Below are 286,096 nucleotides of genomic sequence, written 5' to 3'. Positions count from 1 at the left end.
GCTGGACAAGAACAAGGCAGGGACTGGTGGACTTTAATATCCTTGTGATTTTTGGAATGACCTCTCATGCTGACCCTGGGGAGTGTCAGAGGCAAGGTTAGTGCTTACTTCATTCCTGTTTCTGTCTTCTAGGCTCCAGAGCCAGCAGGGAGGACAGTGCTTCTTACTACAGCTTCTCAGAAGCACCACTGGAAGCTCAGGTAATAGTCGCTTTGGATACCTTGTTGCAGAAGAACATTTAAGATGCAGCAGTGACAAAACAACAAGAGTGTAATACAAATTTCTTTTCAGAGCCAAAGAATGGAGCCTGACTCAGAGAAATAGGTGACAAGCTCAAATGCACACTGAAGTGTTCAGATAGAAATACTTTTTGACAATAGACAAAAACATGTATAAAAGATGACAGTAAGAAGAAGGGGGAAAAGAACTTTCTTCTGCACCTTGCACACCTAAAATAGGAATAAACAAGCATGCTCAGAGGAATGGAACCAGAATTCTAGGAAGTGGTGCCTAGAGCAAATTTATGGTGGAAAAGATGCCATTTGGCAAAGGAAAACAAAGGGGGAAAAGGGGAGTGAATGAAGCAGGCACATTGAAAGAGTCAATGAGAAGAAGGCCTGCCAGATCAGGGAACAAGACGTCTGTATGAGATCAGAAGAGCTTTGTTTCTCCTTGTTGGGGAGGAGGAGAAACACGTTGTGGAGCATGTTAGTACAAACACTCTCCCTCCAGGGCCCAAGTTGGAATGGGGTGTGGGGCACACAGAGTGCCACGGGGAAGGAAGATACTGATTTTCGTGACATGGTTAGGGAGCACGGTCTCAAACAAGAGGTCACAGGAGACCTCAGGACTTACTGATACCTGGGTTCTTCAGGTAGTGGTGACAGGAGGCAAAGGAAGGTGAGAGTTTAAGTAGGCTTGGGATGGGGGTGGCGGGATGGGCACAGGTGAGGTCATAACCTCACCTAGGAAAGGAAGTGAGGATGAAGTCATACATTCAGGAACGAAGACAGCACAGGAGTCTTGGGTGGCAAAAGAAGACTCTTAGGACAAAGAGCCAGCAGCTCTTTGTTTAAATCCCCTTTAGGGGAGAAGGCAGAGAGTAAGCAAAGTCCCCATCAGAGGCACAGCTAGTCATGAAACTCTTGTGTTGGTCTCTCTGGGGTTATCTGTGCATCGTTGGTTCTGGGCTCACCCCCTCGTTCTTCCTGGCTCCCGTTTCTGTCCCAGGCTAGATGAGTCGGGGGTCATGTCCTTGTCTGTCCCTGTCCTATACCTCTTCTTAACCAGCAGTCCCCTCTGTTACATCTTCCTCCACGGGCACAGTTCCTGCTGTTCCCTTTGATTTGGTTCACCTCTAGGTTACTTTTCTTTGCCTCTGATTTGTTCCCTAGCAGATGTGGGCGCCCCAGCCAGCAGCAGAGCGGGGTGCAGGGGAGCCACAGCGAAGCCCCTTCTGATGCCCCAAGGAGCAAGCCGACCCCTTCCAGGCTCCAGGAACACCACAAAGCAATATGAAACCTGTTCATGAGAGGAGTCAGGAATGCCTTCCGCCAAAGAAACGAGACCTCCCCGTGACCAGCGAGGATATGGGGAGAACTACCAGCTGCTCAACTAACCACACACCCTCCAGTGATGCCTCTGAATGGTCTCGAGGTGTTGTGGTGGCTGGGCAGAGCCAGGCAGGAGCCAGAGTCAGCCTGGGGGGTGAAGGAGCCGAGGCCGTCACTGGTCTGACGGTGGACCAGTATGGCATGCTGTATAAGGTGGCTGTGCCACCTGCCACCTTCTCCCCAACTGGCCTCCCCTCCGTGGTGAACATGAGCCCCCTGCCCCCCACATTTAATGTAGCGTCTTCACTGATTCAACATCCAGGAATCCACTATCCCCCAATCCACTATGCTCAACTCCCGTCCACCTCTCTGCAGTTTATTGGGTCTCCTTACAGCCTTCCCTATGCTGTACCACCTAATTTCCTGCCGAGCCCCCTCCTTTCTCCTTCTGCCAACCTCGCCACCTCTCACCTTCCACACTTTGTGCCATATGCCTCACTCCTGGCAGAAGGAGCCACTCCTCCCCCCCAAGTGTCATCCCCCGCCCACTCATTCAGCAAAGCCCCCTCCACCTCCTCCCCGCCTGGGCCGCTGCCCCATCACCCAAGTACTCAGCCCCTGGACCTCGCTCCGGGCCGGATGCCCATTTACTATCAGATGTCCAGGCTCCCTGCTGGGTACACCTTGCATGAAACCCCTCCAGCAGGTGCCAGCCCAGTTCTTACCCCTCAGGAGGGCCAGTCTGCTCTGGAAGCAGCTGCTGCCAATGGACAGAGACAGCGAGAGCGGAATTTAGTGAGACGGGAAAGCGAAGCCCTCGACTCCCCCAACGGCAAGGGCGAAAGCCAGGGACTGGTGCCAGTGGTAGAATGTGTGGTGGATGGACAATTGTTTTCAGGTTCTCAGACTGCGCGGGTGGAAGTGGCGGTGCCGGCACACCGAGGGACCCCAGACACCGACCTCGAGGTCCAGCGGGTGGTTGGCACCTTAGCTTCTCAGGACTATCGTGTGGTGGCAGCTCAGAGAAAAGATGAGTCCAGCCCCCTCAACCTGTCCCATCATACCCCCGACCATCAGGGTGAGGGGCGAGGGTCAGCCAGGAACCCAGCAGAGATGGCCGAGAAAAATCAGGCCCGAGGTTTCTACCCTCAATCCCATCAGGAGCCGGTGAAACATAGACCTCTACCCAAAGCAGTGGTTGTAGCCAATGGCAACCCGGTGCCCACTGGAACTGACCCAGGCCTACTGCCCATGGGCTCGGAGATCCTGGTAGCATCGAGTTTGGACATGCAGGCCAGAGCCACCTTCCCAGACAAGGAGCCAACGCCACCCCCCATTACCTCCTCCCACTTACCCTCCCATTTCATGAAAGGCGCCATCATCCAGCTGGCCACGGGGGAGCTGAAGCGGGTGGAGGACCTCCAGACCCAGGATTTTGTGCGCAGTGCCGAAGTGAGCGGGGGGCTGAAGATTGACTCTAGCACGGTCGTGGACATTCAGGAGAGCCAGTGGCCTGGATTTGTCCTGCTACATTTCGTGGTTGGCGAGCAGCAGAGCAAAGTGAGCATCGAGGTGCCCCCCGAGCACCCCTTCTTTGTTTATGGCCAGGGTTGGTCCTCCTGTAGCCCTGGGCGGACTGCACAGCTCTTCTCTCTGCCCTGCCATCGGCTCCAGGTGGGAGATGTCTGCATCTCTATCAGTTTACAGAGCTTGAATAGTAACTCAGTTTCTCAGGCCAGCTGTGCACCCCCGGGCCAGCTGGGTCCCCCCCGAGAAAGACCTGAGAGGACAGTCTTGGGACCCAGAGAGCAATGTGACAGTGAAGGGAAGAGCCAGCCATCAGGTGAGGTCTCCCGCATGGTAGAGCCCTCCCAGCCGGAGCCTGGCGCTCAGGCCTGCTGGCCAGCCCCGAGCTTCCAAAGATACAGCGTGCAAGGGGAGGAGGCGCGGGCTGCACTGCTCCGTCCCTCGTTCATTCCGCAGGAGGTGAAGCTGTCCATCGAAGGGCGTTCCAATGCAGGAAAATGAACCTCTCTCCCAGACCAGGACTGGGGCTTTCCCCCAGAGCTGGCCTCACCGTGAGCAGGCAGAGGATTTGCACACGCCGAGCAGGGAATGGCTCTCTTGACAGTGAGATTTGGGGAGCGAGGGGCGGCATCAAGGCAGCCGCCTGAAGCAGGGTCTGTGCTAATTACCCCATGGCATCCTTTCAGGATAGCCCAGGAGGGTGCTGTGACGGGGAGCAGCAGGCCTGGGCGGAGGAAGGAAGGGGGTGCACGCAAGATAAGAAACATTCCAAATATCAGGGCCTCCCTGTTCTTTCCTCTCCGCCCCTGTCTCCTGCAGGGGGGGAGTCAGACTTTGGAAGCAGGTGGCAGTGGGAGGGAGCGACGAAAGAGCCAAAAATGATGATCCACAGCTTATAGTAGCAGTTCAACTGTCTGAGGTTTTTTCCTTTTTTCTGTGGTGGGAGGACAGAAGGCCCCTTGGGTGGAAATGAGAGGGTTCCCACCCAGAACTCTTCTTTTGAGAGCTGTGCACTTTAAAGGGTAATTTTGTTCCAGATATCTGTGGCTGGGTTTGTGGGGGAGGAGCCCTCTGCCACCGGACTCCTCTTGAGCCTCTGCTTCAGCCCTTTCCCATCTCTCCTCACCAATCCTCCCACAAGGCCTCTAGCAGCAGGAGAGAGAAGCCCTTCCGGCAGTCAGAGTGAAGTACTGCCTTGGCAGAGACCCAGTCACGGGATTCTGGGAGACACACGTGATGGCCAGGCCGCCCGGGCTCTAGGCAGGGCTTCAGGAAAGGTAGCTGACCTGACACAGCCCCTACTCGGCATGCCAGACCTGCTTCAGAATTACTGAATCTCTAGTTGGTAATGGTGACTTTGGAAAGAACCAGTGTACCGGTTCCCCCAGACCCCCGCCCCGCTCCTGTCTCTATGTTGTGCCTAAGTGCCTGCGCTGCCCCCCACCCTTCCGCTGCCCTAACTCTGCATGGTGTTTTGACCTGGGCCTAATTTGTAGCTGCGCTGCCTTTCCCCTTCTGCAAGACTGGTTTCGTCCACTCTGACCAAGACCTCTAGTTTTTGGTGTGTAGGGGTCTCTCTGGTTTCCTGCTCAGTTGTATTTCCTATTTTAAAACAAGAATCATGTCCCCTCCTCTTCTGCAGCTGACCAGCTTGGTGGAGAAGCCAGGAGGGAGCTATGCCCTGGGTCAGGGAGATACCTGGCCGGGCAGTGCCCGCGCCGGTGTTTTTACACAGCCCCCCTCCCCCCCCCCGCCTCTCCCCGCAATCAGGCTTCTCCGAGCCATCCCCTCCCCGTCAGCCCTCCAGTTCTGAAATAGTCTCGATAACCTTTCAGTACCTGAAGTCTCTTAGGTTTTGTTTCGTGGTGGAGTATTCCTCTGCAAAGTATTCAATCTTGGTTGCATTTACCCCCCTATGTCTTAAACCCATATTTTCTTCACAACTTTAGCATCAGCTTGGACTGTGGGATTCTACTGGGTATTGAGAATTCGGCTCTCCCACCAGCTTTCAGGTGGGTGGGCGGGTTTTTGTTTGTTTTTCGGGGGTCTTTAGACTCTTGAAGCAACTCAGGGTATTGTCCACCCAGCTCTCTGGTGAGACTTCTCTAGGGTATGAACCCGGCATTTCCTTTAAAGATGGACGGGCTGAGGCCTGGCCTCTCGTCAGGAGTCCCAGACCTCTGAGGTCTGATCTCTGCTCTGTCGAAGACTTGAGGCAAGTCTTGTGACCTCTCGCTTTTCACTTCCTCCCCAGCTGCCAAATGGGGATAAATAATCTTACCTACCTCCTGGGGGGAGGGGGAGTTCTGAGAATGGACTCATTCTTAGTGTTCAGGTGCTAAAGGTTGTTCTCCTGCGGGAACAGAGTGACTGAGACTGGCTTGTTTGCTACAAGCCCCACACTCCGCGGCTTCATTCCCTGAGAGCAGTTACCTGGTCGGCAGGCCTTTGGCTGACCCGACTGTGAGGATGTCAGTCTCCCGTTCACCTCAGAACCAAACACTCAACCTTGTACACATTTGGGATCGTGTCCTTTCCCCTCTCTGACCCCCTTCTCTCTGAATGCTGCTTTTGCTGGCTTGTTTCCTACAGTGGGGGCTGTGGGGACTGAGTCTGGAGGAATCCTTTCAGATGACTGTCCCGGGAGAAGGCCCCCCATCTCTGGCAGCCCCGCACGCAACTCTTCACTAGGCTTTGTTGGCATGGGTTTCTCAGAAGCACCCTTCTCACCGACTGAATATAGTGACATCCGCGCAGTAGACATTCAAGGCATGTTCACGGACACCAACGGAGTTAGGCATCTACCCGGATACAGGCCACGTAGTTTAAATCAGTCACACTCCACTTCCCAGCCTGGTACCATCCACTTAATCCTGGAAAGAGAAAACCTTTTGCACCGGGGCAAGTCGGGCCCTGATCTTTCTGCTGCTGTTCCTCTTCCGTCTCTTGCTGGTGAAACAATACCAGCATCTCCCTTAATACCATGCTGTGCATGTGTAATATATGAATACTTGATTTTGCTGATTTGCTGAGCTGCAGAGGTGTCTTTTGTAAAGTCCGGTCTCCCGAGAAAAGCAGCTCTGCTCTAAACCTTGGTCGGAGCCGTGGCATTCCCCTCACCTTTTCCCTCGGAGTCAGTCTTTTCTTCCAGGCATGAGACTAAGAATAACGTATGGTATGTCCATTCTTCCTCACAGGAGTTTCATAAGTTTGCAAGTGATCTAAGAGTGGTTTTCGGAGAGTGGGAAGCTGTCAGCTTTCTGGGAATGGGCAGGTGAAGGCCAGTCAGTCCCTTGGCAGGAGGAGGTCATTCCCAGAGCTTCGGGCTAGAAAGCAGGACTGCAGACGCTGCCCAGAATGCCCGAGCCGGTCGGGGAGCAGGGGGCCGGGGAGAGGATGGGCGAGGCAGCTAGGCAGCTAGGATCATCATTCCTGCCAAGATCTGTGTGGCTGGAGTTGGGAAGGGGCCTTGGTCCAAGGGCAAGTCTGGGTTGGAGCTGTTACTCGGCCGCCCGAGGGAGCGCCCCGGCAGACTGGGCTGACCCTTCTACACTCGTGGTCCCAGTAGCTCGTCACACCAAGAGCTTTGGTCTGTCCTGCTTTGCCACTGCTGCTGTCTACTCACTGTCCTGCCTGCTGCCCTGTATAGCTCCCTGTCCTTCCATGTCTTTGGCCACATAGATGAAATCCAGGCATCCTGTCCATTCTTACCTGTGCAGGTGTTACTTCATAGCAAAGTTCTTGGGTAGAGAGAGCATGAAATGCTGCTGGACTGGTGAATCCAAAGGGATGTGGCTTCAGTGACTGCGGGGAGCTCTTTGGCTCCAAACAGCTCTCTGTCTTGAGGGAATGTTAGTGGATGATTTGTGTGAATTAACTTCTTTCCCTTGCGGTAACTTATCTCCTGTTTTTTAAAAACAAATGACAGGAACCAGGTTAGGGCCTGTGTCAGCATCCCAGGGAGATTCACTAGCTCCAGTGACGTGGATTCTGGGATCGGGAGAGGGCCTGAAGTTCAGCTGAAATAGCCCCTCAAGTGGGGTGTAGTTTTACTTTTACCAATAGGCATCATAGGAGATGCACAGGGTGGTGGTGTGATTTTAAATCTGCAATAAACAGACCTATTGAAGCGCTGAGTGATCACACTGGAGAGGGAAGGTGGACATGAGTTGCCTGAGGAAGCGCCTGGGCCCATTGGAGTAAAGAGAACCGGAGTCATTGAATTGGCCATGGGAGATTAGGCCACAACCTTGTAAGCAGAGTAAACAGGGCAGAGGCCAAGTTTTAGTGAGGCTTCTTGGCCTCCTAGGGTGAAGTTTACTAGACCGCAGTGAAGCTACAATACTTTCCAGATGGGAAAAAGTGTACACTACAGTTGAAGAGCTAAACCGTGCTAGGTTGGATGTTGACCAGGAATCTATTAGCCCTTTGCTGGGAAGCCTTCACCCTCCAGCTTGCCTGGGCTAGGGCAGGCTTCCCACATTATGCAATAATAAAATAAGCATCTGGGTCTTTGCAGCTGTCAGTTGCTCTTTCAACTCTAGGATCCATCTTTGGGCCAGAAACCTGGTCTGGGCCTGGGATGACGCTGGCCCTTGAGATGCTAGAGCCGACTGCACTCTCTCCTTACTGCAGACTATGCACAGTGCCTGGGACGGAAGGAGAGCTGGTGCCGTTCGCCCCGCTGAGCCTCCCCAGCAGAACAGTAGTAATAAATGCACTTTTCACACTAAAGGTTTCTTAGTAGTTCTTCTGTTAAGCCTAGATCTCCCCCCAGTAGGTTGCAAATTCAAAGTCTGCGTGATCCCAAAGCCACTCTACTGCAAGTGCCCGGCAGTGAAGATGGCCTCGAGTTGGGTTCCTGTCAGCGGTGTGTGGCAGCAGCCCTTGTGCCTTTACCTATTGTCAAACTCGCATTTATTTCTGTCTTTGACTGTCACGGGGACTGAGGCTCTTCAGAGAGAGAGAGAAAGCTGATGACAGTGGTTTTACACCCACTCCCTGGACAGGGAGTTTGCACGAAGTTGTGAGCTGTGAGTGGTTAGTGCATCGCTGGTATAGCTGAAGGCAGGGTTCAGCCCTCATTCACTTGATACTCACATTTGAGAGAGTCGATTGTGTTCGCGAAGAAGAGACTGACAGTACACGTGGCAAACTTGAAGTATTACAATACGGCTGTCCCCTGCAACCTTCCTAGTCACACACAGGATCCCTGTAGCCAAAACAGTGTATGTTCCAGCTGCGGAGAGCAGACTGCTCTCAGCTTGCACAGCACCTTAGGGGAGGGAAGAATATATGGATAGGGAATGGGGTGGAGAAAGGAGGACGGGAATGTCGTCATCCAGGTGGCTTTAGGGTCCTGAAGCGTGAGAAGGATGGCACTGGGGGGGTCTGGATGGATCTGATTTGTGTAGGATTCCCTGTAGATAAATTACTGATCCCCCAATTACTATCCCCAGTATGTAATGGCTGAATTAATATGTAATCAACTGCATTGTATCTAAAGCCTTAGAACTAGTCAGGTGCTCCCCCCACCCAATACCATTTCTTACCCTCTAATCCTACCTGATCTTTAACAAAGCATTAATAATTCTAAGGATAATCTCTATTTTGTTGTGCTTTTTTGTAACTGTTTTAAATAAATCAATTTGTACTGTATATTTGTACTTTTGTGAGATCCTTTTTGCTGTTTTACCATTTTAAGTCTCTGTACTTGGCTACACACAGATTGTATTTTTATTGTTAATGCTCTTCTTATGGATACCTGCATTTAACTTGTGGACTATGTAAACACAATATATATCAATATCTATATATCTATATATCTATCTATATAAACTACTAGCTTTTCTTTTTTGGTGTTTGCGCCTTCTTCCTATCCGAGCCTTAGAGGGTCGCCATTGGGTGGGCAACAGGAGCCGTCTGTGGGACAGCTTGTAATGGAAAGCAAACGGTGCCCCCCTTGCTGTGGTGGGCTGGGGCGGACCGTGTGGGCTAGTCCTAAAGCAGGGTCTGCACGTTCTTTTGGTGTGTATTTCAGAGACCCCAGAAGCCTACCTGTAGACTGAGATACTAGCACCATCTATCACAAAGTCCTGTAGATGCCTTCACTGCTGGCCTTTTTTCCAGTTACTTCCTTTCCTCAGGAATACTGACAAATTACAGGAATAGGTCCGCTGCAATCACTGCTGCTTCTAGCTTAGAGAGCCTGAAACACATAAATGTACTGAGCACTTGTTATGTGCCACAAACTATCCTAAGTGCATTATATACGTTAACGATCATTTGTTGCTAGTATTGTTTTCCCTCTAGTGGGTGGGGAAACCAGGACAGGTTATGTAACTTGCCCAAGTTACACAGCTATGGAATGGCAGTGCAGAATTTTTAAATCCAGGCCTGCAATTCCTAAATTTTATATTAACTGTTTGTTGTGAAAATTAAATGGGATGGTCCATGAAGTAATTAGAATAATCTTTGACACAATGTGTTCAGCCATTCTGAAACATCCCGAGTAGGACTCTGGCATGGAACTCTGAGAAAGGCATTTCACTCAATTAAGTACTTTCTTTTATTTATTTATTTATTTATTTATTTATTTAGTGGGACCCTCGCCAGCAGCCGGGGATCGAACCGGCGCTGCAGAGGCTGCGGGCAGCCTCGCAACCCAGCGCTCAACTGCTGCGCCACCAGGGGAGGCCCATAAGTACTTTCTTTCATATGTCCAGTACTTTGTTAATAAGCCATTAATTTTCTTTGTATTTTTCAGAGCAGAAATATTTCACCATGTCTGGTAGGAATTAACCCGAGTCTAGTGGGGGCCAGTTAACAACACTAAATAGCCTTGAACCTATGGAGGTCAGAGAGGAGTCCGCGTTTCCTTGTTATGCTATTGGAAGAGGTCCACATTCCTGGCATAGTTATTTTTCTGGCTATCATTTAACTAGGGCATTTCCTTCTGGACCTCAAGATCTATAATTATCTAAACTATACACAACCTTTGGTGCAAGCTAAGGAAAGTTCCGTGCTTGTTCTGTACCATTACAGAAACTTTTTAGAAATGACCTCAGTTCCGTCTCTGCCACGGTCTGGCAGCCGTCCACACTGCCAGGAGGCAGCCGTCCACACTGCCAGGAGTCTTGCTGCTCCAGCCGTGGCCGCTACTGAGCTCTCCTGTCACCTGGACTCTAGATTTTGCTCAGTGAGTTCTGTTATCCTACCTTGGCTCTAGGGAATAAAGAAAAAGATGGATTTACCTCCTCTCTTCAACACGAGTTCCCTGGTACACGGGCCTTAATATTGCGGCTATTTTTACGAAGATATTCTTAGCTGCTGCCGACTGCTGTCTGGGATAGATTTTTTTAAAGTTTGACAAACTGAATTCTGCTGGGAAGAGCAGCCGGTGCTTACTCTAAATACAGCATCCTCTTTAGAAAAAATGTCAGTCATGAGGAAAGGCATCTACTTCTGAGTTTGGAAAAAGTAGCTAGACTTAAACAGGCCCTGGGGCCATAGTATCTTCACTATGGTTTTGGGCATGGGACCTCACACAGTCAGCATCAGTTCTCTCTTTAATGTCAGTTATTCATCATGAGCCTGTGGAGGCCCAAACAAGAGCTCTCTGCGGGGACAGTCTAAGTTGAGGAGCACCCTACATCACAAAGACAATCTGCCGGAAGCCACGGCTTGAGTACTTCCACCCAAGGCGTCTCTTACATCACTTCATTTGCTAACATGACACGGAGAGAAAATCAGGAAAGGGCCAGTAAAGATAAAATTAATTTATTTGCCCTTACAACTTCGTGGGCCGCACTGGGGCTCCACGGTCCTGTGAGCATGCCCTCAGCAGCGGGCTGGGGAGTCCAGGTCCCTGGAGCGCCGGCTCCCTTGTCCAGAGCCACTGCGAGCTGGGTCCCTCCTGACCCCATCATCCTGCTCCCACATGCAAGGAGTACACAGGTCCACCGGCACCGGACCCATGCCTGCCTCGGGCACTGAGGCCAGGGCCCGGTGGGTGGTTGTGGCTCTGTCTGATCCCTGTGGGCTTGGGTGGGTGGGTGAGTGGCAGGGCAGGCAGGAGGGTGTGGTTCAATGCAGAGAGCTGTTGTTCTGCTCTTCAAAGGCCATCTTGCCCAGGAGCTGGCTGTCTAATTCTACCCCACTCACAGGCAGCTGGAAGAAGTTCATTTCGGCTGCCAAGGCTGCCATGGCAGAAGGGTCCTGGCCAAACTGAGCTCTTAACATCATGTCCATTTTCTCCAGCCTCCTCTTGAGCCGCTTGGCCTCCCGCTCCCGGATGAGCCGGGCCTGCCGCTTCTCTGGGGTTTCATTAGCACGTTTCAGCCTCATGGCTTCCCGATCCCGCTGCAACCTGCGTGCTCGCTGCTCATCTGTCTCCTGCATGCGCTGCAGGCGCTTGGCCTCGCGGTCCCTCATGCGCCTCACCTCCCGCTCCTCGGGGGTCTCATTGTCCCGCCGGCTTTTCTTGGCCGTGCGCTCCCGTTCTAGTCGCTGCAGCCGTACTTCCAAAGGTTCATTCTGTCGACGTAGTGCCCACTTGCGTACACTGGGGGTCTGGGCTTCCAGCAACTTACGGTAGGCAGCACAGTTGTTGCACACGAGCAGAATCCCAGCAGGGTACACTGGAGGACTAAAGGCAATGTCCTTCCCCTCAGCACTGGAGGGACCCTCACTGTGAGCTGGGGGCAGAGATTCCAAATTAAGTACTTCAGGAAGTTTCTCGCTGGAAAGCAAAAGTTTTGAACGATTAGTGTCTCCTGGCAAGGCTCAGATATCCAGCCCTGACTTGCTAGTCCTACCAGGTCATTTGCTCCAAGCCCTTAGAGTGAGTGTGAGGGTGTGGGAGACCTCTTCTGCCTCTCCAGCCCTCATCTTCTTCGTGCAAGGGTGTCCACCTGGATCTAGACTTAAAGCGCATCTGGATCTAGATGCTGAGCTGGCTGCACAGCCAGTCACCACAACCCAGACAGAATCAGACAAGACGTTTTCAGAGGCGCCAGAGGGAAGGTGTCTGCAGGAGCTTGCGGGGAAGTCCTGCCAGGCAAGAAGGCAGTCCTCCTTGAGGTAGAGCCTCCTGTTCCTCTGGCTGACTCTGCCTGGCACATGAGGCAAATGGGACTAGGGCATTCACGACATTCACACAGTTCCAGTCTTCCCGGAGCACAATGGAGACTGTCTTCTGATCAGGGTCCTCTTAGCACCCTCTAACTTCTTTCTCCATGCTTTATTCTGAATGTCCTTGGACTTCCCCACATCTTTCCCAAGTGAAAATATTTCTCTGATAGGGAAAGGAATGCGAATGTATCTCCCTTTGGGGATATGTCCAGGGACAGGCACATTTCTTAGCGCATCATTACTTGTGGTTCCCCAAAGTCAAGAGCTGGTGACCTCTGCACTAACTCTTTCTAGCCTTTGCTTCTGCTTTGAAAGCAGAACCCACGCCCAGCCGTTTGTTTTTTGCACAAGAGGGTTAGGTGACCGACTAACCTGTTAAACGTGGCATGGCTGGTGAAACGGGCTCCGCACACAGCACAGTTAGAACGCTGGTCCTCTGAGTGGATTAGGAGGTGACGCCCCAATGACCCCGGGGAGCTAAGAGCCCGGCCGCAGACAGGACACATGTAGCTCTTGGCACTCACCACTGCTGCAGTGTGCTGTAAAACAGAGCCTTGATCTGTCCACTCATGCTACTCCAGAGCAATCTGTACCCACTTAGAAAGTACTTTCTAGAAAACATCCTCTTTTTCTTATTCTCAGAACAAGAGACTTGCAATTACTCCTCTGTTTGACAGCTAGAAAAGTAAGAGTCTCTTGACCAGGCCATTCCAACCCTTGCTCAGATTTCATCAGTTTGAGTTCTGACTACATTCTTGGGCACGTGGCTGACTTGAGCAACAGTGGGGAGCTGGAGCCAGAGCCTGAGAAGAATTCATGCTAGGAATCATTTCTGTCTGCCTGCCTCATGCTGTGTGGGTACTAATGCATGTTAAGGAAGCAACGTAGCTCAAGTCTAAAGCTGGCTGAGGAGACTGGAATCCAAATGGTATTTAAGTATCCTGCCTTTCCTTCCATCTTTTGCAAATGATCTTCCAAATAAATAGGTTTCATGAACCACCCATCTGTATGATAAAATTCAGGCTGCCAGGTATGCCGATACCTTTGCAACAAAGATCACAAAGCATAGGTGCTCTACAACTGGATCCATCAGGGGAAAAACCCTTTGAAAGTGTCTTATTCTGATCCCCCTGTTAATATTATCTTTCCCCAGCATTTAGCAAACATTTATATTAGCTTATTTTTTCTACTTTAAAACAAAGCCCTCAGGCCTCCCCGGTGGTGCAGCGGTTGAGCGCTGGGTTGTGAAGTTGCCCACAGCCTCTGCAGCACTGGTTTGATCCCCGGCCGCCGGGCGAGGGTCCCGCATGGCGCGCAGACCTCTTCTGCTGCCCACTGCTCCCCTCAGCAATGTACTTCAGTCCTTCTGCCTGCTCTGCTCCCCGCTCTGGCTCTGGTGAATTCTCTCACCCTCCTGCGCTTCTGACTGTACCCAGTGCTTGTATAAATAAATAAATCTTAAAAAAAAAATAAAACAAAGCCTTCGTTATTAATAGATGTTAGTTTCTATTTCACTATTTACATTATGCATTACATAATTTGGGGAAAAAAATGATGCTTCGTTTTCATTGTGTCTGGGGACCCAGAACATATTTACCCAACATATCCTACTTATTCTTTAAAATGTTCTGAGGCTTGGAGTGGAATCTTCATAGGAGCAACAGCCGACGCTTCCTTTGGAAGCAAGAGACAAAGGCCAGAGCCGGCACGTGTTCCGGAACACCCAGCTCCCAGCCCTACCTGGTACACGTGAGCGATCAGCTGCTCCCGACTCCCGCAGTCGAGCTGGCAGAGCGGACACTGGCAGAGTCCAAGCAAGGGGTCAGAATTCAAATTCTCTGTGACCTGCAATTCACCAGGGAGGCAGTTCATTAAGACTGTACAGCAGCCTCTTTCTACCGCTCACAAGGGCAGCCCGGTAAGAGGGTGCACCTGATGTTGCCTTGGTCCTAGGTTCCTGGAGACTGACGGAAAGCTAGAGGAGGGGTTCCCTTATGACCTCCCACCACAAGGCAGGGATCACCCCAAGGAGCACCTCTGCTTCTTTCCTTAGGTAAACTCTGTGGAGGGAGCATAAGCTGCCCTCCTGCCACGCTTCCTGCAGATGTACTCAGGAAACTACTCAGAAGGTAGCACCTCATGTCACACTGATTAGATGTGCAGGTGCGCTCAGAGGACAGCTCAGGAAGCCAGTGAGCGCTTTTGCAAAGGTGGATATTCTGTCTGGAAGGAGGTGGGAGCAGCAGGAAGGAAAGCTGTGCTTGCATGTGGTGATGTGTGGGAAGGAGAGCTGCATGTGAGAGCTGGCTAGCTGGGGCTGTGCAGCCAGAGAGGTGTCCCAGGAAGGCCCAGATGATGCATATGCAGAGGTGGGCATCACAGCAGAGTAGAGGTGAACAGGGTTCCCAGGCCCAGGAGCCATTTGTCACTTGCCTCATGCTCTACCACTTCGTTCCCACCAACAGGCTGCTCTGCATTTTCTAACTCTTTTTCCACTTTGATCACCCCTCCATCTTCCTCTGATGTGTGGGAAGAGACTTCATCTTGTGTGGTCTCCTCTTCATCAGCCTCACTGTCACCTGGAATACACAAATTGGTCACTTGTTCTGATTTTTGCATACATGCATCTTGAGATGCTTTCCACCCTAGAGTTTGCAGCTGTAATGGAAACATTTTCAGATCTTTCATAATATAGTTTGTATCAGTGCTTCGCTGGGCACAAATCATGTTAAGTTGAAGCCAGCTACAGCTTTGCTTATAATGCACATATACACTAAAGAGAAAACTGAGACAAAACTGCACTGGTTATTGACTCCTGTACATTATTGCAAAAATAATCCTTCATAAGCATTTTCCAAATATCTCACACTTGAAATGACACCTCCCACACACCTCATACCGTGCACATCCCCATGGCACACCGCCTCTGACTTACCGACACTTCTTACTGATTGCATTACCTTACTTGCTTTTCTCCATAACCCACTACCCAATTTCTCCATGGCATCACAAATACTACTCTGAGTCCTACTAATCTGTTCTTTCTCAACAAGCCCAAGACACACGTAGAGACTAACACCAAGATTTTCTTTCCTCTTTTTAACAAATAAGTTATTTAAAAATTATGTCACTTTATAGGGAAAGGGCTCAAGTTCCCTGGAAAAATCAGCTGCACAGCCACTGATCTCAGGCAGTTTGCAGTGATATTTGACTTGCTGTGCTTCTACTCTGCTAGTAACTCAACATTTTAGATTAATTTCACTGTTTCTGTTGGTTCTTCGCATCCTCTGATAACTGAGTATATATTATGTGAAGCAGTCCATTCTTGACTTTAGAACAAAATATAATTTCTTGTGACAAAGCTAAGGCCTGAGTTTGTGTCAGGATGGGTGCAGGATGTGGCTGCGGGGCGTTCCATGGACAGGGGATCTGCAAGGTCTGTGTAAACTCATTTTTTCCTCTACTACTTAATAGGAAAAAAATGATTTAAAAAAAAAAAAACACGATAACAAAGGTAGCTCTTTGTGAAAGAAAAAAAGATGCCAATACTTTGAAGATCACGAGAGGAGACTGTCAGACTCCAGCCCCAGCTGGGCCCCACTACCCAGACTGGGGACCTGAACGCAGGAAACATATGGGTAGTCTCATGTCACCCACCTCAGCAATGAGGGGCTGGAGCAGATAGGACCAGGCCAGGTCTCCTCATCGGCTTACTGGGGATCTTTGTAGACTTAGCCCAAGATAATACTGTATCAGATACATTTTTGTGATTTATCAAAACTCAAAATATATCTCACTATCACAAGTTTTTTTTTTTTAATGCTAACATTTAATTTAATTTTTTTTCTAAAGACTGTTATTTATTTATACATACAAGAGCTGAGGTACAGGCCAGAGGTGCGGGGGGCGGGGGTAAGAGGATTCACCAGAGACAGACAAGAGTAGGAAACAGAATAGGCGGATTGACCGAAATACACGGCTGAGGGGAACAGCAGGCAAGACAGGAGAGGTCTGCTGCGCCATGTTAGGTTAGCTCCCTGGCCGGCTGGGGTTCGAACTTGTGTTATACTTCAGTGGCTGCGGATAGCTTCATAGTGCTGCGACTTAACCCCTTGCGCCACCAGGGAGACCCCCATCACAAGTATTTTTTATAAATAAGTATGCCACCTGGAAGAATGATGAATCTTTTCTAGAATGGAGATCTATTAGACTTTTTATTTGCCGCCATTCCTACCTGTTACTCAAAGTGGTGGTGCCCACAGATTTCCTAGAAATGTTTGGGTGCATTTTTCTGTACCTGAGCAATTAGTTGCTAAATTTATTTTTTGTTGCTAAATTATTAGTTTGAGTGGAAACTTCAGTTCCTAGAAGGTTATGGAATTCTCTTTGTTTTTCCTCAACCTCAAATGTGGAGAAAAATCAGAAATGTCACTCTGAAGTGACAGTAATAATAACCAACCAGCAGGTGGATGAGATTAGTAAAGATGTGGGGCCTATATTAGGAAATAATCCATCTCAAAATGTATTTGTTCAGGCAGGCCATGGAACAGACAGTCATGATGCTTAGCCATTTACCAGACAATGTCTTATCAATCTCTTAACCACAGGGATCTACTTAGGACTTGGTGTGGGAAGACCTCAATCTTAGCATTTTATATGCTGTATAATCTCATTTGTAAGCAAATCCTCTCATGTAACAATAACATTGTGTCCTCAAGCAAGAATGTCAGTAATGTTACTCTTACATTATATTAATTAAGGATAAACAGAACGTAGGAGATAGGGATTTTTTTTTTCCTTTGACCTAACACAGGGGCTGCTTTATTCAATTTATTCCCTATCTGTGTAGGCCACTGCACCAAGTATTGCAGTCCAGGAGTTAGAAAAACATGCCAAACTTGTCCCCTTTCCAGAGAAAGCAGAGCTTAGGGAACACTGAGGATCCGCAAGTCTCCTTCTTCATGTCTTCCTCCCAACCCCATGCACAATCCCCAGAGCACACACACTCTGATAATGCTTCTCCCATTGCCCTGAGTCATTACCAGAAGGTGCAGAACTCACTGCTACTGGAGTCCTGATCTCTTAGTTGCTGGATAGCTTGTCGCTGACTGCCAAGGTCTCCAGGAAAATCAGTTTTCATCATCGCCTGGCGGGCTTGCTCTTCTAGCCCAGCAAATACTTGATCCCCTGGTGGTTACAAGGAAAAATAGTCAGGCCATCAGCTGGGCAGCATATCCCCCAGACAAGCTGGTTGGAAAATCACACCATTCAAAGGTAGGGGACAGGCAGATGCCCTGGGGTGGGGTCATTCATCTCCAAGTCACTTGCTGCCTCCAACAGCTACTGGTCTTGCTTCTCTTACTGGGCAGTAAGCCAGATGCTGCAGAAAGCATCACTTGCTTCTTTTAAATCTTTCTAATCTTTACTCCTTATCTTTTACTCCTTTCAAAAGGTAAACATTGCTACTTCACAAATTAAACCTTAGATTCTCAACTCCATTTATAACTTTCCATCAGGATTGGGGAGACAAAGGCAAAGTGATGGGAAGAAGATAGGGCAGGAAACAATCCAGGCACAATCTCTGAATCCTTTAATCTTTTCTTAAGATTTTATTTTGGGGGCCTCCCCGGTGGCGCAGCGGTTGAGCGCTGGGTTGCGAAGCTGCCCGCGGCCTCTGTGGAGCCGGTTCGATCCCCGGCTGCTCCCCGGCCACCGGAGGAGGGTCCCACATGGCGCGCAGACCTCTCCTGCCGCCCGCTGCTCCCCTCAGCAGTGTATTTCATCAGTCTGCCTGTTCTATTCCCCGCTCTGTCTCTGGTGAATTCTCTCACCCTCCCGCGCTTCTGACTGTACCCAGTGCTTGTATAAATAAACAAACAAATAAATAAATAATACATGCCTCTTAAAAAAACAAAACAAAACAAAAAAAAGATTTTATTTTGATATATTACAAACTCTGAATCTTAGTGTACTATCATTATGGGCCTGACTCAACATCTATCTCTGACCGTAAGCAAATACTTCAAATAAATGATGTCCTTCATCCGCTCTGTTTCTAAAACATGCCTGGAAGTTATTTCTTGACTCTAATACCTATTAGAATTTGCCATAAGTAAGTCAACAACTGGTTAAATAAGGGATTAAAAAGAGAACAGATAGTATATGAACTCATTTTTGCTGAGGAACAAAAATGCCAAACATGCCAACTATTTTGCAACAAATAGCATTTCACCTTAGTGAACTGGTCCAATGTGGGGTTTTGTTTTGTATTTTGTTTTTGATATGGAGTGTCCAAAAGCCCTGGCTATGTCCTGATTATGTATTCTGACAAATGCTCTCTGGGACCTGCATGGTTACTCGAGAGTTAACATTTAAATGGTCTTTTATTTCCAAGAGGCCAGGCATAAGGAGAAAAGAGAATTAGGTTTCTCGAGGTTTCCATTATCTCAGTCAGACTGGAAACTGCAGTCCCCATTCTCCAGCCACCAAGAGAGAATAATAAAAAGCCCTAGTGAAATGTTTCACAATAGACTAGGTGCTTTCTTACTCAAGAGAGAAAGAAAACTAAACAGGTTCAGGTTCCAAGACAGGATACAATGATGTAGGAAGAACAACTGCTCAGTTGACCCAAAGTACTAGTTCTTAGGGTAATGAAAGAGTTATGTGAAGCAGACTTAGTATCATTCACCGAGGCTTCATTTAGCTAACAGTCATTGAGCACCTACCATAGGCTAAGTGCTCCACACTAATAATAGTTACTATTTAGCACTTCTTACTTCCAGGCTCTATGTTAATGCTTTATAGCTGTAACCTCTCTGCAAAACTCTGGTAGGTATTACTACTCCTATCTCAGGAGAAAACTAAGGTCTAAGGTAGAACTAAGTATTCAAATCTAGGTCTGTCCTACTCTGATACCCATATATTTTTTAAAAGATTTATTTTTATTTATTTATGCATATAAGAACTGGGTTGTAGGCCAGAGGTGTGGGGTGGGTGTGGGGTGTGTGAGAGGCTTCACCAGAGACAGAGTGGGGAGCAGAACAGGCAGATCTACTGAAACACACTGTTAAGGGGCGCAGCGGGCAGGACAGGAGAGGTCTGCTGCACCATGTGGGTCAGCTCCCTGGCCGAGGATCAAACTCAGACTGAAATTACCTATATTTACTTGCCATTATTGCCATGGCCAATGAGAAGACAACCTTTCAAGACAACGCATGTTCGGGCCTCCCCAGTGGCACAGCAGTTGAGCGCTGGGTTGTGAAGCTGCCTGAAGCCTCTGTGGCGCCGGTTCGATCCCCGGCTGCTCCCCGGCCACCGGAGGAGGGTGCCGCATGGCGCGCAGACCTCTCCTGGCGCCCACTGCTCCCCTCAGCAGTGTACTTCAGTCCTTCTGCCTGCTCTGCTCCCCGCTCTGGCTCTGGTGAATTCTCTCACCCTCCCGCACTTCTGACTGTACCCAGTGCTTGTATAAATAAATAAATAAATCTTTAAGGAAAAAAAAAAAAGACAACGCAGAATCAGTAGTACAATAAGCTATATAGTGCCTAGCATACAGTATGTTTTTAATAAATTTTAGTTCTCTTATTTTAACTCCTTGACTAATCTATCCGTTCTAGTAGCAAATAAATAGAAGATCCTCAGAGACCAGCACCTCTCAGTGTCTTTTCTTCTCTGGTCAGGCTCAGCCCATCACCTGAGCAGCGTGCATGGCTCCCAGTTTGAACACATCACTGAAAACAGCCCGTCCCTGGGGCCTGCTTCTTGGCAAAGCTGAACATTTCTGTTCACCACCCAGAGCCTGCAAAGTCCCACCCACTCCATCACAGTACAAAGCCCACTAGCTTGACTCTGGGAACTACTTTTCTGCAGCTATGGATGTGTGGTTCCCTCTCCTGCATGGCTGGCTTATCCATCTGTTTTCTGGCTCCAACACCAACCCATCCTGGGTTTGACTCTGGTGGAGGAGATGCAGCTGATGGAGGCATGCCAGGCGGATGCAGGCACAGGGCATGCCGGCCTACACTGGCTCCCCTGGCCTTACCACAATCATGCCATCATCCCCACCAGCTACCTTCCTCAAGTCTAACCAGACTCTCTTGGCTTTTACAGGTAACTTTTACAGGTGAATGCCCATTTTCTATTACTTTTCCTTTTGGGGTCTGTGTCTTTTATCAATATTCATCTTCAACCAGTAGGAGAAGACAATCCGCCTAAGCCTCTGTTGGAGTACCTATGTCAGAGAGACTATTTTTCTTACTAATCCTTACATTCAAGCCCACTAAATTTTACTGTTTTAGCAGCAATTTCTAAATCTTTTCTAAGTCACTCACCTTCAGATTAAGCATTCTTCCATATCCACGTATTCCAGAATATACTCCTAGAAGCAGCTACCTTTTCAATAAATTTTAGTCTAATTTTTTAGTCTAAATTTTAGTCTAGATTTTTTCCTTAAAAAAAAAATCTTTAATGTTGTACTACTGAGTTCTCTTCAAATGTTGTACTTTATTCAGTCAGTTTCCACAACAGGCAACTATTTGTCTCTTTTATAAGCATTTTGAAGAGGATGCTTACTCCCCCAATTCATAGAAAATTATCTGGTTATCTCAAATCTGCACAGATATATTCATGTTATTTTATTTTATTTTTAAAGATTGTTTATGCATACAAGAACTGGGGTACAGGCCAGAGGTGCAGGGGTGAGAGGATTCACCAGCGACACAGTGGGGAACAGAACAGGCAGAATGACTGAAATACACTGCTGAGGGGACCAGTGGGCAAGTCAGGAGAGATCTGCTATGCCATGTGGGTTGCTTCCTGGCTGGCTGGGGGATTGCACTCGTGCTGCAGAGGCTGCGGACAATTTATAGGTTGTGTCTTAACCCCTTGTACCACCAGGGAGGCCCTAATGTTATTTTAATAAGGCACTTTTAAATATTATTTTATGAGTAGTGCTAAAAGTAGTGAGGGATAGACAGGAAACCTATACCCATGTAAGTTTACGGTCTGATTACTGAGGTAAAACATGTATATGAGACCACTGAGAAGCAATGTGAGGTGACAGCACACCCCTGGCCTCCTGCTTCCAGTCTGTCTCATGTGAGCCATCCCACATGATGCTCTGCAGTCTCCAAACACTGCAATCTAAATGTCACTCCACTTCCCCTTCTTAAAAACCTTCAGGAGCTCCTTACAGTCTACAGAATGAAGTTGGAACTTGGTTTGGCATTCAGACCTCTACAGTGTAGGGATGAAAACCTCCACCCTCATAGCCTGTGACTCTGGACAAATGAAACTTCTACTTCCTCACCTTCTGAATTTATCACTTGCATTCCTTCTTGTGATCTTTGCTTATATTATTTTCCCTGCCTGATTTTACCTCTCCCTTCTTCTTTTTTTTAAACAATGTTTAACAACCTGTTTTCCACGGCTCGATTCAAGTTCATGGCCTAGGGCCTCTTCCATCAAGTATTCCCTTACTACCTTAGTTCATGGAGCTCTGACCCCCCTCCTTTCAGCTTCTGTAGAACACAAAGTGTGCAGCATTCCTGTTTGGCACTTAGCATATGCTATCTTGTATTTGTATATATGGTGGTTATTAGATATGAATATGCAATTGGTAGTTACAAAAAATTATTATATCTCTGTGGTTATGTTGTAGTCATACACCCCCCCACACGCACATCCTTATACTGCTTTATAGCTCTGACATCTAGTACAAAGTTTGTACAGAGTGGGTATCCGGTAAATGTTTGTTAATGTAAATACTGAGGCTGAATCAATTCCTAGCATAAGTTTCTAACACCTGAAGCAGCCAGACACATTTTAAATCCATCATGTTCCACACCTTTAACCCTTGTTTTCTTTGCAACCACTGTGAACCTCTCACTTTGATTCAGATTATTCTTCCATTCCAACCCTCAGTGTTCCCAAGTTCTAGAAGACTGAGCACAGTACTCACAGTGAACTTTATTTGGATTTGTCTGTTTCCGACGGGACATGTTTCCCTGATCCTACAGTTCTGGCCTTTCCCAGTTTCACGACTGGATACGTTATTGCCTCCTTGCAAGGTGCTGACCTGTAATAAAAAGGATATCCTTAGCACATGTCATTTTACCCAGAAGTTACATAAAATTCAAAACTTAAAAAAACAGTTATTGAGCAAACAACATTTATAACAAATAATGAAAGAAAAAAAAATCTCTAGTACATCAAGGTCCCAAGAAATTTAAGAGGGGACTCCTTCAGAGGATTCGGAGAATTCCACTCTAAATCCATCTGTGGAATCCACAATACTATTAAGTGATCATGATTAAGGACACAGAATAGAAAAGGAAGCAAAGAATCCAGGCAGCCAGCATCAGTAGCACAGTGGGTTCAAAGGGATAACCCACAGGAATTGCAAAGAGGAAGCTAAAGAGGGTGGCAGTTAGCCATCCTGGAAGTTAGCCCCTGCCATCTGCACCAATGGAAGCCTCCAGACATTTTCTCAAGAATTTATTTCGCCTAGCAGTGACAAAGGCATCAGATGCCTGTGAGACAGGAAATGTCTCAAAACTCTTAGTCCTCTATAAATAAAGACATTATGGGAACTAGATAGAGTATCTAGTGATGCGGGCACAGCGCTGGGCACTGTGGATGACGGGTACTAGAGCACACCAGACTTCTAACGTTGAGGATGGGCTACACCAGAAGATCCAGATGCTATCAACACGGCCAAGTACTACTTCAATACCCCAATGGGAAACATCAAACTGGCCCTGTTCACCTGCTCTGGCGCAGCGGTCAAAGTTAGTAACTTTAGTGCCTCTTCTCAACCCAGCCTCTACATAGCAAAGAAATCAGTGGGAACAACAACAACAACAAAAAAGGTCCCTCAACAAGAAATGCTGCAGAGATATGTACCTGCTTCCATGAAGCAGGAGGGAACAGATACTTAAGCCTGGAGGTTCCTGGTTAGTTATAACTTTCCCAGCAGTAAGTGTTGTTATAGAGTCTGAAATGAAGTAGTAGCAAAAGCTGTGAAATTTTCTTTGAAAGAGAAAGTGAATGAATAGACACAGATTAAAACAAGATACCCTTTCCAATCAAAGATAAGAATATAGATGTGGTCACCCTTCAAATTTTCTTTCAGTTCCTGCCTTTCCCAGTTGTACTCACATTGAATAAGCAAACATAAAATTAAAGCTAACTGCCTTAAGAGGCACCACGAGAAGCTAGTACTAGCAGCTATATACTTTGCACTCCAGTTAGTGAAGACTCAACTCCTGTAATGCCAACCTCTATGTAGATAGAAAGGACCTCAGACCTGTAATCAGACCCTGCCTTCCCTTACCAAAAGAAAGAAACCGCAAATGGCAAAGACAGGCCTCCACAGGAAGTGGCAAAGGAAGCAGCTTTCAGGCAGTCTTCTATCATATCTGCATATCAAACAGTCCTTTTTCAGACCTTTAATTAAAAAAAAAACAAAACACAAAACTCCAAATGTATACAGTAAAAACCACTTTTAACTATTTAGAGGATGTAGCTGAGCACTAATACTTCTAAATTGTGTCTGTATAGATCAGTTGTGTCATTATTTCATTAACGGAAGTAGTGAATGATATTTACACCTTTTGGATATTTTCCTATAAGTGTGTGAATCATAATGTAGAAAGTTGAATAACACGCAGGCTATCATTTTTTTTCTAAAATTTACTGAGCTGCGCCACTTTCTAGCATAAGGAAAAATAAAATCTTTACTATTCTTTAAATTTTGTCATAAAGATTAGACATTGAAACCTTGAGATAAAGGTAGCAAAGCTCTTTCTAAAAGAAGGCCAAATAATTTGAGACAGGCTCTATTCAGATCATCTCGGTGAAATAACAGTTCCATACTAAAGCTACAAGTGGGAAAATAGATGAGCGTCTGTTTATTTGAATCAGCAGCGTCCCCTGCATCTCACGAGCCTCCTAGTGGCCACATGGGGGAACTGACCAGATGGTACCCAATGGCGCTTAACACCTGAGGGATGTTAAGGGAAAAATACATACTCTCCCCTCCCTCAACAAACGAAAACATGTGGGGGTCACGGCTTCTTGAACATAATAATAAAATAAATACATAAATAAACAAATAGCACTGGAACAACACTCTTGACCGCTCAGCAAGATCTTAGAGGTAAGACAATTTTACAGGCAGTAAAAGCCATTAAAATCCACCCATACATAGCCCTAAAGGTCACTCATTCACTTTCACTTTTAACACTGCCTCGGAAACCAACACAAAAATGTAAATGAATAAGCGGCCTGAATATCATCACCTGGAAGAAAAAACGGGCTGGGAAGAGGGAGAGGTAAACTGTGAGATTGAGGTCTACATGGGATTCTATTTAAAAAAAAAAAAACGAAAGAAAAATTTATTTTACTTATTTTATGCATACAAGAGTGGGGGTGAAGGCCAGAGATGTGTGTGTGTGTGTGTGTGTGTGTGTGTGTGTGTGTGTGAGAGAGAGAGCGAGGATTCACCAGAGACAGAGAGGGGAACACAACAGGCAGACTGATGAAATACGCTGCTGAGGGGAGCAGCGGGCGAGCCAGGAGAGGGCTGCGCGCCATCTGGGTTAGCTCCCAGGGTGGGGATCGAACTCCTGCTGCGGACAGATAGTTTCGCAGTGCTGAGACTTAACCCCTCGCGCCACCAGGGAGGCCCGGGATTCTATTTTTAAAGGACGGCAGCTTCGTCGTCTGAGTCCTCGGGTGAGGGGGCCGACGGCTCCCCTTAAACGCCCCTGCTCTCCCACAGGTGTGAGGCTGCAGCTTCCAGGGCGCACCACAGACTTTAGCAAGAAAGAAAAACCAAAAAACCGGAAAAAAAAAAAAAAAACACCACACAAAAACCTGGTGAAATCCAAGCTTTAAGAAAAGAGGGTGCACTCCACCTCCAGCTCCGGTGCCGTTCCCACGAAGCAAGTAAACTCGCCCGAACCCGGCTGTGTATCTGCCGACAGGAGAGGACACGGAGGCCGGTCACGCCGCGGCCTCGCCGCTCCGCCCGCGCCCCCCTCCGCCGGGTCCCGGCGCGCGCATCACCCGCCCCGGCGCCCCCCGCCCCTCGGCCGGGGCACAGGTGGGTCCCCAGGCGCCCTCAGACCGGGGCAAGGGTCCTCCGAGGCGCCTCAGACCGACCCTCAGGCGACGCCGACTTCCCAGTCCCCTAAATTTAGCCGCCGCTCCGCGCGCGCCTCCCACGCCCCCGCCCCGCCAGCTCCGCCCGAGCCTGTCAGACGCCGCCGGCCCGGCCCGGCCCACGCGGAGGCGCCGACCCCGCGCCCGGACCCCGAGGGCCGGGCGGGGAACGGGCGGAGAACGGGCGGGGAACGGGCGGGGAACGGCGGGGAACGGGCGGTGCGGGCCCGCGGGCCGGCCTCGTCCCGGGCCCGCGCGGGGAGGCGGGCAGGGGTGCCCCGCCGCCAGGCCGGCGCGCCCGGCCCCCTCCCCAGGCGCGCAGACAAAAGGACCGACACCCCGCGGCCGCGAGAGGGGCGCGCAGCCCCGGCACCCCGCGCCGGGCCCGCGGGGAGGGAGCCGGGGTGTCTTTACCCGGCGCCTCGGCGTTCCGCGGCGCTCCGGGTCCCTGGGCCCCGCCTCCGGACAGACGGACCGCCGGACAATGGCCCCGGGACGCAGCGCGGGCCGGCCGGGCCGGGGCTCTCCGGGACGGCGCCCCGGCGGGCGGACGGCAGGCCCGGGCCGAGCCGGCGACGGGGAGTCGCGGGGCGGCGCTGCGGACGGACAAAGCCAACGGCAGACAGACAGACGGAGGGGAAAAGATGGCGACGCGGGCGGCGGGAGCGCGCAGCTCGCGCACCCGCCGCTCGCGGGGCGCGTGCACGAGCCTCTTCTCCCCCCTCCCCCGTCCCCGGCCGGGGCCCCCTCCCCGCTCCCCCGGCGCGCGCCCGGCGGTGGGGGCGGGGCGGGCGGCGGGCGGGGGTCCTGGGGCAGGACTGGAGGGGGCGCCCAATCGCAGACGCCGGGGGTGGGGGTGGGGGCTGGCGCCCACCCAGCCTCGCCGCGTCCTCGGTCTTCCTCCGCCTCCGTCAGCCCCGCGGCTCCCCGCCCCTCCCCGGGACCTGTGAACTCCACCCGGGCTGTCAGCTCGGATCCGAGTTTCCTACCCACCTTCCAGTCTGGCCGCAGAACCCACATCCCCCAACCGCAGCTCCACCGCAGGCTCCCCTCTCCGTAGGCCGACCGTAGTCACCCCACCCCGCAGCCGAACCCCCATTCCTCGCTCCCTTCCCGACCCTGCACGGTTTCTGCACCCGCCGAGGCTTTGCCGTGACCAGACCCGGGGCCCCGCGGGGCCTGTGTGGGAGGGGCTGAGCTCAGCTGTCAGAATACCCGAGAGGAAAAATCTGCGGGTTTTTTTTTTTTTTTTAGGCTTTTATATCGCCACATGATTCTCAATTAATAGAATAACAGTGAGTGGCCTTACACCTCGGGTGACTTGTGGCGCTGGTGCCACTTATGGGGCGCTTGGGGCAACTGAGAGTGATTAGACTGTCTTTCCAATAAGACATCTCCTCCTGTCATCACCCCCTTCCTAATTCTCACTGCTTTCGTCTCCTGCCGTTTATTCTGTCTTCTTGCAGAATGCCTAAGCCTGCGTTTACACAGCTTGGAGAAGCAGGGAATGCGGTGGTCTGGAATGAAAAGATTCAGCTTTATGTCCCAGCCAAGCCTGTGGAGTTTGGGCAAGTTATTTCCTTATTGTGAACCTCTGCTTCCTAAGATGTGAAATGGAGAATAAAGTAATAATTCTTGGTCTCTACTCCCATAGGATTATTAAGTAAAATGAGTATCTGAATGCACTGTACAAATATTCCTATGGCCCCATGAAAGCTGAGGTAATGGGAGTACTGATCCTTGTGTGTAAAGTAAAAAGTCCTGGTATTTGCGTAAAGCACTCTTGCAAAATGGCCTTCCCATAAATCCCCAATGAGGTGATATTGTCTGCATCTTGTGTTTAATATGGTAGAATGGTTATATTAAAAGATCTTAGTCCTTTGCAATTCTGAGATAGCTTATGCATTCATTCATTCACTTATTTATTGTGGCTGGGATATTGAGACTGGCATTGTTATTCTCTAATGTCAGTCAAGGAAACACTGATTTCATTAAATTTTTTAATTCCCAGGTAGCCACATTTTTAGACAATTGTGTGTAAAATACAAGCTGGAATAAACATTGGTTTTTAAACCTAGTAATTTTTTTAATATTTCTTGATGAGTTTTGACTCCTCAAGAGAAATAACAATATGACTTCATTAATTTAAAGTTGGCACTTTCAGCATTAAAGGTGCTAGCAGAGAAAGCTCTAGGAGAGCGCCTCCAGTGAACTGTCTTGGTTTCATCACTAACTTAGTGTGCAAAGCTTATTCTATCTCCTTGATTTGCTAATAAAATGGGATCATAATAATGCTATTCCTTACCCAAAGGACACAGAAACATTAATTCCAAAGAGCACCTGCACGCCTATGTTTATAGCAGCACAATTTACAATAGCTAAGCTTTGGAATCAACCCAAATGCCCAAAAATAGATGACTGGATCAAGAAGATGTGGTACATATACATCATGGAATATTACTCAGCAATCAAAAAAGATAAACACATGCAATTTGCAGCAACATGGATGGAGCTGGAAGGGATCATGCTCAGCGAAATAAGCCAGAAAGAAAAAGAAAAATACCGGATGGTCTCACTCATAGCAGGAATCTAGAAAACTTAAATAAGGGACCAGGAAAAAGAATAACTATAAGAAAGAAACAAATCAAAATCAACAAACAACTATGAACCAGAGACACACTTTGCAGGGCGAGGGAGGGCAGGGAAAGGAGGGATTGGGGTCAAAATCAGGGGGTTGCAATTGTATGAGGAATATAAAAATAAAAAAAATAATGCTGTTCTTATAAACTTACTGTGCTCTGTTAATACCTCTGAGGTGTTGTGATTTAAGGTTAAACCAGATCACAGAATCATATTGTTAACTTTGCCACTTCAACTGTATTAACTTTCCCCTGAAATATCATCCTAATCTGTTTTTTTATTTATTGGGTTTTACAATGACCTCATTAGAACTTTACAGTAGCAATCGGAGGGTAATTTAAAGACCCTAATTTAAAAAAATTGTATTAAACTATAATTTACATAGCATGAAATTCACCCTTTTAAAGTATAATCCAGTGATTTTTTAATATAGTCACAAGGTTATGCAATGTAACCACTATCTAATTCCAAAACATTTTTATCACCCCAAAAAGAAATCCTGTACCCATTAGCTGTCACTTTCCTCTCTTCCTTCTCCCAGTCCCTGGCAACCACTAGTCTATTTTCTGACTCTCTCTCTCTCTCTCTCTCTATCTATCTATCTACACGCAAATATATATTTGCCTGTTTTGGACGGTTCACATTAATAGAATCGTACAATGTTGGGGCCTTTGTGCTCAGTTCCTTTCACTTCCCATAAGGTTGTCAAGGTAAATCCATGCTGTGGCATGCATCAGTACTTCATTACTTTTTATGGCCAAATAATATTCCATTGATATAATAAAGTAAAAATCAAAATCAATAAGCAACTATAAACCAGAGACACACTGAGGGGGGGAGGATAATAACAAGGGGGGTGGGAATTGTATGGGGACTATAATCTAGATGAAAATGCATACATTGTGCAAAAATGAAAAATGATATAAAAATATAGAAAATTTAAAAAATAATAATAAAGAAAAAACAAACAAAAATAATATTCCATTGAATGGATATACTGCATTTTACTTCCATTCATCAATTGTTGTATACTTGTGTTGTTCCCACTTTTTGGCAATTTGGAACAATGTTTTTATGAACATTTGTGTGCAATTTGAATTGCTGCATCCTATGGTAACGCTATACTTAACTTTTAGAGGAACTGCCAAATTGTTTCCCAAGATATCTGCATTATTTATATTCCTACCAGCAACGTGTTAGGTTTCCATTTTCTTTATATCCTGGCTACTCGTGCTATAGTCTTTTTCATTATAGACCTCACAGTGTGTATAAAGTGCTATCTTACAGTGGCTTTGATTTGCATTTCCCTGACAACTCAGGATGTTGAATATCTTCACATGTGATTATTGACCATTTGGGGAATGTCTATACAAATCCTTTGCTTATTTTAAATTGGGTTATTTTTTCTACTGTTGTTAAGAGTTCCTTTACTTTAATATAGTGGATATGTGACTTGCAAAATTTTTCTTTTGCTGTCTTTTCACTTTGATGATGCACTAAAGTTTTTGATGTACCAAAAGTTTCTGTTGTCTTTTAATGCATCAAAGTTTTATGTATATGAATTTTAATTTATGTATTTTTTCTTTGGTAGCTTGTGACTTAAGTGTTATCTAGGAAGCCATCTTCTAATCCACTGTGATGAAGATTTACAACTATGGCTTCTTTAATGAGTTTTACAGTTTTAGCTCTTATATTTAAGTGTTTGATGCATTTTGAGTTAATTTTTCTATATGGTGCAAGGCAGTAAATTTCAACTTCATTCTTTTGCATGTAGTTATCCAGTTTTCCCAGAACAATTTGTTAAAAAGTCTATTCTTTTTCCATTAAACTGTATTGGTATCTTTGTTGAGAATCAATTGATCATAAATACATGGGTTTATTTATGTACTTCTCAGTTTTTTGCTGATTTATATGTATATTCTTGATAAGATTTTCATATTTTTAAGGAGATAGTATAAATCTTTGAGTTTATATTTACAATCTATGGTTGTCTTTATTCCTTTGAATTCACTTATGGAAAATTTTTGTTTTCTAGGGTGTTTACAGTGATAATAAATGTCATGAAAGAAACTGATTTGAGACCTCTTAATTTCTGTATATCACCCCTATTCACAGTAAATTGTATTTTAATACATTTCTCTTTTCTGTATTGATTAAACTCAATATATACTAATTAAAGCTAAAACTAGGATTCAAATTATTATGGAAATATCTTCAAAGTCAATGATGTTGATTTTTAAGATCTGCTCCTGTTGACCCTGATTGGTCACTTTACTGCTCTAAAGTTCACTTTCCCCCTATTAGAACTAATAATCACTTCTTACCTATTCCTGCTTCGTAGGAATGTTGTGAGCCTCAATGGGGATGATGTGCTTTTAAGTACCCTGTAAGATGAAATGCATTACAGTTATTTGTCTATAGCTTTAATTAATGCTATTAATAAACTCCAGAGGTAAGGCCTCCCTGGTGATGCAAGGGGTTAAGCACAGCACAGTGAAGCTATCCACAGCCTCTGCATCCTGGGGCAGCCAGGGAGATACCCACATGGTGCAGCAGACCTCTCCTGCCTCGCCCGCTGCTCCCCTCAGCAGTGTGTTTCAGTCAGTCTGCCTGTTGTGTTCCCCACTCTGTCTCTGGTGAATCCTCTCACCCCCCCCACACCTCTGGCCTGTACCCCAGTTCTTGTATGCATACATAAATAAATCTTTTAGAAAAATAAACTCCAGAGGTACTCTAAAATATTATCTTGATTTTTTTCCCCCTAGGCTTTGGGAAGATGTCCAGAGCAGTCCCTATTTTATTTCTGAAGTCTACAAATTTCTTCTCGAAAGGACCAGATAGTAAATATTTTAGGCTTTGTGGGCAATGTAAGAGTTCTAGCACATGTTCTCCTTCTCTTCATTTTGTTTTGTTTTCACAACCTATTAACAAAGTAAAAACCATTCTTAGCTAGTGGAGCTATACAAAACCAGGCTGATTTTGACCTGCAGGCCTGTTAAGAACTCATACTTGTTGGGTTCCAACACCATGTCAGGTTTTAGTTACAGCCATTCATTATAAACACACACACACACACACACACACACACACACGTAAATGAGTTACTGGTTAGTTAGGCAAAGAAATGCTATGGGTTAATTTTTATCCTAACAGCAAAACAGGATTTTCAAGTAAATAGTGTGAGTCAAGTTTGTATTTTGGATTATGTTTAGCTTCTGAATGAAACTGGTCTGTTCAACCAGGGACAGAGACAATGTTTTAGATAACTGCCTGGTTGTGGAACAATTCACAGTAGATAAAATATAGGATTTAAATAATTATTCAGGATAGGACACAGGGGCTGATTGCTGAGTTCAAGCAACTGTTGAGTAGGAAGGAATTTTTCTAAATGTATCATGTCATTTCTAACAGAACATGGGCTTAATGACACTTTTCACTTGTCTTTACTCTGAACAAGGTTGCACTAATGTCAGATTCCAAAAGTTATCTAAACACACTGTGCCACTGAGAGCATGAGGAAATAGAAACTCCTACATTGCTGGTGATAGTATAAATTGATACTTCCTCTTTGAAGTGTGATTTGGCAATACTTATTAACATTAAAAATATACCTACTTTCTGTCCCAGTTCTTTTACTTCTGGGAACTTACCCACTGAGTACAAATCATGCAACTAAATATTTAGTCATTGCAGCATTGTTTCTAGAGCCACAGAGAGATAAAATAACTTGCTCAGAGACACAAGAATCTGGTAATAATGGTTATTGTACTTCTAGAGGGAGGTTCTGAAGGCCTGAAGGTCAGAGGAGGAAGACTTAATTTTCATTGTACATCTTTTTTATTGGTGTGTGTGTGTGTGGTTTGCCATGTTTATAAATTACTTTAAGTTTTGGCTTTAAAAGTTTATTTGTACCATTGGGAAAATGGGTAAAAGACTATCAAGAACATACTATTTTACAAGATAGTCCATCTCACTAAAGTTTAAAGATATGCAAACTAAAAATAGTTTCGATTAGCTTCAAAAAGATTAGAAAGATTGATAAGACCTGAAGTTGGGGTATGTGAGGAAATGGACACTCTTACATATTATTACTAGGAAGATAATGGTACTCTTTGGGAGAGAAGCCTAATAATGGGTTGTACTAGTTTGCTAGGACCGCCAGAACGAAGTACCACAAACTGGGGGGGGGGAGGGAGGGCTTAAAAAACAGAAATTTATGGGCCTCCCCGGTGGCACAGCGGTTGGGCGCTGGGTTGCGATGCTGCCTGCAGGCTCTGCAGCGCTGGTTCGATCCCCGGCTGCTCCCCGGGCACCGGAGGAGGGTCCCACATGGCGCGCAGACCTCTCCTGCCGCCCGCTGCTCCCCTCAGCAGTGTACTTGGGTCCTTCTGCCTGCTCTGCTCCCCGCTCTGGCTCTGGTGAATTCTCTCACCCTCCCGCGCTTCTGACTGTACCCAGTGCTTGTATAAATAAATAAATAAATCTTTAAAAAAAAAACAAACAGAAATTTATTATTTCACAGTTCTGGAAGCTAGAAGTCCTAATTCAAGATTCAATAGATTTAGTTTCATTTGAGGCCTGTGAGGAAATATCTGCTCCAAGCCATTCACCTGGATTCTGATGGCTTGCTGGCAATATTTAATTTTTTAAAGATTTATTTATTTATGCATACCAGAACTGGGGTACAGGCCAGAGGTATGGGGGGGGGTGGGAAGATTCACCAGAGACAGAGTGGGGAACAGAACAGGCAGACTGACTGAAATACACTGCTCAGGGGAGCAGCAGGTGAGGCAGGAGATGTCTGCTGCGCCATGTGGGTCACCTCCCTGGCGGGGGGATAGAACTCATGCTGCATATAGCCTCATAGGTTGCGTCCTAACCCCTTGCACCACTAGTGAGGCCCTTGCTGGCAATAGTTAGCTTTTCTTGGCTAGTAGATGCACCACCGTGATCTCTGCTTCATTTTCACATGGTTTTCTGGGTGTGTTTCCAAATTCTATCTTTTCATAGGGACACAGTCCCATACTATATTAGGACCCACCCTAATGATCTCATTTTAACTTGGTTAAAAACCCTGTCTCCAGGGCCTCCCTGGTGGCACAGGTGGTTGAGACAGGCACTGTGAAGCTGTCCGCAGCCTCTGAAGCGTGGGTTCAATTCCGGCCGGCCGGGAAGAATCCCACATGGCGCAGCAGACCTCTCTTGTCCAGCCCGCTGTTCCCCTCAGCAATGTATTTCGATTGTCTGCCTGTTCTGCTTCCTTCTCTGTCTCTGGTGAATCCTCTCACCCTCCCGCTCATCTGGCCTGTACCCTGGTTCTTGTATAAATAAATAAATCTTAAAAAAAAAAGGACCCTATCTCCATATAAAGTCACATTCTGAGATTCTGGGGTTCAAGAACTTCAAAATACGAATTTGGGGAGGATACAATTCGACCCACAATTCAACATGGGTATCAAAGTTTTAAATATGCATAACCTCTGACTTAGTAATGCCACCATTGGCATTAAAAAAGAATCTGAAAGTCTGCACACATATTCTTAGAAGGGTATTCACCATACCACATGACATTATTATTTTTTTGTGTGTGTGGGACCCTCGCCAGCGGCCGGGGAACGAACCTGTGCTGCAGAGGCTGCGGGCAGCCTCTCAGCCCAGCACTTAACCACTGCGCCACCAGGGGAGGCCCACCACATGACATTATTGGAATCAACTGAAATATGAATAAGGGATTGGCTAAATAATGCTGTGCCTATATAATAGAATACTCCATTTCCATTGTTAAAGATGATGTGGATCTATATATATTAACATATCCAGAATATATTAGGCGTAAAAAGCACATTTACTGAACAGAGTTCCTATTATTACCCTTGTTGTATTTGCTAAAAGATAAACAAAATTTTGGAATAATACATTCAAAAAATTAATGTTTTGGAGAATGCTACCCAGGCCTTTCATCTCATTAAACCTTACATATACTTACATTTCAGTTAGTAAAAACAATGAACTTTTCTATTCTTAAAAAGCAAAAAGAAGTATTCAGTCCCCAGTATTCTGCTTTTAAACTAAATATAGGACAAGGTATTTTTACTTTTATTCTTTATGACTAAAAGAAACCTCTGTTTACCATTTAATCAGTTTCATCTTGTTCCATATGAAATAGTTCAGTACACACACACACATTTTGTTTTCTGAACTATTTGAAAGTAAGCTGTAGATATAACCCTTTACTTCTACATAGTTTAATTATGTATCTCCTAGTAAGGGCAATCCCCTATTCAACCACCGTTGAACAGTACCACTGTTAAGCCTATAAATATTAATAATATTTTCATAATCTCTAAAGTGGACTTCATATAATTTTTTTTTCCTAATCAGGATCTTAAATTTCATGTATTGCATTTGGGTACTCTGTCTCTTTAGCATTTTTTTCAAAGATTTATTTATTTATTTATTTATACAAACATTGGGGCACAGGTCAGAGGTGTGGGAGGGTGAGAGAACCCACTAGAGAGAGTGGGGAGCAGAACAGGCAGACAGACCGAGAATACTGCTGAGGGGAGCAGCAGGCAAGGCAGGGGAGGTCTGTCGCCGTGTTGGTTTTTCCCTGGCGGGCTGGGAATCGAACTCGCTGCGCCATCGGGAAGGCCCCCTTTTTAGCATCTTTTAATCTAGAGTCAGTTTTCTTGCAGAAGATTTAATATTTTGCATTTAAATTAATAATACATTTACAATTTATGCAATACCCCATGACATGAAAACAGTTTACTGATTTTTTTGAAAACATGTATGAGTTACCATTTTAAGTGCGTAGTTCAGTGGCACTTGTTACATTTACATTGTTGGGTCCATCTCCAGGACTCTTTCATCTTTCCAAACTTAACTTGATATCCATTAAACAATTCTAATCTTTCTAGTGACCTTCATTCTACTTTTTGTCACTGTGAATTTGATTTCTCTCCTATGTGTCACAAGTGGATGCATAGAGTACCTTTTGTGCCTGGTTTATTTCACTTACCATGTTATCTTCAAGGTTCAGTTCATCCACGTTGTAGCAACTGTCAGAATTTCCTTACTTTTTAAGGCTCAATAAGCCATTATATGTATGTATCACACTGTGTTTGTCCAGCCTCCCGTCATGAACAGTTGGGTTACTTCCACCTTTTAAACGATTGACTATGAAAAATACTTAACGGTAGAGAAAACGGAGCAATAAACATCGTCATCCAATTTGACAATTTTCAGCATTTTTGCCATTTTTACCCCTTTATACAGTATGCATTTCTCAAAAATTTAAAAGTGAACTTTAAAAAACAAAATCTCAATGCAATTTCCATGTTTAACAAAATAACAATTCTTCGCTTGTTTGGTATCATAATACTGGACCATAACCTAATTTCCCCAATTGCCTCAAACATGTCTTTTATAGTTAAATTGTTTAAATAAGCTTCACACACACATTACACTTGGTTAATATGTGTCTACGCTTTTTAAATTCGAGCAAGACACCCTCACTAAAAACAAACAAACCAACCCATTATCTTAGTGCAGAACAGACTCAATTGCTACACTCACACACTGACCGAAACCAGACCCTCGAAAGGAACCCAACACTGTATATTCTGAGGTTCCGAAATCTAGTTTTATTTAGAAATACTGCAAGTGGTTAAAAAGACACAGTATTTCTAAATGCGTATAAACCACACACCGCTCCATCCTTGTAAAACCTCCCCCCATCACAAAGTAGCGAACCACGATCTGGTCACAGAAGACAAGTTGTCTACACGGGAGGGGAGGGCGGGGTGGGTAGGCGGCCCCTTCCAACGCTGTGCTGTGGAAAGGGTTTTCAAGGTGTGTTTTTTTTTTTTTTAAGGTTTATTTTTATGCATACAGGAGCTGGGTACAGGCCATAGGTGCAGGGGGTGAGAGAATTCACCAGAGGCAGAGTGGGGAACAGAACAGGCAGACTGACTGAAACACACTGCTGAGGGGAGCAGCGGGCGAGCAGGAGAGGTCTGCCAAGCCATGGGGGTAGCTCCCTGGGCGGGGGATCGAACTCGTGCTGCAGAGGCAGCAAACAGCTTCACAGGTTGCATCTTAACCCCCTGCGCCACCAGGGCGGCCTGAAAAGGGTTTTCAAGTTTTAGAAACAAAGGTGACCAAATGAAAAAGTTTCCTGAGCCCCGCGCCAAGGGTGAGTCCCCGAGCACGCGGTGCAGAGGGCAGCGGACACTGACCCCCACACCCGGCCGCACGGGCAGCTGGAGGAGCAGCGAGGCCGCGGCGCTCCCGGAGAGGCCGAAACCCGCCCGGCCGCCCCTCCCGGAGCGCGGAGAGGCTCGGGGATGCTCCGGGCGGGTGGAGCCGAGCGAGGGGCCGGGGCACAACTCAGGGGGTGCCTCCGGCCGTGCGGAGGGCAGTGCTGGGGGCGGCCTCCCCGGGGCTGGCGCCCTGCGGGGCAAGGGTACCCGGCGCGGAGCCGCACAGCCAGGCCAGCCCGGAGCCCACGGCGCCCCGAGCCGGGCCGGAGACGCCCGGGCCGCGCCCCTCCAGGCGATTCGGGGGCGGGGCGTGACGCGTCACACCTCGCGCCTCCGCTGCGGGAAGTAGTCCCCGGCCGCGCCGGCTCCGCAGGGAGCGGAAGCCCGGGGGCCCTCGGAGGTTAATCCCGGGAGCGGCGGCCGCGCAGCCAATCCCTGCGCAGCAGGGCGTGGCTGCCCTGGGCCCCGCGGATCCCTCCGCCCGCCCCGGCTGTGCTGAGGCCGACGGAGCCGCCATCTTGGGTGCGGAGCTGTGATTCCTCGGCCCGTCTCTGCCGGTGGTGCGCCTGCTCGCGCGGGTGAGTGCGGCGGCCTCGCCGTCCGGGGCCTTGGCTTTTCTCCCTGTTGCGCTTCCGACGGGGACGCTCTCCACTGGGGCTAGCGATCGGGGTTCAGGCCGCCCCCGGTGGCTCGTGAAAGAAAGGGGTGGGGGACGTGGGGCCAGGTCGGCGGGCCGCGGCGGGGCTGGAGTCCGGGGCGGGCGGGGCGCGGCGGCCGAGACCCCGGCGCTGTCGGCCCCGCTCCGGGGCGTCTCTCCCCGGGGGCGGAGGCGCCGCTGCTCGGGCCCCGGCGCCAGTCGGTGACTGAGCCCGGCCTCCTCCTGCGGCGGCGACACCCCTGCCCCGCGTCTCCGGCCCGGAGAGACTTCTGGAGGCCGGGGCCTCCGGGGCCCCCCGGATCTGCGCGCCGCCCCCCGGCTCCCGAGCCGGGTTCTGAGCCGCCTGGACGCGGGCCCAGGTCGGCTGGAGGCAGTTTCTGCCCATTCCTCTCGCCGAAGCAGGCGGCGGCCTCTGCCCTTTTCCAGACCCTTGCTGGGCTGCCGGGACGTCTCGAGGGGCGCCCGAGGCCCCGGCCCGAGCCCGGCCCTCTTCGGGGTGCTGGAGGCGAGGACTTGCCACTCGACCTGCAGAAAGTTTTCCGGGGCCCGGGATCCGGAGCGTTGGTTTAATGACAGGTGGAGGCGAGAGACGGCCGCTCTCTCCTGTAGCAGTAACTACTGACAGTTGGTCCCAAGGCTCTTGGGGAGTCGTCATTTTTTTTTCTGTTACGCTTATGTTTGTACCCACAAGCCAAAGTGCATGGAGAATCTTGATTCTGTGGTTTTCTAGAAACCCTCTAGGATGGGAGGACTTGGTGATACCTTTCTGTGAGAGTGTAAGGATGTCGTGCCATCTCAGCGGTAGTGTTACATTTTAAAGTCATCCACTTACCTCGTTTAGTTATTGTTCTATCCGAATTAGTTGCTTTCATTCTTTTTCTCTTTTTTTTTTTTTTTTTTTTTTGCCGCTGGTTTCTAAATGTTCAGAATCCCCAACTTCAGTCTACTTAATTTAAGTTCTCTTTCCTTTAAAATCACCAGAATTAAGTCCCAATTACATGTAGTCTCTTCTGACTTCAAAAGAAAAAGACAAAACAAAACCGGGTAATTTAATAAAATAACTGAGAATGCAGAAAAATTAGTATGCACATGACTACTAATGTCAGCATTGTTTATATGATACAGTTGTCAAAAGGTTTGGGAATTAATAAAAAGATTATTACTAGGAAATTTTAGATGGTTATAATTAAAAGATGGTTAAAAAGACTATACCAGCTATTAAGTGATAAAATGATTCAATAGCGCTCAACGTCCATTATTACAACTTTAAAGATATGCCTGAAGAAGCATTTTTAGTAAAAAGTAGAACTTGTGAATTTCAGTTATGTTTTATACATTAATTTTATTGAAAAACAAAGATACTTTAATAATGCCCACACATTTCAGTGTTTCTAATCTCTTCAAGAAAACCTCTGAATTCTAGAACCTGTACTTGTGCATTGTATTTGATGCTTTTGGTCTTTCATTAAGTTTTCTGTCTTGATTAGTTTCATCCATGAGTATCTGACTACAGTTTATTGTGTGAAAATACAGTAAACTTGGCAGTCTATAAGTGATTTTAAGAATTTGACTATATTGCTTTGTAAATGCCTTCTAGATTGTTTCTACTCATGTCATGTCTTCATAACTGCAATATGGTAGTCATACCTAAATCTGTTCATATCACTTATTTTGTAAGAAAAAAATATTCAAGGTCTGCAGAGGCAAGCCAGAATCTAATCTGGAGGGCCTCTAACTTTGAGATGGCTTTGCCAACCTCTGCGTCTGCTCTGCCAGCAGGCAGCAACATCCCAGAAGGGGAAGAAAGATGGATGTCTCCCACTGCAGATAAACCTCAAAGAGAACAGTCTGCCAGTGAGAGGGACCCAAATAAGAACGTGCAGGGCTTTTGCCTCATTCCAAGTCTTGCAAAACTTGATGCGCTGAGGTTGATCTCAGGAGCTTGATGGCATTAACCTGATGGCCAAGATTTCATGACTCGCTGGCATGTCAGGCTGACAACCCAGTCCTTCATCAAACATAAGACTATTCACGCTGGGAAGAAAGTAGTTGGTGCCCATGAGCTTGTTGAAAAGTGCTTTGGGCCAACTGGCAGATATGTGTTACAAGGGAGTGTACCTTATACTCTGAAGAGTGTTAGCTGAGTGGCTGTTGTACACCAAAACGTAGCTTCTCTCATTGACCAGGAGGGAGGACAAGGATAAAAAGTATAAAAGTATATCGCCTTCTATGCTAATATTTTGTTTAAATGGGTTTCTAGGTTTGTACCTGGTGCCAGGTACAGCAAGGCTGATCCAGGCCAATGCCACAAGCCAGTTAAACCTTTCAGCAAGTTGTTTGGCATGGCAGAAAACCTTTACCTTTATGCTCCCAAATGGGATAGTAGCTGAGAATACCTACTGTGTTTATAAATGCTTGGCAACATTGCTTACCTACATCACCAGATCATTGGTATAGACATGAATGAGGGGTCATCTGTCGTGTCATCAGGTTGGATGTGATACTGATTCAGGATTCATGCGCTTCAGAATGGAAGTAATGTTCACTAGAGCCTCCTGGGTCATTGCTACCACCTAGAAGAAGGAGGTTGATAGCACCTAACAGGCCAGGATACCATGCAGTGTTGTAACCAAACATCTGCCACCACAGCCTCCCTGGTATAACCCTTGAAATGAGGTGCCGCATGGTGTATTATAGTACAACCCATTGCTCAGGTTGTATTATAACGATTGTATAATTCTAACACCCAAGCTTAGGACTGTAGTTTCACAGTACATATACCTTCTTGGAAAAAAATAAAATTTCAAGATAAAATAAATTTCAGATACAAAAATTTCCCAGTATATGAGTATCATTCTAGCCACTATTGACTGTTTTCTTCTCTCTTCACTTGGTACTTCTGGAGGTACAAACTCTAAAGCTGATTTCTTAGGACCTTAGGGTTTTTTTATTTTGTTGTTGTTTAGCTACTTTAGGTAGACTTTTCAGGATCTCTACTTTTGGGCATCTTACACAGTTACGAGAAATGCATTGTTAAGCAATTTTGTTTTTGTGTGAATGTCCAACTGTGCTTATACAAACCTGGATATTAATAGCCTACTACACGTTCAGGCTATGTATAGAGACTATAGTCATGTATAAGGCCCATAGTTGGCTAAAATGTCATAGGCAGCACATGACTGTATTTTGGGCAGCAGTCCTGAGCAGTTCCCTCCTCCCTTAGTGTGAATAACGTCTGTATCTATGGTTTTTACATGTTCTCTTACCCAGAATGGAGAGATGATTCAGTTTTAGAAGACTCATCCATTTGAGTGATAAGCAAGGAACTAGATGTTTGTTGGTGCCAATATTAAGGGTTTCGGTAAAGTGAGGGATTGGAAAGATCCAAGAAGGGCACGTGAAGCTTCTGAACAATGTGTGACATAATGGTCTTACACTAGTAAAAATAGCTGTAGTTCAGTAAATGTCAACAAGATAGGACACTGAGAAGTAGAATTGCAATCACTAGTTCTTAATCCTTTTACAGGGTTTATGTTGTAATTGTTGCTCTTATAGTTATTTTTTATGTTACTTGTCCTCATTCTTTTTTTAAAATTTTTTTTAGATTTATTTATGCATATAAGAGCTGGGGCACAGGCCAGAGATGCAAGGGGGTGAGAGGATCCACCAGAGACAGTGGGGAGCAGAATAGGCACACTGACCGAAACAGACTGCTGAGGAGAGCAGCAGGCGAGACAGGAGAGGTCTGCTTTGCCATGTGGGTTTCTCTCTGGCCTGCTGGGGATTGAATTCATGCTGCAGAGGCTGTGTTTTGCGTCATAGTGCGGTGCTTAACCCCTTGCGTCACCGGGGAGGCCCTACTTGTCCTCATTCTGTGCAGCCACTCTGGAAAACAGTATGAAGGTTCCTCAATTAAAAACAACTTCCACTTTTAAAGTGAGTGATTAGCTAAAGAAAGCAAAAACATTAACTCTGAAAGATACATGTACCCCCATGATCACTGAAATATTATTTACAATAGCCAGGATGTAGAAAACAGGACCTAAGTGTCCATTGGTGAATGGGTGGGAAAAGAAAATGTGTATATATACAATGGAATATTTCTCAGCCATGAAAAAGAATTCAATCTTTCCATTTGCAACAGTATGGATGGACCTTGAGGGCATTATGCTGAGTGAAATACATACTTTTACAGAGAAAGACATACTTTTATGATTTCACTTACGTATGGAATCTTAAAAAAAAAAAAAGGCCAGGCTAATAAATAAAAAAAGTAGGACCTCCCTGGTGGTGCAAGGGGTTAAGTCTCAGCACTCTGAAGCTATCTGCAGCAGGTGTAGCATGAGTTTGATCCCCAGCCAGGGAGCTGACCCACATGGCGCAGCAGACCTCCTGTCTCGTCCACTGCTCCCCTCAGCAGTGTATTTCAGTCAGTCTGCCTGTTCTGCTCCCCACTCAGTCTCTGGTGAATCCTCTCACCCTCCTGCACCTCTTGCCTGTACCCCAGTTCTTGTATGCATAAATAAATGAATCTTTAAAAAAAAATAAATACAAAGAGCACATTGGTTGCTGCCAGGAGGAGGAGAGGGCTGACATAAGGGGTGGGTGATGGGGTGAAGAGAGTCAAAAAGTACAGACTTTCACCTATAAGTCATGGGGATGTAATGTAGAGACTAGTGACTATTGTTAACCTGTACTAATATTTGAAACCTGCTGAGAGAGTAAACCTAAAAATTCTCATCAGGAAAATTTTGTAATTATGCATGGTGATGGATTTTAGTGATTATTTTTATAATATATACAAATAACAGATTGTTTTGATGAAAAAAATCTTGGTATTTTCCTGTCATGACTTGTGACTCTATTAGACCACTCAATATTGTTATATTTTATCTTTGTGACAATATCCAAACCTGGCTGAAGAGGACAAATAATAAATCCCTAAGCACCATTTTTTTCTTTGTGGCACTTAACCGCAGTTGCTTTTTTTTTTTTTGTAGTTACTGTTGTGAGTAACTTTCTCTAACTAGACTATAAACTTGGTGAGGGCAGTAATTATGTCTTTTTTCCCTTACCATTATATTTCTAGGGCTTATCTCAATGTAGTAGGCAGTAAAATGTATCTGTTCAAGGGTGTTAAACTATATATATATATATATATATATATATATATATATATATAGTGTTAGGGTTTTTATTTTTAAAGATTTATTTATTTATACAAGAACCGGGGTACAGATCAGTGCGGGAGGGTGAGAGGATTCACCAGAGACAGAGTGGGGAACAGAACAGGCAGACTGACGAAATACACTGCTGAGGGGAGCAGTGGGCGAGAAAGGAGAGGTCTGCCGTGCCATGTGGGATTCTCGCTGGCTGGCTGGGATTGCACCTGCACTACAGAGGCTGTGGACAGCTTCACAGTGCAGAGCTCAACTGCCTGCGCCGCCAGGGAGGCCCTTGTTTTTTATTTTTTATTTATTTATTTATTTATTTTTTTGTGGGACCCTCGCCAGCGGCGGCTGGGGAATGAACCGGCGCTGCAGAGGCTGTAGGCAGCCTCGCAGCCCAGCACTCAACCGCTGCACCACCAGGGGAGGTCCTTGTTACGTTTTTTAAAGGCAAAATCATATAGTAGTATGTGATTAAGATGTCCTCTTGGGGGTAAAAATCACTTCTGTTTGAGAATCACTCTAGAATTTTAGTCTTTGCCAAAAAGTACTGTAGTTACCACTTTTTTTTCAATATAATATATCCTTTTGGAGGCAAGGATTGTGCCTTTTTAGGTCCAATATATACCCAGTGTCTGACATGGAGACACCCAGTAAATATTTACTGAATGGATAAACATAATTCAGTATAATGAATCCAGATATTTTGTGTCACACATACAAGCCCCATTGCAAACTGGGTTACATTAAATGTAGGATAAAGTCTTCTGAAGATAATTTCATTAAAGGAAAATAGTCTGCCTTTTCTGTTTATGCGTACGTGTACCAGTGTTCCTAGTATTGTTCTTCAACTTACATAAATTTTGTTTTCCTGTTCCATGGTACTTTGTTAGACCTAGCTTTTATTTGGACACTATATGATCTGAAGTTCAAATCCAGAATTGAGAGAAATAGAAATTGTCCAGAATTGAGAGAAAAAGAAATTGTGCGTCTTGAAATGGAATGCACAGTGGTCAGTACACAATGGTATACACTAAAGTGTTGTGGGTGAGGGGGTGGTTTTGTTGACTGTTCAGTGAAAACTTCGGTAAATAGTCTGTTGTTGGATTTTATAGTGTGCCGCCCCCCCCCCCCCCCCCCGCTTTGGCCTTTTCACCCTTTGTTTCTCTCTCATAATTTTAAACTCTTTTTTTTGTTAGTGTTGTTTTTTAAAATTGAGGTATAATGTTGGTTAATAAAATGATTCAAAGGTACAGGTTCATGCCTCGTCAAATGTGTTACCATACCACAGCTACCACCAGGGCACCATTGGTTGGCCACCTTAGTCCATTGGACTTCTCTCCCTTTAGAGTCCCCTGTATCTCTGCACATAAGATGTTAATGTTATTTCTGTGATCTTGGGCAACACCTTTTTCCCATAGGCTGAGACTTGATAGGAGGATTTGAGGAATTGTGAGAATATGCTTGAATTTGAATCTAATTTTGATCGCATCACTACTCCTGATGAGATTTTTGGGGTAGTTAGACCACTTTTATACCAATACATAGATACTCATTTTTCATTCATCACCAGGTTCTTTTAGCTGTGCCTTCAAAATAGATCTCAAGTTTAATCACTTCAGTTACCATTACTACTAATTACCCCAGTCTGAGTTATTTCCATCTCTTCTGTGGTCTATAGGAAGAGTTGTCTTGGTCCTGCTTCCATTATTATCTATTATCCCCCAATTAGTTATGCACACAACAGCCTAAATGATCCTTTAAAATGTGAATTAGGTCATGTCACTTGCCAGATCATGTCTTAATATCAGAATGGCATTAGGAAACCATTCTGGTTTATAGTGTCAAATAATCTATTTTTAAACTGTTTTTAGTTTCTGAACTAAGTGTAACTTGAAAATTGTCACTGTGCTTATCTTTTTTCCAGGAGGAACAGCACAGCATGCTGGGCTCTGGATTTAAAGCTGAGCGTTTACGAGTCAATTTGAGATTAGTCATAAATCGTCTCAAACTGCTGGAGAAAAAAAAAAGTAAGTACTGCGTGATTGTCTTATATTTTCTTTCCTAAAATATGCCATTGGAGTCTAGCACCCCAATATTTGCTCATTCAGTCTAGTACTGTAAAGTTTTAGGGATCCCATAGCTTTTTTTTTTTTTTTTTTAACATGTCTTTTTTTTTTTTTTTTTTTTTTTTATAGAGGCATGCTTTATTTATTTGTTTGCTGGTTTTGTTTGTTTGTTCTTGTTTATACATGCACTGGGTACAGTCAGAAGTGCGGGAGGGTGAGAGAATTCACCAGAGCCAGAGCGGGAAGCAGAGCAGGCAGAAGGACCGAAGTACACTGCTGAGGGGAGCAGCGGGCGGCAGGAGAGGTCTGCACGCCATGTGGGACCCTCCTCCGGTGGCCGGGGAGCAGCCGGGGATCGAACCGGCGCCGCAGAGGCCGCGCGCAGTTTCGCAACCCAGCGCTCAACCGCTGCGCCACCGGGGAGGCCCCGGGATCCCATAGCTTTTTAAGACTTAAATACATTTCTGCCCCACTCTGTGAGTAAGACCGAATCACTTTATTTCAGGGAAAGGGGCATATTCTGGTGCTGTGGAGTAAATAATATGGTGGAAGTTTTTGGCTACACAAATAATAGTGTTACCTAGACAAAGTAGCAAGGTAAAGACTAGATGGGATAGGATTAGATTTGCTCAGGGAGCCTGAGCAAGGATGTAGTAGGAATATCTCCTCCTCTCTGTGGGGGTGGCAGTCTATGTGTAGACCAGGGCGCAGTGTACTGCTGCTGCATGACTGTCGTTGGACTTGTGCCTTAGCGGAACTGGCCCAGAAAGCAAGAAAAGAGATTGCCGACTACCTGGCTGCTGGGAAAGATGAACGAGCCCGGATCCGAGTGGAGCACATTATCCGAGAAGACTACCTCGTGGAGGCCATGGAGATCCTGGAGTTGTATTGTGACCTGCTACTGGCTCGGTTTGGCCTCATTCAGTCTATGAAGTAAGATAAAGTGTATGAAGTAAGATAAAGCTCTATTGAGCTTTAAAAATTATACCTCCACTGAGGTATAATTGACAGAGAAAAAACTATACATATTTTAATATATCGTTTGATGAGTTTGGACATGTGCATACACCTGTCTACCATCCCCACAATCAAGGCAATAAACATTTATCATCTCCAACCGTTTCCTTTGCCAGTCCCCACCTTTCTTTTTTGGTAAGAGCACTTAACATGAGCTCTAGCCTGTCAGCAGCTTTTAAGTGCATAATATATTGTTGTTTACTTGAGGCATAATATAATACAGCAGATGTCTGTCATTTAGTCATCTTGTATAACTTTAATGAAGTGAGCTATTTTGAGTCAACAATCTAATTGGAGAAAAAGGGAAGGTAACACTAAGGGGCTTTACAGACCACCTTATTTCTTACTATTTGCTTGAAGGCCTGATCTTAACATAGACAACTGTTGAAAAAAAAATACAGAATCTGAAATCAGAGACTTAGGTTTGGGTATTGACTGGAAGACTAGAGTTATTGTGAGAATTCTGTGAGATTTGTGAGGTGGCTTTAGAGGCTATCAAGCATATAATACAGATGCTAGGGTTTTGTTGGTTTGTTTTAAAGAACGTTAAATTTTATTTTTACCCTTTAGGGAGCTAGATCCTGGTCTGGCTGAATCTGTGTCTACATTGATCTGGGCTGCTCCTCGACTCCAGTCAGAAGTGGCGGAGTTGAAAATAGTGAGTACATATGGTTTCAGTGATGGATATAGTTTTTCATTTTGTTAAAAAGCTTGGTTGTCATAAATCATTTCTAATTACTTGACCAGATGCGTTGTGCTCTTCTCAAGTTGCCTTTGAAATAGATTTTGAATATTTGCTTTTTCTTCCTTTTCGGGCCTTTTATTATAAAATAATGTTTTGCAAACTTGAATAATTTTTTTAAGGAGCAAACTTTCATGTGCCCCCCAAGTACATATTCCATAATTTCTTTATTGTCATCCATCGATGGGCATTTAGGTTGATTCCATGACTGGACTGTTGTGAATTCTGTTGCTGTGAACATGAGAGTACTTAAGTGGTCACACATTTACAGTTTTCATATTTTTATGTAAATCCTAAAAGTATATTGCTGGATCATATGGTATATTCATTTTTATTTTTTTGAGGAATCTCCATACCATTTTCTGTAGAGACTGCTCCAGTTTATATTTCCACCAACAGTGGATGAATGAATGTTCCTTTTTCTCTACATCATTTCTTGCTAGCACTTGTTTCTAGTCTTTTTGATCTAGGTCATTCTCACAGGGGTGAGATGATATAGTTCATGGCTTTGACATGCATTTTCTTTTTTTTTTTTTTTTTAAGATTTATGTATACAATAACTGGGGTACAAGCCAGAGGTATGGGGGGAGGGTGAGAGGACCCACCAGAGACAGAGAGGGGAACAGAACAGGCGGATTGACTGAAATATACTGCTGAGGGGAGCAGTGGGCGAGTCAGGAGAGGTCTGCTGTGCCATATGGGTCAGTTCCCTGGCCAGGAATCGAACTCATGCTACAGTGGCTATGGATAGTTTCATAGGTTGCAGCTTAACCCCTTGTGACACCAGGGAGTCCCTGATATGCATTTTCCTTATAATTGATGTTGAGCATTTCTTCCATGTCTGTGGGCCATCTGTATGTCTTTTTGGGGAGTGTCTATTTAGGTCTTTTGCCTGTTTTGAGTGGATCTTTTGGTATTGTTACTGAGTTCTTCATATAGTTTGGTAAATAGCCCTTCCTTGGATGTTTGATGTGCAAATATCTTCTTCCAGTTCATAGGGAAGGCATCTAATTCTTTTTTTCTTTTCTTTTGGCATCTAATTCTTATACAGACTTTTAAATTCATTCTCATTTTCAGTTTCTCTTATACTCCTTTATACAAAGTTAATTCCAGATGAAACCAAAATTTACATGTTATTTATTTTTAAGATTTATTTTTATCTATTTATGCATATAAGAACTGGGGTGTAGACCAGAGGTGCTGGGGGTGGGGTGGGGGGAGGAGGTGTTTGTGTGTGAAAGGATTCACCAGAGACAAGAGTGGGGAGCGGAACAGGTGGATCTACTGCTGAGGGGAGCAGCAGGCGAGACAGAGGTCTGCTGCGCCATATGTGGGTTAGCTGTCAGACCGCAGTGGTGATAGTAGAGACTGGGCCACCAGAAACCTCCCCTTACCCCCCTTATTTTAAAGCTCTTTAGTAGCTTTCTGTTGTTTCTGTGATAGAAAGGAAACTCCTAACATGGTAGGTATACCACCACCCTACCTTACTTTCCCTGCCACATTCCTCCCTCAGGCTCTGCATCAGAGTCTTTATTTTGGCTTGATGATTGGCCCTTTTTTTCAGCCAGAGGCCTTTTAATATGCTCTTGTCTTTTTCAAGGAGTGCTCATCATTCCCCTCCTTTATCCTTTCCATTTTGGTGAAGTATCACTGTTCCATAAACCTCAGCTGACTTTTCTGATCAGATCTGATTCTTCTGTTATAAACCATTAATAGCATGTTTTACTTTTCCTTGGTTGCACTTAACCACAGTGTCATTCTGTTTGTACCATTAGTTGTATGATTTAATAGTGACTTTTCCACAGAGACTGTAAAAGACTATATAATATTTTGAGTGCGTATTATAATGATCATAATAGCTTTGGTACATAGTTGTGGCTCCATAGGTTGAGAAATATCTGAATTGAAAGCTTGAGGCATTCTCTAGGCACAGCTTCCACGTTTATTTACTGTTCCTTTTTCTCTATAGGTTGCTGATCAGCTCTGTGCCAAGTACAGCAAGGAATATGGAAAGTTATGTAGGACCAACCAGATTGGAACTGTGAATGACCGGGTAACAAACATACTTGTTAAACATGAACAATGGGCAGGGTGAAGGCAGGTTATTTTTCTTGCCTGCAGTGATTCTAGGAGGTGCCACTACCGTGGCAGAGTTAGTCTAGGCTGCACATTTCATAGTGAGAGTGAGATGGTGGCTCTCTGGGGCAGTGCAGTCAACTTAACCCCTGTCCCGTACCTCTGATTGTGAGGTCCTCTGTGTCCCTTGTGATTTGTGGTGAAAAGAAATATTTAACTGGGAGGAGCCTCATGTTTTCCCACCATTTACCTAAAAATGAGAGGAGCGAAGTAAGACATATTAGGCTTAACCTGGTTGGTATAGCTTCATATTAACTGTGGGTCTTTTACTTACACAGCTAATGCACAAACTGAGTGTGGAAGCCCCACCCAAAATCCTGGTGGAAAGATACCTGATTGAAATTGCCAAGAACTACAATGTGCCCTATGAGCCTGACTCTGTGGTCATGGTAAGTCCAGTCTTTCAGACTGGAAAATGCCCATATTCTAACCCAAGTTTGTGTGGGAGTTTATGTCTTGCATATTTGTATTTTTGTTTGGGTGACTGAAAGAACTCTGAAAAAGTACAAACCTTGAGTCAAATACAAAGCAATTCATTATTGCTGTTCTTCCATGAAGTTCAAGGAATTGAGAATCTCCCTTATATTTCTAACAAGAAATACCCCAAGTCCAAATGAGATCCTGAAACTTATTGGGTCCTAGCCACGTGTCAGACATTGCACAAAAAGCTGCCAGTACAAAGACACATAATAACGAGGGCTTTTCTGCAGAGGCTCACAGTGTAAGGAGGCCCGATGAGCAAAAAAATAATCAAGCAGCAGTTAAGGTTGATGGGATGCTCTGGTTTGCTGCTCAGGCACCTTTCCCCCACTGTAAACACACGCATTCTTTAGGACAGCAGCATTATTTCCCGAACTTCTGGGAGTGTTGGTGACTAGTGGCTCATTCACAGCTGAGTGTCCAGCAGGGCGGGGGTCAAGGACAACTGCAGCAGGTACAACCTAGCTTCTCCCTCCACCCAGCCTTGCCTCATTCACTTCTCCACAGGTCTTTGTCCCATGACACCTTCCTGGGGAACCTGGCCTGAAGTGTGGTTTTACAGTGTGGGTTTCTTTCTCTTTCTCAGGCAGAAGCTCCTCCTGGGGTAGAGACAGATCTTATTGATGTTGGATTCACAGATTATGTGAAGAAAGGGGGCTCTGGAAGAGGAGGAGGAGGGGGCGGATTCACAGCACCAGTTGGTGGACCTGATGGAACAGTGACAATGCCAATGCCAATGCCAATGCCATCTCCAAATACTCCTTTCTCGTACCCACTTCCAAAGGGACCGGTAAGTACACATGTAAATCAGTACAGGTGTAAAGTATAGAAAATGTAACAGATAAGATGACGAGTTGGTTCTGTAAATATATTTAGGAATTGTAGGTTGTCAAGAGGATTTAACAGTAAGAACATTTGGTATTAGAACTTAGTACTGATTGGGATTGACAGGAAATCTTTTGGTTCAACTGTAGTTAATGAAGTGGGGAAAATCTGGAGAGATGGTGCTACGAAAAATCCATAGGTTCCCTGGACATTTTTGGGATCTGTTATGGGAACACTAATAGCTTTTTCTGAAAAGTGAGTAACAACCACTTATTACTAGATAGAAAAGCTTCCTTTGTAGAAAAGCTAATGATCATTGCTACTACAAATGTCTGAATAGAGTTATTCCCTTTTAGACAGAGGAGCAATTGATTTAATAATTAAAAAAATTTTTAAAAATCTAGATTCCTTCTGATCATATGTAAAGACCAAATATAATCTGAAGCATTCCAGATTTTTAAAAATGTCTTCCTATATATAATATATTCTATATATTATATATGTATTTCTCCTGTCCATACACAAACCTTAGAAATTACAAGTTGGGGGCAGTATTTCTGATATTGCCTTTCTCCTCTTGCAGTCAGATTTCAATGGATTGCCAATGGGGACTTTTCCCAATATTCATCCACCTCAGATACCAGCAACTCCCCCATCATATGAATCTGTAAGTGCCCCAGCCTCTTTTATAAGCAGCAGAAGAGTGAATCCCGTGAAGAGAGCAAAATGATGGCTACAGGGAAGGCAAAATTTTGATCAACTTCTAGTACCAACAATCCTTTTGCTTTGGATTCTTACGTTGCTTAACCATTACCCTGGAAATGTGGAGTGGTGATGGGGGCAGCATTATTGGTGGCAATGCTTTGTCTGCAGTTAAGCCAGGAATCAGAGGGGTGCTGCAGATCTCCTAGAAAATTCCAGTAGGGTACTTAACTTTTTCTTTTTCTTTCTTGGAATGACTAGACAGAAACATAGTAAGCTGGTGTTTATATTTTAATCTTGTAGTTAAAACTGACTATATACAGCTAATATGGAAGTGATGTCTTGAACTGTAGGTGATTATAACAGCTTTGGTTTATAATTAGATGACTTGTTTTCTTCCAGCCTTGTTTCCTCAGCTAATGTGTGCTTTTTGAGACCTGCTCCATCTGATCAATTTACTGAGAAAACAAACTAGGCACATGCTGTGGACATTACATACAGAGATGCCCTGAACGTAGCAATGTTCCTGAACTTGCTTAGTGTTTCCTTTGATTTTTATCTTGGACCTGAAAGTTTATGTTTTGGTTTTCAACATGTTGTAGGATTGTCCACAACTATTTGTAGGAATGAGGTGTAAGATAATCAACATTTGAGTACTCGGTTCTTGGAGTGGTTTAATTCTTTCTCTCTGGATGGAAGGTGAAGGTGCCAAATTTAAGAGAGGTGTGATGGTGCTATAAGCTTTTTCTTTGCTTGGCAGTTAAGAATTCAGCATGGTATCTCTCTGGTTGGAATATCAGAGAAAAGTACAAGGGATGGAAGGATGTTTTCTTTTTTTTTTTTTTTTTTTTATAATTTTTTTTTTTAATTTTATAGAGGCATGTTTATTTATTTCTTTATTTTATTTGTTTGTTTGTTTTGTTTATACATGCACTGGGTACAGTCAGAAGTGCGGGAGGGTGAGAGAATTCACCAGAGCCAGAGCGGGGAGCAGAGCAGGCGGAAGGATCGAAGTACACTGCTGAGGGGAGCAGCGGGCGGCAGGAGAGGTCTGCGCGCCATGTGGGACCCTCCTCCGGAGCCGGGGAGCAGCCGGGGATCGAACCGGCATCGCAGAGGCTGCGGGCAGCTTCGCAACCCAGCGCTCAACCGCTGCGCCACCGGGGAGGCCCATCTTTGTAGCAGGTTCTGTTGCTTCTGCTGAGCTGCTTGGCTTTTGAAAAACATAGGGACATTTGGTACTGGTATTTTTCCCAGTGATACCATTCTCCTGTGGTAACAATCTTTGTGTTTCAGGTTGATGACAATGCTGATATGAATGTCTCTTCTGCACAGATTGTTGGTAAGTGTCAGTCAGAAACCCTCAAGGGTCATAGCTGAACTCTCTGCTGCTCTTTTCTCATTACTGCTCCCCCCTCAGGATGGTTTTCTTGTTCTTGGCATTCTCCCCACACACCCTGTCCTCTTCCCCCTGCAGTATGGCAGAACAGAACTCAGGATTACCCTCTTCCACAAAGAAGAGACTTTTCTCGGTCTTCGCCCTGCCCCCGCAAGTCCCAAGTCTCCTGTTTATATTAGCAGCATCACTCTAGTTTTCAGTCACACTCAAGTTCTTTATGCTCCCGCTGCTTCAGCCTCCATTATGTCAGGAAATACCTCTTTTTTAAAATGGGACCGTTAAAGAGGAGAAGTAGGCAAAAATCATAAATGAACATAGCTCAGTGACTTCACAAAAATCCACTCAAAATAAAACACTTCCAGAGAGGAGATAAAATTGGAGGCAGTTTTGAAATACAAAAGTCTGTTTTTAAGAACCTAAGCAAAACATAACAAAAGCAGATCCTTGAATGACGTTTCATTCAACACTTGCCAAGCTCTAACATAGGCAATTAGATCATCGTAATGAGATGGCATTATTTGCGGACTTGCTGTATATATGTGTGTATGTGTATATACCCTGTAACTGCCACCGTAGGAAAGGTAGAGAGTATTTCCATCACCCCAAAAAGCCACCTCCAAAGGTAAGCACTTCTATTTTCTAAAACTATAGTTTAGGTTTTCCTGTTCTAGACCTTACATAGAAATGGGAATGCACAGTATATAGAGGGGAATGATTTTAACTTGTAAAATATAGAAAGCCAGAAATACATATCAGATCCTGTGAAAGGGAACCATTTATTTAAATGTATCCCTGTGTACCAAGGTCTTAAGCACTATAATTCTTAAGAGAAAGTGAAACTTTTTCCTCACCAATAGGAAATAAAGCAGCTAGGAGTCAGTTCCAGTTAGAGAATGTAGCTCTTAACTGTCCTGCAGATTTGACCTTTAAAAATTAATGTTTCTGCCAAAGGGGTTTGTGGGCTTTGAGGATCTGAGACACTTCTCTGGTGTTTGTAACTCTGCTTCTTACCCTACATTAATTAGGTCCTGGACCCAAACCAGAAGCCTCTACAAAGCCCCCTCCTAGACCTGTGGACGTATCGTATGACAACTTTGTGCTACCAGAGTTGCCATCTGTGCCAGACACACTACCAACTGCATCGGCTGGTGCCAATACCTCAGCATCTGAGGACATTGACTTTGATGATCTTTCCCGGAGATTTGAAGAGTTGAAAAAGAAAACATAGGCCTCTTAAACCAGACAGTGTCCAAGTTCTGGGAGTTGAGACTGAGCAGTTTTTCCTTGTAACAAAGAATCTCCATGAAATTCTGTTTCATCTCTTAACCATCACTGAGCACACTCCTTCTGGGCTCTCTTCCTGCTCTACCAGATTCTGCTGCTTTCCAGTTCTTTGTTGCTCCTAAGAGACTATCGGTTGGACACTCTGAGGCTGGAGCAGCCAGCTCCTGGCGCCTGTGCTTGTCCATTTCCCGTCCATGTGGTCCCAGGTTCTCTCCTTGCCCATCCCGCCACCCGTCCAGAAGGGTGTGAGAAGGTGTAAGCACTGTGGGGAGAGCTTGCAAGGTGGCTGGGCAACGAAGAAGAGCGCTTCATGAGTCTCAGCCCTGTGCTGAGATTCTAGACCTAGAAACAAACCGCTCTATTGAGTGGGATTCATGGTTAGTGAGAATCAAGGCCAAGTTGTGTATTTTCTCACTCGAATAGGAATGGGAGAGAAAATGACTCAGGAAGCCATTGTCACAGTTCTTGGAAGCTGGGTCCTCTCACTGACATATACACTACTCCTTGCTGCAGGGCACTGTCCCACCTGGATCCAGTGGCAAAAGTTTATTTGGAAAGTTGAAGGCCTCTCTTAGTTCTACTGGATTCTCAGGGAGCCCTCTGTGGCCTTTTGCTTTATTTTGAGTGCTGTTTTCCTTTTACCACAGGACAGCACTGTAAATTCCTGTTTTTCCCTATAGCGTGTTCTGTTGGATTACTGGCAAAGGAAGGTCAGGCCACATACTGGACAGAAGTCACCATTCAAGATTAAGGTGGGCTTCCAGTTGCCTTAATAGAAGTACTCAAGTTTCTTGGGTAGTGAGCTGGAAAGCCTACAGGAGAAGAGGGGTTCCTGTTTTCATTTGAAAACTTTATAATTAAGAGAACCTTTAAAAATTGATCTCAGATACGATTTCGGTGCCCATGTGGCTGTAGTAGTTCATTGCTTTCCTGGATAGAAGAGACTTACTGTTACCTACATGCTCCTCTGCCCCCGTAGCTGAGACCATCCTTCACAGGGATGGCTTTGGGATTGGAAGGTAAGACTTTGGCTCCTGTGTAGCATATCTGTACACTTCAAGCAACTTTAATGTTTTTGATTGGTTTGTATCTCTAGCTCAGTAGGTGACAATAAAAGTAAAGATTCTGTGCTCTGCTTTCTCTACTGCATTTTCAAATGATGAGGTATCAATTTGGGTTTTAGTGGAGAGTATTTAATTTTTTTTTTTAAGAGGCATGTATTTTTATTTGTTTGTTTGTTTGTTTGTTTGATTATACATGCCCTGGGTACAGTCAGAAGTGCGGGAGGGTGAGAGAATCCACCAGAGCCAGAGCAGGGAGCAGAGCAGGCAGAAGGACCGAAGTACACTGCTGAGGGGAGCAGCGGGCGGCAGGAGAGGTCTGCGCGCCAGGTGGGACCCTCCTCTGGTGGCCAGGGAGCAGCCGGGGATCGAACCGGCGCTGCAGAGGCTGTGGGCAGCTTCGCAACCCAGTGCTCAACCGCTGCGCCACTGGGGAGGCCCCAGTGGAGAGTATTTTAAACAAAAGACCATGCTAGCACAAGCCAGAGCCAGACCTCACCGTTGGCTCCCTAGGTAATGCAGAGGCCTGCAGTAGTAAGAAGCCCATTTCCATTGCTTTCTCCATTGTGTATTTACGCCTGATGTCATCTATGAGTTTGCTTGGTTACTGTTACAGGTAACAGCCCTAGTATAGGACTCCCTATCAGCCAAATCTCAGGCTTTTTATCTTTTATTTTTAATAAGCTGCAGTGAGGTCACATCTGACTCATTCTTGGAACATAGGTGGTGAGTGTTCTTTGTCAGCAGAGGTGGTTGATCTTGTATCACTCTTGCAGCTTTAACCTTTTCCTAATAGTGCCAAGAACTTGTTGCCAAGGGGATTTTGACTCCTTGCTAACAATTAAAACTTCTAAGTTAGATTATGCAAAGATAAGTAGTAAGCCAGACTAAGTAAATTAGAATAGTTCACCTTTTAAAACTTCATTGTGTTCTGTTGCACTGGATTCCTAACAAACTCGAGAGCTTCTGTAGCAGCACGTTTATCAGTGTAGCTTCTTTCCGAGTCTGTTTGAAAGCAAAAAGGTAAGGAATTGTTGCTAATGTTAGAGAAAAGTACCAAAGATACAAAGAAATTGTAAATATAAATAGTGAAGATGTTGTAGAGCAACCCCGATACAAAACGGGGTGCCTGACTGTGGGTCCTCACCCGCGCGCCTAAAAGGACTTATCAATGCTCTACTGCAGGCACACGTGAAAGGTTAATAAAAGGTTTATTTACAAGGGAAGGGGAAATGAGGAAATGTACAGCTCTGGGAGAAAAGCGGGAGACAAAGTTTTAAATGAGTCCTACCCGATCCGCCGATCTGGAACCCCAAAATGGCGCTCTGAGAGCTGGCCGCCAGCCAGGAGCGGTGAAGCCGGGAGGCGAGCGATCGCGAGCCAGAGAGAGCCCTAGGCCCACGTGTTTGGTTTTTTATATCCAACCTGGCTGCCCAACTCCACCCTCAGGTCCCAGCCACCCTCCCCTTGGTGGTGATGGGATTTGTCTTCCCCAATGTCCTGATGGTTTTAGTCTGGAGTGGGGGTGGAGTCCACAAAGCCTGTATGGGATTAACTCAGGACATCACTTCCCCCTAACAAAGATACTATTTTGTTTAATTTACTGTCAGGCATTGGAATGATAGGTTTTGCTACCTAGTGGTTGAGGGCAAGCTCTTTAGAGGATAGTGGCTAGAGCACTTGGCAATTTGGGTTTCCCCAGAAAATGGTTGGCAGAGCAATGATGACAAATAAAAAGGGATATGCTGATAAGCTACATGGTCAGCCTATAATCCTAACAGCAGTATAGTTGAGCTTTTCCAGTGATAAAGCATCATGATATAATTTATTTTGCAATTACCAAGTTAGAGAATTACCTACCTTAAGGGACTTTCTTTCTTTACCAAAAGTCATTAGAATGGCAGAAACAAAAAGGTTAATGATCACAAGTCCCATCAAGATCACACTGGTGAGGATCAGGAAGACACCCAGGACTGGGTCTAAAGCAATAACCTGGAAAGACAATAAAACACTTTTGAGTTTAAACACTGACAAATTAATTCTACTTTAAAAAGGTAAGTTAATGTGCTAATGTTTGGATATACTCACATAAAACAAACTGGTGGTAACCAAGGAGAAAAGCAAAAATATTAAGAAAAATACTTTTGAGTGGACAGAAGAACAAGAAGGATAACTAAGGGTATAAAAATATGATTTCAGGGCTTTCAAAAGAAAACAGGTGAGTTGCAATGGAATTATAAATGATTTGCAGCCCATGTAAATTTAGGCAATTCTGGAAAATACAAACTAAATGTGGAAGCTTCAAAGAGTGAATTCAAGAATAAATACATACCAGAAATGATAACGAAAACTCTGCCATACCAGGAACCTTCTATTCTAAACAGAGAAACATTCCAATAAAATCTTAACAGGTTAGCTAGAGAAAACAGGCCTTTACTGTGGGTTTAAAAAGTTTTGTTTTGTTTTTCCATTTTATTTTTAGAAGTGTCTGAATTTGGCCTTTTTTTTTTTTTTTTTTTTTTTTTTGCTTTTCAGCATAAGGTCTTTCAAATTTAGGGCTTATTAAAATTAAGTTTCCTTAACATTCTTTTTACATTTAATAAATGGTGTTTAGAATTTGTTAGCTTATCCAATTAATTACCTTTCGAGTCTAGGTTATCAGAATAAGCCTTGATAAAAATCTTGCTAATTTTATAAATTTGAACTGTGTTTTTGTTCCCCTGATCAAAACTATTCAATATATGTGCTAGTGTTTGGGCTCTAAACCTTAGGAGATTCCTAGCTTTACTTTTTTTTTTTTTTTAAAGATTTATTTATGCATACAAGAACTAGGGTACAGGCCAGAGGTGCAGGGGGGTGGTTTGCGGGGAGGGTAGAGTGGGGCGAGAGGATTCACCAGAGACAGAGTTGGGAACAGAACAGGCAGACTGACTGAAATACACTGCTGAGGGGAGCAGCGGGCAAGTCAGGAGAGGTCTGCTGCACCATGTGGGTAGCTCCCTGGCTGGCCGGGGATTGAACTGGTGCTGCAGAGGCTGCAGACAGCTTCACAGTGCTTCGCTTAACCCCTTGCACCACCAGGGAGGCCCCACCTAAATTTACCTTTTAAGTTGGAAGGCTGAGGTGTATATTGGTAGTCCTTTGGGGAAAAGAATCCACTCTATGAAATAAGTATATATTGATTATAAACAGAGTTCAACCTAGAACTATACCTCCCTATTTTTTAAAGTCAAACTTCTATTGTACACTTGAAAGGGCCATAGAGAAAGAAGCAGCAAATCATGTTAATCTGGTCAGATAAGAGGGTGCCAGTTAGGTTCCGTGTCCATGACAATAAGGTTAAGGATGTGAGCAGTGAATGTGGGACTCCGTACTTACAAATGGGCAGATGTATAAAAGTAACAACCACTCAAAAACTATACTTAGGCGGTACATAAAACTGAATGGCAAAAAAAAAAAAAAAAAAAAAAAAAAACGGAATGGCAAAGGATCTATCTCCTTTTTTAGTGTGCAGCAATGCAGCAGGGGTGGATTTAGAAGCAATTCTCCTTCCTAGTTAGATTAAACCAAATAGAATTGTATTGGGTCTTTCACCTCCTTGTGTGGAGTGATTCCCATCAGGAGGCCAACAACAGTCACTGCTGAACTGAAAAAAGTTCTGTAGTCAGAGATGCTCCATCCAAATAGCAGGTTAAACTGAAAAGGAGAAAGTCCAGTGAGAGGGTGTGGAGAGGAGGGGAGCCCATCTGCAGTTCTGTGCGGAGGTAATGGATGACAAGGCCAATGTAGAAGGCATGGGCTAGAGGCCATTTAAATCACTGTATCTAGGTGGGGGGGTCCAGTGGGTCATTACCAGGGCCTTGCTGGTGGATGTGGTGAAGTAACATACATTTGTGGAGGTGTAAACCTGTACCCCTAAGGCATATATTGTGGTGTAAACATTACCTCAATAAAGTTTTTACAAAAATTGCTATGCCTAATAAGTTCCTTTGTATTGTGTATTGTTAAGTACTGCATTTTGCTGTTTTCATGTAAATTATATCTTTATCCTGTGAGCTAAGTTTTATCCTCATTTTAGAGATGAGTTTAATTATAGTTAAGTATGAATTTATAACTAAAACCAGTTTTTTACTCCACTGCCTTTTCTCCAACACTCATTGTCCATTTGCACTGATGGTTTTCCACACAGTGACTTAAGTAGTGTGATTACAAGACTCTAGTATACAAAGGAAAACAAAGACACTGGGAGCGGGGGCTTACAGCAATGGCATAGCCTGTCAGCAGGATCAAGAGGACCAGCAAGAAGCCCACCACCTCGTCCCAGGATCGGCTCAGTGTTCTGCCAATAACCTGCAGCCTGGGATTATGATGTAGCAGGTTCCACAGCTGAAGTGTTGCCAGTAGAACCAAGAATCCCACAAGGTAGGTGACAGCTGAGTTTACTTTTATCACCTCGTAGAAGCTGATGAACCTGTACCAAGGAAGGCTGACAGTTACTGAGTGTGAACTGTATGCCATCATCAGTTCCTCATGGCAGTTTCTCCAGCATGCCCACTGCTGAAATGCAGCTGCTCTCAGGCCTTTAGGTCAGAAACCGATATATGAATGATTTGTGTGGCCGCATACCTTGTGGATGTGAGAGTATTGGCAAAAGGCTGCATTGTTTGGCTGGCAAGTGTGTCATTGAATTCATCTTGGAACTCAAGACCAGCCCCCACTACGCTGGTGTGTTTTCTGTTGCACTCTGCATTGTTCTGTGGCAGTAGCCATCCATGTAACAGGCTCAACAGCACTGAGTGAAAGATCATAAACTCGGGGTGAATGAGGAGTGTTAACAATTAAATTTTGTTATATGTGAGAGGCATTTTTAGTTTTCTGCTTTATCAACTAGGTTACTTGGAAAGACACACTCCCCAAGCCACCACCTCCCATTATGAGCAATTTGGTACTCAATCACAGTTCTTTTATTGTTTAAGACGGAGGCAATGCCAAAGAGCAGGCTGGATGGACCTCAGCTGCCAACCCCCACACAGAACCACTGTCCCTATATTAAGAACCCTCTATAAAACGACCTGGGACGCTGCCTCAGGAAAAGTTTTAAATGGATTAGTGGTGCAGCATGTTGGCCACTAGAAAGATTATACTTGGTCTGGGAAATAGCTTTTCCCTATGGGAAACATCAGAGAAAGTGCCCATTGGGTACCTGAATTTATGTTGGTATGAATGAACATCCCCACCAGAAACCAACCCCATTCGGATTTAAAGGACGGGTTTGTTAGGGTTTTATTTAAGAAATTTTAGCTACATGATGCTTAGGCTTTATTCCTTGGCTACATTGTAAAATGACCAATTCTAGATTCCTGGTGTGTGAAATTTAAATGCTTAAGCCTTGATGAGCACTTACCTGGAATACAGTGAAGGCAGAAAGTTTTTTAACCTGATGAGTGGTATAAATGGTTTCTAGTTAATTGTTTTCTCTCCTGTGTGCATTAGTCTGAGTTTTGTCCCAGATCTAGTAGGGGAGTAGAGGTGGAAGGGGAGTTTGCGAGAATACTTGTTTGTAAACAGTAGACTTTTGACACTGAGTAGGAATACCTTGTACCCCTCAGACTCCTTACCTGTCCCGGTCATAGCGGTATTGTGCCATGTTTTTCTTAAGAAGAGAAAAAAGCTTCATGTTAAGTCCCAAGCTGATAAAACTAATGAGGATTATGCTCATGTCCAGAACATTTCTTTTTCTAGTGAAGAATCTCCATCTCTGCCGTTTTAGTCGGCGACCCTAAACACACACACACACACACCAGTCACTACTGCTCATAGAAATGTTAGAAACACCAGCAAAGCATTCATCTGGACACCTGTCATATTTAACCTGAACCCAATGGGTTATGCTCTGTGCTCTGTAATTACCCAGCTGCTGCTTCTGGAAAAGTTGGCCTCTAATACAGCTTTAATTAGTCACATTCTTTTTCCTGTTGCTTAAATTTAATCAAACTTCTAAATTAGTTATTAAGCCTGAAAACAAAATATTGTGTTTATCTTAAAATATATTCTTTGGGTGCAGTCATCTGTATTTTTTTGGTTAGTATTTGCTGTGTTCACTGTATTTTCAACCTCTTGCTATTACCTTATATAGGAGTAATACAGCTGTACAAATGTATTCATTTAGAGAATTAATGCTACAGAAAATCAAAAGAACCACTAGGTAGAAAATAAGTTCTTTAACTGTATTCAGGTTCTAGAAAAGTCCTAGTAATAGCTCATTGTAGAGTTTCCCAAATAACACCTGGCAGTCTTGAGAATTTACACCTAACATTTTCAATTCACCTGTATGAAGGCATGGTAACAGATGAGTAGATAATAGATGACTTGTGAGGTGACAAACCAGACAAAATCCTTCTTCGATGTCTGAAGGAAAGTTAAACTGTCCAGTCTTACAGAAGTAAAGAAGGCACCTGAGAATAACAAAACACCTGGAGTCAAGAGTCCTTAAAACTTTTGCCCTCTTCCCTTCAAATTGTCTCTGAAATAACCCCAAGAGGTCGTCATACCCACATTGTTGGACTCCACAACCAGAGTCACTGCACAGAACAGGTTTACGTTAGCATTGAAGACCACAAATTCCACAAAAAGGCTTCTGGTGCAGTGGTCTAGCCAGTGGTTCTGTTCAAGATGTTGTAGCATCCTGGGAAAACAGAGAAGGATGGGGCCAGTTACTTCTCCATTCCATCCTATAACGGAGGGGCCTGCCATGGCATTTCCAGTATCACTCACATGCCAGGTAGGAAGCTACATTTCCCAAGGTAGAATCCCCATAAATTATTTCATGATTGCTGCTGCCCCCACTAGTGATAAATAAATATAAATTTAGAAGATTGAAAGTGAAAGTCGTCATAATAGCATGAAATAACACAGTGAAGGCACACACACACAAAAAAACAAAACCCAAGGTTAAACATTCAAGAAAGCATATTTGGCATTTAAAGTCTGAGGAAGGGCCTCCCTTGTGGCGCAGGGGGTTGAGTGCAGCACTGTGAAGCTGTCCGCAGCCTCTGCAGTGCCAGTTTGCTCCCCGCCGGCCACAGAGATGCCTACATGGTGAGGCAGACCTCTCCTGTTTTGCCCACTGCTCCCCTCAGCAGTGTATTTCAGTCAGTCTGCCTATTTTGCTCCCCACTCTGTCTCTGGTTAATCCTCTCACCCTCCCACACATCTGGCCTGTACCCAGTTCTTGTATAAATAAATAAATCTTTAAAAAAAATATAAAGTTTGAGGAAGAATTAATCTTATATGATGTGTTAACTATTTCTATTGATAATACTATTAATCTTTCTAACAGCTAATCAGTTTTGAGAGGGGAAAGAGATCAAAATGCCCATTATTTGGCATTATTTTTGAGTAACTTCTTGCTATAGATTTAAATGAGGTGGGCCTTCCCGGTAGCGCAGCGGTTGAGCACTGGGGTGCGAAGCTGCCCGCAGCCTCTGCAGCACCGGTTCGATCCCCGGCTGCTGGGCGAGGGTCCCACATGGCGTGCAGACCTCTCTTGCCACCCGCTGCTCCCCTCAGCAGTGCACTTCGTCAGTCTGCCTGCTCTGCTCCCCGCTCTGACTCTGGTGAATTCTCTTGCCCTCCCATGCTTCTGACTGTGCCCAGTGCTTGTAAAAATAAATAAATCTTAAAAAAAAAAATTTAAATTAGGTAATTTCAATCTCTTCATTTGTGATTTAGTAATCATTTTAATTCAGGCTTTTTCATATATATAATGAGAAAGACTCAGCATTAACGTAGAAAACTACTCTGTAAGTCTATCAATTCAACTTTGGCATTTGCATTTCGATTTTGAATTGATCATATGAGATAGTATTTCTTTTTACATTTGAAGATTATAGTTTGTTCAAGCTGAGTTACCTGATTTCAACTATAGCTAAAATTGAAATTGGTATTTGTTTTGGGCCTCCCTGGTGGCACAAGGGGTTAAGTCTCAGCACTATGAAGCTATCAGCAGCCACTATGAGTTGATCTGCAGCCAGGGAGCTGACCCACATGGTGCAGCAGACCTCTCCTGTCTCATCCACTGCTCCCCTCAGCAGTGTGTTTCAGTAGACCCGCCTGTTCTGTTCCCCACTCTGTCTCTGGTGAAGACTATACCCCACCCCCATACCTCTGGCATACACCCTAGTGCTTGTATGCATAAAAAAATTAATCTTAAAAAAAAAAAAGAAATTGGTATGGTTTTTCTAGCTGAGAAAAAGAATGAGTTTTGCCAAATTGCCACACCCACACTATCCTCTGAAGAACAAAGAATTTTTATTTATTTTTAAATTTTTTTTAAAAGTTTTTTTTTAAAGATTTATTTATTTATTTATACAAGCACTGGGTACAGTCAGAATTGCGGGAGGGTGAGAGAATTCACCAGAGCCAGAGTGGGGAGCAGAACAGGCAGAAGGACCGAAGTACACTGCTGAGGGGAGCAGCGGGCGGCAGGAGAGGTCTGCGCACCATGTGGACCCTCCTCCGGTGGCCGGGGAGCAGCCGGGGATCGAACCAGCGCTGCAGAGGCTGCAGGCAGCTTCGCAACCCAGCGCTCAACCGCTGCGCCACCAGGGAGGGCCCAAGAACAAAGAATTTTTAAACTAAAAGATATATGTTCTTAAAAGTATAACCTAAAAAAGGGTCTGAAAAGTGTCATAGACAGTACAATAACATTACAATGGCTGATGAAACTACTCAAATGGATCCTAAGTTCCCAATTGTCCTAAAAACGGACATCAGCAAACATCCTGGCCTCTTATTTGGAGCTCAGGCTGGCTTACCTGACTGCAGTACTGGAGTTTCTTCCCAGTCTCACAACATATCCTCCTCCTGAGTAAATGGCAAATTCCCCTTGAATAGGATGGCTACCCACTGTCTCTTGATTCTGATAATGCCAAATGCTGTCTGATTTTGTGATGTTTGTATCAGGAGGTCCCCAGTTAACCCCATAGTTCTCTGTATCCTCCTGAACATGGTGAGATGGGTTCACTTGTTCTTGGGGAGATACTGTAGTTGGAAAGAGGATGGCACCAGGAATGCGAATCTGACGAAGCAGAACATTGCCCAAAAGCAAGGAGTTCCCATCAGTAATAAATCCTAGTAAGAGAACACACATAGGAAACTTTTAACAACTGCCTCATTAAGTCAGTAACAAACTGCACACTTTCACTACTATTTTTAAAAAAAAGCATGTTTGGAGTTATTAGCTAATGCAAGCAGATAAGAAATAAGAGGAATCAAAATAAAGGAGAAAGTGAAATGATCAATTTGTAAATGATAACAGATTTAGATAAATTAAGGATCATCAACTGAAAGATGATAGCAAGATGGAACAGGAGGTCCCCTGCTTATATCTCCCTCTAACAACAATGACGTGCGGCTAGCCATCCATGGACAGTGTCTTTGTGGGAGCTTGGGATTCAGGTAGGAGACTGAGGACCATTTTGAGAAGGCAGACCCATGCAGGTGGCTGACTCACCCATTATGTCCTGGCTCTAGATTCAGAAACAGTTCTATACCCCTGCAGACTCAGCTACAGTCCCACAGACCTCAGTCCTGAATGGTTAGTAAACCAGCTCCACACCCTCTCAGCTGTGGTGCAGAAGCCCTGAGAAGTGATCATGCCAAATTCAGTCTGACAGTGGATCCTGAAATGGTTCTATTGCTAGGCTACACCAGCCTGTGCTAGCCACAGTACACAAGCAGCCCGGCCAGTATAGGGCTCTCCTGGGAGACACGCCCCAGAAGTAGGCCTGTTGACTGCACCTAACTACAAATCCAGAAACTGCCCTATAATCCAGCTCCAGTCCTTCCTAGCCACAGTCAGGAAACATGCCCAGGAGGGGACCTGGCAGGAGGCATCACCATCTCTCCCTCTAGAACTGGGTCTGCAGACATTGGTCCTGACGGTTGGTCTGATGAAGCACTGGGAGTTGGTTCTGGCCCCTCTCTGCCATTGTACAGGCCGGTCCTGCTTGCCCAGGGACCCACCCAATGATCTAGTAGGAGCCCTCCCTTGGGCCTTGTGGGACCCAACACACCTGGTAACAGCCCCACCTTCTGTGGACCCCAAAGCAGATTGCCATGCCAGGGACAGCCCGACTGAACAAGGTTCTGGAGTCAGTCCTGTCTACTCATGGACCAGATAGGAGCTACCTGACCAAGACCCTGCTAAGAGGCCCATCAATCATGAAACCCTCTGTGGATCCCGCAACAGACACATGACTCAATTCCAACCCAGTTTAATTGAGATTCTGGAGCTAACCCCTTCAGCCAGAAAGCTGCAAGGTCTTTACCCTGAAACCAGTCTGTTATGACTGGAAAAGGCATTTGGGCCTCAAATGTGCACAACAATGCAAGGCTTTATGGGTCACAATGTCAAAATAAACTCGACATCTCTAAGGGAAAATAATAAAGCTCCAATAACTACCTCAAAGAAAGGGAGATGTACAAATTGCCTGACAATTCAAAACAATCACTGTAGGGAAAAATACAAGAGAACACAGACAGCTAAATGAAATTAGTTAAACAATGCATGAACGACATCACTTATAAGGGAAATGCAAATTAAATCCACAATGAGGTAACACCTCACCCCTGTGAGAATGGCTTATGTCAAAAAGAAACAACAAATGATGAGGATGTGAAGGAACACTCATCCACTGTTGATGGGAACACAATTCAGTGTAGCTTCTGTGGAAAACAGGAAGGATAGCTCTTAAAAATATAAACATGGAGATCCCATAGGACCCAGCAATAACTCTGCTAGAATATGAAAACTCTAATACAAAAAGACTGAAAACTCCAATGTTCACAGCAGCATTTTCCGCAATAGCAATAGCTCTTACCTCTGTAATCCCCATACAGGTTAGGAAGGAGGGTGCGATTGGCCCAGGGGTAGAAATGCTTAAGGATTTTTATCTCTGAGAAACCATGAGAAAAGCTCTTCCAAATAGCTTGATGGAGGTAAAATCTATTGGAGTTCTGTGCAGAGTAGACTGTAGTCATCAACAGGGCAAGAAAAAGGATTTGTACTGGTGGAAAGGTAAAAAATATCATGGTTGAGTGGTTAACTTAGAAACCTTCTATACACTTTTCTCCCCATATTTTTCAAATGAAAAAAAAAAAAAGGTTCATCCTAACAATTATAAATGCATAAGCCAACACATGTGGCTCTTAGTGATATCAACAGACATCGACAGATCCTCCCCACAATGACCCCAGCACTAAGTTATAAATTTTACTTAAGATACATAAAATCTCATAAAAACCACCCTTCCATCATGTTCCCTCTTCTTATTCCCCACTCCATCTGTGGAGACTATGGAGTCCATCTATGTTCACAAGAAGGGAGAGCATGAAAAATCATCATTTGTCTTCTGTGGTTGAGAGAAGCCAATAATCCAAACTCTAGAGGCACTGAATCAGCTACACTGCCCTTAAAGAACAGACATTTTCCAAAGCTTATTCATTTTTCCTCCACCCTGTGAGGGAAGTAGGTCAAGTTGTGCCATTACATTTAGGAGGTAGAGAAAGTGATTTATTCAAGCACATATTTATACCTGAGGACTCTAACTTCAAGAGTACGTCCCCTTAGCATACTACCTCATTTACTGAAACGCAGACTTTTTCAAGGTGAGCATTTTAAGATACTATTCCCCCTTTTACATTTTTCAATTTATCGTTACTCCCTCTTTCCTCACTGGGAAATGTGCTACAGAATTGACATACTAACATTTTCTTCTCCATACCCCAAATATCTCCCATCAGCTTGAGGATTCTGGTCTCTTTCACAGTTCTTTCTGGGCACTTAATTGGACTGTCCATAGCTGGAGCTACATAGACGGGGTTGTTCATATCTCTTGAGCCAGGTGATGATGTGGAACATTGTGCTGTTGAAAAATTCAAATGTGGACCAAAAAACATTAAATTTCATTAAGCAGTTATTCATCAGCATTTGTTGAACATCTATGAGTACCTGCAGGTCTACTGAGGTACACTGCTGAGGGGAGCAGCGGGCGAGTCAGGAGAGGTCTGCTGTGCCATGTGGGTTGCTCCCTGGCTGGGGATTGAACTCGTGCTGCAGAGGCTTCAGACAGCTTCATAGGTTGTGTCACCAGGAGGACCCCCATGCAATTCTTAATTAAAAAAACTCACAATAGGGCCTCCCTGGTGGTGCAGTGGGTTGAGCATAGCACTGTGAAGCTGTCCGCAGCCTCTGCAGCACGGGTTTGATTCCTGGCCAGCCAGGGAGATTCCCACATGGTGTGACAGACCTCTCCTGTCACACCTGCTCCTCCCCTCAGCAGTGCTTTCAGTTGTCTACCTGCTCTTCTCCCCGATCTGTCTCTCGTGAATTCTCTCACCCTCCTGCACCTCTGGCCTGCATCCCAGCTCTTGTATAAATTAAAAAAAAAAAAAATCTTTAAAAAAAAACCCCAAAAATGAGCCTCCCTGGTGGCGCAGCGGTTGAGCGCTGGGTTGCGAAGCTGCCCGCAGCCTCTGCAGCGCCGGTTTGATCCCCGGCTGCTCCCCGGCCACTGAAGGAGGGTCCCACATGGTGCGCAGACCTCTCCTGCTGCCCGCTGCTCCCCTCAGCAGTGTACTTCATCGGTCTGCCTGTTCTATTCCCCGCTCTGGCTCTGGTGAATTCTCTCACCCTCCTGCGCTTCTGACTGTACCCAGTGCTTGTATAAATAAATAAATAACTCTTAAAAAAAAAAAAAACCCAAAAACTCACTATCCAGTCTTCTTTAAGCAAGACATGTATTATTTACATGATTAAAACACTTAATTTTCCTGCGACCAGCTTTTTTGGTCTAGCATTGTGTTTGTGGATTGCTCCTTGTGATAATAATAAATAGGTCTAGTTAGTTATTTAGAGAGGAGACTCAGGTGTGGTGACTGAATGTGGGTAATAACAGGATCTTAGGACTTTGCTGACGTCTTTTAAAGAATGGTGATGCTCTTAACTGAAATGAGAATATACAGGAAAGAAGTGGATTTGTGGGGTAGGCAAATAATTCCATCCAGGCACATATAACCTGAGATACCTGCAGGTATTTAGACACTTGACGGTGAGCAACTGGAAACAGCACCTGGGTTAGGTGCAAGGAAGACTGAGGCGATCTAGAGCACAGGTGAGAGTGGAGGCGTGGAGAGAGGGTTGACCCAGGGAGGACAGCACTAGTAGCCTGGCCACAGGCTTGGTTAGCCCCAGGCAGAGTAGGAGGCACCATCGGCTGACTGGAGACAAGAGCCCTGACTGGATGACTTTATCTGAGTCAATGAGGTGCTGCAATTTCACTGTGGCACTCTAACTTGCTCTTTGCAAAATTAGATCTTAGTTGTTAGAACAACTTGATTACCCAAGAGTGCCAAGATCCTCCTGGTTTGTTGTTCCTTCTCTTTGTTGAGCCATGGCATCCTGTTCAGCATCAGTGAGAATAATAAAGCCAGTGAGATCACCTAGGCAGGAAAAACACAGAAGAATCTAATGAATAGATAAGGCAGGATCCAAAAAGGTGACATCATGATGTAAAGGAGAAGTGGACATTATTAATAAAGTTCAATCATTTTCCTCTTTATTTTTATGAAAGCCTGAGATTAAGTATTTTCATATTTTTTGGGGCAGAATCATCGGGATCTGATGGGGTCTTAGGAGTCTGAGGTTAATATGTGTTTTTGCTTATAGTCCATAATATGCTTGATTAGGGAAGCTTAAATTATTAAGTGATTTGTGATTTGCAGAAGTTGTTCAATAACACCTGTCCTTGGAAGGCCTTTGAATAGAGAAGATAGCCATTTTAAAAAAGTTCCCAGATGAAGTCTGTTATGCTAAGTAGTCATGGAATCCTAGCATTAAGAATGAAGTATCTGTTAGGGGAGACAAGTATCTCCCACTCCTTAAATTTCTGTGTTGGGTAGGAGAGTGAGCCATTCCTCAGGAGAAAGGCTCAAAGGTGAAGTTCCACACAACCACCCCTCCCCTGACCTGTGCAGGTGATTCGGCTGTAGCTGCTCTGCCCAGATCCCCCAGGGTAGCAGAGGGTTGAGACCCTTCTTTCTGTTTCCACTTTTGTAGTTTAATGAGCTTGAGGAGGCAATTCTGGAGTGTCTGCTCTAAAGACTGAAAGTTGTTCTCCAGTGGAATGTCTCAAGGACTAGATTTTTGGGATAAAGGCATAAACATGTATTATCTTTTCAAACCTTACACATTTGCTAGATCCTTTGCTGCAATGATACCTGTAATTAACACATCCACTTCTACCTCTTCTGTTACTCTTTGTATATTTTTCCAATTTTTTAAACTGAAGTAACACGTGTTAATATGTTAAATATTATAAGTATTTGCAAAAGAAGAAAAATTAGAGAAAAAACCCTTAAAACCTGGAATATATCCTTTTCATTTTTGTCTTAAAATAGCTGTACTTGCTATTCACTTCATAACATTTTCTGTGGTGTTTGCAGTGGTGGCTTGGCATTTCATTAGATGGAAATGGTTGTTTCCTAATATATATTAAACAATGTTCTATTTTTAGACATTGAAGTTGTTGCCAATTAATTTTATTATTATAAACCTGAATTTCCTTGAAGAGATACTTAGAGGTGAAACTCACTGAGCAGAGGGATGCAGAATTTGAAGATTTTTACTGCAGACTGACAATTTCAACAAGCATGAGCATCCATTTCCCCTGTCATCACATTGTATTACCATCTTTCTTTGCCATTTTAATTTTACAAAATCATGTTTATTAAAGTAATGTTGGTTTACAACACTGTATATGTCTTAGGGGTACAAGCTGACACCTTTACAGATGTCTGTGACCACCAAGCCCATCACCACAGCCATCCACCATCGTTCAGTGAGCCCATCTTCCCTTTGTTCTTTGCCCCTACTTGGCCCTCTGATAACCTCAGTTCTGCAGCCCAATTTTAAGGTTTTGGTTTAGTCTGTTCCTTTGTTGTTGTTTTTTTATATTTCACATATGAGGAATTCATCTAGTATTTGCCTTTCTCTCTCTGACTTATTTTGCTTATTATAATCCCCTCCAGTTCCATCCATATTGTAACAAACATTCTTTGTCATTTTTAACAGCAAAAGTGGAAAGTTATTGTTCTACTTCTAAGATCAGGAACAAGATAAGGATACTCACTTTTTTTATTTAAACAAACACCTGCTCTTTATTTATTAATTTTTAAAAAAGATTTACTTATTTATGCATACAAGAGCTAGGGTACAGGCCAGAGATGTGGGGGTTGAGAGGATTCACCAGAGACAGAGCGGGAAACAGAACAGGCAAACTGACTGAAATACACTGCTGAAGGGAGTAGCGGGAGAGACAGGAGAGGTCTACTGCACCATGTGGGTTGCTCCCTGGCTGCCCGGGGATCGAACTCATATTGCAGAGGCTGTGGATTGCTTTATAATGCGGTACTTAACCCCTTGCACCACCAGGGAGGCCCAAGGATATTCACTCTTACTATTATTTAACATAGTATAGGAAGTCTTGGCCAGAGCAGTTAAATAAGAGGTACCCAGATTGGAAAGAAGAAAGTAAAACTGTTACTACATGTGGATAATGTGATTTGACACACAAACCCTAAAGACTCCAGCAGAAAACTTAGACTAAATTGTAGACTACAAAATCAGTATTCAAAAATCTGTGTATTCTATCTGCAACCAATGCCCTAACATAAAGAGAAATGAAGACATCAACATAATTTAACAAATATTTATATTTAACATATACATATTTCTTGAACTTTCTTGTCCAGTCCTCTCCAGGACACATGCATCGCCAATGCATGCAATCACCTGGGAGGCTTTTAAACATGCTGGGCCAGAGATTATGATTTAGCTGGTAGGGAGCAAGGCCTGGGCATTAAGAATTTTCAAAGCTTCCCTGGTGTGCTTGTGTTTGCCTAGGCCCAACTTCTTGGTTTCTTAAAGCAGAGGCAATTCTGTCACTAAAATGCAGATCTTTGAAAAGTGCATAGGTCAGACATGTCGGTTTCTTCAACAAATATACTGTAAAAAAGTAGCAAAAATAGACAATGAGAGAAAAAGGGAGGAGGAAACAATAGGTATGATGTTAGAGAGACACCCACTAACTGCAACACAACTACAAAATGAGCTTTGAGGCAACTGGGAAAAGCTGAACATTGATTTTTCAAAACTGTGGCAAAATATATACAATGAAAATCCTTAATATCTTAATCTTTTTAAAGTGCATAGTTCAGTAAAGAGTGGCTATTAAGAAATTATTGCTAGGGCCTCCCTGGTGGCGCAGGCGGTGGAGTGCAGCGCTGTGAAGCTGTCCACAGCCTCTGCAGTGCTGGTTCGATCCTTGCCGGCCTTGGAGCAACCACATGGCGATCAGATCTCTCCTGTCTCACCTGCTGCTCCCCTCAGCAGTGTATTTCATCAGTCTACCTGTTCTGTTCCCCACTCTCTCTGGTGAATCCTCTCACCCTCCTGCGCATCTGGCCTGTACCCTGGGCTCTTGTATAAATTAAAAAAAAAAATCTAAAGAAAAAAATTATTGCTATTTAGGCATGATAATGATTTTATATTTATGTTTTTTAAAGAGTCTATCTTTTAGGAATATATGAATATTTGGGCCTCCCTGGTGGCAGGGGTTAAAGATACAGTGCGATCAAGCTATTGCCAGCCTCTGCAACATGAGTTCGATCCCCGGCCAGGGAGCTGGACCCACGTAGTGCAGCAGACCTCTCGCCCGCTGCTCCTCTCAGCAGTGTATTTCAGTAGATCTGCCTTTTCTGCTGCCCACTCTGTCTCACTCCCCACTCTGTCTCTGGTTAATCCTCTCACCACCCCCCACCCCATCCCTGGCCTACACACCAGTTCTTGTATGCATAAATAATCTTTTTTTAAAAAAAGAAATAAATGACTATTTATGGATAAAATGATACAAAGGCTGGCTTATTTTTTCCAAAGTAGATGAAACGAATTGGCCACAAATTGATAGTTAAAGCTGGGGAACAGCACCAGGCCCATTATACAGGTCTCTACAGTTTTAAGTTTGATAACCCCCCCCTTTTATGTTTTACTCTCTTCACCATTCCACCTGTGTCCACACCCCATCTGCCTCCCACCCCTTTAATTAAAAGTTTTATGTTGCTTATTTTTTCCTTCAAAGTAAGCCTTCTGTTGCTACTGATTTCCTTTTATTTATTTTTTTGAAGATTTATTTATTTATTTATACAAGCACTGGGTACAGTCAGAAGCACGGGAGGGTGAGAGAATTCACCAGAGCCAGAGCGGGCAGACTGAAGTACACTGTTGAGGGGAGCAGCGGGCGTGGCAGGAGAGGTCTGCACGCCATGTGGGACCCTCCCCCAGCAGCCGGGGATCGAACCGGCGCTGCAGAGGGTGCAGGCAGCTTCACAGTCCAGCACTCAACCGCTGTGCCACCAGGGGAGGCCCACTGATTTCCTTTTTATTTGTCCATTTAAACTATTTTTTTTTTTAAATTTATTTATTTATACAAGCACTGGGTACAGTCAGAAGCGCTGGCGGGTGAGAGGATTCACCAGAGCCAGAGCGGGGAGCACAGCAGGCAGACTGATGAAACACACTGCTGAGGGGAGCAGCAGGCGGCAAGAGAGGTCTGTCGCGCCATGTGGGACTCTCGCCAGTGGCCAGAGATCGAACTGGCGCTGCAGAGGCTGCGGGCAGCTTCACAGCCCAGCGCTCAACCACTGAGCCACCGGGGAGGCCCTCCCTTTAAACTTCTAATCCTTTTTAGCTGTACTTCTACTAGCCTATCAGTGTTGTTAGTTTTTTTCCTGTGATTACTCCACACAGATATGACAAATCTCACTCTGCCTTCTTTTTGTGCAAATTGTTGGAACTATTATGCATTTAATCTGACACCCACAGACCTGGGTTTCCCGAACTTCCAATTTCCCCCACGCCGGCATGACCCGTTTTTCACTTACCTTTATTGGCTGGCTGATGAAGATATTTTGAAGCACTGAAAGTACCAATGATATAACCCAGCTAGTGGCTTGATCTTTGCTCAGTTTCAGGCTGTAAAGTGCTGTAAAAAATGCTGCGGCCAGGCTGGTGACACCCAGAACAAGCCAGCAGATGTAAGTCAGACATCTGGGCAGGCTGCGAGAGGTGAATGTCTTTCCTTCTTCTGGGCTCAGGATGGGGAAGCTGGTGATCTCCCTGAAGAACATAAGTTGAAGGAACACAATCATAGCTAACAGATGAGAAAGAGGTTTGGGAAGATGCCAGGTGCTAAAGCTCGGTGTGGGGCATTACCTGGGTGAGCCTAGCTCTGTGGGCAGAGTACTTGTTTCCAAGAGTTCCTGGAGTTTCTGCAGTTGGCTGACTGCATCTAAGAAGTTACAAGTCTGGCCAGCTAGGCTGGAGCCCCATGTGCTCAGGTGACACTTCACCTTCTGCAGAACTCTGTGCAGGTAGCGGCAGAAATGATGATGGTTTTCAGGAACCACTGGAAATACATGCCCAGTTTACACTTTAACAAGTAGAGTTCAATAAATAGTAATTATTGGCAGAAATTGGCAACTCATGAATTGGGGACAGCATTAAATTTTCCAGCCAATAGACATCCACAGTGTTACTGTATTCTCTGTGTGCACTGATGAACTTGAGCAATGTGTAAGAGTCTACACTTTGATTTATATTTCAGAAACCCAATGGAGCTTTTTCACAGCATGGTAGTACATGTGACCTATACTAGGTAAATGCCCAGGAGGCATTTACCAAGTATTATTATATTTGAGAATCCATAAATTGCATAATCTCACCATTTCCTTGAAGAAAAGGAATAACGAGTCTCAGTAACTTCCAACAAAGCAGATAGAATATGAGGGTCTGATACAGAGAACATTCCTATGGGATCTTCCTGATCCTTTACTTTGTGTCACCAGATATACTGTCTCAAAAGTCACTAGAGGGATCAAAGCTAGCAGTTCTATAATGAGAGTCTGAAGAAGAACATGTTGAAGGCTGTCTCATCTCGAGAGGTATAGATAAGTAAGACAGTAAGAGGTGAGCAAGGGGGGGGGGGAGAAAAAAAGATTAGTTACTAAATCCTACTGAACTTTACCATTTGTCCAATAGGATTCCACCTGCTGATGACAACCTGGACCTTCTAAGTGAGAATGAACGAGGCTGGATAAAAGTTTCACGAGCTTGTTAATGTCGCAAGAACTCCATGAAGATTGCTCACTCTCTGAGAGTCTGTATGTCTTTCTCCTGAGCAGGAATCCAATGGTTTCCTTTAGTTCCTGAATACAGCACCATGTTGAGAAACATTAGTCTGTTTTACATCACTCAGGACTAGTAGCAATTGTAGATGGTGATGAGGCTGATTCTCAACCCAGAGGGGCATATGCATAGGTAAAGAACTTCAATTTATCGTTTCGTTACATTTTTCAAGGTGACTTCTTGAAGCTTTAAAACTATTGTTCTGAGAGAATACAGACTGAAAGAAGGGACAGTTGGATCCAATATCCAACACTAAACTCCCAGGTAGTGCACTCTACATCCACATTCAATTCTCAGGATACTTCGTAATCCAAAGAAAAACCAGAGACACAATGGGTCAAAGCTCAGGGGACAGGAATTAGGGAAAGGCTTCTAAGGAAAAGATGACCCCAAGAGCCTTCTAAGAGATGCTTTCTTTTTTTTTTTAAAAGATTTATTTATTTATTTATTTATACAACCTCTGGGTACAGTCAGAAGCGCGGGAGGGTGAGAGAATTCACCAGAGCCAGAGCGGGGAGCAGAGCAGGCAGAAGGACCGAAGTACACTGCTGAGGGGAGCAGCGGGCGGCAGGAGAGGTCTGCGCGCCATGTGGGACCCTCCTCAGGTGGCTGGGGAGCAGCCGGGGATTGAACTGGCGCTGCAGAGGCTGCGGGCAACTTCACAACCCAGTGCTCAACCGCTGCGCCACCCGGGAGGCCCGAGATGCTTTCTATTACAGGGGCATCAGCAGCATGTCATTGACCTAAAACCTGATGCCAAGCTTACCTCAACTATCTGTGTGTGAGAGAGAGGCTCAAAAGAAGCATCTGAGAGACAGGAGGCCTGGATGCGGGGAAACTGAGGCAGAGGTTCCTGCAGTTGAATCATCTGGAAGAGCCGCCCAATCGCCAGATTGATTGGGAAAAGGATGACAGCAGTTTGGATGCTGATAAACAGTTCAGACCAAGTCACAGCAAAGGGACCCACTGAAAAAAAAAAACATTGCATCCACCTTCATCCTCAGTACTTAAAATCATCCCAGTTATTTCTCTTCCAGGTATAAGTATTTATTTAGCAACTGAAGCATCTAAGGATGGAAAATTATTATGCAGTGAAGGAAGATCTTAATGTGCTCCAAAGGCTGCTTTGTTTATTAATGAATGAGAGCAGTGGGGAAAGTTGTTAAGAATACTCTAATATTGGAGCTGCAAAGGAAAATGAAGGCATGACTCTTCCTAATCCTGAAAGTAAGGGCAGTGGAATATATTAAAAATAAACATGTCACAAACAGCTTGTCCATACCTTGCTCATCTCTTTTGGTGGTGGAGTCGTTTATTTTCCAGAACATAATATTGACGACCATGTTGCAAAGCAGTAGGGTCAGGCAGCAAGTGAGCCACTGGACTCTTGTAAACTGGTTCCAAGGATGTCGAGTAGCAACTGAGAGCCACAGATAATCCTGGGTGAACTTTTCTACGATCATGGAGGAGAACAGGTATCTAAACAAGTAAATTAGAATGGGAAAGACATGAGATTCCATTCTGAAAGTGTCATAGAAAGTGTGATCTGCTTGGCAAAAAGCTATATAGCAATGACCCAACACATGTAGGATGAAGCCTTCAAGTGATATGATAACTATGTGTTATTTTAGGATAGAAAGGTTTTGAGGCTAAGGATAATTTATATTGTATGAGAGGTTAAACTGCAAAAACTACTGTTTTAGCTTTATAAGAGTTCTGAAACATCTTCACTTGTCAAACTTAAGGCTTCCATGCAACACAGTTTAGTAAATTCATACTTTGATTATCTTCTCTCCTCCAAATACGGAAGAACTAGAAATGAGATGCAAAAAGAACCAAAAATATTGACTTAGTTTAAAAACAAAATAAACATCTCTGAGGAAGAGAAATAGAATGACAAAACAAGGTGAGTTGTGGGTGAGGTGGGGAGCCACAACATTAAAACTGCTAATCAGATAAGAGTATAGGGGAATAGGAGAGAAAGAGGGGGAAAATTTTAACAATAATATCAATCAATATGAACATTCCAAAACTCCTCAACACATGAAGAAACCTAATGCTAAGAAAGGCAGCCAACACAATAACTCTGCCTATAATAAATTGATTTTATAGACATTCTGGCCAGGATTTTAATAAAAGTATTCCAGGTTGCTGAAAAATGTAAGTAAGGAATAATATTCACTTAAGAAGAATAAAAAAATTATGGAAATAAATAAAGTTAGGAATCTTGAAACTAAAATATATGGTTACTAAAACAAAACATTTAGGAGATAGGGATACAGTTGAAGAGAAAATTAGTAAACTGAAACATAGTACTAAATAGTTCACCCAGCACACATGTCACAGAGACAAAGAATGGGAAATAGATAGGCAAGAATGGTTTAAAAACATGAAGGATGGCTTGAGAGGCTCTAATATATAGTAAGGAATTGTCAGAGGATTTCAGAAGCAACACCTGAAAAGCTTTCAGAATTAAAGATGAGATTCTGTATATAAAAGGTACATTCTATGTTAAATGTATTTTACGCCATGATAAAAATTTTTAAGTACACTGTGAGTACCAAACAGGAGAAAAAGTAAATCCACAGTAAAGAAGAGCCATGGTAAATACTGGAACATTAAGGATAAAGGGGAAATACTGAAAAGAGAAAAGGCAGTATACTTTAAAAGAATAACAGTGAGACTGACAGAAGAATGACACAAGAGGTAGTGTTGGAAGGAAATTCTCCATAAATAGTTCACACCTAGACATTAGTAAAAAATCTACTCCTGAGCTATCTTTCAGGTATGTTTGTACAAGCAGATAGCCCCGGAAAGGCAGACACAGTGATTCTCTTTGGAGCAAATTTAATTACAATTCCAGATTGTGAAGACAGAGATGTTCTCCTTCCCCAGAGACATTTTAGGGTTATATAGAAATTGCCTTCTCACTCCTGGAGAGATTGGCTTACATTCGAGAGTAACAAAATTGTTGCTTCAATCCCTAGGGTAGGATAGTTCTTGAGTAGCTTCTACATAAGACCAGATCCCCCCTAATCTTGGGGTTCCTCTTTTGTAATGCATCTCCACTACATGCACAGATAACTCCTCATTACATTACCCTGTGGGTACTGAACTTCTGGGAACTGACACAAAACAATGCTACTATTGGTACAAGTTGTAAATTGTCTAAATCCATGTTGGTCAGTGAAACAGGTGGAGTAAACAACTCTGATGGTCTTTCTTCCACAAAAGCATTGATAAAACTACTTTTTAAAAAGCCAGAATTAACAATTTCAGAACTCAGGTAAATAACCAAAGGTTAGTAGCAGCCCTGGAGTGTTTGTTCAAGAAAAATGACTGTGCATCAATAAAACAGTGAACTTTGTGGCATTTTAACTTTCTCTATTCCCATGTCCCTTTCTCTAGTTCTAGGGTTACCTTGAAAACAAACAGTCTTCAATCAAGATGAAAACTGGCAGCCCAGAAGTCACCTGAGCGGGAAGAACATGACTGTAATTCCTTCAAATACCCACTAACAGAGACCTGGAATATTACTTGACTTAACTAGGTGCTCCTCCAGTGCAAAATGCTTTTTCTCTTAGAGCATTATAAAAAATATTCAGAGGCAATGGTTTAACTTCATAGCTACCATTGACCTTTTGGGCAAAAAATAGACTAACCAAAAAGCTTAAAAGAAAAAGCTGGAAAATGTGAAGTCTGTAGGAGCTTTAAAAAATCTGACATATTCCTGGGTAACTAGAAGACTTTGTGCTAGCTCTCACTCCTGAATGACCTTGAAGCTTGCAGCAAGCAGAAATTCAGGCTAAGGCAGATCTGTCACTTGCCTTGTTGAGAACTGAAAGGGTACCACCACATGCACACAAAACCCCTCAGCAAAGACTGGGGAATTTGTTGTTTCCTAGTATTTCCAGAAATCTATTTAACTGATGACTAAGCTAACCAAGCAAAAACTTCAATTGCTACATATGACAAAAGAATACAGATCTCAGAGAGTAAGTGAGAAATGTCATCAAAGAAATAAAAACAGGAAAGAATAACAAATCCTGGCGGAGAGGGAAGGAAATCTGATTTCTAGAGCTGCCACACATTTATTATTCAAAATATTACAATGTCTACTTTTTTTTTAATTTTAACTTTTTTTTTAAGATTTATTTTTTATTTATTTATACAAGCACTGGGTACAGTCAGAAGCATGGGAGGGCGAGAGAATTCACCAGAGCCAGAGCATGGAGCAGAATAGGCAGAGTGATGAAATACACTGCTGAAGGGAGCAGCGGGTGGCAGGAGAGGTCTGTTGGCGCCATGTGGGACCCTCGCCAGCAGCTGGGGATCAAACTGGCGCTGCAGAGGCTGCGGGCAGCTTCGCAGCCAAGCGCTCAACCGCTGCGCCACCAGGGGAGGCCCTACAATGTCTAGTTTTTAACAAAAGGTCACAAAACATGAAAAGAAGCAAGAAGTATTACACACAAGCATACACACACACACACACTATATATAGTCAACAATTCCCAAGATATGTCCAAAGAACTAAAGGAAAGTAAATGAAAGCAATGTCTTGTCAAATGGAGATTATCAATAAAGACATAGAAATTATTTCTGAAGGAACCAAATAGAAAGTTTTCAGTTGAAAAATACCATAAGTGTAATGAAAAATTCACTGGGGAGGCTCAACTGCAGATTTGAGCAGGTAGAGGAAAGACTCAACAAACTTGACAACAGGTCAATTGAAAGTATCCAGTCTGAGGAATAGAAAGAAAAAAGAATGAAGCAAAAGAAGAGCACCTCAAAGACCTACAGAACATCATTTCCCAAATTACCTAAAGGAAAAGAGCTCTTTATTTGAGACTGGCATGAAGATCTGGTCACACTCGCCACGTCCAAGGTCCACAGCCAGCCAACAACTGCACAGGAAATGCCATTTCCTTTGCGCTTCCACATCAATGACTATGACCTGGTTTACGTACCTATGGTAAAATGACGATAGTCATGTTAGGTAGGTGGGTGCAAAGATCCTTGTACTGTCAGTGAGTGTCCAAGGAACTGATTCTACAAAAGGCAAAGCAAGAACTAAAGCGAGAAATGAAAGCTGATCCTATTTTCCCTTTCCAGCCTCTAAGAGAATGTGTACACATCAACTTTGCTTATTCGATATGTGATAGCGCCCTGCCACCTCTTAAAGTATCCTGTCTGCCTCTGTCTTTCTTCACCCAAATCTGAGGATGTGGGGAGTGGCCTTTGACATTTACATTAATGACTTCTTTTAATTGGGTCTGTGGCTTCCTCTTGATTCAGGTCTTGATATTTCACCCTCTTTCCAACCACAATGTTTTACTCTGTTAATTTCTCTATTAACTTCAATGGTCAGTAAACTTGTCCTCTAGGACATTTACTTGGTCAGACTATTTGACTCCATTTTGCAACTGGTTAACTTTCTCTTTACTGTAATGGTACTATTTCCCCAAGAGTCTGTGTTTAATGTTATGAAACCATGCAAATCTCTTTGGTCAAAATCTTTGTTCAATTTTACTGTTATTTTCTTTGTGAAGAGTATTAACTTTAAAGCCAAAATACTTCTGGGGATTCTCTTATTGTGGCAGTTTATAACATCCCAGGTGACTAAATAAGTGCATTTTATGCTGTTAAAACTTTTATTTAATAGGAAAGTATAATAACAAAATAAGATAAAAAAGGAGAAAGTGATAATTTTCTGACTGGTGAAAAACCAGTCATAGACATTTTATACTTACGGGGTAATTTCTCTTCTTTTATTCTTTCATATGTAAGAAAAAGAAAAAATCTAATGGGTCAGAAAAATCTAGTTGAGGCATTTGTTATGGTTAGCAGAAAGATATAGAAAATCTCATCATTTGCTAACTAAAAAAACTGCTGGTGGCCTGTTTTTTATGGGGAGGGTAGTTCTTTTGTTTTCTGTGTTCCAAATTTTCTGCAAAACAAACTTTCTCAACTAAAAAAAAAAAAAAAAGAAAAACAAATGGTGAAAGAAAATTTTCAAGAGAGCTTTAGTACCAAGGTGACACGAACCTGTGCAGAGGAACACATAGCTGAGAATTTAGCTATACAAATATTTGCTATTATAGTATTAACTGTCATAATTAATTATAACAAATACTGAGTCCTATTATAATCATGGCACTAGTTACTGATGAGCATAAAGTCACTGTGACTTAAAAAATAATGTTAATAATATTATATCAAAGGCCCCATATAAATTTAAGATTGATATAAATCAGTAATAAGAATTAGTCAGAAAAGCAGAAAAGATTATATGAGAGTGAGTTTCTTTAAATGTTTTCTCTAAAAGTTATTTATTTAAATTGAAAAATGTTTTTCCCCACCAACTGGGAGAACATTTTTGCACCCAACACTAATGATAAAGGACTGATCACAAAAATCTGCAAAGAGCTGATGAGACTCAGCAACAACAAAGAAAATAATCCAGTCAAAAAATGGGCAGAAGAGCTAAAAAGAAACTTCTCTGAAGAGGAAATGCAAATGGCCAACAGACATATGAAAAAATGTTCAACATCACTTGTAATCAGGGAAATGCAAATCAAAACTACCATGAGATACCATCTTACACCAGTGAGAATGGCACATATTAAAAAAACTAGCAACAACAAATGTTGGCGAGGATGTGGAGAAAAAGGAACTCTTCTGCACTGTTGGTGGGAGTGCAAACTGGTCCAACCACTATGGAGAGCTGTGTGGAGATTTCTGGACCTACTAAACATAGAGCTTCCATAGGATCCAGCAATTCCACTCCTAGGTATTTACCCAAAGGACACAGAAACATCAATTCCAAAGAACACCTGCACCCCTATGTTTATAGCAGTACTATTTACAATAGCTAAGCTTTGGAAACAGCCCAAATGCCCAAAAATAGATGACTGGATCAAGAAGATGTGGTACATATACACCATAGAATATTACTCAGCATTCAAAAAAGATAAACACATGCAATTTGCAGCAACATGGATGGCATTGGAAGGGATCATGCTCAGCGAAATAAGCCAAAAAGAAAAAGAAAAATACCGGATGGTCTCACTCATAGCAGGAATCTAGAAAACTTAAATAAGGGACCAGGAAAATGAATATAAGAAAGTGAAAATCAAAATCAACAAAAAACTATGAACCAGAGACACTTTTTGGGGGGTGGGGGGCGGGAGGGGAGGGATTGGGGTCAGAATGGGGCATTTGCAATTGTATGGGGGAATATAAAAATAAAATTTATTATTTAAAAAAAATAAAAGAAAAAGAAAAAAAAGAAAAATGTTTTTATAATGATTAAATAAATTCCTTATTAAATTTTTTGAAAATACTTAAATATATACTGAACAAAACTTTAAAAATTCATAATCCTATGATCCAGAAATAACTGTTGGCAATAATTTAGAATATAGACCTTTTCCTTTCAACATTATTGAGGTATATAATTTACATATGATAAAAGACAGTCATTTAAAATGTAATTTACATGACTTTTGACAGGTATTGGAATAAGAACAGACACATGGACCAATGGAATGGAACAGAAAATCCAGAAATAAACCCACAGATTTAGAGCCTACTAATCTTTGACAAAGGAGCAAAGAATATGCAATGGAGCAAAGAAAGTTTGTTCAATACATGGTGCTGGGAAAACTGAGTTGCTACATGCAAAAGAATGAAGCTTAGGGCCTCCCCTGGTGGCGCAGCGGTTGAGCGCTGGGCTGCGAGGCTGCTGGAAGCCTCTGCAACACCAGTTTGTTCCCCGGCCGCTGGTGAGGGTCCCACAAAAAAAAAAAAGAATGAATCTTAACTACTACCTCACACCATGCACAAAAACCAACTCAAAATGGATTAAAGAACTAGACATTAAGACCTGAAACCATAAAATATATAGAAGGAAATAAAGGCAAAACACTACATGACATACACCTCAGCAACATCTTTAAAGACACATCACCCAAAGCAGTGATAGTGAAGGCAAAGATAAACAGCTGGGACTACATCAAATTAAAGAGCTTCTGTACAGCAAAAGAGACCGTAACCAAAACAAAGAGACACCCTACCGACTGGGAGAACATTTTTGCACACAACAAAATGATAAAGGACTGATCACAAAAATCTACAAAGAGCTGATAAGACTCAACAAAAACAAAGTAAATAACCCAGTCAAAAAATGGGCAGAAGAGCTAAAAAGAAACTTCTCCAAAGAGGAAATGCAAATGGCCAATAGGCATATGAAAAAATGTTCAATATCACCTGTAATCAGGGAAATGCAAATCAAAACTACAATTAGATACCATCTTACACCAGTGAGAATGGCACATATTTAAAAAACTAGCAATAACAAATGTTGGTGAGGATGTGGAGAAAAAGGAACTCTCCTGCACTGCTGGTGGGAGTGCAAACTGGTCTAACCACTATGGAAAGCTGTGTGGAGATTCTTCAACCTGCTAAAGATGTAGATTCCATATGATCCAGCAATTCCACTCCTAGGTATTTACGCAAAGGATACAGAAACATTAATTCAAAAGGGTACCTGTGGGCCTCCCTGGTGGTGCAAAGGTTAAGGCGAAATCTATGAAGCAATCCGTAGCCACTGCAGCCCGAGTTCAATTCCCGTCTTGCCAGGGAGCTGACTCACATGGCACAGCAGACCTCTCCTGACTCGCCCGCTGCTCCCCTTAGCAGTGTATTTCGGTCAATCTGCCTGTTCTGTTCCCTACTCTGTCTCTGGTGGATCCTCTCATCCCCCATATCTCTGGCCTGTACCCCAGCTTTTGTATGCATAAATAAATAAATCTTAAAAAAAACAAAAGGGCACCTGCACCCCTATGTTTATAGCAGCACTATTACAATAGCTAATGCCCAAAAATAGATGACTGGATCAAGAAGATGTGGTTCATATGCACAATGGGATATTACTCAGCAATTAAAAAAAGATAAACTCATGCAATTTGTAGCAATATGGTTGGAGCTGGAAGGGATCATGCTCAGCAAAATAAGCCAGCAAGAAAAAGAAAAATGCCAGATAGTCTCACTCATAGCAGGAATTTAGAAAACCTAAATAAGGGACCAGGAAAAAGACTAATTCCAAAAGTAAAAATCAAAATCAACAAGCAACTATAAACCAGAGACACACTAAGGGGCGGGGGAGGGGAGGAGGGAGTAGGATCAAAACAAGGGGGGGTGGGAATTGTATGGGGACTATAACCAAGATGAAAATGCATACATTGTGCAAAAAATGAAAAATGATGTAAAAATATATAAAATTTAAAAAATAATAAAAAAGTATTTGGAATTTTTGGTAATGAAAATACAAAAATCTATATCTTTAAAAAATCAACTTTATTGAGGTATATAATTTACCTATGATAAAAGACACTCATTTAAACTCATTTAAATGAGTGTTGACAGGCATACATGTGTGTGTAAGCACCACCTCCATCAAGATATCACTTCAAAAGTTCCCTGTGTCTCTTCCCAGTCAACCCCCGAGTTTATGCTGAGACCAGGAGAACCACTGATCTGCTTCCTGCCTCTACAGATTTGCTTTTTTAGAATTTTCTCTGCATGGAGTCATACAGTGTGCATTCCCTAGTGTTTGGCTTCTTAGTCTCAGCATAATGTTTTGTTTTTTTTTTTTTTTCAATTTTTTTTTTATGGAGACATTTTTTATTTATTTATTTGTTTGTTTGTTTGTTTATACATGCACTGGGTACAGTCAGAAGTGCGGGAGGGTGAGAGAATTCACCAGAGCCAGAGCGGGGAGTAGAGCAGGCGGAAGGACCGAAGTACACTGCTGAGGGGAGCAGCGGGCGGCAAGAGAGGTCTGCGCGCCATGTGGGACACTCCTCGGGTGGCCGGGGAGCAGCTGGGGATCGAACCGGCGCCGCAGAGGCCGCGTGCAGCTTCACAACCCAGCGCTCAACTGCTGAGCCACCGGGGAGGCCCTCAGCATAATGTTTTGAGATACGCCCATGCTGTGTTCTGGTCAGTAGCAGCCACTGAATGAATATATTAACATGTGTTTGTTCACCCACCTGATGGACATTTCTGTTATTTCCAGCACCTTATGTGTCTCGGTCCTGGAACGGACTTACGTTTTCATTTACCTTTAGTAAATTTCTGGGTCATAATGTAATTGCACATTTAACTTTATGAGAACCTTCCCAACTTCTCCAGCACGGCTGTACCGTTTTCACTCCCACCAGCACTGTGAGATAGCTCCCGTTGCTCCCCAAACTCACCCAAATTCAGTTGTCAGGCTTTTTGTAGACATTCTGCTGGTTGTTTAGTTGTATGTCACTGTGGCTTTTGTTTGCATTTCCTGATAACTAATGATACTGAGCTTGTTTTCAAGTGCTCATTATATATTATTTCCCTTTATAAATGACTGGAATGATAGTGCACAAACTGCTTTGCAGAGATCTAAGCAGAATGGGAGCAGCAATCAGATTAAGCCCTGTTGGTGTAGGGGTAGATATATGAAGCCAGCAGGAAGATTTATTTTGCTAACAATTTTAGGCAGGCTGCATATTCTTTTCAGGTGGGCAATATTTAGTAACTGATTTTTTTCTTTTTGAGTATCTGAACCACAGATTTTTTTCTTTCCCTTCTTACCCCAACAAACCATCCTTAAATAATTTTATCATCTCTTTTCTCCACCCACCTCTCCTAATTCAGATCTGCTGAAACAGATGCAGAATAGCTTGCACCTCCCACATGTCAAGTTCATGTACTCACCATGATCATTTCTCTCTCCACTTCCTGAGCCAACTCCATCATAATCCCATTCCTTCCCTTCTCCTGAAACTCCTACTTTTGATGCACCGTATATTCAGTATACTTATGCTTATGGAATTTATTCCGTAAAGATATTTTCCATATTTAGAAATTCTTTTATAATTCATGGCACTTTGGGGCTATATGCCACTGTTATTATTTACTGCCTACAATCTTGATATTTAAGACAAATATAAGAAAAAATAAAACATTATTCTACCACCACAAAAAAATCATATGGTGAATAATTTATTGTATTTCTTTCCAGGGTTTCTTTTTGGTAGACAGCTTTAAAATGTAAATTTAACAGTCATTTGTTGCCATCTGGCCCAAAGCATTGCTATTCACTATGATGACATGCTGGACTTTCTCCGGAATACTAATGATCACAGAGAAGAAAGAACAAGTTGGTATAGGACAGGTGCTTACCAAGAAGGGCTGACACCAGAATTGTCATGCCAGAGTCGAAGGCTGTGCAGTTCTCCCAAAGAGGACTGGGTGCGGAGGAGGAAGACATCTAGTGCCCCTCTTTCAAAGACAGCCTTCTGGGGGTCACAAAGGTGATGGGGCGCACTCCGTCCCTCAGATCCATACAGGGTGACAACCACCTAAAACATGACAAGGAAGGATCAAATACAGGAAGTTCTAGCATGATTCTTCAGGTTTATTCCCTGAGGAGAAAGACGAACACAGTAGATTGTAGGTTTGATTCTGGACCGCAAGACAGTGAGTATTGCAATAAAGTGAATCACGTGCATTTTTTGGCTTTACCAGTGCATGTAAAAATTATGTTTACATTATACTGTCATCTAATTTTTTAAAAAAGATTTATTTATTTTTATACAAGAGCTGGGTACAGGCCAGAGGCGCGGGAAGGTGAGAGGATTCACCAGAGACAGAGTGGGGAGCAGAACAGGCAGACGACAGAAATACACTCCTGAGGGGAGCAGCGGGAGGGACAGGAGAGGTCTGCCATGCCATGTGGGAATCTTCCTGTCTGGCCGGGAATTGAACCGGCACTGCAAAGGCTGCAGACAGCTTTACAGTGCTGTGCTCAATCCACTGCGTCACCGGGGAGGCCCTGTCATCTAATTTTTAAGTTAATTTAATTAATTTTAAAGGAAATTTTTCCTGATATGCCAAACTATTGGTTTATACTGTAGTTGATTAAGTATGCAAAAATAGCATTTTGTCTAAAAAAAAAAAAAAAAACCCAATGCAGATATCTTAATGAACTGTGAGCACATGCTGGTGGAAACATGGTGTTGACAGATGTGCTTATTTCAGGTTGGCCACAATCATAGATGTGTAAAAAGTGCAGTATCTGTGAAGCGCAGTAAAGTAAAATGCAATGAAATGAGGTGTGCTTGCACAGCAGGCACTTCCAATGGACAGTTTAGTACCAGGACATATTGATCTCTGTGGTCCCTTTTGTAAAGTGCTACTGAACATTGGGATATCCCCAAGTCAGTGCTTATCTCTGTGGCAAAGCAATGAATGGAGAACATTATTTTACTAACCTGAGCAGTGGTAGCAGCCCTTCTTCGATATCCAGTGTAGACCTGAATAAGGTAGCAAAATTGAGAGCTGGGGTCATTATCAGCCAGGACAGTAACCTTGACCTGTAGGAAAAGCAGAACCAAGAAAATTGCCAGACTTTCACTTACTTTAGACCCTGCTTCTTCTGGCTAAGAAAAAGGAGGATGTGCTGCTGCAGCTTTGGCAGCTAGGGAAAGCAAGGGGGAGAGGTCGTCAGAAGGCAGACAAACCAACCAGCCCATGTAAGTTCAGTGAGGACACAGGTATGAGAACTGAAACTACAGGGCTGATCTCTCTAAATAACTGATCAGGTCTTGGGGCTCTGTGTCTTTCCACATTTATCTCACCCAGGGTTACCACCAAATGAACTTGAATTTCAATGAATAATTTTGGGGGCTAGTTAAACTAACAATGTATTGACTATTTGAAATTCAAATTTCACCAGGTGAAATTTGACTCAAACTGGCATTTTGCTGACTCAAACTGGCATCTCTACACCCCAGCAGCAAAGAAATTGATGCTTTGCATATTCTAGACTTCCTAGTATAAGAAAACATAAGAATGAGATAAAAGGGAAAGTAAGAAGAGGTGCTCATCAAAGGACTTTTGTTTCACAAAAAATATTCCTGCAATTTTCTTATCTATATTAGTTATACTAAATTATCATTTGACTTGTATATAACTTACACAATCAAAGTATAAAGTGAGATAAACTTAGATTTGATTATAGTTCTCTAGGTGTTTTCTTTTTGTTTAGTCTTAACTGGATATGAGGATTCAACCTTGGCGTAAAGAAAAATGGAGATAAGGAGTTATGTTTTGAGACCTTGAGCCAATAGATATGAAGAGAAATGTAAAGAAAGTCCCATTTGACTTTGTCCATGACCTAGTACTATGCTACATGCCTCTTTTATTTTTTCATTTTATTTAGCACAATCAAGACACTGTTTGAAATCAAAGCCTCATCACCTTCTGCAAATCTGCCTGATCCTTCCTCTGAGCCCACACAAATATGAGCATATAGAATCCTAAAAGACTGGCCAGTAATGACACCCCAACAGGGTTGTTGGTCACACGAAGGATCAGTTTGATTGTGTCTCCCACGTCCACTGTCCTGGGCACCACAAAGAAGTCGCTGCCAAAGTAGGTGAGGTGGTTACAGAGACACTGTGTCCTCCAAACTGTGCTCTGTGGTCCAACCTGGAATAGAAGCAGACATTGATTCTAACCGAATAGAATGCCAAGAAAGGAGCAAGCATAATCCACCCACCCAGGTGTTCTAGAGATGGGAAAGCTGGGATTGCTCATTCACTGCTGGTCATCATATAAATGGTCGTATAACCGAAGTGGAGAGCTAGCTTGAAATATCTAATGAGGCTGAAGAAGCACAAATTCTTTGACTCCTTCAATTCCTGTTCTGAACATACATACCTCAGGGGAACTTTGCACATGTACACCAGGAGACATGACAAAGAATGTTTTTGTTAGCATGGTTTAAAACTGTAACAGGGCCTCCCCGGTGGCGCAGCGGTTGAGCGCTGGGTTGCGAAGCTGCCCGCAGCCTCTGCAGCGCTGGTTCGATCCCCGGGCTGCTCCCCGGCCACCGGAGGAGGGTCCGACATGGCGCGCAGACCTCTCCTGCTGCCCGCTGCTCTCCCCAGCATTGTACTTCGGTCCTTCTGCCTGCTCTGCTCCCCGCTCTGGCTCTGGTGAATTCTCTCACCCTCCCGTGCTTCTGACTGTTCCCAGTGCTTGTATGAATGTATGTATAAATCAATCAATCAATAAATCTTTAAAAAAAAAAAACTGTAACAAACCAAAACCTGTATGTCCAGGAACAGCAAAACATACAAGCAATGAGCTAAGTAGAGACAAATGGATGGGATATTATGAAGCAGTTAACAATGAATGAATTAGAACTAGATAAACCAACATGGATAACTATTACAGGGGAAAAAAACCAAAGAAGTGCAGTGCCAGTTACACTACAACCAAAAACATACACAACACCCTTTATCAATTTTTGTCAGTCTCCTGATTGGAAAGTGAGTTCACAAAGACACTGTCTTGTCCATCACTGTATCTCTATTTTCTCAACTTGAACCTAGATTTCCTTGCTGAAGGATATGAATACTTACACCAAATTCAGGACAGTCGTGAGAAGGAGGAAATAAGAGTACTGAGGGATACACAGAGGGTGTCAATTGCTCCTGTTTTATTATTTTTAACCCTTTGCACTCCGCTGTCTCCTCTCAGGGGACATCGGAATTCTAGCATATCACTCGGATGTCCCCTCTCAGGGGACATTGCAATTTATTAGTGATTACGGGGAATTGAGGTTATTTCAACGCAACTTCTTGAGACATGCATGTTTCCCTGAAGTTTTATCTTGAAATGGCACAAGAAATTAAATCAAAATATCGTAAAATGGTTCGGAGTGCAAAGGGTTAAAATGTCTCCGCTAACAGAGCAAAATACTATGTGATAAAGCTAAGCAGTATGTTTAATGTTTTTTATGACTCCCTATGACTGGAATTGTAACATTTCTTCATAATATTTTTTTTAAGTGTCACATTGTGTGGAAGGTTACGAATTCCATGTTGGATTTTAATTTTGTGGAAGAAAGCCCTAGCACACTGTTATTTTGACCAAACTCTCCACAGCCAGAAATGAAGTTCTGGCTACTCGGTCTATACTTAGCCCTTTGAGGAACTCTTATTCTGTCCTCTGAAGCTGTCCTCTGTCCTCTGCAGCTCATGGAGGCCAAACACTGCAAGAGCTTTGAAGACACAGGGGCTATCCTGATGCCTTTTGTGATCAGTGGGTCTTCCTGAGGGAAGGAAAGCAGTGAGTCTTGCTACTTCCAATGCCCTTTTCCTGATGGGCAGCATTGATACTACCTGGGAGCTTGTTAGAAGAGCAGGATCTCAGGTCTGCCCAGATGCACCACGACAGAGCCTGCATTTTAACCAGCGCCCAGTGTGAGGCTTTGCCTGGGAAGCACTGTGCTCCATCACCCAGAAATCGCTTCTTGAGTCCGCATATGGCACAGTTGTCTTCCAGAGAATCCTCTTTTCTTCTATAGTCTTAGTGACCAGACACATTCTGAGAAATGTCTCCTTAGGCGATTTCAGTATTGTGTGAACATCAGAGAGTGTGATCACGCAAACCCAGATGGTAGTGCCAACTGCATCCCTGGCTCTGGGGTATGACCTATCAGGCCCATGTGGTATGACCTATCAGCATCACCTCTGCAGTCTGTCATTGCCTGAACATCATTAAGTGCTGCATGAGTGGGTTTCCAATCTGGAGGATACTTTCTCAGATCTTTTAAGAACCCTCTCAGGTCTCCAGAATCCTGCTCTGCCTTCTTTGTGCAACTGAACCAGAACTGAAGTCAGAGAGGATCTTGCTGAATCTGAGGTGTGCGAAGATAACACTGATGTTTTAAAGTGCCAGACACCTGGAACTGGGCGATCCTTACAAAGGTGACGATCTGCCCCTACCTGGCCTGGAATGTAAAGAATCTGCTAGCTTGTTTTTAAATCAGAAAGTTTTCTTCTATTTAGTAGGAAGTTGCTTTCATTTCCCCACAACATATTTAATGCTTATTAGAATGTAATAGCTTCACATACTACTTTTCTTATTTTATCTAGAATAGCCAGATTCACCCTGGACTAATGTTTGAGAGAGAAAGGATAGCCCCCCTGCGACATGTTCAGATAAGCTTTTTCTGGGACATGTCAACTGGGCATGTGGAGCCAAGGTTAATGGAGGCTCTGCAGCTTCAAGAGAAAGTTTCTATGACCACAAAGAATGAAGATTGTCCAGATTTAGAGTCATCTGCAGAAATAACCTTTTTTAAAATCACAAAACCCTATTTTGTGGCCAGGGAAACACCTGGAGCATCCAATCTTGTCCTATGACTCACCCTCTCCTCATGGTGTGAGACCCTGTCCTTTCTCTTTGACACCCCAGATCCCTATTTCCATTCTCTAGACCCTCTGGAGGGTAGGAACAAGGGAGGAGAGTGTATTATGTGTGGTGTTTTTTCCTAATAATAAAATTAAAAATACATAAACTCTCTCTCTGTTTCATTTATTCTGGAATTTACAGCCAGAACTGGGCCTGGAAATGAGAATGTGAATTCTCCATACTTATGTAATTAAATTTTTTCTTTCCTCCTACTAAGCTGCTTGATGTTGATTTGTCCAACCACTCCCAGAAAGAACCCAGAGGGGAAGGGGAATTTCCCCTCCTATCTGAACAAGCACAACTACTCTAAAGAGATGCATTTCCCAGCCCACCACACACTCGCCCCCTCCATTTCCCCAGGCTGATTAGTTTCCCTTCTAGTTTTCTTTCTGGGCTGCCCCAAATGCAGTAACAGATGCATCTGGTGCTGGTTGAGGGAGAATTGGTGGGAGCAGTGGGCAGCTTACGTGGCATCCCTCGCTCTTCCAGGAGCTGTTGTCGTGGTCCCAGAAATAGCACTGAGTGACCGCTGTCACCACCGAGAACCAGGTGGGCGTCTGCTGAGCGTGCTCCTGGCTTTTATTCAGTACGGCGGTTATGTAGTAAGTGCCGATCCCATATTGCAGACTCTCTGGTGTCAGCACCCACGTGTATTCCTCATCTTCAAACAAAGAAGAGAGCTCAGGTGCATTTCCAATGGGTCAAAAATATCATTAGAACCTTTCTTCAGGAGGGCCAATTATTGTTGCTGCTGTCATTATGAGTGAGTTAGCAGGGCCCCAACCAGAAAGACACAGGTCAGAGCAAAGGATGATAAGTTATGGAAATCTACTGTTACAAGACTTTCTCTGTTCCTATCATCTCCTTTCACAAGATGTTTTTCACTTCACACTTTCCGCTTACTGTTACAAGCCCTGCTCTGTTACTAAATTAGCTTTATTCCACATAAACCTTTCTATCCAGTCTAGAATCCATCTTTTAAAAATGCATTTCACAGACACATTATCTACATATGTGATACAGTTACACAGAAAACACACTGCCACACACAGAGAGAAACGGATGCTTGTAAAACTGGTGACATTTGAATAAGGTCAATGCATTGTATCAAAGTCATTTCCTGGTTGCAATGTGGTGCTGGTGCAAGATGTAGCCATTAGTGGACACTGGTGAAAAGCATATGTATGAGACCTCCCCTGTTTTATTTCTTGCAATTGCATGGGACTCTACAACTATTTCAAAATAAAATTTCCCCCCAAGGGAAGAAAAAAAATGCATTACAAAGTCAGTTTCTGACATCTGATTGAGTTATTACCTTTTTGCCACACCTGATCCTTTGGAAGGGTGATGTTCAGGTGGAAGTAAGTATGGTTAGGCTGATACTGGAACCCCAGGTAGAGTGTCATTAAAAGGGGACTTTCCGGCTCTATGCACACAATCAGGGATTTCCCTGGGGAAGTGACATTCACTGTGATAACAAAATGATCTGTGCTCATGTTGAGGCTGGTGGAGTGAATTTCCATGCTAGCATTTCTCCAGAGCATGATCTAGAAGAAGAGACAGTTAATCAGTCTTCAAATTTAAGACGGCCCTTCCACTGATGGCTTTCAGTTCCCTTGATAGTGACAAGGGAATGAAACTTCCTAGGTCTTCCTCTTCCTCTTTTAAATAGAGCAATAGTACAAGGGATTAGGGGAAAGTATATAGTTTAAGAGCTAAAAAGGCTTCTCCTGTGTGTAAGATGATCTCCTTGTAAAAGTTCCTAAGTAAATACAATAACAACAATGGCACTGCCATAAGTCTAAAGTGACTTTCTTCAAGGTGCTGCATCCTTCCTACTCTCCATGGGTTCCTATTCCCTTCCATTTTATTAGTTAATAATCAAGGCATACCTCAATATCTTCCATTAAGTCATGGACCTGGAGCATTTTATGATTAGAGCTCAGTAACACACTTCCGATGCTTCCAACAATGTTCTTTTTTTTTTTTTTAAAGATTTATTTATTTATTTATACAAGCACTGGGTACAGTCAGAAGCATGGGAGGGTGAGAGAATTCACCAGCGCGGGGAGCAGAGCAGGCAGAAGGACTGAAGTACACTGCTGAGGGGAGCAGCGGGCGGCAGGAGAGGTCTGCGCGCCATGTGGGACCCTCCTCTGGTGGCCAGGGAGCAGCCGGGGATCGAACCGGCGCTGCAGAGGCTGCTGGCAGCTTCGCAACCCAGCACTCAACCACTGCGCCACCGGGGAGGCCCCAATTCCAACAATGTTCTTATCATCAAAATCTCTGAAAGGATTGAAAGCTAGTCCTGTTACCTAGAGATGAGAAAACTCCAGTTTCATCAATTGCTAAAATATTTATAAGTAACACCCCTTAGGCAATATGGTATCAGATGTCATAAAGTAAATGTTGGGATTTTTCCCTTTCTAATATCTCAAATGAAATAATATTTCCTATTATCTTATCACATGAAAAACACCTAATTACAGATGAGTCATTTACTTGTGAACCTTACAATTACTGTTATTTTTTTTCATCTTTATTCCTGGAGGATTCTGTTTCACTAGACAGTGAGTATTATGCTCTCCAGGATAAGGCAACAATCCTACTTCTGTTAGGTAATTGCAGGAAGAAATACAATCTAAGTGATAAGACTAAGTTGGTACATTTAGCCAATAATGATTCAGACATTCCTAGCTTTGTACAAATGGTAAAGAGTTGAGATCAATTCAAATCAAAGCCCAGAAACTTCATTAAATTCAGTAGTCTGTTTTACACTCCCAACTTCCATGCGGGATGAATTTGAGTGTGGAACAGAAGGGACTGGCACACGACCATCTCTCATTTTACTCTGGTCGGCTTACATTTCATGGTGCCTCCCCCCCTTCCACCCTCACCCCCGCCCTGCCAAACGCCCACAGCCATCAAATCCCAGTTTCATTCTGATCAGAATCAATTTCACACTCACCTGGACATTAACTCCTGGGTGTTTATTCAAGAGCACCTCCAAAGCTGAAGCTGAGGGAAAGTCTAACCTCACAGGGGCTGGCTGACCGAGAGTATAAGAGCTCAGAGGCAGCGTAGATCTGTTTTGGCTAATGAAAAAGAAGTTAAATGGAAGCCAATTTCTGTCTGTTCTCTCTAGGTCAAAAACCCAATATGCAACTGTCGCCCTCCTTTCTTCCTGTTACCTGCTGAGCATCAGGGTAGCAGTGGAGGAGGTCAAGATCACAGAAGACTCAGAAAACCAAATCTGCTGCAGAAATGCTTCCTTGTTCTTCCCCAGGGCCAGAAAGGGCATTTTCAGAATACTTTCTGCCTGCATTGAGAGAAAATACTCTGTGACTTGCGTAAGGTCAGTGTGTTGTGTCAGTGAAGGAAAGGTTTTGCAAGGTTTGGAAGGGGAGGAAGGATCTTGGCAGTTCTGTAACAAAGATGATTTTCATTGGAGATGATCTATAGGAAGTACTCACAATCTGGCTAAAGACTCATCATCCTTTGTATCAACTAAGAGAGCCACCCAAGGAAATAGTTCTTTGCCTCACGACATAAGCTGTCGTAGACTTACGATTTTTTTCTTTCAAGCAAACAACTTCATTGCAATGAAATTCACATAATACACCCATCTAGAGTATACAATTCTAGTTTTTTTTCCAGTACATTCACAGGATTGTGCAACTATTACCATGAATAGTTGTTTTCCTCTTCCCTAAAATAAACCCAGTAGCAGAACTTGTCCATTTTCCTGTTTCTATCCCCTGCACCTCCAACCCTAGTTACCCATGCATCTCCTTCCCTGGTCTATAGATGCCCCTTGTGGGCATTTTGTGTAAATGGAATCACAATGCCTGGTCTTTGCATCTGGCTTCTTCCCTTAGCATGGTGTTTTCATGTCTATCCACGTTGTGGCACATGTCAGTATTTCACCCCTTTTATTGCCTGATGCTATTCCAATATATGGGCCTCCTACCTTTTATTTATCCATTTATTCAACTGTGGGCACTTAGGTTGTTTTCACTTTTTGGCTATTTGAGTGATGCCATCATGAACATGAGTGTACAAGCTTTTGTGTGGTATATACCAATGAGTGGAACTGCTAGGTTGCCTGGTAATTTCTGTTTTTACCATTCTGAGGAACTGCCAAGCTGTTTTCCAAAGGGGCTGCATCATTTTACAGTCTAATACTGTATGAGGTCCTGATTTCTCTGCCAACTTGCCAACATTTGCTAGTCTCTGTCTTTTGGAATGTGAAGTGGTATCTCATTGTGGTTTGACTGACATTTCCCTAATGACTAGTAATGTTAAGATCTTTTCGGGGCCTCCCCGGTGGTGCAGTGGTTGAGTGCTGGGTTGCGAAGCTGCCTGCAGCCTCTGCAGCATCAGTTCGATCCCCGGCCGCAGGGCAAGGGTCCCACATGGCGCGCAGACCTCTCCTGCCACCCACTGTTCCCCTCAGCGGTGTATTTCGTCGGTCTGCCTGTTCTGTTTCCCGCTCTGGCTCTGGTGAATTCTCTCACCCTCCTGCACTTCTGACTGTACCCAGTGCTTGTATAAATAAATAAATAACTCTAAAAAAAAAAAATCTTTTCATGGGAATAGCAAATGTAATTTGAGTGTTTACTACTTGCCAAGTACTTGACTACATTCTTTTCACTGAATTAGAACAGTGTCTTGGTTCAACAGTGGGGCTGAGAGGAAGGCACTGGAGCAGGCTTGATGGAATGGTTTCTTTTGCAGGATTCTCTTCAGAGGGCTCAGGAGAGGGGATGTGATACCTAGATCTGTCAAGGTTAAAATATTTTTAAAGAGTTAGTTATGGGCCAAGACAGCTCCTACCTGCTCTCTGTTATGCTTGGGTCTTTGCTGACTTGCTTTGCCAGCTTCCATTATGTTGCTGAGGGAGCAGAAGATGCAGACAGTCACAGGGATGTCACTGCTGTTCTGAAATGGGCTCCTCAGTAGCTGTTCATTCAGGTAAATGAGAGAGTCGATGACACTGACCTGGGAAAGAAAATGTAGGTCCCTGAACTGGTTGATTGTTTTAGGTTTGTGCATGTTCTTCTGAGAAGGAGTTTAATGTTCTTTACACACATTTTAAAGGTATTTTTATAAAAAGTGATAATTACAATTTGGCAGGAAATGAAAATATGTAATTACATATTACTTACAGGGAAGATTCCTATTTGTCAAAGGAAGTGACATAACTCTTTTTCAGTGTTAAGTAGGTCAAATATCTAATTAACAAAACTAAGCTAAAAAAAAAAAAAAAGGAATGCTGATAAAAAGAATTCCAGCTGAAATACTGGAAGTAGATCTTCTTTTGTGCCTAGGGACTCAAAAGCATTCAGGATTGACTTAAAATATAGACTGAGAAATTTTAAATGAAACAGAAAAAGCCAATTCTCCTGTCTGTAGGTTGTTCTCATGTGAAACAAGTCAAATCAGAAAGTTAAGATAATTATAGCTATTTTCTCACTACCCACTATAGGTATTACTATTTTTGGTTTTGAAATATTATTTTCAAAGTTACATTTATTAAATGCTTCTGCAAAATAAAAGATGCAATAAACAAAGTTAAAAATGAAGACATGGGCACAAAATATTTGCAACACATATTCACAAAAGATTAATACCAAGAAAAAATAAAGCTCTCCTACAAACAAATAAGAACAAGACAAAGAAGCCCATGGCGGGGGAGATGGATGAAGGCTATGAAAAGTAACTGAAAATTAAAAAGCCCATCAATTCTACTGTCAGTACTCTATCCCATGGAGGTATTTGCCTAAGTACTCAAAGATATGGGCACAGGGTGTTTGTGCACATGCCATTTGCAAGAGCAAACACATGACAAACATCCAAATGAACACTAAGAAAATGAGTTCATTTATGTAGACTGACATGAAAAGCTACTCATGACACAGTATTAAAAAAAATCAAGGGGGGCATCCCCTGGTGGCACAGCGGTTGAACGCTGGGCTGCGAAGCTGCCCGCAGCCTCTGCAGTGCCAGTTGGATCCCCGGCAACGGGCGAAGGTCCCACATGGTGCGCAGACCTCTCCTGTTGCGCCCGCTGCTCCCCTCAGCAGTGTATTTCATCAGTCTGCTTGTTCTGTTCCCTGTTCTGGCTCTGATGAATTCTCTCACCCTCCTGCACTTCTGACTATACCCATTGCTTGTATAAATAAATAAATAAATAAATAAATAAATCTTTAAAAAAAAATCAAGGGGCAGAAAATTTGTATACTTTAAGCAACAAATAACCTGTGTTTTCATAGAAAATAAATCTGGAAATTCATATACAGCAAATTAACAATAAACTAATCAGGGTGATTACATCTAGAGGATGGTGTTGTCTAGAAAGAGAGAGATGGCAAGCGCTTTGGCTCTTAATTTATATACTTTTGTTATGATTTTTTAAAAAAACAAGCTATATTATTTATGTAACTAAAAAGTCCAAATAAGCCAACACAGATTGCTTTTCTATGCACATTTCAGAGTATTTGAAAATATAAGAAATGGAAAAAAGCAAATAAAAATTCTCACAAATTCTCCTACCTCAATTTACTTATGTGTAGGGAGTAGAAAGAGGCATGGATAATTACAGGGAAGTAACAATGGTAAATTTGGCTGGAACATATTTAAGTCTTGTGTGTAGGGCAAGGAGTGACTTTATTTCTTTTCCCATGATTTCTCCTAAAGAACGTGTCAGGAAGGCAGTGACTAAACAAAAGAAAAACAGCCCATCTGAGAATGTTGTCTCTGACCAATGTATTCACAATCTCCAGATTTTAAGGTACGAGTATACTTGCTAATATTTAAATCAGTTCCTCACAAAATGTTGACATCCACACAGGCCACAATCTCCACATTATATATTTTCTATTTTATCATACTTCCTTTTTCTCTTTCCCCTTTCCCAAATCTTGTTTCTTCTCAACACCCTCCACTTACCTGAGTTGACTCAGAAAATCTTGGGAGAGAGGCTGTCAGTTTCTGGAGGACCTCACAAGCTTTCTGCAGTTTGCTGTGAGCTTGCAAACCATGAACGGCTTTGCTAAAGTCGCCTGCTATCTCATCTATGACCTATTGGAATAAAGGATTCTGTCAAAATTATTTCTATGAAATGATTACACTTTAATAGTTTGAGACTTTGTTTTATCAAGCATTGACCTTGGGTAATACTGCAAACTCTGTGAATCACAGGCTTTCTCCGGAATGCGTACTCCTTTCAGATGCAAATGGAGAGAATGTGTTTTCCCCTCTTTCCACCATAGAGAAAATGAGTAACAGGGCTATACAGAAAATAATACTTATAAGAGTCAGGCTAACTCTCATGGCCATGGTCAAGGAATCCTGGCAATCCAAACAACACAAACTTTTCTACTCAGAAGTTAAGTTTGTCTCTCAGGTTTCCCACCATGTTTATTTTCCTCAATTCAAGAGTTCTTAGTCAAGAGGGAAGTACCTAAAATACCAGGTCAGAAAGCCTAGAACACTGGATGAGGCCTTAGAAGTTTATAGGGGAATTGCTATTGTAACAGGGTGGTCCCCAGGAAAGGGGGAGGTTCCCTGCCCCACCCAAGGGAGGGTGGAGCTGAGCAGGAAGAGGAGAAGCTGCAGAAGAGACTGAGGAAGGAAGGAAGCAGGATGGAGCCAGGAGACCTGGAGGAGGCGCATGGAGCCTAGAGACACGTGAAGAAACTGCGCTTGTCTTTTGGATGTGGACTGGGTGACACAGATGTGGGTGAGACCCATGGGGAGGTGACAATGGCAGCTTTTATCTTGATGTTGATTTTGCTCTTTTCCTTCCGGGCTTGTCCGGTTGTTTGTGACCCTTTTCTGTGGGTCCCCACTGGAAGATGCTTTAGACTTGTAGCAGGATTTCTTGACTCAGATGTGGTCACCATAGTTTTCCCACAACCAAAACACCGCATAGACCACTCATCCTCCCACCTTGCTTTCTCCCCTCTGTCTCTCCCTCTCCTCCTTGATGCCTCAGATCTATGGTCAGCTTTCAAGGGTTGGTTTTAAAGTTTGCCTTTCTCTACTCCTTTGTTTTTTCTCTTTAGTCAAGGGAAACAAAACACTTTCTGTTTAAGCACTGCAGGTCAAACATTTCCCCCTTCCTCTCCCCCCCACCCCAACACAATGTTGAGACAATAGTAAAGTCTAGTTTTCATTACCGCTGAAAGCAGATCGGGTAAGCAGGATGAACAAAGGTAAAAGGAGAGTTCAGAAGGTTAGTAGAAAGAACTGTCAAGAAAGATTGGTTGGTTGCTTCTGAAAAAACAGGCCAGGTGAACAAAGCTTCCTCCTTGTCTGAAGCCCACTGTGGAATATTTTCTTTTTTTTTTTTTAAATAGAGGCATGTTTTATTTATTTATTTATTTATTTGTTTGTATGTTTTGTTTATACATGCACTGGGTACAGTCAGAAGCGCGGGAGGGTGAGAAAATTCACCAGAGCCAGAGCGGGGAGCAGAGCAGGCAGAAGGACCGAAGTACACTGCTGAGGGGAGCAGCGGGCGGCAGGAGAGGTCTGCGCGCCATGTGGGACCCTCCTCCGGTGGCCAGGGAGCAGCCGGGGATCGAACCGGCGCCGCAGAGGCCGCGGGCAGCTTCGCAACCCCGCGCTCAACCGCTGCGCCACCGGGGAGGCCCCCACTGTGGAATATTTTCATGGACTTGTTTTGCTTCTGCTTTTAATTGGGAGACTAGCTTGTCTGTTGGGCATCTTAAGTATAGTTCTGCTCGTAGGCAAATGTTAAGGTTTCTTCCTAGGACTACTGCTCTTGAAACGTCACCAAAACAAAAGGGAAAAATTAAAAACCTTTCTCAGTGTCACCAAGGTACCCAGGCATGACTTCAATTTTCCATACCTGATCAGATACATTCTGAAAGGACGCTTGTAGCAGGGTGGTGATGATATCCGAATGGGAGTCCTCTTTGGGGCTGGAGGTTATTTCTTCCAGAGGCTGCCTAGTATATGTTACAGATGCAGGCTTGGTGGGCTCTGATGGTCCAGGAAGAGATGAGCTTGCAGGTACAGATGTGACTGATATTAACTGTGTGGTGCCTTTGGGTGGTATTGAAGGAAGTAGGCTGAAGGAATGGCACAGGGTCTTAGACTAAAAGACAAAAGTATATAAAGGAAAGACATTCTGATTACCAAGGAATGATTAAGATGGTGTTCTCAAAATTGCTCTGGAACTCCCATATCTCATGAGATGTTAATAGGCATTTCCCTCAAAAGGATCCGGTATTCAAACAGTTTTGAGAAAGTGGCACACTACGTCATCCTCTTTATGATCCACAACTTAAGTGAATGCTTTTATTGTCAAAATTCAATAAGTATAAATATCTACCGTGTGTGAAGCAATGTCCTAGGGATCTGAGCATACAGCAACTGAGCCATGTTCTTGCCTTTGGGGAGCTACCATTTCAGTGGAGCAGAAGGATAGACACATTAGATCATGCACTGAATAATGCCCATGAAGGGAAAAGGAAATATGGGTAAGCAGATGAGGAGAAAGGGTATATTTTGGGTAGGGTACTCAGATGTAAGGAGAGGGCATTTTTGCTGAGAGCTGAATAAAGAGAGAGAGAAAGCTCAGTCAATCTATTGGAGAAGGGCATTTGAGAATATGCAAAGGCCCTGAGGCCACAGCCTTCTGGGGAGGTCTGAGGAAGAACAAAGAAGCGAAGGAACAAAAGTGATGGGGGGTGGGGGGAGATCAAGAAGACCCTGGGGTGGGGTGGGGAGACTATGTTCTATATCAGGTAATTGAGAAGAATGATTTTATTTTGAATGAGATGGGAAGCACTGGGGACTTCAAGGAGCAGTGGCATGAGCTGACTTCTGTGAAGCTCCGCTGACTGCTGTATTGAGAAGTGATGCCAAGGGGGTGAGGGGAGAAGCGGGCAGAACAGCAGGAGGAGAATGTGAAGTTCAGTTGGGAGATGAGTGGGATTAGACTGGATTTGATAGTGGTGAGGATGGGGAGAAGTGGTCAGGTTTGGGGTCCTTGAAAAGCTCTGAGATATTCTACAGTCAAATATCTTTGTTTTTGTTGCATCTGATAACATCTTAAGCAATGTTAGTGGTTATTCAGCAGAACCCTTTGGAAATAACTGACTTAAGGGATTTCCCCCTTCATTTCTATTTTCTTCGTATTACTAGAAACACTTATTTTTTTGCAGTTAACATTGGATCAAATAAATGCAAATCTATATGCAAGTCCACCAAAAGGAGGGACAAATTATATTATGGATTGCATAATGGCCCACATGGTGCAGCAGACCTCCCCTGCTTTGCCCGCTGTTCCCCTCAGCAGTGTATTTCGTCAGTCTGCCTGTTCTGTTCTCCACTCTGTCTCTGGTGAATCCTCCCACCTGCTGCACATCTGCCCTGTACCCTGTACCCGGTTCTTGTATAAAAAAAATAAAAATAAATCTTAAAAAAAATAATGCATCCATTAAACCTTTCTGCTCTCTTTTTTTTTTTTTTTAAATAGAGGCATGTTTTTTATTTATTTATTTGTTTGTTTGTTTTTGTTTATACATGCACTGGGCACAGTCAGAAGCGCGGGAGGGTGAGAGAATTCACCAGAGCCAGAGCGGGGAGCAGAGCAGGCAGAAGGACCGAAGTACACTGCTGAGGGGAGCAGCGGGCGGCAGGAAAGGTCTGCGTGCCATGTGGGACCCTCCTCCGGAGGCCGGGGAGCAGCCGGGGATCGAACCGGTGCCGCAGAGGCCGCGCGCAGTTTCGCAACCCAGCGCTCAACCACTGCGCCACCGGGGAGGCCCAAACCTTTCTGCTCTTAAGTACTTTCTTTTCCTTATTAGAAAGTGATATTCAGAGCATGCTATAAGACACAGCCGGGTTCTGGCAGGACCCACCAGGAGTGACAGAGAGAGTAAGATTCTAAGATGTGTGTTATGAAGGTAAAGTACTTACAATATTAGCATGAGCAGGCTGGTGACAAGTGGCTCGAAAAGGAGTACCTACAATAGGAAAAAGAAAGTGGATTAAATTCAAATGAAGGTCTAGTATAGACTTTTAGTTGGGCAAACATGACTATATAAACTAAAAGATTGTAGACAAAAATATCAAATGTCATTGTAGTAATTTAATTTTCCAAAGGCATATTTAAAATCACTAACTATTTTTTTTTATTGATGCACCCTGGAAAGTTACATAATATGGTATGTAATGTTAATTCAATTAAAAAAAACTTAAAAAAAACCAGAAAATAATAAAATCATGTCCTATAAAGTATTAATTTAGAAGCATTGTTCGATGAAATTCATAGTTTTAAAGTTTTATTTTAACTTTTTTTTATTTAAACTCTTTAAATGCATCTTCAACATCATTGCTTTAGTTATAATGAGAACAACTTTTGGAATTAGGTACCAGTTTTCCAAAATATACCATCTCTACTTCTAATTTTATCTACTAAATATTTCTCTCCCAACTCACAAGTACCCCTCCAGAATGCATTCAGAAAGTTGATTTTTAAACTTGTTCTTTATTTTTTAATTTAAAAAAAAAAAAGATTTATTTATTTATTTATACAAGCACTGGGTACAGTCAGAAGCGCGGGTGGGTGAGAGAATTCACCAGAGCCAGAGCGGGGAACAGAACAGGCAGACTGACGAAATACCCTGCTGAGGGGAGCAGCGGGCGTGGCAGGAGAGGTCTGTCGTGCCATGTGGGACCCTCGCCAGTGGCCGGGGATCGGACTTGCACTGCAAAGGCTGTGGGCAGCTTCGCAGCCCAGCGCTCAATCGCTGCACCACCAGGGGAGGCCCTATACTTGTTCTTTAGATATTCATTTACGTAGATATATATTCTTACAACAATAGCACTAAGTTGCTCTTTGAAGTAATACTTAAAGGTCTGTTGGCAAGGGCAGTTATCACTTGAAGTTCTGAGGTTATGTCCATAAGAACCACCACTAGATCCACTTTAAATTGGTCTCTTTCATCACCAGTCAGGCAATGTCCATAATTACCCAACACTGATATTAATGGAAGTAATTTCAGGACAATGCGTCTTCCCTAGGCAGTTTTTGCTTTTCAAGATTAAAAAAATGAAATGGGGGCCTCCCCGGTGGCGGAGCGGTTGAGCGCTGGGTTGCGAAGCTGCCCACGGCCTCTGCGGCGCAGGTTCAATCCCCGGCTGCTCCCCGGCCACCGGAGGAGGGTCCCACATGGCACGCAGACCTCTCCTGCCGCCCGCTGCTCCCCTCAGCAGTGTACTTCAGTCCTTCTGCCTGTTCTGCTCCCCGCTCTGGCTCTGGTGAATTCTCTCACCCTCCCGCACTTCTGACTGTACCCAGTGCATGCATAAACAAAACAAACAAACAAATAAATAAATAAATAACATGCCTCTATAAAAAAAAAAGAATAAGGGTTAAAAAAAAATGAAATGGGAGAGAACACCACAATTGGAAAGACTTCACAAGGACTTTTGGGTAGAAAATTTGAGGGAAAACACTGTTTTATTTAGTATATGTGGAAAGAAGATGGTCAAAAGCATATCAAGAACATAAGCATATAAGATGAGAGCAATGATTGCAATATTAAGGTCAGTCAGGATAGAATGCAATGAACATTTACTAGGTTCATGTTCTGAAGACCGAATTCGGCATTCACTCAGTTCCTCGCACTCTCTAAGGCAGGAACTGATCTCACTACACAGTACCTGAGGTCATTTTGTATCCTGGCATCGTGACTTCTCTTTCTGTCTTCTTAGGCCTCCAAAGTAAATGAGAACTATTTCTGTTTCTTTCATAACGGCCATCTGGGTCTGAAAAGGCATCTATTTGGAGACAAAAGCAAAAGTTAATTTATAGGCTATAGCTCTAGCTGTTAGGTTATAAGATAATTATTATCAGCACATGTGTAATAATCACAAGACACAAAATTAGTGATGATTATCCAGTATCTTAAAAAAAGAACAATGATGTAGGAACTGCTAAGTAGCTCTTTTGCTCTGGAGAGTTATATCATGAACATCTCAAAATTAGGTCCACCATCTGGGTCACCACTGAGAGACAGAGAATTAAGTCTATTATAGGGAATGACATTCTAAGCAGAATATTATCTGTTGTATTCCATTCATTCTTACTGGTGGAGTTCTTAAGGTGGCAGCAATATCCTTGCGTTCATCTGCAGAGATCGCTCACATACGATGCTGAACACTGAGGAAATCAGACAACCTCATGAACTGTATCTCAGCCTAAGTGCAAGTAAGTCCTCACTTGTATCACCCAGAGGCTCCAGGAGACCTCTACAGTAAAGGAAATGACATAACAGAAATAGGTCCTGGAATAGGTTGCTTGTTTAATGTTGGCCTGGGCTTTGTTTTTCTCATTAATGTTTAATAACAAAACCATGTTAAACAAAAAGACATCATTTGAGACCTGCGGTAAAGGAAATAAAAGGCATCAAGAACCAAAGAGAAAAAGTAAAACTGTTTCTCTTTGTAGATGATATAATTATCTTTGTAGCTAATTCAGTGAGTTCATCTAGGTCACAGAATAACTCTCAGCAATCATACTGTGTCAATAGTTTTAAAGGTAACTTGTTGGAGGCGGCCACCCTGCGTAGTGAGCAGAAGGGCCTTGACCCGAGTGTCTAAGGCATGTGAAAACACATGTGTCTCAGAGGAAAACCTCTGAGTGACAGGACTTGGTGTTGAGAGCCTGGAAAGTGCCTGCGTGGAGTCGGGCTTCTACATCTCCACAGTCTGAGAATAAGAAAATGGAGAGATCCTGTGCAGTAAGCAGAAGGGCCTTGACCTGAGTCCCTAAGGCATGTGAAAACACATGTGTCTCGGAGGAAAACCTCTGGGTGACAGGACTTGGTGTTGAGAGCCTGGAAGTGAACTGCGTACATCTCCACAGTTTGACAACAACAAAATAATGAGCAAACTTCCCAGGCTCTGGCTAGGAGGTGATAAGATTATGTGTGTGAGAACTAACCGCCCGGTACCCTACTGTCTAAAGTAAATAAATAATAGTAAAAAAATAGACTAATCATTCATACATGTTACTATTATGTGGTATGCTTTGATGTTACACCTGCTACAATTAAAATAGTATATAATGAGCACTAAGACAATAAAAATTTACTGCATGCTGGACATGACAGTCCCCCATGCCTAATTTCCTTCACTGTCGCGTCCCAGGTTCGGACTCACTAGCAGTCCACAGTAACTAGCAAGGTTGGCTCTCCAAAAGTGTTTTTACCTTTGACATGAATAAAGTTATTTAGAAGCAGAAAATAAATTTTGAACAAAAAGTAGAAATTGTTAACAAAATATTAACAGTAATAATGGCAATCTTACACTAGGCATTGTTCTCCAACTTTACACTTATTGGTTTAACTTAATAATTATAATAATAAACATATTTATAATAATAACAAGTGTTCATAAGAATTCTGTGATGGAAATTGGGTGTGCAGAAATTAAGTTGCTCGCCCAGGGTACCATCATTGTAATATCCTAGATATTACATTTCTAGATATCCTAGAAATGAACTAAGTAAATTGACTCTAGAGGTTAAGGTCTTAATTACAGAAACATACTGCCTCTCAATAGGGAAACAGAAGCTCAGAATTTGCAGAATTGATTTAGATGAATTAAATAGAATTCTTTTCGTCCAAGGCTAGCTTCTGCCCTAACATTCTATATTCCATAGCTGTAACCCCCTGCAAGTACATGAATGATAATATCAGGAAATGCATTTTTGACTCCAAAACCAAGAGTACCTTGAATGTGTAAAAACTTTATAGGCTAAACAACCCAGTTTTTCACTCTTGGAGAGTGAACAATGGATGAATAATCATCATCATCAATTACACTCTATTACAACCTCCCCCCCCCCCCCCATCGAAGATATGCCTTGGGCCAGATAAGCTCCTGTGATGAAGATAACTGGCTCTCAGATGCGCAGTAATAGGGATGTAGTTTGTGAGGATGAAACATTAAACCACTAGATGTGTGCAGTGATCAAAGTCATGACCTTGGCCTCACTGCCAATAGCAGGCTATAATGGCAAACAGGACAAAACACCAAGAGCTTGAAAGAGCATGGGGGTGTGAAGGCAGAAATTTATTACACTGAGATATTGGATACTTTCAACATCTAGCATTTCAGAAAGATGATTTTTCCTTGTAAGGAGGGAAATATTGGGATGTATTCAGTTTTAGTTTTTCACGGATCTTCCTATCTTAATAAGAATGTGTTCATGGTTTTTAAAAAGTGAAACAAAATTTTTACCTAGACTGCCTGAGACTATAAGGTCTTCAAGAATTGATTGAGCTAAGAATAAATGCTTTCTGTAACTACCTACAGACTTTTAAGTACTAACGACTTCCTTCCTCTTCACCTTCTCCTTTTCCCACCACATATTTAGAATGTTTCTAAAAATCAGGTCTTTGGCAGCATGCAGCTTCATCACTTACCAGTTTGGCAAATGAAATAATGTCCTTGTGAGCACGAGTCCACTTTTGATGAGATCTGGTTAGAGTTTCTGAACAGGTAGGTGCAGCTATTAGGCTCTGCTGCCTGATGGGTGGTGGCATCAGCTGAAGAGAGACCAGACCCAGGAGAGTCTCAGACTCAGACGCAAGCATTTTAGAATTTAAATATAAAAACCATATTTTGCTAGCTTCCAATAGATGAAAATTTATCACACCCCCCCACCACACACACATATTATGGAGTACTTATATTTTCCTATCATGTGCTCTTTAGGGTATTATTTTTTCCTATCAGGGGCTCACAAGGGTTAGTATTAATTACTTAGATTTCAATGAAGATGATGACTATGATAATGCATGGGATTTTCCTCTAAGGTCACAAGATTATGGTGCACAATTTAAAAAGTATTTATGTAGTAAAGACAACAGGCAAATAATTTCCTGCCTAACTTCTGTGTTAGGAAAATTGGGATGAGGAATGATGATGCAATTATTTCCCAGGAAAGTGATCCTAAAAGCCTTCCCTCTTTAGAACTTTACATAATATATTTAGGGAAATAATAGGTAAGTTAATTTGATGTGCGCTAAGAAAAAAACCTTATCTTTGTTGCGCTGACAACTCAAACGCTGAGGCACAAAAGAGGAAATTTTTTCCAGAGCAATGATGGTAATGAAGTAAAATGACTGAATTTTCTATATACAAGAACAGAGAGATTTAAATTTTTTTTCTTTGTCATGTCCCAGAATAAAAGCATTTTTCTTCATAAACTCGAAACCTCAGAGCCTTACCTGAATTGTTTTCTTTTTTATGCTTCCCCAGCAGCATTAAATTTTTCCCAATCCACCACTTCTTCCCTCTTTCTAGGAAGTCCCAGATAAGCTCTTGGGCCTCCTGGTTCCAAGTATAAGCAAGGCGCCCTCCCTGTGCAGAACAGTAATTTTCTGCCTCCTCAAAGCTGCAGTGAAACCTGTTAAACTGAAAACAGTGATTCTGTCTCTGCTGCTCTGGGTGATTTAACTCACTTCCCAGAACAACAGCTGTTCTAACGTACAACCAAAGCCAAGGGCTTGCTTTGAAGAACATTTTTCTGTGGAGTGTGAGCAAGAAAAGTGTGGGGGCTCAGCTACTGCCTGGACGTTTAAATATCTTCTTGGTGGGTTTGTCTTACTTATTTGTGGTATTGTTAGGAATTGGGTATAATTTGTCAAGGAGACAAAAGGTTTTTTTTTGTTTTTTTGCTCTGTTTTAAGAACTCCAGGTGGAGTTCTGTAAGCTATAAACAAATAGCAAAGATCAATAAAGCAAGCGGCCTTTATAACTGGGGCATCTGTGTCCACACAGCCTGATATGCCTTTAGCTTTATAATAGCTCTTTATTTGCTTGGTCTAAGCTGTAATGGGGGTAGAGGATGATGCATATTTAAGTCTGCTGCTAAAAGTCAAACAATGTATTGAGTGTGGGTTTTTTTTCCTTTAAAGAAAATCATTCCTACAGACCCCCCAGGATGGATTTAAATTACTACATTGTGTCTTAAATACATTTAAACACTAAACATAAACTCTATTCTAAAGTTCTTACATAATGATGAAAACCAAAGAATAAATATTTAACTGAAGAGTGAATACAAATGAAATACAAACACAACTGAAAATCAGTGAAATTCAGCTTTGCTAAACCAAATAGCCACTGGTCAGATAAATGTAGCTCTGGCCCTGACCACACAGATTCTTTTGAATTTGGCATGTGCACTACTTCATGCATAACTTATACCGCAAGAAGAATCTATTTTTTTCACCATTTTTTAAAATATAACTTGCTGAACAACTTTTGTGCATATGGCATGTCATTCCTTCCTCTCCTGCACCACATCCATCATTTACGTGTTTTAGCCAGTTCTCTTTCTTAGTACCAAAATGTGATCTTTAATGCATTTATGCATTATTGCACTTATAAATAAACCTGGGCACTGAGATTGCTTGGTAGGTTTCAGGGTTGTTTGTTATCCAAATGGTCCAAATGATGCTTACACCATTTTTAAAAACGTGTGGAAGCAGATGCCACAACAAACCATTCTTTGCAGTGCAGATTCCAAGAATATACATCCCTTAGGCCGATCAACACTGCAGGAACCACATGAAAGACAAGCATGGTAGGGTCCCTACTTCACAACGTTTAATTAGGGAAGAAGAGGCATAATGGTCAGCTAATGAGGCACAAAAACTGTAGTTAATAAAGAAAGTGTCACCAGAGAGGGACAGCTCAAGGCCACAGAGAGTCAGATGAGGACAAAAGTATTTCCAACACTTAACAGAGAAGGATGGCCGCCTGCAGATGAAACAGGCGCCTCGGCAGAAGAGCTAACGTGGATGAATGCACAGAAGTGAGAAAGTGGAAGATATTTATAGAGAAATAAAAAATTCTGCGTGGACTGGGGTGGAAACTGAAGCTAGAGAAGAAACGCTGCGGCCGACAGGGGCGTCGGCCCTCTCTCTGGAGGTGTCTGCGCGGAGGAGTCCACGACTCGCTTTCGAGCCCGGCGCCAGGTTTCCCCGGCGACACCTTCGACGAAGCCTCACCTGCCCAACACCTCCTCCCCCTCCCCCCCACGTGTGACGCATTAGTAAACGAGACCTGGAAATCCAGTCAGCGCTGTGATTCATCTCCACCCTCGTCACGCTGCCTAGAACCTGCCTTCCCTGCACATGCCCTGTCTAGACCATAAGCATTCCTGTCAGCGCGACTTAAAATTGAAACACAAGTGTCGCGCGTGCTGTCCCTGAGCGGAGACGCCACACGCGGCTGCGCCGGCGGGCGCGGGGAAAACGCGCCGCCCGGGCGCGCCAGGAGGGCGAAAGGGGCGTGGCCGCGGCGAGCGCGCACGCGCACCAGCGCCCATCGGCTCTTGGGGCGGGGCTACCCCCGCCCGGCCCGGCCCGCCCCCCGGCCGACGACGAGCAAGATGGCCGCGCCGGGGGCCGGCATTGGAGGGCCCACCGCGGCCACCTCCAATGGAGACGAGGCGGAGGCGGGCCCAGGGCGGAAGGAGCATGGCGTGGACGCAGCTCAGAGTGAGTGGCGACGCGGGGCTCGCGCGGGCAGGGCGAGGGGCGCGCTCCCGGGGAGGCGCGGGCGGCAGGCGGCTCCGCGCGCGGGGCCCCCCGCGAGCTCGCGCGTCCGCGGGGCGCCTGTCGCTGCTGCCCGGGGCGCGGGCGGCCTGAGTCGGCGCACGTGGGCCGCGCGTGCTGAGCCCGGCGCGGGGCGCTCGGGGAGCAGGACGCGGGGCCCCGGCAGCGCCTGCCGCGAGCTCCAGGGCTAGGGCGGGGGCTCCCGGGCGGGCGCGGCTCCCGCTCCCGGGGAAGAGAAGGTGCGCGGCCGTGAACGCTCGGGCTGCAGGAACGGCCGAGAGCGATCCTGAAAGGCAATGCTGGTCTCGTCACTTTCAGTTTAGGGGAAAACACCCAAACTTTTTATTCTGGCCAAGACTACAGGCTGTAGCCTGCACATCTATAGCCATGGTTTCTTGACTTATGTGTCCCGAACAAGCCTTTTCCTTCCCCCCATTTCGGGGCCCATCTCATTCTTTGCTGCCGAGAGAACCGTTGCACCTGACCCTCCTCCCCTCCCCTTAGTCCTAGTTAACGCCTTTGACTTTAATAGTCAAGTGTTATTTCCTCAAGGAAATGACATCTCAGAGTAGGTTGGGTTCTTCTGTTACCTGATGCATTTTAAATTCATGGCAATCGGCAAGTTACATATTTGCATGATTATTGATTTCTGGCTGTCTCCTCACAAGATTGTACTCTCCAGGAGGGCACTGATGATCTATTAGCTGACCTTTGAGTGTGCAATGAATATTTTATGGGTGATTGAATGAATGAGTGAATGGCTCAGTATCTAGTGGTGACAAAGCATCACAAACCATATTCGACTAATATTATGGACCTGAAACACTTTGCTCCTCGCTCAGAAAGCTAAAAATTGAACCAAGAGGAAATTCTGCAAAGGGAATTTTATTTTCGGTGGCAAGCTCTACCGTGGGAGTGGTAGAACCAGGCACTCTTAAAAGGCTTTTAAGGCTCCCCAGCCACCATTTGAAAGGCGTATATAAAGAGGAAGGTGTAAGGGGCTCATGTAGGCTCAGGGAGTCACCAGCTGGTCTAGTTAACTGACAGCTTTTGATATTTTCACTCTAGAAAATGATCCCTCTCTGGTTTCTTTGAGGCCCAGCCAACATCTATTCAAAAAGTGCCTGGGGGAGGGATCAGCAACCTCACCTTTTCCCGTTACTTAGGATCTTGGTTTTTGACCCAGTAACACTAGAATTGCCTTTAAAATAATATTTTGCAACTTATTTCCCTGAAATGGAATTTATGTATAATACAATCTTTTTCTGTATGATTTGTAAAAGTCAATGTAATGCCCTGACTGGAATATGAAGGAGAAATTAAAGGAAAGGAATTTATAACAACCTGGTGTGTGTTTCAATATGTAAATGTTAGGACATGACTCAGTGACAATTGGGTGCTTAATGCCTTAACTAGAAATTCTAGCACTACCGGTGCAATTGTCAGATACCCCAAGCAAAGCACTGTACCATTCCTGAAGGGATTTTCTGAAATGGTGAACAATTCTTGGTAATGTTACGTGCAAAACAGTATGGTTGTCTCCCAATTGACAAGGTAATTGCATTCCTGGAAAAATGAGCATATATGGAAACTCTGCTCGAGGTAGTTTATGTGGTGAAATACCAATCGGTTCTAGACTCAGTTAATATGAATAGATATTTTTTACCTACTGAATGTCAGTAGGACTTCAAAAGTCATCCAGGACAAAGATGATTTATCTGTCAGATGGTATAGAGCAGTGCAGGACATCCGACTTTACTGTTAGCCCGCCTCCACCACTGTAACCAGTGGAAATGCCCACCACATGCCCCCGGGGACACTGCTGCCCCTCCTGGACCCTCTGGCCTGAGGGCCATTAGGACCAGCTGAGTGCGTGCCTCCAGAAGTGTAAGTACAGCCTTTGACCGTAGAAGTTACTAGAGCAAGGCATGAAATGGAGACTAGTGTTAGCAGGAGGCTAGGGACATCGCTTCGTGTGACTTGTCGTGTCATCTCTGTGTGTGGGTGTAAGGACTCAGGGTGCTGCAGCTTGGCCTTAATGGGTTCTTTTTTCCAGAAGAAAGTCCAGGATGCCATTATCATCCTGGGGGGCGGAGGGTTTCTCTTCGCCTCCTACCTGACAGCCACGGGGGATGAGCATTTCTATGCTGAACACTTGATGCCAGCTCTGCAGGGGCTGCTGGACCCTGAGTCAGCCCACAGACTGGCCGTTCGCTGCGCTTCCCTGGGGCTCCTTCCTCGTGCCACGTTTCAAGACTCTGACATGCTGGTAGGCGCTTTTGGGATACCTTGTGTGACACATAGAAAGATAAGATCAAAGTCCCCTAATTTACTCAGCTGGGGTTGATGCTTTTGAAAACTGGAGTCCCAAGTTAGCCCCAACAAAAACTGCCATCCCCATCTACAGATCAGGAAAGAGGCACAGAGTAGTTAAATGACTTACCCAAAGGCACACAGCTAGGAAGTTACTAAGCCAGAATGCAAACCCAGAGTCTGGATTCATCCCCTTAGACACCATCCTGTCTTGCTGAGGTCTCAGTAGCTCAGTTATTCTTCCTGCTAGGTAAGGAAACATTAAACATCGTAACTTCATTAGACATCTAAGGTCACCAAGGCAGGTCTGGCCAAGCCCCCGGTGCAGACATCTGTATCGACCAGCCTCTCAGTCCTACATTTCCCACTTTATCCTGTGGAGTGAGGACTGAAAGATCCCCAGGGAGGTCTATCATGTAGCCAGAGGTGATGGCCACTGTCCTGGGGCAGATCCTGCCAGCATAGCCCCTTCCCACACTCTAGCTGCCAGATGTGGACTCTCACCCTCATTTATTGCTGTTCTGACTTAATGGAGCAGCCTTGCTACTTCCTGTGTCTAGGACTTGACAGCACCCACCCTTGGAGAGCCTTGCTATTCCTGGCAAAGGTTTTACTGGCTACACCAGCCACACCAGGGATGGTTCCGTTGGCAGTCGCTGGCTTTGTGATATCTCTTGATTGTCTTGCTACTTGATTTGTTGGCTCCCTCGGGGCAGGAATCCTGAATCACCTTAGGAGTCAGGCTAGACCATAAAGTCATTAGGTCCTGGTCACCTTCACTGTAGAGAACAATATGGAGTCCACCTGACATCTGATGGGGAAGAACCTCTTGATAGGTACAGCCTGGTTCTGGAGCCCAGCATATAGGTCTGCCCTACCAGGCATGTTCCTCCTCCTGGCACCTTGGGGCCATTGTTGGAGCTTTCTACCAGCTGGGCTGCCTTGCTAATTGAAGGATTTAGCTGCTTGACCCTGTGTTTCAGAATAGCTGGGGACTGACACCAATAAGTCACTCTGTCTCACCAAGGAAAATGGATAAGAAGATATTTATCTAAACTACTATTGGAGAGACAGTGCTCATCTCGGTAACTTATCCTGGAAACACTATTTTCCTTCTCAGTCTCAGTGTGATAAAGCTAATGGTTCTCAGTCTTGAGCCAACGTCAGACTTACCTGGAGAGCACTGTTGAAAACAGATTCTCTCAGATCTCCATTCTGCCCCATCCTCCCCACAAAATTATGATTTCTTAGTGTGGGGGTGGGTCACGGAACAACCTTATGTACTTCTGACTTGCTTTTCTCACCCTAGGAGGTGAAAATTCTGGGTCATAAATTCCGAAATCCAGTAGGAATTGCTGCAGGATTTGACAAACATGGGGAAGCAGTGGATGGACTCTACAAGATGGGCTTTGGTTTTGTTGAGATAGGAAGCGTTACCCCAAAGCCTCAGGAAGGAAACCCCAGACCCAGAGTCTTCCGCCTCCCCGAGGACCAGGCCATCATTAACAGGTTGGTGACCGGCCCAGAAGAAGCGGGGATGCCGTCTTCCCAGCAGGGATGTAAGCTCTGCCTCTTTTTTCTGTCATACACTGTGGGCATTTTTCTGTCAGTTGGACTATTCAGGAACCAGATGGAGCATCTCCTGATTACCCGGCAGAAGAGTAGGTTTTTTTGAGTTCAGTGTGATACATACATACATAGGACTGGGCCCTCCATAACTTTGCTACAATCCTGACACCATCATTGGGAGAGCCGGGTATGGACTTAGGCTTATTTGATTTTTCTTGCGGGCCTGTATTGCAATTACCTTCCCCCTTCAGAAGGCTTTTGTGGAATCCCATAGGTTCTGGTCACTGTATCCTCACTTTCATTCATCTGCAGGTCTGTTTAATTTTTGGTTTGATTTTCTCTGTTGCACTAAAGGCTAGAGTTGATTTCTTAAGAATGTTCGGGAAAATATATTTGTTTATGATTTGGCTGCCACAATAAATTGCAGGTGCTAGGCTGACGGTACTTGGCAGAACCCTACAGAGGAGAGGGGGTGAGAGTGAGCCAGGGCTCTGGGCACGTGTGTGTTCACCCACACGTGGGTGCTCAGTGAATGCTTGCTGAACAGTGGATGGGTTTTCTTAGGAAGTCAACAAATATGAGTGTCCTATAGTGGTTAGGCGTTTCGGTTGCAAGTAACAAAGTGCCACAGTAACAGGTGTTTGTATTATCTTCATCTCCTAGCAGGTGTAATAGGCAGCTCGGGGTTGGCTGAACAGCAGGGCAATGTCAGCACTCTGGCCCAACTCTCCTGGGCCTTGCCTTCTTGCCTGTAAGTCACCTCCCCACCTTCCCCCAGCTGCAGTGTTGCTACCTGACAGGTGGACATCCCAAGGCAGAAAGGGGAAGGGAAGCCTAAATGTGTGTGTATGGGGGGCAGTTTCCAGAAGCTCCCCCATAGGCATCTCCTGTGTCTCAGGGGCCAGGCCCATTTACTACTTCATGCTTCCCAGTGAGGCTGGGAAGGGAGTCAGGCATTTCACCCCACAGCAGGAGAGCGGGGTTCTACTGGTAAGGAGGGAGGGGGAGTGGAATGGCCTGGGGTCAACAGCCCACAGTGGGGCCAGGGAGGAAGAGATGAGCGAGAGATGAAGTTCCTGCCTTATGGAGTGTCCAGAGGTGGGTGATGGGTAAGGAAGACCCGTCTCTTGTCCTCAAGAAGATGACAACCCTGTAGGGGAACCTGAGCGTATACATACACCCAAAAGCCAAGGCTGAGGTCACCTTTGTGCCTGGAGCTTTATGCAGGACAGGGAGCATCTGGTATAGCTGGGGCAGGGGTGATTTAATAGGCAGACATGGAGTGACAGGATGAACTCTGGAAAGAGTGTTCATGGAACACAGGCAGGAGGTGGAAAGTGGGGTTCTTAGCCTGGCAAGGGCACCCCTGAACGGGAGGAGGGGATGAGGAGGGGGGGAAGCTTGATCCTGATAGGTTTGGGGCAACCACATGGCCAAGGCCAGGCTGTTGCCAGTGTTAGTTGGCTGAGCGGCTGCTTTCTGAGTTTGAATCTCCAGGAGTGTTGATCTCTGACTTTCTTTCCTCTCTGTTTTTGAAAGTCAAAAGCACGCAGTGGAAATGGCCACAAAGTCATCTCCCTGAATCGCCACTGCTGGTGAGGGCCCTAACTTGTCCTCTTCCTACACTTATGTGCTGCAGATACGGATTTAACAGTCACGGGCTCTCGGTGGTGGAACACAGGTTACGGGCCAGACAGCAGAAGCAGACCAGGCTCACAGAAGGTAAGGCGGGTGGCCTGAGATCAGCTTTCTTCATGTTTTGGAAGCAAACAAGTGGACCAAATGTCAGGAACATCCCCAGAGAAATAAACATGATTGAGCAATAGGGTAAAGCGCTATGGGGCCTAGGCCACCTCTCCTAGAGGGACTGCCCTGGTTCTAGCACAGCTGCCAAGATTTTAACTGAGTTTCACAATCGAGCAGACTTGCTGGGTTTCTGCCTCGTCACGTAACCCATGTTCTGTCACACCTGGGGAAGTGAGGAGCAGAACAGCTGTCCTGCGCCCACATAGGGATGCAGGGTGAAAGTGCCTTCTCCCTTTGTCCTGCTGGGTTGTGCTCTGTCCAGTAGAGGCACAGTGCATGTTAATTACAGGAGAGCGATTGGTAAATACAGAGACACGTGAAGAAAATTAAAATTACTCACAGTCCTCCTTTCTCAGAGATAACCCCTCCTGGCATGTGGGAAACATGCTCAGCCTGGTGGGATGGCACCCGCATTTTTGAAGACCGCCTTCGGAGAGGCTGGTGTTTATTCTCTGGGGCTCTCCACTTTGCCATTGCTCAGGATGCTGTAGGTCTGTGCTGTCTTGACCGTACCTGCCCAGGTACACTCTGGGATTGTGTAGGAACACAGCCATTTTCCTCTTTGGGTCCTTCTAGAACTCTTTCCAGGAGTTTAATCTCATTAGATGTCCTGGTAATGAGATGAGAAAAACCTATGGATAGATTCATTTCAGGGCAGAGGCGATTAGCAATCTTATCAGTTTGGGTAGATGACAACTAAGGAAAGATCCATTTGCTCCATGAAAGTGATACTTTCTTTCAAGCCAGTGGGCCTGGGTGGGAAAGCTTAAAGGTGATCTTAGCTTGACTTTGGGGAGCTTGCATCTAAGTCTTGCTCCCCAACTTCTTCTCTTCCCCCATAAAATTAGCTACATAAATCTCATGCATTTTCAGGGTGAAATTAAAAGGGTGACTGCATGGAGCCAGGAGAAGGTGGTTAGTGGTAGTAGATGCTGTTCTTTGAACCTCCCTGACCTGACACATGTGCTGCAGGTTTGGGACTCACTTGCCATTCCAGGGCTTTTCCCTGCTGCTAGATGGAGGAAAGCGGCTGGCACCCTCGACGTACCGCTGACCTTTTCAGATAAGATGGTATCGTGGAAGAAGTCAAGCATAGATGAGACCTTGCTTTTACATATAGCCTGATTCTGAAATGTATTTTTCTGCAAGTTGAAATTGCAAATCTAGTGATAACCCCTGGATGTTAGAGGAAGGTGGTCACAATACTTCCTGTGCAGGTTGAGATGCTGGTGAGGGTGAAAGGGAGTTAAGGTGTTACTAATGATGCCCGGGCTGCAGGAGTAGTGAGGACTGTCCAGCGAGCACTGGGGTGCATGGGCACCCTAGTTATAAGGGGAAGTCCCTTTTTGGATGACTGAAACGATACAATAATGATACCACTACATTTTAGGCATGATAATTGAAAATATTTTCTAGTATTTTCTCTAAATTTGCTTTTCTTCATGACTGCACACCCCGTCACTTGACTCAAGTCCAACAAGCAACCCTTGATGTTAAACAGTTACCCTTTCTGACCTGCGGTTGATTTCTGTCTGTTGTGACATTTATGAGCCTTAGCTTTAAAACTAGCATTTGCACTTCTAATTTCTCCATTTTCTGTTAAATATTTTTTAAAAAGGAAAAAGGCACATTGCAATAAAATAGCCTACAGTTGCAGGGGTCTACATTATTGGTCAGCTGGTACTTCTACCTTTGAGGGTGGAAGACCTAGAAGGCTGTTGTCCAGTGCTATTTACTTAAGGACAACCTCAAAATATTGCCCAGGAAATGGCGTCTGGGGACAAAACCTTGCCCGGCAATATTTACAGATGGGCTGCCGCTGGGAATAAACCTGGGGAAGAATAAGACCTCTGTGGACGCTGCTTCGGACTACGCAGAGGGGGTTCGAGTCCTGGGCCCTTTGGCCGACTACCTGGTGGTGAATGTTTCCAGTCCCAACACCGCGGGGCTGCGGAGCCTTCAGGGAAAGGGTGAGCTGCGCCGCCTCCTGACCAAGGTGGGCCATTACACCTCAGGCCCCATTTCACCAGCCTGCCCTAGCGACTGTTCATTCCCGAAAGGGAGGTCACTGCTGAGGAGCTGTCCTTAACACTGGGTCAGTGAGGACCCCGCGCTGTACCTCTACTCCCCTATCACTGGTTATGCCATCCGTCTCTGCCTTTTAGCCACAGGCCCGTGAGGAGAGGGGCTTTGTTCCTCATTTCCCACCTGGTGCCTCTCATCTGACACACTGCATGGATGACCCAATGGCTGTGCATTGGACTGAATGTCCTTTTTTTTTTAAAGAACATAAGCCTGAATAAACCTTAACATATTACCTGATGCCAGTGAGAACATTAGGGACCCCTTGGTCAAGAGAATAGAACCAGATCCATCTTGATGGGGTCATTAGCATAACCAAGAGCTGTATCCTGAAAAGGAGAAATTGCTGGGGCTTTCCTTTGAAGGCTGGTGTGAAAACGTGCTGATCTGTGGCTGTAGGTCTTGGTGCCATTAGGCTGTGCTCCTGGGGGGGTCCCCATCTCTGGCCACCTGTCGCTCTAGGTGCTGCAGGAGAGGGAAGCCTTGAAGGGAGTGCGCAAGCCAGCTGTGCTGGTGAAGATCGCGCCCGACCTCACAGCCCAGGACCAGGAGGATATTGCCAGTGTGGTGAGAGAGGTGCGAGTCAGGCCGGGGCTGGGGGATGCCCCTCGTTGCTTGCAGAGGCCGTCTGTGGCAGCCTTTGTGCTGTCCTTACGTTGACACCGAGGGTTGGTTTGCAGTCAGATCATATAATAGAGAGTGACTGCTTGAGTGAGTTTTTTGCTCAGGCTTCTTTCCTCCTCTTCACCCTGTGGGGATTTATGGTTAGTGCTGCTCCGTGGCCAGTATCGGTCAGACCAGAGCATGTCTCCAGCCTCTGGGTCATACGAGAGTAGTGGAGACAGACTGAGTCTGGCAGTCCTGGGTTGTAAGCCTGATTTCACCTCTTGCCATTGGGAGGCCTTGGCCAGGACATCTAAAGTGGGTGGTTCTAAGGATTAAGCTGTGTCCTGGTGGAACCTGCTGGGTGGTCGGTATGTGACAGCTGCTACTGTTACGTGGAGATTCAGTCTGACTCCTGTGCTGGCAGCACAGGGAGGTCTAGGACAGCTCTTCTTCTGGGGGGCTAGAGAGTGGGCGCCAGCCCCCCTGCTCACTCCGACCCCCAGGGAAGCTTCTGCTGGCCCATCAGTGCCAGGACTGGAGGGCTCTTACTTATCTCCCACTGCAGCTGGGCATCGATGGATTGATTGTCACAAACACCACCGTGAGCCGTCCTGCCAGCCTCCAGGCCGCCCTGCGCTCTGAAACGGGAGGGCTGAGTGGGAAGCCCCTCCAGGACTTATCCACCCAAACCATCCGGCAGATGTACACACTCACCCAAGGCAAGTTGGTATCTGTGTCTTCAGATCTATGTGCAGCCCACACTCTGGGTTGTGATAGGAATCGTGGTCCCTGAGTTGTTACATTCAGCTGAACTGGGGTCCTGGTCCTCATGTCATCAGCCTTCCTCACAGTGGTGCATGTGCTTCTCTGCAGGCAGAGTCCCCATCATCGGGGTTGGCGGCATCAGCAGCGGGCAGGACGCACTGGAGAAGATCCGTGCGGGGGCCTCCCTGGTGCAGCTGTACACGGCCCTCACCTACCAGGGCCCGCCTGTGGTGGGCCGAGTCAAGCGCGAGCTGGAGGCCCTGTTAAAGTGAGTGAGGCTGGGAGCTGGAGAAGCTAATGGGGGGGTTAGTTCTGTGGCTCATTGGTGGGGGGCTATTCAGAAAGGATTTGAAGGGTACACTCTGAATGCAGGGGGAGATTACTCTTGCTCCTCTGACAAAGGACAGAGCCAAGGGGTTCATGGTGAACTTGACAGGCCTGCTAGTGAAGGAGGAACTCTGCGAGTGCCCCATCAATTCAGTCACATTGACACCATGCCAGCGAGCTGGTGGGATTTAGAATCAGTTCCTTTTGTCTGAATACCCAGGTGGAAATGCCTCTGGTTCCCTGGGCAACATAAAAGGCTTGAGGTACAGGTTTGGGAGAGGCAGGATCGTTGTGGGACAGCCATGCCTAGGTGAACATGGCCTTCCAGTAAGATCAGGGTTCCTTCTTCACTGTTTGCTGAAATTTCTTTTGCACTTTTTCTAGGGAACAAGGTTTTACCAGTGTCACAGATGCCATCGGAGCAGATCATCGGCGGTGAAGGTGGTGTTGGTGGGAAGCCTGATCTGGAACTCTCCCACCAAATTTGGCGAGTCTTTGAGGTTGGGTTGAGAGAAGGGGGACTGTATCTCCAGCCTCACCCCCAAACCACAAGAGCCGTCCCTCCAAGGCCTGCTGGACTGTCAATCACAAGGGTCACCAGAATTGATTTTTCCGTCATTTAACAGAGCACAGACTGCATTCATGAATCTTTCTAGATTCAAATTCCAGGGTCCTTTCATGTTGCAGGGACATCAGATATTTTGGGGGGGGGGGTAGGGGGAATAAAACCATTTAGAGCCTGGATTTAAATCCCAGCCATTTCTGGAGGCCCAAGGGCTGAGTCTGAAGTGGGCTTCCCAGGACCTTGACCCTCTTTCATTCTACCTTTAAATTTTCAACTTTAGTTTGAAGCAACTTCAAACATAGACAAGACTTGCAATAATAGGTCGACCGTCTTCTGTGTCCTCACATGGTCCTCCCTCTTTGTGTCTGTCACCATCTCTTCTTCTGAGGCCACAGCCCGACTGGACGAGGGCCACCACCTCAGTGACCTCATTTTAACTTGATCACCTTTGTAAAGACCCTCTCTCCAAATGAGGTCATGTGGGGGTTAGGATTCCAACATGCCTGCTCTGGGGAGACACAGCTGGACCCATCGCAGGAGCTGTGCTTGCTGTGTCCCCTCTCATACCTGAGATCTGAGTGCCACCAGATAGATGGGCCCTCAGGGGGCTTGTAGACTCTAGACAGGGAGCTAAAGAGGGAGGCCACGCTTTTCCATACCAAAAAGCAGATGGTGATGAAGCTGGGAACCTTGCCTGGGAGGTGGGGTGGTCTGTGACTCCCTGGAGGGGCCTGTGGGTGCTACAGAGACGACGTGCTCTGGTTCTCAGCGTTTCATCTCCGCCTCAGCTGCCAAGAAACCCACGGCCAGTCTCCTGCTGTCCTCTTCAAAGAACTTTTTCCTGGTGTTTATCTTATACTTTCATGAAAATAATACCTACTTATAAATAAACATAAGCAGTATATCCCCCAAATAAAATGCGTCTGCCTCTTACCCCCTCAAACCATTCTACTACTCAGAGATAATCACAGATGGCTTTTGTATCTATCTAGATTTTCCTTGATTTTTTTTCTTTGTATATACAAATACACATACCCGTCGCTGTTATTTATCCACCTGCACACACACACATATAGAAATGCTACAAGTAGAATATGGTTGTCTCCCCTTGCCCACGGTTTTGTTTCCTGAGGTTTCAGATACCTGCTGTCAACTGCAGTCTGAAAATACAGTTAGATACAGTAAGTCCCCACCTAACCTTACTCTGGATAGGATCATGGAAACTGACAGAAATTAACCAAGCAACATATAACACAATTTGACCCAACACTAATTGAGTAAACAAGAGTTAAGTTTCTGTAGCATATTTATGGTCTCAGGTTATCCCCAAACTTCTAAATAAAGATGCAAAACACTTCTAATATTAAACAATTGTTTGTATTCAACCAACCCTGGAGAGGAAGCCCTTTCATTACTTCATCACTTTTTGGCCCTGACTCTTTCTCGGAGATGACAGGCCCAGTACTGTGCAGAATGCCCCCCCACCCCCTTGGGTTTGACCGTGCTGCTCCGGCAAGCAAGGCAGAGCATTGCTGTGCTCTCGCTGCTTCCCACCAGGTAACGGGTTTGTGTGTTCCATTAGTGGAAAAGCTCACTTGGCTCAGCTGAAGCTTTATTTCTTGATTTTCATTGTAGCCCATTACGGATCTATGACCAAATTCTACTTAATGACATATATTTGAAAGTACAATGTACAATTGCTAAAAAGTTTCCTGTTGCCCAGAACATGGGTATGGCTGGAGCTGTGAAAGCCATGTTAGACCTGAAGATCAAGGTCACCCCAGAGGCAAAAGCAGGAAAGAACTTCACAGAACTGTCAATCCAGCTCTGCTGACTTTCCTGCTTTTTATTTGAGAAAACAAAACCTTGTGTGGTTGAGTCATGGTTTATGGGGGTTTTCACTCATATCTAGCCAAATTTTACCACAGCTCATAAGGAAGCCAGGTTGCGGTTGTATTTGCCTGGGAGACAGGTTATCTGCTTTCCTCCTTGGCTCAGGCACATTTCCTCCAGGTGCCACCGCACCGTGAGAATGTGCTCAGACTATCATGCTACTTACCTCTAGTGTCAGAAGAATCTTGGCGGTCAGGGAAAATTTCTGTGAGTCCCTTGTGGTTTTAAATGTGGGAAATCAAATTAGTGTGGCTTGTGTGTAAGGGGATACTGGGTACTGGGCTGAGAGATGTGTGTACAGGAGCAGAGTGGGAATGACCTGGAATTGGCACACAGTGGGCTTGTGAAATACTTGGGCAGCAGTACAGGGGCAAGTCTCCAAAGGTCAGGCCCCTTAGGAGAGGAAAAGCAACACGCTTGCAAACTCCTGGACTCTTACCAGTCGGGGAGGTTTCCTGGGTGTTGAAAACTATTTGGAAAGTGTCCCACAGGAAACAAAGGGGTTACAGTGTGGGAAAGTGATCTGGCTGCACCCCATGATGCCTGTTCATCACTGGGTTTGACTTAGTGGGTTGAGGAACAAAGCTGGACCTGGGGGTCAGAACTTTCCTGGATCAACATAACCCCCTTACTGTGCTGGGCATGTGGAAGGCATGGAACCTTAATTCTGCCATTTTAGTCCTCAGTTATTTGAGCAGCTGGCTAGCCTCTTGGGTTTCAAACATTCTCTTGGATGTTGAATTTGCAGCCTTTCATGGATCTAGTGTCATTTTTCTGCCTAAACAGAGCAAAAACTATGGACACTGTCTGGGACCTAAAATAAATCACTTTGCTCAGGTCAGAATTTGAGACTCTGCCACAACCATTAAAACAAACAAATGCATACAAACACGTATACATTTATATATACATACATGTAGGGGTATGTGTGTGTGTGTGTGTGTGTATGTGAACAGGGTGAAGCCACATTCATTTATTTTTTCATTCACTCTCTTACTGAGATCCTACTTCCTGCCAAAGGCTGTGCAGTGTGTTGGATAAAGATAACAGTGTCTCACTATTTCTGTGTCTCAGAAGAGCAAATACAAACACAACCAGCCAGAGCCCAGTGAGGTGCAGCTGCACTGGCTTCTCAGTGTGCCCAGCACTGATTTGGTATATTTCTCTGGGGCCATAATTGTGCAAATCTCTGATTTCTTTAACTAATGACTCAAGAGCAGAGACCCATTTTAACATTTTTCCTTCTATTGATATCTAGATGGGATCAAGAGACTGGATTTGGGGCCTCCCTGGTGGCACAAGGCGTTAAGAAGCAACCTATGAAGCTGTTGGCAGCCACTGCAGCATGAGTTCGATTCCCGGCCAGGGAGCAACCCACACGGTGCAGCAGACCTCTCCAGTTGTGCCTGCTGCTCCCCTCAGCAGTGTATTTCGGTTGATCTGCCTGTTCTGTTCCCCACTCTGTCTCTGGTGAATCCTCTCACCCCCCACACCTCTGACCTGTACCCCAGTTCTTGTATGCATAAACAAATCTTTAAAAAAACAAAAAGACAGTTTAAAAAAAAAAAGAGAGACTGGATTTGGTCGATGGTTCAACCCATAACCTGTCTGGCAGGGCACACTGTTCACAAATGCTTTGCCAAGCAGTTTCCTGGTGCTATTTCCTAATGTGTTTCCCAGCCATGGCCCATGTGGCCTTTGCCTGCTTCCCCAATGTGATGCCCTCACACATAATTAAAATATCAGTATGGTTGTCTGCCAGTGGTCCAGTGTTCCAGAAGAGAATTGCCGGCACTAAGGCAGCACAGTTGGGAACCAATCTCCACATTCCGGGCACAGAAGGACCTCCTAGTCCCTGGTGCCTGGTGACTGAGGACAAGGGAGATACCCTCAAAGGAGGTAAATGGGAAATCTATGTTTAATTTTCTTATTGAAATAAATGAAATTTTGAACAACATGAACTGTTTTGAACAACACAGAATGTTCCAACACTTGGCTGTTCATTCCGTTCTGAGGTCATGTGCACCCCGGGGAATATCCAGTGTTTCCCATTCCATGACTATACCTGTTCTTGCGACCACAGGGTTCCATCAACTCTGAGGTGCTGATTATTTTTTTCATTTTTAATATGTCTGAAATTGAGATATATCTTATTACAGTGACAGATTCTGAAGCATTTTGTCAGAGTTTAACTGGCAGTTTTCTCTTATAGTTCACAGCATATTCGCTTTGATGAAATGTGGCTGTGTTTCCCAAACTTCCCTGTCTTTATATAGATACCTGGAGTCTACCCCAAAGCATTCTGATGTAAAAGGGATGTGCTATGAAGTAGGCATCAGGATTTTTAAAAGATCCCAGGAAATTCTAAAACATAACAAAGTTTGGGGAACACTGAAATAAACCATTTCTACTTTATCCAAGATTTTCCCAACTCCTAGCTTTCAGCGAGGGCATCCTTTCAGATTCTGCTTATTATACAAGGTGTGCTCCTCCATCTCAACTGAGACCTTTCCATTAGGTCAGCTCCAGGAGACCATGGATTTTGTCTAACTCAATCTGTTATATCTTCAGCACCTAAAACACCAAGGCACTTTGCAGACACTCGATAAATATTTGATAAATGAATATGCCTTCTTTTATAGTTTTAAATGCATGTATTAGAAATAAAAAGTTAAAGCTGATAACAGTTTCTGCTTTAAGAGGCTCAAATAGAAGAAGCAGCACAAAGCATGGAAATGAAAGATAATCTAAATAAGTGAAGATCTATACCATGTTAATGGAAGGGAAGACTCGATATTGCTAATTCTCCCCAAACTGATCAGCAGGACATTTTGTGAAAACTAGAAGCTGATTCTGAAATTTTGGTGAAATGTAAGGGACCTAGAAGTTTCAAAATAATCTTGAAGAAGAATGAAGTTGGAACACTTACAATACCAGATAGCAAGCTTTACTATAAAGTTCCTTGTTAAGACAGAGTAGCACTGGCCCAAGATTAAACAAACAGGCTCACAGAACTGAATAGGGAATACAGAGAGACCAACACACATGTGATCACTTAATTTCTAACAAAGATAGTACTATAATGGGGCAAAGGATGATAATTTTAGTAAATGACATTGAATCAGTTGTATGTGTAGTTTTAAATGCATGAATTATAAATGATATGGGAAAATTTTACTTGAACGTTTATCTCAAATCGTACACAAACATTCATTTCACATTCAGATCTAGATAGGAAATTAAGTTAAACAACAAACTTCAGAATAAAACATAGGGGAATATTGTCATGACCTTGTTGGCAAAGATTTCCTAATCAGACACACAAAAGCATTAACCATAAAATTGAAAAAAAAAACTGATGAATTAGGACTTATTAACATTAAGAACTTCTGTACTTTTGTTTATCAAAATGCATGATGAAGAGCGTGAAAAGACAAGCCACGGGATGGGAGACAATGTTGACAGAACATACATCTAACAAAAAACACTAGTGTTCAAAACATCTGAAAAAAATTCCTACAAATCAACCAGGAAAAGACAGTTCATAGGATATCTCTCGGAGTGACAAGAACATATAAGTGTTCTTCATCATTCAATATCCAGGAAATGCAAATTGAAGCCATTATTAAATTTTATTGCATGTACACCAGAATGACTAAAATTAAAGTGTGTTTGCAAAGAGCAAATGGAAGTTTGATATATTGCTGGTGGGAGTATATGCTGAACTGTTTGGCAGTATCTATTAGAGCTAAACATATGCCTACTCTATGACACAACAAGGTAATTTATCCAAGAGAAATGGGCACATAGATCCATCAAAAGACATGTTCACAGCAAGAATGGTCACAGCAGCTTTATTTATAAAACCTCCAAGTTGAAATCAATTGAAACATCAATAAGCAGGAGAATGGGCAAATCAACTGTGGTTCATTCATCCAATGAAATATTCCTCAGCGATAAACATGTAAACTAATGTGACAACAGGGCTGATTCTCACAGCCAAAAGAAGCCAGGAACAACATAAGTGACCACTATTTGATTCTATTTATAAGAAATTCAAGAATTGCAGCAGTTACTTTTTGGGAGTGGGGTATTGACTGGAAGATACCCAAAGCAGTTTTTTGGGATGCTATAAATATTCAAAATCTTGACCTGAGCGCTGATTACTCAGATGTTATGAATATTAAAGATTCATAGATAGTGAAATAAATCAGACAAGAAAGACAAACACCATTTGATTTCATTCATATGTAATATATAGAAAAAACAAGCAGATGAATTAAATAAAATGAAAACAAACTTTTAACTGTTAAGACCAATTTATGGTCACCAAAAGGGAAGAGTGATGGGTAAACCGGGTAAAAGGGGTGAACTGTGTGGTGGAGGGGAGAAATGGATTAGATTGGTGAGCTTAATGCAGTATACAGAGAAGCTGATTTTCAGTGATGCACACGGGAAAATTTTGTTATATATAATGTAACATTTTAATTTAAAAAAAAAGTGAGATTAGTTGCACTGTAGGTGCTCACAGGGTTGGCAGAGGTTACACTTAGTTAAAATGCAGATCTGGAGCCTCCCTGGTGGCTCAAGGGATAAAGATGCAGCACTAAGAAGCTATTTGCAGCCACTGCAGCACAAGTTCAATCCCTGGCCAGGGAGCTACTCACATGGTGCAGGAGACCTCTCCTGTCTCCCCAGCTCCTCCCCTCAGCAGCATACTTCAGTCAATCTTCCTGTTCTGTTCCCCACTCTGTCTCGGGTGAATCCTTTCATTCCCCCACCCGACACCTCTGGCCTACATCCCAGCTCCTGTATGCATAAATAAATAAATCTTTAAACAAAATAAAACAAAATAAAATGCAGATCTTCAGACCTGCTCAGACCTGTCCATCTGCAACTCTGGAAGGAGGGGCCTGGGCTTTACCTGTCTTGTTGGTGTCTGTGCCCATGCAGTAATTGTTTTGCCTGCTTTAAAAAGTTTTTTGGCTTCAAGGAAATGAACTTTACTTTCTTTTCGCTGAATTTTTTTTTTTGGTAAAAATGTAGGTAACATAAAATTCAGTGGGCATGAATTGCACTCCAACATTGTACAAGCATCACCAGTTTCCAAAATTTTTTCAACGCCCCCAAACAGAAACTACATCCACTACACAATAGCCTCTTCCTCCCTCCCCATTCCCCAGCTCCTGGTTAACTCTTATCTACTTTGTCTCTAGGAATTTGTCCTCTCTAGCTATTTTCTGTAAGTGAAATTACACAATATTTGTCTTTTGGTGTCTGGTTGCTTTCATTTAGTATGATGTTTTCAGCAGTTAAAGTGAAAAATATTCCATTGCTCATGGATAATACAGCATGTTGTTTATCTATTCATCTATTGATGATAGTTGGACTCTTTCTACTTGTTGGCTATTGTAAATAATGCTGCATGAATAATGGTGTAAAGTGGCTGTTTGAATCCCTGTTTTCAAGTGTTGCGGTCTACAGCTACAAGTGGAATGGCTGGACATAGCAATTCTATAGTAAGTGTTTCCCACAGATATGATACCATGTTACACCCCCCACAGTGAGGTATGTAGTTCCTTTCATTTGTAGCCATCCTAGTAGGTGTGAGGTGGTCTCCTGTGGTTTTGATTTGATTATTCCTAGTGACATTTTCCAGTACTTATTGATCATTTGTGTATCTCCTTTGGAAAAACATCATTCCAATCATTGCTCACATTTTAATTGGTGTGTCCTTTTGTTATTCTTGTGGGGATTCCTTATATATTGTGGTTATTAAACTCCTCATCAGACATGATTTGGAGATATTTTCTCCCATTCTTAGGGTGATTGTCTTTACTTTCCTGATCTTGTCTTTTGAACAAATTTTTTTTATTTTAATGAAGACCATCTTATGTTTTTCTTTTGTTGTTTGTGATTTTGGTGTCATAGCTAAGAATCCCTTGCCAAGCTTTCCTTGATTTTTGAGCTCTATAAAAATGTGTTCATCCTGAAAGTATCTTCTGGAATTTAACAGCTTTCTTTCAAAATGATGTTTATTTTTTTAAAGATTTATTTATTTATGCATACAAGAGCTGGGGTACAGGCCAGAGGTTTGGGAGGTGAGAGGATTCACCAGAGACAGAGTGGGGAGCAGAACAGGCAGACTGACTGAAACACACTGCTGAGGGGAGCAGCGGGCGAGACAGGAGAGGTCTGCTGTGCCATGTGGGTAGCTCCCTGGCCGGGGATTGAACTCGTGCTGCAGAGGCTGCGGATAGCTTCATAGTGCAGTGCTTAACCCCTTGTGCCACCAGGGAGGCCCCTCAAAATGATGTTTATATATCATCCAGGTTCTTTCATCAGAGTGCATCCATTTTCACAGTTTTCTAATATTCCATCATGTGAATATACCACACATCATTTACCCATTTTCATAATAATGCACATGTGTGTTGTTTCCAGTTATTTTGCTACTACATCAATGCCACCATTAAATTCTAACACAAGTTTTTAATTTTTATTATATATATATTTTTACATTTATTTTTCATATTTGCACAATGTATGCATTTTCATTTTGGTTATCGTTCCCATAAAATCCCCCCCCCCTTTTTTTTTTAAAGATTTATTTATTTATACAAGCACTGGGTACAGTCAGAAGTGCAGGAGGGTGAGAGAATTCACCAGAACCAGAGCAGGTAGCAGAACAGGCAGACTGCCAAGTACACTGCTGAAGGGAGCAGGGGGAGTGGCAGGGGAGGTCTGCGCTCCATGTGGGACTCTCACCGGTGGCAGGGGATCGAGCCCCGGTGCTGCAGAGGCTGCAGGAAGCTTCTCAGCCCAGCCCTCAACACTATGCCATGGGGGAGGCCCCCACCCACCTTTTTTTGATCCTACTCCCTCCTCCCCCGCCCCATAGTGTGTCCCTGGTTTATAGTTGCTTGTTGATTTTGATTTTTACTTTATTATATTCATCTTTTTCCTGGTCCCTTATTTAGGTTTTCTAAATTCCTGCTATAAGTGAGACCATCCGGTATTTTTCTTTTTCTTTCTGGCTTATTTTGCTGAAAATGATCCCTTTCAGCTGCATTCATGTTGCTGCAAATTGCATGAGTTTATCTTTTTTTATTGGATAAAAACCTAGGAGTGGAATTGCTGGATCATATGGAAGCTCCATCTTTAGCAAGTTGAGGAACCTCCACACAGCTTTCCATAGTGGTTGGACCAGTTTGCACTCCCACGAGCAGTGCAGGAGAGTTCCTTTTTCTCCACATCCTTGCCAACATTTGTTGTAGCTAGTGTTTTTAGTATGTGCCATTCTCACATATTGAGATGTGAGGTGTAAGATGGTATCTCACTGTAGTTTTGGTTTGCATTTCCCCCATTACAAGTGATCCAACATGATTATTTTATGCACTCTTGAATCACTGAACTACTTTTTTTTTTTTTTAAAGATTTATTTATTTATTTTATTTACTTATTTATACAAGCACTGGGTACAGTCAGAAGCGCGGGAGGGTGAGAGAATTCACCAGAGCCAGAGCGGGGAGCAGAGCAGGCGGAGGGACCGAAGCACACTGCTGAGGGGAGCAGCGGGCGGCAGGAGAGGTCTGCGCGCCATGTGGGACCCTCCTCTGGTGGCCGGGGAGCAGCCGGGGATCGAACTGGTGCTGCAGAGGCTGTGGGCAGCTTCACAACCCAGCGCTCAACCGCTGCGCCACCAGGGAGGCCCACTGAACTACTTTTAATGAAAAAAGCAACCTCCTATTGAGTTGCTATTAAATTTCAGTTGAATAGCACGTGCTATTAAATACATAGATGTAGATATTTGACTGAAGCATGTTGATTTTTCCCATCTGCCTATTTGAAATAACTTCTATACTGTAGAACCTTGAAATCTATGCCACTGAGTTTGGTATACATCAGTTCACACTGTAGCTTTAACCAATTTCTGTGATTTTTTGCAAAGAGCAATCAGAGAAGACACAAGTAAACATGTCTTACTGATTTCAGGTTGGAAAGCTTTATGCAACAGGGAGATGCCAACACATTGTGGGCACAATTGTGAAAAGGAAATGCTTTCTATAGAGCCCTATTTCAACCAGCTTGCAGGGGTGTCCAAAGGGGTTTGAAATAACCCTAAGAGCTTTCATCAGTGCTGAAAAGGTTCCAAAACAAAGAGACACAGACTGATGGTAACTCCCCCAGCCCTGGACAGTGGCTAGTTTCGGGAAACACTTTGGCAGCTGCACAGGTCTATAACGCTGCCAGGTTTCTCTGGGGCTTGTAAAAGAACACCAGGGGAAACTCAAGCATGAAGCAAGGGTTCCACTCTTCACAGACATATTTGTGGCTCGGTTACTGGAAAAGGCAAGTGACCTTAACAAGGCCACAGTTGTGTAGTGACAAGAATTACAAAATCCAGAAAGGGGTGGGGTGAGACATGCAGGCATAAAAGCATTAGCAGGTGCCTCCACAGCACTGCTCTTCCAGAGAGAGGACAAACCAAAGATGAGGTGAGTCCACAGCTCTGCTGCTCCCTGCTTTCCTCTGGCTAATCTCATCCCTCTTTGCTGTCATCTTTTATAGAAGCCCATAGAAGAGTTGCAAATTAAATAAATATGGCAAATGGCTAAACAACAGTGAATGGAAGTGTTTAGTGAGTTCAATCCTATGCTTTTCTATGTCCATAAAAGATAAGGCTTTCAGACAGAGGTATCTTTCTCAGGAGATATGACTCACTCTAAGAACATTCTCTTTCTTTGAGGTTTTGAAGTTTTCTAGCAGCATCCAAGACAGGCTTCCTGACATTTGAAAGATATTTACTAGCAGATTATTCATCAAAATAAAATGAATTTTTGTTGAAATGACAAGAATAGCAATGTAACAAGAATAGCAATGTAACAAGCAATCTTTGAATTGTTGACTTTGGTCACGAGATGGTGGCCTGGCAAGTGTCACATCCACAGGGGGTCACACTTTCGGATCTGTTATCTCCTCGGTCATCATCTAGCATTTTCAGAATTGAGGTATCATTTCCTGAAGGCAAATGATCATGCAATAGAAAGAACCATATAATTGTTTTCAATTATGTATTTCAAAAGCTTCTTATGGAAGATTCCCTTCTTATGGGGGAGAATAGCATGATTAATATTACATTCCCATCTTTATTTTATCCACATTTTAAAAAGTATCCTTGTAGCCTGGCACCTTCCTTAGAGGTGCCAGAGAGAGCATTCTCTGCTGAGAGGTCACATGCTATTACCAATGTAATGGTCCCCTGAATGCTGCCAGAAATTGAGGCCCCACACCTATGTGCCTTCCGAACTTGGTGCTTCCTCTCTGAAGCTTCTTTTGAATTCCTGGCTATATAGAACTTGCTGGAGCTTGGGCATAATGGGAAGCTGTAAATATGGATGTGGGTGGGTGGGGGGCAACTTCTTGGTCCTAGTTCTTGCATGTATCTAACTTCTTTCCCTACTGGCAGGGGGAGCATGTGTGCTGTAGTGTGCATGGTGTGATATGTGTATGGTGTGTGTGTGTAATGAAGCAGGGCATCACTTGTGCACTCCTTCCTGTCTCCTCTCTGCAGGGTGCTGGGAGCTGTGGTCGCCCTCTTGCTCTGCGGGCAGCTCTTCGCAGCAAACGTTGGCAATGAGGTCACAGATACGGCAGGTAGGCCTGTGGGCGTGGGCAGGAACAGCACATCTCAGCGCTGTTGTGTCCCATCTTGACCCACCCTGCCCCTCTTTGGGAAGATCCAGTTGTCCCTTCTCATCACTAGTCTCTGGTCTTTCAGTGCCATGAGGGGCACTGGGGAGCCAGCCAGAGACGAGGGGTGATGGTCCTCCCTTCGGCTTCCATTTACGGGTGGAAGGAGATTGACCTACAGAGCGGCTTCCTCTCATTTGACTTTTCATGAGTCTCTGGGAGCAATTTCTCATTTTGCTCTATTTCTTCACAGATGACAGCTGCCCAAAGCCCCCTGAGATTGCAAATGGCTACGTGGAGCACTTGGTTCGCTATGGGTGTAAGCCCTACTACAGACTGCGCACTGAGGGTGACGGTAAGAGCGGGGGGTGGGGGGTGGGGGGGTGAGGGGGGTGGGGGGGGCCGGCTTGCTGACAGCCTGTATGCGCACATGAATGGAGTGGGCGACTGGCCAGGAAGTGCACCTGCTCTTGGAGTTGTAAACAATAATGAGAATTTTGTCACCAGGAGTTGTGGCTTTTGAACAACTAACTTTCCTCAGCTTCAAGTTTTCTCTTTTGTTAAGAGGAGGTGATGCATTCTTCACGCAGCTGACCCATGTCAGAGTGAGAACCCCATCTAGCTGGCTGCAAAAGAGGAGGTGTGGCCAAAGAACAAGGGATGGAGATGAGGCCAGGCAGCCTTTCCTAGTGCTGGCACTAAGGGCTTCACCCTCACGTGCTCACCTAGTCCTCACAACACCCTCTGAACAGATACTATTATTTCCATGAAGCCTGGAGAGACCGAGACTGAGAAGCTTGGCTAAGATCAGAGAGTCTGTGAGAGGGAGAGTCAGGATTTGAGCCGATCCCCACCGTGTATGCCTGCTGTGGTCACTGTTCCATGCTGCTGGACTGCGCTGGTACCCGCAGCTCTAGGCTTCCAGGATAGAGCGCCCCTCCCCTCCAACCTCTTTCCCTTCCTTCTCTCCTTTCCCTTCTGAGTCTTCTTTTTCAGTTCCTTTTCTCCCCATGCTGGTCCAGATTCAGTTTCTTGCCCTTTGTTTCAGGAGTGTACGCCTTAAATAGCGAGAAGCAGTGGGTCAATAAGGCCCTTGGAGAGAAGCTTCCTGAATGTGAAGCAGGTAGGAAGCCTGTGGCACTGGGCAGCAGGGTGGGTGGCGAGGGCGGAGTGAGCATGCACCTCAGTGGACTATCCAGAGAGCCATCCTTCCTGCGTGGCCGTGAGCACATGAGAGCCAAGGAAGGGGCTGGGGAGAACCCAGATGGCTGGGTGGGGAATTGAGCTGTTCGATGATGACCCTGATGATGTTCACTGAAGCTTGTGGTCGTGTGGGCCTGAGGGGCATTAACTCAATCAACTGTAGATGCTGCCCTGAGAGGGCCAGGAGACCCTGTGCCCAGACAGCCTGCCTAGAGTCCAGGGCCAAGGCGAAGCAAGAATCAGGAAGAAGGTGGCAAGGGAGGGCATGACAAAACATACCCGTGGCAGTATGACACAGGAGGCCGGGAAGGTGTGAACATGTGTGCTGTGTCCTGTCATTAGGAAGAGCTGTGACCTTCGCCTTCCCCTCCTGGGACAACAGGACTGCTTCAGTGACGTGGAACTGCCATCCTGTCCTGAACTGTCGTGATGTCTCAGACACCTGAGCCGCTGCTGCTGCTGCTGCTGCGGATCCCTCTATTTAGAGAATGTTTTTTGTTCAGATTGAGATTCTATAACTCTGTGCCTTTACAGTGAATTTCAGTTCTTTGTTGTGTTAAACACATAGAATGTCCATCTGCTAAGGTTTTAAAATCTTGATTTTTTTTTAATGAGTTAGAAAAGCAGGAAATAGATCTTAGTGATGTAAACAATTTAAAAAGGCAATCATTTAAAAGTGCAAATGGTGAAAATGAGAGGAATAGGGGGTAGGGACTCAGGACAGGGTCTCTCTAGCTCTGCATTAGTGAAATGATGAAGAGTGTAGACTCCACCGGTCTATGCTCTCAGCCTCTTTTCCAGATCAGGAGACTGTCATTTCTGAGCCTGACTTTCTGCTTTCTTGGACAGTGTGTGGGAAGCCTAAGTATCCAGCGACTCAGCTGCAACGGATCATAGGTGGATCTCTGGACGCCAAAGGCAGCTTCCCCTGGCAGGCTAAGATGATCTCCCACCATAATCTCACTTCGGGGGCCACACTGATCAGCGAACAATGGCTGCTGACCACAGCTAAAAATCTCTTCCTGGGTCACACGAAGGATGCAAAAGCAGAAGAGATCGCCCCAACTTTAAAACTCTACTTGGGGAAAAATCAGCTCGTGGAGATTGAGAAGGTGGTTTTCCACCCTGACATCTCCAGCGTGGACATTGGGCTCATTAAACTTAGACAGAAGGTGCCCATCACAGAGAAAGTGATGCCCATCTGCCTGCCTTCCAAAGACTACGCAGAAGTGGGGCGTGTGGGCTATGTGTCTGGCTGGGGGCGGAATTCCAACTTCAATTTCACTCAGTATCTGAAGTACGTCATGCTGCCAGTGGCTGACCAAGACAAGTGTGTGGAGCACTATGAGGGCAGCATGGTGCCCGAAAAGAAGACACCGAAGAGCCCTGTGAAGGTGCAGCCCACACTGAATGAGCACACCTTCTGTGCTGGCTTTTCCAGGTATCAGGAAGACACCTGCTATGGCGATGCTGGCAGTGCCTTCGCCGTTCACGATGTGGATCAGGACACCTGGTATGCAGCTGGCATCCTAAGTTTTGACAAGAGCTGTACCGTGGCGGAGTATGGCGTGTACGTGAAGGTGCCCTCCATCTTGGACTGGGTTCAGAAAACCATAGCTGACAACTAGTGCAAGGCTGGCTGGGAGCACTTAAGATTTAGCTCTGGATGGAGGGAAAACTGGATGGGAGTAAAGTGGATGAGGGGATAAAGTAGAATGGAGCTGGTGGGCCCCTGTCCTGCACTGCTGAGTCAATTAATAAAGAGGTTATTTAGCTTCATTTCTGTGCTGTTTTTAGTCTTGCGTCTTTTCTAGTCTCACCTTTACATTACAGCAGCCCCGGGGTGTGGCAGAAAACACCATGCCTACAGAACCCCCCACCCCCTATAGGTGATACAAACTGTTGTGCAGTGGGGACTTGCTCGCTGACTAAGAGCTCACCTCAGAAAGGCCACTGTTATCTTTGTTTATGGATGAGTGTAGAGACTCTGCTGAAGGTCACACAGCTAACTGATAGCAATGCTGACCCTTGAGCCAATGTCTGCCTGAATACAAACCCTGAACCTTTTCCTGAGTCCTTTCGCCTCCTTGAAGTAAAGTGGGAGGAAGGATGCCCTGATAAGGAAGATGGTAGTCAGAGTGGTATGCAAACAAGTGTGTGGCAGACAGTCTTCCAACACACCAGCGCTTCAGAAAGGAAAGCAAGGTGGTGACATAGGCTAGCTCTGACTCAGAGCGTGGCCACACAGGCCTGCCTAGGATCTTTGCTCTCTGCCCACCATCCCCTGGTCTCTTCTATGAGGGCTAAAGCAGGCCATCTCTGCAGCCCCCTGCAGCCCTAACATTCTGGGATGTGGAAAAGAGGTAGAAGTTTCTTCCTTGCATGGGCTGCTTTTCCTACTTGGGAGAAAGCTACCTTTTACCAGGAGTCAAACAAGCTGCCCAAGCTATCTTCTTCTTAAAGATAAGGGTCTTGCTTTTAAGTGTCATTCCGAAGAAAGACTCCAGAACCCTTGTAAACAGGAAGCTCTTCTAACTACTGTCCTGCTAGAAGCCATCAATACACTGACCCTTCACAGACGCACCTACTTGTGCACAAAGATTTCCTGAAGAAAAAACCACCCCAGTTTTCTTGAAGAATTATCTAATGGTATTATGTGGCATTGGTCACCATGTCAGGAAGAACATGAGAAAATCTCTGGCATTTTCTCAATTCACTTACCCTCTCTGCCTTCCTCTCAGCAGCACCTCCTGCTCTCTTCTCCCTTGAGTTTAGGTAGCTTTCCTTGCCATCTCCAGCCTGGCCACCTCCCCTACCCTCCCAGAGCCACCACACACACAAGCCCCAGGCCCTCTAGTGAGAGGCCCTTCCCCTTTGGCACAAGTAGCTCTTACTCTCCTGGAGTTCAGTTGCTGCCTCTTCTGACAAGCCTATTTCCCGTGCAGGAATCTACTGTCTTTGTGCAACATGCAGCATAGGATGGGGCAGACAGTGTATACTCAGCAAACACATGTGGAAGAGAAGGAAGCTAAAATGGGACAGAAACATAAGCCAGGAATTCAGACAAGGATTCCCAGAGGTCCCAAGGAGGACTGAAGATGTGACAATGTTATGCATGAGAGTTCTGAGTGTTTGCTGGTATGAGTTCTTGCCACACATCAAATACTGAATGACTCAGGCATTGACAGAAAATCCAACTAACAGTGACAGGCACCGAAGACGTTTCCTTCTTCTGTGCAAGTCTGGGAGGCAGGTCTACATTTCACTCAGGAGCTCAGTAACATCACTGGGGACCAAGGTTTTTCTGGTTCTTCTCAGCATATTCCTTTTTCACGCCAGTGCTGGTGGCCTCACGGTGCCAGGATGGCTGCTGAAGTTCCATGCATCATGCTTGCCGTACAAGTGGGAGGGGGACAGGAGACTATGAAGGTGGTGGTGGAACGGTTTTGTTTTGACTTATTCCTGGAGTGGCTCTCTCTGTCTATCAGTGAAGGACACAAAAATGTCCAGCCACCTCTCTCCTATGCCACATTAGTCAGGAACATTTCTCCTGGCAGAAAAGGCTGGGAAAGGAAGTACCAAAGGAGATGGACTGGCCCTGAACAGGCAAGGAGGCCGAGGGCTGCCTCGCAGGTCACATGCTGCCTGGCCCGCAGCCCTCTGGCTTTGCATCTACTCTCCCATTCCAGAAAGTCAGAGCCAATAGCCCCATGAGGTTTTGAGAGGAGCAGTAACTTACCTAAGTGGTGGCAGGTTGTGAAAGAGAATGAAAGAGAATTCTTCATGAGAAAATCCCACAAAAATGATCTTTCTTTCTACCTATTCCGCTATCTCCTTCCAGTCCTGAGTCCTTGAAGTCTATTTTTCTGCCGCAGGAAGAGGTGGAACTCTGACTCCTGGGAGAGGTCTGCACCTTCTCAGTAAAGGTTGTGAATTCTTTGTTTAGGTAAAATTGGACGTAAGAAGTTCAAGTTCTTTGGCAATTTACTAACATAAAAACTAGTAAAACGGGGCCTCCCCGGTGGTGCAGCGGTTGAGCGCTGGGTTGCGAAGTTGCCCGCAGCCTCTGCAGCGCTGGTTCTTTCCCCGGCTGCTCCCCGGCCACCGGAGGAGGGTCCTGCATGGCGCGCAGACCTCTCCTGCCGCCCGCTGCTCCCCTCAGCAGTGTACTTCGGTCCTTCTGCCTGCTCTGCTCCCCGCTCTGGCTCTGGTGAATTCTCTCACCCTCCCACGCTTCTGACTGTACCCAGTGCTTGTATAAATAAATAAATGAATAAAAAAAATGAGTGAATAAATAAATCTTTAAAAAAAAAAAAAAACTAGTAAAACGAGCAAACCAGGATACTCTTTTAGAGGTCAAAGTTAGAAACGCTCCAAAATAAAAACTTTCCTACTGTCAATAGTGAATTAATTTACTCCAAGAACTGGGGTCAAAAGGACTGAAGACAAGAGAACGGGCAGAATATAAATGTGAGTGGAGGAACTGGTGAGGGTAATGGGGGGGGGGAGAGAGAGAGAGAGAGAGAGAACAGTGAGGGGAGGGACACGTTTTTACTCTTTCAGGAATTTGCTTCTTTTCTTTCAACTTGCATATCAAATGAAGATCGTTAAATCAGTCTCTGTTAGCCAACATTTAGGAAGAGTCTATTATCTTAAGGAATAAAAACAAGCACAGCATAGAGTTACAGGAAATGATGCTGTAGAAACTGGCCGTGGCTGCTTGGAGGACAGCAGGGAGAGGCCAGGCAGGCATCCCAGGTCTTTTTTGGGGGGGCCGGCGTTTTCTGTGTTGGGACACGGTGAAGGACTCCAGCCCAGCAGCACAGCTAGATTTGGGCACTGTTTCCAGATGTGTCTTTCTCTTCAACTCGGACAGTAGTTAATGTGTTAGATGTCTTGATAGAGAAGGTCATATTTGGGAATATTCTTGGGGTCAATAGGACTTTGCACAATAAGCTTGCCCCGCATTGCCCCTCGGTAAATCACTTCAATCAAATCTATGAAGTCTTGTTTGGTTTTGAAACTTCCCACAAATTTAGTGTGATCTGGAGACCTAGATAGCACAGAAGAGAAATAATTTCTCTCAGAATTTTTAACAATTACTTGATGAAGAGCTTCTGGAGAAGTAAATGAGTAGTAGGTCGGTTACTTTCTTCCTATTGGGGAGATTCAGACATAACGCCTGATACTGATTTCTCCGTTTGTGATTACAGGGCCATTTCATGTACCACTGAAACCAGCGCTATGGCTGCTGGGAAAGCAGATAAGCCCCACCTGTGAAAAGCTTCTGCATCACAGTCTATTTTAGGAGGCCAATGCCTTATCCAGTAGGCCACTGGGGCATACGTCACTGTCTATTTTAATAACATCTCAAGTCATGACCAAATAGAATCCCCTGGGTATTGATGTGGACATAGTTTCTTTACTTGTTTTTGGCTAGGTGCTGCACTCAGCCCATTAACTAGTTGTACTCTCTGAGTTCTAGTCATTCGTAATTTTGAGTGGTATTAAAATTTAATTTTTATATTTCAAACATTAAATATACTTATTGGCGTGCAGACCTCTCCTGCCGCCCACTGCTCCCCTCAGCAGTGTACTTCGGTCCTTCTGCCTGCTCTGCTCCCTGCTCTGGCTCTGGTGAATTCTCTCGCCCTCCCGTGCTTCTTCTTCTTTTTTTTTTTTTTTAAAGATTTATTTAATTTATTTATTTATACAAGCACTGGGTACAGTCAGAAGCGCGGGAGGGTGAGAGAATTCACCAGAGCCAGAGCGGGGAGCAGAGCAGGCAGAAGGACCGAAGCACACTGCTGAGGGGAGCAGCGGGAGGCAGGAGAGGTCTGCACGCCATGTGGGATCCTCCTCCGGTGGCCGGGAAGCAGCTGGGGATCGAACCGGCACTGCAGAGGCTGCGGGCAGCTTCGCAACCCAGCGCTCAACCACTGCGCCACCGGGGAGGCCCCCCTCCCGTGCTTCTGACTGTACCCAGTGCATGTATAAACAAAACAAACAAACAAATAAATAAAAAAAAAAAGCATGCCTCTATTAAAAAAAAATATATATATACTTATTGTAGACTTTTTTTTTTTTTTTTTCCACGTCAGAAGGGTAATGTGCCGACGTCGTAACAAGGTTTAAGGGAGGCACATCTCACACAGCCGCGTGAGCACCCAATCATCATGCTTATGAACCGGAAAAGGATCAATTGTAGACTTTTTTTAAGAAGAAAAACTTGTTAGGCCAGAGGTCACATATTGGTGTATATCCTTCCAATCTTCTGTCCACGTTTATTCCTCTTTGCACAATAATGTAAATCATAATGCAAGTTTCTTCGGAATGTGCTTTTTCAAACTGACTATAACATGTTTCTTTCCTGCATTAAAACCTGCATCTACGCGGGCCTCCCTGGTGGTGCAAGGGGTTAAGACACAACCTGTGAAGCAATCTGCAGTCACTGCAGCACGAGCTCGATCCCCTGGCCGGCCAGGGAGCAACCCACATGGTGCAGCAGACCTCTCCTGACTCGCCCGCTGCTCCCCTCAGCAGTGTATTTCAGGCAATCTGCCTGTTCTGTTCCCCACTCTGTCTCTGATGGATCCTCTCACTCCTACAACTCTGGCCTGTACACCAATTCTTGTATGTATAAATAAATAAATCTTAAAAAAAAACCCTGCATCTACAATATCACATTAGGTTGATATCTAGTATCGCTCTGTAGTATTTTGCTTTCTAAACAATGGTGGCATGAACCTGCATGCAGTCAATATTGCCAGCTTTCATAATTATTTTCCTTCAGACAAAATCTTCAAAAATACTGGGTTAAAAATTTCACACACTTTTAAGGTGCTATGTAGTGTCACACTGTCCTCTGAAAAGGCTATACCAAATTAATACTTTCATTGACTGCATTCTAGCAGGATAGCTTTAAAACACATAACACTGAGTACAGTTTCAAATAGATAATGACAAAGTCTGCACACAGAGCTAGACAGTGGACACCCAAGACAGTGAGAACTGATAAGAATTATGGATATGTTCAAAGTAAATACTGAGTACTGGGATGCTGACTGGACGGAAAGAGGAAAGATTTCACATTACCTATTCTTGACAGACTTTGTTGAAGAACAACTTCAAAATTCTCTGAGATGCAAAAGAGAGGCATGTCTTATTTTGCTGGATGGAAAACCCCCTTTTTTTAAAATAAATGCAAACAACCAGTCCCAGAAGTTAAGAACGACATATTTTGTTCTAAGTAATATTCCCAGGAAACTTTTATAAAAGCTGTTCTTATTTTCTGTGCTGAAGGATGGTTAGTGTTTCACAAACTACTCTATTCTTTCACTCTGAAGTAGGAAGTTAAAATGCGCCCATTTTACCATACAAAAATACTCATTTAGTACCAAAGTTAGAGAATGTGTCAGCTAGGAAACACCACCACTATGAGATCCACAATCACATGCCAAAAAAAGATGAGGTGCTAAAGCTGCTTAGGTAAAAGTCACTTTGAAGATGGCAATAGCTTCATCTCAATGGAACTTACCCATAATCCACTTTCATATGCTGCCCGTTGAAGAAAAATACAGTTGATGGAATATAACTGATATCAAAATAGTGTGTATAAACTGGAGTTTTGTCCACATCCACCAGGTAAATAGCAGCCATTTTACTCAAATCAGAAGAAGTCTTAGAAAGCTGCAAATGAAGAAAGAGATGTAGATTATAATATTAAAGGCAGCTAATGTTTCTTTTGTGAAGTTTTTTTTATTATAATACAGTAGTATTTTGTTTGAAAAAAACTGGGGAAAGAATTTAGTCTGTTTTGAGTTCCAGGTAAGACACAGTGTTACCTTATCATTCAAAATCTGAGTCACTGCTGATAAAGTTAAGAGAGGGTGCTGGGTAAAATGTGCAAAGTACATTTCTTCCTTTGTTTTTTAACTTTGTATGAATTTACAAAATCCACATTCACTTAAACAATCAAACAAACAAACAAAACATCCCAAAACACCTCAGATACTGAAATTCCTCAAAATCTTTCCTTCTAATCGCTCCAGAAATGATTGTAATAGCAAACACTTGTTTGGCACTTATGTGCTAACCGTTCTAAGTGCTTTTCAATTCTTTTTTTTTTTTTTTTTTTTTAAAGATCTATTCATTCATTCATACAAGAACCCGGACACAGGCCAGATGTGTGGAAGGATGAGAGGATTCACCAGAGACAGAGTGGGGAACAGAACAGGCAGACTGACCGAAATACACTGCTGAGGGGAGCAGTGGGTGAGACAGGAGAGGTCTGCTTCGCCATGTGGGATTCTCCCTGGCTGGGATCGAACTGGCGCTGCAGAGGCTGCGGACAGCCTCAGTGCTGAGCTCAAATGCCTGCGCCACCAGGGGAGGCCCCTGCTTTTCAGTTCTTAACTCACTTGATCTTTACTACATTCCTATGAGGTATGCGCTATTCTAGTTCCCATTTCATAGATGAAGAAACTGAGGCCCAGGGACATACTTAGTCCCTGGTCACACAGCTAGCTAGCAGTAAGGTCATTTGGCTTCAGAGCCTGTGCTCTTGACCTCTATGATAATCCCTCTTCTAAAGCTGAGGGCATAAGCCCCTGGTCCTTTGCTCCAAGGTTAACACATCACACACTCATTTTTAAGCCATTATAATGATGACTTTTACACTAGATACACATAGTGGGTATAGTGGGTGTCAGCAATAGAAGTGGTAGAAGAGCCCTGGATGTTGGGGTAAGTCTCTCTCTACAATAAAGAGAGGCAAGAATAAATCTGCTCTGTCCCCTATTCACCTGTTTGTGAAGATGTGACATTGGCGATTATCATCAGGCACACACTGGAGGCAGCACACTAGAAAAGTGTATTTTGGCAGAGAAAACAAAGTTCAATCCCAGTCCTGCAATTTAGTGGTTCTGTGCCCAGGGGAAGTCACCAGACCTTCCCGGTACTCATCTCCCTATCTGGGATAGTAACGGTCATTATTCCACCAAGTAAGATTATGTTCATAGACGCCTGTTAGTAATGTTTCTGCTGTGCCAGGGCCTTGTTGATGAAACGGAGTTTCAACAGCTGCTAATGTGGAAGGGCAAACAGGACAGAAAGAGCACAAAGTTTGGGGGTTCAGCTGGGGCAGGCACATGATCAGCCTGAAAGTGTGCTAATACAGGCACAGATATACCCCTGGGCCCTGCCTGTTCCCTTTCAGGTTCGAGGTTGAGGTGAGAATGTACAGGTTTTTTTTTTTAAAAAAGCTTCTTGTTTAATAAATTCACTTACAATGTCATCTAGTTGCATACAGACGGGATCCTCATCTCTCCCAAACCTGAGGACCAACACTTTCTCTGCAGTACTTTTTATCGCCTGGTCGACTTCTTTTTTGCTAGTCAGCTTGGGTAACAGGAAGCTCATTTTGCAATAGTCCAGATGTTACTACTGTCAGTCCTGAAATAAAGTCCCAGTGTTTAAAGACAGGTAACGAGCACAAGCCCAATTAAAAAAAAAACAAACAAACTATAAAAACATTTTGGAGCAGGTAATATAGTTACATGGTTTGAAAAGAAAGCTACAGAAAGGTATACTATGTACAGTCACTCTCCCTCAGGCCCGGTTCCCACTGTCCCATTTCTCTCTATATACCTGGTGATTATTATTCTTAGTTTCTTATGCATCTTTCAGAGTTTTCTTATGCAGCCACAAGAAAATACAAATATGCATTCCTTTGTTTTGTCCTTTTAAAAAGTTAATTAATTATATAAATATATATATATTTTACATCATTCTTCATTTGGGAACATGTATGCTTCCTCCTCTCAGGTGTAGTACCTTTAAAATTCCCACCACCAATTCACCCGTGCACCATCACCATAGTACGCTGTGCTCTCCCCGCCCCCCCCCCCCCCGTTTTGATCCCTCTCTCTCCCCCTCCCCTGCAGAATGTCTCTGATTTATAGTTGCCTGTTAATTTTGTTTTTTATTTATTATAATTATTTTTTCTTGATCCCTTATTTGTGCATAGTTACACCATGTACAAAAAATGACTCAAACTGAATAAAAGACCTGAACATGAGACCTGAAACCATAAAATATATAGAAGAAAATATAGATAAAACACTACATGACATATATCTCAGAAACATCTTTAAAGACTCATACCCCAAAGCAAAGAAAGTGAAGGAAAAGATAAACCGGTGGGATTACATCAAACTGAAAAGCTTCTGTACAGCAAAAGAGACATTAACTAAAACAAAGAGAAACCCTACTGATTAGGAAAAACCCTTTGCACCCCATACAACCAATAAAAGACTGATCACAAAGATCTACAAAGAGCTGACACAACAGAAACAAAGTAAATAATCCAGTCAAAAAATGGGCAGAAGAGCTAAAAAGACACTTCCCCAAAGACAAAATGCAAATGGCCAACAGGTATATGAAAAAATGTTCAATATCCCTTATAATCAGGGAAACGCAAATCAAAACCACAATGAGATACCACCTTACACCAGTACGAATGGCACATATTAAAAAAACTAGTAACAACAAATGTTTTGTCCCCCCCTTTTTAAAAAAAAGATTCATTTATTTATACAAGAACTGGAGTACAGGCCAGAAGCGTGGGAGGGTGAGAGAATTCACCAGAGACAGAGTGGAGAGCAGAACAGGCAAATGGACCGAAAACAGTGCTGAGAGGAGCAGCTGGTGAGACAGGAGAGGTCTGCCGCGCCATGTGGGTATCTCTCTGGCCAGCTGGGAATCAAACCCATGCTGCAGAGGCTAGGGACAGCTTCACAGTGCTGCGCTCAACCCTCTGTGCCACCAGGGAGGCCCTGTTTTTCCCTATTTTTAACCTAAAAGATAGCCTACGGTATCAGTCAGTATTTTAGCAGAAAAGAGTTGACAGCCATCCTCACATTTGGCAATTTGAAGAGTCTTCCATTGAGGCAGGCAAACAACAGGGGCTCGTCTGGGGTCTCAAGGAGCCTTGGGAGGGAGTGGCTACAGAACTGCGTGGCGGAGAGAGCTAAGTGCAGAGGGCTGCTGTAGAAGAGGTCAGCCTGAGTCAAGAGAGACAACCCTCTCCCCACTTTTTGGCTGACTCCATCTATATCTAGAGGGCAAGGAGCTGCAGAGTCAGGTGGGCCTCCTGGCCCAGTATAGTCTAGAGAGGGTGAAAGAGTGGATCTGCAGGGACAAATGACAGAGGTCCAATGCACATACTTCCCTACTCTTCAGCACTTTGTACTTTACCTGACAAATGAAGCTCTTTCCATATCTCTATATAGAAAACTTCCACAGTCTTTCTCATTGCAGCAGACCATTGCATGCAGTACCATACTTTTAAAACAGTTCTTTACTGATAGACATTTGTATTACCCTAAGTCCTGGCTTAAAAATTGGTATATATCTTTTTTTTTTAAAGATTTATTTATGCATACAAGAACTGGTGTACAAGCCAGAGGTGTGGGAGGTGAGAGGATTCACCAGAGACAGAGTGGGGAGCAGAACAGGCAGATCTACTGAAATACACTGCTGACAGGAGCAGCAGGCGAGTCAGGGAGGTCTGCTGCGCCATGTGGGTAGCTCCCTGGCCGGGAGTGAACTTGTGCTGCAGTGGCTGCGGATAGCTTCATTGTGCTGTCTTAACCCCTTGCGCCACCAGGCAGGCCCAAGATTGGTATGTATCTTAAGGTACACCTAATCATAGCGCAAACAGGTCAGAGAAAAATGTGTATGAAAACGAGTGAGTAAACAAATTATAAAATACTGTGATGGAAGGGGCCAAATTCAAACCCCTTGCTTTTCAGACCAGTTGGGTTATAGTTAACACCTCTAGCTGCAAGAACAAGGACTTACAAACAAGGTGACCAAATCTCTAGTCAAAAGTTCCTTCTATTACCGTCAGTGCCTGTTTTTATGACTGGATGAAATTTCATTTTTGAGAAACTCAGTGATCAAGGAGCAATACTTTTGTGTCTATTGAGATACTTAATATTTTAGAATTCAGTTCCAAAGTTGGCTGACATTATGAAAAGGAAGGACTTCTCCTTTTTTTTTTTTGAGACAAGTCAAATTTTAAGATATAGATTAATAACAATTCACATAGGAGATGAACTGCTCCAGCAGTATACTTCATACTTTAAACAGGGAAGCTCGCTGTCACAAGGGATTCATCAAGCAGGAGTGGTGCAACAAATTACTGAGGAAAGGCAAAGTCAAAAAGAGGATTTCTGTTCCATCACTAGAATTCAAACAAATGACAACTTCTGCATGTTACCGACAAAGAGGAGGAAGTCAGGAGGAGAAAGTTTTCATCAGGGAGAAGAGGGTATTGGATAAATGTTGGAAGGAGGAAAGGAAGATTGAGAGCCGACCTAAGAAAGTGTCCATAAATGGCACAGGACACCCACAGAGAATTCACAAGTGGGACAATGGGAAAGGAATATATTTGGGGAATTAAGCTTTACTAGTAAGCAAAGAAAAGTAAATTAAGAGATATACTTACAAATTATTAATTTGGCAAAGATTAGACACTAGTGACAGCAATGCCGAGAAGAGGCAGGCATTCACGGTCGCTGCTGGAATGTGGAGCAAACCTTTTCTACAAAGAAAGTTGAAATACTCTTGGGCAACAGTTCCCTTTCACTAATTCTTAGTGAGTAATTAGACAAGTGCACAAAGATTCATGTCCAAAGGATATTGGTGAAAAAAACCTAAATAGCTATCAACAAGGGATTGGAGAAAGAAACGACAGCTCAGTCCCTCAGTGGGTTATTTCACAGCCACTAAATACTGTGCTGGAGAGGAACATCTGTCACTGAAACGTTTTTCTGACAGAGAAAAAAGTTAAAAAGTGTGACCCCCACTTCTGTCAAAAACCAAAACCAAAGCATGTCTCCATGCACACTTTACATGGAAAATTAACTGGAAATAATTATCCCAAAACACCACCAAGTGGTTACTTCAGCCTGTGAACAGACGAGTGACTTATTTACAGGGGCGCGCGCGTTCTTGCTTGTCCAGAACCCCCAATACACACATATTTTGAATAATGTCCATAGCTGAGCTACTCCTGGCCCCAAGTGCTAGGGAAGACGGTACTTACCTTATTCGTACAGGTCTCCTCTCTTCCACTTCAGGGGTGCCCGCAACTGCGAAGTCTCCTCAGGAAAGCAGGGACGCCAGTAGCTCCTTTTTCCCGCTGAAAACCCGCAGCCACCGGCAGTTGCCTAGCAACGCCCGCTGACCCTTTCGGGGGCCGGAAACGGAAATAGGAAACGCTTAGGCGCGGCGGTACCCGCTCGGCAACCCAATAAACTAAAGTTATTCTAGTCACCGCCCGCTATAGCCGGCCTGGACCGAAAGCCCTACAGTCACTTCCGCCCTTACTAAACATGGCCGCCCTCTTCCCCTCCGCCTTCTCGGAGTAGAGGCGGGGTCTCGTCTGAGCGTGTTTGGCCGCAAGGAAACTCGGAAGTGGCTGTGATCGGAGACCCAGAGCGGTCACTCTAGACTTGGGGACCGGCTCCCGTTCCGTTCCACACTGGGAAACAGGAACCGGGGTCTTCCGGCTGCTCTCGATGGTGTCTGCGGGAGGATAGAGTGGGCCGCGCAAGGCATTATGGGACAACGATGGCCGCTTTCAAGGTGTGGATTTTGGCTCGCTAATGCGATCTGAACGAGGACTGAAGGCACCGGCGCCCCAGAATCCGGGACAGACGGTCCCGAGAGTCGGCCTCGGCGAGGTGAATGTCCCTTCTTCCTTCCTGACCTGCGTATCGGCAGCCGCGGCGGCTCCAGGATGCCCATAGCGGCCCCTCGCTCAGGGTCGGGCCTGCGTTTGGGAAGTCTCCTCCCTGTCTCCCCGCTTGCCTGACTCACCTTAGGGGTGCAGCGCCAGGCTTGCCTGCCCCAGCGCTTCGCTTTGCTCCGGTCCGATCTTGCTGCCTGTTGTGGCCTCGCAGAGGTCGAGGGATGCTGCTTGGGGGTCGGCTTCTGTCAATTCTCCGGCCTCCACATTACCCCATTCCCAGACGACGCTGAGTCCGCATAGGGCTGCCTCTTCTCTCACTGCGGGAGCTCGACCAGGCAGTCTCCGTTGCTAGAGGGTGCCAAGAGCGCTGGATTGCTTGTTTTGTTCTCTGCTCTGCCTAGAACAGCGACTGGTTCCCACAGGCATTCACTGAATAATTGTCGAATGAGTACATGTAGTTTCTTTTTTCATTGTTTTTCTTCGTGCCCCTTGTGGCTTTTGTTGTTGTTGTTGTTGCCACTAATCCTTCTCTAGAATCCAGCCCTGAAGTCCTTGTTTCCAGCAGTAGTTGAATCCTATCTGACTCCTTATTCTCTGACGCTTTCCTTTTGCTGCCTCTAGAAATGTCTGATTTCCTGTTCTCCTTTACTCATTATTATTTTCATTAAATTCATTCATCCACGTATTTTTCAAACGTGTATTTTGTGAGGCACTGGGTCTGGCAGTCAATAAGGTTCTCTCTCCTGCATAGACTGACGTGCCCGGGGGTATATTTCCAGCAGTTCTGGCTACTCTTGAGCAGAGCCTGTGTTATCTCTGCCTTCTTTTTGTATTGCCTCACATTGGGGGGATGTCACCTATATGTAGCTTTCCCTTTTCTCTTCTGGCTGGTGGCATTTTTCAAAATGTGACTCTTGTTTCTGTGCCTGTATTATGTGTCTAGTGTATTTGGCAATACTCCTGTAGAGCTGTGCTTGTTGATTAGAGCTGGGCAAAACATTCTGCAGTCTGGTGGTACTTTTCTCCTTCAGAGTTTATTTGCTCCATTGATTTTTTGGAGTGGGAGGAATTATTTAAGCACTAAGAACTACTGTATGTTTATAAGTGGATGGTGTGTAGTGGGAGGTAAAGGGGGCTTTGTTAGAAGTTGAGTGACAGAAGATCTTATAGCCAACTGAATACATTTTGGAAACCCACTTCCTAACTTAGTGTTTCGTATTAATATTTTTGAAGAACATGTACTGTCACTAAAGATACATCGGCTGCTGTGAGGTAAGTTTTTTCCTACAGTACACAGCTGGCTCATGGAAAAAAAGCTGAAGTATGTGTTGATAGATCATACCACAGCCTTAGACCCCAGCAGCTCTATTTGACTGTCTCTGTGGTTTAAAGGGAGGGAGAGGTATAAGTCATGTACTGTTAGTATCTGGGCCCATGGCAAATAATGTAACCCATTTTTTTGTAATTCCTTATGGTTACAGAATTTTCATGTACATTCTCTTGTTTAATTCTCACAAGAACTTCATGGATTAGATAAAGCAAAAGTTATTCCCATTTTACAGATATAAACATGATATCTGCTAATAAAATTAGGTTATGTGCTTACAGTCATTTCGGAAGAAAGTGTCAGGACCCTGGAATCCAATTCAGGTTTCTGACTTCTAATCTAATGGTATTTCCCCTGATACTACTCCCTTTATAGAGGCCATCATGGTCTAGTTAAAGTATCTCATAGTGAGAGCTCTTCTTGCTTGGATGATAGTTTAGATCCTAGTGTTTGAGATGTGTGTGTGTATATATATATATGTTTCTGATATGTATTGGGGTAATAGGAGGAGAATTTTTGAGATTTCCAATGGCTATAATGCTGATATCCTTGATGGAAATGTCTTGGTAAGAGGTAGCTAAAGCGATCCTAATCCTGAGGAGGAAGTTAACCTCCTGACTATACCTATAACTACAGTTTCTGGGATACAGCAGAACTGAGCCTTCTCTCTAGTCCAATACCAAATGGTTTGTCTTCTTTCCGTAGAAACCCTAGAGCCTGTTATGGAGGACACCAGTGAGGATGCCTCAATCCATCGATTGGAAGGCACTGATCTGGAGTCTCAGGTTGGCGGTCTCATTTGCAAAACCAAAAGCGCAGCTAGTGAACAACATGTCTTCAAAGCCCCTGCACCCCGCCCTTCACTGCTGGGACTGGACTTGTTAGCTTCCCTGAAACGGAGGGAGCGAGAGGAGAAAGATGATGGGGAAGACAAGAAGAAATCCAGAATATCATCCTATAAGGACTGGGAAGAGAGCAAGGATGACCAGAGGGACGCTGAGGAAGAGGGCGGTGACCACGCTGGTCGAAGTAACCGGAAAGACAGGTAAAGGCCTTAGGACGGGTTGATCCAAAGGGGATAAACATGGAGGCCAGAAAATAATGTCCCATGTTAATCACTTAGATTTTGGTTGGATATTTAGGCCTTATGATTTTATTATGATTCCGTACTATTGAGGGTAGGGAGGGATTGGGATTTTCTTCAGATCTGTGGGGAACATTCAAAGGTAAACATTGAAGAGTAGATGATGGAGGTGATAGATGATAGAGAAATGCTTTGGGTTGTTGTCATATGTAAACCCACAAAACCAGGGGGATAATGCGGAAAAAGGCAGGCAACTTGTTTGGTGTGGTCAAAGGATTTGAGGCAAAGTTTTTCTCTGATGGAGGACAGACCCTTTACCAGTTGTCTTCTCTGTTTCAGACATTATCGGTCTGCTCGGGTAGAGACTCCATCCCATCCTGGTGGTGTGAGTGAAGAGTTTTGGGAACGCAGTCGGCAGAGAGAGCGGGAGCGGCGGGAACATGGTGTCTATGCCTCGTCCAAAGAAGAAAAGGATCGGAAGAAGGAGAGATCACGGGATCGAGACTGTGACCGCAAGAGAGACAGAGGTAAACTGCCCAGGATGGTTTCTGTGGCCTGTTAAACATTTGCATGAACACATCAGACTCTTGAGTTTTCCATTAATTAGGGAGCCCAGGTTGTATAAAGTCATCCTGGTTGGTTGTGACCTTTTTGGGATTGGGAATAGCAGGCAGTTTAAGGAAAGAGCTGTTACTTGCAACATTGCTTCTTTGCTTGAGTTTGTGGTCCTCATTTTATTTTGAAGAGTAGTGATAAAGGTGATGAGGGGTAAAGTGTATGAGAAACTGTAGATGACAGAATGTTGCTGACAGGAAGGATGATGTGATAGAACAAAACTAAACATAAAATCCAACTCTGACTTTTCTCAGTACTGTTAAAGTTTTATAGTTTATAGACTTGTAATTAGCTATTAAGTATAGGCTTGTAACTATTCTTTTTTGAATTCTTGCAGGAAAATAACTTACTATGAGTTTGAAACTTTCTAGCCAGTAACTATTTTTCCCCCTGAAAGAATGGGGATATGTGAGTTTCAGGAGCCCATGGACCGCATTAGAGCAGTGCAGGTAGCACCTGTGAGTTGGAAGGCCTGTCCTTCTGTAGGGTGAAGATGGGTGGAAGTTAGGATGGGGCACATGTTTGCTAAGCTCTGCGTGTGACTCTTGACAGATGAACGGGATAGAAGTAGGCACAGCAGCAGATCCGAGCGAGATGGAGGGTCTGAGCGAAGCAGCAGAAGAAGCGAGCCTGAGAGCCCACGGCACCGACCTAAAGGTAGGCTGAGCGCTGTTGGTGCAGGTTTTTGAAGGGTCAAATGTATAAAAGCAGGGTCAGTGATTCCCAACTTCAGTGGGATCGCTGTGGGCAGAGTTAGAATTTCTGGAATACTTGGTTCTGAGTCGGGTGGGAAGGCCCTGGTCCTCTCTGTTGAGATAGATTTGCTCCTTTGAGGTCAGCGAACTGAATGACTTGTATTTCAAACAACAGGAAAGAATTGGGGTTGGGGAAGGGATGGGGTAGAAGAAGGATTTATTACAAAGAAATACATGTAGTCAAGAGGGGCATGTTTGCAGAGATAAATTGGATTTCCTTAAAATGTTATGAATGTGGATGAAAACTGGATTGCTTTAAAAACTGTTAGAGCCATCTTGTCCATTATAAATAGGTCAAAATCTATAAGAAAGAGGGCCTCACCGGTGGCGCAGCGGTTGAGCGCTGGGTTGCGAAGCTGCCTGCAGCCTCTGCAGCACCGGCTCGATCCCCGGCTGCTCCCCGGCCACCGGAGGAGGGTCCCACATGGCGCGCAGACCTCTCCTGCTGCCCGCTGCTCCCCTCAGCAGTGTACTTCGGTCCTTCTGCCTGCTCTGCTCCCCGCTCTGGCTCTGGTGAATTCTCTCACCCTCTCGCGCTTCTGACTGTGCCCAGTGCTTGTATAAATAAATCAATAAAATAAATCTTTAAAAAAAAAATCTATAAGAAAGAAATGTGGGGAGGTGACTTTCGGCTAATAGTTCTAGCGTTGTGTCCTAGTTAAATGATTTGTTCCCTGTGGATGTGTCTGTTGTGGCCCCAGATGCAGCCACCCCTTCGAGGTCTACCTGGGAGGAAGAGGACAGTGGCTGTGGCTCCTCACGGCGCTCGCAGTGGGAATCACCCTCCCCGACACCTTCCTATCGGGATTCGGAGCGGAGCCATCGGCAGTCCAGTCGCGATCGAGACAGGTGGTGTTCCTGGTAGAGTAGCCCAGTTTCTCTGGGTGGGAGGGGGTGGCGTGATGAGAGCAGAGGGGTTGGGTGGGGAGCGCACATTTTTGCCCTGGCCATGTGTCTCAGCTTGGTGCTGGGTGGTGAGGCAGATTTTGCTGTCACCCAGGTCTGTGAGGAGTAAGTACTCGGATGACACTCCTCTGCCAACCCCATCCTACAAATACAACGAGTGGGCTGATGACAGAAGACACTTGGGGTCCACCCCTCGTCTCTCCAGGGGCCGAGGTAAGGCAGGGTGGGCCCAGGGGCAGAAAGGCAGTTGCTCCTCTGTTGAGGCTGAGCAAAGCTGCCCTTCTGGAGCTGCATGGCTTTGCAGGTCTGAGCATGGCTGCTGCCCAGTGTGGTGGTGTGCATGGGGATAAGCTGGGTTCTTGCAGACTGACCTGCTTGTTCTCATTCAGGAAGACGTGAGGATGGAGAGGAAGGAATTTCCTTTGACACAGAAGAGGAGCGGCAACAATGGGAGGATGACCAAAGGGTAAAAACTTTACATCTTTGAGGGACTGAATGAGGGCTAGTGACTGGGTGGAAGGTGGTGTCAGCAGAAGGGCCACAAGTGACATTCTGGTGGGACTGGAAAGTTTACATTGGACAGTCTTAGGAGGCTGAGCCCTGTTCAGTCCCACAAGCCCTGGTATCCCAGAGGCAAAGGCTGGGCTGTGAAACGTCTCACACCATGTAGGTCAGGCTTTTCTAGTGCTAGTTTTGTGTTGGCGCCACCATGTGGTAAATCTACGAAGTGCTGTCACGGTGGACTGCCACATTAAGTCTTCTAAAGTCAGCCAGTGTCGCCTGCTAGCTCATACTGAGCAGGTGACCTTCTGCGCGTCTCACAGGGTTGCCTGCACTGCTCCAGTGACTTACCAAGCACCTCCTCTCCTTCTGGCCATGTCTGGGGCATAGTCTTGATCTGTTCTTGTTCTCTTTCCTTCGTCTCATGTGCCGCAGCAAGCAGACCGGGATTGGTACATGATGGATGAGGGATATGATGAATTCCACAACCCCCTGGCCTACTCCTCTGAGGACTACGTGAGGCGGCGGGAGCAGCATCTGCACAAACAGAAGCAGAAGCGCATTTCGGCCCAGCGGAGACAGATCAATGAGGTGAGACCGCCTGCATTAGTTGGAGCTTATTTAGAGCTGGAGGTGGGGGTGCGTGGGGAGGCAGCTGGTCAGGTCCACATGATGACACAGGTGATCTCCCCATTGCTGAAGGAGATATGTGTGTGTTTTTCCCAAGTTACCTTTTCAGTAACTTGGGGGAAACCCCAAGTAATAACTTCTCTCTTGATTCTTTCCTTGAAGAATGCTGTTGATGAGAACTGATGGGTGGGACCTGGCTCTGTGGGCTCTGTCTCTGAGTGGTACTGGGGACAGTCACATTTGAGTGTCCAGTAGAGGTCTGATTTAAAGTGCTGCAGGTTGGAGAAAGAACTGCAGGTGATTGGGGATCAGTGACTTTCCTGTCTCAGAGCTGCAGGGCAGAGGCCTGTGACATCTCTGCATCCTCCCATGGACCCTTCTGTCAGGAGTTTAGGTGTGGACTTGCCTGGTGACCCTTCAGGTGACTTCTGGTTGCCGTCTTGAGTGTGGCCTCCTGTGGTGTCCTTTCAGGATAACGAGCGCTGGGAGACCAACCGCATGCTCACCAGTGGGGTGGTGCATCGGCTAGAGGTGGATGAGGACTTTGAAGAGGACAGCGCGGCCAAGGTGCACCTGATGGTGCATAATCTGGTTCCTCCGTTTCTGGATGGACGCATCGTCTTCACCAAACAGGTGAGCTGCTTCTGTGGCCAGAGAGAAGTGAGCTCCAGGAAAACCTGAAGTGATGGAAGTGAGAGAGAAAGGAAAAGAGGTGGGGGAGAAGCACCCACCATGGTGGGGCAGCAACCCCATGTATTAGGGCTCTTAGGAAGTAGCCGTCCTGTTGAGTTTAGTGATCACTGGGACATGTCTCTTTCTCTTCATCCTCCTGCAGCCAGAGCCAGTGATTCCAGTTAAGGATGCCACTTCTGACCTGGCCATTATTGCTCGGAAAGGCAGTCAGACCGTTCGGAAGCACAGGGAGCAAAAGGAACGGAAGAAGGTTGGTTTCTTGTCTCCTGGAGCTGGGGCGTCTCTTCCTGTTTTTCTTGTTCTTCACTTTAGAAATCACATTACACCTCCCAGGCAGGGCTCCTGTTGGGAGTTAGAGGACAGTCTCAGTACAAACATCAGCCCTTGGAGGAGGGCATCACGCTCTTCCACCAGAACCGTTGTCGACACAACCACAGGGCCCGATGGTTTAGTGCTTGAGGCTGGAAGGTTGGGATGCAAGGCTCGGGCTACCGCTGCCGTCGGGGATTTACTGCCTGCCAGAGGAAACCCGTTGTCAGGGGGATTGATTTTCCATTGACCACAGTCATGTCCCACGATGGAGCAGACTTAACTTTTTGTGTCTTTTTTAGGCTCAGCACAAACATTGGGAACTGGCTGGAACCAAATTGGGTGATATAATGGGCGTCAAAAAAGAGGAGGAGCCAGACAAGGCTCTGACGGAAGATGGCAAAGTGGACTACAGGTAGGCAGTGTAGGCCAGCAGTGGGCTGCTTTCTGGCATCCTGCTGCCTTCCTCCTGGTGTTTCTCATCTCCCATCTTCCACTTTCCCTACATGCCGTCCTTACTGTCATCCCTGCTGCTGCGTTAGGAGCTCCCTCTGTGTCAGGCTGCATGAAATGCCTCATGGATATGGTTGAATCCTCAACAGTCCTGTGGCATGCATAGGTGCCATTACCATTTTCACTTTTTATGTGAGGAGAATTTCAGGGAGGTTAAATAACTTGTATTTTTTTTTTAAAGATTTGTTTATTTATTTATACAAGCAATGGATACAGTCAGAAGCGTGGGAGGGTGAGAAAATTCACCAGAGCCAGAGTGGAGAACAGAATAGAGTGACGAAGTACACTGCTGAGGGGAGCAGCGGGCGGCAGGAGAGGTCTGCGTGCCATGTGGGACCCTCGCCGGTGGCTGGGGATCGAACCAGCGCTGCAGAGGCTGCGGGCAGCTTCGTAGCACAGCACTCAACCGCTGCACCACCAAGGGAGGCCCTAAGTAACTTGTTTGAGGTCACCCAGCTGGCAGATGGTGGAGTTAATATCTGACCCAGACAGCCGAGCTTCAGAGCACATGCTCTTACCATTCATGCTGGCCTTTCAGGGACTCAGCGTGGGAAGGTGCACTTTGCCCCTTGGGCTGTCAGTCTACCCGAAGGAAGAACTATTTCTAACAGTCAGGCAGTCACTGCCCTGTTGGTAGACATATATAAGCAGCTCTTGGATAACCGCTCATTGGACTCCCACATCAGGTCGGTGGCTGGACTCATTTTCTAGTGAGTCTTGACATCAAGTCCTGTTGACCTGTCCTCTGAGTTAAGATTCTCTGTACCCTGTGAGAAATGTCCAAAATGAGAAGTCGGTACTACTGATCAGCCCGTACTAGTCTCTCCTTTCACCCTGTAGGTAGCGATTGGTAGCTGACCACGAGTGGCTGGGAAGTTAGAAATAGAAAGCTTGGCAGAGGTTGGGAGTGAGGAAGTTTCTTGGGTGGGAAGGGAGTGGAAGATTGTGTAGTCCTGAGCTGGGGATCTTTTTGCTGTGCAGTCCTGAGTCCCAGGATGTGAACCTGTGTCAGATACTTGTGTCAGTAGAAATTGTAGGCAAATACTAAGTGGGATGGTTTGTACAGCTCTTTGAAAACAAAGCCTCCCAGACCATACTGCTCTGTGAGAGGAGGGAGATCACCTGACCTTGGCTGGGATGCTGTCTCGACCTTTTACCCCTTTAGCCTGTGCTAACGCCCTGGGTCTCTGCTGCTTGAAGTTTTTAGGGCAGAGGATTTCCCCACTTGCTGATCTGTCACTCCTGAGCTGTGCGCAGCTCTGCTTGAGCTGGGGTGTTATGTAGGCTGTGGATGGTGGACGCTCATCCCCTTAGACCAGGGGAGAGGAGAAGCATCTCAGACTGCTCTCGTGCCTCAGAGAGTCATTGTGTCAGGCTGACATTCTCATTCTTGGCTGTAGGACAGAGCAGAAGTTCGCAGACCACATGAAGAAAAAGAGTGAAGCCAGCAGTGAATTTGCAAAAAAGAAGTCGATTCTGGAGCAGAGGCAGTACCTGCCCATCTTCGCAGTACAGCAGGAACTCCTCACCATTATCAGGTAATTCTGCCACATGGCGCAGGAATCCCAGCCTTGGATCAAGTGTCCTCAGTGTTTCTTGTGGTCACTTAGTCACTGTTTTTCTTTGGGGCCTAAAATCTGATGGAGAAGGGAGAGAATTGTTTGCTCTGCCATGGGCGCCTGGGGCGGCGCAGTATGACGGAAAGCAGGATGGCATTTTGTCTCGGTTCCAGACTTACTTCGGTGATTGCCATGTGGGGCTGTTTTCCCGGGGTCATCCTCTCTAGGCTGCATGCTCTTTGGATAGGAGCTGCCTCCCTCTCTAGCTGATTTGCCCTTTACCTCCTCTCCCTTCCAGAGATAACAGCATCGTGATCGTGGTTGGGGAGACAGGGAGTGGTAAGACCACTCAGCTGACCCAGTACTTGCATGAAGATGGTTACACGGACTACGGGATGATTGGGTGCACCCAGCCCCGGCGTGTGGCTGCCATGTCGGTAGCCAAGAGAGTCAGTGAAGAGATGGGGGGAAGCCTTGGCGAGGAGGTGAGTGGGTGCAAGGAGTAAGCTGTGTAATGACTACCCAGTTGCTTCTCTCCATTTGAGCTGATCTGCTAAGACCTGGGGTGTCCTGTGCTGGTGGCGAGGTGGTACCCAGGGCTCCTGAGCCATCTCTCTGACCTTCAGGTGGGTTATGCCATCCGCTTTGAGGACTGCACTTCGGAAAACACCTTGATCAAATACATGACTGACGGGATCCTACTCCGAGAGTCCCTCCGGGAAGCTGACCTCGATCACTACAGTGCCATCATCATGGACGAGGCCCACGAGCGCTCCCTCAACACCGACGTGCTCTTCGGGCTGCTCCGGGAGGTGGGGGCCAGGCCCTCCTTGTCTGTAGGGCTTTGGCTGGGCAAGTAGTTAGTGACCAAGGTGCTCAAGGCTGGCAGGGGTCTCGTCTGTGAAGCTGACGGGGGTCTCTGCCAGCAGAGTTTCCCCTGAGGCCTGTGGGTTGCCTCTTTCTTGCTCAGCTGAGTGACTGATGGTTCTCTTGGCTGCGGTACATGAGTTCAGTCTGTAGGATTGTTAGGCATCTAATAGGCCAGTTCGTCAGCTTTGGCTTCCGTTTCCCTCTGACCTCTTCTCTTAGGTGGTGGCTCGGCGCTCAGACCTGAAGCTAATTGTTACATCGGCCACTATGGATGCAGACAAATTTGCTTCCTTTTTTGGGAACGTTCCCATCTTCCACATCCCTGGTCGTACCTTCCCTGTTGACATCCTCTTCAGCAAGGTACTGAGATCTCCAGTTTTTGAAATGCCTGACCTTTGAAGAGAAGCCAGTCAGAAGGTGTGGGATGGGGTACTGATCTCGAGTAGATTTTGTGGGTATTGGGACATATGGGGCAGCTTGCGACTCGGTTTAGGGACAGAGGACTGCTCTGGGGAGGTTTTATTGTTTCTTTGGAGTGGAAATGTGGGGCCCCTCTGTCAGCGCAGCAACCCAAAAAAGTCCTTAGTCTATAGCCCCAGACCAGTGGTTGGGCCACATTTCCTTCAACACTTCCCTCTGATGGTGCCCCTGCTGGTGTTGCAGACCCCGCAGGAGGATTATGTGGAGGCTGCGGTGAAGCAGTCCTTGCAGGTGCACCTGTCGGGGGCCCCCGGGGACATCCTCATCTTCATGCCTGGCCAAGAGGACATTGAGGTGCGTGTCATGGTCATGCCTGTTTTGAGTGGGTCTCTCCTCGTGTGGGGGATGGGGCCCTGCTGTCTCACAGTGCCTGTCTGTGCCCTCAGGTGACCTCAGACCAGATAGTAGAACATCTAGAAGAACTGGAGAATGCCCCCGCTTTGGCCGTGCTGCCCATTTACTCCCAGCTGCCTTCTGATCTCCAGGCCAAAATCTTCCAGAAGGTGTGACGGCCAGAGTTTTTCCTGGTTCCTACCTTTGGGTCTCTCCAGATTCCCCCAAAGGATGCAGAGAGGGTGTTGGGTGTTACTTTTCTGGCAGGGGTGGGTGCATTACTTCGTCCTACCTGAGGGCCTGACAGCCTTTCCCTCCCGCACCCCCTGCCCACCTCTAGGCTCCCGATGGCGTCCGGAAATGTATCGTTGCCACCAACATTGCCGAGACATCTCTGACTGTCGATGGCATCATGTTTGTGATCGACTCTGGTTATTGCAAATTAAAGGTAAGAGAGGACACAGGAGCTAGGGCCCTGGGTCTTCACCCCATTCTAATTCAACTTAAGGGGTGGGAAGGCAGGAACAGTGGTGAGATTGAAGCGGTGGCCAGAGGCTCATTTATGAGAGCTGACTTTGCCATGTGCTTTGATTCCTTTAATCCTGTGATAACTCGATGTGGGAGATAATTTTAACAACTCAGTAGAGATCACAGAGCTGCTGTTTATAGGGAAAATTCTTGGGGTTGCCGGCTCCATAAGGATGTCGGCCTGCTTCTCTCTGATGTGTAGCAACTGGGATTCTTTGACTCAGGGCTGCCTCTCTTTCCCCCGCTCTGTGCTTAATCAGCTCTTTGCTGCCCCCTCCTAGGTCTTCAACCCTCGGATTGGCATGGATGCTCTGCAGATCTACCCCATCAGCCAGGCCAATGCCAACCAGAGGTCCGGGCGAGCTGGCAGGACGGGCCCAGGTCAGTGTTTCAGGTAGGAGCCCTGTGCAGCCTGCTTTCTGGGGCGGCGCTGGGATTGCTGAGTATGGAGCCCAGGCTGGGGCACCGAGGGTAGGGCCAAGCTCCAGAAGAGGGTGTGGGCCATAGAGCTGAAACTTGATGCTGGGACTGATGGCGGGGCCGCCACTTGTTGGTCCTCTTGTCATAAGCTGCCTAGCAGAAGTAGCCTTTCCAGGCAGCTCTGAGGCTGAGGAGAGTTGGCCTTAGGAGGCCTGCCCTGAATGAGCCTGAATGGGTCGTTACAGCATGGCTCCCCTCGGGGAAATCCACAGCATGGTTGACTCTTTTTACTTGTCCATGATTGGCTCTTTTTACTTATTCTCTTTTTGCTCTTTTAAAAATAACGCATTCACTATAGGGATTCAGGAAATACAGAAAAACAAAGGCTTCCAGCCATGATTCTAGCCCTAGGCTCACTGGTTACAGAAATGATACAAGCACGTACGAGATTCCAACACAAGAGTAAATTGGCAGGACTCAGTTATGAATTGGCAGGAGTTAGTGATTCAGAGAGAGGGTGAGAAATTCTCCTCCTGACTTGGCTTCCATCTGTCCTGGGGCGACAGGACAGCCGTATTCTTCTCCCACATTGGCCCCTGTGTAGGCAGCCAGGCAAGTTTGAGAGGCCCCCGGGGAGGTGCACAGCACAACTCGGTCTTCTCCCTGGCAGGCTCTACACCCAGAGCGCCTACAAGAACGAACTCTTAACCACCACGGTGCCCGAGATCCAGAGGACCAACCTGGCCAACGTGGTGCTGCTGCTCAAGTCCCTTGGGGTACAGGACCTGCTGCAGTTCCACTTCATGGACCCGCCCCCAGAGGACAACATGCTCAACTCCATGTACCAGCTGTGGATCCTCGGGGCCCTGGACAACACAGGTGCTGTGGCCCTGCACACTGGGCAGGGCCTTGGGGACCCAGGCCTGACTTCTGTCCCGTGAATGTCTTTATCTGCTCCTTTTTCCTAGGCGGTTTGACCTCGACCGGGCGGCTGATGGTGGAGTTCCCGCTCGACCCAGCCCTGTCCAAGATGCTCATCGTGTCCTGTGACATGGGCTGCAGCTCCGAGATCCTGCTCATCGTCTCCATGCTCTCAGTGCCGGCCATCTTCTACCGGCCCAAGGTGGAGTGTCTTCTCTCAGAACCCGCAGGGGGAGTTGGGGACTCGAGGAAGGTTTAGAGCGGGGACTAGTGTCTATAAAAGTGAAGTCGGGGAGCAGAAATCAGTCTTTCCAAAGAAAGATTTTGCTGTTTTCTGTTAGGCCATTTGGGCAAGAGGAAAGGATGGCTTGGTCAGTGGTTCTTAGGGAGTGTTTGGGAAATTTGCAAGAGCAAATTTGGTAGCACCTGAACCCTTAGTTTTTAGGATAAATATTATAAGCAACTTTTATTTCCTAATATTGTTTATGGCACCACAGTGATGCGTTTGAAATTGTGCGTAGGTGGTAGTGCCAGAATCTCTTCTCGCTGGTCTCCTCTGTGCTTCAAGTCCCTTTTCCTTTCTAGGGCCGAGAGGAGGAGAGCGATCAAATCCGGGAGAAGTTTGCCGTCCCTGAGAGTGATCACTTGACCTACCTGAATGTCTACCTGCAGTGGAAGAACAATAATTACTCCACCATCTGGTGTAACGATCACTTCATCCACGCCAAGGCCATGCGGAAGGTGACCAGATAATATTCACAGAATAATGAGGTGAGGGATCGGGGCAGGGGAAGGAGGGCGCCATCCTGTGTGCCTGTGTCTCGCTCTAGGTCCGGGAAGTGCGGGCTCAGCTCAAGGACATCATGGTGCAGCAGCGGATGAGCCTGGCCTCATGTGGCACCGACTGGGACATTGTCAGGAAGTGCATCTGTGCCGCCTATTTCCATCAGGCGGCCAAGCTGAAGGTGAGCCCACAGGAGCCTTGTGGCGCTTCCTGGCCTGATGCTTGTGCAGTTCTTCCTTTCGCATTGCACGGTCTCCAGATCTGAGCTTCCCCCAGCGCGTGTGTCAAGAAAGTGTGGAAGGCTAGGGTGGACCACAAGTACATCGTGATTTCCTGACGTGGCCCTGACGTGTCTCTTCCCTAGGGAATTGGGGAGTATGTGAACATCCGGACAGGGATGCCCTGCCACTTGCACCCCACCAGCTCCCTCTTTGGAATGGGCTACACTCCAGATTACATAGTCTATCATGAGTTGGTCATGACCACCAAGGTGAGTCTTTTCCACGGCGGCTTACATGATGTAGACATACCAGGGCGGGCCAGGCCTTTGTAGCCTTCATTACTATGAGCTTTCAGCTTGGGGGATTTGGGGCTGCATGTGTTGCTTCAAGGGGAATTTGAGGTTTTCCTGCTGAGAGTTTGGGGGGAGTTGATGTAGAGTTGACTCTCAGTCTTGGTGGACCCAGCTGTGCTAGCTGGATTGTTTTCTGCAGCTCCCTGGGAGCAGCACCCCCTTATGGTGTCATTAGAAGGGTTTTCTGAGGGGCTGGGCCTCTCCTCTTGGATACAAGGGGGCATTTTCTCAACACTGGAAGAATTTGGATGGGGGAAATGATTACAAATCCAGTGTCTCAGGCTTCCCCTCACCTCCCTCAGCCTCACAGGGCTAGGATAGAGCCCTTTCCACATGGCTCCTAATTGTGGAGCTGCTTTGGGAGCAACGTAGCCATCCTTCTGTGACCACCGCTTTGTGGCCCTTCTGCCTGCAGGAGTACATGCAGTGTGTGACCGCGGTGGATGGAGAGTGGCTGGCAGAGCTGGGTCCCATGTTCTACAGCGTGAAACAGGCTGGGAAGTCTCGGCAGGTGAGGACCCTGCACTTTCCATGGAGGTTCTGTTTGCCTGTGGGGTCAGTTTCCCCCTCAGCCTGCTATTGAGGGCAAGTCATCATCCGATCCCCTTCTCTCAAACAGCACAGCTGTGATCCAGTCAGACTGGTCTGATTTCTCCCTCTACAACTCCAGTTGTTTGGTTTTCTGAGCCTTTAAAAGAAAACAAAACTTGCCACTAGATGGCCCAAATAGTTGTAAAAGTGGGAAAAACAGTGAGGAACCACCATGATCCCCACCTAGTTCCATGGTTCACATGCTGTCAGTCCTGCTTTGCTTATCCCTACCTCCAGTCCATTCACATCTCTTTTTTTTTTCTTGGAGCATTTCAAAACATAGCTCCGGCATCATATTACTTCACCTATAAATACTTGAGTATGTGTCTCTAGCAGGACTTTTATTTGTTTTCTATTTTAAGATGAGCTTGATAGCAGGACTTTAGAAAAAAAAAAAGATATAAACTCCACGCCATGTCACTCAACAGAAGTAATCCTTAATGTCACCTAAGGTTGCAGTCCTTACTCAGATTTCCCTTGTCATCCAAAGGTAACTTTTTATGATTAATTTGCTTGAATTAGGATCCATGCTTTACAGTTGGATATTCTATACTTTAAGTCTTTTATTGTAGAACCATTTTTTCAACATTGATAGGAGAAACCAGGTCATTTATCTTGCAGATTGATCCATGTTTGGCTAATTGCTTCCTTGTAGTGCTGTTTGATTTGTGCCTCTATCCTGTGTACTGTTGTAAGCTACTCATTATTCTGAAGGTTTGATAAGATCCAGCTTCAGCTATTGCGGCAAGATGATAAGTACACGTGGCACTTGACCTTACTTTTGGCTCCTGGGAGGAGGCATGTAAAGTGTGGTGGTCCCGCTAATAGTGCCGCCACTAACCATTGGTTCCACTTAATCTCTCCATGATATGACTCTCTGCCTGTTCTGTCTTCATTTTCCATCAGTGACTACCACCTAGATCCGTTTAGGGTTGCCTAATGTTGGGGGAGCTTTTTGCTTTACCCCCTTAGCATAGTCCTTTCCACACTGGATCAGCACACATATTCCATGTCTGTTCCTCATTCAGGGGGTAATACCTTTCCCTGTTGTCCTGGCATAGCTGTACGCGTGTTGAAGAAACAACGAAAGTACTTCCTGAGTTGAGCGGAGTGCTTAGGCACTTCAGTGTTAGGACTGAATCATATCTCTTTGGAATTCATGAGAGCAGTAGGACTTTGCCTGGGTGCTGGTGCTGTCTAAACAACGTCTGGCTTGCCAGAGAAATGAGTGGCCCTGCCTCTGGGAGCTGGTGCTGTCTAAACAACGTCTGGCTTGCCAGAGAAATGAGTATAGACAAGGCCTTGTCACCCACTGGTCCTGTCGCCCCTAGTAACTTCTATTTCTTTTTCAGGAAAACCGCCGACGGGCCAAAGAGGAAGCCTCTGCCATGGAGGAGGAGATGGCGCTGGCTGAAGAGCAGCTGAGAGCCCGGAGGCAGGAGCAGGAAAAGCGCAGCCCCTTGGGCAGTGTCAGGTGAGCCTTGGCCTCGGGACACTGGCTGGCTATGTTGGAGGCTCTCTAGAAGGCTTCAGGGACCAGCCTGGTGGACTGATATAGCCCACCTGGAAGTCGTGATTAGGAGAAGCTGAAGCGTAGAGGTGACTCGGTGACAGAATTGACTGTGGTCACAGGTGGCGACAGGGAAGGAGTCCAGATTTCACTTTCAAGGGGTGGCCATAAGTCTAGTGCCCCTCGGCACTATCTGTCATGTTGGATGGAGGGCCAGAGGCAGGCTGGCGTTTCAGGGTGGGTCCTCCGGCTCTGCTAAGGTGCTCCTTCGCTGGGGCTCTGCAGTGGAGAGGGGAGAAGGCCTTGGGCTTCTGTCTGCTGGTGCCTGGAGGTATGGCCAGCTTTGCAGTTGATGGGCACAGTCCTCCCAAGAGCTCCCACTTCAGACAGCAGGTGCTAGTTGTGGGGCATCTTGGGTCAGTCAGTCTCACTTCTGACAGCTTCTTAGAAATTTGGAGTTCCCGTGAACTCTCTCATGTTCTCTAATTTGCTAAAATGACTCACAGCACGCAGCACAATATTATACTTAGGGTGAGAGTTTTATTATAGCAAAAGGATACAAATTCGAACCAGACAGCGACAGGGACAGATGCATTGAGTGAGGCCTGGGAGGACCCCAGATGTACAGGTTCCATAGTCCTTGGGGCCACGTCATTACCCTCCTGCCTCACTGATGTGACGGTAGGCAGGGTAATGCCTGCTGGGGAGCCTCATCTGAGCGTCAGCATCCCAGGTTTTATCAGGGATTCGTGACATGTAAACGATGAGTGAGTGAATCTGCTCCCACATGGTTGACTCAGTCTCCTATCCACCGCCCCTTCCCCCAAGGCTAGACTGAGACCATATGACTGAAAACAGTTCTCTTATCACATGACTAGTCTTTTTTTTTTTAGAAAAGATTAATTTACTTATGCATACAAGAGCTGGGGTACAGGCCAGAGGTGTTGGGGGTGAGAGGATTTGCCAGAGACAGAGTGGGGAACAGAACAGGCAGACTGACTGAAATACACTGCTGAGGGGAGCAGCAGGCGAGTCAGAAGTCTGCTGTGCCATGTGGGTTGCTTCCTGTCTGGCCAGGGGATCAAACTCGTGCAGTGGCTGCGGACAGCTTCATAGGTTGCGTCTTAACCCCTGGTGTCACCAAGGAGGCCCCCACGTGACTAGTCTTTCTGGCTGGCCAGTCCTCATCCTGAGTCATCTTTTTAGTATAAACTATTCAATATGGGCTGAGACCCACTGTGAGTAACAGAGACTCCAGTCTCTCAGGAAATGCCAAGGGTTGAGACTACTCCCAGGAACTGGGAACAGAAGTCAGCCAGATGCCTCATTACACAGCTGGAGTGCAGCCTGGTGAGGTAGATGAGAGCTGCCTCTACAGCTTATCTAGCGGGCGTGAGAGGGGTGGCTAAAACATCTTTCATAAGATCCCTTGGTGGCCGTCAGAGTGACGTGATAGTGTATTCTGTTCTGAATCACAAATGGGAAGGCAGGGGTGATGGACATATGCTGGGGGGCGGGGGGGTGGAGGGACGGTAACCCTTCAGTCCCTCAGCCTGCCATACTCCTGTTGGAAAATGCAGGGCCCCAGGTTCCTTGTCCTACTGTGCATCCTGGTTGGAATGAGCGGCACTGTGATTCCTGATCTCTTTCTGTGTCTCTAGGTCTACCAAGATCTACACTCCAGGCCGCAAAGAGCAAGGGGAACCCATGACCCCTCGCCGCACACCAGCCCGCTTTGGGCTGTGAGCTGGGGCTGTTGCCGTTGCCGAAGAGTGTGGGAGCCACACTCTTCACACTACTCAGCCGTGAGCCCTGGGCTGGAGCCCCCAGGCCTGCCATTAAACCTTTCATCTCTGCTTTCCTCTGAGTCCATCATGGTCCCTGGTGATGCTCCAGCTGAGGCCAGGAGTTCCTCAGTGCAGGAGCTCTGAAGGGCAGGGCCACCACACAGCCTAGAATCTGCTAGAGCAGCGGGAGGTGACTGGGCCCATCATGTCCAAATAAACTGTCCGTGGGACACTTGATGTATCAGTGACTGGCCATGACTATGTTTTTTTAAAAATTCTTGTTTAAAGCAGCAAAATGGACCTAGAGGGAATTGTAATTTCGTTATAATCCAGGGTTTGCAAATAAATTTATTGTTTATAAAATTTTATTGCATTTTTGACTGTTCCTGTTCCCCTCACTGCCCTAAATCACATGATAAGAGAGGACGTAGACACTTGCCTTTTGAGCCCCCTTCTGCGCTGCCAACTGAGGGGGAAGCTTCCTGCCTAGCAGGCAGCCTCTGGGGTCTCCAGCATGAGCCCCCCTGCCAGCCTGAGACCCTCAGCTCCTGACCTTTCTAACATGTCTAAAGTCCTGTTACCACCAGGCAGGCAGAACCTGAGTGTCGTCCAGTGGATCCTCCTAGAACCGGTTTTAGCTGCCCTTACTCCTGTTCTCCAGGAAGTGCCTCTTGGAGAAGGGGTCTGCAGGGTAGGACAGTCCTGACAGAGGAGGAGGATGGATGTTCCCTCCAGCCCCGGCAGGCCATCTGCCATGGCTGGGAAGGGAGGGAGGGAGGGAGCAGCCACCTGCCTTCTGCCCCTCCCTAGAGGAGGGCTGGTAGCTTTTAAGGGGTCACTCTGCTCAAGATGGCAGAAGTCTCTACTCTGCATGTGTCAGGGCTATGTACTAAGGGAAACATAGTGTAAAATGTTGCTTAATTGATTTTTGCAATAAAGATTCTTGCAAATCACCCTTACACACAAATCACTAGTCTTGCTAAGCAGCCTCTTAAGCCCACGTTTGGGCTATTCAGACATTTGAGTCAACCCATGGTTCTCATTTTTGTGATTCCTTAGAGTTGTGTTTCTGCCAAGCATGGGGGTTGTGAGGACAGGCTGGAGGCTCAATAAATTTGATCTAGGCCAGGCCCCTGCCTGGGCCCTGGTGCTGTGCTCACACGCAGGGTGGAGGGCTGGTTTCTTTCCTGTTGTCACTCTTCATGGGATCTGAGTTTCTGTCTGTTCTAACTTAAAATTTAAGTCAATTTTATGGGTGACTTGGAAGCCAGGCTTCGTCAGTCAGCACCAGCTACCAACTCCACTTGCATTCTTTTTTACCTCATCTCTAATTGCTGATTGGGAATGCTGACTTCTCACAGGTCTGAGTGAAAGGAGGTCTCTGGCTGTTTCCCTGGGAAGGCTTCTACCTTTGGCCTGGATTTGCAGGGCTAGGAAATGTCTACCTGCTCTGTGGAGAGAAGTGAGCTGGGTATGTCATCTATACAGATGTGGGCCGGGGTTGCCACAAATGGGTAAAAGATGGAGGTTCTATTTAAGGACTTCACTAGCTGTGACCCCGATGACCTTCAGTTCCCTTAGATAAAAAAAAATGAGGTCAGGAGGGTTAAGAAAACCTCCAATCCACCCTTCTAATTTAAAAGCCAGGAACACCCAGCATAGGACACTTGGCACACAGGTGCCACAGATAAGTGTGGGAGTGTGGGAGCACCCCCAACAACTCTACCTGAATCTGCCTGAGTCTGGCTGGACCTGTGACTCCATAGTTTTCTTCTTAATTATGGACTGTTTGCAGAGAGAGTCACATTAAAGTCTCTTCTGGCTTTAACGCTATGTACCATCTTTTCCTCAGATGACAGCTGTTATTTTTTTTTTCTAGAGGTACAAAAGCCCTGAAGTGGGTCCTGAGACTGGCTTTCAGACTTCTTGACATGAAATAAGGGGGTGCCCTGCCTGGCTTTTAAAACCTGTTGATGGAGGGCCTCCCTGGTGTCACAGGGGTCTAAGTCACAAACACTATGAAGCTATCTGTAGCCACTGCAGCACAAGTTTCATCCCTGGGCAGGGAGGTGACACACATGGCGCAGCAGACCTCTCCTGTCTCGCCCGCTGCTCCCCTCAGCAGTGTATTTCAGTCAGTCTGCCTGTTCTGTTTCCCACTCTCTCTCATGAATCCTCTCACCCCTTGCACCTCTGGCCTGTACCCCAGTTCTTGTCTGCATAAATAAATTAAAAAAAAAAAAAAGAAAAACCCTGTTGATGGGAACAGGAGACTTTAGACACACAGCTGAGGGGCTCATGCTGGGGACCTCAGAACCTGCCTGCTAGGTCCTGTCACTGGCGGGAAATTTCCTCCTCAGTTGGGCTGTGGAAAGAGTGCCCAAAGTCAAGTGCCTGTGTGGCAAAGTGGTGGTCCTGGGAGCCCCCATCTCTTTAGTTAGCAACAGGATGATGTGGCTGGTGTTTGCTCTGGGTTCCTTTAACTCAGTGGGAGAAGATCTGTACTCAGGTTGGTAGAAGAGGATCTGCCTCTCAAAGGATTGTATAGGCCCTCGTATCAGAATCTGAGTGATCTCCTCCCACTCGGTGGCCGAGGCACTTATTTACAATCCCCTTGGCTGGGTCGTAGCTTCATAAACAGTTCTCTTTTCCTTTTTTGTTAATTGCTGGAACAATTTTAGGTGCATAGCAAAACTGAGCAGGAGACACAGAGATTCCCCACATGCCCCCAGACCCCATATATGCTCCCCATTATCAGCATCCAGCACAAGAGGCACATTTGTTACCGTTGATGAACCTACACTGAGACATGGTAGTTGCCCAAAGTCCACTGGCCATGTTCTACAGGTTTGGACAAATGTACAAGGACATGCATCTACCATTATAGTATCATATAGAGATCATTTCTAAAAATAAATGACATTTAAAAATGTCAGCTGTTCAAACTACCTTTTAAGGAACTCCCTTCTTTTTTTTTTTTTAAAGATTTATTTATTTATGCATACAAGAACTGGGGTACAGGCCAGAGGTGTGGAGGTTGAGAAGATTCACCAGAGACAGAGTGGGGAACAGAACAGGCAGACTGATTGAAATACACTGCTGAGGGGAGCAGTGGGCGAGACAGGAGAGGTCTGCTGCGCTGTATGGGTAGCTCCCCGGCCAGGACTGCAGCGGTGATAACATGATAGTGCTGAGACTTAACCTCTACACCACCAGGGAGGCCCCTCCTTTTCATTATTTCTTAAAGAATAACAGGCAACACTCACTGTCCTTTACTGGTCTTCAGAGGAACTAGATTTCCCTAAGTCCAGTTCTCCTACTCCAGCAGGTCTGCTGGCTGTCTGGGCTTGCAAGGCCAGGCTGCTGGGAGATGTGCAGGTGTTTCTCCAGCTCTGCTGCTCCTCTGCTCACCATTATAGGCGACCTGCTTTGCTCTCGTATAATCACCTCATAGGCAGTGAAAGAACTTTGAGAAAAATATACAAGATTCAAAGCATCTAGTTGTCACTTTGGCCAAATAAATGAAAACATTTTTGCAAATTATGGAAACAAAATGCTTTTTTAGTAAATTGTACTGGGGATTGTGATGATTTTGAATATAAATGGGTCAAAGGTGAGAACTAGGAAGCCATTTCATTAGTACCAGATTCTTCAGTTTTTGTTTTCTCTGGAAAATATATCCTTATTCTAAACCAAATGGGGAACACAGTCCAAGGAGCATAAATTGACAACAACCAACCCGACAGAAACTACTAGAGATGCCTGTCACTCCTGCCTCAAGCTAAACTTAGGAACTTGCCTTTCCCAAGGCCTGGCAGGGGCATCCTATATAATATCCTATATAATATATAGGATGTTGCCATTAGCAGTGAATTTTCTTGGCTTTTATTTGGCGGGGAGGGTGGCAAGAATATTTAAGAACTATGACAAAAAGGAGGGTTTCCTCCTTTGCTTGTCCTATGCTCCCTCCCCGCCTCCCATAATGCAAGCTCTTTCATTTCTTTCTCTTATTTTATCTTAGTGGCTATTTCTCTCAGTTTTCTACAGACTAGAAATATAAATTCCAGACAGGTACTCAGTTAAACAAAATCCTACCACAATAAAATCGTTTAGCTGTCCTTGGAGTTTCTTATAATGGAATTTTACTTGTATTGAGCTGGCTGGGGAGAAAAATAAAATTGTTCAAAGGAGGCATGGAATATGGCGGCCAGGGAGAAGGCAGATGGCTATCTCTCCCTCCTCCATTTGGAATACACATCACTTATTTCTCTTCCTTTCTTTTGGGTCTGAGGATTACTTTCCTTTTTGAGGTTTTCAGATTTTTTTCTTCTTAAATTCCAGACAGAGATGGAGAGAATAAAAAAGGAGCTAATTATCTCTTGTTGGTTTAAAAACTAATCCATATAATCCAAAAGCTTGCTTTGGGAATCATAACTCCCTATATACGTGAAAGAGATCTATATCTTTTAGAATCCAAAGAAAACGGGGATCAACATGTTGCTGGGGGCAGAGATGTGCGCAAGACACCAAGAGTGCACCGAGGCTGCTGTGCTCATGTCTTTATTTTAGAGTTTGGGCCTGGAGTGAGCCAAGGCTCACTCCACTGCAGGAATTGGGCAAAACTCATAAAGTGTTAGCAGCTTGAAAATAGGCTGGGGTCTTGCTATATTTCCACCAGAGCTGGTCCAGGTGAGGAGCGAGGGATGGGAACTCATTGTCTTCTGAAAATCTCGTGTAGAAAATGTGCTCGGGGCAAGGGGCCGATTCTAGCAATATGAAGAACCTGAGGGGACAGGGAAGAAAGGACAGTCTTGATTGGAGAAGAAATTCATGAGGTGATTCCTAAGGACTGGCCTCAAGGCCAGGCAGCTCCATGATGGGGTGACTTCTTCCTTCTTGGGTAATATGGGGTCTATAGAGGGCAGAAAATAGTAGGCATGGACCCAGTCTGTGCTCTTATGTAGTTCCAGAACACATGAACGGAGGGTGATGCCTATTCTTCATGCTTCCCGTTTGTCTCCACACTTCACAAAAGGGAGAATGGGTCAGGGGAAGGGTTAGGGCTGAGATTTGAGGCAACTGGGTGCTGTCAAAGATTTTTAGATCAGAACGAGCTTTAATTTGCTTCTCGCTACAGCTGAGGAAACAGTTATTTCTGGTCCAGATTAGCTAAGCAAAAGATCTGTTTTCTTCTAGGTCCAGTGATCTCTGGAGGAATAAAATCACACTGCTATTTTTTTTTTTTTTGACCTATGGGACTAAACAAGATGACATCCGAGCAAACTGCAAAAAGCAAAGGGTGGACATACCTGGACAGTGGGGTATCCCGATGATCTTGCGGACCTCCAGGGTATGGCTCACATCATGGGTTGCCCCACTCCAGTTAAAGGCACTATATCCTTTCCCCCTTTGTGGGGACTCTATTTTGCATGGATTCAGGGCTTTGGCGCACAGCCTCTGTTTCCCGGTTTTCAGCTTCTTCTCTTCTATCTCATCTTTAAGCTTCTTGTTTTCCTGCTGCAGATGGATCATGACATTGTGGAGGTGGCTGGGGAAGGAGAGGGAAGGACAGGTGGTGTTGGGTTGGTTTCTGCAACTTGGTTCCCCACTGGAGAGGACAGATAAAGTCACCCCGGGAAGGAAGGCCGAGGCTGCCTGGTGCCTGTGGGTTGGTTCTCTCACGCAGAAAGGGAGGCCTGAGTGTGACCCCTGGAAGTAGTGCAGGCCTGGGGTTGGGGTGGACCCAGAACCCACTGTGTCAGCTCTGGGCCTGCAGAATGGGGAAAATCAAGTCTGATCTGCCTCCTGGGATTCGTCAAGAGATCCAGTCACACAAATGATGGAAACCTGAAGTGAAGAGCCAGGAGGCTGCTAGGAATGACTGACCCATGTGTGCTAGGGTTCCCAGGGCCAGGCCTCAGAAGCACGTGCCCCCAGGTCTGAGGCCAAAGCCTGCGTTCTTCCACCGCCCTTTGCTGAAGGGTGAGAGCACAGGGACCTGGGTCTGATGAGAGCGAAGGCAGGTTCCTTATCCCCTTCTCATGGATGCGGGCATGGTGGCTGCCATGCAGGTGAGGAGGAAAAGAACTTAGTATATCTCCAGGAAGCACAGGTATTCATATCAGGAGTCTTATTTCTCCAAACCAATGTGGCAGTGAGGAACAGGGGGGTCTCCACTTTCCCAGTTGGAATTTTGGCCCTGCCATTTGTTAGTCATGAGACTTGGGCAAGGTACTTCGCCTTTCAATTCCTTTCTTTCCTCAGCCTTAAAAGGGGTAATAACTGCAATGAACTCGTGTGGTCTTATGACAACTAAACAAGTGAATACACTTATTATTAAAACAGAATGGTGCCTTGGACATGCCAGTCATAAATATTAGTTGAGTTCTTGTTAAGAGATGACTTTCTTTCAAACAAGATCAAACTCAAGAATGACTTCTTTGTGAACAGAACGTCCTGGAACTTGGCACAATACAAGAAAAATCCTGGAGTTCTGTGGTACCCTTAGATTCTGGTCTATTTTCTTTCTTTCTTTCTTTTTTTTTAGTGAAACCCTTTCATAAAATGTTTTTGTCCCCCTGACAATTCATGGTCTCGTCTAGGCGAGAGCAAATAGAGTTCATCCTCAGTTTCTTCTCTGGTCATATGCCCTGTCCCCTTGCTCCCTGAAAACCCACTGGTGTGGAAGGCACCCCTTTCCTCGCACCCCTCTTGTCATCACCACACTCCATGGGCGCTGGGCCCTGGCTCCCTACTGCTCAGCTCCTCTCTCTGGTTCCCTGGAGGCATCCTGATGCCTCCAATATCCTGTCCTTTCTGCCCCAGGCCTGGCCCCTCAGCTGCTTGTGCTCCTAACTGCAACAATTGTGCCCTCTCCTTCTCTGCAGCCACCCCTTTTAGGAGCAAAGCCTAGACAGAGCTCAGTCCTTGGGCAGCTGCTGTTTGGTCACCTTTGCCACAGGCAGCCCCACCCCAGGCCATCTTCCTAGGGTGCCAAGGACGCATGGTCATTTTTCAAGTGTTCCTGACAGAGGTGGGAAAGTACTGCCCTAGAGCACTGCCTCCCAATCTCAGTGCTAGACATCCATCCCTTCACACCTGCTCCCAGACCCTAACACCCCTCTCACACTGTGCTTTCTGTGGAGCAGCTGTGACCATAAGGGTGAACCAAGGTTACAGGATGGTGGTGATCGAGCAACAAGTAGAGGGAATCTAGGCCCCAGATGACCATGGGGGGCAGAAGAACCCCCTGCCTGGACAGCTCACTTCACTGGGACGTTCCTTCTGTGTCCCATGTTCCTTCACTGGAGATGTCCTTGTACAGCAGCTTTTCCCCTTAGCCTAACCGTGACAGAGTGGCCTGGCACTGCCTGTTTCCTTCTTAGTAGTTTTGATCCAGAGTCACAGAGTGATAGTGGGGAAGCACAGGAGACTATTAACACCATAGAACTAAGGGAACTAAGGCCTGAAGAGGTAAGTGATGCACCCTCCATCCCACAGATGCAGACACAGGACTGGGGGTCTTTCCAGAGCACCAGGGTTTCCCTGGAGCCGCCTGTCGAGAGGTGAAGCCAGGCCTGGCTCCTTGGGACCTCAGGGCCCCAGAGCAGGCAGGGTGGCGTGGGATGACTTACTCCTTTTCCCCAGTCAGCTTGGCGATGTATTTGACCTGTTCGCGGAGCTTGTTTCCTAGCTTCTCGTTGGCGATCCTGTGACAGAATCCACAAGAGAAATGAGTCCCCGTACCCCTGGAAGCAAGGGCATGAACCACTGAACAAGATTTTGGCAAGTCTTCTGCTGGGCCCTAGGATTAGCACCCAGTCCCCTGAGCACCTGGCAATGAAGAGGTACCCCTATGTTCAATTCCTGTGCAAAGTCACCTGCTCCTGGGCTAGTTCAGGGGATCCAGACAGTGAAGTCAGGCCCCAGGTTGGGAAGGGGAAATTGAAGCTCCCCGTCTATCTTGTGACTGCTCTGTTTCTAAGCCAGCAGGCCTTTGCAACAGGTGAGAAGAGTCCAGATCCTTCCATTTCATCCCCAAATCGTGGGTGTGGGGGGAGACTAGACTGTTTTCCCAGGAGGGCAGCGTGTGTGTGTGTGTGTGTGTGTGTGTGTGTGTGTGTGTGTGAGTTATGCTGTTCTTTGGCATGTGTGCAGCTCTTCAGTTCAGCCTAGCTTGGGACCCTGCCTTATTTTCTCTTCCTTACTCACTTTTGGTCTTTTGCCCACTGCTCCATGTTGCACATAATCTGATCATTCTCCCGGTGCAGCCTACAGGTTTCTTTGGGCACAGGCCGCTGGGGCAGGCTACAGGACTTTGTTGTGGAAGAAAAAGAAATAGTAAGGGGTGGGAGCACAGGCCCATCCCCTCGCTGCTCCCAAAGCAGGCCTCTTCTCTCTTCCTGCGAGAAGGAAAAGGGGCTGCCACCCACCCTGCATGCCAGAGATGGATGGCACAGCAGGACCTCCTTCTCTAGCAGAGTAGGTTGCACCCCCACGAAGGTGACATCTCTGAGCAGGTACCGTTGAGGCACAAAGCAGATGTGTACATGTATACTTTTAGGCCAAAGACATTAAAGTGGTTTGTTCTAAAAAAAGCAACACCCTTTCCCTGCTATCTGGAAGTAGAATATTCCTATTGATATGATTTGGTAGGTTTTACTGGGTCTTGAAATGCTACTTCCATTGTTTCATATGGAGAAAAATTTGAGCATTCCCAGATCCCCCAAATAACTTAGAAAACAGGAACATTCCACTTTTACATGGCAGAGGCAACCTGTATGTTAAGCCAGTGTTTACATAGATGGCAGAAAAATTATCTTGAGGAAGGAATACCTTTTTTTCTAATTCTAGCAAAGGCCCTGTGGGCCTCCTGCCATGACCTTCACTGCTCAGGGATCTGGGCTTGAGGCTTGCCTGAAGATCTCTGAGCAGCTGACTCTCCTGCAGAGTCTGGGGCTGCTGAAAGCATCATAGAGGACCCTGGAGGACTGCCCAGTGGCTCATCTAAGGCAGGGGCAGCAGGTGTACCTGACAGGGAGTTGGCACTCTCTTCTCTGGACTGGGGCCTCTGTTCTGCTCAATATCTCTATCAGCAAGGTCACAGGAAGATAGTTGGAACGATACAGCTTTTGTGAGCCCACTGCACCCAGGTCCTGCTTTGGACTGAATAGAGCGGCGTGGTGTCCTTTCCTTCCTCTCGAACACCCCCACCCCACCAAGAACTGTCTGGCATCCAGGTGGCATGGGGTGTGCTGGGAGGGCTGGGACAACGTGGTCAGCAGATGAGGAGTGCCCACCTCCTTGTCGTCTGCCAGAAGGTTCTCTTTCAGGGTGGCCATTTCTTCCTGGAATGCCTTGAGCTGCTCCTCTTTAGCGGCCAGCATCTTGAGGTCATTCTGGTGCTGCTTCTGCCACTGCAACACTTGGTTGCTCATTTCCTCGAGCCTCTTGTCAAAGGCGTGCACCTACTCAGGAGGACAAAGTGAGAGGGAGGCCCCCAGTTTGCCCACCCAACTCCAGGGGACCCATGCAAGGCCTGGGGATGGACCTTAGTAGGGCATTTTATTTTCAGTCGCCAGCAGAGGGCGTCCCTGATCTGATCATTGCAGCCTCTGCTGAAGTTCACAGAGCAAAGGGAATGGCTCAAGTTTATAGTTGCTTGTTGCTTGTTGATTTTGATTTTTACTTTATTATAATTAGTCTTTTTCCTGGTCCCTTATTAAGGTTTTCTAAATTCCTACTACAGGGTGGGGAGGAGGGAGTAGGAGCAAAACAAGGGGGTGGTGGGGATTGTATGGGAACCAAAATGAAAATGCATACATTATGCAAAAATGAAAAATGATGTAAAAAATATACAAAATTAAAAAAATTATATTAAAAAAAGAGGAATGGGGCCTCCCCAGTGGCACAGCGGTTGAGCACTGGTTGCGAAGCTGCCCGCAGCCTCCGCGGCGCTGGTTCCATCCCTGGCTGCTCCCCGGCCACCAGAGGAGGGTCCCGCATGGCGCGCAGACCTCTCCTACCGCCCGCTGCTCCCCTCAGCAGTGTACTTTGGTCCTTCTGCCTGCTCTGCTCCCCGCTCTGGTGAATGCTCTCACCCTCCTGTGCTTCTGACTGTACCCAGTGTTTGTATGAATAAATAAATAAATCTTTAAAAAAAAAAAAGAGGAATGGCTCAGTTCTCAGTGCAAGAACTGGGTTGTGGACCTTAAACAGGAAAGCAGCCTGAGCCCCAGGCTGCTCCTTACCTCCATCTCACTCTCTTGGTGGAAGCCCTGCAGTTTTTTTAATTCCATGTTAAGCTTTTTCATTCGATCCTCATAAACCATGATTTCATCTTCCAGAATGCTTCTCCTTCCTTGAGCCTGTAACAAGCTTCGGTGCAGGGTCTTTGTTTCTGAGGTTGCTTGATCCAGCTTCCGGTAAAGACAAGTGGGATGAGAGTGGCTATCAAAGTGCTGTGGGCCTCTCTGCTGAGTCCTGAATAGGAAAGGGCTCTGGTCCCTCCCCATCCTTCGGCCCTGGGTGGTACAAACCCCTGAACCTCCACCTCCCCAGTGAAGGGTAGGAATTGACACTGCCTGGTTTTCTGCACACACCCTGGCCCACCCCCTCTTGTCCTTCCCATGTATCTTCTTTCCAGTGATATAAACACACCAGCTAGGCATGATCAGAACCCTTGACAATACATGTTTCAGGAAAACCTGCCCCATGGGTCACCCCTTGGCAGAAAGATTTGTTTTATTTGGCTCCCATCTGTACGCTCCCAACCCCCCCTCCCCACAACCCTAAGTAAGAGAAAGCAAACTTCTGGAGGGGCATCCCAGCCCATGCAAAGATTTGCTGATGGCCCTGTTGACAGCCAGTCATGCAGGAATTCAGCTCTTGTCTGTCTCATGCTACTCTGATATTTCTTTGCCCCACAAGAGCCCAGGAGCAGAGAGGGGGTGGCCCACCTTATCGAGTGCTTGTGCCAGGTCATCTTGGTAGATGGCTGATTTTCGTGATAACTCTTCATAGATTTCCTTACTGACGGTGTTCAGGAGATTTTGCTTCTCTCTCTGCACAGCCATATCCAGCTGGACCTGCAGATCGTCTAAGGACTCCTTCTGACAGGTGATCTTTAGGGAAGGGGAACATCTCTGTCAAACTCATAGCCACAGATTCATTCTCTGTGTCTATAGCAAATGGACTCTGACTGAATCAACCTGCAGAGCAGGCTGCGGTAATGCCCACGTCTTCACCTCACTGTTACAAAGAGCCCTCACAGGCTCTTCTGCAGCCCTCTCACTACACTTCTCCTCCTGGATAGTATGTCCCCCAAATATCCTGGAAGTCCCAGGGCACAATGTGCCAAGCACATGAAATATTCCTTTCACAGACCCAGCAGCCCTTGATAAGATCTGGAATCCAAATCTAGGACAGGAAACAAAACAAATTTCAGCTGTACCTTATGCCTCCCTTAGTTTCTTAGTTCAAGAATTCACTAGACTTGGGCCTCCCTGGTGGCTCAGGGGGTTAAGACGCAACCTATGAAGCTATCTGCAGCCACTGTAGTATGAGTTCAATCCCTGGCCAGGGAGATACCCACATGGAGCAGATCTCTCCTGCTTGGTCCGCTGCTCCCCTCAGCAGTGTATTTCAGTCAATCTGTTTGTTCTGCTTCCCACTTTGTCTTTGGTGAATCCTCTCACTGCCCCCTCGCCGCATCTCTGGCCTGTACCCCAGTTCTTGTATGCATAAATAAATCTTTAAAAAAAAAAAAGAATTCACTAGACTTGATGCACCATGAAAATGGACTCTGTGCTTTTTCATTTCACCTACTGACTAGGTGCTCAATAAATACTATGTGATTTTATTTGTTTTTTGGCTGAATGAGATATTGCAATGGGCAATGTTTGGAATTAGGGATGAATTGAACATACAGCTGTGGCAGAAGTGTGTTTAAACACTGACGTCTGTGTGTTAAACTTAGTAATGAGTATTCCTAGTATAGCTAAAAGGAATTGAGAGTAAGAGTTAGAGGATGTGGATTGAGGCCCCGGTTAATTTTCTTAATTTTGTCATTTTCTTAATTTTGCAGAGTCTCAGTTTTCTTTTCTGTAAATTGAGGTAATTTCAGCTTTTCATAGAGTTTTTGTGATGATAAAATGAGATTATGTGTGTAAGAAGGAAATCATACAGCTGTGAGTTATTATGATCATGAACACATTGAATAACTAGCTGTCTTATTATATACTCTATGGACAGAGCTCTTCTTCTGACTCTGGAAGCAGGAGGGAGACCTTAGGAATTCATGGGCCTGGCTTGTGTTATTTGGTATTCTAGTACACCTGCATTTTCCATGTGGCTGTATACACAAAAACATTCTCTTAGGTTTTCTTCAGTAACTGCTCAGTGTTTGAAATTTATTATTTTTTCAGATGGAAAGTTTGATTATCTTTGACCCTAGGAATTTGTGAGATGAGAAGTGTTAGACTGGACTTCTGACCCTGTGTCTACATGCACTAGGGTGAAACTGTTCCTAAAAGATGGAATACTTTTGTCTTCTGGAAATAGAACTGCATCTTTTATGGAGACTTTTTTTTTTTTAAAAAGATTTATTTATTTATTTATACAAGAACTGGGGTACAGGCCAGAAGCCCGGGAGCCTGAGAGGATTCACCAGAGACAGAGCGGGGAACAGAACAGGCAGAATGATGAAATACACTGCTGAGGAGAGCAGCGGGCAAGACAGGAGAGGTCTGCTGCGCCATGTGGGACCCTCACCCACTGGCAGGGATCGAGCTTGCGCTGCAGAGGCTGCGGACAGCTTCACAGTGCTGCGCTCAACTGCCTGCGCCACGTGGGGAGGCCCCTTTTATGGGGAGTTTTGAAAAATATGGAGTGAAGTGGGATCTTCCTAGTAAACCAGGGGAGTCACTGGAGAAACTATAATTCACCATAAGTTCTTGATAATTGAGAAATGGCACCACAGGCCCGTGACAGTAAAAAGAAGGGTAGTGGAAAAAAATCACAATGATGGCAGAAGCTAAATGAAAGGTTTGTTTTACATTTCTCTAACATGAGAAATTTTATTGTCTTGAATAAAGATACTAAAAACCTGTTGACAGACATATGTAAATCACAGAATCAAAGAATTCTAATCAAAGGTCTCTTAAAAGATTCACTTCCTTCCTAGTCAAAGGCATTAGACCTAGATGATTTTATAAGTGAGTTCCACTTAGTCATCCTCACTTGCTTGCTTTCTCTCATATTATTTCATCAGTTAATCTGGTCTGTTCTACTTCCAAAAACACATTCTGAATTTGCTATCTGACATCACTCACTCTAGCTTGGACAGAATAGCCTTTTAACTGGTTTCCTTATATCTTTTTCTTAGTCAGAGTTATACATACATATATATTTTAAAGATTTATTTATTTATGCATACAACAGCTGGGGTACAGGCTTGAGATGCGGGGGGTGAGAGGATTCACCAGAGACAGAGTGGGGAACAGAACAGACAGACTGACTGAAACACACTGTTGAGGGGAGCAGCGGGAGAGGCAGGAGAGCTCTGCTGCGCCATGTGGGATGCTCCCTGGCTGGCCAGGGGTCGAACTCGTGCTGCAGAGGCTTTGGATTGCTTCATAGCGCACTGCTTAACCCCTTGCACCACCAGGGAGGCCAGTCAGAGTTATATTTTGAAAACGTAGATCAAATCATCTCTCCTGTTCCTTTGAGGAAATCACACCACTCTCCTCCCATTGTTTTTAGAATAAAACCCAACATTTCTTAGTAGAGGCCACAATATCTGCCTCTGCTTACCCTACTACTCTTATCCTTTACCAATGTTCCCTTTGATTGCATCATTCCAGTCATAGTGGACTTATTTTACTTCTTAGAATATGGTAAGTGTTGTATTAAGAGTGATATATTATACACAGCCGGGATTCATAGCAGAGAAGCAAGGGTGTACCAAAATTAGGATCAATTAATCTTATTCACCACATGACAGATTTAAGGACAAAAGTGATAGAATCATTTCAATGGTTTCTAGAAGAGAAGGATTTGATAATATTCAACATCCATATTGATAAAGCTCTTAGTAACTGGGGAATTGAATCAAAGACTTGATAAAGGATAACAACAGGAAGCTTAGAGGGAGCATCATAATGAAGCATGGACTCCATTAATGTATAAAGCAAGGAAAGGGTGCTACGGTTGAATACCACACTGCAGGCACCAACCCAAGCAAAAATTTGTAGTTTGTCAATTGACACGCTACAATTTCCTGTGAGTATCATAGGCTAGAGCTCACTCAAACATAGGATAAATGTATACATATAAATGAGGGTTCTTGTAACAGTAAGTGATTATGAAACACAGTTAAAAATGTACAAGAATCAAAGAGATGGGAAATATTTCAAGATATGAGGCCATATTCCAAGCACGCAGTAGCCACAGGTGGCTAGTGGATATAGTATTACGTGGCTCTGATAGAGAAATTTCCCATCACTGCATAGAGTTCTAGTGGGCAGTGCTGTTCTTATACTTAGAATAATCACAGAATTTCAAGAGATAAACTTTAAAAAGTATTATGAAGGAATTGGAGTTGCTTGGTCTCTCAAGAGGATGTATTTCTTTTTGATTCACAAAGATGGAATGTGTTCAGGTGGGGAGAGTGCTGTTTTTTCATGATGAATGGGGAAGGGGTCAGGAGCCAGATATTAGAGCCAGATGACCCAGGTCCATGTGTTAGCCCATTCCATCACTTTGAATCTCAGCCTTTCTTCCCTCTGTAAATCGAGGATCATGATATATTTATGTCTATCTACTTGGGAGTAAAGAGATGCAAGGCAGGCAAAGGACTAAATAGATAGTTGATAAAGGACGGCTGAATTCAAGCAGAGCTGCACATGTTAGATGCCATTTACTCCTTTTTTGTCATCTTTATTTGTAGCGCTTAGGACAATTTCCACCCTCCTTTTGCGCTTTGGGATAATTTTCAAAAATGTTCCATAGCAAATTGCCCCCCAAAATGGATTCACTCAACTCTGATCTAAAATGCTACATTGGAAGACGATGCCAAAGCCTAGATAACTTGGGAGTTCCACCAGATAGGAAACAAAACCTTCCATGTGTGGAAGAGACTATTTTATGGTGGAGGAGATATAGGTGATGATGTCAGGTCAAGGGTTATTGTGGGGTTCAAGTTTCCCACCATCTTGGGTCTTTTTTTGGTTTACTCACCTCATTATTCAGCTCTTGGATGGCTTGCTGGGAGGTGTTGAGTTTGCAGAGAGAGGATTCCAGTTGTGCACAACTTTGCTTTAACTGTCCTTTGAGACTCTCATTTTCCTCCTCACACTTTCTCAAATTCTCCTTTAACTGCTCTCCCATTAAAGAACAAAGTCCAGAAAGGTGTTATCTTCAGACTCCCACAGAAGTGTACCCCTCCTTCCCTCACTCACAGCTCCTCTACCCTTAGGCCTTCTCTCCCAGTCCCTTGTCTCCCCCACTTCCCTCCTGTCTCTGCTAAGCGCCCATGGCCTCGTCTTCCTCCACACCCATCTGGATTCTTGCCTGACCCCAGATTCCAGACCATGGCTCTTGCCAGCCTCTCTTCTCACCATCTTTTCTTTCTTTCTCTCTTCCTCTTGGAGTCCTTCAAACTCTTGTTCCAGTAACTTCTCCTTTTCTTTGCATTTTTTCAGCTGCTCCAGCTTCTCCTCCAGTGACTTTGTTGTCTCCCGAAGTTCATCTTTTAGTTTGCTTATGCTGGAGGCTTGCTCCTTGTTCTGAGAAAATAAAGACTATACTAATTGTACTGAAGACAGTCTTAGTCTGTATATATTTTTTGGGGAAAAAAATCCTTAGATAACTGTACAAAAGGAATGTAGAAATAAATAAACATGAAAACAACTCCTTGGTTATTTAACATGTATAATAGTTTCCTCTGATGCTCAGAAACATTTTCTCATTGTTCAATTAAATACACCAACTTAATTTTATTTATATATCCAGTTTCCAGGCATCCATTTCCTCTCCCACTTACTCACCAAATCTTTCCACATAAAAACTTCTTTGAATAAAGTTTTTTTTAATTTATTTTATTTTATTTTTATTTTTAATTTAATTAATTAATTTTTATTTATTTATTTTAAATAAATTTTATTTTTATATTCCCCATACAATTGCAACCCCCTTATTTTGACCCCAATCCCTCCCCTCCCCGCTCCCCACCCCCCAGAGAGTATCTTTGGTTCATAGTTTTTTGTTGATTTTGATTTTCACTTGAATAAAGTTTTTTTTTTAAAAAAAAAACCTTAAGAATAATTCAGAGATCAAAACCTTTAAATTGATTGGCAAGGTTAACTTTTGAGTCTTGGGAGAATTCAGGCTTAGCCCTTGAAAATCTTAGGATTGGTCGTGGGAACTGGAGCTCAGTGGCTGGGTTAGCACTTGCACATAAACTCTGGACAATTAGCTTGCAATGGATGGGTGGTGCCATCTTGCCAAGTGAAGACCAACATATTTCATCTTAAGCAGAGCAAAAGCTTGAGCCGGTGCCTACTTGCCCTTTATACCTGCTGCTTCAGGAGTTTTATATGATCTAGCAGCTCATTCACTTTCGCTTCCTGTTCAGACAATGTCTTCTGAAGCTGCTTCCTTTCCTTTTCTGAATTTTCAAGCTTCCTCAGGGTCTCACTGTGTTCTGACAACAGCTCCTCTATTCGTTTCCTAGAGCAAAATGGAGGACAGACAGTGAGCTGGCCACCCAGGGCTTGCTAGCCTGCTCCTGGGCAGCTGCCCAGAGTGGTTCTAACAGACTCACAGGGGGCAGGACCTGTCTCTGGAGGTGAACCTGTGGTACCTGTTGGCTGTGAGTTCTCTCTGTAGCTCCTGGATGGTATCTGCTTTCTGCTTCTCCATGAAAAGGCAGTTTTGCAGTTTCCTCTGAGTATCCTCCAGGTTACCCTGTGCTATTATGGCCTCTTCTTTATATTGGGCTGCTTGCTGTGCTGCAGAGGGCAGGAGATGAGCCGGGGACAATCTCATGTGAGAAGGAAGTATGTGTCACTAAGCTCTCTTAATGAAGGCTAGTTAGAAAGTTGGTTCCTTCATTTTGTGACCTGTGTCAATTTCCAATCTGTCCTCACTCCTCTCCATTTCCCTATACCTCCCTAGAAGCTTTGTTGAGTGATCTATCTTCAACTGCTCCCCAGTTGTGACTCTTTCTTGGCTAAAACAAACTGGGAGAAATTGCTGAGTCTCTTTTATGTGACATGTCACCGGGGACAGATGCTGGCCCTCATGGAGCTTACAGTGGAATGAGGGAGAAATGAGCTGTCCACCTGGCACGGAGAATGCCGTGATGTTAAACTTGCATTAGCAACATGGGAAAGAACAGCTGGAGGTGGGCTTACAGAGGAACAAAGGTTGAGCTGGGCCTTAGAGGAAGTGGAAGGAAGGGCTCTGCCATGGGGGAATGGAGAGTAAATGCACTGTGGGGGAATTGGGGCGGCATTGCAGGGAGGGGCTGGGGAAGACAAGCTGTACTTGGAAAGTGGGGTGGAAAGGTGGGAGGCAGAGGTGAGTAAGAGCACAGATGACAGGGGATTGGGAGGACTTTGTAAAACTGAGTAGGGATTAGCATAAAGGAAAGAGAGGTTTAGGAAAACTGGAGAGGAATAGAATGGAGAATGAATTCCTACAATATCCTTTTAGCCCAAGTCCTTGCCTCCATTGGGTATGAAGAGGAAAACATCCCAGTAAGTGGCCTAGTGGAGTTTCTCTATGCCAGATACATCCCTACATCCTATACTTTCTACCACGATACCCACTATAAACATCTCTCTCTTCACTCCCTTCTGGTTTCCCGCTCCTTTAAGAGAAGATGAGAGGCTGCACCAGCTGGAGTGGTATTATTGTGGAAGTAATTATGCACCCTGGAAGTAGGAGGATATTCTTTTAAGCAGGGAAGAAAACAGGTTCAGTTTTTGGAATGCGGAGTTGGAGGGGGTGGTGGGTGGCCCATGGGCAGTTAGTCTCTGCAAACAAGACTGACCACAAGTGTGAAGTCAGGGCTAGGGCTCTCGATTTTGGAGTCAACTGCAGAGAAGTGCAGCCCCGAGCAGAAGAGGTGCTTAGTAAAGAGTGTGTATAGAGGAAGAGGAGGAGGGAGGAGCAGAGGCTTAGGGATGGACGGCTCCTATCAGAGCAGGAGGGAAAAGAGGAAATAGTGGTGAGATCTGTGGAAGAGCTAGGGACTTGTGGCTCCAAAGGTAACTGACAATTGTCGAGTTGTGGGGGCTCAATAGCACACGCACACACAGGGTTAAAGCAGGGTGAAGGAAGCCATGATTTGGACCTTTCTTTCTTTTTTTCCTCTAAATTGATCTATCACTCACACAGCATAAAATTTACCCTTTTAAAGTGTACAGTTCAGTGGTTTCTGGCATACTCACAAAATTGTGCAGCCATCACTAATATCTAATTCCGGAACATTTTCATTACCCCCAAAGAAACCCCATATCCAAAGCAAGACGTTATGGGTGACCTCTGAGGAGGCAGTTTCCGCAGAGGGGCATGGACCCAATCCACAGTGCAAGCTGTGAGAAATAAAAAATGTTGGTGGCAAGAGGAGGGAGAGGATTAAAAGCCAGGAAGAAATAGGCGAGCTATGTGATGAAAGTCCTTGAGAAGATGAAAAGGAGTGTGGGGCAAAGAAATAAAGAGCATAGCCTTGTTCTCCCAGTGGCCAGGAAAGGATAGGGCTTTCACCTGAGGCCGCTGAGAAAATGGTGGGTATGGAGGTCAGCAGTCTGCTCCCCTCAGCTGAGCACCTGCTATGTGGTAGGGGCTTCGAAGGGCAGGAGAATTTGGGGTCAGTGATGGAGCTGGGGAGGGCATGTGTAACTGCTGTAAGCTGTTAGGGTGAGATCTTGAGTAGGAAGAGGTAGGGAAGGGTCATGTAGAAGGAGGTTGTTCTGACCCCCTGGGTTGGAAGTGTGGTGGGACTACTGGGGACTTACCTGCCAGTCTTTGCTGCTGTTGGGCTTCTTCCAGATAGTCCTTCAGCTTCTGGTTCTCAGCTTTCAGGGCTGAACACGCTCCCATTTTGCATTTATCTTGCTTCACTTCCTGGATGGCATTTTCGAGTTCTGCTGCCATTTGTTGTTTCTTCTCCAACTCCATCTCCTTTTTCATGAGGTTGTTCTGAACCTGTGTCAGTTCCTTCTCTAGCTGGTGCAGCAACTCATCTTTCTCTTGGAGGAGCTAAGAGAAACAAAGTGTCAATCCTGATAAAGATAGCAATGGCAGGGCAAAGTCAACAGAGACTGTCCTGAGCCTCCTTCCAGCCATCACCTCCTGCCCACCTTCACTCCCTGCCTCCCCTCACTTTTTTTTTTAAATTTATTTATTCAAGCACTGGGTACAGTCAGAAGCGCGGGAGGGTAAGAGAACCCACCAGAGCCAGAGCAGGGAACAGAACAGGCAGACTGATGATACACAGCGCTGAGGGGTGCAGCAGGCGTGGCAGGAGAGTTCTGTTGCGCCATGTGGGACCCTCACCGGTGGCCGGGGATCGAACAGGCATTGCAGAGGCTGCGGGCAGCCCCGCAGTCCAGCGCTCAACTGCTGTGCCACCAGGGGAGGACCTTCCCTCACTATTCTTAACACAGCAGCCCAAGAGGGCCTCTAAAAATGCAAGTCAGATTCCGTGATGCCTCTTCCTAAAACCTGCGATTGACTCTATCTCACTTGAAAAAGGTCACAGTCCTTATAGTGACCTTCTTCCTGAAACTCAAGACATGGCCTTGGCTATCTGTCTGAATTCCCCTCTTGTCACCCTCATCTGCTTCGGCCGGTCTCTGGGAATGCTCCAAGTAGATAGATGGAGCACCTTTGCCTTTGCTATTCTCTCTACCTAAAAAGTTCTTCCTTAAGACATTTGGCTGGATGACTTCCACCCCTCATTCAAATCTCTGCCCAAACATCACCTTATAGAGAGGCCTTCCCCCATCCTGTGTAAAGCAGCCTCCAACCCTTTTTAGGAATTTATTAGTACTTGACGCATTATATATTAACCCTGTTATTTCTTTATTGTCTGTCTCTCCACACTGAAAAAGTAAACTCTGAGAGTAAGGCTATGGCAAGTTTTATTACATTTTTAGTGGCTAGGATAGTGCTTGGTATACGGCAGGTGTTCAATTTGTTGGATATGTAATAACCAGCCAGCCAATTAGTTGGATGACTTCCACTAGCTCTGGTGAAAGTTTAGATTGGATCTGGTGAAAGTTGGATTAGCATTGACTACAAATGCTGGCATTGGTTTCATAGCCTTTCTGTTCTTGGTTCCATTCTTAAGCTTGAGTTATGTTGGCAATTATAGATCTTCTAGGACGTAACTCCATTAATATTTTCAAGCCTGATTTGCACATTCACAAGCTACTTAGAATTTTAAAAATTGAAATTCACTTGAAGTGCTTAATAAGGCTACACATTATTTTATAGCACTTCTCTCCACTCTCAAGCATAAACAAAAGCATAAGGGAACAATGTAAGGGTATCCTAAACTCCCTACCTTGATGGCTGGGGGAAGAACTCCTGAAAGTCCATATCTCTATTATGGTTTGTGGATATGCACATTTTATTCATTTATTACAGGTACTAACAAATACCTCTGGGCCCTAACATTCCAGTCTCGGATGCACAAGTTGACACTCCCTCAGCAACCACAGAACAACTTGGACCAAAGCCTGGCCTCACACCTGCCCTGCTGGTGGTTCTAACCAACCTTACCTTGTCTTTCTTCAAACCAAGCTTCTGGGTCTCTGTGAACTGGATCTGCAGCTCCTGCAGCCGCCGCTGCATAAAGGTGAGCTCCCTGTCCTTCCTTTCCACGTGGGCAGATGTCTCTTCCCGGAGTCCATGCAGGTCTAGTTCCAGTTTCATCATGTCTGCAACGTGAAGGGGCAGAGGGCTTCTTGTTCAGAAGAGGGCTCCGGGCTTCCTTCTGGCTCCCCCCGCCACAGCCCACCAGCTCATGGTTCACCCTTCATGATGTTTTTCTTCTGTTCTGACACAGCTTCTAGCTCCATGCGCAGGTCCTTCACGAGGTTCTGGTACTCCTCCACGTGCAGGCACTGGCTGTCTTTCTGCTCCTGCAAGTGCTTTAGTATCTGGGCAGGGCAGGAGGAGGACATGGGGGAGGAATGTATTCTGGGATGCCGAGGGTCCCGAATAGGCAGAGCTATACAGACAGAAGCTTAGAATGGTGGTTTCCAGGGGCTGGGAAATGAGGGGGGCTCATGGAGACATGGAGGTTTCTTTTTTGGAGTGATGAAAATGTTCTGGTGATGACTGCCCAAATTTTGTGAATATACTAAAACCCACCATCAATACACTTTATTTTTTTTAAAGTTTTTTTTTTTAATTTATACAATAGCTGGGGTACAGGCCAGAGGTGCGGGAGGGTGAGAGGAATCACCAGAGACAGAGTGGGGAGCAGAACAGGCAGATGATGGAGAATACTGCTGAGTGGAGCTGCGGGCGAGACAGGAGAGGTCTGCCACGCCATGTGAGTTTCTCCCTGGCCAGCCAGGAATTGAACCGGCACTATAGAACAGCTCCACAGCGCTGCGCTCAACCCATTGTGCCACTGGGGAGGCCCTGGAGTGTGCACCTTTAAATAGAATGGAGGGGCTGGGCACACTGAGAAGGTGGCCTGTGAGCAGGGACTTGCTGGAGGGGAGGGCATGAGCTATGTTGTAGGTATCTGAGGGAAGGGCTTGGCAGACAGGGGGGACTAGCTAGTCACAAGGCCCTGGGATGAGAACACAGAGAAGAGGAGGAGATGGAGTGGAGAAGTTAGGCGGGATCACATCATGTGGGGATTTAGTCTCAGTAAGAACTTTCGCTTCTACCCAGAAGAAGAGGGGAACGGGCTGCAATCAAGAGAGCAGGAACATGTGGCTGAGGAGGAGCAATTAGTTATCTGGGTATCAAGAGGAAAGATATTTAGTGATTTCTGAGTTGACAGTGAGGGATTGCTGGGGCCTGAAGACGCACAGCTGGAGACATACAGATATCACCATGTGAGCTGAGTGTGGGCACTGCTGGACTCAGGGCAGGATGTCACACCTGCGGCCTCAGCTGGAAGAGGACTGCTGGGGTGCACTCTGATGTGCTAGTGGAATACTGGAATAGCCAGGACACATGACTTCTTTGGACAGCATGTAGAAAATGGTGGGGGTAGGAGTATTTTGTTTCTTGGGGAAGTCTGTATCATTTTAAAATGTGGATTGGTGTAGAGAGAACTACTAGGTATAGATTGGTATAGAGAGAACTTTAGAGTTTTAGTTTCACAAGATGAAAAAGTTGGAGAGATCTGTTGCACAACAATGTAAATAAATTTAACACAACTGAACCATACTTAACCACTAGAAATGGTTAAGAAGGTAAAGTTAATGTTATGAACTTTTACCACCATAAAAAAGGGGGAGAAATAAAGACATTTTTCAGACCAAAAAAAAAAATGTGATAAGATGTTATAGGTCAGGATGGGAATAATGTGGGAGTGACTGTTAAAATAAATATGGATAGATGTTCAAGAAGGACCCCAAAGTACAATTTTGATTCCTCATTTATCCAAACTTTCTGTCTCTGAAAGTTCTAGAAAGAGAAGAGTGCTCCTCCACTAAGGGATGGCTTGCAAAATTTGTGTGGTTTCCTCTTTCTGCCAGAGATCTTTTGCCTTCAACACCAGCAAGCAGACCCTCACCTTCCCACAGCGCCACCTCATGTGACTGAGTCTTGTACCTATGTCTTATACCTCAAGTTCAGACACGACTGATAAGACCTTCCTAGGAGCAGACCTAATCGATTTTTGACTGTTAGTTAAATCGTGCTTTGTTTACATGACTTAAAATGCTTATTCATTATTAGAATCAGCTTTTGAGATAAATTTGACATTTGAAAACATAGGGTTTTCAATATAGGGGGTGAATTTGTATTAATAATCTTCCCTACATTTGCTACTTCTTAGTTCCAACCAGAAACTAAAGTCTGAACAGTCCTGTTCAATCTAAGTAAGCCGACAGGAGTCGCTGTCTTGTTTAGATGCACTGTTGCAAGTGGTTTAAGGTGCAATTCTCAAATTCAGTTCCCAAATATATTGCTGCCAGAAAACCCTGATGGGACTTGCTATGCATTACATACAGTATGCTTGTGGGAGGGCCAACCAAGGGCATACAAATATAAAACATAAAACATGAAAATGAAAAACAAGAAAACAAAATATGAAAATTACAATAATCAAGAAAACACAGAATCAAACCCAACATGCCTCAACCCCATTAGACACAAATAAGCAAAAGTTCACCCACCTTTTTGATGTCTTCACAATCTTCCGAGGAGCTGGGAGGATGTCTGTGGGTGGCTGTATAGGAAGCAAAGTCTGCTTGTAATTTTATCAAAGCCTCTTCACGCTCCAGAACCTGCAACCAAGAATAGGTTGGTTATGCTGAATGGTCAATCCACTGTGTCTATGCCACTAAGGCATCAGCAGTGGTTTTTATAGACTTCATCAGAGGCCACATTTTGGACTCCCTCCTGAACCTCAGCAAGGTCCAGTTTTTGAGATACAAGATGATTCTTTGGAGACTGTGATGGAAAGATGTACCTATCAGAGTTCAAAGATTGAAAGTTAAAGAACTAAAGAAGGCAGTTTCTCGTAGATAGGGTGAATGTATGTACTTTCTCTGAAAATTTAAAAATCATGATTTTTTTCTTCTTATTTATTGGAAATAATTACAATAAAACCCATGTATTGAAATTAAGGTGTGAAAGTTTCATCTTCATTTATTCTCCCCAGTTTTACTTGCACTAAAGGGAAGAGGCACTATTGGTAATTCTTTTTAAAAGTTTTATTTATTTATACAAGCACTGGGGTACAGGCCAGAGGTGCGGGAGGGTGAGAGAATTCACCAGAGACAGAGCGGGGAGCAGAACAGGCAGATGGACCGAAAACACTGCTGAGGGGAGCAGCAGGCGAGGCAGGAGAGGTCTGCCCCACCATGTGGGGCCGGGAATTGAACCCATGCTGCAGAGTCTGTGGACAGCTTCACAGCTCTGCGCTCAACCCCCTGAGCCACTGGGGAGGCCCCCTATTGGTAATTTCGGGTAAATACTTCTATATTATGATCAAAGATTAAAAAAAAAAAAACACAAAGGAATTGAACTATATGCAGGGTTCTTTAACTTAACTGAACAATATATTACAAACATCCTTCCATGCAGCCTGCTTACAGATCTGCTTCATTCTTTTTCTTGGCTGCATATTATTCCATAACATGGATAGCTCTTTAACCATTTCTCTCAATCTCTTTAGTTTTTCTGTGGATGGGCATGGAGGTTGTTGTGTGAGAGATTTTAAATCTCCTTAGAATCTCCAATTTTGTGTGGGTTGGGCTATGTGCATATGAACAAAAAGTGAAGGCAAGTATAAACAATGTGGCTTAATTACATTTAAGACAGACTTAATGACACACTGCATATATGTTGGTGGTCCTAAGAGGTTATACCATAGAGCCTTGGTGTGTAGTAGGCTATAACACTTAGGTTTGTGCAATAATACTCTGATGTTTGAACAACTATAGAAGTGCCCGATGACACATTTCTCAGAAAGTATGCCCATCATTAGTGGCACATGACATTTGAGGATCCCTGGTGGAAGAGAATGATTTAGGTGACTCCCCCACCCTTTTTCTTTCCTTGTGGTTTTATCTTGGGTCTCTCAGAGAAATGTTTGAGAAGGCATTTACCAAAGAGTTACTGCAAGCTAGTTTATTTCGAAGTTCCTGGATTAAATCGTCCTGTTCAGAAACCTTTTGCCAGACTTCAGACAATCGTTTCAGGGTCTCCTGATGCTCTTGAATCATGCAGGAAGAAGTATATATACGCACTTTGGAATGATCACCTTTGTTCTCAGGATCCTGGAATATTTAAAAATAATTGATAGGTTTTGTTAAAAATTTTCAAGTTTATCTTGAGAATGCCATGAGTATGGGCAATCTCTAGACTTATTTTCTGAAAGTTTATGTTAATATATGTGAATCATGGTTCTCTTACAAAACCAAACAAACATGTGCATACCCATTGTAAAAAGCTTGATCCTCTCATGAGAGAATCCACTGAAAAGTCAGTATTCCTTCAACTTGACCTACTGATATAGGTTTCTTTCCTGATCAGGTTTTTTGAAATACCTTCCAGACATGTTTTATGCAAATATATAAGTCACTACTTTTCCCCCTACACAAATCAAAGTCTCCTACACACTTTTCTAAATGTTTTATTTTCATTTGAGAAATTTTGTAGGGTATTTTACATATTGTTAGTTGTGTATCAATCTTACTTTTCTCTTAAAATTAATTTCAAAATGCACAGGTACTACATATACTATGTACATATATATATATTCTAAATGTTGTAACATATAAATAAAACATTAACATTCTTTTTGGCTATTTCCTATAATCCCACAATCCATGCTTTTTCTTTTCTTTTCTTTTTTTTTAAAGATTTATTTATTTATTTATACTAGCACTGGGTACAGTCAGAAGCGGGGTACCGTGAGAGAATTCACCAGAGTCAGAGGGGAGAGCAGAGCCGGCAGACTGACGAAGTACACTGCTGAGGAGAATGGCGGGCGGCAGGGGAGTTCTGAGCGTCATGTGGGACCCTCGCCCGGCGGCCAGGGATCGAACCAGCACTGCAGAGGCTGCAGGCAGCTTCACAACCCAGTGCTCAACCGCTGCGCCACCGGGGAGGCCCACTTCATGATTTTTCAAAGAAGACAATTTATGTATAATTATCTAGAACTTTATCTATACACTTATATACATGTAAATGAATCCATAGACTACAGATGATGCGTTGCCTTTTTAAAAACATAAATGTCAAGATGAATTTAAATTTCACTAAGAAAAGATCTAAAAAGCAATCAATAAATATTTGAAAGTAAAGGACAGTGAGGGAGGACCCAGCCTAAAAGCAGCTCTCTGAACCTACTATCAATTAAAAGTCACTAAAAATGTCTGACCCTGTGGCAGGAACTGGTAAGTACAGTTGGGCTTTGACACCTGGAGGTTCTGCATCAATCACAGATGGAAAATACCTACTATTTAGTTAGCCCTATAATGACTGTGTGTGTACTGAACACATACAGACTGTTTTCTATTACTGTTCTCTAAACAAGATAGCATAACACAACTTATTTATATAGCATTTATACTGTATTAAGTATTATAAGTAATAGAGAGATGATTTAAGGTACATGGGAGGATATGCAGAGGTTATATGCAAATATTATGCCATTTTATACAAAGGACTTGAACAGTTATGGATTTTGGTGGTCATGGGATCCTGGAATGACTTTGGTGCAGGGACCAAGGGATAACAGTAGGTTAAAAAAAGAGTCCAGAGAGAATCACTGGACAGAAGAATCAGTATCAGTATATATATGGAGTTGGCACTTCAAAGCAGTGGGGAAATGATGGGATGTTCATTAAGTGAAGCTGGGACAACTGAAGAGCTACCTTGATACACATAACATTACAGCCTTACTTCTTGGGGGGTGTGTGTGTGTGTGTGTGTGTGTGTGTGTGTGTGTGTGTATTCCAGAGGGACTAAAGATAAAAACAGAAAATATAAATTTTTTTTTATTATTTTTTTTAATTTTTTTTTATAGAGGCATGTTTTATTTATTTATTTGTTTGTTTGTTTGTTTTTGTTTATACATGCACTGGGTACAGTCAGAAGTGCGGGAGGGTGAGAGAATTCACCAGAGCCAGAACGGGGAGCAGAGCAGGCAGAAGGACCGAAGTACACTGCTGAGGGGAGCAGCGGGCGGCAGGAGAGGTCTGCACGCCATGTGGGACCCTCCTCCGGAGGCCGGGGAGCAGCCGGGGATCGAACCGGCACCGCAGAGGCTGCGTGCAGCTTCTCAACCCAGCGCTCAACCACTGTGCCACCAGGGAGGCCCCAGAAAATATAAAATTATAACAGTTTTAAAATAAATGTAAGACAAGCTTTTGTCACTCTGGGGATAGAGACGTCCTTCCTAAGCAAGACATAAAACCTAGAATCCATAAAGAAGGACTGAGAGTTTCAACTTCATAAAAATGAAAAATTTCTGTATGGTGGAAAAATACCATTAATAAAGTCGAGTGAAAAATTACAAATTGGAAGAAAATATTTGGAACACATGTAATGAAGCATTATTATCTGCAATATATAAAGAAGGTCCTATAAGTCAATATGAAAAAGACTAATAACCAAATAAAAATAGGTTATGAATTTAAACAAGTAATTTGTACAACAGAAGTCCGCATGACCAATACACTTAAGAAGAGCAATCTATACTTCATTAGTGGAGTGGTCACTGGGATCCCACAGTGAGATCTCAGGCCCCTTCAGCTCTGAAGGACTTACTCTCCAGTTTCAGGGAGTAATGCTGTTTTGTCCTAAGACAGCTCTTAGCTGTCACTCTTTTCTGGGGATTTCTGGGCCTGAAGGAAACTTCTTTACCCAAGGTCATGCCTCTCCCTAGGGACAGTTCACATCCAATAACTGATCAACTTGGAAGTATAAAGGTCAGTTGCCTTCCTCCTAATTTAGGACTGCTCTGAAAGTCCATCCAGCTCCAGAGCCCCTCATGGGGTTGCTGAGGCCTTTGTGGGTACTGCATCACTGCTAACTTCTCCCTTTGCCCAAATCTGCTTCCTTCTTCCTCTCACAGGAGTTTATACCAAGATCTCTTCTTAAAAATATATTGCATGCTGATCTGTCTCAGAATCTGCTTTCTGGAGAACCCAGTCCACAAATATTAGGATTAAAGGAAATAAAATTGCAATGAGAAAATCTTTTTAATTTCTCATCCATCAGGTTAGTACAATTTAAAAAGACTGGGGAATAAACTCAGTTTAGTTGGTGAAAATGTTAACTGTCAGAACCTCCTTAGTATGCAATTTAGAAGCATCTTTAAACATTTAAAATAAGTCTATTGTTTGACCTAGAAATCCCACTTCAGGAAATTACTCCATAGAAATAAGGATGCTTTTTATATCTTATTTAAAACAGACAAACAGGTCATTAGACGATATAGTCATACTACAGAATACAAGATAGTAACTAAAAGAAAAGGTCAAGGAAGACATTTAAAAAGCTAGTTGTAGAGCCACATTTATAAAATGGCCCATTTATGTAAAAAGGAAACCTTAACTGTGTGGCAAAAGGCTGCGGGAGATTCCTAGCACATGATTTGAGTGAATGCCTAAGAGGAGGAGAGTTGGATGGAGACCAAAGACAGATCCACATTTAATCTCAGTTCATCCTAAAGAACCTATATCACTGTATTACTTGTATAATTATTAAAAAAAACAAACCAGGCACAAATCTGGGCATTTTGGGCTATTCTTTGCCATGTTTCATGCCTTTTTTCTCCTGTTTGGTTCTGAAGTCAGGGCTTGCATGAGTCCTGTCACCTGGAAGAGACCTTTCTGGGCTCCCATGGGAACATGGCATATTTGAGAGCCCAGTTGGCAATTTTCTTTCTGTCTCATTTAAAGCAATGATTCTTTGTGTTTATTAAGGACATCAACATTGTTAAGGAACACCCCTAGGGGACTTGAAGACTAGACATTCAAAAGTTGAGGGCTATAAAATTCAAGGTCAGGAATGACATCAGGTTGAAGGCTTGAGTTTCTGGTGGAAGAGGCTGGGATGGAGACAGGGTCTCTCTGGGAGCAAGCCCAGTTGTTGGAGCTCCTGTTCTAAGTGGTCTGGTTTAAATCCTACCTGGCTGACGATCCCGCTGAGTTCCCCTTCCAACATCTTCACTTGGCACTCCAGTAGCTCGATGTTGCTCAGGGACGTCTGGTATTTATCCCTGTAGAGGTTTAAGCTCCTTTCTAGTGAGACAATCTTGTTCCCAGCCAGGGCAAGCTGTTCCTGGGCTAAATGGAGCTTCTCCCCTGTGTCCTCGTGATTTCCCATTTCCTCTTCATAGAGAATCACCTATGGTGTAGGAATGAAACCACATTCAACCCCTGGAAATAGCTAATGAGGAAAGGGATTGGCGATAAGATTCCATCCAGAGCAGTCTTATATCTTCCCTAGAAGCCCAGATGCACAGAATAGGCCCAGCACAGTTCTAAAAGCTGCAAAAATATAGTATCAGAATGCTAATGATTAGAAACTAAAAAAATGACTCTTTTATTTAGGTGGAAAGTACTTAACGGCAGGAATCATACCTATTTTCCATTCTGCCTAGCATGTAGTAAGTATGCAATAAAGACTTGTTAGTTGATTAATAGGAATGAATTTGTATAACCCATTTTTTAAGGGCATGAAATGCCAGTATTTTCTTTTCTAGGTATTCTCTAGAGGTCTAATTTAGAAAATGGAGCGCCCCCTCATTGGCATGGTCCATGTCAGCAAAGTCCCCTAGAGATAGTGGGAGCATGACCTGAAATTCTTCTGGGATTTACATGGTCCTTATTTAGATTCCCTTTCTCCCTAATCAATTAATTAGTCAACCAACTGACAGATATTTATTGATTGCTCATGAAAAATGTCTTGGGTGGTGAAGTGTGTATAAAACATAGGCTCTTCCCTCAACGAGTTTATAAACTCTTACAATTTGGGTGTGGTGTGATTTAAAATGAGCAAATAACTGTATAGTTGTGTATGCTAAACTGTAGACTTGAATTCTAAGTATTGAGAAATTAAGAGCAGAAGGACAGCTTCATGTGGGTTCAAATCGTCCAGCATGGAATTCATACAGGACACATCCTATGGGGGGGTGGTGGCAAAGTAAATTATACTTGCTGTCTGTCATTTGAGATTTTTTTGTAGGAAAGAATCATTTAGTTTGAGGTATTTATTAAGTAAGGAGAAGAGTTCAAGAACATTTTATATTCATATATTTGTAACATCAGCCATCAGGGGTCCATTCATGGCTCCTTACCACTCACCCTTCCTTTGCACACCAAACTCATCCCAACAGCAAGCATCTTCTACTCTTGGTTTGAGGACTGCTTTGACCCTAGGAGGCCACACAAGCAAAGGAGCAAACAGGGCAGGTTACATACCCTCCGGTGCAGCCCTTAACCAAAAACTCAGGTGGGTTGGCTGGGATCACTTCCAGAGGTCTCAAAGGGACTGAATTCCAATTGCCCACAGCAGTAATCTTCTTTAGTGATTTTCTTTGTGGAAAATCCTGCCCTTTTTTGACTCACTTCTTTCACTGTGCTCCCCAAGATCACCTTTTGAACTAACTCCTTGTATTCATCTCCTTGTTTTATGGAAATCCAACCTTAGATAGAACTTTAATGGTTCTGTGTAACAAGGTATTGAGGGAACTCGGCAGAATGCCCTAAGGTGTTTTTATCCCCCCTACTCCTCTAGATTGGGATCTGTGTCAGTGGCTGCTATTGCTAAATTCCATATTCATTCTCCCCTCTCTTTCTTATTAATAGAAACTTGACTTTATTTGGGACAGCATGCATCTCACTAAAACACATTTCCTAGGAGTTAGCTATTGCCATGTGATTAACTCTGACCAATGATATGTAAATGAAAGTATGTGGGGCTTCTGGAAAATACACGTAAAAGGGAGGAATGTGCCTTTCTCTCCCTCCACCATTCCATTCTGATTATTTGGAACAAGGATGTAATTGTTGGAACTCCAGGAGCCAGCTTAGGTGACCTAGGGAGTAGAAAACTTGAGTTGTTGATGGAGTCAAAAAGTAGGACCTCAGGTACCTGATGACATGTACAGGTACCGTAGCAGTCCTAGACCACCCATATCCAACTTCTTTTATATGTCATAGAAACACACCATCTTATTTAAGCTGCTATTATTATTTGGTGCTTCTGTTACATGCAGCCAAATAGAATCCCAACTAATTCAGGGCCACTTTATCTAGGCTGGACTCTTGTTTAAGATATCCTGAATACCAGTCAGTTTTAACACAATACTTATTAGTTTTATTAAACCACAGTTTATGCACATGGGCTTTGTCCCTGATCATATTTTGCAGGATAACTTTTCTCTGTTCCTTTTCCTCTCAATCCTTTCCAGCAAATTCCTACTGACCTTAATTTTCCCTTTTAAAAAATTCTTGTTCCCTAAGATCCCTCATAAAGCTCCTGGAGTTAATCTTAAGGCAATGGCACTGTTTCAGACAGTTCTTGGAATTTTATCTTTAAAGAAAAAGGAAGAAGATTGCAAGGGAGGTTGCCTGTCCCATTTCTTAGAACCCATGGCCTTACTGCTTCCTGTCCTTCCACTGTTCAACTGGTTTTAGTTCTGTAGGTTTGGCCTTTGTCATTTACTTGAGATTTCACAAGGGTGCTACTCTCCGGTTTAATAAATACTATCCTGAGACATTAATAGAAATGAATGCCTATACTATACTTAAGCTAAGTCTACATGCTTTAAAACTCCAGTCTGAAAAAATGACTAATCTGATACTCCCAATGATGGACTCAGGCTGGTTATCTTAAAAACTGCAAGTGCCGGGAATTTGTCTATTATCAAAACCTGATGTTTTCAAAAATCGTTGATTTAATGGACCTTATATCTCTTTTATAACCCTCAGAGACCTAGAATCTTTTGCATTTAAATTGCAACGATAATAGAATGGAGATGATGGACTTACATACACACATGTGCACACTCTCACCCCCGACACACACATGTTAACATGTACCCATACCCATTAATACTGAAACTCTCACCCAATTATGTCATTCTGTCTAGTTCCCTCTGCTCAGTTTCAAAAAAGATCAAGAATGAAAGCAGGAATGTTTATGAAAGCTGCTCAAGATATTGTGAAGCTTTCCTCCGTAAGCCCAAAGTTTGCTTCCTAGCAGGCTTGGCCTGATTTCTGTTAGGTACATGGGTGTATGGGCCATTTTCATAGTTATTCTAGCAATACCTCGTCTTCTTTCATTTTGCAGTGATGATGAAGAAGAACCAGGTCAGAAGTCTGCTTCTCTAGGACGGACTGATACTGCAGGAGGGAACAGTAAGAAGTCTGCAACTCCTCTGTGCGAAACTCCAGTTCTTGCTGAAGGGCCAGCAATTTTTTCTTCAGTTGCTGAAGTTGTCTCAGATGACACTGTTTAGAGGGCTCAAGGTCCATCTGTAAATCCTTGAATGCTAACACTGGCTTCTTGTTCTGCAATAGAGGTTGACACACATAGAAGACTTCAGATCATCACCAAGCATGCATGTGTCCTTTCATGGTTTTCACCTGTTCAGCCCTCCGCCCATCTTTCCATCCTCTTATCTTTTCTTTTTTATTTATTTATTTATTTATTTATTTATTTATTTATTTATTTGTTTGTTTGTTTGTTTGTTTGTTTGTTTGTTTGTTTTGTTTATACATGCACTGGGTACAGTCAGAAGCACGGGAGGGTGAGAGAATTCACCAGAGCCAGAGCGGGGAGCAGAGCAGGCAGAAGGACCGAAGTACACTGCTGAGGGGAGCAGCGGGCGGCAGGAGAGGTCTGCGCGCCATGTGGGACCCTCCACCAGTGGCCGGGGAGCAGCCGGGGATTGAACCGGCGCTGCAGAGGCCGCGGGCAGCTTCGCAACCCAGCGCTCAACCGCTGCACCACCGGGGAGGCCCCATCCTCTTATCTTTTCATCTACGGAGCACTTATTAAACATTTTACTTGATTCACAATGAAACTCTGTATTTCCACTCTGTAAGAAGCATTGAAAAGAAAGGGGGAAGAAACCCCCATGGTACTTTTCTGCTCTTTAGATCTACCATTATTATTTAGGTCAGGAGAAAAAACATCTATATAAAGGAGAGGAAGATAAAGACATGTGTGATCGTGGGCATATGTCTAGCCTTCACATATAGGAGAACACAATTAACCTGGAGGGTAATGGATGGCTGCTTGTGGTTCTTGGGCTAAACTTGATTGCTAACAATGCCTACCTAACAGGGTAAATTCTTGGGTAGGATCTTGGGGAAACAGCTTTCTAGAATTCTGGAAAATTGAAGGGATGCAGAAATATTGTTCAGGTATATCGGGAGACTATTCACCTCCCGAAGAATAATGTGACCTTGCAGACTCAGGAAGGGGGAGGGTGGGCCTCCCCTGGTGGCGCAGCTGTTGAGCACTGGGCTGCGAAGCTGCCCACGGCCTCTGCAGCACCGGTTTAATCCACAGCCACAGGCAAGGGTCCCACATGGCACATAGACCTCTCCTGCCTCCCGCTGCTCCCCTCAGCAGTGTACTTCGTCAGCCTGCCTGTTCTGCTCCCCACTCTGGCTCTGGTGAATTCTCTCACCCTCCCGCGCTTCTGACTGTACCCAGTGCTTGTATAAATAAATAAATCTTAAAAAAAAAAAGAAACAGGAAGGGGGAGGGAAGGGAATGAATCTTTGCTAATCCAAGAGTCACCTGCTGCTAAACTCATCATACATTTTCTCCTCCCTCCCTCCCTCCCTCCCTCCATAAACATAGGTCCAGCACCCACTTTCTATCAAGTTTTCTTACAGTGGGGGTGCATCCCTAAGTTGTTTATTGTAGTACAAACTGAGGCCTTTGCACATATGCTTCCATATTTTCTTGCCCAATATCCCTGTGGCACATGCAAGAGGCAGATGAAGAGTATGGCCAGTGGGTGCACTGTAACTCTTCTCTCTACTTATTATTCTCCTACTTATTTGTTAAAACTCTCTCTAAATTCTGTTCTCTTTCTCATTTTCCCCTCCAAAGCTGATGTGCCAGTACCACAGACTTTACAGGCATGTCTTTAACATGGCATTCCATACTTCCCCTTGCATGGTAATTATCTCTGTGCATGTTATCTCCTAATTAAATTACAGACTCCTGGAGGGCAGGGCCATGTCTGTTCCAACAGGGCCTGGGTTAGAGACACCCAGCCAGGTATTGAAGGAAATAGAGAATAAGAATCCTCAGTGGCCCCCAAGACTTTGACCTTGTAATCTTGACCTCATTAATTTTCTAAAATTAACTTTTAAGACATTTGTGTTGAGGTATGCTTTATATATAAAATTTACCCATGTAAGCATGCAATTTCATGATTTGTAGCAAATGAGAGTTGTGCAGCCACTAGTACAATGCAGTCTTAGAACAATTCTATCACTTCAAAAAATTTCCTCATGCCCATTTGTCACTCCCATTCCTATCCCCCATTCCCGGTAACCACTAATCTCCACTAATCTGCTTTCTGCCTCTATAGACTTGCCCTTTCTACATTTCTTTCTTTCTTTCTTTTTTTTGGTATGCTCAGTCTATGTTTGTTTGTTTTTTCTTTCTTTTTTCTTTTTTTTAAAGACTTTCCACATTTCATATAAGGAACTGTTTGTGATCTTTGTGTCTGGTTTCTTTCACTGAGCATGTTTTTGAGGTTCATCCAGGTTGAAGCAAGAATCAATATTCTATTCCTTTTGGTTGCTAAATAGTATGAATGTATCTCATTGTGTTGATCTCTTCACCAGTTGATGGTATTTCAGTTTTAGGCTCTAATGACTAGTGTGGCTATGAACATTAACATGGTGTGGCTATGATATTTTCTTTTAATTTCAGCAAGTATTATGGTTCATGTACTATGTGCCAAGATGGGGATGTAGAAGCATATAAAAGACAAAATTTCTGCCTTTGTGGAATCCGTATCTGGCGGAGGTGAGAAAGAGGGTGAGAGAGAGAGAGAGAAAGAGAGAGAGAGAGAGAGAGAGAGCGAGCGTGAGGGAGAGCATGAGCACACGTGTATGAAAGAGTGCTCACAAATTAAACATGTAAATGATGTAGTGTATTGGAAGGAAGAAGGACTATCTATAGAGGAGAAAAGCAGGGGAGTGAGATGAGCACAGCCAAAATGGAGGCAGTTGTAATTCTAAATTAAGTGTTAAGTGAGGACCGCACTGAAGAGGTGGCATTTGAGTCAAGACTTGAAAGCAGTGAGGGAAGAAGACTGCTGGGACCTCTGGGGGAAAAGAAAATAGAAAGTGCTAAGATCTGGGTGGAACTGGCTAGAGCAGAGACAGTAAGGGGGAAGAGCAGAACCTGACAAGGTGAGAAGGGAAAGGTCCACATAGGCCATTCTAGAGATTTAACATCTTCTTTCAGGGAGACAAAAGAGCCTTGGAGGACAATGAAGAGACGAGGGGCATGATCTCCTTAGATGTCTGTTCTAAAAACCATCTAAGGGGGAGGTAGAAGCAAGCGGAGAGACCATTAAGGAGACTGTAGCAGGAATCTAGGTGAGAAAGGATGGTGGACATGGACCAAGGTGGAGGTAGGAAGTAGTTGGATTTTATTCTATTTTCAAAGTAGAGTCCACAGGATTTTGCTGGTGCACTAGATGTAGGGTGGTGGGAGATGAAGGTCATCCAAGGTAGGATGATGCCAAGATTCTGGTCTGAGTCACTAGAGAGATGGAGTTTTAATGGCGTTTAATTAAGTAGGAGCTGAGAATCAAAATAGAGAAAATCTTTTCTAGGGAGAGCGGGAAGGGAAAGAGAGCAGCACACATAAGGGAGACATAATCCAGCTCAGAAACAAAAGGACAACAGTTGATTGTGTTCACTCTGAATTACTCTTCGTGGCTCTCCTTGAAGTTTATTTCACTCTAACTGTCTCAGAATAGAGAAGACAAAGAAAATGGATCACTAAAATCACCAGCAAAAGAAATCCTAGATAAAGGCAAGACTAACTTTTGGTTTGGATATTTGCTATGTGTGGCTGGATGGAAGTTGATGAAACTTCTTTCCTAAACCAAACAAAGGTGAATTTTGTATTTACTTTGGGAAGCCAAAATTACCAACATTTATATTTAATGCTTTTAGTTAAGTCCTTTCATTCTTTTTAAGATAAGAATATTACGATTCTTATAACTTATCTGTGAATGAGGTTTGGAAAGAAGGGAGTTGGGAGTAGTGTGTGTGTGTTTTGTGTGTGTGTGTGTGTGTGTGTGTATACACTTGTATAAGTAAATTGGGAGGTTCTCAAGAGCCCAAGCTCTCTGTCTACCCAGGTAAACTGGGAAGTGGGGAGCTACTTGGAAAAATATCCTGAATACTAAATGTGGACAGAATTAAATCAAAGGAGTGAACATCCGGGGATAGTTAATTTAGAAGAGCTTATTTTAGTAAAGCAAACACTCAATAGAATCCTTATCAAATTTTCCCCAAGCTCTGTTTCTTTTTGGGTTTGTTGAAGTTGAACTCATCTCTGAGAATTTATATAAACTGGATTCCTAGTCTTACTAGCACTGAAGTGTAACTTGATTTGCATCTGCCTTCTTCACTGCTGCATGTGTATGGCTCAGTTGAAAACTAACTATAGTCTCCTGATTGTATCTTCTTTCTCTGTTTCATTTCCCCATCACCAATTTTTTTTATTGCCCTAAAAGAATGGGAGAAGTGTCTTTCTTTTAAAAGGAGCTGCATTTTTTCTTTAGCCTCCCCCTCCTAGTATGAGATATACTATCTCTACTTAGTGCTCATAATGACTCTTTTCTTCAAAGCCTCCTGTGGGTAAAGAATGTTTTTTTCCTATGTATAGAAAACAGCCTGGCAATGAGACTGGTAAGCTGTTAAGAATTCCTCTTCTTCAAAGGTCATCTTTAATTTCTAATCTTCTGGGTTTAATTTTGTTATGGGATGATGATTCTAGTTTTAGGGAAAACTCCAGTTTAGAAGGTAAACACTGCACCTGATTTAATTTGGTAAAAAAGATCCAAGGACTTCTCGTCTGCAGAGAAACTAGAATTTTCTTGGATGAGAATTTAAACACTTTCACACTCTAGTTACCTATGGGTTTAGAGGAGTCACATTTCAAAGATTCAGAGAAATGCCTAGGTTTATTTAAGACATTAAATTTCTACTTATTTATTCCTAAGTATTTAAAAGATTATTTTTCCCTGAATTTTAAATTAATAGAAAAAGGCATGGTATGGATGAAGCCTACATTTCACTTATACATGTGCCAAAGAGCATTATCATAAAGACATCAATGCATTTCCTATTGTTTCTTTTTTTTTTTTTTTTCAAGTTTCCTTCTTAGTAAAGATGTGGGTATTTTATTAGATTCTTCTTTGATCTTTAAACTGAGATTTAGAGAAAATGAGCAAGTTGGAAATGATTTTATGCAAGTAAGGTTAGTGCATAGAATGACTATCAGAGTTGGACGTGATTCCCAAGGCCATCTGCTCCACCAGGTTTCTTAAACTTCTCCAAGGCTCAGCGGTCTTAAAGGATGGAGAGCGGTGGCCGGTAACCTGTAGGAATCTGTTTCCATATTTAGTCAACCTTTCAGTCCTACTTATGGTCAAAGAGATTATAGTTATTTCTCCCTCCTTGCCTGTGTGCCCACTTGATCACAGAAGGGAATTAATTGGCCTGGCATGATTTGCTTTTTCAAAAGTCACATTGGTTTCTACCCAATACTTTGTGCTTTTCAAGTTGATGCTAATTGATTGATGTTAAGTTCTATATTTTCCCTGATATTGAAGTTAAGCTGACAGGTCTATAATTACCAGGATTGTCCTTTTTCCCTATTTAAAAAGATGAGCACTTCATTTACCCTTTTTCAGTCTACAGGGACATTCTTTATCCTCTTGAGTTCTCAAAATAATCACTAGCAGCTATGTAATAACACCTGCCAATTCCTTAAGTACTCTTCGAAGTATGTCATCAGGCCCTGCTGATTTGCTTAAAGCTGGCTTTTCAAAATAGTTTTTAACCATTTTATCTCTTATTCTCATTTGCACTGACTCTCTTCTGTTTCAGGTTGGCATTGCTCTGATGACTGGATCCCTGCTGACTTTCTCCCCTTCATTTAAGAACTGAAAGTTTTATCTTTTTCCAGTCATTGCTATGAACTTTTCCCCCCAACTTTGAGGTTTAAATGAGATATTGTCCTTGTAACTTTGTTTTAGCCTTATATCACTAGAAAGGTTTATCTGTTACTTTTTATATCTTCTACAGATGGCATTTCTTGTACTTTCTGGACCAGGAGGTGATATAACTATTTTTAAGTGACACACATTTCTATTGAATACATCTTTGTGTTTGAGACATTCTTACTAGTGATCTCTGCTTACCATAGATTCACTTTTTATAAAAGTAAAATAATTTGGAATAATGTGAAATAAATAGTTCTCATCTACTTTTCACCCAGCTGACCATAATGTTAACATTTTGTATAACCATAGTATATAAAAATGGGAGCCTAAACTACACACATTATTGGGCTTTTACCAATTTTTCCCCATGAATGTGTGCGGTTTTTTTTTTTTTTTCTGTTCTAGGATCTAATTCCAGGTCCCACATTGCATTTAGCAGTTTCACTTAATTTTTTTTCATTCCTAATCATTCAAAGTGATATCTCTGTGTAATAATTTCCATCAAGAGTCTATTATTATTTACATATTCAACTAATTATTTTTATCTACAGAAATCAAATTTCTTACATGATTTTGTGCTAAAAGTGAAGTCCTCCATCTAGTTCAAAATCATTTTGACAATCTGAGCTCTACTGCAGATCAGGGATTCCTCCCTTGGCCACTGCCAATGCCAAGCAAGCTGGGAAATAACTCAAAAAGACCCTTCCTTTCTAGTTTGATCATCATTTTATTATGCTTTCTCTGTGGTCCCTTTCTTTTTGACTTTGAGGCACTCCTGTGATTCCTAGCTGCGTGAGGACTAGAGCGAGGCAAGTGAGGTACACATTTTAAGGGAGGACACAGCGAGGGTTGAGCAAGTACTGGGCTGGCACCTCAAGAGAGCGCCCGTGAATTGTGCACCTGAGGCACCTCGCTTGCTTGCTTTCCTCTCATCTCACCTCTGTCCCAGGATTTTGGAACATAATATATTCTTGATCTACAAGGTCATGTCATTTTCTTTCATTTATCCACTGCCCTGCCAGCCACTCCCTTAGCTGCACATGACATCTGATATCACATTTTAATGTTCTCACATAATTAAGGTCCTGAACTATGGCCTCCTGCTTATTTCCTTAGCTTCTTGTTAGATATTAGTCAAAATTTCAGAAAGTCTTGGGTTTCCCCTTTGTTCCTATATTACATTTCCTTGTGGAAGGCAGATTTTGCAGGGATTTTCTGAGTGGATGAGTTTAAAGCCTGCTTTAAAGCTTGTTTCAAGCTGTTAGACCTTCTTCTAGGCAATTAGAAAAATAAAATGCGATTTAATACCTTTCAACTTCCAAGTTGCCAGGTACTTTTATAAGCCACATGGCTTTTCCTGACTGGGGGAATAAATAAATTTGTGACAGCAATGGTGAAAATATCCTAAAATATTAATATTTAGAAATAAGCAACAATGAAAATATTCTTCCTGAGATCCATTTAGGAAGACCAATGGATTTTTCTGTATTCATGACTTCCTGATGTGTGGGGGAAGCAGTGCTCTGTAAGATAAGGAGAGTTGCTTTGTTGGTAGCATTTTTAGGGCATTACAGATGAACAATCTGTGGTTTCTATAGGGAGGTAGCAAGCCCTGGGACTACTCTTAACAGACATAATTAGAAGATACCAGATCTTTGAAAACAAACACAGAAGAACATAGGGTTGCATACACAGCAACTAAGAGGCTAATGTGGGGGTTACAGCAACAGATCTGTGCAATGAGTAACTGCTTTATGTTTGCCAATAATTCAAGTCCCTAAGTGAAATGAAAACTGCAAGTAAGGAATTCTTGGAAACCCGATGTTTTCAGAGACCTGTGGGGAAATATCCCCCAGCTGACCCCCAGCTTGTGTGAGTAAGTTTACAGGCTGGCTTAGAGAGATTAATGGTAGAGTTTCCAAAGAGAGAAACTTCAGGTTAAAATGAAGTTGCCTCTGTTAATGAACTGATTAGTTTACACTGAAGTATTAGTTCAAAATCACAATCTCAAGAAAGAACAGGTCTTCCTGTTCATACATGTGTAGGACAAGTGTCACCCTCAGTATCTTGGCTTGGGTTCTTCTGGATGTAAACCCTGTGGCAGGGAACGGAGTATTGAGTAGTGGTTTACTTGGTGATCTTAGGAAACTCTGGTAGGAGAGTGGGAAAATGTGACGAGGAAGGGCAGTGAGCTGCTAAAGGGTGTATTATCAAGCTGACTGCCAATACTGGGGTACTGAGTTCCAGGGAGACTCTGAGACAGAGCAAAGAGCACTGATTAATATGCAAGAAGGATAAGATATTTAATCAACCATTTTTCTACCAGTCAATGGTTAAGGGTTGCCTCTAGGACATTCATTCTTTTCATTTCATTCATTCTTTTGCACTATAGCTTCATCTAGATTAGGTTCCTTCACACAGAAATGCTTGTGGGCAGAGGGTAGTGGGTGTGGTAATAAAGTGCACCAGCTGTGCAGAGGAACAGTGATATCTCCAAGTGGGTTTTTATTTTCATCGTTGACTTACAATTTTTTCTAAAATCCAGTAGATGATGCTACTCTCCATATAGAACTATGATCTGGTCTTTTCAGGACCATAGACCTCAAGTGCTATAAATCCAGGTGTGGAAAGCCAGCAAAGGAAAAGATAAGAGCCTCAGATGTCAGATGGAGAAGCCCTTGAAAAGCCTGAGGGAAGGGAGTGTGTGAGTGTGTGTGTGTGACCAATGGAAAAACTTTCTATTGTTCTTGCCCCGGTACCATAGGTGGGGAGCAGTTGCTGAATCCCTTACATGGTTGTTGTTCACCATCACCTCTTCCAGACTGAGCTCATTCTCCTGCAAGGTCTTCCCCTGTCTCTTGCAGACATCATGTAGATTCTTGATGTCAAGTTGCAGGCTCAAGAGCTTGCTGTTCAGGTTGCTAACATCTCTGTCTCTCTCCCCTGCCTAGGCAGTCAGAAAAACAAAAGCATCAATTATAAACTATCAAGAAAATGTTTACTTTGGTTCACTTAACAGGTTGACAGATTTTAAATTTGCTGGAAATTTGTCCATCAGCTCTTTGTTGTTATTACTCATCCTGTGTAATATTTACACAGTATCCATTTGTGAGGTGCCCGAGTGCTCTGTATTATTCAATTACTTACTTATATTAATTAATCTTTACCACACCGCTGTGGGTGCATCACAGACACCCTGTTTTTCAAGACAAAGTTAGTGTCTAGAATAATTCCAGGCTCCCAGACTGTCTATAAACATTAATGGTTCTGCCACTGATGAAATGGAAATAGTGAGATGGCAAATGACCTTGTCAAGACTCTAGTGAATCAGTGATGGAGCTGGTGTGGATTCTGGTATTGCTTCACTTTCTTTTTTACTTACTAACCTGAAAGACTTCTCTCACCCATAAACCTAATTCTCTTCTTTGGAGATGTCCAACATTGGGAGTAAAAGTAAAATTTCTGGGCTGAATGTATACAAACTGTCTTTAATTATGAGTGAAAAATACTAGATCTCTTATTATTTTATTATTTTTTATTTTTTTAAGGAATTATTTTATTTTATATAATTCTTATATCATTTTTCATTTTTGCATAATGTGCATTTTCATTTCAGTTATATTCCCCATACAATTCCCATCCCCTTTTTCTGATCCTAATCCCTCTTCTCCTCCCCCTACCCCCCATCGTAGTGTGTCTCTGGTGTATAGTTGCTCGTTGATTTTGATTTTTACTTTACTGCAATTAGTCTTTTTCCTGGTCCCTTTTTACGTTTTCTAAATTCCTGCTATGAGTGAGACCATCTGGTATTTTTCTTTTTCTCTCTGGCTTATTTAGCTGAGCATGATCCCTTCCAACTCCATCCACACTGCAAATTGCATGAGTTTGTCTTTTTTGATTGCTGAGTAATATTCCATTGTGTATATGTTCCACATCTTCTTGATCCAGTCATCTATTTTTGGGCATTTGGGTTGTTTCCATAGCTTACCTATTGTAAATAGGTAAGTGCTGCTATAAATATAGGGGTGCAGGTATCCTTTTGAATTAATGTCTTATTATTTTATTGCCGAGTCAGAATGGAAATTAGGGCCTCCCTGGTGGCATAGGCAGTTGAGCGCAGCACTGCGAAGCTGTCCACAGCCTCTGCAGTGCTGGTTCCATCCCCACTGGCCTCAGAGCAACCCACATGACAAGCAGACCTCTCGCATCTCGCCCGCTGCTCCCCTCAGCAGTGTATTTTAGTCTGCTTGTTCTGTTCCCTGCTCTGTCTCTGCTGAATCTTCTCACCCTCCCATGCATCTTGGCTGTGCCCCAGCTCTTGTATAAATAAAATAAATCTTAAAAAAAAAAGAATGGAAATTGGTGACTAAGATCAAAATGGAGAGTATGGAGCATGGTGACTAGGGTAGAATTGGGGGTAGAGCTGTGATAAGCAGGTGGGCGCTCTCTAGTGTGTGTGCCGCAATGGTGTGAAGAGAGATTTGGAAGAAGACCTTTGTGAACCTGTACAGTGCTCTGGCCCTGTCACTGTGCAGATCTTTCATATGACTCTTGAGGCCAGCTATTTCCACCTCTGAGTCTTAGTGCTAGAATGGAGGCCCCTACTATTATGGTAGGTGCTTGTCTTAAGTCATATTACCCAGAGCAGTCTCATAGGTGAGGATTCATGGCCTCAATTAAGGAAATACTCCTAAGAGAAATCAGCAAGGAGGTGGGGGAAGCAGGACAGGGAAGGGGAAAAAAGAAAGCAAGGGCATGATCCAGACTAAGTCCTGTGGGCAGTAGCTTTAGCCTGAACCCACAGGGAACTCTGGAGTGTAAGTTACCCTCTGAGTCTGTTCTGATTAGATGCAATGAAAGCGGGGCTGTCAGACTCAGCATCATTCAGCCAATGGCTAAGGGCTGCCTCATGGGCTGTGAGCTCCCAAGGACATCCAGCACTCTGTTCTTATGAGCAAAGTGACCCCAATAGCTCAAGGGCAATTCTTCTAAGAGAGTTGCAGGTGCAAAAGCACACAGAAGGCAGGAGATATGTGCGCAGAAATGGGAAAGTGATCCAAGCCACAGTGCCAAGGTCCCATATCTGTTGAGTTGCAGAACGAGGAGAGTTTTGCTCTCCCGACCCTATAGCCACCAAATCCACTGATAGCTCTGGCTTCATAAATATCTGACCTGCATAACGCATACTCCCTGGGGAGCTGGAGACCTGATATGGCACAGTAAATCAAGCCTTACTGGACAGGTCAGTTGGAGAGACCTCTGATGAGGCTGAGGGGGGTGGAGGATTACCAGGAGAATCGGACGCGGCAATGTCAGTGTATGCGGAATTCAGAAGGTTTCCCAGAAGTGCTGCTGTCTCAGCTGATTTATTTCTTCATTTCCATTTAGTACCTGGATTTTTTTTAACCACTTTACAGTTTAATTAGGTTAACGGCATGGCTCTGTCATTAAAAGGATTTCATTATCTCAAACTCTCCCTCTTCCTTCTCTTGCTCCCTTCCCTTGTGCCCCACTTTCAGAAAAATAACAGTGGATGTCAACTGCCCCAAGCATGTGATTACCATTAAGACAATTACCAGGGACTCTCTTAAGAGATTATGTGTAGAGCAGCAAAAGCAGCAGTGTACAGACACTTTTCTAACTAGAAAACAAAACTCTTGACCCAACAAATAGCAGCTGTTTGAGTCTCAGGCTTTAAATTTCTTCTCTCATGGTTATGGAGGCTCACTGGGGAGTAGGGACCTGGGGCTCCCTCCCTGCCTTGACACAGAAATATCTTTCTTTGGCCTCTATGAGCAGATTAGGTGACAGTACAATGCCTGTTCTACAAAAGAGCCAAATGCCCTATACCCTGAACTTGATGCTGAATGTATGCATTCAAGGTGAGGGCCATGTCACCAGATTGTTACATATGGAGGCTGGCACATTGTGGACCCATTAACAAGATGCTAATGCCTGAGTCTCTCCAAGCTGAAAGCTAAATGCATTCCCCCACATACGTCTCAGGCCAAGCACATCACCCCCTCCCTCCAGTTCTGGGTGTTCTCCTAGCGGATTTGCCAGCCCAATACTGTTGCAGCACGAGGACTTCAGAATTAGATCTTTAATGTAGATGATCTCATCTAATTGGACATTAGCATCACCCCAGAGTCTCTGAGGTAATTTCTTCATTCATAAAATAAGACCTTGGAATAATCTTTCTTTGAGGATTCCCTAAATCAGTTGAACAACAAGTGTGTTCTGCTGGATGTCAAGTGAAGTTTGCTTTTGAAATCAAAATATAATCATGCTCTCATAAAGGCCAAATCATAAAGGGCTTTTTATTCATCAGAACAGGAATGAAAATGCTGGGAGAGCAATAAAGTGATTTCCATGAACTAATATTTTGTAGTCTCATCCTATTTTTTTACTATAGGTAGTTGTAAGAAGAGGCTGTGCTTCCCTCAGAACCCCAGAAAGGCACGTGTTTCTGAGGTTCCAGTAAATCAAATTTCTGGCTGCTATCTTGCGCAGAGGTCACTGGCACTATTTCTAATCCTATCTTCATTATGAAGGGTAAATTCCAGGCAGATGCCTTTTGAGTATCAATATGCAGTAGGAATTGATTTAACCTGACATTTCATCAATCAAAGCTCTGTAACCAACACTGGGGCATGAGATGAACTAGGAGTCATAATGCTGACCCTCAGGCACCATCTGATCCTGTCCTGGATCTGAAGTCATTAATGATGGCTGAAATCACAAGCCTCTACCGCTGGGTGACTTTTCGCTTACATAAGCCATGCACTCAGGTAACCAGTTTTGCCTCTATGAGGTTGGAACCCAGTATTTCTGTATGAAAGATGTGGTACTGGCAGCAGCTACCTACCCACAAGCAAAATGGTGAGCACTGATATGAAGTTGCTACCATACTCTGCATAGTTATTGGAAAATAGGTTACTTACTGGAGCAAAATTTCTGTATTGATTCAACAGGTCTTTTTTTCCCCTCTTTCCAAAGAGCATGCCTTTTTGAACATGTTTCAAAAGCGGGGGAGAAATTTTGCTCTAAGCTTCCAAAGTATTGATGGTCTTATGCTTCTTCTTGGGGGAAACAGATGTTAAACTGAAGCTTGTGATTCAGTAGCATTGTCAGATGCCAAAGCTTCACAAAGATGCAACATGGCACCATTCCCAAGGATCTGGCACTTGGATAAGAAAGTTTGAGTGGCAGTTTCTAGAGTAATTTTGGAGTCAATCAACAATACTATAAAGGTATCTTTGGAAAATTATCTTTTATGTCTAAGGATAAGGACAAATCTTCAACAAACAGTGGGAAACCACTTGTAATGACTACTACCACAACTATTCAGTAGATAGCAACTTAGAGAGTTACATTTTTAAAAAGCATGAAACCTTAAAAATGAGTGTTACTTCAGGAATTTTTAAACTTTACTTATATAGTAAAGTGTAGTAGAGTTTACAGTTATCTACAGTAATTTCAAACACTATTATTGATATTACTAACTTGATTCCTGAGTTTACTTTTTTATGTATTGCAATTTTTGGGAATTAATGGACACTTATATGAGGTTTTTCATGTGAGCAAAAATTTTGGAAGCAATTATGTTCTTATAGTGAAAAATGAGAATTTTTATTGTATTCTAAATTCTTTAAAAATTGGCATGCTGTAAAAGTATCTGGATACACATGGCATATGGTTGCGGTCAACCACCTATGGAATATGGGCAATTTTTATTGACTTGGGAAGTTGCCACATACTTTTCCCCATAATATCCCTGGAGAAATGATTTCACTAGAAGGTAAGCTTCATGAGAACAGAGATCTCTGTCTATTTTGTTCATTGCTTTATCCCCAGCCCCTAGAACAATGCCTGACACATCAAAAGTGCCAAAGTTAACAACTGGAGGAAGGGATGCCTTTCTAGAAATTCCATACCAAATCCTTACTCCCTGCAGAAATTGAACAAATCCTGTACAACTTCCTTCAGTAATCCATGAGGAAAGAAGTTGAAAAACCTCTTTTATAAGCTGCTTGCAAGGTAGGAGCTCTGTTAAAAAGCTTATGCCGTATGAGACAACTCTATACCAACTAAAAGATTCTCCTTAAATTCTTTCTGGAACAAAGCAGAGAAGACATAACAGAGGCTGACCCAAATATTAGACTAAGCAGAACACTTCCTATATGCTAAGCACTAATGTTTTACATGCAGTATTAACTTCATTTTCACAGAAAACCTTTGATATAGGTGCACATTATTCATGTTTTCTAGGTAAAACAAAGGAAGCTCAGAGAGGGTGAGCAACATGGCCAATATCATACTGCTGCTTAAGATATGGACCCTGACCCACCTAGCTCAGGTCTGGGCTCTTAAATGCTGTGTTTTGCTGTCCAACTCTATCTGTGATTTTTGGGGTCCTTATTACTGGAATTTTGAATCGTGAAACTTGAAGTCTTTGTAACAAAGGTTCAGCTATATGCACATAGAAGAGTTAAGGAGCCTTACCTCATCTTTCAATTCCTTGGCACTTCTCAATTCTCCTTTAAGGCTTAGCATTTTCTGAGCTTTGTTATAAACCTGAAAAAGTTTAAGAATTTAAGATGGAAAAAGTGTAAATGAGTCTTGCCCTTTAAAGATTTTCCCATGTAGATGTGTGTCCTCAGCAGGGAGCTTGGAAAAATTTCCTGAATGTTAGTGATACCTACTTGCCTATCCATCTGTTTGTGTTTTCAAAACCTGAACCAGGAAGACAGTTTCATATTTTTACCACATTTTCAAAAAAACACTACTTGGTGGTTAAATAGTTTTTGATTTCATTTTGCTGGAAAGCAAAAGGCCTGAAATGATCTTACTTTCTGGATTTCTAATTACTCTGTGACTCAGATGTAACTAACATTATGCACTAATTATGAACCATACAGGATGTGCATAACCCAAATTAATTCTCACAGTAATCCTGGGAGACAGATATTACTATCCCCATTTTGAAGAGGAGGAAGCTGAAGCCCAGAGAGTCTAAGTGACTTATTCAAGGTCACACCTGCTCTCTTACAGCTCCACAAGGAGCTTCCATTAACTTATAATTATTTATTTGGAAATATCTGATATGTAATTTTCTGAAGCACAGAGTTGCCACAATGTTGGGGCTTACTTATAAAGCTAAGAAACTTGTAAAGTGCTGAGAATTAACTAAATAAAAAAGCTTCAAAGGAAACCAAAGACTTTTGCACATGTATGTATATCAGTGCAGGATGATGCATCAGTGGTTACAATGCACTGTATTAAAATAATCTGATTCATTATGTTTTTAACTCTAAGAAAAAAGGAAATTTCCATCAGGTACTTACCTGCAGAATAGTTCCAAGAATGAGAAGCTATCAAAATACTCATTCTTTGTAATGAACCACATCCCTCACCCCTAATATAAGCCAAGAGGAAGAAAGAATGTTGGTGAGGCATGGAATTTGGAATGTTTTATGGGGTTGTATTCTGATGTGCTGCATTGTTTACCCTTTTAGGTCCTCAAGTGCAGAGATGCATCATGGGAACAGTGATGTAGCTTGGGCTTACCCTGTAGGAAGAAGTCAGGAGATTATTGCCGTAACAAACACCCCCAAATCTCAGTGCTGTAAAACCATGAAGGTTTATTTCTCACTTGGCCACTTGTCCTTTATGAGTCAACTGAGGCTTTGTTCTTCATTGTCCTCAGCTGGTAGAACCTCTATTATCTAGTATGTTGCTTATTGCCATGGCAGCAAAAAAGGATCTGCTTGGTGAATCACCTGCAGGCTCTTAAAGTGGAAGTCATGCACTTCACTTCTGTTCACATTTCATTGGCCACAAGAAGTCACTAAAAATAATACGGTTAGGCTGCTATAACAAAACATCACAGTTCTGGAGGCACCAAGCTGAAGGCACCAGCACATTTGGTGTCCAGTGAAGACCCATGTTTGGTAAGACTGCCTTTTTTACTGTACCATCATGTACTGGAAGGAAGCTCTATGAGGTTTCTTTTGTAAAGGCACTAATCCTATTCATGAGGGCTCCACCTTCATGATCTAATCACTCTCAAACACCTCAACTACTGATACATTCACCTTTGGGGATTAGGTTTTCAACATATGAATTTTCTTGGTGAGGGAGGAAACAAATATTTCATCTACAGTACTAGGTAAATGAGAAGATTAAAAATAGTATGGCATAAAAGAACACCTAATAGGACTCACCGTCACTGAGTTTCTAAACCTGGCTCAGCACCTATGTCAAACAGTGGTGTTTCGAAAGGCACTCAACTCTCTGAACATTCATTCTTGCCTCTCTAAGCTAGAGGACTGTACCAAATAGATAGTATGTAAAGTACAGAATGTAGCAGGTATGAACTAGATGTGCAAAGAAAATGTAACAATTTTTCTATTACTCAAACTCTTATTGAGGCTGATTTCCACAAAATAACCATTATCTTTCCTACCTCTGGGGTATACTGACTCAATGTTCTACCTCAACAGACATCTTTTTTTTAGTAGCAACCACAAACTGAGCCAAAGCATCACAGAAAAGTTGTGATGGAACAAATACAGCCTTGAGAATAATATTACTCTACAGGCACACCTATTAGTTAGGAAATGATTCTTAAATCAAATGGAATTTTGTCTCAAAGGTGAAAAAAAAAAGATTTTCTTGATCGTTGTGTTTTCACCTACTATGAATTATAGAGCAAAGGTCAAGAGTTTGGAAGGAAAAGCAGGAGGCAGAGGCTCTCATATTTGCATGAAAGTATATCAGACATGAACAGAGTCTATTTTTTGGTATTTAAACCTACTAAGTAAAATACGTCAGAAGGAAAACAGAGAATTATGTTCCATGAAGGGACATGGGAATCCCGTGAGTCATTAGCAGCAGTGGCAGACAATTTAGAAGTGCTTATGGACAAAAAAAAAAAAATGGGTTATAGGATAAATTTTCGAAGCATTTGACAGTAATGTTTGCCAGATGGATAAGGAAGAGTACTTTGAGGGAGCCTCAAATGCTTTATAAAATGATCATGTGAAACTTCACAACCTCTCTGAGGAGTATGGCTGGACAAATGTTTTGGAGAGGAGGGAACTCATCACGGAGAGAGAGCCTTTCTACCTGATTGGTGGAGACTGATATCTGGGCCGAGGACTTGAATGTCATCTCTCTTCTCAAACCTTTTCCCTACAGCTATGCTGCTGGCTTCTGCATCTCTTTTTGTCTTTGACTTCCTCCAGCCTCATCATCTCCTTTACTGGCACCTCTGATTTTGGTGCATATGCCCAGGGAACTGTACCTTGTATTAGTAAGTCCCACTGTCTGCTTTTCCAGCAGGATTTCTCTTGGTGACAGCTGTGCCCAGGGGGGAAAAGTAGACAATTGTAGTAAAACAAAAACTTGGTTGGAGCATCTACTGATTTTTTATGCCTCTAGACGTGGCCTCAACTCACACTAGGAACATCTTACAGATTCCTGAGAAACACCCAATAGGGATAGCACTTCACTTAGGTGATTAGTTTAGCAGGTATGAACTGGGTGTACAAAGAAAAAGTAATTATTTAGACTCTTATTGAAGCCCATTTCCACAAATAGGCAGAAAACACAGTCTTATTTCTGAGAAAGCTCTTAACATTTTTGGGTTAAAATTGAATCTATTCATGGTATCTTCCACCTCTTTAAGGTGTCTTCAGAGTCGACCTAAATTCTGGGGTCCTAGGTTGGATCCTGGACCAAGGGGTGATTTGTAGTCCATGGTCTTGGGCCATGACCCAGCTGAATTGTGCCAATATGTCCGTGCCACAAAGAAATACTTCATCTTCTTTACACTATGGGTTTTGGGCTTGCTGGCCTTTTTCCATTGTCTGAGGATTCTTCTAATGCCACACACACACACACACACACACACACACACACACACACGATCACACACACACACACACACACACACACACGATCATCTTAAGCCCTGTCTTCTTAGACCCGCCCTGCCATCATCCTACATTTTGTCTGGAAAGGTGTGTGAAGAAGGGGATAGGATCCTAAGATCTTGTTTATTCTCCTGCCTCCCATTTTGGTATTAATCCAAAGTCCCTTCTACCCCCTTGATTGTTAAACTGATCTGAGGTTCTTGTTTTCTTCACTTCTGCTCATCTCATTAATCTTACCGGGTTCTAATTTTCTTGCTTTATGCTCATATTCCCTTCCCCTTTCTCTTTCCTAAGTCAGAGAGACTGTTTAGTTTTGGGGAGAAGGAAGCAAGCGAAGAAGTTCAGTGAAACACAGGTTGAGCAGGGCAGGATCGGGAACCCATTAGTAGATCACATACTGTCTACCCACATTAGGTTACACAAATGCCATAACCACTGACTGTTGATGCAGGTCTGTCCCCAAGAAACTGGTAACCAGTGGGAAGTATGGATGGACAACTCTCCTTAGAGAAACATTGTTTATTCCTCCTCCTTCATGATCTGTTTTTCTCATTTAGAACATGTTTCTTGGTTGTCATGGGAAGAGACATTATTCAGTTTAAAGTTATTCTTGGGTGTTTAAGCAAAAGTAACAGGTGTTAACTATACTCAGCCTGTTAGTTTTTCTTTTCTCTTGCTGGGTTTTATATTTCTTTTCAATGTTCCACCTTCTACCATTGAAAAAAGTATGAACAATTTCAGGGCTCTTAATGATTGAATTGATGTGAGAATTGCAGGATGAGGAACATATAGGCCTTCCTGAAATCATTTTAGACTTCCATAAAAGTTGCAAAAACATTACAGAGAGTTCCTAAATACCATTTCCTCTGCTTTCCCAATATCAGCATCTTACATCATGTCAATGCCTTGTTACTGACAATATTAACCTCGGTTACTTGGTTATGCTGGCGTTGACAGAGTTTATCCATTATATAGTTACTGCTTTCCTCATTAAAATTAATTAAAAAAATTGACAGACTCTACTTCTTGATTTGTGGTTGGCTGCTTTCTTCATGGAACTGTGCAATACGATTCTTGTCTTGTCTCCAAATTCCTTTACCTTTTTGGGCCAAATTAGCCCCCTCCACCTTCTCCCAGATTTCAAAAGCTTCAATGAAAGGCCAAGGTTTTTTGGAAGCAATATTATCAACGGAGATTTGTTGAGGTGCCTGCTCTCCAGCAAGACAGGGGTTAAATACTTTGGGATAACTTCAGCTCTGAACTGCCAAGTCTCTTAGGTTCAGCTCAGCAATCAAACCACATAACCTAATAGAGCCCCTGGTGCTACGGGAAACACAAGACACTGATTTATATTTTAATATCAGTAATTTCCACAAGAGCAACATTTCTGAGTGTCATTTTACAATTTCTGTCAAATGCCAGCTCAGTTTTTCTTAATTCTGTTTATTGTGTCTGAATTTGCAATCTCATCCGCAATGCAGATTCCTGGCTCCCAGGAGAGAACAGCATTTCCATCTTTCTCTGGAAGGGGAGGGACAGGGCTAGGGCCAGAAGTGGGCCTGTGAAATCATTGGAAATGTAAATGAAGTAATTACTGTTTATTAAGAAGGGTTAGGAAGAACTTGTAGTTTAAAAAATGGGGGAAGACATATAGAACAAATTTTGCAAAAAATGACAAAGAGGTGTTTGGGATCAAATTGGAATCTCTTCATTCAGTATGGAGAGCTGCTCTGCAAAACTGAAAACAGGGAACCAGAGTGGAGACTACTGGGTCACATTTACTCCAGTCATTGCTGTGGCCATTAGCACTACAGCAGGCTGTAAAATGTGTTGGGATCCTTAAGGATCAAAGGTGTGTGGCTACATCAATGCCAGATGTTGCCACTATGAAGAAGGAGCCTGGTTCTCTCCTGTATTCTTTGAACATCTAATAAAAGTAAGAACAAAGCTGGTGCTATTGGCATACATCTACCTAGCGTACTGAGGGGTGGGAGGGCTTCCTGTGGCTGTTGGCTGCAGATGTGTGCCCTGGCACGCCCAGCACCATCCACTAGTTCCCTGCCGGCTGGCAGCTCCAGTTTCTACACTCGTCCTTTTCTGGGTAGTCATGTAAGATCTCAACACAGTCCCCTTCTTTGAGGCCTGACATCCAGCTTTGGCTAGAGAAGCTCTCTCCTTAACCTGTTGTAGAAAGCCAGCCAAGAGTTTGAAGCAAGGCACCTGTAGCCCAGGGAAGCTTCTGCTGTGACCACTCAGGACCTCTCCTCTACAGCAATGTTGTTAGCCTCCTAATCCTTCTTCTCTCCCAAGCCACGGCCTGGTAGGTCAGAGTGAGCCCAAAGCCATTTGCTCTGCCTCTGGTTGCTGTTAAGACCTAGTGCTTTTCGCCAGCATCCTTCAGTTTCATACACTCTAAATCCAACATCATGTCTCATTGCCAAACCTCTGGCAGAAGCCGTGTTGAGTTTCTCAGTGGAGCTATCGACCACATTGACTGAAGCCGCAGCAACGTGTTTCTCCCCGTCCAAAAGGGTAAAAATAACAGGAACAAGTTGTCGGAAATGAAATTTCAATTCATCCACGCCCTTTCTACACTTCTGCTGCGACTCCCAAGCAGGGATCAATAGTGTTTAGACAGCCAAGGAGATTTTTTCCCCTCTTAAAGCACCAGATCAATAGTAAGAAAAAAAAAAAATCCTCCAGCCCTCTGTATGTGTTGTAGTAAATGTGAACAAATCAGAGGCCTTTGGCTAAATGGATTGACTGAAGGCAGCAGCAGTCCCGAGCTTTGTAACTAAGCGCATTGACGGCACAACAGGGCTACAGGGAGGAGAGCGACCAGCCTGGGTCAAACTCTGGTGCCCCCATGGTCCCCATAGCAAGGAGCCTTCAAAGGGAATTTCTGTCCCCCAAATGAAGACAAGAAATGAAAAGATTTCTGTGTGTTGCAGCATATGGGTGTGACATAAAACAATTAGAACTTAGGACAGCTGAGCTGTCACAGCAGCACATTTAACTGGAAGACAGCTTGGACGATGAGGCACTTCACACTTCCTCTCCATTTTGTCTTTTGCTTTTTTAAAAAATTTTAAATGAAAAAAGAATTCAAAGTTTTTTTTTTCCATCTGTGGCTTGTCCTCATTGCTTCACAAGTTTTCTTCTCCATAATGCTGTCAGGCTCCCAAACAGCTTCATCTAGGAAGACTCAGAATGCTGCTTTTCTGGGTTACCTGTCAGCCTAACACAGACATTTTTTTGAGTCACCTGATTTCCTCATTTGCCATCATTGATGTTCTCTGAGGCCTGTTCTATCTTCTTTTCCTTTAATGCCATCGAGAGAGAAAGAGAGAGAGAGAGAGGAAAAATTGGGTCAAAGCTCAGTTCTCATTTCCCTCAAATGATTTACCTATGAGAAGCCTTCTCCTCTCATTATGAAAATTCCTGCATTTTATTACATCCTTCCCCCCCACTAGACTCAACAAATACCCAGTGCAGATCGATATTTGTAAGGGTATTCTAAATTTGGCCCTTTTGTTTCAAGAAGTGGGGGGAACTGGCTTCCAAATTTGGCCTTTCTGTTTCAAGAATAGGGGATTCAAAGGGTTGTAGTCCTAATTATGGCACAAGAAGCTGAAGACTTCTGAAGTGGATTGTCACAAAAAATTTCCTTGATTTCACTTGCAAAAGCCAACCCAATGACTCAAACAACCATCACATAGTTGGTGCTTCTTTGTGGAACTGAAACATCCAGGTTGCAAAATCCAAGGTGAACTGCTATGAACATGTGAAGTCTGGCCTGGCTTCATTATAAAAGACTTGTCATTGTTATCATTATCATGTTAACTTCTGTAACAAATTAAGAGTCTATTTTATTATTTATTTTAAAGTTTGAAATCCTTACATTATTGTAGATTTTTGGACACTATATGATTGCTCATCTCAGGCATAGTCACTGTAGTTTTCCTACCACCAAAGCACCCACAGTTCATCATTATAGTCCCGTGCGCTATTCCCCCTTTAAGAGTCCATTCTAAATAAAGCATTGGCTAAATTTAGTTCATAGCTATATAAAAATGATAACGTGTACATACATAGTCTTTTGTTTAGTTAATTAAATGTTTATGGTCATAGATAAAAAGAAATGATTCTTACTGATGGTGCTATAAACAGAAGCTTCGCTTAGTCACTTCTTGCTTTGTATCAGCTCATATTTTAAAACAGATCAGTCCTCTCTCAAAAAGTATCTTAGAAAAATAGAGACACATCTCCATCACTTCAAAGAGGTTAGGTGATAGTAGAAAAAGTCCTCCTCAATGGATATTTCCAAAGATGAAAGTAAAGAAATAGAGAATATACTGATTTTCCCCCAATAATTCAAAAGCGCTAAGAACCCAGTATACACTGGGTGAAGCAGAAATGTACAATTGCAAACACAAATACAAGCACGAGAATACTGTTGCCATAACCTGCCTATACCCCTCCTGCAGGGGCCTTGCACAGCGCAGTCTCAGAACTGCAGCCTCTCCCTCTGTAATGATTCTTTTTTTTTTTTTTAAGATTTATTTATTTATACAAGCATTGGGGCACAGGCCAGAGGCATGGGAGGGTGAGAAAATTCACCAGAGACAGAGCAGGGAACAGAACAGGCAGAAAGACCGGAGTACACGCTGCTGAGGGGAGCAGCGGGCGAGACAGGAGAGGTCTGCTGTGCCATGTGGGTATCTCCCTGGCCGGCTAGGAATCAAACCTGCACTGCAAAGGCTGCGGACAGCTTCACAGTGCTGCACTCAACCTGATGAGCCACTGGGGAGGCCCTGTAATGATTCTTTTATTAGCATTTTTGAGTTTAAACATTTACATATGTAGTCAAGTTGTTGTAAAATGTGAAAAGGCTTTGGACTTGGTTTCTGCTGGTCCCTCACTTTTACTCTCTACCCCTCTCCTGTCTCCCTTGCTGCCCCAGGAGGTGAACTGCGGGAGCTGCATCAACTACTCCCTTGACCTCTGGCCTCGGATTGGCTGGTCCCATGTGGAGCATGAGCAGGAGATCAGAGGGAGGGCTGTGTCAAATTTGCAGGTGTGCTCTAAGATCCAGTCTGGCAGGTCCCCAGGACTGACTGAGGGTTGGGTCATAGTTCTATAGGGGTCCTTTCCATGCAGCTGCTTTTCAGGGGGGTCTGTTTCCTCTCCCCACCCTTGAGGTGTGGGGGGTCATCAAGGCCCACTCTTATTCTGTCTGAGTACCCTGTAGCTCCCTTACATCCTGCCCACAGCTTTACACCTAGTCCCTTATGAAATATTTCAGGAGTTACTCAGTTGGAGCAAGTCATCTACTTCCTGCTGGGTCTCTGACTAATACGATAAATATTGGAAAGTACCATTAGCAACTGAATGCTTTTCCTAGGGTTGGCATAACAAGGTCCCACAATTGGGAGACTTAAACAACAGAATTTTTTTGTTTTGCAGTTCTGGAGTCCAGTAGCCAAAGATCAAGGTGTTGGAGATGCTGGTTCTTTCTGAGGACTGTGGAGTATCTGTCTTGCCTCTCACCTAGCTCTGGTTCCTCTCCACACTCTGTCTCAGTCTTCAAGTTCACAGGGCATCGTCCCTGTGTGCCTTTCTATCTCCAAATACCCCTTTTATAAGGACATTAGTCAGGTTTAGGAGTCTGCCTGACTCTTGTGAGACCTCATTGTAACAAATAATATCTGTAACGACCCTATTTCCAAATGCAGTCATATTCTCAGGTATTGGGGATTAGGACTTCACTATACGAATTTTGAAGGACACAATTTAACCCATAACAGCAGTTAAATATATTCAAGTATTCCCCATTATACAAAAAACATCTTTTAACTTCTGTCTTTTGGCTACCTCTCTCCTCTCCACTCTCTATGAATGGTTTGTGCTCATCATCTTTGTGTTTCTCCTCTCCCCTCCTCTCACTCTTATCTTACCATTGCCACCGCAGCAGCAGCAACTATCTTTGGCCAAGGTCAAATATTTTTTAAAATTCTTTTCTTTTTTTTTTTTTTAAAAGATTTATTTTTTATAAGAACCGGGGTACAGGCTAGGTGTACAGGAGGGTGAGAGGATTCACCGGAGACAGAGCAAGAAACAGAACAGGCAGACTGACGAAACACATTGCTGAGGGGAGCAGCGGGTGAGACAGGAGAGGTCTGCTTCGCATGTGGGATTCTCACTGGCTGGCCTGGATCGAACCCATGCTGCAGAGGCCGCACACAGCTTCACAGCACAGCGCTCAACAGCCTGCGCCACCGGGGAAGACTCAAGGTCAAACTTTTATTGTCAGTTCCAATGGTCTTTTTTGGATCCTTATTATACTTGACAAACTTAACACATGTGGCTGTTTTCTCCTTCCAGTAATGCTTTCTGTCCTTGGTTTTGAGATCCTCTCTCAGTTCTCTTTCTATCTTTCTGATGGCTCTTCATTTTCCTCATCGAGTACCTCTCCTTTTGCCCATTTCTGAAATGGTTTCCAAGGTACTATCTTGTCTGGTCTTCCTCTTTCTCATATACCCTTTCTATAACCTTTTTGCTCTATGCCATTCAGTGTTCCAATTCACATGAGGACTGCTTTCAGAACACAATCTCCACCACTGACGTTCATTGGCGCTCCAGATCTACATGTGTCCCTGAACATTTTTGATTGTCTCACAGATCTCTGAAACTCAACATCTCCCAAACAACACACAGAATCCTCTATGCCAAACTTGTTATTCCTTCTCTGTCACCTGTTTTTATTTACTTAACAAAGACATATAACATTTATTATGTACCACACACAATTCTGAGCATGTCGCTATCAACTCATGTCAATCTGCAAAATAACTACGATAAAAGTTTTCTGGTTAACTTCATTAAAGATGAGAAAATGAGGCACACAGAGGTTAGGTAGGTTGGCTGAGACTACATGGGAGTAAGTGGTAAAGATTTGAACTGAGGTGGCCTAACTGGAATTTTGTTCTCCTCACCAGTATTATATGCTGCCCCTGTGAAAGGCCCCTCCACCCGATCCATTTGTTCAGGCCGAAAAATTCAAGCACTGTCTTGATTCTTCTCTCACACTTCCCCTCACTCCACTTCCACTCCCAGCCCCTCATCCAATCACTCACCAGGGCTTTTAAATAAATCTTCTATTGGCCCTCTTCTCTACATCCCAATGGCACTGTCCATTCCTCCAGCAATGAGCGATTTGATCATGTCATTTACTTGCTTAAAAACCTTTCAAAATTTCTTAAAAATGTCTTACATACCCCTCCGTGATCTGTGCCCTGCTTTCCTGATCCTCCTCCCTACCCTTCTTCACATTCCCCACCAAAGCTCTACCAAACTGTACTCAGATTCTCAGACATACTTTCCATCATTTGCCCATGCTGCTTATGCTACATGCATCATTCAATTTCCCCCCTCCCATCATCTTTGGGCTAATTCCAGTTGATGCCTCAAGACTTGACGTAATTATCATTTCCTTCACAGTCATTTCTAGCTCCCCTACCCTGGGTTCTCCTTCCAATCCTGTGTCCCTGAACATCCCTACCTGGGATGTTCACACTATACTGGAATTATCTGTGCCCCCCTCAGACTGTTAACTCCTTAGAGCAAGGGACTATGTTTTTTTCGTGTTCATTATCTTGTCTCAAGTGAATAGACAAGTTCTTGGCACAAAGTAGATGTTTAGGAATATTTACTGAAAAAAATGAAGCCAATGAACTAATTTATGGTGAGAAATCATTGGTATGGAAAATGGAAAACTCACTGTGTGACCAGCATATTCTCTCTCTTTCTCTCTAGGTCAACCAACATGACAAACCAAATTGATTTTAGAACCACAGAATTAGAATTTAAGGACACTTAAAGAGTCTGGTGTTGAATGGCAACCAGCTAGAACAGCTTCAGGTAATTATCTCAGATAGCAAAGGTCACGCCAATGGGGTTGGTACTGCCAGTTTGCTGGGTAAGTTTCCCTGTCTCTTGGATATCACTAGTAAGGGTACAGACACCATTCCTCCATGACTATGTTTTCCCTTCTCTGCATCATGAGGCTGATTGTTATTTTGGACTAGTTGGGGTTTGCAGGGCTGAGAGCTATTCTGTCTCTCTAAGGTGACTCTGGGTATATAGTTCATCTCACCTAGAACAATCTTTCCCTCATTTTCAAGTTCTGGTGGGAGAAGCACCACCTGACAGCAACTGAGATAAAGCAGAGTAGTCCAAACGGTTACTGTAGTTCATAAATGCAGTAGACAACTTTCCATTGGAACAATCAGGAAAGACTTTATGAAGATGGTTATATTTTCCCTTGTCCTATATTCTGATAAGGGGATCTGGGCTGTATTCTAGGATGCTGGGGAAAAATGGGAATTTCCCACTAGAGTCAGAAAAGTAGGTTTCTGACTCCAGTGGCATGGTTGAGAAAAATCTTTAAGAGCTAGGATGCAGAATCTGGAACTTATCTGTAGGCAACAGGGAGCCACTGAAGATTTTTGAGCTGGGGAGTGACACCTCCCGAGTTGTTTCAGGCAGATAAGCTTGGCCTCTGTGTATAGGAGACAGGGTAGACAGAAGTAGGAAGCCCAGGGAGCTAGGCAAGTAGGAAGCCCAGGGAGCTAGGTAAGGAGGAAGGCCCAGGGAGCTAGGCAAGAATTTGGAGATGACTATTCTCAAATAAAAACAGCCAGTTAAGCAGAGTGATAAAGTAAGAGGTATTTCTTATAATTTTACTACAAGTAACATGTCCCAATACATAAACACACCTGACTAAGGTTTACTAAGCACTGATTATAAGCAAAGAAATAAAAGACCTTAATTTTTGAAGAAATATTTACTAAGAAATATTTACGCAAGTGATGGGTGAATTTTTTTTTTTTTTTGTGGTACTCTCGCCAGCGGCCAGGGAATGAACTGGCACTGCAGAGGCTGCGGGCAGCCTCGTAGCCCAGCGCTCAACTGCTGCGCCACCAGGGGAGGCCCGATGGGTGAGATTTAAATACTGTGTTTTTGAATGTTTCATTTTCTTCCGTTACACAATAAGTCTACCGATTAGATTTGGTCACAGTGGCTCCAAAAATTGTCTCAGCTGTTTGGGTTAAAGTACTCTGAAGTACTTCTTAGTGAAAGAGCCAGAACTTAGACCCTTTATTGAGCTGAACAATTTCTGTGGTAGTGGGATCTGTAGTGCCCCCTCTCCTGTCATTTGTGACCCTAAAGGGTTGAGGTGAGATGAAGGTAGGACTGATTTTGGAAGGGGGTGCAGGTAGACATCTCATATCAAATTCATTTGTATCTGAAAGTGTTTTTTCCTATCGCTGCTCTCCAGTGATCAAGTCATGGAGGGAAGGGAGAGTGAGGTGGTTACATATGGGCGCTGCTATTGTTATGTTGGAAAATACTTTTTGATGAACAGTCATTTCCTTCCACTGCCAGAGGGTGTTGATAATGAGCAAATTACCTTTTACTCCCTCTGGTGTGGATGTGAAATTGGCTGTTAATAGAGTTGCTAATGCTACTGGGTTAGCATGTGATTGTTCTATTTTAAGCCAATTTAAGTTATATTTGGGGAGTAGCCAATCAGACATCTTCTAAGAATATGGGCCCAACTGCAGCATTTAATATCGAGAAACCTGCCTCACCCACAGATGTGGCTGAGAGTGGAAAGTGCTGAACATGCTGGTTTTAACATGCAGTGTTTTAATACAATGTCTTTTTTTCCTTTATAGGTACAAGAATGGTCTCATTAGGCAAATACCAAATGTTTTCATCATAGGAGAGGACACATTTCCAACCCCAACAATATAGAATGCTATCAGCCAGGGATGTACTTTGTTTAATCTAACAATGGGTTAATGTTGGTCATTTCATTACTGCTTGTTAGGCAGTGAAAGCTTACTCAGAAATGAAATGTTCAGAAATTAGTTGAAAGGAGCAAAAAAGGTGAGAGATTTTACGAAGTTGTATGCTTGATTGGGCTAATTAAAGGTACAGATGCATTAGTAGGTTATGGGAACAGCTTTGATTTCTAAAGATGCTTGTCAGGAGGAGGATGGCGTGTTCTAATCATCTCTGGCACTGTGAGTCCCCCCCACGGGAAGGAGCACAGCTTTTCTCTCCTGACAGACTCCCTCGGCCTCCCCCGCCAGCACCTATTGCCACCTGGCACCTGGTGGTTGAATTAAATGCATCACTTGGGAAAGTTTCTTGATTAAATAGGATATTCTTGAACAAAGCACTGTTGATTTGTGATTTTCATGTTTTATTGGCTTTTCATGTTTTAAATGTAAAGCTCATTAACTACACACAGAGAAGGAAACAGGTATGAAGGATGGAAAATAAAACTCCACTGATGTGATACAGAAAGGCACAGCCTGTGCCATTCTGGTTTGGATTAACTGGGCTTGGCACTGTTATGGCTCCTGTCACCAGATCAGTTTACTGGGCTGAAGAAATTGAGGAAATGGAAAATGCTGGTGCCTCACAAATACCCCAACCTCACCCACGGCCAAAATGCCTTGCAAGGAAATTCTAGGCTTATGTTTTCTGATTTACCACTAAGATGGAGAGGCCTTGGAAAACCATTTATTTCAATCTTCCACTCATTCAACAAACATTTGCTGAGAGCAGCTTTGTGCCAGGCTGGGATACAGAAATGAGTGGGACAGGGTTCCTGACCAAGGAAGCACAGAGATACTGCGGAGACCTTAAAAATATATAATATACATGGTGGTAAGTGGGCTAGTAAGGGGTCAGTAAAAGCTTGGGCATTTGGAAAATACTTTAAGTTGAATTTTTTTTTTAAAGTCTAAAACAAACACATAGTACTTACCACGTTTCAGGCACTGTTCCAAGGACTTTATGAATACTAATTTGTTAATTCTCATAACAATTTTTGGAGCCTGATACTATTATTCTCTTCATCCTGTAGCTGAGGAAATGAAGAAACAGAGAGGTTCAGTAACTTGTGTGATGTCACATAGCTCCTGGGTGCAGAATCAGGATTTGAACGGATACTACCTGACTCCAGAGGCCATGCCCTCTGCCATTACACGCTGACTTCCTTTTATGTAAGTCCCTGGAAGATGAGTGGATTCAGGCAGATAGAGACAAGGGTTATGAGTGAGATGAGGACATAAGGGACAACATTCCAGGAAAAGGGACAAGTTTGGGTGGGCAGTGATATGTGACTATAGGTGGTACAAGAGAACTCCCAGCAGGATAAGAGGGGGGCGCTGTTTGTGGTGTGAGTACCTATCTCGATTGGATGGGCCTAGGAAAAGCTGGCAGAGAGGACTGAGAAGGAGCCCCAGAAGAAAACCAGCAGGAGGACCTCTCCAAAGGGGAGAATACAGAGAAATGACAGCAGGGTGCACAGGGTCAGCTGCTACACACATTCATGTAAGATGAGGAAAATCAGGCCATTATTTTAGAGACCAGGAAGCCACCACTTTCCTTAATGTGTACAGGGCGGGTAGAACAGAGACTGAAATTATGCTTTAGTTGAAAAGGAGATTCTTGGAGGAGAGAGCGGTGTGACTGTTTTTCTAGAAGCTTTATAGTAAAGGAAGGGGTGGGGGGCGAGGAAGGGAAGGTAGAGGAAGGAAGGTTGGTGGGGGAGTAGAAAACTAGGCTAAATGGGAAAAGCAGAGTGAGGGGGTAAGGGAGAGGTGGGGGGAGCTTGGGAGATGAGTAAAACTGAGGCACGAACTTCTCCCCTGCAAGTCTCAACCTGGAGTGCTCTCTGGCGAACAATGTAATAATTACTATTTTTTCAGGCAGTGGAATATAACATAAAAAAGTTCAGATGCAGATTTAATACATGGGGCTTTATAAGACATCCTAGGTTATGATGACTTTGAGAAAAGACTTGTGTGTCCCCAGCAGAGTACCAGGGAGAGGGCAGGTTCTCAGAACATGTTTGTTGAATGAATAAATGGGTTCTTATTTACATTTTTATTGTGAATATTATGAAAAAAGAATATGGCATAGATTTTAAAACACTCGGAACACAGTAATAAAAAACTAACATTTTATGGACTGCAAGCCATTTTATGAAATGTTGCAAATACGTATATCCATCCTGCCCGAGGCGTTGAAGTAATAGGACCATTATAGGATTTCTCATTGGGTCATCAAAAAAGTTTCTGCTTTATATTTCTTCTCCTTTACAGACAGATTCTGTATTTTATTAAAGGTAGGAAAAATAGATTGTTTCTGAAGCATTGGGTATGGTTAAAGGTGTTAAGAAAATGTAAAACAATTTCACTAGTGTCTTAACTACTAATTTGGATAAATGTTTATTCTCAAAATGTTCCAGCATTATCTTTTCTCTTTCAGAAAGGTCAGGCACATGCCACTAAAAATATGGTTAGTACATTCTAGATTATTTTTCAAGTGATTTATTGGGGTAATGTATGGACTATTTATTTAAATATAACTCTTATTTCCAGTAATGCTACAACCTCATTAGAAGTGACTTGGCTCATTGCTTAAGCAAAATGACTTAGCTATTTAGGACCTCTCCTTTAAAAATAGGCTATTTTCCTCTAACTATTTCCCAGAACTGGGGATGTATTTTTAGAAGAGTACAGGTGAATTGGTAAGGTCATAGCACTGAGCTTAGGGAATTCCATCAGAAGTTGTATCTGCTGTACATTCTGGTTCTTTTTTCTCTTTCCCTGATTCTCCAATGTGGAGGGAATTCTCCACTTAAGGTTGTGAGGGCAAAGCCACTTCTCTGGAGGATTGTGGAACCCTCTGGAGAGGCTTGGTATTATATTCGCAGTGGCAGGTGCAAAGGCAGTAAGGTGTGGGGTCTGGTTTTAGCAGTGAAAAACTACACTTGCTCTTTGGGGACATCAGAGCACTATTTAAAGTATTAGCAAAATGAAATTTGCTAACTAGTGAATGTGCAGTAACAATCTTCTCTCTGTCTGATAGATTCAGATGTTCAGAACACACATGTCAGTTACGAAGCAGAAAAATACCTGAATATATGTGATCCCTCTAGGAACTGAAACATCCCTCATGATGTCTCTAAAGAGCTCCCTTTGTTTCACTCCTCTGACCCTGCCTTTCTGCTCACCACCTGAATTCACCATCCTGAAATTTGTGTTTATTATTTACCTGATGAAAACATGCCTTTATCAATGAAGTATGTGTCTTTAATATGTTAATTAACTTTGCTTGCTTTTGAGCTTTATAAATTTTTATCATGCTGTACTTCATCTTATGCAATTTGCTATTTTCTTTCAACATTGTTTCCAAGATTCATCTGCACGGAATGCAGTTAGCTGTGCTACATCCATTCCACTGCTGTGTCACAGTGCTGGGACATGGCACATTTACTCATCTTCCTTCCTGCAGATGTACCGTTAGGCTGTTGGCAGTTCCTTGCTAAGGACAGATAGGTGGCAGGATGTGTTCGTGGGCATTCTTATGATGTCATGCAAGTGTTTCTATAACATGGTTCCTGGTTTGTGGCTTGCAATTGTTTAACTATATTAAGATAGTGCCAGACTGTTATTCTGAATAGTGCTGTCTGAGTTTCTTTCTTTCTTTTTTTTTTTTTGTGGGACCCTTGCCGGTGGCCGGGGATTGAACTGGCACTACAGAGGCTACGAGCAGCCTCACAACCCAGCGCTCAACCGCTGCGCCACCAGGGGAGGCCAGTGTCTAAGTTTCTTACTCAAGTTGTGGAAAAACGCAGTTATGATTCAAAAAGAAAGGCAGGTGGGAAAAAGGAAGGGGGGAGGGGGAGAGAGAGAGAGAGAGATCACTAAATAGTTTAAGACCAGTATATAGAAAGTACATAATAAATATCCTCAGGTGTTTTGTTCCATCTAATGACCTACAGTCAATTGTTTTAGGACGTTAAAATGGTGTTGAATTGAAAGATTGAAAAATATTTTAACTCCAGTTTGTTAGGAAACTGGAATTTTCATTTATTGTTTGTGGAATGTTAATTGTTTTCTTTCTTGAAAAGTAATTAGCAATATGGAACAACAATCCTACAAAAAGTACAATTTTCTGGCAACTCCCCTTATAGGATTTTATTCAAAGGAAAGGAAAGAATAAATATATAAATATGTTTGTTTAAGGATGTTAGCTACAGAATTACTGTTGACAAAAAGAAAAAATCATCTGACATTAAGTTATTGGTCAAATAACAATTAGCAATTTAAAATGAGGGAAGGCTGTGCATGTTATAGTGAGTGGGGAACACAGTTTTGTACTTTATTCATATATATGAATATGCATATTCCCTACATAGGACCATTCAATTTTTATAAAAATAACTTTTATATTGTTTATTTTCATGGGAAAAATTATGGATACAAATATACCAAATTTTATAAGCATGGGTAGGAAGTATTTTAGGTGGTCATTACTATTGCCTTTTTATCAATATGGATTTTTTTTTTGATACAAGAAAGATGTATTACTTATTTTGGTTAAATTAAAGAGTAACTTGTGCTGTGTATTTATTAAAGGAAATCTTGGGGCAGAAACTACTTATTTCCAGGTCTTGCAAATTTGTGCTCTTCTCTTGGCTCGAAGGCCATACTCTGCCAGAACCTGGGTCAGGCCAAGAAACATTCAAACTTGATTCTCCTCTTTGTATATTTTGGAGCAGAGATACTGAAGCAGTACTTTATGTCATGTGCTTGGAGTCGTTCAACGCAGGTGTCAGTTGGGACAGAAAGAATAACCCAGAATACTGGAACAAACTGAGTCCAAGGATCATTGCAAGATCTGTTCAGTCAAAGATGACAGCAAACAGATGACAGAAGAAAGAGAGGCCAGACTTCTAAACGAAATATTTCATTATAAATCTGCTCAAAATGAAGGTCTTCCAGAAACTATCGGCATGATTTCCACCTAACCAGTAAATATTTCCCTTGCAAATGCACAAATTACATTGGTAAATTTAGAGTTTACACTGATTAATAAATATCTGAAACTTGAAAAAAAAAAAGAGAGAGGGCCTCTCTGGTGGTGGCACAAGGGGTTAAGACACAGCACTATGAAGATATCTGCAGCCACTACAGCATAAGTTCAATCCCCTGCCAGGGAGGTGACCCACATGACACAGCAGACCTCTCCTGTCTCGCCTGCTGCTGGTGAGTCCTCTCACCCCCTGCATCTCTAGCCTGCACCCCAGATCTTGTATGCATAAATAAATAAATCCTTTTAAAAAAAGAGATAAAGCCCAGATTTTTGATACTGCCTGTATGCCATTATCTAACTGGATCATCCTTAGAGAATTAAAAAATTTAACATTACAGATTGGCATCTACTATGAAGACTTTCTTGCTTTTTTTCTGGGAATCTAAACTGATTTTACATCAGTCTGAAAAACAAAAAAATTATATAATTACACAACCCTCAAATGCATTCATTTGAACAGAGAGTCAAATATCTGCATTTCTCCTTCTAACATGACCTCGCTCTAGTCCACCAGCCTGGATCAAGTGCATCTCCACCAGCCACTCCCCTCCCCTCCCTGTTTTCCTCTTGGTGGATTAATATGTCTAATTCCATTGGTCATTACAGCATCCCCATGAGGTGGGGAGTATATATAGTGGCAGGTATAGTAATTATCAAGACTACTTTTTTTATTTGGTGAAAGACTGGTCAAATATTTTCGTTTTATAATCCCCAGTCTCTTGGAGCCTTTGAAAATAATGGCTAGTAGTTCAGCAAGTTCATTAACTAATTCCCTTAAGGCTGGAGAATGCGCATTATCTGGACCTGCTGATTTACATATTGTGCCATGTTTTTAAGTATTCCCTTACCTGGTTTATTTCAACATCTATATTTAAAGGTCTTCATTACTTCCTAATTATCTATGCTCCCTTCCTTTATTTTTCTTGTTAAAGACCAATTTAACAGAGCAGCGCGGTATCTCTGCCACTCAGAGTCATCATTAATTTCACTCCCCTTCTCATTTATTAGTCCAGCCACTTTATTGCCCAGGCTTCCTTCTTCCCAGCCCAGTTTCCCTGCCTGTAACCTCTTTGGTGGTGTTAACTCATTCGACTTTCTCTGCTGAGCTTATCTTTCTTTCCTTGATAAGCCTTAGAGTTTGTGCATTCATTTTTTTCAGGTGCTTCCTCATCCTTTCTCTATTTCCACAGTGGGCTTTCTTCCACCCTTAGATCTTTTCAAGGTTCTTTGTCAAGCGGCTCCTTGAATTTTTTATTCAAGGTATCCTGGGCCTTTGTGGCTTAACTGTGATTTGAAAACTTTGTGCCCTTGCCTGTAGTGCTATCTGGGTTTCTTAATTCACCCAAATTGGATTTCTGAAAATCCTTGAACTTGAGCAAGTTCCTTAATGTTTTTAAATGCAGAGATCAGGTCATATCACCAGGGCAATGGTGTCTCACAGTCAACAGCATCAAAGACCACTTACAGGAGAGAGAGAATCAGCACAGATGTGAGGTCAATACTCATGCCTTGGGCAGGATATAGATATTTTCAGCCCCAAATCCATTATCCACAAAGAAGCTAAAGTGCCACTGGTGTTCCAGGTTGTTGACATTGAACTTGGTTTCCTGGACAGAGAGTGCCCCATGGAGGCCAGGCAGCTTGCTATTTAGAAAGGCAACATTGATAAATGCTGCTCAGGAGTTTCTCTTTCTAGTTTACACTAGCTAATGAAATGAGAACAAGAGCTAGATTTTACACTCCTCAATTTAGGTGCATCAGTCCAGTGTCTCTCTATTTGATAGTGTCTGTATAGACATAGGAGCCTGCTGATGAATAGGTGACATTGGGATGCTTTCCTTTGAGTACAGGGCAGCCAGAGAGTCATACTGCCCAGGTCTGTCTTCAAGACAGAACCTGCTGCAGGGAGTGAAGTGAGCTGATAGCCTCCAGCTGTATCTCCAGGGCAACTCCCAGCACAGGAGTGGTAGCAGGGGTCACCTTTCCTGGCCAGTGCAGGACTTCCCTACAGATGGACTTTGCACCAGGTTGCCTGGTTGGCTGACCAAGCCCTTCTCCAGCTGAACTGCAGTCTGAGGCTCTTCCACCCATCTTCTTCCTCCCCCTCTCCTTTCCACAGACATCAGACCTGCATAGTGGTGTTAAGGCTCTCCCTGCCTATGCCAGCCCCCAGCCCCCCATTTTCCTTCATATGTGTTAATCCCATTAAATCTCGTACTTATAACTCCATTTCAGCATCTGTGTCTTGGACAAGCTGAACAGACACAGCACCAAGCCTCCTCCTAACCTTGCTAAACCGTCCTGCTCTACCCCCATAGCCCACCAGGCATGAGATCAACCATACTCTCTTTTATGTTACTTGATGGAAAACCTAAGTGGAAAACATAGTCAAAAAAAGCATTCCAGAAAAAATAAAAATGGAATTGGGGGCAATTTCCAATTTGGGGTTATATATGCAACATTTTCATTCATTAATATAGATAACCAATGTCATGACAGCTTGATCAAATTGGACAGTTCCTAGGAAAAGAGCTTGTACTTAAACCATAGGATCACTAGATGACGCTGCTGCCCCACACATGGCTGGGCTAGGCCAGAGCCATTCTGGGCTGGGGTTTGGCAGTTTCCTTTGCTGGATAGGGGGCCTTACAGGTCTGTAATCCATTCCAAAATCTGAACAAGTGACATCCAGATCCACGGCCCTTTGCTCTAGAAAACGCATGTTAAATCTTCTGAGCTCTCAGGATTGGATGTGTGTATGTGCATGAAAGAGTTCTCTGGAACTCTTGAATTGATTCAAGAACTAACCCATGGCTGCTCTAATGTCTCTAAGTGCCTACCAGCTCACCCTTTTGGATTATCAGGACAACTGAAAGTTCAGCAATCTCCCCACTCCTCTCACACTCCCCCTCCATGGGAGAATGAGCATTTTCAGTGGTAGTGACCTAGAGTCTTTACCTAGAGTTTCTCAACAAGCAGAGACAGGGTAAGAATAGGGTGCAGGGGCTGCTTCTAGACTTGTTATCTTCTCTGCTGAATGCAGAACCCCCACCTCTTGGCCAGATTTCTGGTTTTAGTGCTGCCATCTTTTATGTTCCTCTCCTATCTTCTTGCATGTGCAGTCAGCAATCTATAAACATAACACCTTGTAAATCCTCATAGACAGAGCTGCTGAGTGGGACTAAAAATTTAACCCTGTGATTCACCCCTCATCCCCAAATAGTTCTATCTGTTCTACATGCACAATACTCCTTTCCTGGGAATTATAGGTTATAATATTGGTTCATCTGCATTTGAAGAAGCTATATTCTTACACATGGGATGACTATTTGGTTGCATAGAACAGACTTTCATATTTACAGGATTGTATTAATTCATACTTCCATTGGGGAATCTCTAGAACCACAACCATCAATCTAGTCTTTACATTTCTTTAATATTTTCCAATCTCCCCCCCCCCCCACATTTTATACCAATAATGGTTAGCAATTTCCCAGAAGACTTCTGGCTCAGTGACTCATACAGAGACATTAGGAGTATGTCAGTGGGATAATTTTTGAAAGATAGCCCTAATATTGCCAATAAGCTTTACAATCTAAGTGCAGTGCTACTCATATTTGCTGGATTGTAGGAATACAGACTCTTACGCCTCTCCCTGGTGATTCTGACTCAGTAAGTCTAAGGGTACCCTTGGGTACACTGGGAATATGTATTTTAAATAAGCTGCCCTGTGACTCCTATAATGGGGCAAGTTCAGAAACACTACTAACACTAAGCAAAGTGGTTCTAGCTAGGAGCCAGGATATATTTCCAATCAGGTACAATAGAAGCTACAATGCAGAAAAGGATCCTGGAAGTTTTAATACCTGGATAGAGGCATCTGTGAGTTGTGGGATGCCCTGACCATGTACTTGGGCACCTAGGGTCACTGCAGCCACCTGGTAGCTTCTGATAGAGAAAGCACTGGGGAATATTTTATAAACCTATTTAATGTACTTGATTAAGGAGAAAAAGTATACAAAGCTAGGAGGCCTTGTTAGCAACCCTTCTCTGTGTAGTGTATGGCAGGGAAATAATGCTTTCTTTCTCAGAAAAGTTTAATTTAACCCTTAGCTGTCTTTCTCCAGGGAGAAGCCAGCAGGCACATACAAACTTAAACAGACGTCTTCTTGAAAGTGCTGGAAGTGCCCAGGGCCCCGGGGGCAGTACCTGGGAGATGCACATGGAAAGTTGCACAGATGTCTTTCTGGGGACGTGAAGTCGGCCATGTTGTGTTGCAGGCTGTCTTCTCCTCCCCTGGGGTCAGCTTGAGAAGCCCTGGGGACCCCAGAATAATGCCCCATCCAAAAAGAGGATCTTCTACCCCTTCCTCAAGGCTGAGGGGTGAGTGCAGTTCTTTTCCCAACTAAGGGTTGACTAAAATGAAGCTGAAATTGGAACCATGTTCCTGGAGAGCCAAGTGGAAATTCTGATCTGCAGGTTTTTCAGGCCACTTCTGTCATTGTACTCAGACAGATCTCACACTTACATACAGACCACAGTGGGGAAGATTCCAACTTCCCCTCTGCCCAACAAAGTTGGTCACCCCATTGGGAAATTTTTGTTTGGTGGCAACAGCTAAGTGACAAATGCAACAATCTCTTCTCATCTTCAGATAAATCATCCTGGATTGGGGCACCTTTTTTGTTTTCTATCCCTGAAAGAATCTGGGGGTGGCTTTTTTTTTTTTTGCCTTTTTCATAAATAAATATTTTAACTGGAAATTTCCAAGCGTATGACAGGCCTAGAATGTGAACTTGAATGTACTGTAATAGAAATCATCAGTTGCCATGGCGACGTGTTCCAAGAGCAGATTGCACCGAGTCACATGGGCAGAGAGTGCTCAGTAATACTAACACATCAGAGAGCGAGGCCACTTAACCTCAATCGCTTCCAGCTATTGTGCAGAATGCAATTGAATTTATTCCTAATTTCTGCCAGTGCTAAGGAACAAAATTTCCCTGCAGATTTTAATCTTATTCAGGCAGCCCCAGCTAGTGCTCAGACACTGTTCAGCACCAATATTCAGCCTAGTTACTGGCCCACTTTACAGCTCTATTTTCTTATTCTTATTTTTAATAATAGCTTCCCTCCTCCTGCTGGATCCCACATGTCCCCCTGCCCTGGGGAGATCTCCCCTCCTCTTTCCTGAATGGCTGCACGCTTTCTCTATCTCCATTCTGCTAATACGAGGAATGCAGCTTTCATAATAATACTAGTAAAAAAAAAAAAATGACAGGGCTCCATGCTTAGTGAAGGTTTGTGCCCCTCCCCCACACCTAAAACCTGTTCTGAAATATAATTCCCACAGGCTTTGGGCTGTACCTTCGAAAGCCACAATTAACAGTCCCATCATAAGAAGGCAAACTGTGGATCAGTGAATAATGGAATCACAGTGTGTATTTTCAGTCCCTGTCACAGTCAACTCCCCGCTCCACCCATGCTCACCCATATCTCCCCTCAACCCCCCTCACCACACCAGGAGAGCAACACAGATTAGCAGGAGGTATAGCCGCCGATCACAGCACACTCATTGCAAGAGCTTATCCGCTCTTATGAAGGCTGATAAATCAGAGCCTCACATATGGACAGTCTCAAGTTAGCAGCGTCATCGATCTCCCCTGCCCCTTTTAAGTTATTTGTCTTATTCACTTCCAAAGATGATATCAGAGATGCCAAATGAGCCTTTGTTTTCCGCGCTCCGGCACTTCCCAGGGTGAGTGGCTGTGTTGTTGCAGGGAACTAAGAGGCATGCTTCCGGGCTGGCCCTTTGTTTCCAGCCCAAGGTCACCTCCCCCATTGGTTCAGGTGTTGTCAGCAGTGTGCCTGTGTTCTGAGGCAGGAGGCGGTGTCCTCCCTGGCTGACAGTCTTTGAGTAGTCCTAGCCCTCCCATGACCTCCCCCCTTTCTGAATGTCACTTTTAAAGAGACCCGCTTTTGTAGCTCAATGAACACAAGGCGGAGTCCAGTCCTCAGAAAGTCCAGGATGAAGGTCAAGCAAAAGGAAACTTAAAAACACATGGAGATTATTGGTAAGACCTTTGGAAGAAAACAAAATAAGGGCAGTTTCTACTTTCTTTACTGGGCAGGTTCCTCTAATTAGGGGGGAAATGGAGTTGCAAATCACTTACTTGGTGGGTACCCAGCCATTGTTCGAGCACTGGGCTAGAACAGGAAATGTGGAGAGAAGCTGAGGATAGAGGGAATGGCAGTGTGGAATTAGGACAGGCTGTCCATGGTGGTCTTTGCTGACTACACAGAGAGCTTGGTGACTGCAGAAATCTCCGTGAAGCCTGCAAGACAAAAGTAGGCAGAGAGTAAATGAAGAGAAGCACTGCAATGAATTTTGTGTCAGCAGTGTGACATCTGGACCTGGAGAGAAAAAATTGTGCCAAGATTTTGGTAGCACACATTGGTCTGAGCCCCTGAGCCTTGCTGTGACAGAGCTTCTGGAAGGTCTTTGCCAAACAGCCTTGCCCCACATCTGCCCGTCCTCAGAGCAGGGTGGCATGATGTCCTCAGATGGACCCAGCCTTCCCGTCTCTATCAGAAACTAAAAACTAGCCCAAGTTTCCCCTGGCTAAAAAAGAGAGAGCACTGTCTTCATCACTGGCAAATTGTCTAGTTACTCACAAAACTGAACACGTTTTCTAATCAAAATTGGTTTGATTTCTACTGCAGCAGCATTTCCACACTTAATACCTTAAAATATCTGCTGAACCTCTTGCTAGGACTGTTCAGGTGACCAGAAGTTTCCAGGAGGATGGAAGGCTTCTGGAGGATGTCTGATTTGTGTCTAAGCAATTTCCCATTAGGCAGTGGCCTTCTAGAACCTTTACCCAGATAGGTGTGGCTGGGGACCTCTGAGCATCATGGTCTCCTACTGAAGAAAGATGGTGAGAGAACATCAGAAAAAAGCTTGAGCATTTTATTCCTGTTTAATTTTATTGAAGGGAAGGGCTATTGCTATTATGCTAATACCTGCAATAGCAATTTTATTATCTTCTTTAATCTATAGTCAAAGAATAACATTATTACAGTTTTTACCACTGTTCAAGGCACTTTCATAACCATAACCTTATTTGAACTGCACAGCAACCCTATGGATGTAGGTGGGGTATGTTTAAAGATGATAAAATTAAAGTCTAGAAAAGTTGGGGGGCCTCCCCTGGTGTTGCAGGTGGTTGAGTGCCGTGCTATGAGGTTGTCCGCAGCCTCTGCAGTGCCGGTTCAATCCCGGCCGGCCGGCAAGGGTCCCACATGGCACAGGCAGACCTCTCCTGTCTTGCCCGTTGCTCCCCTCAGCAGTGTATTTCGTCAGTCTGCCTGTTCTGTTCCCCGCTCTGTCTCTGGTGGATCCTCTCACCCTCCTGCGCATCTGGCCTGTACCCCGGTTCTTATATAAATAAATAAATCTTTAAAAAAAGAAAAGTTGAGGCCAGAATAAAATCACACACTTTTTACAGGTTACGGAGTTTTACAATTGCCTATCACACAAGTGTTTCTTTCTTTTTTTTTTTTTTAAAGATTTATTTATGCATACAAGAACAGGGGTACAGACCAGAGGTGTGGGGGTGGTGGTGAGAGGATTCACCAGAGACAGAGTGGGGAACAGAATAGGTGGATTGACTGAAATACACTGCTGAGGGGAACAGTGGGTGGGCGAGTCAGGAGAGGTCTGCTGTACCATGTGGGTCACCTCCCTGGCTGGGGGTCGAACTTGTGTTGCAGTGGCTGCGGATAGCTTCATAGTGCTGAGAGGGAGGCCACAAGGCCCTCATACAAGTGTTTCTATATCTGACAAGCATTACTCAAATGAGAAGACTTACTGAATTGACAAAAATAGGTGAGCATTTTGGTGTGTGTTTGGTGGTGTTAGGTATGTTTTGGCTTTTGCACTGTATGGGATCTTCCTCAGAGTCACACTTTACTATATGCTGGCAGTGCAGCATTTTGGCTTCAAGAGGATACCTATAAAGGGTGGATGACATTTACCATGGTATCTGGTATTCTCCTCATCTCCTGTATTGGGGAGACAAGGCAATAATACACTTGATAGGCTCTGCTTGAAGGGAACAGCTTGCATCTTAGTTAGGCATCCTCTGTCAGGCGTTGGGAGACAGAGCTGACTTCTTGGGGGAAAAGTGAAGTGGCTGTGGGTTCCGGTTCTGCATGCTGCTGGTGACTTACATAGAGACTGTCCTTAGTCTAGTACTGGGTGTGTTAGCTGGATTATGACTTCTCTCTGGACAACCATTCACTTATTTTGCCTTCACTTATTTTTCCTTCCTCCTCAAACCCCTCATCTGTGGGACAGATTTTCAGAGCTCTCCAGATTTGCCACAGAATCTTAATTTGTGATTACATCATTGCTTTTCCAGTTCTTTCCCCAGCAATGCTTCAACACTGACCTTGAGGTGTCTGATGGGAACGTTAAATTTTGGCTGTGTCCTCAGTTCTGACTTTCCCATGAGAGGGTGATGAGATGCTAATTTGAATTCATAATTTTATGCTGAACAATTACTCTTAGAACAAATTTAAATTGAGTTTGAGAGGTATAAAGTTTATAGGAAGTATGTCACATTTTTAGTATAGATACTCCTTATCCTCACATGTTCTTAGAAAGATCTTCAACACTTCCCACATACATCTGTTTTTAAAGTTCAATCAAATCATATATGCCTTCTTTAAATATCATAGAAACAAATAGCGATTTTTCAGACTATTTCTGCCCAACATGACAGTGAAAACTTTCCCAGGCCTAACTCTAAAACAAATGAAAAAGAATTAATTCAAGCAAAGCTGCCAATGTCAATCCTTTAACATTGATGTTGATCAGGGGATTGTATTGTAGTTCCAGCTGATATTCAACCTCAACATATTCCTCTCCCTCTGGGTCCATTTTCATTTCAGAAAAGGGCTAATATTTATGAATTGCCTGCTATATGACCAAAGACCCTGCTTAATATACATTATCTTCATTTAAAGCTTACATCGAAATTTAGCTTTGAAAATTCATTATTTCATTTAGATATCAAATGAGACTAGAAATATTGAAAAACCACTAACTCTACAAGATAGGTACTGACCTGTTGGCAGAATGGCAGCAGGACAGAACACCTAAGGATGGGGAGGTCATGAATCTTCACATAGAGGTTGTCTCCTCCTCCAGGAAGGTCTCTCTGATCCTTTTTCTCATTTCCCTCCAACAAACTGAAGTTAACTCTTCCATTCTGGTATATTCACTTTATTTTACATGCTCTTTTATACTAGAATTATTTATTCATGCTTATCTCCCTACTAAAGAGAAACTGATTTAAAGAAAATTGTCTTTCACTCATCTCCCTATGGACACCCTCACTGTTTAGTATGTTGTAAATCTTGTACCCAGAATGTACTAAGTTGATGGCGTAAAATGAATGAATGAGGGGATCAATGACTGAATGAGCTGATAGGGGATTTGAGCTTCAAAGGATAGGCAGATTCAGATATTCCTAAACTATAAGCCATTCTCAGTAGCATCCTTCTGGTTAGCATCCTCACTGATACTTTTCTGTAACCATGCTAAGCACCATGCATACTTCTTCCTCTAGGTCCCACCCTGACACTCATTAGAACTGTTTACCAGTAGCGTGGTCTTTAGCGAAATCAAGGCTTTATTGGGATAGGAAGTTGGCACTTTATTGCAGAGATCCCATTAGTTCCCTGTAGGAGGCTGTCACTTCCCCAAAGTGCACCACCTCTGGTGCCAATCTCTGCTCATGCATTCTCCTCCTGACTGCTGGGAGCACACAGGCATGCTGCATGTCACCTGCTCCTCCGGCTCTTGACAGTCTCCTTTCTTTGTTTCCAAATCCTAAGCAAATTGCTTGGTTGACAATCAAAGCCTGCGAACATCAAACAGCTGCTATAGACAGGTGTGTTCTACAGTTACCTGCTGTTTGCTTTCCTCAGCAGGGACTGATATGACAAACAAAAGGGAGCTGGGTGCCAGCTTTCTCCTAGCATTTTTCTGACTCGAAAATTCACCCTAAAAATAGCCTTCCTCACTCTTCCTCAGCATGTGGCTGGGTTGGATGCTGCACAATCCCACCGATTCCCTCGGTTTTTTGCAAAAAGTTAGGAATCTCAGCGGCTGCATCCAAGCAAAGAGATTGCATTGTTCTGAAACTCTTCATTTTAAAAGGACACCCAGTCACCTTAAAATATGTTCCAGACTCTTCCTTTCTTGCTCATGTGATTATAAGAGTGTTTTCTCCTGCATCCTACTTTTTGCTTGTCTTCCTAATGGTCTCAGGTGCTGGCCCTGAAACTTGCCCTAAACTAGTCTGAGTATGACTGGTCTGTCAGGCTCTCGTCTCTGGGATGTATGAGGGTGAGGAGGAATGGATTCCCAGTTCTTCCAACATTCCTTCATAGTGAGGAGCTTGGGAAGTTAGCTCCCATTATTTTCTGTACTTTCTTTTACTCAACAGGCAATTTTCAACTAGGGTTATGGTTGTGATTTAAGTTTTGCCAGTTATATGTATCTGTGTGAAATGTGAAATATGACAAGTGAACGAAGACCACGTTTTCTGGGATTTTCGATGGTGGCCGCTTCCCCATCACAAACCATGTGATGGCAGCAGTTTCCTTGGTGGTCTGGTGCTCAGTTATTCATGAAAGCCACACCTAGCATTGGTCATTAGCTTTCTGGGTAATTTTGTAAGTCATTTAATACCCTGCTGTAACTTGCTAGAGTGAATTTTCTTCTTTATGACTGACCCTTAATCAAAACAGAGGGCAATTGGGCTAGGCATTCTTCCCCACGGCTTGGCAGGGTGCACTGAGGTAATCAGCCAGCCAGCAGGGGTTCCACACAGAGCCTCAGGCTGGAGGCTGGGAGCAAGGAAGAACCTCTGTGCCTCTGTGCCTCTTGCTCAGCCCTTTTCTGGCTTAGGATTGTCTTCCATCTTCAGCTTCTTACTCCTTTGAGAACTATGCCTTTTCCACAACTGGAAGCAGTTTTTGTTTCTCTGAACCCCATGAGCCTGCAGCGCAGGGGGTGCTTATGAAATGCCTATTGTCTACACATATTAATGCTGCTTATGTACATTGCTTATCTCCTGAATCAAATTATCAGTTCTTTACTGCACTGAAGCATTTTAACAGATCCTAAGTCCCAATAGCTGGGCAGAGCTCTGATGTACATGTATACCAGAGCTCTGAAGAAAGAAGCAAAGGAAGGAGGAGAGGATGTTCATGTAACTGTGCTCCCCTGCTAGGGCCTGAGCTACTGTTTATCATTATTTGCCTTCACATGGGTTTTGGGACCTTTCAAAGACCTCATGTCAGTATAAATGGTAGTATCAAAGCAGCAGTTTTTTCAGTCCAGTAGAATGTTCTAGATTTGTACTGTGTGTCCAGTTTGGTTGCACAAGTGATCACTGAGCACTTTGAATGTGGCCAGGGTAACTAAACAACTCAATTAAAATTTTCTTTAAATGTAAGCTAATTTAGTGAGCCACCATGGTTAGTAGCTGTCATTTTGGAGAGAGTAATTCAGATACACACTATTTTGAGTGCTGAGTATTAACAGAGTTGTATTAATTAACAATTAATACAATTGACAGAGTATTAACTGTTCATTCTGTCACAGCAGACTCTGACACTCTAGATGTCATTTTTAGTGTTTATGGACCGAGGGGTTGTCTCTGGCCCAGGAGCAAAACTTTAACAAGCTTAGGGATAAGAAAGAGAAGTGCAGGTTTCATGGGGGAGACTTTACAGACAAGCTATTAGTTTTCAAATACTCTTTCACCTAATTTTTAAAAGAAATTCAATTCTTCAAAAACCAATGCCATTTCCTATTTCTGGTACCACTGAAGTGCAGGACTCTGGTGGTAGCACAGAGACATAATGTCACTGAAAGAATTGTTGGCCGTGTGTTGAGTGGATCTGCTGCCACGATCAGCAGTGAATGGATAACTCCTTTCAGAAAAGATAATCAAGACATAGCTTCCCACTCTGTAACATCTCCTACAGCAACAGCAAGTGTATGTTCAATTGCAGCTGGATGTTAAGGATGAAAACAAATCCTTATGGATGTCTGGATTGATGTGGGTAGGTTGCCTCTAACACATCCTCTTTGTTGCCTCTTGCTCACACACAAAAAGATGTAAGGCTAGGGCTGGGATCCATGATGTAATTACAGAGTACAGCATACACTCAGGACTCATGTGTGGCTACCTGGCTGCAGAGTGGCCACCTTTCCTGAAATTATGAAAATAGATGGGCAGGGTCTTTTTATACAGTGATTTCTTTCATAGGGTATTTGGCGATCAGCATTTCCCATCTTCCGAGGGTGGATTTAGTAATTTAGTCCTTGGGTTTAGTAATCTGTAATTAACTCACCAGAGAAGGCTATAATCACCAACCACACTTGGGTTCACTCTGGTAAGTGCTCATATTCTTGCATAAAAGAACAAGGTTTTTGCTTTCTGAATTCTTTCACATACACAATTTCTTTTTTCCTGCTGGGCACACAGACTTACACTCAGACACAAATCATAAATCTATGGTCACAACTTGTGAATCTACAATTTGGTAGCACTAAGGCAATCATCTAAATATCAGTTTGATCCTGCTGATCTCCAAACAATTTTTTAAATTTAACTTTATTTATATACAGTATACTTATATATTTTTAATTGAGGTAATATTGGGATACTCCCATCAGATATTTTCACTGCAGTCACCCACCACCAACTCACCCAAATTCCACTATTAAAGACCTTTGTGATTCCTTCCCTCTTTGTTCTTATCCCTCTGCAGTCCCCTTCCACACTTGGTGCTTCAGTTCTGTAGTAAGCTATCAAAGGTTAGTTCTTAGGTTTGTCTTTATCTGAGCATTAGTTTAGTCACTTAATATTCCACATATTAGTGACATTATTACTTCAAGCTCCATCCATATTACCACAAATAGCATGAGTTTATCTTTTTTGATCGCTGAGTAATAGTCCATCATGTATATATACCACATCTTCCTGATTCAGTCATCTGTTCTGGGCACTTCAGTTGTTTCCATAATTTAGCTATAGTAAATAGCACTCCAATAAACACGGGAGTACAAGTTTCCTTTCGAAAGAGTGTTTTTGAATTTTTTGGGTAGATGCCTACCTAGGAGTGGAATTACTAGGTTGAATGGCAGATTCATTTGAGACATCTTCACACAGCTTTCCATAAAGGCTGGTCCAGTTTGCAGCCTCACCAGGAGTGTAGGAGGGTTCCCTTTTCTCCACATACTCACCAGCATTTGTTTCTGGTTGTTTCAATATGAGCCATTCTCATAGGTGTGAGATGGTATCTTATTGAGGTCTTAACATTTCTCTAATAATAAGTGATTATGAACATATTTTCATGTTCCTGCTCGCTATTTGAATGTCTTCTTTGGAGAGATGTCTGTTCAGTTCTTCTGCCCATGTTTTGATTGGGTTGTTTTGTTTTTGTAGAGTTTTATGAGTTCTTTGTATATCTTTGATATAGTCCTTTGTCAGATGTGTGATTTGCAAATGTTTTTTCCCATTCAGTTGGGTGTCTATTCGTTTTAGTTATGCTTTCTTTTGCTGTACAGAAGCCTTTTAGTTTGATGTAATCCCAACTATTTATGTTCTCTTTTGTTTTCTTTGCTGTTGGGTAGAAATCCCCAAAGGCACCACTACAGCGGATGTCATGAAATGTTTTGTTTATGTTTTCTTCTGTGTATTTTATGGTTTCAGGTTTTACATCCAAATGTTTGACCCATTTGAGTTGATTTTGGTGTATGTATGAGATCATGTTCTAGTTTCTCTCTTTTACATGCAGCGGTCCAGTTTTCCTAATATCATTTATAAAAGAGGCTGTCCTTGTTCCAGTATATGTTTCTGGCTCCTTTGTCATAGATTAACTGACCATATATGTGTGGGTTTATTTCGGGGCTCTCAATTCTAATCCATTGGTCTGTGTGTCTGTTTTTGTTCCACTACTGGGCTGTTTTAATTATTATGGTTTTATAACAAAACTTGAGGTCTGGAAGTGGGACACCTCTATTCGTTCTTCTTTGTCAAGATTACTTTTGCTATTCAGGCTCTTTTGTGATACATTATGAATTCAAGTAGCATCTGTTCCAGTTCTTTGAAATATGCCATCAGTATTTTTATTGGGATTGCACTGAATCAATGAATCTGTATATTGCTTTGGGTAGGATGGCTATTTTGACAATGTTGATTCTTCCAATCCATGAGCAGGGAACATTTTTCCATTTCATTGTGTTTTTCCATTTCTTTCAACAATGTCTTATAGTTTTCTTTTAGATCTTTTACCTCCTTTTTTAGGTTTACTCCTATATATTTATTTATTTTTTTGGTGTATAGTATATGGGATCGCTTTCTTAATTTCTTCCTCTTCTATTTCACTGTTTGTATATATGAAAGCAACTGATTTATGTGTGTTGATTTTATACCCTGCCATTTTGATAAACTAATTGTTTCAATTAGTTTTTCCCTGGCATTTTGAGAGTTCTCTATATTATCATGTCATCTGCAAATAATGATAGTTTTACTTTTTCCTCAATTTGGATTCCTTTTCTATCCTTCTCTTGCTTGATTGCTCTAGCTAGAACTTCCAATACTATATTGAATAGCATTGGCAAGAGTGGACATTCTTGTCTTGTACCAGATATTAGTGGAAAATTTTCAGTTTTTCACCATTGAGACTGATAGTGGTGAGCTGCCTTCCAAACAATTTTGGGTGGACTGCTGGGAAGATAAGCACACCTGCTTGGCTCAGGGAGAGATCTGAACCTGGATTCTGCATTATGAGTACTGTACTCTAACTGATTGCACCACTGGAGCTGCACCACATCTGGAATTCTAAATGTAAAGTCCAGTTGCTTCCCCATCATATACCGAATGGCTTCACCAAAGGAGGTGACACTTGCTTGAAACTTTTGTTCTCCCCTTCTCCCTGCACACCCTGGCTTCCTCCCTCCCTTCCTGCCTGCCATGCACCTTTTTTTTTTGCTGTGCATGGTCTAAGAGCTCATGTACAGCTTCACCCTTGAAAGCAGAAGCTTCTGTGTGTTTCAACTGGAGGGAAAGGAAGGTGAGAGAGCACTGGGAATCTCTCCTTCTCCTTTTCCAACTTACGCTTTCTCCTGCAACTCTATTTTCCCACCCCCTCACCTCCAATCCAAAGTTCCATCTCTCCAACTCTTCCTGCCTGGCTGACCACATGGGATTTGCTTTCATCCAGGATATATTTGACTTTAATTGGGAAGTTGGCAATGCGTTCTGGTAAGCACCTCATACATCTCTTAAGAATAAACATAAAAAATTAAATTTTGTATTATGGAAAATATCAACTATAAGCAAAAATCCAAAGAGTATAATGAATCACCTGCTTCAACAATGATCAATAGTTTTCCATTTTTGTTTCATCCATCTACTTCTTTTTTTTTTTTTATAGAGGCATGTTATTTATTTATTTATTTATTTATTTATTTTTATTTTTTTTTTTGTTTATACATGCACTGGGTACAGTCAGAAGCGCAGGAGGGTGAGAGAATTCACCAGAGCCAGAGCGGGGAGCAGAGCAGGCAGAAGGACCGAAGTACACTGCTGAGGGGAGCAGCGGGCGGCAGGAGAGGTCTGCACGCCATGTGGGACCCTCCTCCAGTGGCCGGGGAGCAGCTGGGGATCGAACCGGCGCCGCAGAGGCCACGGGCAGCTTCGCAACCCAGCGCTCAACCGCTGCGCCACCGGGGAGGCCCCATCTACTTCTTTTGTTCAAATTGTTTTTTAAAGCAAATACAGGTCATTACATCATTTCTCCCACAAATATTTCAATTATCCCTGATAGACCAGAGTTTTAAAAATATCATTGTCTTTGGGCCATGGTGATGACTTCACGAGATCTGCTCAACCAGGAAGATTGCTCAGTTTGTAACTGAAAGCTGAAGTCCAAAGATGCTTCTCTGTTTCCTGACTATTCTGAGTCCCCTTGGCATAAGACCAACTAAGCAAGAGCCACAGCAGCTCAGCCCTGGCCATCGCCCTTGATGCTCCATGGCAAAATATAAGCAGCAGGTGCTTTGTGGGTCCCAGTCTCTTCCTTTACCACTGCTCTAGGGTGACTGTTTATGGAGGCTCAAATTAACAATCAGAGAGTCAGAAAAGAAATCTCACTGCTTTGTCTCAGGTTAAATCGATGAATAAATGAGTAAATGTCCTCACTTGGATAACTGCTTTTGGAAAATGGAGTGTGAGTGTGTGTGTGTGTGTGTGTGTGTGGTCTCAGGAAGTGAGAGTGACTTGGAGGGTATGGCAGAGACAGAACAAAACCAGAAGGACACAGGTAGAGCTCCAGGTACTCTAGCTGGGTATTTTAGACAGATTACTTGAGGTTGAAATAAAATAACGTAGGGATGGTCCCTGCAGAGTGTCTGACAGATAGACATAACCAGAGGTACCTCCAGGTAGGGAGCCTCTGTGACCTGCACCTATTTACAACTTTCAATGGTGATACAGATGAGGGGAACACAGGGGGACCACTCACTCATAGCTGTGACATCAGCATTGCACGAGGACCACTCAAAGGGCTAATTCTAACAATGAGGTTATGTCCTGATAAACACATTTGAAATTGAAAATACTCTAAGTTGAAAATGCATTTAATACAACTAACCTACTAAGAATCATAGTTTAGCCTTGCCTACCCTGAAGTGCTCAGAACACTTACATTAGCCTATACTTGGGAAAAATCATTAAACACAAGCCTTTTACAATAAGGGTAAATATCTCACATAACTTACTGGGCATTGCATCTGTAGAATATCTGTTGTTTACCCTGGTGATCATCATCCTGACTGGGGACTATGGTTTGCTGCTACTGCCCAGCATCTCAACAAAGTATCGTTCTGCATATTGCTAACCTGGGAAAAGATAAAATTTCAAGTGTGATTTCTACTGAACACATGCTGCTTTTTCACTCTTGTAAGTCAAAACACTGGTGGTAAGTTGAACCATCACAAGTATGGGGACCATCTATACTATGTTGACAGCTCATCATCAGCCACGGTGTGATAATAGCGAAAACTCAGCCTTTATTATGAGCATTATAACCAGTTTCTGCTAAGCCTTATAAGAGTCATATAGGTATGACTGTTATTATTTCCATCTTAAGAGGTTAAGGGATTTGCCCAAGTCCATGCAGCATATGGTGGTAGAGCTGGGATTCAAGTCCAGGGAGTTTGATTTGAGAATCCACACTTAACCACATTCCCACAAGCATTTTAATTAGCATCTCAGCTAATTAAAGTGGTGACAATGACTATAGTAAACAGTAGTAACAGCAAAGCAGGCTAGGAGGTGGCTAGGTCCTTAAAAATTTTATAATGAATCATGTGAATGATGTTTTCACCCAGAATGTATATGATCTCAAAAATCAATATAGGAAGGGGATTTTTAATTGAAAAACATGACTTTAGATTTCTGCATTTTTCAAAAGTGTTGGAAGGAACATAAAGTGTGTCAGGAAGGCAACACTGTATTGTGTACATCAAAGTTGCTAAGAAACTAGATCTTAATTATTCTCACCACAAAAAAGAAATGATAATTATGGGACAAGATGGGGGTTTTGGAGTTAATGTTATGGTGATAACCATATTGCAATATACAAAATGTATTGAATTGATTTATTATGTACCTTAAGTGAATCAAATCACTATATTGTATACTTTACAGTGTTACATATTAATTATATCTCAATAAATATATATATAATTCTAAAAAAATAACAAAAGATGTATTGCTACATATTAACATATATGTCATTATTATAATACATAGTGATATCTCTTTTCTCATTTATTTTTTACTCTATTGTAATTATTATTATATATACTCAAATAATCTTTTTTAAAAAAGATTTATTTATTTATGCATACAAGACCTGGGGCGTAAGCCAGAGGTGCAGGGGTGAGAGGATTCACAAGAGACAGAGTGGGGAGCAGAACAGGCAGATCTACTGAAATACATTGCTGAGGGGAGCAGCAGGCAAGGCAGGAGAGGTCTGTTGTACCATGTGGGTTGCTCCCTGGCCATCCAGGGGAATTGAACTCATGCTGCAGTGGCTGGCGACAGCTTGACAGCGCTGTCTTTAACCCCTGTGCCACCAGGGAGGCCCTCAAATAATCTAACAAGAGTATTTGTTGAGCATCTATGTTCTCAGTAATAGGATAAGACATAGAAAAAAACAGAAGATATAATATTGGCCCTGAGGTTCACCACATCAAGCTGGGGAAACACCTACACTCCCCTCTGCTAACCTCTTCCTCCACACACACTGAACACTGGCTAACTGCCCTGGCTGGGCTGGCGTGGTAGGCACACAGGGGCTTGGAGGCAGGAGGGCATTATTTCCTACTTCAGCCTTTTGCACAGGTCATATCCTTGCATGATTACAGTTTCTGCTGGGCCTCTCCCTTAGATCTCACTGGCTCTGGTAAAGCTATATCCCTCCATTGCTCTTTCTACCCTAGGGGTAGCAACAGCTTCCTGCTGTTTTTAGTCTCTGGGTGCCTCACCTCTCCTTACTTGTTCTTTTAATTCTGTCCCCTCCTCTGTCAGCAGCCCCTTCCTTAAATTCTCTTCATGTGTACCACTAGGGGTGAGTTCTCTTTCCTGCTGGGATCCTGACTGATGCAACGAAATTTAAGAAATTGCAGGTGGGGGGTTGCTTTGCTTTTTGGTAGAGATTCTAATGTGTCAACCAGAACAAATACTTGTTTGGTAAAGGAGAAAGGGGTTGGCCTTCCTCAGCAGGAGAGGAGGAGGAGCTTTAAAGTAGACATACTACTTACAGAGAGGGAAAAAGCAAGGGCTTGAAATGAACAAGTTGGCGTTTTGGTGTAGACAAGTCTGATCTGTACAGCTAATTTTTAGACTTAAAAAAGTTAAAACGAATCCTTCCTGGAGGCTTGTCCTGTCACTTGTTTGAAAAGAGAGCTACATCAAAGCCCCTGGCACCAGAATTCCCCAGAACCCAAACTTCACAGTCCTGCTGGGGGACACTGCAGCTTCTCAATTAGGAGGAGATGCAGAGCTGAACAAGGAACCCCTCCTGTTTTAATTACTCTGGCCTTAATACTCTTTTTCAAACTTTGCTAATTGAAATTAAACAGCTGCCACATTTGGACAGGGACAAAAAAAAAAAGAATCCATTTTCAACCTTCAGATTTCAACTTTCAGATTTAACAAAGACTGACAGACTATGAGGAAATCAGGGGCAGTTTCATTCCCTTGGTTACTGATTTCCCACCGGTGGGCCAAAAGCAAAAAAAAAAAGAGTGTTAAGGAGGTGAAATCCTTCCTACTATAGCTAGAGCCATGCTACCCAGGAGTTCACAGGACAAAGGACAAATTAAGCTAGTGTCATGGCCTCGGTCACTAAAATGATCCAGCAGCCAACTCTTTCCAGTGTCCTAAATTATTGAGAATATGCTGGAAGGGGTTAAAAGCAATCAAAAAAGAAAAAAGTGGGTCCTTTGCTAAATCAGTCCTTCTCCTGGCAGTGAATATTTGCAAGTGGTGATTTTATCACCCTAGTGGCCAGTTATTAGTAAAAGGATGATTATAAAAAAAATCACAATATGCTTAAGTATATCTTAGGGACTTTCAGAGAATTTGTCTTATTTAATCTCCACAGCAGCATGGTGGCTCTGGTCTTATGAAACAGCTAACTTGGAGCTGGAAGGTTTAAGTTTGTGTGTGGTTGGAATGTAAACCAGTGCAGTCATTTTGGAGAGTCATCGAACCTACCTCAAAAAACTAAAAATGGGTATACCATATGATCCAGCAATCCCATTTTTTGGGTATCTATTGAAGACTACGAAGCCATGAACTCAAAACACTATTTGCTGCACAATTTTTATTGCAGCATTATTTGCAACAGCCAGGACACAGAAACAACCTAAGTGCCTACTGATAGAGGGCTGGAGAAAAGAAGATATGGTCGGTCACACAATTCCTTATATTCAGCTATAAGGAAACACGAAATGTTACCATTTATAGCAAAATGGAAGAAGTTTGAGGGAATGATGTGTGGCACACGTGGGCTAAATGCAGAAGTCAGAAAGATAAAGACAAATATTGGACAGTTTCACATATGTGAGTCAAATAAGGAACCAGCAGATGAACTGCTAAAGCAAAATAATTATAAAGTATGGGACACTGATAAGTGAGATTTCTGAGATTAAGAAGGAAGTAAGGGAAAAGTGGAGGGAAAGGAGAAAAATATAACAAAAAAACACAAAAACCCAAACTATGTCACAAGAAAAATAGATACACACACACACACATACATACATACATACATACGTACATACATATCTACGGACATACATATATAAATCTTTCTTGAAGTCAGAGAAAAAAGTCTCACCAGAGACTTCATGAGTACTTTTAGGTCTGTGCCACAGTTTCGTCATATGTAAAATGAAAATAATGTCTCATTCTCATAGGTGAGAGATAACTGATTTAAGCATGTTGATTTCTTTGGATGAAAAGTCCAATCTATGTCATGAAATAATGATTATTAATGTGAATAGAAACAATGAAGTCACATGGGCTAAATGCAGAGGAGAATGATATAGAAGAATACTCAAACAACGACAACATCAACCATAAGAACAGTAAGTAATTGGGATTTAAAAAGCTCTTAGCCAAGTATAGCTATGGTGGGGCAGGGGTGGTTTGGTTAACTCACAATTACAAATTCTCTTTGGTGATGGCAAAAGGCATGAAATCATTCAGGTCTATGCTTGAGTGCCACATAATCAGAAAGGATTTTCCTGATCACTCTAAAAAATAGCCTGTCAGTCATTCATGTTATTGGTTTATTACCTGTCTCCCCCAATTAAAATATAGGTTCCAGGAGGGAGGAAATTGAGTCTGTTTTGTTCACCATTGACTCCTCAATACCAACAACAATGCCTTATAGGCAGTAGGTTCTCAATTAGTGTTAACTGAAAGAATTTAATAATGGTATGATTAAAAGCTCAGTGTTAATTTTTGTTGTTGTTGTACGAAAATACACCTAGCATAAAGTTTACCATCTTCATTACTTTTAAGTGTACAGTTCAGAGGTATCAAATAAATTCACAATGTTGTGCTGACATCACCACCCTTTGTCTCCAGAACTCTTTCCATTTTGTAAAACTGACATCCTGAACCCATTAAACACTAACTCCCCATTACTCTCTTCCTTCAGCCACTGGCAGCCACCAGTGTCTTTCTGTCTCAATAATTTTGACTACTCCAAGTACCTCCTATAAGGAATCATACAGCATTTGTCTTTTTGTGATTGGCTTATTTCACTTAGCATAATGTCCTCAAGGTTCATCCATGTTGTAGCATGTGTCAAAATTTCCTTCCTTTTAAAAGCTCAAGTGCTAAATATTTTGATTCACACAAAAATTTTTGTATAGAGGGTACTATGAGATATCTAAATACTTCTAATCTTCTAAAAAATGTGCTTTATGAAAATGGTAGCAATATTGAGAGTAAAATGCAAAATAAACTTAGCACAGAAATTCACTTGCTCTAATACTAAGGGCGGCATCAAAAGGACATATAAATAGTAACCTATATGACAGAAGTGGACTAAAGAAGATTCAAGAATAAAAGAGAATAGTTTGATCCCAACTGGCTTTTTCTGCTTATCAATGCAAGTGATAAATAAAAAAAATACCTTATATTGTGTTTCTCAATGTGGTAAAGGTTTTGTCTGGCAGTGATGATCCACCTTTACCTAGAAAATGTCCTCACTCAGTTAGATCACTCACTCTAAGGAATATTTAGTCTTCCAGATCTCAGTAAATGATATTCCATTTATCCAAGGTGATCTTAAAATCCTAAAATAAGACATACGGGACTTAATGAAATATGGTGGATTAGCTACAGGTGTTTATCTCTGCTCACATTTGAAACCTTATTAAAATGATTTTATAGGGATTTAAAAAAATATAAAGAGAATGAAAGGGATGATCAATAGATAAGAAAGTACAGCGATTTTTGAAATTTAAAGAGATGACTGACATTAATCATTTAGCAGAATATAGGAAGCCATAGCCCACAGATCCTTGAGAGGGTGATATGGATAATGAGCTTGGGATGTAGGCAAAGATACTGGATGTGCTTAGTGACCAGAACAGTTGACCTTCTCTCACCTTTTAGTCTCAAAACACAGACGAGCAGCAGAAACACATCTATCTTACAGGCAGGAGATCAGAAGTTTGTTTTCTGGATACACCAGATGACTCTATGGGCTATACTTCCATACACTAGTTTTCTGTACTCACTAACCCTAAAGTGAAGCCCATTAGTTGGTAAATCCTGTTCCCATCCCCCAAAACAGCCCCCTTTCTGCTTAGATCTCACATTTAAATAGAAGTGACAGGCAAAGATTTTTGAGGAAAATTTCTAAAGTGAAAAGAAGAAACAAAAGAGACAGAAAGAATGAACATGAAGGAAATAAAAATGTAGGGAACAGAAAAGAGCTTAAGAAAAGAAACAACCTCTAGTTCATATCTTCAGAGAGATTTGAGAATATGTTATACAAAGGGAGCATAGGGAGAATAAGAAAGAGTTCTTAGAATATAAAAATAGAATTTCTGAAATAAAAAAATGTGGTTATAATATAACATCAAGAAAATCTCCCAGGAATTACAGTTACAAGTAATAGAAACTACAAGGACAGATAAGAGACATAAGATATGTCCATACAGGAAAGGTTGGCAATTAATGGTCTATAGACCAATGTGATAAAAAAAATTTGAGGGAAAAGCCCAAGAATAAGAGGATAGCAAACTTTGAACATAAAGAGTAAATAGAAACTTCCAGAAAATTCCAAAGTGTAAATCTCACTGGAACTTGTAGTTTAATTTAAATGCAATCATAGTTCACTGCTTGGTTCAATGGTAAACAGCATTAAAGTAATCATACTTTTGTAAATATTGAATATATGATAAAAACAGGAATGATATAAGATGGAATAAAACAAGTTTCAATTTATCATAACATAAAATCACTGGATAACTTCTAACATTGCAAGCAAAAAACACCAGCAGTATAAGTAGATTATTTATAAGTATGAAGATAACTATCAGAAGAAACAGCTAGAAGAGTGTAAGTTGTTGCCCTATGGAGAAGAATAAAGTAATATAGTAAATATATAATATTTATAAGTAAATATATAAGGATATTGTAAAGAAGAGAGATTGAAAGGAGACTCTTGATTTTCATAAGGTTTTGATGAAATTCAAGTATTTAACTTTGCATATGTTACTTTGATGTCAACTATCCATCTAAATTTATATGGAAACACAAAGAAATGCTATAATAGAGTTAAATATTGACTACATAGGCAACATTTAAATAAAGAAAAATAGCATTTCTAGTGCCAGAAATGAAGGGAACTCACAATACATGAAGCCACATGGTTCAAGGGAATGACTGGATAAAATATGTATTTTAAGGTCTAGGATTTAACCTGCTTGGGACAGTTACTAAGAGGTTCCAGAAAGAAACTTGGTTCCCTGCAAATAATGAAACCTATGTCCCTGCAAATAATGAAAAGATATTACAGTTGGAAATAATTCTATCTGCCAGTCTTAGGATGAGCACTGATGGGCTGTCTTGCCCAGGCAGATGGTAGAAAGAATTATTAGTGCCTTTATTATGTAAGTGGCTAAATTCTCTTACTAACCATGCTGTATTGCAATTCAGAGCACAGAAATGAACTAGACTATAATTAATAAAAGTTAGCCTCTTACTATTGAATCCTTTAGAGTTTCTAGCACAAGCAAAGATGGAAGTGCATCATAAAGGCACATTCACAATATAGGACATCATAAAAGAGAAATTCCAGCAAAAAATAGGCATGTTGATAAAATGAAAAAATACAGGAATAAATCTAACACAATGAGAGATGGTTGGTAGTTACATCAAAAAGGAGAATCACACTAAAGAACTAACAGAAATTAGAGGAATACAAAAGGGACCTTAACAATATGTTTAAAAGGCTCAAAGATATGATGAATAGAAAAAATGAGATTAGGCCATCATAAAAAAGAAAAGGCCAATATATATATTCAAGAAATGAAATACAAATTCCAGAAATGAGAATTAGTTATTTAAATATAATACATGGTGAATGAAACAGAATAGATATGGCTGAAATAAGAATGAGAAAATGAGAAAAAGAATAATGTGATGTACTATATAGAAAGGTAGATGTAAAATATGAAAGAGAAGTATTGAGAAATCCAAGAATGAAAACCTCTGATGCATGTCTAACAGAAGTTCCAGAAAAAGAAAACAGAGAGTATGGGAAAGAGGTAACATTTAAGAAAACACTTTAGAAGTTCAAAAATTGAAGGAGGAAATGGGTCCTTTGATTGAAGAAGCTTAGAGTCCCAAGTGTGACAAAATAAAAAGAAACAAATTCAAACCTAGACACAGCGTAGTGAGTCAGAGAACATTAAGGAAATGGAGACATTAGGAGATAAAAAAAAAAAAAAACAAGACAGTTTGTGCATAAAAGAACAGCCATGAGTATGAAATCTAGTTTTTTGGTCAGCATAATCACACTAGAAGATTAATAGAACAACTTTCAAAATGCACAGGGAAAATAATCGATAACTTTGATTTTTCTACCCAACTAAATTATCATTCAAAAAAGTGAGGTGATATAAATATATTTTCCAGTTTATTTGCCTTAGATACTTGCTGAAAAAAAAAATAGAAGAGAATGTATAAAGCAACAGTAAGCAAAAAAATAAGTGAAACACGTTGGTATAACAACTCAACAAATAAAAAAAACAACCAACCAAACAAAAAACTCAGAGATTGCCATGAGGACAAAGAATCAGAGAAATGAGGCAGGGTTGAAGATCATAGCTTGGAAATAACTTTTAGTTACTGGCTCATGGAACTGACTGGGAAGTATATAGACCAGCAGCTGATACTAGCTTTTTAGAGAATTGTACTGCTAAAGAAATCATGAATGAATCTGGATTAAAGAAGCCTTTCACTGCTTGAGGCATAAAACACCTTTACGCTCCCTTGCATAAGCAGAAAGCAGGCCATACAAAGACTGCTAAATCTATACAGAGCAAGAAGGGTGGGCTTCCTAACACCTATTTCATATGTGACCTCTAGACAAAGGGATTTCTTCTCAGAGATCAGAATGAGGTCTTTGTCAGGATAGGAGGCCCTCACACTCTCAGCCCTATAAGATTCCAGCATTCATTAAGAATGAGTGACCGGGGCCTCCCCGGTGGCGCAGCGGTTGAGCGCTGGGTTGCGAAGCTGCTAGCAGCCTCTGTAGCACCGGTTCGATCCCCGGCTGCTCCCCGGCCACCGGAGGAGGGTCCCACATGGCGCGCAGACCTCTCCTGCCGCCCGCTGCTCCCCTCAGCAGTGTACTTCGGTCCTTCTGCCTGCTCTGCTTCCCGCTCTGGCTCTGGTGAATTCTCTCACCCTCCCGCGCTTCTGACTGTACCCAGTGCTTGTATAAATAAGTAAATAAATAAAAATAAATCTTAAAAAAAAAAAAAGAAATGTTAAGTGCTTTACTATTTAAAAAAAAAAAAGAATGAGTGACCGTGGCATACTCCCCTTTCATTCTTTTTATGACATTGAGTTTTTAATTGCAATTATTGCAGTCATCTTGTCCCTGCTTCACTTGAGCATATAGAGTGGTGAAAGAGCAGATATTTTCTTCGTTTAGTTTATTGGTTGCCATGCCAAGGAGAGTTATAGCTGTCCTGGTAGAAAGATCTGTGCATAATCCAGAAATCCTGGACTTTGAGCTGGAATGCAGAAGTGAGATGGGACTTTGGGTTGTTTCCCTTGAGGAGAAGTGAGTGTTTTACAGGTGGGAAGAGGAAAGAAACTGATACTTGGTGACCAGAATGGCAGACTGCAGTAGAGACTGCTAGTGCTCACAAACACTCAGTTTCATCTTCTGCAACACAGAGCTACACCAATTACTCTTCAATTCTTGCTTCTAGGTGAAACCATGTGATTGAGTTCTGAACAAAGGAGCACAGGTAGAGGTAGTACTGTTCTGGTAAATGGCTAACAATGGGTTGTTTATAAAACAACATAGCCATATCCACTTGAGTTTATTATAAATTTGTTAATGTAAAGGAAGCATAACATATTATTTATAATTAATATAATTACATCTAAAATATGCAATACTCATTGTAATTTCTATAGAGTCAGTAGATTCTCTCAGAATGCTTTTTTTAAATGTTTTTTTATATATATTTTTAAGATTAATTTTTATTTATTTATTCATTTATTCATTTATTTATTTATTTATTTATTCATTCATTTATTTATTTATTTATATAAGCACTGGGTACAGTCAGAAGCGCGGGAGGGTGAGAGAACTCACCAGAGCCAGAGCGGGGAGCAGAGCAGGCAGAAGGACCGAAGTACACTGCTGAGGGGAGCAACGGGCGGCAGGAGAGGTCTGCGCGCCATGTGGGACCCTCCTCTGGTGGCCGGGGACCAGCCGGGGATCGAACCAGCGCCACAGAGGCTGCAGGCAGCTTCGCAACCCAGCGCTCAACCGCTGCGCCACAGGGGAGGCCCTTTCTATAATATTTTGTACTAATTCCAACATAATGGCTACAAACACAACATGCTTTTAATTAATCTGGATTTCTGATACTTCGTAACTTAGAAGTCTCTAGACAATCAAGAAAACAATAAATAACTCCTTAATTTATAGTATTTGCCCCTTTCTATGGGATAAATGTCCTCATTGTGTTGGATTTCAAATAGCCAATATGATGTCATTGAACATGGGCACAGAAAGAGGCACAGAAGCCACCAACCGTCTTATAGATGCAGGAGACAAAAATGATCTCAAACATAGGTCATAGCTAATAGTTGTAAGATAGGAAGTTTGGATAATTATTACCTTTGTTTCTCAATTGCTTTGATTTTCAATTTAATTGTATTTTTATATAATTTAGTTCTTAATAATGTCTGTATTTAAGAAATAGTTTGCAAAATGCCCAAAAATGTCACAGGTGACACTGGCAAGCTGTAATGAGTTGGTTCCAGCACACCACTGAATTGACTTATGCCACTTACACACATGGTTGTGTGTAGCATAACCATTCACACTTTCTCTCCACTCACTGGCTAAACCAATGCAGGGGAGCCAGCCTCTGCTATTCACAAGGGCATTTTTGGATTGGAAAGAAGACTCCAATAAGGCCCTTGTAAACAGCAGAGCCTGGATCCCTGAGTCATTAGGACCTGCCTAGATGTGACCTCCTACTAAAAATTTCTACCTTAAACTTTGTGTGCATGAGATACAAACATTTCTTGTGTCAAGTCTTGAAACTTGAGGTTGTAATAGAAAAACTTATCATGACTAATACACTTTGCTAGAAAGTTTTAAATATTAAAAATAAAATGAGTGATTCATTTCATGATAGTCTTAAAAATAACACTAAAATACAGTGGCCAAAGCTAGAAATATAATAATGATATGAACATATTCAATACAAACCATCTTTAACATCGTATCTAAGACTATTGCTATTATTATCCTTTTTATTGTTAGCCTGCTCATTTTGGTTTTCATTCACTGGGTGATCTCTGTTATATCCATATGAAAATCCAGGGTTTAAACATAACCCAAAAGCAATGCCTTTGCTGTCAGGAATCACTTCTAATTTATTAACTTATTTGACAAATGTTTGGGGTCAAAGGCCAGAATCTCACAGTTGTAGGTGAATTGTGGAAACAATCCTTCAGTTTTAATATAATGCTTGAAAGACCTAGTTTTAACTGTAAGATCACTAGATATTGAGTTTTGCATCTGGGTACAGAATCTTTTCTGAACCAACTATCTCCTGCAGCTAGAATTTGTGGTCTTTTCTCAGGATATATTCTGACAATTTTTATATTAAGAACAAGGAATCAGTGAAAAAGCACTCAAAAGATCCCTTAAATGAAATTAAGAAAAGTCCAGCAATAAATCAATGGAATCTACCTGAAGACATAAATGCCTTGAGAAACTGTTTTCTTTCCAGGCTGAAGAGTTCTTAAAAAATTTAAATATAAATATTTGACGCCCAGGTTGAAGGGTTCTTTAAAATTTCAAACATAAACATCTAACCTAGCATGCAAAACATTACAGAAAATACAGCTGATAACAACTTTGAAGAAAGCACACTTCTACAGCTGCTTCAACCTTACATTCATTTTCCACACATTCACTAAGCATGTACATGTACAAGGTACTCACCAAGCAGAAGCCACAGTGGTGAATAAATCTTCATGGGGGAAGTGGCATGGGATTGCTGCATGTAGTTTTTCAGTAAAAGGGCATCCTAGGCTTACAAAATGGCCACAATGGTGATGGCATATTTGAGAAATGAGTACTTACGAGGGGTTCAAATTATGTGAAAGATCTTAATGGTACTATGGATTTTGGACTATGTTCTGCACACTATGAGGGAATCACCATAGGACTTTTGCTTATGTTAGAAAGACAGTACTAAAATACACTAGTCACAATAGCTAAGATATGGGAACAACCTTAATGCCTAAAAACAGATGACTGGAGTAAAAAGATGTGGTATATATACAAAATGGAATACTACTCACAATCAAAAAAGATAAACTCATGCCATTTGCAGCAACATGGATGGAGCTGGAAGGGATTATGCTCAGTGAAATAAGTCAGAAGAAAAAGAAAAACTGAATGGTTTCACTTATAGGAGGAATATAGGGAAACTGAACAAAGGGTCAGAGAGAAAAAAAGACAAAACTAGCAGGCAAATTACAGATCTGAGGCATACAGCAGGGGATGCAAAGGAGGGGGTCCAAATAGGGGAGGGAAGAGCAAAAGGGACTATGGTGATTGTTCACAGGTGAGGTGGTGATGGGAGATTTATGAGGGTTACACCTCAGAGGAAAAATCAAATATTTTGCCAAAATGAACAACAAAATGAGAAAAATAAAAAAAAGAAAATAGCTGACCATGAAAAAAAAAAAGGAAGGTAGTGCTAAAATACACAGGGCTTTAAAAAGCTAAAATACAGAGGGAAGGACTCTAGGCAGAAGACAGCTGGGAAGTGTTTCCCATAATCTAGAAGTCTAAAAGAGGATTGTGGAAATGGAAGGGGAATAAGTATCCATCAAGATCTGGAGATGTGTAGTTGCTGACTGTGCTTGTGTTGGGGGGCTGTGAGGAGAGGGCTCAATTGCAGAAGACATGCATGGCTAGAGTCTATGGGAGCTGCTCAGTGGGGACACCTTTACTCAAGGTGGAAAATGTGAGTGAGGAGACATGTACTTAGTTCTAGATTCTGAGTCCACACGGCTATGGTGCAGATCCAGATGGAAAGAGCATAATCAGAGATACATTTACATCTTTCCATTTCATGGATAAGTTAACTTAACACTCATTCTCTGAGGGTCTACTACATGCCAAGAGAAGAACCTAGATCTTGGTCATACTGGGGTCTCTAGTCCAGAAAATTCTAGTAACAACAGCCTTTGTTTAACTGAAACATTACCCAAGAGTGGACTCAATGGACGAATGAAAGAAATGCATTTAAATCTGTTAGATCAGTAAAGAACTTTTACAGTTATTATTCTCTGTGCTATTGCAAAATTGAAGATATAGACACACTCATGTACCACCACTAGAAATAAAGTGGCATAACCATTTGAAAAGTAATTTGGAAATCTATATCAAGAGCCTTAAGAAGGATTACATGCCTTAGATCAGTCATTCCTCAATGATTCCAAAGGATGTAATTCCTAATTAAAAAAAAAAAGCTTTCTGTATCAAGAAGTTCATCACAATCATATTTGTGGTAAGTCTGAGAATTAGCTTAAAAGCCCAGTTACAGTGGGATGGTTTAGTAAATTATGACAAATCTGCTAGATGGAATATTAAATAGTCATTAAAAATGATGTTTGAAAGAAGTTTGTTCCTCATGTTGTGATATTAAATGTGAAAAATGATATTAAATATCACAAGTGCAAAAAATAAAACTAAAATCCTGTGACTAGGAAAAGAAAAATGTCTAGCATGAAACCCCACAATTTTAATGGTGGCTATCTTCAGACACTAGGATGTATGTGGTTTCCCCTCATTTGATTCATTCTTTTGCATTTCTATTTCTATTATAAACATTCAATGACTATTTAGTCAGAAAAACAAGCTTTAACTAACAAATACAGAATGAAGATTGATGAGGACTTAGGGAAGATGATCTATGGAAGGGAAAGGTATGATAAGGGCTCTGAGACAGTACTTGGGCACTTTGTTCCAAGATGGATTTGGTGTGCCCATGTGCCCAGTTCTGTGGAGACACTGAGGGACCAAAGGCTCTGAACAAAAGGTTAGATGCTAAAGGTTTTTTTTTTTTTTTTTTTTTTAACTTGTATTTCCCTCTATTCATTGTGTGCTTTAGGAAAGGTTAGATCACCTATCAAAAGTACCCCTTGGACAAGGAGACTTTCTTCACCGGGGCTACTGGCTGTCTCCAGAACTTGCGATAATCTGGGAATTGTGTCTTCTGCCTTTCCTGCAGCAACTCCTCAGACTCAGCAAACTCAGAGCAGGTTGGGGAGGGGAGCTGGAAGCCTGTGATTGCTTTGAGATGCACCATAAGCCCATAACGTCTGAAAGGTTAAGCAAAGACTGAGGCATGAAGAATGAAAAGTCTCCATTCTACAAAAATCTCCCCCTCCCTCAACTCTTAAAATGGAAAGAAAGGGTACAAGATGACATTAGGCACTTTAAAATATGCAAAATTAGGAGCTGGTGCAGACCTCATTAACACCCGCCTCCAACATCATTAAGATGTTTCCAAGAAAATTAATTGAGAGACTCATTAAAAATAAATTAAGAAAAATGTGTTGCAGAGCGCCTGCACTCAGCTCATAAATCACAGCTCAGAGCTCCGGCCCGCTGCTCCGGCAATTAACTCCAACCTATTTGTTTTATCCTGACTGTGAAAATTAGAAAGCAGACGTGGAGATTAGATTAGGGACGTCTGTCAAGCGGAACTTGAAGTGAATATTTTAGGATACAAAATGGAAACCAGGAAAACAAAGAAAGCAGAGATTTCATTTTGAGGAGCTTGTCTTTGAAAAGTGACAGGCAGATGAAGGGTGTTGGAGGAGAGCGTGGGGAAGGATACATACACTCGGGAGGCAGGAAGGCGGGGGGGAGAGAAAAGCACAGACGTTTGAACTATTCTGACCAGGAATAGCACAATGCATTTGCATGATAAATATAAACAGATCCACATCAAGTAAAGATGGCAGTGAGACGTAAAATAGATGTTCCTGATGATACATGCATAGATCATATTTTAATGTTTAGACATACAGCCATTTGGCCTAATCACTCAAAGCAGTTACTGGTCTCCTGCAATATGTTATGTATCAGTGATGACTACTCGCTCCTCTATATGATGTGAAATATGTCAATCCCTTCCATGTATCTCTTATTCAACAACGCAACTAACAATGATTGAGGAGCAGTCACTTTACAGGGCTTATTCATGTATGTGATCTCATTGAACTTTCATTTCCTCCAAAGAACACCATTTTGCAAGATGTGAAACTGAGGCTCCAGGTAAAGTGATGTGCGTGGGAGTTACCTGGCAAGTAAATGGCAGTGTTGGGATTGCAATGTTGATGTTTTAAATCATAGATAAGTACAGCCCTAGAGATACAACTTCTTAGCATTCAAAAGTAATGTTGGGTCACTATCAAACCCCCAATTAAGAAGTCCTTTTGGTCTTCCCTCCCCTCCCCTATTCACTTCTCCTTCCACAAATATTTATCACACACTTGTCATATAGCAGGCGGGGTACCAAGTCTTGGTAGACGCAATGGTGGCCTTTTTGAGTTTGGAAAGAGAGGCACCAGGTAGATCACTGGATAGATGTAAGGCTGCTGTAAGGGGCACTGTGCAAAGGGAAGCAGAGGCTGTGCCAATCCTGTGGGTCATTTTTGAGCGCCTGCTATGTGCAAGCACTGAGGACCCAAATGTTGAACTGCAGGCTTGCCTACCTACCAGCTGTAAGGCTTGGGTAAGTTATTTAACCTCTCAGTTTCCACATCTGTAGAATGGGGATAATACTGGTACTTACCTCAGAGGTTTATTTTGAGGATGAAAAATGAGAAAATCCATTAGAAGATCTTAGCAAAGTGCCTGGCTCAGAGTAAGCGTTGAGTAAATGTCAGCAGTTATTATTTAGAGGTGACATTTAAGTTGGCTCTTAAAGGAGCAGTAGGGATTTAATCAAAACTCCATTTCTATGGGCAGCTGCAGCCTTACGGGTTATATTTAAAATTATTTGGATCTTTCAGATAAATAAGGGAGTGAATAATCTGGAATGGATAATAAGAGGTAGGCTCACCTGTGTAACACACAGCCTCACCGGGCCAGGGTCTGCAGCTCTGGGACGTGCTAGGAGTGGAATGCAGCAGGACAAGCACAGGTGGCTGCTTAGCTTGCTTTCCTTCAGAGCATATCAAAGGCACTGAGGGTGAGGGGGGGTATACACCTAAGGGAGAGCAGTTAAGGCTGAGGGGGTGTATCCATCACAGAATTTTCTTAATTCCTTCTTACCTTGCCTAGGAAACAGTTATGGATCAGTAGTGACCAGCATCTGCATCTTCGGAAATTCAGTGATAGTGCAGTGGATTCTAGCTTATTTTCATTCTGTATTAACCTAGCCTTCAAAAGTCTGCGTGGGATTCTTAACTATAGGTCTGTGGGCCCATCCTTCTGTGGAAGGCTATAGTATACTAGAAGATGCCAGTATTCTAGCTGACAGTCAGCTGGGCATTCTGATAGGACCCTAACAGTTGTTTGCACTTGGTTTCCCTATATTGTCCCTGCCAACAAGCAAGGGTAGATGGAAGCAAAGTTTGAAATACATGAAATTTGAGAATAAAATACTTCCTAATTAGCAAGAATGATTAACATTAGAGATTTCCTTTTAAAAGGTTTCTGTCTCTACCTTAAAGCTTAGAAATCTGTTGAAGGGCAAATACCTGGGCAGAATAACATGATAAGATCTCACCAGACAGGATGAGTTTCACACCCTTTCTTGATGACAGACTTTAACAGTGGAAGGGAAGTCATTGCACATGGCCCTGCCAGCAGAAGAGAGTACTGCACAGAGGTGTCCGCAGTTGCAAAAATAAATCAAACCCATTTTAAGAATTTGCCAAGGGCTGGGCTACCGACAGTTCTATATTATAGTCAAGTCCTTCATCTCCTTAGTCTCATGTGAAGGAGCGGTGCCATTTCCCCTGCCCTCAAGTACATACAGCCACCTTGGGTTAGAGGTCCCTGTGTGCCAGAAACTGGACGTCCTAAGCAAGGGAGCTACTGGGAAGTAGGGGTGGAACTGAGTGGCCAGGTGAAGCTCTATGACATAGAAAGCCAGTGGGCTCTGAGGGCTTTGACTTGAACCCACAGACTTGGAAGGAGACACATGGAGCAGAGAAATTTACAACACATGGACTAAAGGCATGTGGGAGGGATGTCCTTGGCAGAGACAATGGCAGCTGTTACTTTGAGTTTGCTTTGTGCGTGTGTGCATGCGCGTGCACGTGTGTGTGTGTGCGTGTGTTTTATGGCGCTCCTTTTGTCCCAGACCTCCCTTATCCCTTTCTTGATGTTCTCTGCTAGGAGGTGCCTTAGATTTGTGGCAAGCTTTTGGGCTTCAGTGGCCCTGGTTTGGACCAATCCTGTTTGGTTAGGCATTTGCCCACAAGTGGATAGGTAATTTGGAGAAATTATTATTAGGGATATCCTTTCTTCTCTTCTACGTGCATGTGAATTCTACTAAAGATCTTTCACATTGAGTATGCTTTCCTTGTCTTTGTGTGGCGGATGGGAGAATCTCTTTTAGAATATACACCCCTTAATATTTTGTGGTTCTTGGGTGCCCCTTGTTCACATACTAACATAAATAGGTGCCATCCTATGGATCCTACTTCCTCTGTGTCTTCTGTATCTGTCTGTCCTTTCTCCACCCGCCCCCCTGCAGCTACTACCTGAGTTTGGCTTCCTCTTGTCTGGGCTCTGGCAAAAGCTTCCTACTGAGTTTCCTCTTCTGCATTCTCTTTGCCTGTACTCCAGTGACAGACTAAGTCACTCCTCTGTCCCAAGGCTTTGACATGTACAGCATCACGTTCAAGCTTCTTAACTGGCCCCCATTTATCTGGTCACAAGTCATCTCTCATTACCTCCTCCTTTTCTTTTTTTCTTTTCTTTTCTTTTTTTTTTTTTTAACCTCCTCCTTTTCTAATTTTGACTCTTGCCTGACCAGACTACTCACTATTTTTCAAGCACACACTGTATGTTCCCCAGGTCTTTTATGCCCCCTTACCTTGGTCACACTCACCTTTGTTCATCTCTGCCTAACAAATTTTAACTTCTCCTTTGGAGTCACCTTTGTTCATCTCTGCCTAACAAATTTTAACTTCTCCTTTGGAGTCCAGTCCAAATGATCATTCCATACGACTTTTCCTTTCCCAACCTCAGACAGAAGTCATTTACTTGAAGAGTTTGCACAGTGCTTGCCAATACTGTCCAATGAGTGAGTAAACTTTCTTATAGCAATTATCACAATGTTACATATCAATTGGCTGTAATACAGCATTGGGTGGACACCTCACTAGATTTCAAGATGCCTAAATGAGCATTGTATCTCTCTCAGAACTTGTACCTACTGGCTCATAGTAAGGACTCCTCATACTTTGTTACACTTCACTTACAATGAAATGTTGACACTTTGATGCACTATTTCATTCGGTCTGGATTATTTATGTAAATAAAGAGATCTACTCTTGATAACAGAGAATTAATGGTACCTGAAGACTAATTTATTTGAGAGATACATTGGTAGAACTGAGACCACCTTCCCAATTTCTGGTCCAGGGATGTTTGATTCATCAATTTTATCCATATATCAACAAGTCCTCAAAGATTTAGAGTACTTCACAATTAGGTTAGCTAGTAGATAATCTATTGGAAAAGTAACGTCTGAGCATGAAAAACCATGCATCCTTCCCCAAGCCCCAAATGATGCACAGAGATGATAGATCAGTGCTGTTCATACACAAAATACTATGTTTCCACTTATTCTCTTAGATCTCTTGGGTTACTCTTTCATCTCAAGATAGCAGGAAATTTAAGAAGTCAACAGGCCCTCGCAAAATCCTAAAGGTGCTTATTTACACATAATCCTCTTCACATGGAGGAGTAGTCATATTTCAAGACTAAGGCTGGGTTGCAGATAAACAAATAACTTTTGTTCTTTTACCAGAGGGTTACATGTACTTATGCATACTTGTGTACACATAGCCGTACTTATGCATACTTGTGTACACATAGCCATGCTCTCCTACACACACACACACACACACACTCACTCACTCACTCACTCAGTAGCAATATACAAGGAGCCAAAAAATGTCTCTAAAGTTACTAATAATGACTCTCTGAAATGCCCTGGACAAGTTCTTCCTGTATTTTTATTGAACAGGGTCACCCCCAGCAGGAGACTACACCCTATGCTATGGAATCCATCCTCTGTCAAGCTACATATTTTTATGCTTTATTATCCAACTGGGCTTGTCCAGGCTTTGTGAGCAGTATCTGAGCATTCCTCTGGGGATTCTTTGGTGACTAGATTATTCTGGGCTGTGGCTATCTTTGATGCTGCGTTGGTATTATCTAGCACTTCCTGCAATAATAATTAGAGCAATTAGCATGACCACTGGCTTTGGACTGATTTATTCTCTTAAGCTTATATGCAGGTACGAAAAATTTAACTGCCCTGGTTTTGTCAGGGTCCAAATGATGCCTAGATTTCCACTGCTTAGTCAAGCATTTCTGGGGTTAATTTTCATTAAAATGACCCTGACACTAATGACAAGTGACTATTTCTGCCCCCATTTGCAATTTTATAATAATGTCCTTTTGTTTGCTTCTCACTAAAGGATACATAGACATTGCCGAAAACTTCCATTTGTTCCCATTACATATCATTCTTAATTTTAGTTTCAGAATTATTTCTTTAAAAGACACTTGTCTCTTTTAGAATACAAAATATTTGAGGACAGGAAATGTGTTTTCAAAGACAATATAGTAGGTCATTGAAATGATAAAATAAGCAAACATATAATTCCATGTATGAATTAATAATAATCTAGGAATTCACAAAGAAGCACTGGGTTTGAATCTGGCTACGACGTATCATGAGAGACCTTTTGCCAGTTCCTTAATTCCTTGATCTACATCAGCAAAAATAGGGATAATAATGTCCACCTCAAAAGGTTTTAGTGAAGATGAGATGAGAAACATTTTTGGAAAAGCCATCGAGTGGAGCTCAGATGTTGAATGCATCTGAGCATATTGTCTTAATACCAGACAACCAAGACCTAATCAAAAAACCCACCCTAAATGTCCAAGAAAATGTAACTAAAGCAAGAAGAGCTGAATATATTTCTTTTATGCCCCCTGCCTGATTTCATTTGTACTAAAAAAACTAAAATCTAATGTTTTTAGGAATTGTGAAGACTACTTAGCTAAACTTCCTGATTTCCTATGCAAAGAAACTGACATTCAGAGAATTTAATTTCAAGGTTATGATGAGTGATTAGCACAGGCTGATTTCCTTGACATCTTGCACACATGACAATTTGCACTGCTGTTCTGAAAGATGTGTAAAAGAACTGAACCTCCTGAATCTAGGGTGAGGATGACTGATGATAGCAACTCATCAGTTGAATATATTTTTAGAAAATTTATTTATTTATACATATATGTATGCATGTGTATATATATATGTATGTTTTTCTTCCAATGATTAAAGAAACATATGCTCATTCTAGAAAATTTGGGAGAAAGTATAAGAATAAACATTAAAATTACCTCATTCTTATTACTCAGGGATAAATATATTTTTTTTTTTTTGGGTAAGATTTATTTATTTATTTATACAAGAACTGGGTACAGTCAGCAGCGCGGGAGGGTGAGAGAATTCACCAGAGCCAGAGCAGGGAGCAGAGCAGGCAGAAGGACCGAAGTACACTGCTGAGGGGAGTAGTGGGTGGCAGGAGAGGTCTGCGCGCCATGTGGGACCCTCCTCCAGTGGCCAGGGAGCAGCCGGTGATCGAACTGGTGCTGCAGAGGCTGCAGGTAGCTTCACAACCCAGCGCGCAACCGCTACGCCACTGGGGAGGCCCAGGGATAAATATTTTTAACATTCTAGCACACTTAATAAAATTGGAATGATTTTGGGCCTCCCCGGTGGTGCAGCGGTTGAGCGCTGGGTTGCGAAGCTGCCCGCGGCCTCTGCAGCGCCGGTTCGATCCCCGGCTGCTCCCCGGCCACCGGAGGAGGGTCCCACATGGCGCGCGGACCTCTCCTGCCGCCCGCTGCTCCCCTCAGCAGTGTGCTTCGGTCCTTCTTCCTGCTCTGCTCCCCGCTCTGGCTCTGGTGAATTCTCTCACCCTCCCGCGCTTCTGACTGTACCCAGTGCATGTATAAACAAAACAAACAAACAAATAGATAAATAAAGCATGCCTCTATAAAAAAAAAAAATTGGAATGATTTTATACATTATACTTGCTGGTTATAGGTGTTAGCCTTGAGAAGATGGGAAGTAAGGACATGCCAGACAGAAGTAACCACCTAAGTAAAGTGGTAGGAAGAGTCTTTCAGGCTCTCTCAGCAATGGACAGTTTGGAGAGGTCATGCACTATGCTCTGGAGCCCAAATTTATTCTGTAGGTCAGAGACTCTCCGAGTATGTCCACGGTAACCCATTGTTTCTCAAAGAATTTTTCTGGGCCTTTGTCAAGAGGAAGTGGGACTGGACTGGGTGTCTATAGTGAGCACTATAGAGACTATAGGGCAGAGACTATACCTCTTAATATTGTATTCCTAGTTCCCTGCATTGTATCTGATACTGTACTAAAAGGATTTGTTAAATAAACTTATAAGCAAGATTTGATGTACCTCTCTATTTCCTTAGGATAGTTTCATAGAAGCAGGATGGCTGGGTGAAAAATGGTAAAACATTTCCAGACCTTTGATGAATCCTTGGTAAGATTCACATAAAAAATGTAAGACATTCATTTGAAACATAACTCTCCATCAGTGACCGTATTTGTGTTTGGTGATATAACTAAAGAAGCCAATTTTTGAACCACAAAATTTGGTGTCTGCTGAGGCAAAGGTAACAGCTCTTGGAGTGACTAGTATAGACAGGACCCCTAAAGAAGTTGTTGTCCAATACCAGGTGGCTGGAGAGATACATTGCTCAAGTGTGGTAACTACAGCCACTGAGCATCTACATGATTTCTCAGTTTATTTTCCCATCTATAAATGGATTCAGTGATCTCTCTTAGGAAGTCATTCGATGATTGAATTGAACCAAATGGGTGGACATAAAATCCTAATACATACTTTTGTGTGTTTTTACTAACTATTCATGAGGAGTGCTAGATGGGGGGGGTTGGATAATCTGGACTACCTTAGAAGATAGTTTCAAGGTTAGGAAATATTTTAACTGATCTTTCTGATTGGCTTGGATTTTCATAGAGTCCCATAATGCCCAAGTGTAAACAGTTAGGATATAGTTATTGCATTTTATCACATGAAGATAAAGAAACCATAACTATAAAAATGCTGAATTTTAAGGGAGAGTTGAATAAATTGACATGGATTTAAGACACTTTTTAAGATCACATATTTCTATGTTCACATATTCGATTCTATGGTTTTAATTACTTATACCTCCATGACTTCAAAAATCCAAATCTATAGCCCAGACATTTCCCCTGACCTTCAGACTCATATATCCTACTGCCTGAATGTCACACCGGTACATTCAGTGAGCTCAACATAGAATACATCACATCCCCTCTTCCTGTATATCTCCGAACTTATTCTTCCTTCTCTTTTTATCTCATTACCACCCACTTACTTAGCTCACACCAAAAATTAAGAAGTTATCCTTCACATTGAATTATTCACCATATCCTGTTGTTTCAATACCTTAATATTTCTTGCTCTCATTCTTTCTTATCCAGCACCACTGTCACTATGCTGGGTCAAGCCCTCATTATTTTTTGTCTGGATAACTGCAGTGACTTCCCTTCTCAACTGGTCTCCCTGATACTGGTCTTGCTCTCTCCATTCCATCATTCAGATCCCTGTCTTGAGCTTATAATCAATCTGGATGAAAAGGAACTGTAAACGGCAATAGATATCAATGTCTTCAAATCATGTTCTTTAAAAAATATGATGTCATAGGTTAAGACATAATCAGTTCAACATAGTTCTTCTGGAGACAGGTTGACTGCTCAGCACAAAAATCAAATGAAATATAACAAGGAACGATATATCAATTCACTTGAAATAATACTCATGGAGAACCGACATTTATTGGATTGTGCAGAGCTGATGTAGGGGCTAGTGGAGCTGGAAGGGCATGGAGGATTAAGATGAACTTTGCCAGCATCATGAGGGCCACATGTTATTTGTGAATATGGCAGAGAAAGGATCAATTACCTAAACCTATTATAGCTTGATAATTCTGGGAGCCAACATCACAACCAATGGAGACAAGTTTTCTATTCCTAAAATGACAAATACATTATTAAAGTGGCTACAAGCAGACTTTATCAGCTTTATGATCATGCTGAAGTCCCAAACACCAGGAGATTTAAATGATGGCACTACCAGTGCTTCAAATCTTCAACATACCTACTACCGACAGGTTAAAGAGAAAAAAATGGTCTAAGTTAGCATGTTCAGAGAAAATGGCAACAAGTATAAATGCAACAAAGTCTGGAGATTGGAATAAGACAAATAAGGCTAGCAAACAAGCAGAGATGCGACATGGTATTTTTTTTTTTTTTTTAACATTTGTGCTTTATTTATTTATTTATTTATTTATTATTTATACAAGCACTGGGTACAGTCAGAAGCGCGGGAGGGTGAGAGAATTCACCAGAGCCAGAGCGGGGAGCAGAGCAGGCAGAGAAGGACCGAAGTACACTGCTGAGGGGAGCAGCGGGCGGCAGGAGAGGTCTGCGCGCCATGCGGGACCCTGCTCCGGTGGCCGGGAAGCAGCCGGGGATCGAACCGGCACTGCAGAAGCTGTGGGCACTTCGCAACCCAGAGCTCAACCGCTGAGCCACCAGGGAGGCCCGCGACATGGCATTTTAACAAGGTTTCCCAAACTAACTGTGGCAAAGAGCAGTTTTTAAAAATATCCAAGTCAGGTGGATTAATATTTTATAAAACACAATAAAATTGATATTGGAAAAATGAAATATAAAAGGAATAAAAACTACCAAGCCAGTCTTTTTATGACTAGGTTACTCAGACACAAAATTATTGTCAACTAATTGGGAGAAAATTTTTGCACACAACACTAACGATAAAGGACTGATCACAAAAATCTACGAAGAGCTGATGAGACACAACAAAACAAAGTAAATAACCCAGTAAAAAAATGAGCAGAAGAGCTAAAAAAGAAACTTCTCCAAAGAGGAAATGTAAATGTCCAACAGGCATATGAAAAAATGTTCAGCATCACTTGTAATCAGGAAAATGCGAATCAAAACTACAATGAGATACCATCTTACACTAGTAAGAATGGTACATATTAAAAAAACTAGCAACAACAAATGTTGGCGAGGGTGTGGAGAAAAAGGAACTCTCCTGCACTGCTGGTGGGAGTGCAAACTGGTCCAACCACTATGGAGAGCTGTGTGGAGGTTCCTCAATCTGCTAAAATGGAGTTTTTCTATTATCCAGCAATTCCACTCCTAGGTATTTACCCAAAGGACAAAAAAACATTGATTCAAAAGGGGACCTGCACCCCTATGTTCATTGCAGCACTATTTACAATAGGTGAGCTATGGAAACAAACCAAATGCCCAAAAATATACGACTGGATAAAGAAGATGTGGTACATATACACAATGGAATATTACTTAGCAATCAAAAAAGAAACTCGAGCCTCCCCTGGTGGTGCAGTGGCTGAGCGCTGGGCTGCGAGGCTGCCTGCAGCCTCTGCAGCGCCGGTTTGTTCCCTGGCCGCCGGCGGGGTCCCACCAAAAAAAAAAAAAGAAACTCATACAATTTGCTGCAACATGGATGGAGCTGGAAGGGCTCATGCTCAGCGAAATAAGCCAGAAAGAAAAAGAAAAATACTGGATGGTCTCACTCATAGCAAGAATTTAGAAAATCTAAATAAAGGATCAGGAAAAAGACTAAATGTAATAAAGTAAAAATTAAAATCAACAAGCAACTATAAACCAGAGACACACTGCAGCGGGGGGAGAAGGGAGTAGGATCAAAACAAGGGTGGTGGTGGGCCTCCCCTGGTGGCGCAGGTGGTTGAGCGCCACTCTGTGAAGCTGTCCGCAGCCCCTGTAGCGCCAGTTCGATCCTGGCCGGCCGGCGAGGGTCCCACATGGTGTGGTAGACCCCTCCTGTCTCACCCGCTGCTCCCCTCAGCAGTGTCTTGTCAGTCTGCCTGTTCTGTTCCCCACTCTGTCTCTGGTGAATCTTCTCACCCTCCCGCGCATCTGGCCTATACCCGGGTTCTTGTATAAATAAATAAAATCTTAAAAAAAAAAAACAAACAAGGGTGGTGGGAATTGTACAGGGACTATAACCAAGATAAACTGCATACATTGTACAAAAATGAAAAGTGATGTAAAAAATATATACAATAAAAACCCTAAAATTATTGTCAAGCTGCTCAGAAATTTTCTGTGTTCTTAATTTTTATATTTATCCCATTATGAACCAGAAACATACACAAACACTAGTTCATGGATCACACTTTGAGTAGCACCATTTCAAAGAATCTACTCAAGATAAATGGCAATAACTTTTCTCACAAAGATATACTCTAGAAAAGATACTAATCTGTTATTTAATATTCATGTATCTTCTTTCAAAGACTGAAATATTTTGGCTGTTTGGGTTTTTGAAAACTTCTATTTCTGGTCATGTCAAGTAAAGACCATCTCAATAAGAAAATAGCTATCAATTCAGTGAACCTCAAGTCAACCTTTAGAAAAACAATGGCTGTGTGGATTAAAAACTCCCATCAGAGAATATATAAACTGTGACTAGAATGTTGACTCTATTGTTCAGTGATGGATTTTTCAGTCAATCGGCCATGAAGAAAGTCCCTCCATCCCACCCAGATCTAATCAATTATCATGATGTCTGATTTGATAGGCTGATAGCCACAGTGATAGAAACACTCGAGATAGGGCAGGTTCCTTTAACCCGTATTGAACAACAAATATCCATCAAGCATGAGCTATGTACAGGCTTCTTGCTGTCCTTATTCTAAATACAAGGGCAACTGTCTCTCTCTGAAAAGACATGCATAGTCTGTGCTTAAAAACAGATGGAAGATCTGAGCTTCTCAGATCCATTACTGTTTTAGGTTAAAGGGGCTAGGAAATATTAATGAAACAGGGACAGTGTAAAGAAAGAATGGACAGAGATTTTCACTCTTCACCCTTAAAATCTTATTTACGATAAATTGTTCTCACACTGTAACTTGAAAACCCACTACAAAACACATTTAATGTGATTTTCATGTGCTGTTTCTTATGATGATTAATGGTCAAATGGTGGTTAGTGTTTAACTTTAAAAATAAAGAAATGGGAATAATGCATGGGCAGTGTGGGTTAACTTTCACATCAACCAGTAGTTTGAAGGGACTGAGATGCAGAGTTTGGCAGAGAAAAGACTTGAGGGAGATAGACTTCAAGCAAGTGAAAAGCAGAATTTCCACAGAAGTAGGCATTCAGAAGAGCAAACAGGCATTGAACATGTTCTAAGTATTGGGGATGCAAAGTTAATAAAACGCTGTCTTTGTTTCATGGTCTGGTGTCAGAAGCAGACATGTATACAAATAATTACAAAATGGTGGAAGACTTGCAGAAATAGGAATGTGTACAAGCTACATATGTTGTACAGATGATAGAGCAATTAACTCCATCACGTAGAATCATTGTAACAAAATATAAAAGGTTACAAAGCAATTTATATTGGCCAAGTGACTCCAAAAATGCTGAAGTAAATCATTTCTAGGAGGGAAATTAAGGTTTAATTCACCTTAAGTCAAGTATGCATATAAACCTTTTATTTGTTAGGATACAGGTTAAAAACTATTTGTTAGGAGAATTACCCTCCACCAAAATTTATAGATACACCCATCAACACTCTTATCTTTGAACCCAAACCACCCCTCAAAACTCTAATTCGAACAGAACCATTTTGAGTAAGCACTGGAGTGAATTCACAAAAAAGCAAATAATAATGGATGAAAAGAATAAACTCCAGTTGGTTTATTCCTTCAGGGACTTATTCCCAAGTATTTCATTGTTATTAATACCATTATACATGGATTTTTTTTTCTCTAAATTTCACTTTTGGATTTTTCATTGCTAGTGTACAGCAATACAATTGATTTCTGTATATTGATCTTTTATCCTGTATCACTGTTGTACTTGTTTACTAGTTGTTAACAGTTGTTTTTCTTGGTGGGGGTTGGGGGGATTGCTTAGGCTTTTCAGATCGTATAATCTGAAAATAGTTTTACTTTTTCCTTCCAACATAGCTGCTTTTAATCTCACTTTCTTGCCAGAATCTCCAATGTTGAATATAAATAGTGAGTGTGAACACCTTCACTAGTTCCTGATCTTAGAGGGGAAACATTTAGTTTGTCACCAATAAATATAAGTTTGGGGAGTTTGTAGACCCCTTTTTACAGGCTAAGGAATTTTCCTTTTAGTTCTAGTTTATTGAGTTTTTTTTTTTTTTAATAATCATGAAAGCTTGTTAGATTTTGTCAAATGTTTTTTCTGGTATTTCTCTGTTTTGAATTTAAAAATTGCTTTACTATATTGGATGGTTCCACTTATATGTAGAATACAGAAAAACAAACAAAGGGTAAAAGACAAACCTTGAAAGCTGGCCATAGACATGAGGCATCCATGAGGGGAGAGGGAGAGTGGTTGAGTGGAGAGGGGTGAAAACAGGGAAAGGGTAGGAGTACAAGGGAATATGGTGATGGGCAATGGGTGCTTTGGTGGTGGAAGAACTAGAGTGACCTGAGGGGAGGAATCATATATTGTCCAAAAATTAAATAAAAAAAAATAAAAACTGCATTGCTTAAGTTTGAATTTTCCGCAAGGCAGACCATGTACATAATGAGCTTGTGGATTTAGTTGAAGTGGATAGGAAACATTGACAGAATGCTACTAGGGTGTCAACTGGCTATATTTAACAAGGTATTATAAGAAAGAAAGAGCTCAAGAAAGAACTTGCTGGTTTATAAGTGTGATTGAAAAATGCAACTATTTTTCATTTCTAACCAGCAAATGATAAAATTGAGAAAGACCTTGAGGAATGAAGTTGATTTGTTTTTTAAAAGCCTCATATCTAAGACCCAATCAAGATCAAAGCCATCATTCCTTCAGTTGAAATCTCTGAATTGATTTGGTGGTGCCCATTCAATGCTTTCAGATGGACAAAATGACAGGGAAAGAAGTGAAGATTGAATCACAACATGGCTAAACTTCTGCTGGGAAGTTGTACACATCACTCCAACCCACATTTCACTGACAAAGTCCAAGATCAAAGGGACAGTTACCCATACAGATAGGTGCTGAAAATCAAATGAAAATGAATCATATGTATAACATTTCATAGGGAAGGGTCACAAAAAACAGAGAAGAGTAATAATATCTGCCAAGTCTGTTCTTCACGAATATTTTCTCTCCCTACTTTATATGCAAAATATTTTCACTTTGTTTCTAAGAAGACACCTCCAAAACTCACCCAATCATATTTCAAACTTAAAGAACTCAATGTCAGGTGGCTCCTCTAATCTAAACATGTATGAACTAAAAAGCCAAGTAACTTATCTCCCACATGCCCAACATACAGTGGCGAAAAAGGGCAGGGTAATGTCAATGAAAACACCCCTTCAGAAATGGAAAGGATGGAAATCATACAGCAGTCATGGATTCACAGCAATTCTGCAGTCTTTGTGGGATGATATGGTAAAGCCCAAAGGATAGGGAGTATTCTTTGGGTTCTTGTTCTGCTCTCTGGGGGAGCTTTCCAGTTCATTGTCTATGGTATTGGAGGTCCCCTCCCGTTTCCCACAACTATTATCTTCCTTGGTCATATCTGAAAAGGACATTGAAAAATATGTTCTTCATTGTGGCTCTGCCTGCTTTCTATAGAAGACTGGGTGTTTCAAGGTCATTTTGTCTTTTTTTTTTTTTAAAGTAGGATGATGGCTCTTTGGCAAGGGTTGCGACCTTAACAGTGTTATATCTGCCAACCCAGGACCACAGGGTGTTTTTCCACTTAGGTTTTTAACTTCTTTCAAAATGTTTTGTTGACATATTTCTTTTTTTTTTTAAGATTTATTTATTTATACAAGAATGGGGGCACAAGCCAGATGTGCGGGAGGGTGAGAGGATTCACTAGAGACAGAGTGGGGAACAGAACAGGCAGACTGACCGAAATACACTGCTGAGGGGAGCAGTGGGTGAGACAGGAGAGGTCTGCTTGCCATCTGGGTATCTCCATGGCCGTTGGGGATGGAACCGGCACTGCAGAGGCTGCGGACAGTTTCACAGCGCTGTGCTCAACTGCCTGCGCCACCAGGGGGGCCCTGACTTATTTTTTTCAAAGACATAGTTGGTTTTGTATCTATTTGATCATGATCAACTCTATAAGTTAATAAACAATTGCTCAATTCCTTTTGAGACAAGACTCCCTCTAGACTTAACTCAGGTGTCTTGAACTCTCTGAGCTCCATGGGAGAGCCAATCATTAGCACTCCATGGGCAACATAAGGGGCCATGAAACACTCTTATGTTTTGAGCATAGCAGAAACATGGCCTATTGCTTAAATAAAAACTTTTAAGACATGAACAATTGAATCTATTTCCAAAAATGGGAATCATCCCCTCTAGTACAATGGGTTTTGAACCAGGGGTGATTTGCTCCACAGGGGACATTTGGCAATATCTGCAGACATTTTAGTTGTCACAACTGGGGGAGGTAACTGGCATCTAAATGGTCCCAAACTGCACCGGACAGCTCCCTTTCTGCCCTTTCCAGTGCAAAATGTTAGGGGTGCTGAGGTTGAGAAACCCTATTTTTAATAGTACCATTGAAAGGGAAGTCCCATTAACACTCAGAGCAAAAACAATAAGATGTTTCTGTGTTTATCCCACCAGTCAGATGTATGTTCTTTAATATCCTGCACCCACAGGAACAAAAAAATAAAGTCAGAGAGACTGTGAAAACCCACCAGTTTTGACACTTGAAGAAATCACAATTTTTGCCTATTGACAAACCTCCATCTTATTTAAGATTTCTTACACAATACATAATCTTTTCATCCTTTCTGTTTTCTACCAAAAACTCTTTATCAGGATCAACTGACATGGATTTTATTTCTATTTTTTAGTTCTCTCTTTATATTTTTTATTAGGACCATTCAGAAGGAAAAACAGAGCTAGGAGGTCCTGTCTTGTTTTATACTTATGTCTGGTTTCTCATTATTATTATTATCTAGTGCCTCCAAAAATGTTCCCATTATCATTAAGTATATGTGAAGAAAATCCATCAGGTTTCACACTGTCATAGGGGATAGGATGTAGGATAGGTGAGGGATGCGAGGTTCACGCTCAGGACCTTGGTCCTCAAGCATGAGAGGTGTTTTAATTAAAATGTGCAGAACATTTCAACAGAGTCTAAGCTAATAGGAGACAGACACAGTAAAAGTGAAATGAAAGAAGCAAAAATACCTACCAGGTCCTATCAAGGGGAGCTTTCCTCAGAGAGTAAGGCAGGTCACACCCTCTAAGGATCTAGATTCTAGAAGAAGAAAAGGAAATGTCAGTTCAGTCCTAGTTTCAGCTGTGCCAGTAGTTTACAGAGCCCAGGCAGGCCCTCAGTTGCTACAATGAGAATCTGTGCTTGATTCTCATATGACTGAGCTATTCTCATATTTCAGACAAAAATAGAGAGAGAAATAACATGCTGTGATTTTTGCATGTGGTGTTTGCTTTCTTGGCTAGTTCCATATATCTCTACTTCTTTCCTTAAAGAAGGTCCATTCTGCCTTCTAATAGAATTCCTGACTAGGCAGATCATTTTGTTAGATAGATGGTCTATTAGCATTTTGCTTTTCTTCATTTCATACCAATTTCCATTTTATTCCTTTGTATCATGGTTGAAAATGTATATGATTCTTATCTCTTCCCCAGGTTTTTCTTTTTTCATTGTGACATCTGTGCATTAATCACTGTTTAGCCAAGCTGCAGAGACCTGATTCTTTGAATGGGAAGAGAATATGCTGCTGTAGAAAGCATGCCAGCCTGCAAGCTAGACGCCTGGATGCTAGCCTGGCATTTGCCACACTCTGGTTGAATGTCTTAGGACAAGTGGTTGTAGTATAATCAGGGATGTCCCAAAAGGTCTCTAAGGTGTCATGTATTCTCTGTATGTCTAATCTTTTCTTATATTCATAAGAACAGTAGAACAGTAATTACTTTCTTTTCTTATTTGGCAACCATCTGTATAGTGTGTGTGTGTGTGTGTGTGTGTATGAGGGGGGGTGGCTTGGGGAGGTGAGAGTGGAGAATAGGGAGAGAATGAACTAGTTAACCCTGGTAGACAATAACAAGGTAAAATAATCTATAAATATACTTGTGTTGGGGAAGATATGCAGGTATTTAAATACCTCTGTTAGAGGAAATATATAAGCATTCATCATGGTTACAAAATAGCATTCTCAGAAATGTCACTCCCTTCCTCCCCCAGGACAGATAAAGCACCCGTGGACTCTGACCGGCCACTGAAACAGCCATGAAAACCCTCCTGCTTTTATAAAGCAGGACAAGGCTTTGAAGCTTCAGCTTTAAATCGCTCCAGCATCTCCCAGCTGTAATGAGGACAGCATTTCCCTAGTCAAAACATCCTGCTTCTATTTATAGGCATTCACTTATCTGAATAATAAACAGAAGTAGCAGGCTATTCTTACAATATTTTCCTTCAAGTACCCTATTTAATACAATGCTAACAATTAAAAGAAAGTCCAGAGCCAAAATAGGTAATAGTGGGTTTAGTTAATTACCTTAAAGAAGACACACTCTGGTGTATATTTGAACAGTCGAAGTCTTGCAAGAATAATTTGACGGGCCTTTGTGTACCTGGGGTTGCCAATATCTCCCTCGCTATTTCATGGGGGAGAAAAGGTTTCAGTTCTTTAAATGATTCCAGAAATATCCAGTCGCCCTAGTTGAAGGGAAGCTGTATTCATCTGCTAGGTAACCTCCCTTAGCTGATGTTGCTTTAAATAAGGATGGCAGACAAAACAGCATCCGCAGAGACAGTCACAATTCACTTCTATTCTTTTTCCAATGTAAGTTTGTATTAGGTTATTTAATAGACCACAATATATTCAGTAGGTGCAGGATCCATACCCCCAAATGGCTGGTGCTTAATTCTATCCCTCCAGTCTGTTTTAACTAAGACGTTTTCTCTTGTGCATATAATCTTCATTATCATAGAAGTTATTTTTAATTTATAATTAACATAGTCTTCTTCTCATTATGGATGCCTTGATAGACTTAGACCCTCCAGACACATCTTGTCTGGCAGTGCTGGCTGGGTCCTGCAGTTCTCTGAATGTGCAGTAGGTGTCTATCTTAGCCTTTCCTTCATCCTTTCTCCTCCCCTAGTCCCTGACACTGTGATATAGTGCATAATTCCAAAATGGCAGCTTTTTGAAAATTCACCTTGATTATCAGACATTAAAAGTGACTCATCCCGCAGTGACTGTCTGGCAGAAGGGATGGGATCAGACAGCAAGACAATGAGGGGACTGGGCGCATTAGCGCACTAGATTACAGAGCCCATCAAAAATACCTTTGTTCTGTCAAAGATCCAATCATTTACTACTTGTGTTCTGCAGAGGAGAAAGAACCAGAAGGAAAAATTCACCAAGCAAACAAACAAACAAACAAACAAACAAAAATCCGTCCGAGAATTTAAAACCTCCTCAGATCTCTTTATTCTAAGAAGGGAGGAAAGTGTCTGATCAGCCATCTCAAGAGGAGGAAAGAGGAGGAACGTACTTTCAGAAGGAGAATCTATAGAACCCTTTATCAAATTTTCTACACTACATTCTGTTCTTTGGGTCTCAGTCAGAGGGAAATTGGAAAGTTAACAGGGTTTGGTGTTGCCTATGTCTGCACTCAGCCTGATTTACAGCAGAATATTTAGCAGACAAAACATCTCACAATTAGAATGTTTATTTTCATTAAAAGCAAAACTTCTGATTTCTATCATGTCCCATTATATTGCTAACCAAGAAATGTGTGACAGGTGAAAGGGGAAAATATGTGTAAGGACTACCACTGATAAATACTTTATATGTATCTACATTGGATCATATAAAAGGCAGTAGCAATCTTTGAAAAGATTGAGCATGGGAATTATTGCATTGAGCATGTGTGTGTGTGTTGTTGTGCAAAGAGGAGGAGGGAACTACAGAAAGTGAGAGGTAAGAGATGAGGGCATTCATACTAAGCTTTATGTGGGTGTATAACTGGGTGAGATGTGTGTTAAGTCGTCAGCACCACAGCAAGCCTGGCTAGCTTGTTTGATTCTCCAAGGAGACAAAATACTCCAATAGGAGATTGGCTTTTTTTTTTCCTTTTTATCATTTTCATCATTTGCCCATGAACTCAGAACAGTTTATCAGTCATGGAAAATGCCCCAAAGGGACTCAGATCAAAGGCAGTCTTTGAATTGTATACTTAGGTGGATCTCCCTGCCAAATACATGAATGTGATTAAAACAAAAATTCCATAAACAATTATTTTCCATCTGCTTAGCAATAGTAATAGTGATGTTATGTGTCATCCATGGCAGCCTTCTTTTGACAAAGATTTATTTTACATGGATTCAAATGCTGTTCTGCACTTGGATGATGCAGCACTTAGGGAGAAACTGGAAGGTCTTATTCACCAACCTGGTAGAGAGTGGCTGCTGTCCTCATGCCAGATCTCCTAATAAGAATGGTTGTATCAGAATAACTGATTGTGGTTTAGCAAACAGATTCATTAAAAAAACTCAATGCAGGGCCTCCCCAGTGGCACATCGGTTGAGCTCTGGGTTGCGGAGCTGCCTGCAGCCTCTGCAGTGCTGGTTCGATCCCCGGCCGCTGGCGAGGGTCCCACATGGCGCACAGACCTCTCCTGCCGCCCACTGCTCCCCTCGGCAGTGTACTTCGCTCCTTCTGCCTGCTCTGCTCCCCGCTCTGGCTCTGGTGAATTCTCTCACCCTCCCGCGCTTCTGACTGTACCCAGTGCTTGTATAAATAAATAAATAAATCTTTAAAAAAAAATCAAGTCTTTATAAAAAACAAAACAAAAAAAACTCAATGCATTCCAACAATTGTGCAATACACTTGGAGGTTTGTCATTTCTCTCTACTGCCTATTTATTTCCACTGACAGGTACAGAAAACACATCACTCTTTTGCCCCTTTTAGTTACCCCTAAATGACTTCATTCTTTTATTGAGGGAGAAGGCAGAATAACTGGCGGACTGCCTGGTCAGAGGGGCTCATTCCAGTTACACATTTGGAGACCCCTTCATATTTGCTGGGATTCACAACACATACACTGAGGTGGGAGAAAAAGAAACCTATAGGCTTTAAAATTCTCTGCCTAAACCTGACCAGGAGATTAAAGGGGAGAGCAAAAAGGGAGGGCCCAGGCCAATTTCCACACACCAGCACTCATAACACAGGGATGGACGCATTCGTGAAAGAGGGACCCGTGTGATAGTTTTCATCAGTGGAATTTTAATGAGCCCTAAAGGTTAGCCTTCGACTTCGTTAACAAACAGCTCTAGAGATAATTTCCAATTTTCAGTGTTTATAGAATAGTGGTTCCTTGGTCATAATCAAATTCTGAGACTGTCGAGAGCCTATTCTGCATGTCCAGCTCATGCTGAAACACAAACCATCAGAAATTATTAAATGTGTGCTCAAAATCAAATGTGGAAGAAATAAAAAGAGGAAGAAATTTTGCAAATTAAAATGATCACATTAACCTCCTCTGATGAAATCAGTTTAGCCAAATGAAAAAAATACTTATTAAAAGAACAACCTGCACAGAGATTTTAGCTGTTAAAGGGTAATGATTATCTTAATATTTAGTGGGCAGAGGCAAGGAAAAAAGAGAGATAACAAACAAAAGAGGAAAGCTTCATTCCCAGGAGTGAGACCAGAGTCCCAGCCCCATATAAATGGGTTGCAAAGTGTAGGGAAAAAAAATATAGAAGGAAAATTTACCTAGATTAACACAATAGCATCAGGGGATAGGTTGGTTTGCCGGGAACATGTCCCCATCCGCTGCCTCCTTCTTTCCTCTCCCTGCTCCCATCTGTCTTTACCGAGTCCTCGCAGAATTGCCATAATTGCACCAGAAGGGGGGGAAAGTATGCCTAAGATTCTAGCAATATAAAACAAAAGCGAAGGTTAGTTAAGCAAAGAACCACATCCAAAGATTAGGCTTTTCCCCAAACTGACTGCAACGTTGGATGGAAAGGGAGGAAAGGAAGATTAATCTCCAAAAGTCACTAGTATCAGCAGTGGGTACTTGAGCTGCATAAGGTGGGAGGAATATTCTTTAGATCACTGAACATTATGCTAAATTTCTTCCAATGCAAGAGATCCCCTTTGCTCCCAGGCTTGCCACTTCCCTTCTTGGTTTGCAGAAGGATGGAAAGGGTTAAAACAAAAACAAGGAGCTGGCCTGTGGCTCTGGGACTCAAAGGGGGCCCAGCTGGGTGACCCTTTGCTCAGTTTTTGGTACAGCAAAGCACACAAAGGTACAGGATTAGGGGCTGGCAGAACTGCGTTCCAATTCTACTTTGTATTTTACTCCTTCCTCCCCATGTAACTTTGGCAGGGGCAGTCCAACCCTCCTAGAGTTGAAATTTTCTCCCAGGGTAAAAGGGATTAGCGAAGTCAGGTAATATTCATATTGTAAGGGACTTAGGGGTCATTTAGTCAATTTTCCTCATTTTATAGACAGAAAATGAAATATCAATGACAGCGGTAATAATAGGTAATATCTTCAAACATTTAGTATCTATCAGGTGCTACTGTAAGCACTTTTCAGGAATTAATCTCTTCACAATAACCTCATTTGGGAGATAGTATTGTTCCCATTTTACATCTAGAGAAACTGAGGCTATTGAAGTTCAAATCCAAAGTGAGATAGCTGGTAAATGGTGTAGCTGAGTTTCAAACTCAGAGAGCCTGGCTCCAGAGGTATACCCTAACATGGCACAGATTCCCCATTTACTGTTTCTTGCACAGGGTATGCACTCATTTCTAGAAAGGGGTGCATTACCGGAATTAGTGCTATATACTAAAGCATAGATGCTATAGAGAGGTGTACCCAGTCTCACTGATAAGGGCTGACAAGGTTAGTTTGTTCCTTCCAGGTTCCCCACGTTCCTCTAGGTAAATTTTCTCAGTTGTTCAGTCCTTCCAAGATGCCCTGCTCTGTATGGTACCCTTCCTGAAGTCCCTAACTGTCTACTGGCCAGTACTCTCCCTGTCTCCAGCCATTTCCTTGAAATTCACTTCAGTGGCTATTATACTTGTATTTGAACACCAGGCATGATACTCTAGCGATTGCACACCTTTTATCAGCAATATGGATCAAACCTACTTTTCAGAGCAAACATAAATTGGAGAAAGAGAGCCAAGACAGAATAAACACCACTACTGCAAAAGATAGTCCACTCTGGACAGCCTGGTAAAGTTCTCAGAGGTTAAGACTGGTTACAGAGTGGCAAACTGATGCTCATTGGTTGAAAAAGGAGACCATAGTTTGCCACATTAGTTCTTATTGGCTGACAGCACTCAGAGCCTGGGGGAAAAATATATTAACAGTACATGGTAATGGACTGTTACCGAAAGGATAATGACATTAATACTAAATTACTGTTACGGGGAGCTGTGTTAATTAGGCTATGTGTAGCCACTATAGAAGCCAGGATAAAGATTCTTCAAAATTAAATAGAAATACCATATGATTGAGTTATACAAAAGCTAATTTGAAAAAAATCTATGTATCTCTATGTTCACTGTGGCATTATTTACAGTAGCCAAGATATGGAAACAATCTAAGTGTCCATTGGTGGATAACTAGATAAAGAAAATGTAGTATATATACAAAATGAAATATTACTCAACAATAAAAATGGATAAAATCTTGCCATTTGCAATGACATGGATACTCCATTCTGGAAGGGCCTTGAGGGCATTATGTTAAGTGAAATAAGTCGGACAGAGAAAGACAAATGCCACATGATATCACTCATATGTGGACTATAAAGAGACAAAGCAAAGCAAAAAACCCAAAAAACCACCAAAACCTTAGATATGGAGAATAGACTGGGGTTACCAGAGGGGAAGGGGTTTGGAGGTTGGTGAATTGGGTAAAGGTGGGTCAATTGTATGGCAATGGGAGGAAGTTAGTCTTTCGGTGATGATGCCAATGTACAGATGTTGAATTATACTGCTGTGCACCTGAAGTCAATGTTACCTCAATAAACACTTTTATTAAATAATAGGCCATGAGTATCTGATGCCCAACAAACCTTGCTGACTTGTCCAGTCACTCAGACAAGACTATCTTGAAAAACGCTTGTGTTTTCTCTTTTCACACAATACTTCTCAAACATGTCTGACAGCAGTGATGTGGGATTTCCACACCAAACAGTTCTCCAACATCAGTGGGGTAGCCGAAAATTTGGTTCAGTTTTGAGAGTAACCAGAGTTAGCACAGAACCCATGGGTATAGGCTTCATTCCCACAAGACTACTCCCCACTTCAGATATCAGTCACACTAATGGGTCCCCATTACTATGACTTCTGCCTGACTTGGTTACAAATCAGAGGTCCTGATGGCCCTCCTCAAGTTCAATCATTTGCTAGAACAGCTCACAGGACTCATGGAAATAACTTTGTAGGTCTTTATTATATTATAGGAAATGATAAAACTATGCAGGGTGAGTGTGAAAAGGTCCTGAGCATCAGAGCTTCTGACTTCATAGAGTTGGGGTACTCCACCCTCTTGGTTACATAGATGTGCTCACTAACCCAAAAGTAATATGAACTCCATACTTTTGTGATTTTTATGAGGCTTCATCATGTAGGCATGACTATTAACGCACTCTTTTTTTTTTTTTTTTTAAAGATTTATTTATTTATTTATTTGTACAAGCACTGGGTATAGTCAGAAGCACGGGAGGGTGAGAGAATTCACCAGAGCCAGAGTGGAGAGCAGAGCAGGCAGAAGGACCGAAGTACACTGCTGAGGGGAGCAGCGGGCGGCAGGAGAGGTCTGCACGCCATGTGGGACCCTCCTCCGGTGGCCGGGGAGCAGTCGGGGATCGAACGATCAAACCGGCACTGCCGAGGCTGCGGGCAGCTTTGCAACCCAGCGCTCAACCGCTGTGCCACTGGGGAGGCCCTATTAATGCACTCTTGAATCCTTTTACCAGTTTGGAAGATGCAGGTTGGAGCTGAAAGTTCCACACTTCTAATCATGGCTTGATCTTTCCAGTGAACAGCCCCCCTCTTGAAGATATCCAGGAGGCCACCAAGAGTCATCCATTAGAATAAGACACTTACACCACTCAGGAAATTCTAAGGGATTTAGGAGCTCTGTGGCAGGGGAAATGGGAGGGAGAGAGACCAACATACATTTTTTTCCTATTATTTCACAGAGGTACACATGAACTTTTCTGACCTGGCCTCACCTGCCACGTAAGCCACATATTTCACCATTCTGATGGCCTCTCTCCTGCCATTCCTTCTCCCTAAGTCCCCTTTCATCATGATCCCTTCTGCAGTTGTAAATACCTGTGCATTGTTTAAGATCTGGCCCCAATGTTACTTTCTCTGTTAAGTTTCCTGACTTGTGGATTTTTCTGTTTTCCATATGATTAGAGCACTCAACACACATAGGATTAGAACCAGTTATTCCTCTTTCTTCCCTTCTTAACCAGGGAGCTCCTTGAAGACAGAGACTACATTTAATTCATCTTTGTGTCTTTAGTGTCCAGCATAGGGCCTGGATCACCTTAGTTCTCAAAAAGTATAGAAAAAAGGAAGGAAGGGAGGAAGAGAGAATGCAAAGAAGGGAGAAGAGAGGAAGATAAGGCAGTTTTCCTGAAACTATAAGGCAAAGAATGAATAAGAGGAAGATCCCCATTTTGATGCCCCTGTATTGTGCAGGAATAAGCTTGCTATTTTCATGGGCACTCGTACAAAATGGAGGCCAGTGATGATGCTAGTAGGAAGCAGACTTTTTACTTTTCATTTACGTTCCTGATGAAGAGGTAGGTACACAACTTCCCGAGATAGAAGAAGCACCCTTAGCAATGTCATTCACTAAAAGTATTCAGTTCGCTGAATAAGCACAAAACCTATGCAGAGACTTAAGGAACTGTTTAATTCATGCTACTAAAATATTTTATCAGGTGGTATTTAGTTAAGTGTACTTAAACACAATCACAAAGCATTTTGTTTGGTCATCCTCATCTGAGGTGTCAGAAGAACCAGGAGAGAAAAGAAGCCTCCTCAGGGATTTTTTCCTTACAGTACAATTTTTACAAAAAGCTGAGTGTACAACTTGCAAAATAATAAGCTTTGGTGATAACACAAGCTTCAGCTACAATTATCACAAAGAGCAAGTGTGCTGGCTCAAGCTTCTATCTTATCCTGTGACCACTGAACAGTCCAAAATGTCATATTCAAGTTGAACTGACTGTAGCCAATTAGGTAATTTCCACCAAATTGGGTCCATTAATACTTGGGTATTATCTTGAGCTAAAAATAGGATTTTGTGACAAGGTGCAATGTGGTTTATGAAATATTAGTTTTGGACAATCACAAATCAAGATCCAAGGTATGTTAAATTATTCAGCATTCTCGACCTCATTATTAAGTGGCTTCCTATGGGGCTTTGCTCATATTCCTATAACTTAGGATTCAAAAAGCTTGATTTTGTTTCCTTTCCCCAGCCATTTCCCTATTGCATCTTCTCTTTGCTTTCTCCAACTCTTTGTGTATCAAAGGTTTAGTGCATGTCTCCTTTTATTTTTTATTTTGTTTAATTTTATAAATCAGAGGGCCATGGCTATGGTTTTGTTTGAGGAACACACGAGGACACCTGCTATTACAATGATGCATCTCAGAAATATGAGTATTAGTTAGACATTTGGTTTCCGTGCCTTTCTTTGCTAGCACATAATCTCAGGTAATACAAAAATCTTTCAACTAAACATCTGCCTTGGTCAACCCTGTACCAAACAGAAGGCTTGCGATTTATAACACATGGCTTTATCAACCAGTCAGAACTTCAATGCCAAGTCTGCTTCTGGAAGTGTTCTAAAATGATAGCAACAATATTATTTTCCAAAATAACGGGAGAAAGAAACAGAAACACTCCAGGAAGATAATGTATGTTAAAGATTTTTGTCCTAAAGGAGTTTGGAGCAAGGATCAGTTGATACTGACAGAACCTCTACAGTAATGTGTTAGATATTTAAAACTTGAAATCAGCATTCCTGTAGGTTTTAAAGAACTTTGATTGCTTACTTCATCTTAAGGACATTACTAGCAGACATTATTCAAATGTACAGGCTAAACCAGACCATTGGCACAAAGCAATGAAATGGAGGAGGAAGGTGGGCATCACCAAAAATGTAGCCCAATTAGTGAACACCTGCTAAAAAAATTCTTATATTGGTGTTCTTTATGAGGTTAACAAAAGAAATTAGGTAATAATGGGCTGCTCATGGTACAGTTTCTTCTTTTAGATATGTAATGTTGCTTATGATTCAAACCATAACAAACACTTTGAAAGCAGAGACATAGAGTTCCATTTCATCATACTCCGACCAGATGGGGCGAGAGCAGGTGTAATCACTTTAAAGTGTTCTCTATAAATCAACTTCTGATTTATTCCAGAGTGGAACTGTCAGCCCTTAGGCTCCCACTGAAATTGAGAATTTTTAGCAAACTAAACACAGGCATTAAAATAATGTTTGAATTAGTTTTAATCACAGTGTCCTAGATTTTCAGGCTCCCCAGGACCCTACTGTATCTCTTTCGTGTGTGAGATGCATGGGAGGGCTGCACATGGGCAAGACTCACTGGAGTGCAGAGCAGGAAGGAGAATTTAGGTCAATTACCGTTTGAAGTGTGATCCCTTTAAACAGCTACTCAAGGTAGTATCTTGCTAACTGTGCCGTGTATAATAAAAGTGACCTGTGCTGTTTCTTTAAATACTGCTTTTGGGTTACAAGCCATCAAAGTATTAAATTTGTGTAAGAAAAAAAAAAGATCAAGAGAAGTTTCATCCATATTCTTTCTGGAATCTATTAGGAAGGATTAGGTATGTGGTTTACCTCTCTGAAAGCCTGGGCTTGAAAGTAGGTGCTTCATTTCAGTCTCTCCCAGCTGGGTCTTTGTTTTCTCCATCTGTAAGTTGAGGAGACAAGTAGTTTATATGTCATCTCAGGACCTCTGGTAATATATTAAGAAATAAAAAAGTCATGAAGCAGATGAATGTGCAGGGGGCGGGGTGGGAGATGGAAGCAGTGAGTATTTGCTATGGATCCATTCTCCAAAGTTTGAAAAATACACTGCATGTGTAGGTATGTGTTCCTTGGGGGGAAAAAATCACTGAATAAGTGGTTTTGTGATTTTTAAAATTCGTTTTTTTTTTTTTAGTGTGGAAAAATCTTACACTGTCTTTTAGTTGGTACAACGTTGAATTGCTTTTAGTTTCATGGCAGGGCTGTAGAAAAGGCACATAGATCCCACGCAACATAATAAATATAAGGAACATCTCAAAGAAATAATGTAAAATTTCCAAACATTGCTGATAAAATTAAGTGCTTTATAGCTATAAAAATAATACATACAGGGCCTCCCCTGGCGGCGCAGGCGGTTGAGCGCTGCGCTGTGAAGCTGTCCTCAGCCTCTGCAGTGCCGGTTCGATCCCGGTCTGCCTGCGAGGGTCCCACATGGTGCGGCGGACCTCTCCTGTCTCGCCCGCTGGTCCCCTCAGCAGTGTATTTCACTCAGTCTGCTTGTTCTGTTCCCTGCTCTGTCTCTGGTGAATCTTCTCACCCTCCTGTGCATCTGGCCTGTAGCCCAGTTCTTGAATAAATAAACAAATCTTTAAAAAAAATAATAATACATACTTACGGTAGAATTTTTGAAAAATATGCAGATATGGACACACTGGAAAATATCTAGAAGGAGATATACAGCGTGTTCATTATTTATTTATTTACATACTTATTTATTCATTTAACTGTTTCCAAAGTTTTGTAAGCAGCTATTTTCCCTTATTGTATATGGAGCTAGCCAACATATAGATATTTTTAATAAAGTGGGAAAAGTGAGTTATTTTCAGGTCCACAAAGAACTATACCAATGAAATGATAAAAACCCATTTTCTATCATTCCCTTTTTTCCAAAAGGCTTATGGGTTATTAGAAAGTTTAAGATGGTTTTCAAAGGCGAATTAGGTCCATGTTGAATTTCAACAAATATCCAACAGTGAGAGCAAAGCACAAAATCCATTAAGCCTTGTGACT

At 43.4% G+C, this 286,096-nt stretch overlaps 9 protein-coding genes across 15 annotated transcripts; 5 read left to right on the top strand and 4 right to left on the bottom strand.

Moving 5' to 3' along the window:
* Positions 1–1,423: 1,423 nt before the first annotated feature.
* On the top strand, positions 1,424–3,581 carry ATXN1L (ataxin 1 like; the record flags this gene model as incomplete). The annotated part of the gene is made up of 1 exon (XM_084257648.1): positions 1,424–3,581. Exon 1 carries the CDS (start codon positions 1,515–1,517, stop codon positions 3,579–3,581), a length of 2,067 nt encoding a protein of 688 aa, XP_084113774.1. The 5' UTR covers positions 1,424–1,514.
* A 7,584-nt stretch (positions 3,582–11,165) lies between these two features.
* Positions 11,166–22,210, bottom strand: ZNF821 (zinc finger protein 821; the record flags this gene model as incomplete). 4 transcript variants are annotated; one of them, XM_084257245.1, is made up of 6 exons in its annotated part: positions 11,166–11,820; positions 12,585–12,751; positions 13,953–14,050; positions 14,642–14,791; positions 17,274–17,399; positions 22,171–22,210. In XM_084257245.1, the coding sequence occupies 6 exons, from the start codon at positions 22,208–22,210 to the stop codon at positions 11,166–11,168; spliced, it is 1,236 nt and encodes a 411-aa protein (XP_084113371.1). The 4 variants fall into 4 exon arrangements, with proteins under 4 accessions (XP_084113371.1, XP_084113370.1, XP_084113369.1 ...); XM_084257244.1 differs by having other exon boundaries at positions 13,953–14,057; positions 14,646–14,791; XM_084257243.1 differs by having other exon boundaries at positions 13,953–14,089; positions 14,672–14,791.
* Positions 22,211–44,039: 21,829 nt separating this feature from the next.
* IST1 (IST1 factor associated with ESCRT-III) lies at positions 44,040–52,704 on the top strand (the record flags this gene model as incomplete). Of its 4 annotated transcripts, XM_084257510.1 has the most annotated exons (9): positions 44,040–44,136; positions 44,928–45,108; positions 45,763–45,850; positions 47,904–47,987; positions 48,349–48,459; positions 49,137–49,340; positions 49,959–50,042; positions 51,374–51,419; positions 52,502–52,704. In XM_084257510.1, the coding sequence occupies 9 exons, from the start codon at positions 44,049–44,051 to the stop codon at positions 52,702–52,704; spliced, it is 1,089 nt and encodes a 362-aa protein (XP_084113636.1). The 4 variants fall into 4 exon arrangements, with proteins under 4 accessions (XP_084113636.1, XP_084113635.1, XP_084113634.1 ...); XM_084257509.1 differs by lacking the exon at positions 49,959–50,042 and having other exon boundaries at positions 44,049–44,136; XM_084257508.1 differs by lacking the exon at positions 51,374–51,419 and having other exon boundaries at positions 44,049–44,136; positions 49,959–50,046.
* Positions 52,705–54,742: 2,038 nt separating this feature from the next.
* PKD1L3 (polycystin 1 like 3, transient receptor potential channel interacting) lies at positions 54,743–107,973 on the bottom strand (the record flags this gene model as incomplete). Its single annotated transcript, XM_084256562.1, has 33 exons — positions 54,743–54,826; positions 55,682–55,813; positions 57,416–57,517; positions 58,082–58,292; positions 59,440–59,600; positions 60,149–60,276; positions 60,373–60,506; positions 62,638–62,953; positions 64,705–64,890; positions 65,608–65,748; positions 67,225–67,324; positions 71,822–72,056; positions 72,153–72,345; positions 72,964–73,144; positions 73,891–74,090; positions 74,407–74,603; positions 77,945–78,091; positions 84,348–84,526; positions 85,439–85,540; positions 86,427–86,657; positions 89,900–90,093; positions 90,748–90,979; positions 91,325–91,408; positions 91,703–91,747; positions 92,401–92,527; positions 92,624–92,751; positions 94,269–94,433; positions 96,384–96,515; positions 98,311–98,559; positions 100,389–100,435; positions 102,138–102,254; positions 104,906–105,028; positions 107,811–107,973. The coding sequence occupies 33 exons, from the start codon at positions 107,971–107,973 to the stop codon at positions 54,743–54,745; spliced, it is 5,166 nt and encodes a 1,721-aa protein (XP_084112688.1).
* Positions 107,972–117,956, top strand: DHODH (dihydroorotate dehydrogenase (quinone); the record flags this gene model as incomplete). Its single annotated transcript, XM_084256583.1, has 9 exons — positions 107,972–107,992; positions 110,106–110,318; positions 111,672–111,871; positions 113,571–113,653; positions 115,546–115,733; positions 116,282–116,395; positions 116,991–117,148; positions 117,303–117,458; positions 117,902–117,956. 9 exons carry the CDS (start codon positions 107,972–107,974, stop codon positions 117,954–117,956), a joined length of 1,188 nt encoding a protein of 395 aa, XP_084112709.1.
* A 13,856-nt stretch (positions 117,957–131,812) lies between these two features.
* Positions 131,813–132,499, top strand: LOC311186476 (haptoglobin; the record flags this gene model as incomplete). Its single annotated transcript, XM_084257506.1, has 1 exon — positions 131,813–132,499. The coding sequence occupies one exon, from the start codon at positions 131,813–131,815 to the stop codon at positions 132,497–132,499; it is 687 nt and encodes a 228-aa protein (XP_084113632.1).
* Positions 132,500–135,758: 3,259 nt separating this feature from the next.
* On the bottom strand, positions 135,759–140,291 carry TXNL4B (thioredoxin like 4B; the record flags this gene model as incomplete). Its single annotated transcript, XM_084257099.1, has 3 exons — positions 135,759–135,924; positions 138,409–138,560; positions 140,160–140,291. The coding sequence occupies 3 exons, from the start codon at positions 140,289–140,291 to the stop codon at positions 135,759–135,761; spliced, it is 450 nt and encodes a 149-aa protein (XP_084113225.1).
* Positions 140,292–146,676: 6,385 nt separating this feature from the next.
* DHX38 (DEAH-box helicase 38) lies at positions 146,677–162,279 on the top strand (the record flags this gene model as incomplete). The annotated part of the gene is made up of 26 exons (XM_084257777.1): positions 146,677–147,002; positions 147,381–147,568; positions 148,209–148,313; positions 149,113–149,260; positions 149,412–149,530; positions 149,707–149,783; positions 150,254–150,409; positions 150,920–151,081; positions 151,284–151,391; positions 151,753–151,865; positions 153,364–153,501; positions 153,821–154,007; positions 154,149–154,334; positions 154,612–154,752; positions 155,056–155,166; positions 155,259–155,375; positions 155,546–155,653; positions 156,015–156,127; positions 156,824–157,032; positions 157,122–157,276; positions 157,660–157,815; positions 157,905–158,039; positions 158,223–158,348; positions 158,848–158,943; positions 160,376–160,497; positions 162,195–162,279. Exons 1-26 carry the CDS (start codon positions 146,680–146,682, stop codon positions 162,277–162,279), a joined length of 3,684 nt encoding a protein of 1,227 aa, XP_084113903.1. The 5' UTR covers positions 146,677–146,679.
* Positions 162,280–166,943: 4,664 nt separating this feature from the next.
* Positions 166,944–208,824, bottom strand: PMFBP1 (polyamine modulated factor 1 binding protein 1; the record flags this gene model as incomplete). Its single annotated transcript, XM_084256561.1, has 20 exons — positions 166,944–167,086; positions 167,630–167,868; positions 169,955–170,029; positions 170,532–170,635; positions 171,620–171,787; positions 172,571–172,738; positions 173,279–173,443; positions 177,558–177,695; positions 177,938–178,105; positions 178,895–179,048; positions 179,143–179,329; positions 181,343–181,586; positions 183,114–183,271; positions 183,367–183,493; positions 185,699–185,809; positions 187,136–187,306; positions 191,169–191,387; positions 194,315–194,557; positions 203,060–203,215; positions 208,774–208,824. The coding sequence occupies 20 exons, from the start codon at positions 208,822–208,824 to the stop codon at positions 166,944–166,946; spliced, it is 3,189 nt and encodes a 1,062-aa protein (XP_084112687.1).
* Positions 208,825–286,096: the final 77,272 nt, after the last annotated feature.

This window comes from Talpa europaea (assembly GCF_964194135.1).
Source record: "Talpa europaea genome assembly, chromosome: 16".
Lineage (NCBI taxonomy): Eukaryota > Metazoa > Chordata > Mammalia > Eulipotyphla > Talpidae > Talpa > Talpa europaea.
Note: the sequence above shows the minus strand (reverse complement) of the source record. Positions and strands in the feature narration are given on the sequence as shown.